This window comes from Tetrao urogallus, assembly GCF_951394365.1.
Source record: "Tetrao urogallus genome assembly, chromosome: 1".
NCBI lineage: Eukaryota > Metazoa > Chordata > Aves > Galliformes > Phasianidae > Tetrao > Tetrao urogallus.
In genome coordinates this window covers 145,792,355-146,080,712 of record NC_136813.1, presented here as the reverse complement: position 1 = coordinate 146,080,712, position 288,358 = coordinate 145,792,355, and the positions used below count along the sequence as shown (strand labels likewise).

General features: G+C 43.7%; 1 protein-coding gene across 1 annotated transcript; it reads right to left on the bottom strand.

The window, feature by feature from the left end:
* Window positions 1-54,996: 54,996 nt before the first annotated feature.
* Window positions 54,997-219,819, bottom strand: GRIN2B (glutamate ionotropic receptor NMDA type subunit 2B; the record flags this gene model as incomplete). Its single annotated transcript, XM_079548420.1, has 12 exons — window positions 54,997-56,904; window positions 58,749-58,987; window positions 60,935-61,122; window positions 63,223-63,383; window positions 78,741-78,970; window positions 81,988-82,113; window positions 83,665-83,818; window positions 84,491-84,662; window positions 84,957-85,165; window positions 128,866-128,980; window positions 170,415-171,013; window positions 219,409-219,819. The coding sequence occupies 12 exons, from the start codon at window positions 219,817-219,819 to the stop codon at window positions 54,997-54,999; spliced, it is 4,512 nt and encodes a 1,503-aa protein (XP_079404546.1).
* Window positions 219,820-288,358: the final 68,539 nt, after the last annotated feature.

Genomic DNA, 288,358 nt, shown 5'->3' with positions numbered 1-288,358 from the left:
ACTCACATGCAGTAGATCAACACTCACTATCTAGATAAGGAGGATTGCTCCAATGGTCCCTTCAAAAGACAGCCAACAGCACTTTGCTGGCTTTGGAATGACAAAGGAGTGAAGAGGATTTCTGAGTGATTTCATGCTCTGTCCATGCCTTGTGACTGTAGGCTGCACTGGAACCATGGCTTGCATCCTGATTCTGCTCACCTGGACAGTAGGATAAATCAGAACTAAAAAAGTACAAAAGCACTGTTACTGAAAGCAGTAATTGTTCTTTGGCCCTAAATAGCATGCTTTTTTGCTCTTTTTTATTGAATCAATACAAAACCAGAAACTACAGCCCATGGAGAATAATATGGGGCAGCCCTCCACATTGTCTAGGACAAAATGAAAGCTTCCAGGAAGGGATGAGACAGAATTTTGTCTAATTCTCTGAGCTATTGGTACAAGCTCCATTTTAGCCCTTATTTACTGAAGTTTATAGACCCATAACTGTCATTTTCTTTCCTATTTCACTCACACCCCTCATTAAGCAATTTGATCTTTACAGTCTGAAGCTCCTGGGCCACCTCATTTACTGCAGCACTCTTCAAGCTGGGATGTGATGTACCAGATGACTGTGTATGACCCAGAGCAGTCTGAGTTTCAGAGTGTTTTGCAGGTGCAGGCATTCCCATGCATGAAAAATCCAGTGGCATCTAATCTATAGATGTAGAAATACGATGCAACTAGGATGCTGTATGACAGCAGCCCCATTGAGAAGGTAAGGGCTTTCAGAACCTTGTAAGCAAAAATATGGCAATAGCTTTTTCCCCCCCCACTGCAATATCTGCAGAGCTAACATTGCTCAGCTCTGAGTCAGGAAAGAGGCAGCAGATTCATTCACCTTGGGTGTCTTCAGGAAGCTGGGGCAATGGGCCAGACAGAGGGCCAAATAGATTGTCATTTCTCTCCCTCTGTTCCCCTGCCTCCTAAAATCCCCTGTATTCCCACCTGGCTCCGCTTTCATTTGGCCATCTTAATTATTAGCTCTGCCTGCTCTCCTCTGCAATCATTTTGGCTAGTCTAATAAATAAAGATGATAAATATGGGGAAGGTGAATGCCAGGGCTGCAAATCAGAAAGCAGCTGAGGATGGCAGCCAGGGCAGCTCAGTCTCTCCTCCCCTCTTCTCTCCTTTTCTCCTTCCCAACTTGCAGCCCTGCCTGTTCTGCATTACAGACTCCTCTGGACTTGTTACACAGGCAGGGTGTGAGGGGAGTGCAGCTGCGCACTCGAAGCCCAAAACCACTCCGAGATATGAGATATGTGCTTACCAGAAAGGGAAGTGTCAGAGCTATACATACGAGGTGGAGCTGGAGAAATGCGGGCATGCAATACATACATCCCTGTTATTTGAATCGCCGTCTGCACTCCTCAGTATATTGCATGCTCCAGAGAGCATTTACTGAGCAAAAGATAGTAGCATACAAGAAGGAAGGAGCTTGCCTTAAAGTGACAGCATGCATCCCCCTCAGAATGTGTACTGCAGTGTGCACCATTCAAGAGAAATGGTTGCATCTTTCTCTTTGGGAAGATGTCTCATTTAGCATTGCTCCTTCTGCTGAAGGGAGAGCTGGAGAAGATGAGTCTGCAGATGGAAAGAGTGCTGTGCTCAGAAGCAGACTTGTTTGAATCAGAAGAGGCCTTTAAAGGCCCTCTCCCGACTCCTCTACAATGAACAGGAACACCTACAGCTCCATTAGGTGCTCAGAGTCCCTTCAGCCTGAGCTTGATTGTCCCTGAGGAAGCAGTATTCATGACCTGGGCAACCTGTTCCAGTGCTTCACTATAAGAAACTCTTTCCTTATATCGAACCTAAATCTTCCCTCTTTCAGTTTGAAACCATTTCCCCTTGTCCTGTCACAACAAAGTCTCTGTCACCTTCTTTCTTAGAACTCCCAATTAGATACTGAAGTTCTTGGGCTCGTTTCCTTGTTCAGCTCTTTTGATACTACATCCTCCAACCATGCTCTGCTGGTGTAAAATGGCCACTCTGCCTTGAACTGGACGATGCTGCAGTCATTTGCACCTTTGTCCTTCACAATTAGGGCCGTAACTGGCTCATATGGAAAGCTCCAAGTGATCTTAAATAACAGGATTGCAAAGCTGAGAAACATTTCCATCCGAACACCTGCAATACAAATCATGCATCATCCTTTGTTTAACCTTGCAGTAATCTATAGCTTTACCAAGGTGGTGTTTGCAGAGTTGACTTGAAAGAAACCAATTAGCATCACTTTTGAATTAAGTGGTGAAGCCTTCAGTTTTCTATCACTTTGCTTCACAGCTCTAAGTAACAGCAAGCAGGGAGGATTTGCAACATGCTGGCTTTGAATGGCACAGAAAGCCAAGTGCTTGATCATTCAAGTTTACAGAAACAAAGCCCAGAGGAGCATGCGTTTCTGCATTGGTTTTTGCAATAATGGAACTGCCTGTACAAACCAAGCGTTTTTCACAAGCAAACTGGTATTTACACAGCTTCATTTGAATGCGAAACTGCCACCATCATATACACCAAGCAAGTATGCACCTCCTCACAAGCAGACATGCTGCCCCAGTGATAATGGACAGCACCCCCTGATTTCCCAACCGCCAAGTCCTTGGATTTCAGTGTCAGGCACTACTCAAAGAGGAGCTACTACTACTCAGCATCTCATCAGACTCAATTTGTCTTCACACACTGGCTACTTCAAATTTCCCCCACTGGTTTCCAAGCAAAGTGTTATCTTTTCCTCCTTTTGTACATGCCTTTGCTGGGTTTCCAGACATTATTAAGCATCTGTCACAGTCCACCCCAGAGGTAGCTGTGTTTTAGCTGTGGCTGAATGATCGCTGTGTACGTAGTCTGCAGAGCACTCAGTGATTCTTCAAGATGACAGGCACTGGGGATGTCAGTCATTTTCATTAACATAAATAAGATATGTTTCACTTTAGTCACTCTAAAATCATTGAGTCATTTATTGATGTCTCAGTAATTTATGAGCTCTCTGTCTTGGCTGGAAATCTACCCGTGTGACTGTTTGCAGTAAGAAATGGGCACAGCACAGAGACAGATCTCTCTTCAACTGAACTTAAGCTGTTTCTACCATGGGTCAAAGTATTAAACAGATGAGGGTGATGAAGCACGTGAGTCTCTCCCCTGCATTAAACAGAGTTAGTGGCAAAATGTTTTTTGATGCAATGTCTGATGAGAAATGGGTCAGCTATTCCTTGCTGGTGGGCACCCAGAAATTTGAACTAATTCCCATTTTTCATAGAATCACTAAATCATTAAGGTTGGAAAGACCACTAAGATCTTCAAGTCCAACCACCAGCCCATCCCCACTATGCCCTCTAACCATGTCCTCAGTGCCACATCCACATGGTTCTGGAACACCTCCGGGGATGGTGATTCTACCACCTCCCTGGACAGCACCACTCTTTCAGAGAAAATTTTTTTCCTGATATCCAATCTGAACCTCCCCTGGAGCAATTTGAGGTCCATCCCTCTCATTCTATCACTGTTACATTGGAGCAAAGTCCAATTCCCCCCTCGCCACAATTTCCTTTCAGGTTATTGTAGAGAGCAATAAGGTCTCCCCAAGCCTCCTCTTCTCCAGATTGAACAATCCCAGTTCCTTCAGCTTCTCCCCATAAGATTTATGCTCCAAACCCTTCACAGCTTCATTGCCGTTTTCTGAACACATTCCTGGGCTTTCTGACAACACCAGACCAGAAGGCAAAAGCCCCATTAGGACAGAGATTGAGCTCCCTGACCCCACTGCTAGGAACAGCCAGCAGGTAGGTGCAGGTGGGGAAGTTGCTCGTATTTGGCAAGGTGAGAAATGGGAAGCGTCAGTCTCCCGGGTTTTCTGCCAAGCACTCTCATCAGACTAATTTCAGATAAATTGTCATGCAAAAGAGAACTGAGCGGGTTCAGACGTACTCTGGTGAAGCATCCAGATTTTCTCCTGATGAGACAAACCAAAAGGGGAAGTTCACAGTGCAGAGGGAAGAGGAGCCCTAAAACATTCATACCCCCTGCATCTCACAGACCTCTGGGGTCTGCCTTGAGGCTGGGGAGTGCTGAGAAGTACACACAAACGTCCCAGCTCTGGCCATGAATTTTGCAGGGCAGAAGAAAAGATGAGGAGCCCATGGTTACTCATAGGGTGTACCCAGAGCCCACACTGACATTTTTTTCCCCATAATTTCACTTCTCTGACACCTCAGTGCTAGGAGAGAAGCCACTTCAAAAGAGAGGATTTACGAGGAACATCAAGGAGGGAAAAAAACAACAACCAACTCAAACCCAAGCAAGCTTGTTTCTTTTTGTCTCCTTCTCAACTTACTCCTTCCTTTTTCATCCTGTTCATTTAGTGTTCTCTCTTCCTTCCTGCCTCTCCCAATACCCCTAGCATCTCAATGGACTTTCAGGGGCACTTCAGCATCACTGCTTTACCTCCAGGTTCCTCTGTGCCCTCTCAAACAGCCCAGGAGATCTCAGAGCCCCCCTCTCACCCAAGGACACTCCCCCACTGGAGTTGAAAGAGGGGCTGTCCCTGTCCTCACTATAGTCACATCACCCCTGGGGTTAAGCAAAAGCATCACCAGGAGTTGCTACTCACAGCAGCCAGCACAGGGCAGTTTTTTGTCCTCTTCAGCTCCAGAATTGAGACAGTTTGAACAAATTAAGTGCAGGAAGCATGTTCAGGTTCTGCTGCGTCTTACAACTGGGATCCATTGGAAGCCCTTACTTTCCACACACAAGTCACACCCCAAAGCAAAAAGATTATATTCTTCCTTGCTCCCACCTGAATGTCACCTCTTAGGATGAAGAACCAAGTCTTGAGGGTGGAATGCATCAATTCTGCTTTGTCTAGATTTGTCAGCTTGTCACCCAGGAATGTTAATGATCTTCATGCACGGCCTGCAGCCTTCAGAAGTAAAATGGCTCATTTAGAACATTAAGACTTCCATCAATTTACATTTAGTGCTTCCAGGCAGTAAAGTTCTCTTGGTCCTACCAGTTGATTGTATTTTCCAAAGGGATTTTATCTACCTATCTGCTGTGTCTCAGTGGGATGGTGATGACACACCCACATGGCTCACACACAGATAGACAGGTGGTCAGACTGGTAAACACCAGCCAACGATCATTTTGACTGGCTGCAGGAACGGTCTGATTTCAGAAAATGGCACAGCTTTCAATGTAGTTGAAGGCACTCAACACTGGAGCCCTGTTAGAACAAACACTCCTTTGCAAGTTACCCAGCCTGCTAACCCCAGAAGAAATACTGTCAAATCTGGTGGTACTGGAGTGATACACAGCGAGTTTTTCATGGTATAAATTTCCTCTGGCCAGTGGGAAGTCATAGTTGTGCAGCTGCAGGTGATGACAGCTGAGATGCTTTATCTCCCATCCATAACAAGCTATTAACATCCACATTATTATTTACTGTGAACCAGCTACTAACAGTAGTGGAAGATATTGTGATATCTCTGCTGCATGTTAGTATCTGCTTTCAGTCAAATTTGAGTGAGAGTTATGCATGACATATAAGACTTCTGGAGGAAATTTCTCTGGCATCCAACAGGCAGAAATGCAAGTACAGCACAAACATGCAACCTAGCACATGAATACACATCACTACATTTTTAAAGGCACGTATAAGGTTGTCATATATGGCACACTTCTCTGAATTAGGACTTTATTTCTTTCTGAATTTTTCACCCCTTGCAAGATTTACTGAAACTTTTTCCTCACTGAGCACAATACTGAACCAGAGATGATATTTGAAAGCCAAGACAGTTGTCTAAATCCAAAAGGCAATAAATCCGTATGAAGTCAAAAGGGCAGAATGATCCCAGGATAGCTGGAAAAGGGTTATTTCTAGGCTGATCTCCAGGTGGAAACCAACCACCACTGAGCTGCTAGTGTAGTTGCCTGGCACTTCAGACCTTTTATTTTTTGAATTTGCTCTTAATGTAGTATTTCTGTCCCTTTGAACAGGATTCACTGAACTTCCACAGGGTGCTTGACTCCCTGAGTCAAGCTAAGACTTGAGCTGAGACTTGGCTTTCAGGGTAAGAAAGGTCCAAATCTGATCTCTCATCTCCAAGCTTTCAGAGGAGGTAGGAGCCCCTCACTCCCCTGTCTGGTCCACACCCAGCACCAGGGTAGCTTGTCATGACCATTGATAGGGATGAAGGCCCTGGCCTCAGGTCTGCAGCTTCTTCCGTCCCTGTGAAACACATACCGATGTATTGGGGGGGGGGGGGGAGAGGAGAGAGAGCCCCACTGTCCACACCAGCAGTGACTCAAGATACTATTTCTGACATCTATTTCACAAGCTATTCTTCTTCTATGCTGCTCCTGTGAGCCCAGGAAGACAACTAAGGGCTAGACTCCAGGATGCTAGATTAGGCAACTCAGAGTGATCACAGAATCATAGAACCATTAAGGCTGAAAAAGACTCGTGAGGTCATCAAGTGCAATCACCAAAATTCACCACTAAATCACATCCCTAAGTGCTACATCTCCCCTTTCCTTAAACACCCCCAGGGCCAGTGACTCCAACACCTCCCCGGGCAGCCTGTGCCAGTGCAGCACCATTCTTACAGAATAGAATTTTTTCCTAATATCCAACCCGAACAACCTCTGGAGCAATTTGAGGTCCATCCTTTTCATCCTGTCACTTATATGGGAGCAGTGACCGAATCCCACCTCACCACAACGCCCCTTCTGGTCCTTGTAGAGAGCAGTAAGGTCTTCCCTGAACTCCTCCAGACTCAACAATCTGTTCTGTGAGCCACTCCCTATAAGACTTGTCCTCCAGATCCTTTACAGCTCTGTTGTTTCCCTTCTCTGCACACACTCCAGTGCCTCAATGTTTTTCTTGTAAGTGAGGGGCCCAAAACTGAGCATAGTAGTCAAGTTGCAGCTTCACAGTATAGAATACAGAGGGATGGTCACCCCCCCACTCCTACTGACTGCACTATTTTTGATACAAGCTAGCAATACACAACTGTATAATAAAACATTTACACATAAAATAGAAAGACCCCCTCTCCTCTTTATTCTTACAGCAAAAACCTTGCAAGCCTCTAGGTAATTATTTAAAACAAATAATAGCCCAAATCTTCAGGGACTTCACAGCCCCATGCAGCACTGATGCCTGCCTTGGTCTGGCCTTTCAAGCTGTCTCCCTGTAGCTGCCACCCATGCTGTGCCCAGCACGTGTCCTGGCATGGATCACCTGTGTTTGTTCCTCCTGCCACCACCTGGGGCTGGGCTGCACAGTGGTGACTCATCTGCCCTGGAACATGGACCATGTGGTGGGAACCACCTCTGAGTCATAGACCTGCCCCAGTGCTGCTAATGGCTCAGCAGAAGGTGCACAGCCTTTTATTTTTCTCAGCAGTCTTCCCAGTTGAGCCACCAAGTCCTCTGCAAATGGTGCAAACCTCCTGGCAGTCACACAGAGCTTGGTGTTAAGTTGAAGTTTGTGGGACCATAGTCGCACTTGGTTCAAGATAGGTGTTCAAAGGCACATTGGATGGGACCATGGGCAACCTGATCTAGTGGTTGTCAGCCCTGCCAACAGCAGGGGAGCTGGAACTAAATGACCTTTCAGGTACATTCCAACCCAAGCCATTCTATGATTTTAGATATATGATGAGCCCCAACGAGCAGCAAGGGTACAATGGAGCGGAGGATTCATCCTATGAGATCTTGAGTATGCAAAGCACTATGGAAACATGAGACACCTTCAGTCCTATACCCTGATTTCTCTATCCCTCTTTCAATTCTTGCAAAGGGGAACATTCACTCCCCACTGACTTTCCCCACCCCAGATGCCACCTTGCAGAGACTAGCCTGTACATGGTCTTTACATTCCTCCCCTGCCCCCAAGCCAGACCACAGCATCACCCATTCCCATCCAGCCACCATCACTAGGTGCCATCAGCTTGCAGGGGCCACCACAAGTAGGATGCTCCCATGGAGCCAAAGCAGTCTGATGGCACCTGCAGGGTGGACGACACTCACTTTCCTGTTCCTCTGGTCAAGGAGGAGCTTCGCTTGGGAACGGCCAGGGCTGGAGCAACTGGCTAAGAGCACAGGGAGAAGGAGCAGGAAGCACAGTGGTGGAGCAAAAGCGGGGTGACAGGTAGTGGCTTCGCATGGCAGGGATGATACACCAAGCTGGTGAGCAAAGACAAGAGAAAGGAAAAGCTGAAAGGAGACAGGTGCATGAAGAGATGGGGGCAGTGGAATGGGTTGGTGAAGGGTTGCAGGAGAGAGAGTTCTGGCTATTCAGCTGGGCACCACATCTTGCACTGCAAGTGGTTCATCTCTGCCTACAGTAGTTTGCTTACTGCTTTGAAAAGTATTAATGCTTGGAAAAGGAATAAAGTGTATACTTTATATATGTATTTTATTTTTTATTTTTTTTGTTAATAATGGTGATCTATTTATAGGCTGCAAATTATACACTGCAAACATTGCTCAGAGACAAGACATTATTTTGTTGCCAACAGGGAAAAGGGAAGGAAGGGGAAAAAGAGACAGAGAGAAGTAGAGATAGGAGAGGAAAAAGATAGATATACTTCCTGATGCAACTTGCTCATCAGCAGCACAGGGCATGCTGCATGCCGGAGGAAAAACTCAGAGAGCAAGCATGTTGGGTCAGCTGGAACCAGACCCCTCCCCTTTCTGACATGAACAAAACATATGGAGTCATTTCTGAATGAGTTGGGGCTTATCCTAGGGCCCTATGAGCACCATAAAATATGTTGCAGAAAAGCTGATGGCCTGTGGCATATGGCATGTTCCTGCCTGCTGCAGACCTGCGAATGGTCACCTGTCAAGTTCTCTTGGTTCCCAGGAAGTCACTAGAGCATGCCAGAATAAGGTTTTACTATCCCCCATCTCTTTCCAGTCCCCCCACCCCAAGCAACCTTCTCTCTTCTTTTGTAACCAGATTGCCACAGAGCTGGCATTTGAAATCAAATTCATCACCCAAATTTAGAAACCCAGTCACAGTGCTTCCCTTTTCAGTCAATAGAAAAAGGGAGAGAAGGCAAATCACCTTCCTGATGTCCCTAAAATATTTAATTGAATATTATAGTTAAGACCTAACATTAGATGAGACAAGTCCAGGCCTTATGAGAAAACCAATGAATTGCTTCCATCAAGTTCTCTGTGTCCAGAATGAAACAAGTCAGGAGTAATCCTAGGTCATGACAAAGGCTTATTTCCAATGCAAGCACTGATAAACCTTCCCAAGAAGCCTGGGGCTTCAGAAAGGATCAGAGAAAAATCTAGCACAGCTTCCCTTCTTTCTGAGTCTTCCTGACCTCTTTCTTTGGATATCTGAGCTTCATCACCTAGTTGTTCTTTTCTTTCCACAATAATCCACTTTTTTTTTTCCTCATGTAGATTTTACAGTGTTTAGTATCCTACTCCTTTCGTTTATATGAATTGGGAAAAGAATAAGAGGTTTTGGCCAAACCTGCCTATATAATTAAAAACTTTTCCTCACCCCTGAGATTATTTATATATAAATCTATATATTATATATGTATATAGATGGATAGATATAGATAATCTCAGAGGTGAGGAAAAGTTTTTATATATAAAAATATATATAAATAAACGTGGAAATTGAACTCCATTTATTCCACAGCCACAAGTGAAAAGCACTGGCATTACAAATATGGCCTTGCATGCCAGCCCATCACAAAACACTTGTAACACTCTCTGAGAGACGCCACAATCCAGGTATGGACCAGAATGAGGTACTACTCTTTTCATAGCCTCAAATACAAGGAGTTCATGTGCAGGGACAGGCAACACTGAGATCCAAATTCAGTGCAAATTCAGTTTTTTCTCTGTTCTCGTTTGGCTCAGATTTGGAGCACCCACAGTCAACCATGTTCTGCAGACAGGGCTTCCCTGCATTTCAGTGAGGACAAGAAGAGATGCCAATATGCAGAATTAGAAGAAGATGAGACAGGTTCATTTGACAGTCTGTTGAAACATGGGCAACTGAGTAACTGGAGGCTGAGTGACTGGCAGGTACTATTTGTCATTGTTTCAAGCCATGGGTTATTCTAGAGGAAGAGACAATTTAAGGCAGCAATCCTCAGGGTGAAGCTTCAGCAAGATCATGCATTTGGATCTGAGCCTGCAAGGCAAAAATACAAAGGGATTATTGGAGCTGCTTGCTAGGAAGGATGGCATGCACATGCAAGATGGTGCCATGTTCAATATCATGCAAGGAAATCTCCTGCGAGCTCCGGCAAACAACAGAAGAGCATTAGTGCACTTGACACTGAGTGCCTGCCTTCTAGAGCTGCAGTTACAGGCCAGCCTAGGACACTGCCACAGAGACATCATTTTCACGGTGCATGCCCATCTGGTGACCTGTGTGCAAAGGGTCTCTGTAGTTTCACCTGGAAGGGTACAGAAACGCTGTCACAGATTATATATATATATATATAATATATACCCTTTATATATATAATATATAAAGGGTAACTCCTACACAGTTATGTACAGATATCTGAGCAGACACTCCAAATGTTACATCATACAAAGTCCTGTAAGAGTGTTATATAGAGGCCCTGGAGGTATTATCTGATGAAGATCCTCTAGCACAGATACTGTGTTGCCAAACTGCCTTTGCATCCCAGCGGTGGCTGTTTCCACCTACAGGAGAGGACATCCATGCAGGCAGTGATGTGTGGGAAGAGAACTGGTAAAGCAAGTGCTGCTGCCAAATAAATAGTAACTTGGATCTCCAGGGGTTTCTGTTTGGCCGGGAGGACAAGTCAACCAGTGGAACAGATTAGCCTAGCTATTTATGCAAACTCCTGGGAACAGCCCTACCTAAGCACAGCAAACCCTTCCCCCACAGGCTCTAATCTTACCAGAGCTCAAATACAAGCAACATGAAAGACCCCACATTATTGCCTCCTCTTCAAGTCGGTGCTAAAGCTAAACCTGTCTTCATCGGGTTAGAGAGCCATGTTGCCTCCTCAAACCTCAGTATCTCTAATCCTGCCTCACACCCACTCCTGAAGCTCAGAACTAATTCCCGGACCAGTGCTCCCAGCAAGCAGACTGGCAGCCCGTACCCTTGGCAGGGACTTGCAGCCAACCTGTATTTCCACTGGTGCAGCAAATCAGAACTGAATAGTCTCCTAACCTGAGCCTTATAGGGCACAGCGGTCTCCAGATCTACTGTCTGTATTGTTCACACTCACACTACACAGCCCAACTGTATCTGCTGCTCCAAGGGCAGCCCCTGCCAGGAAGACCCAGCAGGGCTGAAGTTCTGCAGAATCACAGCTGCTCCTTTGTCCTGATTTCCCCCAGCTTCTCTATGATTTCATTCAGCTGAAGTCACTACAGCTTTTCCAAGTCTATGTAGGCAGTGCAGATCCCTTGACAGTTAGTTTTTTTTTTTTTTTAAATGAGTACTGTTTGGGGGTGGAGGAAATGCAAAAGCCTGAACCTATAGGATAAAATTTCCACTAAGCCTCAGGGAAGAAGCTGCCTGATTGATGGGTAGCATTACTATAGAGGGAAAGAACAAACAGGGTGAAGATGCTGCCAGATGGGAAACTGAATCCTTCTTGGCTCAGTGCACATAGATGTAGCTGGTGGTATACATATCAGTGGCAGATTCTGCAAACAAGCTTTAATTCTAAGCATTGCTAATATCAAATTCTGCCACTGTCTATTAGCAGCAACAAATATTGCACTCTAATGACTGGAGAGCTTGGAAAAACCTTTCCTTGTCCCACTCAGCAGATTTTACCTCTAACCTTCGCAGTTGCCAGCAAAGAAACTGAAAGGACACCATCTTTGCCCACACTCCTTCCACCCCTCCATCAGCTGGAACCTCCATGCAAAGACCCACGAGGGGTGGCGCTTTGCAGAAAGCAAGATGGTTTCTACGTGGGTGAGATCGTTGTGAGGGTTCTGGAGAAGGAGAAAAATCTCCTGTGTTACTAAGCAGGGATCTGAAGGCTGTTGCTGGGGGAGAAGCAGAAGAATTCCATAAAAGGAAAAATTATTCTGCCTACAACCAAACTACCTCACCTCTGATCTTGCCAGATCTTACAGCAGCAGGGCTGGTCAGCACAAGAGGGACAGTCCCAAGTGGAGCACAGATGGAGCTTCTCATCCCACATGGATCCTGTGTGCTTTTTAAGGTTTTATTTTCTGACAAGGAAGAAAGCGCTCTATGATCCAGGGGGTGCTATGGGCACATCATATGAAGCATCTAATCCGGCTTTCTCATCTAATCCCAACAGGAGGAGTTCAGTAATGCCTGAATACAATCCCTCTTTCCACTTCTTTCTTTCCATCTGAACTGTTCCAGCTGCTTGCAAGCCTCAGCATTGTTTGAACATCTGAGCGTAAAATGTATTTCTATTAGAATTGATGGAAGGAACAGAGTGATCCATTGCAAAGTCATCCATTGAGAATCATAGAATCATTAAGGTTGGAAAAGACCTCTAACGCATCAGGTCTAATCATAGAATCACTCAGGTTAGAAAATATCTTAAAGATCATCGAGTCCAATCACAACCTAACTATACTACCCTAACTCTAACAATCCTCTACTAAATCATGTCCCTGAGCACCACATCCAAACAGTTTTGAAACACATCCAGGGATGGTGACTTAATCAGTTCCCTGGGGAGCATGTTCCAGTGCTTAACTACCCTTTCTGTAAAGAAGTGTTTCCTGATATCCAACCTAAACTTACCCTGCCACAACTGAAGGTCATTAATCTTCTCACTGGCCATCATCCCCCTACCACCAGGGCTGGCCACCTAACCATATCCCTAAGTACCACATCTACACATTTCTTGAACCAATGATGGGGACTCCACCACCACCCTGTTACAGTGCCTGACCACTCAAGGTGACCTCTTGCCTGATGAACAGGAGACTCCCAGGATATGAACACAGGAACGGTCATGGCCCTTCCTGAGCTTAGAATTTCCACCCATTGGAGTTGACGTGTTTCACTGTGGACTCCTAGGAAGAGACACCAGTTAAACTCATCCCTCTTTCCTGCAGCACCTGGGGATTACTTAAGGCAGATTGTCTCCCTATTTTGCCTCTGTACTGACAGCAGTGTTGCAAGTGCTGTGACACCACAGCAGCACACTGGGACGTGGATGGCAGCAGGGTTAAGTGTACCCTTGGCTCAAGCAAGTCAGTGTTGATTTCTCTCCATATGCCTGTTGTTTAAATTAACTGTATGACAAGCAGAAGGAAAAGAATATATCAGGAGAAGGAAATAACCAGCTCTTGTCCTGCTGCTCTTTGGCCAATAAAGTGATAAGACAGAAAAGAGAGAGCAGGCTTTTCCTCTGCAGCATTAAGAAGCTGAGAATTGCAGAGCAAATGAAAAGTATATTTGAAGATAGCACAAATCCTCGATAAAGCCTCTCTGAAACTTGCAGAAAAATTTCAAAGTGTATCAGGAAAGCTGTGATTCTCTAAAGGATAAATCCATTACACAGGGTGAACAGAGGAGGAGAGATAGACACAGATGGTCAGTCTGGGCTCTCCAGAGCAGGGCAGGAGCGTAGCATGAGCTTTAACCACTTTGCAGCACTTCAGATCTCTGTCAGGAATGGAGATGAAGCACCTCTCGTTCAGTCTCTCATTTCAGAGAGCCAGCATGCTGGCACTGAAGGCAGAGACTGCTGGAGCAACCACAAGTGTTGCCTAGTCCCCATCCCATCTTGCTCTCTTCCTCAGGCAAGGAAAAGGCTGTGATCAGGGTGGTTGCAAATGTGGTGTTAAGGTCTTTGGAAGGAGCTGTAGATACAGTTACTAACCCAAAATCTTGGTATTCTCCAGCGCCTCCTAGAGGAGAGCAAGCAGAAGCAGGCTCTGCCTCATTTTCTAGATCTGCACTAGCCTTAGCTACCCCAGTGTGAAATCATTTGGCCTAAATTCTGTCTGCTCACAAAATGGCCAGGGTTGGAAGGGATCTCTCTGTCTGGTAGTTGAGGAAAACATTCTTTAAATGCTGAAGAGAGGAGCCCATCCTCCCCATGCTGCACATCCAGCATGAATTGCTCAGGAAGGCTCCTCAGAGGATACAAGCTATTTATCCCTTTCTTAGAGGGATAGAATTAATAAACTTGGAAAAGACCTCTAAGATCACCTAGCCCAACCATCAGCCCATCCCCACCATGCCCACTGACCACGTCCCTCAGTGCCACATCCACACGGTTCTGGAACACCTCCAGGGACGGTGACTGCACCACCTCCCTGGGCAGCCTGTGCCACTGCAGCACCACTCTTTCAGAGAATTTTTTTTTTTTTTTTTTTTTTTTACTAATACTCAACCTGAACCTCCCTTAATGCATCTTGAAGACATCCCCTCTCTTCCCTATTGCTGTTGTTATCTGACAAAAGAGGCTGACCTCTACCACACTACAAACTCTTTTTAGGTGGTTTTGCACAGTTCCAGTTTAAGGAGAGAAATCTCTTGCTTAGGTGTTATAACTTGTTCTTCCAGTAACTGTGACAATATCTGCTCTTCTTCTAATAAGCTCAGCCCTCTGGACATTTAATGGCAGAATCCCAGAAAGCTAGATTAGCAGACTGGGAAAGCATAGGCACTTCAGGGAACAGTAAGTTTCAGGTCTCATCTGGGGAGGCAGGCAGCTTCCAAGTAAACTCTTGGCCTTGGGTAGCGACTGAAACATTACCAACATTTCCAGGAAGGAAGGAAGAATAAAGTTATCATAAGAAGAGAAAGAAAGCCTTTGATGCTTAGTTTATTGAGACATAATACGATATATGAAAGATTTAGCCAGCATTATTGAGAACTGGAGACTGCCAAGTCCTTCAGAAGAGAGATATAGAGTTATTCAGGACACTTCCAAAGAACTTATAAGAGACAGCATCACTGGAGACTTCTTGTAGGAGTATTGGGCTACTCCTTCAAGCTTGATCCTACAGTGACTTTGTAGGAAAAAAAAAAAAAAAAAAAAAAAAAAAAACCACACCAAAAACACAAAACCAGTAACAGAACTAGGAAAGCACCTTCACATTACTGCCTTCCCATTATTTATCCTCTTACTGCTGTTCTATACATTGAAACAGCCCATTAAAGCAATTAAACACCTCACAATACCTTCCATATTTATATTTATGATTTATTTATGATATTATTTAGCCTCATTTTAAAGGAAAGGCAAATCACAAAGACTGTAAGATGCCAGATTTCAGCTGCTGCCATAAAACCCCAAAGGCAAACGCACCTTGAATTGCCAGGAACTTCCAGTAGAGCAGGCATAAAATCCCAATAATCTGCACCCCAGAGGCTGGCCAAGTCTTCAGAAAAAGCTCCCCACTGGGGCTAGAGGGAACTTAACACAATAGAAAGCACAGCAGTAACAGCAGAGTAGCAAAGCCTTAGGCTACAGCAAATGAGGATTTGCTCAAACAAAACAGCTATGGGCACAGAAATAAACAAAAGAAGCTACTTACCACCAAAAGACCTCAGATATGCAGACATCTCCAGAGAGATACCTTTGTCTCCACTGCCAACCCTTAAATGAGGTCTGGGAAAGGATGGATCCTAGCTTTGACCCTTCCAGTCATTAAGGTACATTGCATGCACCTGAGCTTCCCTGTGTTGGCCCTGCCTTCTCACCAGGTTCTCGGTTGCTGGTTCAAGCTGGGACATAGCATTTCCGCTAATATATACAAACATTAGGCCTGGAAACTTTGACCACAAATTTTTTTCCTTAGCAGACAAAGATAATATTGTTGATTGAAGGTGAGAGCAATAGAGATGGCAGGGGTTTCATTTCCGATACCAAGGAGTTAGACATCTAGGGAGATTGTCCTATAATTTTTGATGTCCAAGTACTGATGAAAACATAACATAGGAAATGCAGCTAGACTCATTTGCAGTTATGGGAGAGACAGTTTCCTTTATATTGCGATTCTTATGATCTATTTGAGATAGATACTTAAGGAAAAGCCAAATCATGCTCTTCCTCTCTCATGGCTATAAGAGGAGCCTGGCACTATGGTGAGCATCTATCCTCAGAGAGAAAAATCCACCACCTTTGAGGAGGAAGAGCGAAAAAAACAGGCAGTTGCCATTTCCTCCATGAGAAAACTGAGCTCATTTATCCAATCACTTAGACAGCCTTGGTGTCAAGCAGGATCTACTGCTCTTGTCTGTTCAGCCTCATCTTTCTCATTTCTCTGTTCCTTCAGGTCCACTGAATCTGGTCCATGAAGGCTGAAGCAGGGCCTGCTGCTGGAGGAAAACCACCACCACCTGAAGAAAGGGCAATTAAAGTGATCACTTGTTTTTTCTCTTTCTTTGGCAGATAGATGCAGACAAGGATAGCTGTGCCACTGTACGGTGTCCCAGAGATGCTTCACAGAAAAAATGAGAAGATGATCTTAAGAAAAGTATTGCCTTTTCTGGGAAACTCAGAGAGACAGCTCAGTTTTAAAGGCACAACATACAAGTGAACAGTGACAGCTCAGGAGCCCAGTCCCCCTTCCATGTATCAATGATCGCTGCTGGTTTCCAGCTGGAGATATTTGTGTCTTGGTGTTGGAGAATGACATCCTTTACTGAAGACAAACAGGTATGGAACAGTTTACTCCTCCCAGTGCTTCAGTACCGTATGAGGGAAGAAGCTGGCTGGCTCCATGTCTGGCATGTCCTCAGTGACTGCCAACAAGAATGCAATTAGTTCCAGTTGCAGAAAGCAAGCTGTTAGTTTTGTGTGTGTGAGAACAGATGTGCTGACCACATAAAAACAAGCTTACAAAGCTGGAAAATAATAATTTTGCTCTTGCATAAATTTCTTCTCCATCCCTTGTGCAGATACAGTAGTCTGGGCAGTGTCCACGAGTGGGAGAATTCAGGTAGCACCTGGAGAGAACCCTGAAGAAGGAAAATTTTACTTCTAGGATAGAATGTGGGGAGTGTTGTGGAACTGCTTTCCAGGAACAGACATACAAGCCACAGTTTTTTGAATAAAGGTGCACCCATGGGGATTCTCTGCAAATGGTGTGCTGGCCAAGCTCTGGCCAAATGCCAGCCAGTTATTGTATCTCAGGTCCCCTTCCAGTTCACATCCTCACTTGTGCAGGTATAATCTACCCCTAACATATGTGTTAAGGGTAGATGATAAGTACCCATTTCTTGATAAAACATTCAGAAAAAAAAAAGTAATAATTCTATATGCACGAGCTGTTGAAATTCTAATCACAACAGCCATCCAGAGGCAGACTGAGGTTATTCATTTAGGATATGCATAGAGAAGTTTCAGTTCTTGTTTTGCAAAGATCTAGAAGCTTACTTTCCAAAAGTCCCCTGAGATTTCATGAAATCACTGGAGTCCAAGCTTAGCAAGCTTAGTAAAATCCTACGCAAAGCTGGAAAGCTTACTTCAATGGTTTTCAGCAGTCTCTGGTGTTACCACTAACTGTAAGGTACTGGTTACAGACTTCAGCTTCTACCTGGAATAAATTACAAAACCAAACATCCTGCAAATAAATACAGACCAAATGAGGTTGTTCGCCATCTACCCTGCCCACAGCACATGGTTTCTCTGTCCCATTACCTTTCAGCTGTTCTCTTCTGTAAGTACAAGCTGCCTTTGGAGGCACCTCTACCTGCAGCACCTGGACTAAGAGTACAAGCACAAGCAATTAAAACTGGCCTCATAAACCAGCTCCATCCTACAATGGGACTGTGGAAGGTGTCACATCTGGCACTAAACACCAGATTCACTGCTTCATAAAGTCCCAGGAACTGGTGGTTGGAGCAGAGGAATTAGTGAGTCTAGTTTGGCAGAAGACTGCGCCAGACTGCCTGAAGGATGCTAAGTACATTCATCTTGTCCACAGATGAATGAAATGTTATCAGTGGAACCAGAGAGGATAATTTGACCTTTCTGGCTCTCTCTCTCTCTTGCTCTCTGCAGCTCAAGGAAAGAAAAATAAATTCTTCACAAGTTTCAATTCTTCACAAGAGGGTTGCCTGGGAGTCATAGGGGCCCACAAAGCAGGAGCAAAGCTGCAAAACTATTCTGTAGCAAAGGTAGCCCCAACTCCAAGGCTCCTGAACTCCAGCACTTGCCTGTTTTGCAGTTTCAGCCTTTTGCCATGGCTTGTCTCATGAATAGGCAATGAGCAGTGCATGCACACCTCTGCTCAATGAAAGCATCACCAGTGTAGAACAAAGCTACCCTCACTTCTGCCCTAAACTTAATAGAGGACAAGTCCTAATGTGCTGCCATTTGCCTCTCTCCTCTGCAAAAATGGCCACCTAAGTTTTTGCAGAAGGTCACTGAGTGCTGGGGATAACTCTTCCCCACCACTGGCTTTTTCCTGCTTGCTGCTATTATCCCTCACAACAAAATACACAGAATTACAGAATCACAGAATCACCTGGGTTGGAAGGGACCTCAAGGATCATGTAGTCCAACCCCCCTGCCTAGCAGGGCCACCAAACATACACATTTAGATCAGGTTGCCCAGGATCCCATCCAACCTGGCCTTGAACACGTCCAAGGACGGGGCATCCACAACCTCCCTGGGCAGCCCGTTCCAGGGCCTAACCACTCTCCTTGTAAAGAACTTCCCCATAACATCCAACCTAAATCTTCCCTCCTTCAACTTGGATCCATTTCCCCTAGTCCTGCTATTGTCAGCCCTTTTGAAGAGTTTACTCCCCTCCTGGGTGTAGGTTCCCTTCAGGTATTGATAGGCTGCAATGAGGTCACCCCGCAGCCTTCTCTTCTCCAGGCTGAACAAGCCCAACTCCCTCAGCTTGTCCTCACAGGGGAGGTGCTCCAGCCCCCTGATCATCTTAGTCGCCCTCTTCTGGACCCTTTCCAAAATCTCTATGTCTTTCTTGTACTGAGGGCTCCACACCTGGACACAGTACTCCAGATGGGGCCTCACAAGGGCCGAGTAGAGAGGGACAATCACCTCCCTGTCCCTGCTGACCACCCCTCTCCTGATGGAGAGTCCCTGTTCAGGATCACAAGGAAAGAGGCATTTTTGGAATTTCCAAATTCTTTGCTGTAGACCTGCTTAAAGGCAGTGCAGCATGTCACCTTATTCCTCTGCATTACCATGGGGTCTCTGGATGTTACCTGGCTTAGCATCCCTATTTCTGTCTGCCATGCACCTTTCCCTGCAGCTGCTGCCTTCACAATTCAGAGATGGTTTTCTTCTGCCCTGCTGTGGGAATGCAGCAGCCCATTGCTGAGCCTGGTTTCTGACTTTTAACCCAGCTCTACCACTGGCTTATCCTGCAAGCTCAGCCATAACTACCAATTCTTCTGTCTCTACAATGAAAACTGACAAATTTTTTGGAAAGTGTTGTGCAGGCCTTTTTCCCAGCATACATGGTAACTCCTCTCTAGTTAGCCCTATGGCAATATATATCAATGTGCCTGGCACAAGAAAAACACAAGGCTTCTTTTCATCCCAACCGCCTGTGTTTTTGAATTTTAAATGATTGTCCCATTTGAATTCTCAGCATGTTCTGCTGGTAGAAGTTTTACTCTAAAAGTTATGAAATTGTGGTTTGTTTTGTTTTTGGCAAAGAAAGAAGAAGATAATTGCAAACCTTCTGTGAAGTCCAAGAGTGGGAAAATGTGTTCAGCAGGAGCAGTACAAGCACCACATGAGTGTGTCTCAGGAGCACTGGGAGAAAAGAAAGCAAAACTCAACACATCATCTCTTCTATCAAGATCCAATGCACCATCCCTCTAGTACTGGCACTTAATGTACAAATTCAGTTTCCCTCCAAGAAGCAGCCTAATTGATGCACAGGATTGTGAGCATATTAGCAGAAGAGGGTCTTTGTGTGTGTAGACATCAATGGGGGCAGGAGGAGATGGGCTGGGCTTAATGCCTCTCTGGAGGTCAACAAAGGGGAGCAGAGCTGCAGAGGGGCCACAGACAGAGGTACCTGCAAGGCACCATGCAACGGCCCAAACAGGGCTTGAGTGTTCTGGTGCTCACGCCAGCACACAGCTGACACACTTGATGGGAGCTGCCATTAAAACAAGCCAGTTGTTAATAAGTGAAACCTTTTAGCCCTAATTGGTGGAGAACCACAAGTCTGGAAAACTCCCGGAGCTCTTCAATTATAGATCGTGCCCCAGAACTGCTGGGAAGAGCTGAGATGTTTCACAAGTCACCACAGAGCTGTTGCTGCCCATTCCACTGCACAGCCATGGTTTCGCTCCTGCATGTCAGAGCTGGGCATGGCTGGGGTAGGCCTGTGACAAACCCCATGGACAGGAACACCTGCAGCTGGAGACTGGACTTGAATGAAAAAAGCTGTCTTTGCAGTAGTTTGCTGCTCTTCTGCACCCCGTCCCCTGCTGGACATTTTCTCATCAAGGAAAGCTGACCTCATACCCATCAGCTCAGTGGGACCAGCTGACTCACACAGGTTTTGCAGCCAAACAACCCCAAGTTGTTTCCAGCAGCAGTCCCCTTGCTGGCTTGCTACACCTCCCATAACTTCCTTAGTCTTCTCCCACCTGAGTGCTGAACAAGGTGCTTTGTTTCCACACCCACGCAGGGCCACCTCACTGTGGTCAGAGCCTTATTCCTAAGATGCTAGCATTACCACGCCTTCAGTCTGGCTTGCCTTTCCCCTTGATGTCTCTCTCATATGCAAGATGAACTACCTTCCCCTGCGTCACCCTGAACGCAAAACATGCAGATGGAGACCACTGAAAGAGGTATGAATGATCCCTGCTTGTGCTGTACAATGTGAGGCAAGCAGCCAGCACACAGCTAGTTATAGGGACTCCGCTAAGTGATAGCAACATCCACTGAAGGCAGCAATGGGCTCTGAAACCCCTCTGGCTCTACTGCTTGAAGCCCATGTGGCTCCACCACATGAAACATTCAAGATGTTTCATTTTGAAAATGCCTAAGGGATAGCTACATTCTGGCAGCCAAAAAAAAAAAAAAAAAAAAGAAAATAAATTTCCCAGCCTGGCTCCAGCTTCTGGAGTCCAGAGCAAGGAGCTCAGGTAAGATAAGAGCTGCCTCCCTGCTATTTTCCTGTCTCACCAAATATTTAGTATGACCAAGCCCCATCTGTGGATTGCGAGCTGTGGATCTCAGTCAGCACACTTTGTCAAACAAGAGCTTCGTGATTCAGCATTTTCTAAAGGAAGTACACTGTTAGAAAAACTCCTTACCAAGCCCCCAGATCCTGCCCATCCTAGGAGACATTACAACACATACAACATTTCCCATGGGTTTTAGACCCATGGCCTGGACTCTCTCTCTAAAAGGAAGTATGTCATGGTTTTGTTGACATAACCGTTGACAAAGTATCTTTTCTGTCTTCTGGTACAGCTGTGCACCTTCATTTTCAGATCACTCAGTTTTAACTCGCAAAGATAAATGAAGGAGTAGACAGAGCTTTTAGGTGATGTAACAGGGCCTAGGCTGCTTCTCTACAGCCAAGTTACTCTGTTGCCAGTGTCTTGCTAGGACATAGTTAACTGGCTGCTCCTGAAAGCACATCAATGCTAGTAAGCAGAGTAGGGAAGAGAATGTTCTATATTTATGTTTAGTGCCTATAGATGGGAACCAAATCCTTCTTCCAGAGCAATCTCTATGTAGATGAGCTGCTGACTGGCCCAACCAGCAAGACCCCTCCAGGAGAAGGCATGCTGGCAGGGAAGCTGCACCAGAGAAGGCTGGGCTCTGCAGGTCACAAGCACACTATGTGTGGAGGACTACGTGTGGATGCTGAGTACTACTGGTCATCCCCACCCCTGCTCCTCATACTGTGGTGAGCAGCTAACCTTTCAGACATGTTCAGATACAGGCGTGCATGAGGGCTTTCTATCTTTTGCTGGTCCTTTTCCTCCTGCCTTGGGCTCTCTTCCCTGACTTCCAAGCTTTCCTTTCTGCTTTGTTCAGCAGTCTGCACAGTCTGCTCAGGATGTCTCTTACGCAATGGCCAGTGGCATTGCTAGTGGCTTCAACAATCAATCACTAACAGGATCTACGACAGACTGCAAAAAGACCACTTGCACATGTTCATGCCAGGGCCTTTCTGGTGTTTTCCATGTGCAAGCCATGTGCTACAACATGCTTTTACTGGCGCAATAATGAACATAACATATGAAATCCACACACAATGTCACCCGAGGTTTACTTTTTGGATCCTGCAGCACTGTGCTGTTCTAGCCCCTATATCTAACCCCCTATATCTATGGGCCATTGGAACACAAGGCTGCACAGCACAGTGGTGTATCTCCTCCCAACAACAGGCTGCCTCCAGCATAGTGTCCCTCAAGCTGGGCTCCACATCTACTGTTCCTAAGGAGGAATCAGTCTTTGTAACTAAGCAGCACTGAAGAATGATAGGGAAACCAGGACAAAGCATAGAACCCATTTGGCACAAATATATATGTATATTTAAAATGAAGAAGCTGGTCTGACTGCTTTGAAGCAGATTTGCCAGAAAACTGTGTTCTGGGGTTTGTTGCCTTTGGGCTATCACCTGCTCTAGCCTCTAGATTTGTTGGTGAGAGAGGGAAGCAAAGCCATCAGAGCTTGGCTGTAAGAGCATGGTTTTTAGGGACTATGAGGATGTCCACATCGAAATAGCTTTTTGTCTCTATCGTTGACAGAGACAGAAAGTCCAGGTGCTGCCGCATCTGTGGGCTGGAGGCATCACAGAGGGGAGATTAAGGGAGCCTCCAACACTGTGGTGTTTGGGTAAGAGCTCCAGATTCCCATCTGTCTATTGCATCCAGGTTGCTGTTCAGCCCCTCTATAGATGACTCTTTGTGCCTGGGGTGTTTATTTCCCACTCCACCAGCATTCCCCTTACTGTCCAGCAATCATAAATTTCAACACAGCACAGCAGCGATGTCCCAGACTTGTCCAAATTGCTGCAGCATGCAAAGCTACAGACAGCAAAGCTGTCCTTGATGTTTTGCAGCTTCATAATCTGCCAGCAGGGTACCACTGCATCATGTTGCAGCTCTAGCAGCTTTTTGAGCAGGTGAGTGATTAGGTCCTGCCTTCTTTTGAGATCTTCAGCCATCCACAGGGGTGGCAAACTTTATGATAAACCAGCCACAGAGATGATGAGCTGTCCTGAGGAGCTTCAGAGAGCAGAGAGATGCACAGTTTAAGAAGGATGCAGATCCACATGGATGCTGGAGACCACAAATGTGGGAAAGGTCATACAATATGTGAGCCCAATAAAGAGTTGTGCTTTTAGATGGTTCACTCTGAGTAGGTGGACTGTTGTGTGGAAGGTGATTTGACAGCAATGAGAGGCATGTTAGCTGGGTGCAAAGGCAGCAAACCCACTAAGTCAGAGCCTGCAGGGTTGTAGGCAGAGGCATGAAGCAGAAAGGCAAAAAAGAAAAAAAATCCTGTATTCACATGGGGAACTCCAGATACTTGTAAGATAAAGGAAGGAAGAAGGTGCAAAGACTGCATGAGCAAGGATTGGGCTGGCTGTTAACACAAGTAGTCATTCACAGGGCTCTAGAAGTCACACATCAGAGCTTTACCATCACCTGCTGATCTAGGAGAAAAGTGGTGATTGATTCTCTGTGTCAAGCATTTGGGAAAGGCAGGTCTGCCGCTGTCATACTCATTTTCCCCATGGAAAACTGGATACAGAGGTTTGTAATATTCCTCTGCCTTCAACATTTTCAATTCTATTTCTAGTGACTGGACTGTGCTCTGGGTACTCAGCAGGGATTTCAGTGATGTGAGACACTGGGCCATGAGTAACTCACCAGAGGAAGCAATTGGTGTTCAGCAAGGGACACATAAGGCTGCTGAAAATACCGATCCCTATTCTCGCAAATGGGATTTACACATTTGTATTCCCATTTCATATCACATATATTGTGACACAGAGGAGCTCGTGTTATTGCCTTGCCATGTGGAGAACAGGTTTTCTCTCTTCCTGGAAGGGAGGAGAAGAGATGGGGGAACTGGTATAAACCACTGGAAAGTTAGGGATCAGCAGTCTGTGTGCCACTGTGCAGAGGTCACCACATCTTACAGCCCAGTGCAGTTTTCCAGATTATGAAAGTGGTTCTGAAGTCAAGCATTTGAACCCTGCACTGTTGGACATGATAGAAAATCACCACGTTTCTCATGTGGACAAGAATGCTGTTTGGAGAAGATGCCCTGTTTCAACCAGAAGCTAGCTGGCAGCCTATAACACTGATCATACTATTAGAGAACACAGCAGGGAAATAAACCAGCTTATATGAATATGCTGAAGTCATTTAAGTGGATTAAAAGTGGATTATTTGTGATAGAATTAATGCTCCAAAATAGCAGTTATTTCAAGAAGGGGACTTGACCACTTGACCTTGGAATGGCTATGACTGCTTAGATGGAGGTGAGAGCTGTGCCTCAATGGGCAGGACCGGATGATTGCCAGGCTTGTTTTCTGATGTTACCTCTCTCAGCTGAGATGTGTTTGTAGCAGCGATCACAGCAGCATTTGTGAGAAATAAATGTGTATAACGCTCTAGCTGAAAAGTGCTAGCAGTTACTTACTGCCCAGAACGAAGCACAAGCAAACACTGCAGGAACAACTATGCACCTAGTTAAAAAAAGCTGTGGTATAAAGGCCAAATATTAGGGCAGACAAACAGCAATGAGTAACTTGAAGTAAGGCAGAGACAATCTGAGCACAATGAAAGACATCTAGGTACAAGGGCTCTGTGCCGTGCGCACCAGAAAAGCGTTAGAGAGGAAATATTGTTCCCAGCAGAAATAAATGTAAAATAAATTAATGAAATGTCTCTGAAGGGCAAAGCCCTACTGATGATTTAAATAACTGTTTTGAAACCAGCCTTCACCACATACTGGTTTGTGATTGACAGAAGGAAACAATCAAAAAGGCAAAGGAAACATGACAGAGATTGAGCCAAGCACAGCTACACACAGCAAGGACTCATTTTGATAAAAACCATATTCTGAAACAGCCACCAAGAGGTCTTACATGGCAAAACTAAACCTGACATTTTTGCATTACAGGACCAATTACACCAGTAGAGCTTGGAGTAAAAGACCTCACCTGGGCCTAGTTTACTGGATGATGTGCCAGTGAAGACATTAGTACTTGACCTGAGATGCTACCCAGAGGAACAGAGCTCCCTTTGGCACTCAGCAGATGGATCAATGCTTGTTTTCTCAAAACTACATTTTTCCTCTTTTTTTTTTCCTATCAACAGAAGTTCATGAATTTTCCTTTACTGCATGCCAAGAGAGGAGTATTTAGTAGAGCATAAAGAAATGACTGAATAAGATTAGTTAAATAGAACCTCTGTGGAAGGCAGCTGATAAAAATACAGGAAAGTTTTTACCAATGGGAAAAGAATTTGTTAAAAATTCAGGACTTAAAATAATGGATAGAGAGATGCTTAAAGTCTTTCTGCTTTGTTACAATTGAGCTGATGGAACTGCATTCCACATACAAGCAAAGGTTGGGAGAGCGGAGACTGTTCAGCCTGGAGAAGAGAAGGCCCAGAGGGAATATCGTTAATGTGTATAAATACCTGACTGTCCTTTTCAGTAGCAGAGCAAGAGGTAACAGGCACAAACTGGAGCACAGTTTGTTTTCCTCTGAACACCACCAGGCAGCACCTCTGTGCTGCACGGGTGTTGAAACACTGGCACAGACTGTCCAGAGAGGCTATGCAGTCTTCTCATTGGAAATATTCATAGCCATCTGCCCTGGGCAGCCTGCTCTCAGTGTTCCTGCTTGAACAGAGGTCAGACAAGATGACTTCCAGAGGTCCCTGCCAACCTCAACTGTTTTATGATTGTGTAAACTTAACTGGCAAGCAGAAAATCTTTGAAGGTGAAAAATACGCTGTCAAAAACCACTTTCTGAAGATTAACAATCCATGGTACAAGACCACAGAGGAGCTGTTGGAAAGTCTGACAAACTATGGTGTCTAGAAAAAGTCTAAAGACAAAACTGAGAAAGCATCCAAGAAGATCCTAGAGATTACTGGTCATCCTTGTTCTGGGTACTGTTCAGAATGAGTGAAACTGGTTACTGTGAAGTAATCTGTTGCTCTGGATCCAAGATTAATTGATAGTGAAGTTAACCAAAAAACTATGTGTCAAAAAAATTCACAAAAAACAAAACAACAACAACAACAAAACCAAACCAAAAAACTATGTGCTGGGACTCTAAAAAGAGGGTCAAACTGTTACTCGCTAAGGAAATGAGAAAGATTTATATGTGCCATACCCACTAAAGGAGACCATGTGGCAAAAGTGACTGTGACACGCTTGTACAAAGACAAACAACACTAATATTTGAAAAAGAAGGCTGAGCATGAGCCTTCTTGAGTTAAAATACAGCTTGCCACTGGACAAATCACAGCTTGATCAAAAGTCCAAGGGCAGCAATTAATAGAATTAACAGAAAGTAGAAAGGCAGACTGATAAAACACTTCTGTCCACCCACATCTGGGTTATAGAGGCCTGTGATGCCTCTAAGAGAAACAGAAGATTGCATCTCCTTTTTCAAGACACGCACAGCATTGCTAATCCAGCTCTGTGTTTGCAAAAGGTACTCATCTCTCAGGGAAGTGAACATGATTTACCAGCTACTGGAACCAGCACAGTGGCCAGAAAAGATGTTTTTGTTGAACCAGGAATAATTTGATCATCAGAATAACTTTCTTTTCCCTCTGTGTGACTTTTATTTGCTAGATTGATGTTATCTCTGGTCGTGGTTTTGTTACAGGTTCAATATGCTTGCTTTTAGTAAAATAATAGGATTAACAAAAAGAGATCAGAATATATGGTATCAAGAAGTCACTCATATCCCCACAGTACAGTGCCTTTATTCTCTGGTGACATATTGGACATTATGGACACATTTTCAGGTATATATGTACTTTTACGGGTTTAAAGCAATAATGTCGAAGCCTTGTTGTGTGTCTCAAGGCCTCTCTGCACCCTCTCTACAGGATTACATAGAGATATGATCTCTCCCTCTATCAGTTCTGCCTCCTGTACATCCATAAATTCCGTACCTTTAAAACTGAGGCACTGAGCAAATCACTTATATATGGCAGATAAAGCCAGCCACCATGCTCAGTCTGTTTGTATCGGGCTGTTTGCAGCCCTCCTTGAGCTGACATGCAAACCTGCTGTCACATCATTGCAGCTGCAAGGACAGAAGACCATGGAAATGGCTCATCTTTCCTCTGTGCCTGTCAGAAGAAAGGCAGTGCAGTGGGCTGTACTGCCAGGTGATAACTCCCTGTGGAATATTTGATTCATGTTGAATGCCTCAGCACTTAACAAAGCAAAGCAGATGAACACCAGGTGTAAGAACAGCACAAGAGATCCAGTACCAAATATTTAACTCCATTCAAAGAGGAAAGTCAGTCCTGGTGCTCCCCAGCTTATCACACATAAATCCTGCCAGCAGGACAGATCCTGTGCTACTCTCACGGGCAGGCAATTCCCATGCAGAGCTGTCTCTAGTCACCAACTCACTCCATGAGTTTGCTTTTGATTTGGGATTAATTTTCAAGAGCGCCCATGTGGTTTTGCATGGCTGTTTGTTCCTGAAAGTATTTAGCCTACCCTTTAGAGTTCTGCTTTTCTTCCACTGGAAAAAGAAACCTCTCTGGGGACTGAGTCCCTGCCTGAGCACTTACAGATGTGATAGAGGTGACAAAAACACGTTGCTTTTTTTTTCCCCAGGAGGCTTACTTACATTGTGTTTGTACTATGGCATATACCTTTGGAGACAACCTTACTGTAGACTAAAAACCTGCTTTATTCTGCACAAGAACAAATGATGGATAGGCCATGCAACTTGCCCTTGCTATGGCCTTTGCTATGATCTTAGATGCATCAATAGCGGACAAAGCAGTTTCTCTCCCTTACTTGATCCTTACACTATCCATAATTGTGTAATCCTCTAATGTCTTTGTGTCCCTGCCAGAGATTAATTTATGTTTTTAATCATGTTCAGCTAAATTTCAACCAAGTTCAAAATACCTGTTGGGTCACAGCACTCCTATATAAATGTCTAATCTTTAAATTTACTAGTCCATGTGCTGGTCTGTGACAGTGGTTTTGCTCTAGACAGGTGGGAATTGATGAATTTGTTCCTCTCTGAGGGGTGTTTTGAGCAATGAGAACTCCAGCCAGCTGGAGCAATGGGGGGAAGAGCTGTAAGTCTCTCTAAGGGCATTGCCCAGGAGCCTTGCTGTGAATAAATACCCTGCCTGAATTTCCACAAAAGCTATTGCATTATATATATTTGATGTATGTAGCAAGAGCAAATCCCAGGGTCTGATTAATGGCAGGGTAAGAAATGTAAGCCCTTTTAATCCATAAAAAGGGAAAACATATTGCCTTTAAGACTTCCTCTCCTGTACCAGGCTAACTTAGAGTGTCTGCTGGCCTGTTCTTAATCATTCATCATCTACCTGTTTATTGCCTTCAGTTCAGTCTCCAGCATCCCCACTTTCCTTGTGTATCAGATCATTGTTCCCCCTGACAGCTCTCCAACGCCACTTGCTTTGGATCATTTGAATTGCCCTTCATTGGACCTCTGTGATTTCTGTGCTCCTCATTAATTACACCACTCCTGTTTTCCCTCCTCATGTTTATCCTTCTGTTTGTATCGGCACACCTCTGCTTGTTTTACAAGCACCTGGCAACACATGATGACAGGGTGTTGAAACAGCTTAGCTGCTAAGGCCTGGATAGCCGTCAAAATGCCACGTTAGTTACACAGGTGCTGCTGACTGAGGAATTGGCTCAGACACCCAGTCACCTACAGAAGCACACGTTCAGATTATCACATTACTGAGCCAAGGGAGTGGGGAGACCCACCTGGTCAAAAGCAGTAGTACCTCCCATCTGTGTGGGTGAGAGCAGAGCAGCAGAAACACTGGGGAGGTAGAGAGAACAGCTACTGACTCCTTCCTCCACACTGATTAAGTTACAGGGCTTGAAAGAGATGCTTAAACCTGTTTCGTTTTTGTTTTTGTTTCTGTTTTTCCCAGTACCTCCAATAACATCACTGTGGGGCTGTGATCTCATAGAAAGGCTTGAGTTTGGAGGGACCTCAAAGATCATCTATTACCCACTCCCTGCCATGGGCAGGGCTGCCAACCGTTAAATCAGGCACCGGATCAGGCTGCCCAGGGCCCCATCCAACCTGGCTGTTCACACTAAGAAAGCTGGGCATGGATGCTATTTCTGCACACTGTGGTTGTACTGAACAGCCCTCCCACCCTGTCCTGCCAGTGCTGGGACCATTGGAAATATCCTCCCCTGGATGAGCTGCAAAGCCTAAGCAATAGTTGTGCTTGCAAAAGGTCACTGGCATCTCTGCAGGCTCAGACTCAAATCCCATGTGACAGACATACATGTAGAGACCATTTCGCTCACTGCTGAAACAAACTGACCTCTGGCAGTCAGCAGTACTCAGGTACTCAGGATATCACAACCTGGTATCAGAAGTGGATAAAAGTTGTACAGAAGAATGAGTCTAATTGCTCTGGGAGAGCAACCTGTCAGCTCAATCAATCACTGCTTTCCAGGCACGTGTCATCACACAGTCAAACAATGCTTCCTTTCACTGAAAAATGTTTAGAGTATCACTCACAAAGCATAGAATTTGTGAACTGAGTTGGAAGGGACCCTTAAAAGTCACCTACTCCAACCCCTCAGCAATGAACAGGTACACCTACAGCTCAATCAGGTGCTCAGAGCCCCTCCAGCCTGACCTTGAATGTCTCTCCAGTGCTGGGGCATCCACCAACTCTCTGGGAAACCTGTGCCAGTGCTTCACCACCAAGTGTAAAAAATTGTAAAAAAACTTTTTCTTTATATCCAGCCTCAATTTCCCCACTTTTAGTTTGAAACCCTAGCCCTAGTTTAGTTTGAAACTCCGTTTGTCCTATCCCATCAGAGCCTGATGAAGAGTCTGTCCCCTTCTTTCTTATATCCCCCCTTTAGATACTGAAAGGCTGCACTCAGGTCTCCCTGGAGCCTTCTTTCCTGCATGCTGAGCAGCCCCAGCCCTCTCAGCTTGTTCTTGCAGGGTTCCATCCCTTGGCTCCTTAAAGCAGGTGTGCAAATGTGAACTGTTTCAGCACTGGCTTGATAGACTATACAGAACATTGTTGCACTGAGCTGGGCAGGGCACCTTTTCCATGCTGGTGCTGCTTTGTCTGTAATTACCAAATAGGGTATAGCAGGCAGATCCCCTGGGCAGGGTTTAACTGAGAACATCTGCACAGCAGCCCTTCAACCAGACCCTAAAACAAGGCGTATGCAGCAAATTTGGGTACTTTGAGGACGTACATTTTCTTCTACATTGTTAACCGGAGAATATGCCTATAAAGAATAGGTATTGTCTCACTGATTAATCATTCTGTGATTGCATCTCTGGAGCTCAGACATATCCAAATGCATGCACAGCACTGCATATGTGACTGATTACTGACTGAAGAACAGCATTCTGATAGTTGGTGCAAGGAGCACTATGCTGCAGTAAACTATCTATGGGAGGTTTGGAGAGTTCAGAGCATTTTCAATGAATGGATGAGCATTCTTTCTTATGCTTTCTTAGAAGAGTATTATTGCATATAGCCCTATATGATGCATTGAATAATCACAATTAAAAAAAAAAAATGCATTATAGCTTTTTTTGCTGCAACAATGCAAAAGATAAAGAGATGAATATAAATACGCATGCACACATGTATGTAAGGAAGCCACAAGATATTTAAGAGATCAGAAGGAAAAAAAATAATAGTTGGCAGTTTGAAGTCATGGCTGGAAAGAAATTAAGAAATCCAGTAGTCCATTCAAAATTACAGGTAGAACTTTTAGATAAGAAGAAATCAATTATACAAGCTGGAACTGGGCCAGGACGCTGTTCTTTCTGAAACTACACAGCATTACCATGTTTGAATATGCTTGTATTTAACCGAAGCAGACGACACAATGCTGAGCACAACTTTTCTCTGAGAGCGGGAGCGAGCCAGCACAGTCCACTCTGGGTCACTCTGGTCCAATTGTCATGGGTCAACATGTACCTGATTGCAATTTTTCTATGGCTCTGCTGATCAATAAATCAGTCAAGATCCAGTCTCTGGCAAAATCATCTTCAGGCACCACTATCCTTTGTACTCTTGCATACATTTGTGTTGGTGTAGCACCAGCTGAGAAGATGGCTCATGAGTATTTAGATATGGAAAACATTCTTGTACAGCTGCCACTGCTTAACAATGCACAGGGACCTGCAATCACTCCATTTGCACAGTACTTTATTTACATCTCATGAGACAGAAAAAAGGGGAAAGGGAGAGGAAACACAACATCTGTCTGTCATACAGCTGTCTGTCAAACCTCATTCTGCTCTTTCTGTCCTGGCTCGGAGCATCAAGTACATCTTACACCAACTGATCTTCCTGCAGAACCCTAAAATTCCCTCTCCCATTAAAGCTTTATCCTAATCAAAGCACCACGGCAATGCTTTTTGCTGTAGGGTCCTCTAATAAGCCTTCCTAATTTGAGAATAATGAATGCTGAAGGGTTCACATCCCGCAGGCCAGTCAAGGAAAAGGGCAGCCCAGGATAGTGGAGGCTGGGGAGGACACTAATACATCTTAATTGCTTGCTAAACTCTCGCTTGTCCTCCTGGGATGGAAGGGGGTCCTCTTGCTTTGTGAATTTTACTGATGATAATGGAGTAGTTTCCTTGCCCATACCTTGCACAGGGTAACATGGCACCTGGCACAAGACCTTGGTTTGAATTACCGAATTTCTGAATACCACGGGGTGAAGGCTGAAAAGATCAGAGTGGATGGCATTTATGGCGCTTAGCTGAAACAAGGCAAGGAGTAAGGAGGCTTTCCCCACTTCTGTGGGTTACAACTATTTGTCAGTGTTTTCTGAGGGACATCCCCAAAAGATGCTGCGCCCAGAAAAGGAGTACTGGTTACTAAGAATTTATGTTCCAAAAAGAAATCCCAGCCCCTCTATGCTCAGGGCCTGACACTCAGTACTACCGAACTGTAAAAGAGACATATCTCCCCTATCATCTCTTCCACTTTAACTTAGATACCAGAAGTGGGCTTCGGTTGACATACCTTTAGCTGTCTTCTGCTGAAGGTGTCCATGAGTTCGGAATCCCAGCAAAGACCTGTCTTAGCATTTATTGGGAGATAAATGATGTCTGGACTGAAAGAGACATCTATACAAGATTTAAAAACTTCTCTAGAGTTCATTGACTGGATGCTAGTTAAGTTCAGTGAAAACCTAAGCACATAACTGAGATTTCAGCCCTAAGGCTTAGGTGAGACTTTCTACAGACATGCATACGTATACATGTATTCAATCATTTTGGCAATTATCAAGAGAAAGGCTCACCTAGGGGCAGCTGAAACCAGACATTGGCTTTAGGCTTGTATTCTAGAAATTTAAAAATGCCTTCTGCTCTGCTCCAAGCATAGAAAGAAATGTGGAAACAACCTATGCCAGACACCCAATGGTAGGGAGATATATACCCATCTCTGTGGCATGGGTACCGGGGACTGGCTGTAGCAGTGAACAGCTGTTTTCCATCACTGTCATACTATGCTATGTTTAAAAGCTTTTCTGTAAAACTTGGCTCTTCAAAGAGCCAAAGGTAACAGTGTGGGCTGATAACATCAGAACAAACCTAAACTTAAGACACCTGAATATCATAAGGCTAGTGATAAGGTGATCATTTTCCTCCATATATTTCCTTTTTTTTTTTTTTTTTTTTTTTTTTTTTTGTCCATAGCTATTCCTGAGCTCCCAGCTTCTGGCTGAGGTGAAAGTCAAAAAAAAGAAGGAAATCTAATCAATCTCTTTCTAGTTTCAGTCTGTTACATCTGGGAGATTCAGAGAGAACCTGAATTTCCTCATCGCTATCTCATTCGCTGATAACATCACTAGACTTCTTAAAAATTATTTGCTTCAGCTGCCAGTTGAACTGTTTGAGAAGTTCTGCCTGGATTTTATTTCAGCGATATTTTGCACAAATAAAACCTAATGAGGAAGTATTTTTCTACAGTTTGATTCTTTTTTCAATTCCTTCTGATGATTGTCTTTGCTTTTCTCTTATGCACTCCATTCAGTTTCCCGTTGGATTGCTTTTACTCCATTAGCAGTTTCAAACGCAGCTTAGCCAAAATGTGATAAGTTTGCAGATTGGCAGGCATTTTTTGTTTCAAAAAAGAACTTGACAATTATTAATTTAAGTAATAAAATGAGAAGGAAAAAAACCCGCAAAAACTATGAAAAGTATTGAAAATTGGTCTATTTTGGAAAAATAGAAGAATGAATGTGCTTGGAATTTCAAGCTGTTTACAGTTCCCTACAGCTCCAGCTAGGACTTAGCTCTAGATTGCATGTGAAATATAGTGAAATACCCCCCGTCTGGCTGAGGAACCAGGGTATGACCTAAAGCTTTAATGAGCTATACTGTATTACAGTGATGTGTTGGAGGTTACCCAGTTTTGCTGGAAGTGTCCTGCATTAATGCAGCTCTGTCCCCAACTTGGAAGAAGACATTTTTGTTTTCTTAACAAAAATATCAGGTTCTGTCTGAACTGGCCCCAAACGATCACATTTCATTTTTGCAGTATCGATGCCACCGTCAGAACAAAACAAATTTGATTCCCTATTTAAATAGGGATGTTCTGAACTCAGAAATACAAGGATGAGCACCTCTGCCTTAGTAGCTAACACATATGGGTTGAGATTGAAAATAAATAGATATATAGGTAGGTAGATAGATAGAGAACAGGTTTTTTATTTGTTTGTTTTGCCATATGGTGTGCTGATATAGATACAAACCTCTTTGCCTTTATACCTACTAGCCATAGATTTTCCTTCCCTCTTCCTATGTTCTTCCCCTTGTCAACTATTTGCGTTTATTAATGTTTAACTTCTATCAGCTGTTAGAAAACTCCCCAGATGGACACTGCTTTCTTATTCTGAGTCTTGCTTGCCATGTCTGAGTGTTTCTGCTGCCCTTTTAATTGCACCCCACAGGTTGTCTAGCATCCTCTGTCTGGTTCACTGGTCTATTTTGTTTATTTTTAGTTCCCTTAAAAATAAAGGCTGACTACCCTCTCACCATTAAAGGTGACCCACTGCTCTGTGTCTCCAAAACTTGCTACTTCTTAGTACTTCTTTATAAACCCTCTTTGGCCTTTTCTAACAGTTGGACCAGGGCAACCTCTGCAAAGGTGCAGTCTTACCTTTTCCCCCAGTTTCCATGAGTTTTATGGACCATGACTCTTGTGGCTGGTGCCAGGTGAACTGACATCATGGAGAATTTCCTACCATCTTTGCCACTCTTTCCTCCTCTGTAACTCCAGCCTGGGCTTTGTTTTTTGAAGAAAATGTACTAATGCCTTGTCACTTACTGGTCTGATAGGAAGAGCTCAAGACAGCTCCAAAATCTGACAGGTTTTTTTAGCAGTTTTATCAACAGCTTCATGCTAGCCTTCAGTATGCATCCCCCATCCACTTTCTTGGAGGTATAAAGTGAGCTACAACCCATGGATAGAGTCTCCCATGCATGCCCCTTCCTCAGTGTGTGTTTGTTCTTCTTGACTGCGAAGACAGTGGATGTTATTCCTTCATCCACTCTCACCAGATGCTAGGCTCAATCTACAGCTACTAGTGAATGCCAGGCAAAGGCATCTCTCAGGGGATAGTGTATCCTAATTTCAACTCATCCTTATTTCAGACTTTTTAAACATCACAGCTACAGTACAAGACTCCCAGACATTCTCCAGGATAAGTGTAAAATGAACCAAGACAAACAAAAAAAAAGTTCTCAATATGGGTTCAGATTTTTTTAACCCTGATATTCTGTGGTAGGTTTCTTTATTTTTGAATATAAAGTGACAGAAATAATTTGTTGTTAGAAAAGAGAAAGTATCTTTGAGTATTTACAGGTTTTGTACATCACAAAGGTTTTCATGTTTTCTTGATGATTTTTCTTCTTCTTTTTTTTCTTCATTTTTTTCCCTCTATATCCTTTAAACAATGCTGAACTGAAAATCTCAACAGTTCACAAAAATCCTCTTCCCCAGAAAACAAACCCCAATGAGAAACAAGGTAAATCAAAGGGGGGGGGGGGGGGGGGAATCAATTCCTTTCATAGTTTTCCAGGAAATCCATTTCCTTAAATATATATATTTATATATTTATATATATTATTTTTTTTTCAAATTCAAACACCAAAATTCAAGAGAGAAAGGAAAACAGAACAAAACAAGTGTCTTCTCTGCCCCCCTCCAGAATCTGTTGATCCCTGCTTGTCCAAAATCAGAAAGAGTTATTTACAGAAAGAAGAACTGGAGGGGGGTGAGGGTGTAGGGAAGAGAAGGATGAGGTGGTGACTGGTGGAGGAAGGATAATAGGATTAGGGCCTCGGAGAGATGAGGCAAGCCTGAGTTCAACCATGCTTTCCCTTAGGAAGACGCTACACTGGGAAAGTATCCACAGTGTCCCCTTGCTATCATGTTCAATGCAAGGGCGCTGCCTTTCTCAATCTCCATCTCGGCCCCACACCAGGTGCATGGTGGTCACTGCTGTTCTTTTCTCTGAACCCTCCACTGCCCCCACCTTGCCAACAGGCAGTCTTGTGCTTCCAACCAGAGATATTCTGGGGAATTGAGTCGTTCCAGGAGGCCAAGACCAAAGTAACAAGGCCATGATGGGCAGCGATGTTCCTCACACCTTTCCCTCCCACTCGCTACTGTCACTGCTCACTCATGTCATCCCAAGCCTCACGTCACCTAAGCTGCTTGCTCACAGCAGCATGACCCCAGGGCCACAGCATTACATGAAATTCATCCTGTTGCCAGTTATCCTTGGCATCCTCCTCTTCTGTTTCAGGCCTGTAAGGTATCAGCAAGTAACAGGTGCTAAGGAAAGACTTCTCCACAGAAAAGCCATCTCTGATCCCTGTCCTTTCCCCCCTCTGCACCGTATAATGATTCCAACTGCAAACTGATGGAAAACTTTTGCCAGACAAGTCAAATATGACATTGCACAGAATGAAGTTTATGTTGCAGATGTGAGCCTGCAATTTACACATGACTTGAGTGTATTATGATGTATTAATCAAGAAACACTATGTAAATGTGTGTAAATGCAAACCACAATCTTAAATCAGTTTTGCATAATACAAGTAAACAAATTAATCTCCCAATGCAGTTGTAAATGTTAATAAAAACTTGACATTAGCCATTAAGCTTAGATAATGTTACTGTATGAGAAAGCGGTGATGTATGTCACATGTGCTCTTCAAATGCAAATGAGTAAAATATACAAGTTCAAGCCACACATGTTCTTAAGAACTCAAATTGCTGCTTGCTGCAAGTCATGTAAGCAGTACTTCTCCCATCAGCAATTTCTTTTTAAAACACTGCCTCCTCCCTGAAGAGAGTAAACCACCCGAAATTAAATGTAAGGAACACTTGAATATTTGAAGAGTGGCAGTGAGTCTGTAAGCAAGAGTATGCATAATTTAAAGAGCACTGGCAAGACAGACCTAAAATGTTGGTGTCATTATGAGGCTGGAACTTGCACTGTGCTGAACTATAGCCTTAGGAAAACTGTTTCTATCAGCCTACCCTTTTGAAGAGGGAAGGATGTTAGGTCAGACTCTGTCCAGTTGCATGTTTGTCTGCACTTCAAAGTATGCTGAAGACTTTGGAAGCAAAGCCAGACAAGAAGTTGGTTGGGAAGCTGAGTCACTTTTGAAACAGGTGAGGCTGTCTTGGATGATCTCTATTGAGAGAGGCCGAGTTGGATGAATACTGTGCATGGTGCAAAGAGGTTCTTGATGAAGCCTCTCCAGTACAACAGCCTGAGATGTTACTGCACACTGGTGGAACTGAATAAGGAAATAGGGAAATAATTTTCTAAGCAACATTTTGACAGCCTCCCTGTAAAAGCTGAAAGCTTGTAGCAGCCTGACAAAAGTAAAAAGTGATGCTCAGGACTATCTGTGAAGAGTACACTAAGATCTTGATATGTGAGCTTCCAAGGATGGGAATTTAGTTGTGTTTTGATTCGTAGTAGAGCCTCCATGATCAGCTCAAAGAAGTCACTGTAAGGTGGCAGAAAAGGCTGAGTCCCATGCACTGCACATGTATTAGAGAGTCTGTACTGCCCAGCACCTCCCTGTATCAGGATCATGCATGCCTTTAAAGATTCTACCTGCAAGAGTAGAGCTATTTAAAAGGGAAAAAGGAAAAAAAAAGGGGGGGGGGGGGGAGGGGAAGAGAGAAAAAAATAACCCACCATAGCCAGTAAAGGTTCTCTTTGGGCAAGACTGGGAGACTGAGATGAGGTAGAGCATCCTCAAAGCTCTACTCAATGGAGGAAGTGAAGAGAAGCTAGAAAACTGCACAGCAAGATAATGTTCTTCAGAAAACTCACGTGTAGCAGAATCTGATTGCTCAGGGCATGGCTTTGCAAATTGCTACTTGCTGTCATCCTTTCATGACCTCCAGAAGGGTAAGAAGAAGATGGCAGGTACTTAAGTGATAACAGGCAAGTCTGGGATCTGTGCTAAACCTGCAGTGGCCTTTTGCTCTATATGGATCACACACTCACCTCCTCACTGTTCTAGGTAGGAAAATCTCTGCCTGGCTAGGAAATCCTTGTTCCCACATGTGGGCAGCTCAAATCTCAAAGCAAGACAAAACAAAACAAAAACACAAACAAACCAAATAACAACAAAAACAGAGAAGCAAATGAAACCAACCCAACAGGCTGAGCCCTTGAATGTCCCTTCAGGTTGAAGTCCCCGGATCTCAAATCATGTCTGCCAGCACAGGTTTCTCGCACTGCTTCTAACCGCATCTGAAGAGATTTGTGCACTATTTTCTCCAGACAGCTATCATGACAGCTATCATGTCTTCTCTGCCCCCCTCCAGAATCTGTTGATCCCTGCTTGTCCAAAATCAGAAAGAGTTATTTACAGAAAGAAGAATTGGAGGGGGGTCATGCATCTGAAAAATCTGAAGAGATTTGTGCACTATTTTCTCTAGACAGTTATCATGAATTTAATATGTGAAAATGCTAGGTGTCTTTTCCCCCTGCTCCTTGGCTTTACCATAGTTCATACAACAGATCACATCAAGTCACCTAGCACACTTGATCACTGGGTACCTCAATTATTTCCCCTATAATATGTACACGTTTCATTTAATCACAGAAAATTATATGCAAATACATGCAAGATTTCAGGACATTTGCATAATATACATACACTATGGCATCTGTCAATTTACTTGCAAATGTTAATATCAATGTATTTTAATTTAGCATCAAAACTGTAAACTCTTTGAAGTAAGGACTATGGCAGAGCAAAGCATCAAAGGGACAAATCTTATCTGAAAACAAAATGGTTTTGATCAACTTTATGTCAGGGTTTCTCCGTGCTGGTTTACCATCTTGCTTCACCTGGTACTTGCCAGATTAATGACGGATGCTGACCCTATCCAACTCTTCAGCAGCACTGCTGTTACAGATGGAGTCATTCTAAGCGACACAAAATTACCTCCAATGCCACCAGTCATTGCTTGTATGCAATGCGCATCCTCAGACGTACCTTTCTGAAAAAATCCCAGACCATGTCCTACCCCGTTCCTACTGCCAAGCAAGGCACACATACCTTCTGGGAGCAGCTTCATATATTGAGCTCCAGTCAGGGCTTTCCAGACCTCCTCCAAGAGCTGCTAACTGTTAAATACTCCTTCTTCATAAATTGATTTTCAAAAACAATTAACACTCTTAGATTTTGTAGCAGAAATTTCAAACAGCATCTGAGCAGCTAAATACTACTGGCTTTCAATGAGATGGAGTTTGTTTTAATAGATACCTTGAGTGCTTATAAAAATCCTTCCCTACTTGCTGAAAATTGCACAAGCATTAACTGTTTTTTTCTCCGTACTCAGTGCTGCTTAACCCAGGCACCCCCAGCTATCCAGGAGGTATATCAAGGATGTCATGCAAGCTACCCAGGCACAAAGTTTTGGGGTTTCTGGACTCGTAGCTCATCCCTCAAAATGACCATAGTGCAGAAAGTGGCCCTGCCCTTTGTAGCAGAAAATAGATTGTGAAATGCTGTAGAAGCACAGTCAGTGCCTCTGTATAGGCACAAGCCAAATATCTGCCTTATTCTAACACTGCAAATCAATACACAAAGTCTAAAGAACAGAAGCTTACCTTTCCTCTTTTTCAGGAAATTTTCTTTTGGGGGCATTGGATATAGACAAGAAGTTAACTTGCCTCCTCTCTTCTGCTTAGGCTTATATTTACATACAAATCTTGAATGAGTAGCAAGCACGTTAGCATTCTAGTACATATCCCTTCTGCTAATAGCATAACAGCAACTCGCAGCCAAAGGACAATCACTTACCCAGAGCTTAATCTTGCAGCTGGCAGGCCTCAGTCTCTCACCTTGGTGAGGATAACTAATCAGAGAACCACAGAGACAGGTCCAGAATGTCAGGCTTCTCCAATTTTAATCTAATACCTCAGATAGGAAAGTGGCCATGAAGCCCTAACTCTCTGCATATAAAGAAGGGGAGGGTCAGCAAGGACAGCAAACCAGGCTACCACTGCAGCACACAGAGAGCTCTGATGTGAAGGAAGGAGAACATGTGAACAGTTAGTGCATAAGAAATATGAAGCTGCAAAACTAGCAGAAGTAGCTGGTTCATTACAACTGGTTCTCCTTGGTCCCAGATGGTATACATCTACTTATGTCTTAACACAGCAAAATTCAGCTGACAGAGCTAAAAAAGAAATATCTGCACAAAAAAAAAGCACCACCAGAGTCTATGGAAGTGCATTTACCACTTGGAAAAGTTCCTACGTGTGGAAGGACAAAGACAAGCCCTGAACTTGTTTGTTCCTGTATGTGAAATACGCCAGCAAATATCCCACAGGTATGGGATTTACATCCTTTTTTTTTTAATTACGTTTCTTGGCCCCTTGTTCAGATGCAGAAAAACCACATAGGAAAGCTCTTTTCCACTGGCAGAATCTTGGTTTCCCAATGGACCATGCAAATAATCTGTAAGGGCAAACAGTGCAGCACTCACATTAAGAAAGACAAATAGATATTTCAAGGAGAGCATTTGTTGCTGGAGTGCTCAAAAAATTCCAGACTCCTGACCTTGATATACATGTGTGTTCTGGAAGGATATCTGCCCCCCCCGGCCTTGTTAAATGTCTACTTGGAAGACCTAGCAAATGTGAGCAGTGAGGTGCAAAGACAGGGTGGGCAATCTGAGTTTCCAGAGCATTTCCCAAGTTTTTTCTTTATGTCTGTTCCCTCACTTCCAGGGCATTGCTTTCAAAATGTATTCCACCTAGATACATATTTCCAGGCTATGGTGCACAGGATGCACTTACCATACTGAAGCTGAGGCTTGTCAGGTGCTCTTGTCCCTAGCCTTACACCCTCCATGGGGAATCCTGATGCCCAGGGAAGAGAGAGAGATGGACCACTTTTCAAATAGAGACAAGAAAGTATGGGAGTCCCTCTCACCCCATGTCACATTCTCTTGGTGGTGAGCATACTGCACGTAGCATAGCATGACATAGTCACTATCATGTCATCCTCTTCCTACCTTTCCCTATCTGACTCTGCTAAGGGAATAGTAAGCATATGAATAGGAGGCAGCTGGTGGAGCAGCAGTTGCAGGGTGATTGTCTAGGCTAAAGCCTGCAGTCTGCCTGTGATTTGTCTTGCTGTATTTGAGGAAACAACACAAACACCTAGCCGATAACACAAACACCTTGCTAGTTCACATTGGGTAAAGATGTGAAATACCATATTCATTGAAAGGCGGGTAGCTGGAATATCCAAGTCAGTAGAGAAAACTGAGGTGAACAATACCCCCTAAACTGTGTATAATGACTTCTCAACTCTGCTGGTTCATAGGACAAAGAACAGTGTTAGCTTCCTCCCATAAGGAAGCAACAAACACACCCTTTCTTTTACGTGCAGGACCAGAAGGTCACAGAGGAATACTGTTCCTTACAGCAAGACAAATTGCTGGCAAGATTTGATGGCAGCTGGATGGGACTACGGGACAGGACAAAGGGTAAATAGCTAGATACTCACCGGAAGAACTACCTAGATTTATAGTTACATATGTAATGGCAAAAGCTTCACAAAGCATAGGAAAGTTAGTTTCTTCTCCGTAGTAGTAAAAGAGCAAAAGCAGAAAGTGCCTGGATGGGGACTCGCAATAAGCAGAAAAAGGCTAACTCAGACCTAGATAGGAAGCTGCTTCAAAACTTGAATGTCTTTTTATTAAGCTAACAGCACTCCCTCCACCAAGAGGGAATGTCTCCATGCATCTTCTTTCAAGGGGAGCAGACGATCTCTGAGGCTCAAGAATTTGAGAATCCACCAGCAGATCTGGTATTCACCACCACCACTGCCTCCAAGTCCTCCCTGCCCACTCCACCCAAGCGTCTTGGCTTGAGCAGAAGACAGGGTTTTGACCCATGGTTCTTTTCCTCTATACTGTCAAAGGAATAGTTTAGTCTGATTTTCAGTCTTTATTGACTTGAACTCTTTTTAATTGGTGCAGAATCCATAGTTTAAGCTATGTGTTTGCTATCTGCCTTCTCTCCCTCATCCCACAGAAGACTTCCAAACAGAAAGGACACAGGTAACAGACAAGGCTCCCTGGCAGCTGATGGGAAAGTATTTTAATGATTGAGTGAAAGATGAGAGCATGAGGGAGGGAAGATGAAAAGATGGACAGAGAAGCCCACCAGCTTCCATGGGAGGGTCCAGAAACCAGTATCTCCTGTCTTCTGACAATTCCTTGGCAATGATGTGGGATAGCTGCTACCCATCTAATACTCCAGTACCTAACATTAGAGCTTCTCAGAAGACAAAGACACTAGCAAATCACTTCCTTCAGGGGAGCAGACAATCTCCATCATTTCTAAAAAGGGCTGGAGTGCTGAGAGAACGAACTGTTTTATTTGGAATTGGGAAATTCCTCAACTCCTTCACACCTGCCTCCTCAATACCACAACCTCAGCTTCTCAAAAAAAGACAAATCAAGTAGAAAAATATTCATGAACACTGTTAACACTCAAAAGCAATTTGTAGCTATTTTAATTTGACTTTTTTTTTTTTTTTTTTTTTTGAGCCTTTTGGATTCATTCAGTTCTTATTTTCAAGACTCTCTCCACAGCGGTCAGAGATAAAAAATACTTTTCATATAAAATGTGACTTGTGATTTTTCTTCCTTTTTTTTCCTTTTAACATGATCACAAAACTCCAGTATCCAAGACTGAAGAAAAACATCACATACTGTTAATCTTGCCATAAAAGCCACAGCAGCAGCATCCCTCTCTCATACACCACTGCTTCTCTCTCCCTTTTTTCCCTCAAAAACTAAACAAAAACACCCTCTGCACAGCTTTTGTTCTTGATAATTTTATTTTGGTGGTTTTCATGCTACATAAAAATTAGTTTTTATATCAAAAAATTATTCACAATATTTCCAAAATAGTTCAAGTTTGTTTTTTTTTTTTTCCTTTTTGTATTTTTTAAATATTTTTAATGTATTTTCATTTCTTTTTTTTTTTTTTTTTAACTGCAGCTAGGGTTACAAAACATCCCATTTCCTCTCGCCACCACCAATTTGCTGTCAGTTCCCTTTTACATTTGTGTATGTTAAAAAAAAAAAAAAAAGGAGAAAGAAAGAAAGAAAGAAACAAAACCTTATTTTTTATCATTTACTTGAAAAACAAAAAGTCATTTGGCACTCATGTCTCTGTGGCTCTGGTTTGCACCGGTGGAGTGGCTGGAGGTGGGCATGTGTGCGCGCGCATGTGCGTGTGCAAAAGAGATGAGGAGGAGGCAAAATTTAGGCAAAGATGGTCTCAGAAGTGAATAGGGAAATATCCGCTGTGTGCAACAGCCTGACGGGTGGCCAGGTTCATCACAAGATACCAACAGCTCAAGAGGAGGTAGCAGTGTTGGGCAGTAGAAGACTTACACTAGAGGTGAGTGTTCCTTTTCCTTTTGGTTGATAGACTGAGCTAATCAAATGTGCTCTCAAAAGTAAATGTACATTAGTTAGAAATCAAATACAGCCAGAGTTAATCTCTGTCAACTTTGAAGATACTACCTGCCCCAACGCCAGTAGATACAGCAGTCCTCCGCTGCTGCTCGCAGCCACTTCCAAGTGCCAAAGGTGAAGGTGCTGGGCTTTCTCTTAGTGGCAAGGAAATGATATCTGGCCAGATATCCATGCCATACCTTGAACCCATACTTCATGGCTTGTGAGACTCTGCTGGGCCCTAAAAGGCATCGTCCAAGCCAAGAGTCAGCCCTATCCACTGGAGGCAACGCTGGATGGCTCTGGCCCAGGCACAGCCATCTGCCTGTCTCCATGGCCTCAGTCCTGCATGGGGAGGCCTCTGTGAGGAGGAGGCAAAACAGGGAGCTGAGAGGATGGCTCAGGCCAATCCGAATTTGTTGGTGTCCTTTCTGCCTGTTTGTCTTCTTTCTCCCACTTCCCTCCCATGAACTGTGAGTGTGAGGTTTCTCCTCAGCCCACTCTCCAGTCTGCCTCAAGACATGTGCAAGCCAGAGTGTGATCACCCTCTTTAGGCCAGTCCCCTCAGCAGCCACCAGGCCCCTGTTCTGACTGTCACCACAGAAATCCCCCAAAAAGGGCCTCTCTCCCTCTCACAGTGGCAATTCCAAATGGAGTCGGGAGGGAGGGACCTAGGGCTCAGACTCCCTCCTTGCCTTCTCCCCACCCCAAAGCTCACTGAAGTAACACTTATTTCTAAGGGAAAAATAGAGAAAATAAAAAAGGAAGGAAAAGAGGAAGAGTACCAAGAAAACCCACAACTCCAAGCCAAAACCCACCTGTGCATCGGTATTAGTTTGCCTTCTGTGACTTCACGGGGAAGTCAGTGAAAAGCTACTACTTCCTGAAAGGCTGTTGCCTTCTCTATAGACCAGCCCATGTCTCCAAATACAGATGGAGCCTTGGTCACTGGCAAAGAGATGCTTCAGATAGCCCTGCCATTCAGGAAAACATGTACAAAGGAAAGACCCCAAACACAGCTGAATCATACAAAAAACAACTGCACAGAACTGAGGTCTCGGAAAGTTGTATTGCTGAAAACACCTCCCTGCTCCCACTAAAAGGAATGCAAAAACAAACAAACAAACAAACAAATCAACAGATAATCAAGGAATGTATTATTTCTGCATTGGAAATTTTGAAAAATGCAAAGCTAAAAAGAGCAGTTTGCTGCATTTCTGACCACACGTGAGAGAGAGCCTGCTCCAAAGATAAGAAAAGCATCTAGACAGGCAAAGAGGCCTCCAAAGCTAGCAGCTTTCTTTGATAACATCCACACTAACTGCTGTCTAGTGGGGAAGTCGTTTCCTACAAGCACCTCTTGAAGGCTCCAGCTTGCTAGGAGCTTTTAGGTGTATAGCATGTTGGAAATAGTTACAATACATAAATACACATGTACATATACACACACACACACACATATATCTTCTCTCCCATAAAACACAAGCCTGGCAGAGCACAGGATACAATGTGATGGAGAGGAAAGAGCAGCTGAACATGGAATAAAGCAAAGCAGGTGAATGGATGCAATCTAGTTGAAGGAGTCACTGGTGGCCACAGACCATTATGTTACATTTTTTATATATAAATAAAAGGAAACCATCAAGAGGCCTGGTGACACCAAAACTAACGGTCTGGTGAAGCAGACTTTAGATGAGGCACTAGTCCCCAGGTGTTGCTCCTTCCTCGTTGGATTAATCATGACATCTCTTCATCAGGTCCTGATTGTCTTTTCTGGCTGCTGACAGAAGACAGCAGTGTCTTGTCAGCACTTTGTCCAGTTAAAGTGCTGTTCTGGTTGGTACTGTAGGGCCCTCCCAGCAAGTTTTTCTCTCTGGTACTACCAATGTAGAGATCTCTCTGGGAAATGAATGGGATGGAAGATGGCTGCAGAAGATTCACTCTCTCATCCTTCCTATATACTGCCTCCTCTGAATAAACTGAATTACCCCAGAACTTGGGATTTGCAAGATCCCTACACAGCTACAAGAAGCAACTGTGAAATTCTTCCAGGTAATGGGTGTGGGAGACCAATCTAACACAACTCGGATTCTGCCTACATCTGATCCAAAAGCAAGCAAGAAAAGGCTAGTTGCTTGCTTGCAAGTGGAATTACATTGTTTGCATTGCCCTGGAAAGCAGCAAAAAGAAAGGCAAGACAGCCCCTTGTTTTAGTCACAGGGTAGGATTGGCTAGATGTCTTTTGACTTTACCAGTCAATGCAGGTTTGTCTTCCTGCTCCAGCTACCAGTTAAGGCCTAAGGAGGTAATGAGTGTGGCACAATGGTTTGAAAATGTGGCACAGTGGATTCAGCACATAAGTGAGTGAAAGCATGAAATAAGTTTCTGACACTGTATTCAAACCATCTCCAGGATGAGCCTGTGTCCCAGCCTTGTCACAGATTCAGACTGGCCCCCTAGAGTCCTAACAGAGCAGCCATGCCAGGGCTTACCAGATAAGGTAGAGCAACAACAGGGCTGCCAAGGTACATATGGGTACCCATCACCTGGTTTTAGCAGCATACGGCTTCAAACACTTTTCATTCAGCTCAAATACGCATACACACCTAAGCACATATACAAGCTGTGGCACCACACATACAAACGTGAACAAGCTGCATAAATACACATACCACTATGAACCCACCCCTGCCCCCCAACAAATAGACACATACAAGAAAAACAGACAAGTAGCAACAGGCATGCAACATACACATGGTGATCCCAAGCAGAGGGAACCCCTCAAAGCTATATTCAAGCGAGTTCCTGGGAGATGAGTCCTGTCAAAATGCATTGCAGGAAGAGGCCCACACAAGCAAAAAATACACAAAGAGCATTCTAGACATCTGAACTGCCTGGTAGCTTCCCAAAAGCTCCTCAATTTTCACAGGAGTTTAGCTGCCTGTGTTGATGGATCTGGTTCCAAGGCCTGTAAGGAAAGCAGCAGGACAAAGCACAAAGCTATCATCTTATTCCCTTAGTTAATGTTTGTTCAGAGGCAGGTATAATCTTTCTCCAGATGACATGGGACTTGCCAGCCACTGCTTAAGGGTCTAGGCAGAAGTCCTATGGGACAGATACATTCTCTCCGGATGCCCTGCAGATGCTGCGGTATGTCATGCTTATGGCACACTGAATAAGCAGAAAGGAGCCTGGTGACACTGACAAAACTAACTCAATGTTTTGGCCAGAAGCTAATTCATGAAATGTACTCCCAAGTAGATGGCTGCCATATAGATGCACATCTTTGGGGTAGCACCAGATGGGCCATTGTTTTCTGACTTCACTTGTGTTTAGAGTTCTGCAAAGAGTCACGCAAATGAGTCTCAAATATACACCTCCTCCCAAACTGATGAGTATTTGCAATCATTTATCCACAGGTATAGGGGCCACTGTAGATCACAGTGGGAAAGTCATGTCAAGGTCACAGCCCAGGGTACATGAGAGGTACATGTACCATGCTCATTCCTCTCGGCAAAGCACTATTTCCATTTAGCTGCAGAGGTTTTTCCCACGCAAAAGTCAGAAATTTAGAGTGACTATGAGTTAGTAGAAGCACCCAGGAGGAGACTGCTGCTCTTGACAACCTCTGATTATACCTTTACCACTGTCCATATGCATGTACAGTACAGCTCAAACCCTCAGAAACATGGTAATACACACACATACACAGAGACTAACTGACCCTTTCTCAGACTGTGACCAGCAAGCAGACTCAGATGTCTTCAGAGATGAGAAGCCAGTGCCATGGATGGTAATCTCAGCCTTCACAGGATGGTGGGCCAATGGAGGTTCAATAAGGACCAATGCAAGTTTTCCATAAGGGAAAGAAGGAGGTGTCTTGGCATCTGCCTTAGAGCCATTACCAGTTTCACGCTGTCTCTGACTGCATATTTACCATGTCATACTGCTACTCTGCTCCCTTACAGGTATGGTGCTGGAATACAAATCCTGGTTATCTAGTGTCAAGCACAAGCTTATATTGACTTATCAGGCTCAAAGCGACAAAATACTACTAGGTACTCACTCCCAGGTTTCCAACAGCAGAATATCCTGTAGGTGTTTGGAATCCAGTGGCCTCTAGACAATAAAGGAAAGGATCCTAGTGCTTCTAAAAGATAGCATACTTTCCAACAGCCTTGCTTGACTGACATAGAGTAAAAGGATAACACTCCACTGAGCCTGATGTGAGCCAAAGTGAACTGAATAAAAACTATATCTGCCCCTGCTCTAAATTCACCAGTCTGCTACCAAGGAAGAAAGGACCGTTCTTTCTCATGGCTTTCTCAGAAAAGACAATTCTGCTGCTTCCTTGCACTGATTAATTTGCCAGACTGATCATTTTTTATTCCTTGAGTGGATAAGAGTAGAACTCCACCACAGTTAAAGAAACAGAAGTCAAAAATAGCTACCAAATATCATAATCTAATGATCTAGTGAGGGCTAGAATTTTCCAGGAGAGAAGTAGGGTCCTGCCCTTCACTCTTCTGCACTGCATTGCACAGTCCAATGAAGACAAGAAAGCAACAAGACAGTAACAAGAAGAGCAGAGTAGGCAAACAGCCAGCATAAGTCATTCTTAGGGAAGAGGTGTGGAGATGAAATTGGAGAATCAGGATGTGTAAGATGGGAAATAAGTAGATAAGAGGCCAGGGAGATGAGGCAGTAAACTGGAGTGATCAGAACACCTGAAAATGAGGTTCTGCTTGGAGGAAGGATATCTAAAGCAGAGGAAGTAAAGTAGGTAAGAATGGCACAGGCGGTCCAAGATGGTACTATCTCATCTCCTCTCCCATTGGTAGAGAGAAGGCCATAAAAAGAGGGAGATGGAAGAGTTGGTCAGGAGAAAATGAAGGCCCAGAGAGAGATCCCTGTAGTAACAAATGTGGTCTGCTGACATCTACAAGAGAGGACAATAGGGACCAGGGAAGAGAAAGTAATCAAAAAGCAAAGCACATAGAGAAGGAAACAGCCCTGTGCCTCACACAAACAATCCCTAGCAATCAACACTGCTTTTATTACAGGAAATTATTAACACCCTCTGCTACCCACCACCCCTCACCAATCCCAAACCTCCCCTGCCTGGGGACCCTTTCTTGGCACATACATATAACATCCAGATAAACTTTCCAACCAGCAAAAGCAACCACTGAAACAACTTCAAACACCACAGACCAATAAAACCACAACTTAGAAGTTAACTTTCCCAGCCCTCCCCCCTCCCTCCCCCCCCCATGCCATTATTTAATAAGGAAATACTGTACAGATATAAAAACCACCCTTTCCCAACCTGAATATAATTGCTTGAGTTAATTTCTGTACATATATACATATATATTTACACAGTAATGCTGCAGTCAAGAAAGCAGATGATGTAAAAGTCACAAAGTGAATACATAAATTAAATAACTACCAGCAGAACCTTAGGAAAGATCGCGTTGTTTCTACTTGGCAAAAATGCACTGTGGGACAGAGTAATTAAGCGTACTGCAATGTACCGTGTGTGTGTGTGTGTATGTATGTGCGTACAAGCGCGCAAGCCTCACAGCTTCCTGCTGTGCCAGGCTTGTTCACATGTGTTTCACTTCCCCAGTACATTTCATATGTGTGCACATGCCCAGACGAACCCCTGCCCCACAGTATAGAATTTGTTTGACCCGTTGGAGTGCATACCAGTGCTTGCTGTTAGCCTTGAATGGCAGGAGGCCAGCAGAGTAAAAGATATGTAGCTACTAACACACTGCAGAGGCCTTCCTTTACCTCAGCACCAGGAAACTATACCCTTGGCATCGGCAGACCTGAGTCCTGCTCTCTGATACACAGTTTTACTGCCTTTTTCATACACAGGCAGATTCACGCTGTGTCCTTTTTGTTGTCAGCAGTGACAGAAGGGTGCCAGAATTCACTCAAATGGTATGGCTAGGAGAGGAATTTAGGAACGCAGAAGAGATGAAGAAAGAACTCAAAGCCAATCATGAAGTGTTTTTTGTTGTTGTAGTTGTTACCATTCTAATGGCAGACACCCAGGTCTGTCTGCAGTCAGCACCAGGGAGGTCCAGAGAGCTCTTCATCCAGATGAGGATGAAGCAATAGCATTCATATTGCCAGTGAGACAGTCAGCGCCCCAGTTTGCCTTTGAAGGGGGAGGAGAGAGGGAGATACAGGTATATAGGTGGGTGAATGCAGCGAGGGTCTATGGCTTGGAAATCTATTTGGCTGCAAATTGAAAATAAGCCCTTGTGGGGACAACAATCAAGTCCCACTAGTTACTATCTCAATGTGCCCTGCAGCATCCAGCAGCATGGTAGGTGTGTTCCAGGTGGACACGCCAGGTGTGTTCAGCAGCAGGGAAGCACTTATGGGAAAGAGTGGGTGCAGACGGGGATTGTGGCTGGGAGTCTGTCCCCATACGTTGCCAGCAATCCAGCTCCTTTCTCGCACATGGCTCCCAGAGGCTTCTGCCAGGCATGCGCCACAGAGAAGCAGCAGAACTGGACCCTACCCTCTGCTAGCTTGAATTGAGCAGAAAGGATGAAGTGAAAATCCTTAGAAAAGCAGCACAAAGAGTCAGCGCAAAGTCCCTTCATCAACACTCTTTATCTCCTCCCCTTTTTCTTTTCGTTTTGGCAACCAAAAATATGTGGGGAAGTGCAACCTCCCACCCTTCTCCACAGGAAGAGCTCATCAGAGGTTGCTTGACTGGAGTGGAGGATGTGTGAAAGGCCTAAGTCTGATCATTGGCTGTGTTCCCAGGTTTGCTTCCATCTGTTGATAAGAAATGGAGGTGGGAGGATATGCCACATTTGATAGAAAGCTCTAAAGCAAAGACTTGCCTATAAAGATCCCTGAGGTATCTCTGATCACTCCAACCTTTCACCATCATCATCTATAGTCTACGTCTCCCCCTCTCTCTTTTGCTGACAATGTTGCTGTGAGAAACAACTCTGATTTGAAGGTACTAAAGGGCTTTACTCAAGATGGATGCTAGCGTCTTCTTGGAGTGAGTAGCTCAGCATCAGTACACATTACTGAAGAAGTCAGAAGCAAAGAGGGCCATCTTGGCATTTCTTAATTCCTCCATCAAATCTTTCAGGACCACACAAAGGAACGTTCCTCCCCCATGCACTGGAAATTGAAATAGAAATTCCCTATGGGCAAAGTTCATGCTTGCATATTGCTGAGCATTTTGAACATACTGGGGTTCTCACCTGGAGAGTTCTGATGACGTATGCTGGATATCAGAGAGAACAGGATGTTTTTTTTTACCAAGCAGGTGGGGCTGGTGTGCTTCATTACCTCCACTGATAACAAGTCCTGACTGCAGCTCTTCTTTCCTATTTATGAGGTGACAAGGCGAGTTCTGATTGTGCCCTCCCTGGAAGGCATGATGGGAGACAGGACTGCTACACCAGCATGAGTTTTGTTGCGCTACAGTAAAAAGCTGGTGTGAGTTCTCCAAGAAGGTTTACGATGAGGAGATCCATGGCTGCAAATTCTACCTGTCAGATGTACTCCACTGTGCATGGCACATTCCTGATATTTTCTTTGAATATTTCCTCCATCTCCCTCATACACATTTTCCTTCAGCTCAGTACCTACATTCTGGAACCACTTCAGAAGAACATGGTTCATGAAATACCTCTTAGAGAGCCATGCCTGGAACTAGACTGAGGAGGCAAATGTCAGAAACATTGCCAAAAGCGTCTAATCTTTCCCAGGAGGCTGGCTGCAAATATACAGTAGAGGTCACACACCTGTAGAGGATGCAGTGATTTCTGATCATTATTCATGTGTGCCATGTGAAATGTTCAGAAGGGGAAATGATCTCAGCCACTGCCCCCCAAAAATTCCAGTGTTTCTACAGGAGAGAGAGGGAAATGGCAAGGGAGGAGATGTGGAATTTTGTCAGGCTCTGGTATGAAATCCCATTCTTTTCAAGACAGGTAATAAACAGCACATGGGTGGTATTCTAGTATAGACAACACCTGCTGCTAATATTACCTGATTGATTCGCTTGAATGCTTAGAATGAAAATACACCAAATCTAAAATTCTAAATATATAATCAGAGTTTAATAACATCATTGGTTTATTTTCTGGATTATGAATTACACCCTCCCCCCTCCCTGCCCCTCCCCTTCACCTCTGTTCCAAAATTTGTTGACCTGTCAGAACTAAAATAAACAAAGCAACCAGAAAAGATCACTTATAGAGAAAGGAATAACCTGATGGACACACGGCCTAATTTATTGTGGGAGAAGGCAAAACACCAGACTCCTGTAGTTAGACCAGTGGTTCAGTCCAGAATTTCCAGTTCTTCTTTTCTGGTTGCCCTAGAGCATTCATTTGAGTGGTTTGTGGCACAGTTAGTATTTGCAGAGCACTCCCAGTGTTAACAGTGCTACACAGTATCAACACTAGATAATGATTTTGGCAAACTATCTTTTGCCGATCAGTGGAACAAGGGACAGACCAGTTTGGAGAAAATACGAACCAACTTTCACCCTGGAACACAAAAATCAGAACCTTTAAGAAGAGATTTGAAAAAAGTTCCATTAACTTCTTTTTGGTTTGTTTTCGGCTTAATTTCCCTGCAGAGCCACCCTCCAGGTTTCTTTGTTCCAGGTGGGGAGGGACGTAAAGTACTGAAATAACCACCAATGAGATTAGCTGCCCTTGCCAGCTGTCAAGCTCCCCCCCCAAGCCCTTAGGAAATAACCAGAAATTCTCACGAGCTTTCCCAGGTCCAAGATTTCTAAACCAACGTAGCATTGGAGAAGTCTCTTAATGTCAAGTGATGGTCCAACCTGAGCGGCCAACTTGATGGTTCACCCCACCACTACCAAGACAGCGTAGTGCCTTGAGGCTCAAACTCCACAGAGAGATGCTGGTACAGAGAGTTTATATGCAAAAAGGAATCGGGGGTGTTCCCATCAAAACATGAAACCCTGCTGGCAAGGCTTGAAGTGACGTTCCGGCGTCTTCCATTCATGAAGGTAAGGTGACAGGGCGATACGGGGGGCCTAGGGGTACACAACACACGTGTTTTTTTTCCTCTCTCTCTCTCTCTCTCTCTCTCTCTTCCTCATTCACACGGCCTCGACCCGCGTAAACCGCTTCCAAAAACGCAGCCTGAAAAGTCGTAGAAAACAAACAGAACAGAAACAAACTCCCCTCCCTCCCACCCCACGACCTGAATATTCACGAGAAGAGAAACACCAATTTATACAAAAACGCAATAAAAAAGAAATATTTACAAATGAAAGGAACGCCTTCTTGGTGGCTGCTGTCAGAGGCATCTGACAAGCTGCCATGTATTCTGGATTGCAGATCGCTCTGTTAATTTGTTTGGTTTCTTTCTTTTTTTTTTTTTCTTTTTTTTTCTTTTCTTTTTTTTCTTTTTGTTCTTGTAATGAGAGAAGAGGGAAAGAATAAGAAATTCCCTTACCCCAAAGACTAAGGGGTGGCATTACAAAGACTCTCCCCCTCTTCCCTCCTCAATTTCCTCAGTGAAATCTAAGAAAATGTTCCCTTCACTTTGGGAACTTTGCCCACCCTCTCTTCACACTCTTTGACTTTACAGGCAAATCCCACCCTCCCCTCACCCCAGCTCTAAAAAATAAATAAAATAAATAGGCAAATAAATAAAAGGCCTTCTGTTGGCTTAAAAAGAGAAAGATAAAATCAACCAGGGTGCGGTGAGGAATGCGAGCGAGGTGGCTTTCAGCTCCAAGATGCTCATAAAGGGACTGCCATCTCCATTCAGTCAGTCCCCAGGAGTGTCCCCATGCCCTCAGCACAGGGTTCTCTCAACCCTCTCCTTGGCGAGCCATGGTAATTGTGACACTGGGACAGACTCAGAAGAAACAGAAGAGACTCTGCCACATCTCTCAAGGTGAGAGAGGTTGGCCCATGCCCCACCTCAGGAAAAAGAAGACATATGAAGAGGGAGTTCAACTTCTCACTCCTACCATTGCTCCCTTTCCATTAAGTTTAACTTGCATCTAAAATGATACAGTGGAAAGAAAAAACACTCCTATCGATACTATGTGCACCAGGAAAGCTGTCACTACAACTGCAGGGATGGGAAACCCTAGGCTATTCCAGCTTTGCACTTGTGCTAGTATCTCTGTCACACACTGAGGCACACGTACATGTACACACACATCTCAGCCTTGCACGTCTTGTCTTCAGCCCTCAGCACACGTTCCTGTGCTCTCTGGCATTTATTCAAGCACACCCATTGCCAGGAAGACAAGCTATGTACTTCCCTTGTACATTCAATAGTAAATATACATATGTATTTCCCATGGGTGCAAACACCCTCTTTCCATTTCCACATGTCCAAGGAGGCATCAAGACAGTCCACCAACACCACTGTCACCACATGCACCTTTTCATGTTTTTTTTTGTTTGTTTGTTTTCTTCCTCTCCAGCACCATGCCACCGTTGGCAGAGGACACCCCGTTCCTTTTCTTCCATCCTGCTGGCCAAGGGTGGGGAGGGCAGAAGGATGAAAATATTTCTTGTCCTGCTCTCCCTGCTAAAAAACATGCCAAAACAGGCTTGGTGTCCTCTGAAGAGACTGTGACAAAACTCCCCACCTTTCCCTACTCTTTAGCTCTTTTCCACTGTGTGTTATCCAGACACCTTATAGGATTGTGAGTTTATTTTGCTTTCTCCACAGACATTTCAAGTATAAATTCATTGTATATACTCGCGTATAGGCTAACCCATACTAAATACTGCTCCCACCCTTAAAGTAAACCACAATTAGTGATCAATTCATTGCTAAAAAACCAACTCTGCTTCCCTTTTCCAAAATTCCTTTCATTTCAGTGCAAAACAGCATCCTGTCAGAGCTCCCAGAAGCCCCCCTGACTCAAGGGTTGCTCTCCGAGACCCAAAACCCATTTCCTTTCCAACTCTCCCACTGGTCTGTCACAGATTCAAGGGCTGTAATAGCCACAGTGAAACCACTCACCAGACCTGCGAACAAGCCTTCTCTCCCTCCCCCCACACCTCCCAGCAAACAATTCAAAATGTCAGCGTAAAATTCTCAGCGTATACGCAAATATATATATATATATATTTCAGCCCTAAACCCCCATAATCTTCACAAAATAATGTAACAAGAACCTCAGTATACCTAACATATAAGTGCATCATCAAATTAGTCATGTTATTCCTCCTTCACTTTCTCCACATCTTCAAACATCACTCTTTTCTAGGCAGTTTTAGGAAGAGTTGCCTGAACAAGCATATTTTCCTGCATGTCCATTACACTTCTTCTGCTGTCTCCTCCCGCCACATGTGTGCATGCACATGCCTTTCTCTGCTGGGAGTCAGCAAGAGTGAAATGCTAGAATCACTATTGCTCCCCCTCAACTCACCCCTTCCCTGCCTTCTTCTCCCCCTCGTGAAATCACGAATGAGGATATCCAACTCCAACGTCACTGTAAAGTGCAATGGCCAGGAATGAAGGAGAATGGGAGGAGAGAGAACATGGAAAAAGAGATAAAAGGGGAGGAGTGGGAAAGAGGAGGAGGAAGAGGGGAAACCAAAGAGGTGGCACTTGTCACCAATGCTGTACTACTCGGAACTCCAGTATCCCACAAACTAAGGATGACCAGGGAGAGTAGCTGATGGGATTGATCCCACCCCACCCTCCCATGCTCCACATCCACCCCCAGTCCCTCCCCATGCTCCTTCCCTCTCACTCAAACGTCAGACTCAATACTGGAGAGTTTCTCATAAACATGCCCGTTGCTGGAGCCATTGAAAGCCCTGGGGTTTTTGTTGTTAGGCACACAGGGGTTGGACTGGTTCCCTATACAGATGTCCTTCTGGAAACGGGCTGGCACAGCCCCATGAAGGGCTGAGACCACCGGCTTGTTGGTGGTGACGATGGCTCGGAAGTCTGGCCTGGCTTTGGGCCCTCCTGCCACCACAGGCTGCCTGAAGAAATAAGATTTGCTGCCGTGGAGCAAGCATTGGTCATCCCCAAAAGTGGGGATGAAAGGGTTTTGGGTGACCCTGTCAGGGTAGAGCGACTTGCTGAGCATGTATCCCCCGCTGCTGCCAGGGTTGTTGTGGTGGTGGTAGCTGGTGGCGGGCACTGAGGACTTGTTGTTGGCAAAGGTGGTCTCGCTGGCTGGCATCTCAAACATGTGGGCGTAGGGGCTCCCCTCCAAAAAGCGACCCTTGTCCTTGAGGCTGACGCTGCGAGGGGCCAGGGCCGAGTCATCCTTTTGCAGGTCCACAAAGGTGTCATAGGAGTGTTGCCGGCGGAGCTTGTTACGGTTCTTCTTCTGCACCTTGGAGGCAGAATTGGAAGGGCTCTGAGGATATTTGGAGGAGGAGGTGGCACTGGTGGCCACGGGCACAGGGGCAGGTGGCTGGTCCAGCTCTTGGAGAGAGTTGTCCTCACTGATGTCATACAGGTTGCCTGCTTTCTTGCAGGCCTCACACCGGATGCAGGCCTGGCGAGTGGAATTCTGCCCCACCACTGATGGAGTGTAGTTGTGCACCTTAGAAGGGCAGCTGCGGCAGAAATTAGCCCCAGACCGGTCCTCCCAGTCTAGGTTGGTCAGATTCTTCTCCCAGGGCGCCGGGACCCCGCTCACAACACCATGCTTGTGCTCATTGCTTCCGCCAAACTCACCCGAACCGTGCTTATGGTGGGCTCTGTTTGTGCAGGATCCACTTCCTCCTCCTCCCGTGTCCCGCTTAAACTCATCTCCACGCTCTTTGTAGATATCCGTCAGGTCCACATGCTCCCAGTGTGGTGAGTTTTCCTTGGCCCGAAACTGGTCCAGGTAGAAGTCCCGTAGCCCTTCCTTGTCCCTGAAGTAGCGTTTGTGGTCAGGCGAGCGGGGTGGGCGCCGGCGGTAAGCCAACTCTATCTCATCGAACTCCCGCCTGGACTTGGCAGAGGCTGGACGCTTCTTCAGGCTGTCCTTGTACTGCTGCTTCCGCCGCTTAGCTGCGTTGCCTTCAATGTTGCCGTAGGTGACCGTGTGAGTGGAAATGTCAGAGACGTCTGAGCGGATCAGGTCATCGTGGGCTCCACTGCCCCCATAGCGGTCGCTCTTGAAGGAGAACTTGCCATAGAGGTCACCCAGCTGGCTGTGCTTGGCAGGGGGCAACCCCAGATCCAAGGGCTTCTTCCCAATGGACCGTGACTGGGCGTTGAAAGGTGGGTTGTCACAGTCGTAGAGCCCATCGATGGAGCTGGTGCTTCCGATGCTGTGGGGACGGTGGTGGTGGTGGTAGTGGTCCTGATATACATTGCTGTCCTTCAACTGTAGGTTGCCAAAGGTCCTCTCCACCTCACTAATGTAGTCACTAAATAGATTCTCCTCACATGGGGGGTTGTTGTAGGACTTGCAGTCTGAGTGGGTGAAGCTGCGGCGGTGTTCAGAAATATCATAAACTGATGATTCGCGGCGGATGAAGTCCAGGGCACTCTGTGGTGAGCCATTGACCCCTGATAGGTTGGCCATGTTCTTGGCTGTCCGAAGCAGGCGAAGGATGTTGGAATGGGTGTTGTTCATAGTCGCTGTGGGGGAGTTCATTGCTGACTGGCGTTCCTCAATGGCCACACCATGAATGCAGCTGTAGATACCCTGAAATAAGAGAAAGCATGAAGTTGAGTGGTCTTGCAATGAATACACAAAAGGAAATGTAGGCTGGAAAGCACCCTATGCAGCAATACCACATTCCTATAAGGCAGAAAAGACTGTCAGACTTCCATGTGATACACAAGCAAATGAGATGAAGCCAGACCTGTCCCACCAACCCTAATTCTTCTGCCACTCTTTCTTACCCTCACATTTTTTCTTTCCCCTCTATTTATCCTCCTTTTTTTCATATCATATCTGAGGAATGCAGAAATAACTGGTAGCATCCATAAGAGTTACTCAAATTTACTAGGTATAACATAGAATTGCAAATGGGGAAAATAATATCCTTGGAAGCGAAAACATCAAGACAAAGGATTCTGCATGGATGAGAGAAAGGTCTGTTTTACCCCTTGAAATTCATCTGGACATCAGTGAATCAACATGACAGGAAGTATCGTAAAAAGAGAACAGCTTCATTTGTCATAAACTTAGCTACATTAATCACCAGTACAGATTAGAAAGGAAACAGAGAGTGTAGGACTGATGAACAGGTATTTAGTCCTTTTGCATTTCATTGAGTATGGTACAATAGAATATTTAATTGCATCCTATTGAATTTAGCAGTGATAACAGGCTCCAAATTGACATCCCTGAAAGTGAAAGTCCTCTATTCAACCTCAAATCAGACAGCAGAAGTGCCTGATTCCTCCACATTCTCCACTAGCTCATTTCATCCATGGTAAGACTGTTTGCGAGGATTACCCAAAGGAGCAGAAGGAAAGAGGTTCATTTATTCCCATTTATTCCTACCAAATGGAGCATGCTGATTAATGTCAATAGCGAAATGGACACCACCACATCATGTTACCATGTTTTCTCAGCAGCCAGCAGTTGATTAACTTTTTTCAGACTTTCCACCAACCTGGGCCAGGTCTAACAGATAACTCCAGACTGAAAAGATTTGCATTCAGTTAACAATCACCAAATACAGTCCCTTACCTCATCTCCAGACTAAAGCAGGTTAAAAACTAATGACAAAGAAGAGAGATTGTGTCCCAACACTCAAAGGCTTTGTCATTTTTTCTCAACAGTATGTTATACTGCAATTATATAGTCCTTGTACAATCAAAGTTAACTCTGTTACAAGAGATACTGAGGTCAAAAATGTTGAGATTTGACCTCACTTCAGAAGAGATCAAGAGATCAGACCAGTAACAGAAAGAAGAAAGAGAAGTTCCAAATGGGACACTGCTATCTACAATAATAGCAGGAAGATGACTCAGACATTACTAGAATCTTCTTGAAATGTAAATACTATCCCCTAAGGCAGATTTGCATAGAGAAATTGCTAAGTTCATGTGGTCATCCTCTCTAGAAGGATTTCTGCATGGCTTAGTGCAGGGCTTGTGGTTAGGGATTTCTGAACGTCCACGATAGAACAAATCCAGTAAACACATGGACAGATGTAACACAGAAGACAGTGAGAAACTCCTGAATTTCTAGCCGTGTTAAACAACATTACTTATTGTCCCCAGACCTGCCTGCTTACAACTCACTGAGAAGAAGGAGCCTATTACAGATCGCTTCTTTCCATACTGCATTTTCAGTTCCATATGAAATTACCATTTCCATGACCACAATGAGGCAGAGACCAGAGATGACAGAAGAACAGTAAATGCTCTTGCTACATTAACACAGGAAAGACAGCAGGCTTCACACTGCAGATCATCTCTCTGTAATATCTGTGTGTTTGACAGTCTGGGTAGATTTCCCCATCGACAGTACCTACAACCACCTGAATAAATTCTGACTGACCTTTTTTCTCTCCGCTAGCTAACAACACTTACCCTACTGATGGAGAAAACCACGCCAGGCTTGCCAGAGCAGACACCCATGAAGCAGTGGCGGAACTGCCAGTAGAAGAGATGTTCACAGATGAAGGTGATGAGACTGAGGGCCATAGCTGCTCCCAGCATGTAGAAGACACCTGCCATGTTATCTATATCCAACTGGCTGCTCATAACCTCATTCTTCTCATTGTGACAAATGCCAGTGAGCCACAGTGCTTCCAGCTCCTCCATCTCCCCTTTAAAGACAGAGAAGAAAAAAAACATGTTAGCCAGCCCTGCAATCATAGTATCATAGAAGGGCTTGGGTTGGAAGGGATCTTTAAGACCATCCTGTTCCAACCCCCCTGCTATAGGCAGGGACACCCCCCCAACTAGATGAGGTTGCTCAAAGCCCTATCCAGTCTGGCCTTGAATGCCTCCAGGGAGGGGGTATCCATAACCTCGCTGGGCAACCTGCTCCTGTGTCTCACCACCCTCACAGTAAAGAATTTGTTCCTAATATCTGCCTATGGATCTCATGCTGAGGTAGTCTGAAAACAAGAAGCATATCAGACTGTTCTTGTAATAGGGACAGATGCAATTAGTCACAGGGAAGGCAATAGGATTTTTGCACAGACAGATGTTAGGCACAAAAATCTGTACTGTACAACACAACCATCTACAGCTATTTGCTATAATTTCCTGAACAACAAGCTGTCCACCACATAACTGAAGACCTCAGCTCACAAACTTGCACTTTCATAGTAAGTCAACAAAGGGAAAATTAGTGACTGATACTGTTAAACAGAAATGAGTCATTTTTAAATGAAAACAATGCCAGCATAAAATTCAAAATGCTGATTTTTTTTTACATCAAAATGTCTGATTTTTTTATTTGTTTCCATCATATCTACAGCTCATTAAAGTGAGGTGCAATGTTCCCTAAAATATTTTTGCATTTTTACCTGCTTTTCTTCCTTTCAATTTTGTCCAAATGTGACAATTCCAAGCCCTCTGACCAATGAAAAATATTACTAATTTGTATTGGCTAGAAACAAATGTTCAGTAGTCTAATTTCATACCCCACTTCCTCTCATTATGGTATTTTCAGGAGAAGAAAGCCACACACATACATATGCACATACTGAGACATCCAGAAACAAACTAATTTTACAGGTTGGCAATTCTTTTCACGCTGCTAGGGAAGTTACTATTTCATATTTTCAGCATTCAATCTGGTGGCAGGGAAAAAAAATCTGTATGCTTATATGGCATCACAGCACATTCTTAAAAGCATTACAGAGATCTTATATTTTGTTCTGAAACAACACTTATTAGGCTATTCAGGAGACAAAGCACCCTAACTGTCAGGTGGCCAATATTCTGATGAAGCATATCAGAGCTTTGTTCTTTTCATATTTACTACGTCATATGTTATTTTCAGATTTCAAAAAAAAAAAACCGCTTATAAATAAAATTGCCTGAGAATTTTACTTTTTTTTTTTTTTTTTTTTTAAAGAACTCAGGAAAGTGTAATATATAGCATAGAAAGAGAAAACTGGGAAAATGTTTTCTAAAAAGAATTTCTTGCCCCATGAGTATCTTTTTTGATAACAACTCTTTCTCTGTTACCGACAAGATAAATGAGGTAACTATAATGTTCTGATTAAAAACTTCCGAGTCTCAAATTCTTCCTTGCTTGTTTGCTTGTTTGGTTGGTTTATGAGATTTAGGGGAATATGAATTAATTTTTTTCATCCAGATACAATCAGCTTTTTTTTTTTCTCTACACTCTGCATAGGTTGATCCTATCTAGAATTAAGTATGAGGCAACAATGGAAAGCCCAGCACTGTTTGTGGGTTTGGTCATGGCAAAACTCCTAAGGTAGCGAAAAGTTCACAAAACAAAACTTGATTTCACACAACATTCTTTTCATAAGATACTGCTCATACACACATCTGAGCTGATTGTATGAAACCACTAATGCCTTTGAAATTGCTTTTGATGATATCCTGCATCAACAGTATAGAACAGGTGACATTCTGCACATTTCTGGCACAACATCTCGAACAAACCCTTTTGATAATTTCCTGTTCTCAGTGTGGATCTGAAACACCAGCTAGGGAGATGGAACATTATTCTGTACATGCAAAACTTATTATTTCTTAGGAAAATTCCACCTCTTCTTTTTCTTGACACTTACCATCTCCAAAAAGCTGTAGTATAGCAAGATCAACCTGGCGCTTCCAACCTGAGTCCTTCTGTATGGCAATTCCATAGCCAGTGGAGGCGAATACTTTCCCACTCCCAATTGTCACCAGTTTGCAGCCTTCATCTCTGCCAGCCATGTAATTCAGCACTGCTGCATCATAAATGAAAGCATCCAACTTCCTGCACAGGTGCAAGAAACAAGAAGTGTATAGCACAGAGAAGATACAATCTGTATGAGTGCAAAGGTGTTCTCTGATAATTAAGGCAGAAATTAACCTCTTCCAGATAGAGTTCAATAGGTTGCATCTTCACTTCCTTCAGAGTTAACTAAAATCTGATCCTAGAATCTGTTTACAGGTGAAACTAGATTATAAATGAGATCTGTCTATTTCTCTCTGACTCTTTCATAGTTGTCGTTTTTGTACTGAAAGGAAATCTGGAAGAAAAACATAGTGCAAGATAAAGATGAATGAAGAAAAAGTCCAGGAGATCTATAGTCCTAAGAATAGCTTATGTTACTGCACTACCTTTCATCTGAAAAGAACCTAAAATACTTCATAAAATATATCAATATTAGACAGCGTAGCAAGGCTTGCAGTAAAGAAAAGATTTTCACTAATTCAAAGTGCTGGAGTAAAATATATATTAATTTCAAATTAAATGTAGCCAGGCCACTGTAACTCCTTAGTTATTGTGAAAAGTGCTACCAGATCTTTACCAATGTCAAGTGGCCATGATAACAGCTTTATGGCTTACTGTGCTAAGTAGCTCTTCGGTAAAGACTACTTAGCTGAAAACCACAAAAAAGGGTCTGTTTCAACACAGTGAAATGCCCATTATAGGCTGGAATGGGCAGACAGCACAACAGACTGATGAGAACCTTCTTACCTCAACAAATTGATTTTGGGCTTAGGTGTAGTCTCAGGGGGCTGCATCTTCTATACAACCAGAGACAGCCAATGAGTAAATCCTCCCACTAGATCTGAAATGAAGCTCTTTCCAATAAAAGACTGAAGACCTTCTACCTTACAAATTCTCACACCCACACTACCTTTTCAGTACGCCTCCTGAACATATACTGCCAGTATAGTGATTATCTCAGTTTAAGTGCATATCCATGGGGACGGCCATCCAAGGGTTGATACAAAGCCAGGATGACATACACCACAAGCAATGAGCTCTGTTTCATCTATATATTTCCAGAAGAAAGCATATTTATTTCCTGGATGATGACTACTGGCAAATGTACCTCCCCAGGATGGCATCCAACAACGGTCCAATAATTTACAATGGGCTATGTGCCTCCGAACCTGGCAAACAGGTTTAGGAATAGTCAGTCAATCTAGTAATTAAATTGGCTGAACATCTTTGCTCGTGGTTTGGAATGAAGTTTCTCATGACAGTGTGACGTTGTAAGTGAGAAGGTGTTGTTTCATTTCACTAGGGCTGGGTTCTGACAACCACAGTGGGCATTTCTGGGAGGAGACCTTTAATTATAAGGGACAAAGGCTTACAAAGACTAATAGAGGTTTTAAGTTAGCTCCTCTACAAATTCATTGCTATTAAAATAGAGTGAGATGTTCAAAGATACTTTCTGCTAATGATTTTTCCCACATTTCCCAAATTACCCAAGAAGACGCTCCTATTTAATACACTTTCTTAATATTCAAACAGCAGCTTTGTCAGCTCTTGACACTAAAATATTCCAGAGAGAAGGACTACTTGCAAACTATTTGCTTCAAGCACACCTTCCATTACACTGTATTAGCTAGTGATACACTGGAGTGGGATTAGTCTGACAAGGATTCCTTCAGCTTCCTGATTAACATAATCTTTTATACACAGAAAGAAAGAAAATAAAGGAATTTCCAGATGACAATGCAAATGTTCTCAAAAAATCTTTGCCCATAGAGGACAGTGAGCTTTTATTGTGCATACGTAAGGATGCATAAGCATGAAACAGCTTGCTGAAGCAAGGTGTGTGGGACTAATACACATAATGCTAACATACATAAAGGTACAGGCGATCCTGTTGGTTTTTGGGTTTTTTTCTTTCCCCCAAATAGTTTTATAAGTATTGCAAAACCAGAAACACTTATACAGAAGTGAATAATAAGAAAAAAGGCTAAGAGACTCACAGAAATATTCTCCTGTGTTGTATGTGGTCTAGGTATACTTTTAATCATGCAATGATAATGGATGCTCATTTTCCAAACCCCAGAAAGATTTCCCAATCACTCAAAGAAGTCAGCTAGTAAGTTTGGAAGAAGAAATCCTCACCCAGTCTTCAATGAGAATAGGGCATCATCCACTCCCCTCTGATTGAACTTCACCATGTAGCTGTGCATTTCAGGATAGTTGTTGCGAATGTTCCTTTCTGTGCTGCCATTGGGAACTGTCCCAAAGCGGAAAGGGGGTGAGAAATCATTGGGTTTCTGGAACTGCAGAAACAGAAAAAAAACATTTCTCACAATCATCCATCAAGAAACAGTCATCTGCATGGGAGAACACACTCTCTTTAGAGACCCTGTGCCCATTGCAACACAGAATGTAATTCTGATTTTATTTTACTATCAGATGGAACACATTATTGAAAAGATACCGTATTTCACTGTTTTCAAAGACAAACATTTCCTGTTATTGTCCAAGAAGTAAAATGAGCAATCTGGTCTTTTGTCCACTGTGGATAAAGTACATACATGATCAAAAACTAAAAGGAGTTTAGATATAAGTAAAAACAAAAAGGAAAAAAAAAAGGGTAACAACATCTTTGCAACACGGTCAAATAAAGCTTTTCAATAAAATCAATGTGAATTTTACCCACATAGTGTGATTTAGTTTCTAAGAAGTATCTATTTCCATTTTATTGACGCCTTTGCATTTCCTGATTCTGACTAAAGTAAAAAAGCAATTAATGAGGAGAGATGCCACTCCAAACAGCTCCCACCCACTTCACCAAATAAAGGATCAGCTTTCAAACTTTTGGGCAAACGTCCCAAATGAAATTCTATTAGTGGTTACAAGTCACTAGTAACATTTGATGCCCAGAACAGAGCTGGCAGAATGCTCAAAACCTTTTGCTGCTCCCAAGAAATACATTCATTATAACATTCTCCTGCAGCTGCAAGGCTGTGAGATTTTATATGCCACTTGCTTAACTCAAGTCATAATCAATGCTCTCTGGAGTTTTATGAGCAGTAAAATTTAGACTGTCAATTATCAAGACTGCTTAAAACCCCTAAAACCAGTAGATGGAAAGCGGCACAGAATTGTAAGCCAAGAACTGAATAGGCAGTAAAAGAAAAGATGCAAAGATCAGCTGGATGGAAGGCTCCCTCACCTCTTAATACATCAAACAGTGCTAGTCTGGGGCTCTCAAATGTGACCGTATATTTGGATAATCTTAAGAAGCATGCTAAGAACATGATATCAAGCCAAACCCATTTAACAGTAACAGTTCTCCTGCCACATCTATCATGCACTGCTGTCTTCTGTGGTGGAAATGTGGCTACCGTCTATAGCTATACCTTCAAAAGCATGCTGTCAGGTCTAGCTATTAAGTTCTGCTCAAAGCTAGTCTGAAACCTGCTGAGGAGCAGCTGAGGACCCCGCTGGGGAGTCCAAAGCTACTAAAGCAGAGTACTCATTCGGAGCATTTCAGGAACAAGGTCAACAAGGACTTGTACCTGTGGGTAGGCTGACAGCACATTTCACATCACCAAAAGGAATTTATTGCATCTATTTCTCTAAATCAACTCATCAGCTATGCAGGGAATCACACCTCATATTCAGGTGGAGAGAATGGACTGGTTCATATGTACATATATGCGTGTGAGATAGAGTACATGCCCTGCTGCTTCAAGCTGGTAGGAAATATCAGATATGTTTTTTGAAACACAGATTGGCATATCACCAAAAAAAAGAGAGGTTTCATATCGCACAAAATAGGCAGTAAGGTGCCTCTTAGAAACTTGTCACACTCTCAAGGGATGAAGACAAATTCAAAGCTATCAAAACCTGTACTGAAAGCAAATTTTGATGGGAGAAAAATCACTGCAGCATTAAAAAAAAATTTCTTTCTCACCAAGCTGGTTATAGCAGCAGTTTAGGAGACCCATCACAAGCCATTCCAGGCTAAAGGAATACAGTTTCTCTCCTGACATGCTGAAACCGGAGCTTCCAAAGTGGGCAGCTTGTTTCTTTAGAGGCTGCAGAACCCAAACTTTTGGGCAGAATAGGAAGCCCCCATCCACAAAGAGCCCTCCAACACAGGAAAGCCAGCAGGGCAAGCAGCAGGCAGGCCTGATAAATACTCAACTTCAGCAAGCCCTTTGGAAAGGCATCAGCTAGGAGAGCTTCTCTCGGGGCTCACAAAATACTAAGGGAAGGAGAGGCTACATCCAACAATCATTTTATGCCTCCTCCCTCCATCCCTAGTGATGAAATCTCTAGATTTGTCTGCTTCCAACACTGGCCATGAACTGGAGCAAAAAAGGACTATAGAGTCAGGCAGACCTGTGACAAGGAAAATAACCCCTCCCTGAACAACCCTTCATTTTCCCCAACTTCCAGGTCCCCCCATTAGCACCAGCCAGCCAGGGGTAAAATGTTCTGTATTTAATTTTTAACATTCTGGGCAAACAATAAATGAATGAAAACATTCCTTTGAGGAAAAGGACTGTTTCTAGCAACTGGAAAAGCATGCTTCCAGAGAAAAAAAAGCAGGTTGATGGCTTCTGCAAATCCATGCACTATAGTGCACTGCATGTTAGCTTATCATTCCTCACTCCCTGTTAATTCCTCAGTCAGAACAGATCTGCAAATGCAAATTCTTCTTCACACACCCATATGTGCATATACTTTAACCACAGAGTGGTGGACAACAAGACAGGGAACAGTTGGAGAGGATCCACATGGGACTCGCAACGGAGATCTTTAGCTTGCATGTCTAAGAGGAGCACACATACTCATCTCCAGCCTCCTGGGTTTGTGTTTGCAGAGTTTAAAAAAATTGATGCCTAAATGACTCCACAGTCCATGAAGCCAGAGATAAGCAGCTGTTTCTCCACATTTAAGGACTAATACTGGTACTGGCATACAACTGTCTATCAGGAAATAGTAGCTGAAAATTCCTTGTACTTACTGCTTGGCAGCACATGGGCACAGCTCAGACTAGAGATGGAAGAACTCTCCAGAGCCAGAAATGGCTGTGTCTTTCTGAGCTTTCTTATGCCCCACACAACTCATAGCAAAGGAGCAAGAAAAGCTGTAAACATGCCCATGAATGGGAAAATATAGGGATTGACGGGGAAGGTGTTCTCTCATTGCAATGAAGTGGAGGAATTTCTGTGGAAGAACTATAGAAGACGCATAATGAATAAGGTTAATTGGCACTGCTGTCAAAGAGTTTAGTAATGAAAGACATTCATACGGCTTTTCCAAAGGGCTGGGAGAGTGGGTCCAGCCCAAAGATGTCAGCCTCAGGAAGCAAGGACGCTTTGGCAGACTGGCCTAGGAGGAGTCTGAGAGATGTGAGACAGAAGCAGAGGCACAATGCAGGTGCTATTACATGGAGACAGTCAATGCAGAAGTAATCTGAAGGCTTCAGTAAATATTGATAAAGGAATTAACTGGAGATATTGACAGAAATGGTCTGAATTTAGATTAATGAGAGAGCTCTCACATCATTTCATGTAATCATTACCCCTGCCAGAGCCATAAGTCACAACTGCTTTGCCCTAGGCATCTGCAAACAGGAGCCACGTGAGGCTCTGGCCAAAAAAATAAATAAATAAATAAAAACAAAACAGACAGAGGAAGGGAAGACAAGCAACTGCACTGATTGCTAAGCAAACATAGCTGCAGAGAGTCACAGGGAGGGGTAAGCAGGGTCTGCACACCTAGAAGCCCTACCTCACCTCTACCTGTTTCTACCTCCCTCGAGGGCACCTTGCTTGCAAGGAAACCTGAGGAGCTTGGCTGCAGCCCTGTACCCAAGGAATGCTGGCTGGAGGTGCACCCCAGCTGCAGCCTCCCATTTGCTCACCATGGGATCTCAGTTGTGAGATGCTCCCCTTATACACAAGGTGACGTGACAGTCTCTCAACCGTGAAAGAAGATCCCTGAGACAGCTGGCTTCACATCAAATTTAGCAGGGAGGTGGAAGCTGCAGATGGGTCCTTTCCCTGTCTGACCTGGGGGTGGGAAGCAGACACCAAGCATGCCTGAAGGGCAAGCCAGAAGGCAGCTTTGGGAGTGTCCTTGGAGGCTGCCCACCTCTTCAACCCCTCAGTCAATAAATTGAAATCAAGCAGGATTAAGCCCAAATCGGACGACAGCTTTGAAGAAGTTACCTCTCAGAGTCAGAAAGCAGAGATCTTACTGCTCTGGAGAGCAATAAACACACAGGCTGGGGGCTATTAGCACATCCTGAGTGGATAGCCCCTTTCCTGCTCCCCCCGCATCTCTCCACGAGAGCTGTCAGCAGCAGCAGTGAGAGTGGGTTTAAGTGACTTGTCTGGCAGAGCTGTTTCATTAGCAATTTGGAGCCGTGCCGTGCAGAAAGCAGCATTGTTCTCAGATGTTCGAATATCAATCTGCATAATGAAACAGGTGATAGGAGCTCTTCCCATTCAGGCAGCCGGGATTGGAGAGCATTCAGGAATGAGGGGAAGGGGTTATGTCTAATTGACCACAATTAATTTGATGAGAATTTTTTTTAAAGATTTTGTCTATCACCAAATGGCTCCTACAGAAAAGCACATCTGCACTTATTTATCTGCCTAATGTAGGCTCTGTTTACGCTGTAGAGTGTTTGCCAGTAGCATTGAATGCAGATTCCCAAACTCAGCAGGTCTTACAGCAAAAAGGCTTTTTTATCACTTGATCTACTTTTATACTTTTTAACAAAAATAATTTCATGCTGCATAATATATGAGCGTCTAAAATGTTGTATAAGTGAGTTTATGTGTAGTATCTTAGATATACACAGCTTCTTTGTGAGAATTCCTTTCATTTTCTAAGGCCCAAACCTCAGTTTTCTACTGCTTGAAGCTCCAACTCTCTAGAATAAGGTCCCCAGGTTCAGTTCTCTGTTGCCTGCTAGCCTAAAAGACCTTGGACCCACATTACACGCTGCCTAACCATTTGAAATGCCCTACAGAATTTCAACCTGCAAGCAGGTCCCCCATACCCCTGTACCAGGACCAACCACCTGAGGGGATTCTGGATACTCTAGTGCAGCTATATTGGCTCTAGACATCTACATCTGCACAAGTGAATCCAGCCACTAAACCATCTGGTCCCCAGGACAGTTCTGCCCACGAAAAGCATACGTAGACAGAAGCTGTGGGTAGCATATGGTCTGAAGTGCCCACTACTCTCTTGAATTTGTCCATTGGGGCATCAGTCAAAACTTTTTGCACAGGCACCTCTAAGCAGCAATCTACTTGCTATTTTGGCATCCTTACAACCAGCAGATATCTGTTGCAACACAAGCCAAATATCTCTTTAAAATATGGCATTTATTAGTGAACTGTAACGTAAGATTTAGTGACATAAGGCTAGAAAAGCATAGTCCATGCCTGAGTGAATAATTTTAGCACAATTTTTCTGCATTGCCCAAACATCCTTGACTGTCCCCTCTGGTTCAGCTGCACATCACTTCAATCAGCTTGCAACTTTCTTCACTGCCTGAGAGTCCAGTCGGAATGTTTGCACAGGAGTTTCAGTCAGAACTTGTTAAGGCTAGGCCAGTGATTTTCACTCATTTAAATCCTGACAGACCACTTGTGGACAGCAGCATGTCTTGCCTCACCTGCCATGTTTCTTTTGTTTCAGCCAAGAAACAAACCTTTATAGCTAATCAGTGACTCTCAAAGAGAGGAGTCTTGTCCTTTTCATGTCCCCCAAATACATCAGTGCTGTCCTCCAAACCATGCCATGAACAAAGCCTCAAAATAACAGAGCTGTATCTGGCCTTGAGAAGATGTCTTTTTTTCTCTGGTAAGGCTCTCTTAAATATCACCATTCCTGACAGCTCTTCATCCAGCCTTCAGAGGACGATGGCCACCACTGGACACTTGCCATTCCCTGAGCTATCTACCCCAGGGCTTTGCTCCTGGGAAGCTCTTCCAATTGTCTGAACTGAAGCCCTTCTGCTGCAAGACTAGTAGTATTTTCTGTTATCTTCACCATAGACAGAGAAATCAGAACAGTCTTTTCCTCTTTGAAGGGGACTTTTATGCTTTTGAAGACTCTTGAGCTGTTTCTTCCCCATGTTGAGGATAAAGAAGCCCAGTTCTCCCAATTTCTCAATCTTTCTTTGTTAACTATGTTATCTACACTTCCAGATGTTCTTAGTGCTGTCTTTTGATTGCATCTGGTAGATCTTTTCTTGACTTGCCTTTGGTTGGTGGACATGCTCCCAGCCTCCGCTGCACCAAAAACAATTTGATCAGGACCCCAAGATGTTGAGAGGACATTACATTCTAAAAGCTCACAGCAACAAAAAGCCAAGGAAATAAAGGCGTTGCTAGTAAGAGGCAATGCTCATTATCACCCTCCTCAGTGCTCCTCTATATTATAACTTTTCCCCTCTGTTCTTTACTCTTATCATTTGCAGTTTGCAAGGTTTTCAAAGCTGTAACTGTGTCCCAATTCACACATAGGCAGTGATCAGTTTGTTTCTAGAATGTCAATCAGAATTCCCAGCACCACCTGCAGGGCTTCTGTATTCTTTCTTTGACCAGCTTGACGACACACATAGGCACTTCCACATAATTGTGCTCAGTCACCTGTCCTGGTAGAGAAGGTGATTTATAGATTCACAGTGTGGCATGTGGTCTATTGGTATGTTGGTACAGGGTACTTTTACACTGCTACAACAGCTTCCCAGCTAGGATTGTGCCAGCACAACTGCAGAGGCATACTTCAAACCTAAGTCATAGCAATGGTACAATAATCTGTGAGGACAGCAGACTAAAGAGACTGTGCTGCTCTTTCTTCTATTACTCATGAATCTCTTGGACAGATGCTTCTCTAGCTTCACTCCTAAAGCATCCTTCTTCCCTCTGCAGTCACCTAGCTTTGACATTACTGACATTGCTTTTACTACCAACGTATAACTTACAGCCTCTCTCAACTGACCACAACTTTTCAGACCTTCCTTTTCTCCTAGCTCCAATTTCTCCTCTTCTTCTGCATCCCCTCATAACATGACCCTCCACTGTCTCAGCAGTAGCTGAGACTCCTCACAGCTCAGAATCCTATAACCTCATCAGCAATCCTCAACTGTCAGGCCCCATGGAAGAAATCAACCCTAGGACTGCAGTGGCAAAACACCACTTTCTTGTCTCCACAAGTCAAACAGCACATCTTGATTTATAAACAATTGGAAAAATTAAAAAAAAAAAAAAAGAAGAAGAATGAACAGTATAAAATCCAGTTCAACTCAGTAACTCAGTTTTGGAAGGGCACAAAAAATCCTTGAGTGCCCTCAGACCTTGATTTTGTGGTTTATCTTATTGTTAAATATCCTGTGATGTTTTAAATTCTCTGGTCTTGTTTTGCATAGCACTTTCACCCATGAATTCCTCTAGATAAGTCTGAGAAAGGAGTTATCAGTTATTGCAGCTGACGGCAGCAAAGTTGGAAAAGAATTAAATTAAAGCCAGTTTTAAAGGAAGAGGTAGGGTGGGTCAGAACCACTGAAAAAAAAAAAGAAAAGAAAAGAAAAAAATGTCTACAAATGTCTGGTGGTGAAACTGTGGGCCAGGGAAGGAAACAGAGCAACCTAGGGACAATGCAGAGGTGTGAGGGGTGGGGGTAGGTGAAAGCAAAAGAAAGGAGTACAGATATAGCAACTTTAAAAATAGTTGTCCTTGTAAAATAACTGAGATGAAAGCAAGGACCCAATTGGTGGAAGAAGCCGCCATCACATGCAGTTATTGCCAGAGCAATGCACACAGTAGGACTGTGCAGACTCTTTGCAAGCTGGATTGCTCTGTGCAGACCTGCCCTGTGGTTCAGCACAGAGCAAAGATTGCAAACCTCAGACAGTGCAGCCTTATCCCTAACAGATGGTATTTCAGGGGTCCTACTTCCTCCACAGCCAGACCTACATGTGCACGTCCTACTGCTGACCCAGGCCTTACAGGCACAGCAGGCCAAGGGGCCATTCTAGGATCAGACCACCTTCTACCACAAAAAACAGCCATCACTAGGGACTGTTCTATGCAGCTGCCCAGCGTGTGACCATTATGCGGAACCTGTGCAGCATGAAAGATAACACTAAGGCTTTAAAAATTCCTTGGTACACATTTGGAAGGCTATAGGTTTCACATCTGTTACACTGTTAGGTGTCTATAAAGTCTGACCAGAGAGCACCATCCATAGTGGAACCACTACCACACATCTCCTTGCATAGCCATAACACTAATAGGTGTGGTATTATGTGAACACAGTCTTATCTGTTGCAATTAAGTCGGCTATGTGATATTAGCTACAGCACAATTTTGCTTGCATGTATGTAGAGACTGGAGATAGATAGCCTTTTATCCCAAATCAAATCATGTTATGTTGTTGGAAGTCAGCTTCCTTGGAAGTCAAACACAACAGGTCAAAATGCATATTCTGAATAATTCCAGGCAAGCACAAAACAGAAATGAGTGAGGCAGAAGGTGCTGGTTAGTATGCTCATGTTAATACCACTGAAGTGTAGATGTTCACTGAGAGGAGAAAATTGACTGATAAAAAAGGCTTTAAGAGAAATGGCAGCTACATACGTAGAAGAGTTCGAAATCTGCTTTGTTTGCATATGAGACAGCTGGTTAACAGTTTATGAAGCTTTCTGAGAAATTCAGAGGCTGTAGTTTGGTGAGAGAGGAATCCCATTTTTCATCTCCCTTCAGGCAAGTCAGAGCTCCTATCTGGCAAGTACAAATAGTAGCCAATCGGTTTTAGCAACTTGTACAGGTAACAACCCCTGGTCAGGACAATGGAACCCTGCCCACATGTGGCAAACTTCTTGAAGACTTCACTGGGGCCAAATAATTAGAAAACAAAACAAAACAAAACAAAAAAAACAATCACATTAGTGTAGTTTCTTAAGAACCTTTATAGTCAAGGAGGTAAAGCAAAAAGCATGGCACTCGAGGCAGGGCAATAGAAGCATCCTAGCCCCAACCCAGAGGTGGGAGATAATGCTTCCCTTTAGCTTGCTACAGAAAGCTGTTTCCTACTAATGAGTGGACAACAGCAGAGAAACGAAAGCCACATCATGTCCTTGTGTGTCTTGGGCTCCTGGAGCTGGAGAACCTGAAATAAGCCTGCTGGGCTACTGAGACCAGGGGAGATTTGACCTTGAATAGCCAAAGGCTGTGGGGGAACCAAGGCTCCTTTCCACCAGGTAAATGCAAGATACAGAGTGCCAAATATTTTCCAAGTATGTACATATAATTTCAAACATTTCAGTCGCTAGGCGAAAGCAATGAAACTTGTGGGAATGCAGAGGGAGGTAGGCGGCTGTTGTGTATTTTTAATCCTGTAGATCTCATCTTCCCATTCTTACCCTACCAGCATTTCATCCCTGATCATTCAAATGAAGGAAGCCAGCTCTCCCCACTCAGGCTGCCAAATCGTGGCGGCAGGGCCACTGTGTTTTATTTGACTGCAGAGGGCCAAGTACATTTATGGCACTATATAAATAATAAATAAAAATATTCATCGCTTCTCTCTCTGCTGACTTACACCGAAGCGAGAAGCAGGACAATCCTTTGCTTCCCTCCTCCCTCCCCCTGTTACGCAATTCTCTGAAGACGACATTTTCCAGGCTGCCAAGCAATTAGCACAGAAGCAACCAAGTTTGCCCAGTGCCTCCAAAGGGCCAGCTGTGGGAGCTGGTGAGGAGGAAGATGAAAAAGAAAAGCTGTCGGTGGCTGAGACCATGGAAATGCAAGGAGAAATGCAAAAGCTGGAAGCTAAGGACAGTGCAGGAGCTCTGTAGCTGACCACCCTCTCCCCTGCAGAAACTCCCACTTGAAATGAGGGCAAAGCCAACAGTGTTGTGTTGCATTCCTCCCTTCCCAGCAAGGATGGATTTGGCCTATGGACTTCCTTTGTGTATCCACTTCTCTTGCATTGTACCTCACTCAAGTTCCCAACTAAATGTTATTTTAAGTGCCACTAATCCTTAAGAGTCCCATTACAAGTTTTACTGCTGCTAAATCCCTCCAGATCGACAGAAAACTGAGAATCCTGAGAGGCTGAGCCAAGGCTAAGGCATAGCACAGCCTTCTCGCTGCTCAGCACTATACAGTGCTGAGCTTGAGCAAGAGGGAGAATGACAAAGAAAGTAGGACTGAAGAGGGGGGAGAGAAAAAACACACTTGAAAACCCACTGACTTTAAACATTTATAGCCATAAAACTACTGAATCACTTTTCAGTACATGGGCATGGAGGTTTGTTGAAAGGATCTCACAGAGCGTAAAGATCATGCCAAGCTGAACAAGGCAGGATGATTAAATCTGTAATAAATGGACCCATCTATGATTGTAAAAAAAATCTGAGTTCAAATTTATGTACACAATAAATGTCATTGATTATAAAGATGCATTATGACACAATAAGTTGTTCCTGTTTATTAATATGAAGATATTCAAATAATATGTAATTATACAGAAATATACCGCATTATATACTATTTCTATATAAATATCATTCTTTAGGAACTGATGACTGTGAACAAATACAGAGAAGTAATCAGATTCCAAGGCATAAAACTTCAGACTTTCAGAGGTCTGAATTTTCCGCACTTCACTGTGAACCAGTGTTTGTTACATCACGCACTAGTCAGTACTGTTAATGTTATATATAAAGGTCATCTCGAAACAAAGAACTGAATGCAGTTCAGCTCATTTACAGGAAGATGTCCCCACCAGAGAAGCGCTGCGGAAAGAGAATCAACTCTATGGGGGCATGATTTCTTTAATTTTTGTCTATATAAGGTGTGCTCCAGGCCAGGACCCTACCCACATTGAAGATCATTTCTGATTTATCACAAAATAACAAGGTTGGAAGTGGCATGGCCTTGCTTGCATCTAGCTAGTTTGTAATCTCCATATAGGTCTCCACATAACAAAAATAATACTGCTGTTGAGAGGGTTAAATATTTTGTCCTTTTGGACATTGCCACATAAAACTTCCTTTGTGTCATGCAAGAAATCCGTGAAACCACAAATATTCACTGACAGTAACTGCTTAATCCTGAGGAAAGTTTGTGCTGCCTCCAAGCCAACTAATTAGACACCCACTCCTCTAGCACACCTTTCAGGGTGCTACACTGAGCCCCACTTATGGTCTCCTTGGAAAATTTCAGACAAAGGTACCTGCTCTGAATTTATCCTAGCCTTCTCCAGAGCAAGTATTTGTTGTAAAAAAGCTCAGAAAGACACTTAACTTCAATCATGTGAATAATAGCCCATTGACTTTAATGTCCCCACTCATGAGCGCAAAGTTAAGCACATGCTTAAGTGTTCTGCATATTGGGATCCTTGTATAATTTACATTTAATGTGCTGCACAGCAGAATGTAGAAAATAATTCATTTTTCAGTTTCATGGCCAAGCACCTATTACTGCAGACATAAAGCAGATTCATCTTTGCAGGGTACTAGTTTTGTTTTTTGTTTTGTTTTTTGTTTTGTTTTTTTTTAGTGAGATTTTTGCTTTGTGTCCACCTGAAATGTTTCATTCACTTCAGGATAACGTGTTGCCTTATCTTTCAATTAACTCTTTCCTTCATTACAGAAAAAAAAATAAAAAATAAAAAAAAATAAAAAAATTCCTTTTCTTAAATGTAGGTCTATTTTATGATTAAAGCCTGTAGAAAATAAATCAAAAATACACATCAGAGTTACCAATCAAAATACTTCGTTTCAAGTACACTAAAATGATCTACTTTGGCAAATACCAGATTTTGGCCAGTTTCAACTCTAAAACTTCATTTTTTTCTGGAAATAATGGATATTCATTGGGAAAAAAAAAAAACAAACAACAACAACAACAAAAAAAAAACACAACAAAAAAATAGCTGACCTAGGCTTCATAGAAATAAGTTCTTTGTCTCAACGTTTCATTAATATCTTAAGAAGCAAATAAGTTAAATACATGTGAAATTGCAGCAATCTATATTAATTTGCAGGCATACAGAAATCCATTTCTCTCCTTTTTATGTCAATTACAAAATTACCATTCTGATACTTTATTAGCCTCTTTGGCATTTCCAACTAATTTATAGGCACGGGTACTGTTTTTTTTTTTTTATTATTATTAACCTACTGCATTCTAAATTATTTTATTTAAATGCCCTGCTGGCTGTCCACATTTGCTTTTATTCTATTATTACTGTATATGAATGGAAATTATGTATAGCTATTAGATTATTTCACACATTAGCTCATTTATATAATCTTTCCTGTATTTATTGCCTTCGTTAGACTGAAATACCGCAGGCACTTGTTTCTCTAACGAGTCTGAAGCTCTCCCATTATAGGAAATTGGGTTATATCTCCTGATTGCAGTCAGATGAAACCAGGCGCGTGCGCTGGCTGCAGCAACCTGTGACAGGCCATCTTGCTGGCCAGCCATTTGCAGGAGGGTCGTGGTGGTCCCCAGTGGCAGCCAGGCTCATAACCAGCTTCACTGCTGCACGGGGAGGGTGATGAGGGCAGGCCTCAGATCAGCTCTTGGCCAGGTCTTGCAGGATCAGAGCTGCTCTCCAGGAGGAGCAAGTTTCTCCTCCCTGACTCTGCCCATGTCTACAACAGCTGTAGGAGCCAGTTTGACATGTGATTTAAGCAGCCATGAGGATTAACGTGCTAACTGTGGATTCCTGGCTCAGCTCTGGCACCAATTTTAAGCCAGCTGACAACAAACAGGCAGCACTGTGCATGGTGAGCATCACCCAAACACACCCTCAGGGCCAGGAGACAGAGCAGCAAAGGCCACGAAGCTCAGCACAGTCACCCACCGTACTACCTACCACCCTATCATAGAGGTCCCTGCTCGAGCAGGTCTGCTCAAGCATCCCTGCAGCACAGCAAGGACATGACATTAGTCCCTGTCCTGCAAGTCACTTGTACAGAAATGCTGGGAAACAGCCAAGACACCTTCCAAGTCCTCAGACAGCTGGAATGATTCAGCCCGCACTTGTAGGGACGTAGCAGGTCAACAGCCATAGGTCCCTCTCAGCTCTTCCTAAGCAAGGACCACACTGTCTACTGTCTACTGATCTAGAGATCTCTGGGTGGGTGTTGCAGGCAGGAGCCAGCTTGACTTTGATGAGCATTCCCCCACCAGGCATAGTAATGGATTATGGGAGTGCATCTGGCATTTTGGCTGCTCTGGAGTTCTGTTTTCCTCAGGTACTGTCATGCAAGCAGATTCTGTTTCTAGATAAGGAGGAATGATATCCTTTAAGTATCTAGATCTTCATTCATCAGCTTGGATTCCATTCTGTGTGACTCCTTGTGCTGGACACAGCTGCCCATATCGGCTACAGAAGGCCAGGAGCTGATCTGCTTCAGTTCTGCTGTGGATGATATCAGCAGTCACAATGGAGATAAGAGCCTAAAAACTTAAGCCATCCCTCTTGGCCAACCAGCACAGGTCAGCAACTGCCTCCTTTGTAAATCTGAACTGACTAATTTAAGCTGGCAGGAGAAGGGAGGAAGAGCACAGCACAACTCCATCTCCAGGGTATGTGTACTGAGGGGGTTGCAAGCACTGTGCAGACTTCAGAAGAAGGAGAAAAGAAGAAATTCAGAAGAGAGAATTCCTCCCAAACCAGGTCATCCTGAAGCAGGGCTTGGGTATCTGGGTGGCTGGTCTCAAATTCTGCAGAGCTTCTGCATACACAGAGTGGAAGTCCATGAGTCCAGCAGATCAATCTCTTACTCACCCTTTTGGATGGAGTTTTTCCCACTTGTCTATTCTCAAGACACAGCAGTTGGCCTTCATTTTTAACAGCCAATTTTCATCTGGTTCCAGATGCTCTGGTATATCATAATTTTGCCCATATGCTGCACTTGCACTAGCAGCTGTGTTTGAGGCGTATCACAGCCACTTCAGTATGTACTATGGCCTTTCTCTTCCCCAAGAAAAACAGCGCATGCTTTAGGATATCAAAAGCAAACACAGGTAAGTAAGCAAAGAAAAGCAGAAGAAAATGACCTTAATCCAATACACATGAGCAGCCCTACAGTGATATCGACCAAAATAAGGCTAGAAACCTACATCCAAAGGCTCTATGAAGCTCCAGGAACTACCACTTCAATTGATATTTCACACACATATCTCTGCAGGTATGGAGAGTGTTTTGAAAAACATGAGAAAGAAAGCATAGCTATCTCTATGAGCCTAAGCATAGCTCTCTCCATGAGCACAGTCTGAAACAATAGATCAGAGGTATGAACTACCCCATTTAGTTCAGACAGTTGAAAACTTAATGGTGACAAACTAATGTTAACTCTGGTAGGGCTGGCTGGTTTTGAACAGTGCCTTTCAACCTGAGAGAATCCACAGCTTCTCAGGAGCCTGTGCAACAACCTCCACCTAACAGAAGAGCATCCTCCTCACCCCCTCCTCAACACAGAATACTGCAAATGTGAGACACTGTGGAACAAATTGAGGTTGGAATGAAAACAAATAACAGGAGCACCTCTGCATGGGTTGTATTATTCTGTCATATTTCTTTCCAGGGAGAAAACAGAAACATCTAGAAAGGAAAAAAAGGCCAATGAAAAAACCTCTTAGAAACAAATCCACCACAGAATTCCTAGCCTGATGCACATGACACTGTATACACAGGGGGACCGACCACAATTTATTTCTAGACTGTCAAGGGGCACTAAAGAGACAGTAACTATAACCAGACCAGTAGTAGCAAATCAACACACACATTCCTCTTTTTGCTGTTATCTCCAATAGCAGCGTATGTGACCTGTTGCTACATGGCTGCCTGACAATGACATGACCCCTAAAGAAGACCCAGTGACTGAGTAACAAATACAGTACGGGCAGTCGAGACTCACAGAATTCAATTATTTGTGAGTAACCTCGCAACAAAACAAAAATAAAGCAGTGCACACAGCTTCAGACCCTCATGAGCCAGACAGCGCTAACCTGCATGCATGAGCAATCTCCTCAAAATCCTCAGTGCGCAAAGCCTAGCAAAAGCAAATGCTCTGTGAGTACAAAACGCACCGCATGTAAACAAGGCAGTGAAACACAGTGAAACAGGGAATGATTTTTTGTGCTAAGCCTCCAAAGGCCTTGAAAAAATGACAGTCTAACTTAAAATGCAAGCAATAGTAAATCATCAAAGCCAAGCTGATTTACCCCCATAGGCAGAAGTTGTCCCCAGAATAAACTAACAGATCATATTTGCTAGCAGAGTAGTCACAGTTCCCACACAGACAAATTACTTCATCCTGAAAAAATGGGTTGCAGCCATTATACATATCACCTTCAAAGCAGCATTAATTCATTTCTTGCTGCCAATCAAGGTGTAGTTTGGAATCATGCAAGCAAGCACAGATCAGTTTTGTTTCCATAATTCACTCCTGAAATGCTTAAAATGTGTAAAATTTGAACTGAATACCAGTGAAGAACAGTTGTGCTATTTAAACCAGGTACTACAGTAATGTCGCAACTGAAAAAGTCTTAGTATTTTAGCAGTAAGAGAAGAAAGAGCAATACAACCTCTTCTGTGAAGAAGGCTGCTCTGGAGGGATCCATTACCTTTTTGTCGCTCAAGCCGGACACCTGGTCAACATATTCCTCTTGGATCATGAAGGCAGCCAGATTGGCAGTGTAGCTGGCCAGGAAGATGACAGCAAAGAAGGCCCACACTGACACCATGATCTTGCTAGTGGTACCTTTGGGATTCTGCACTGGCACAGAGTTGTTGAACACCAGCCCCCACAGCAACCAGATAGCTTTGCCAATGGTGAAAGAGGGACCTCCTGGCTCTAGAGTGATTGAGAAACAAGATTCCACAGTGAGCACCTCAGAGCAAGCAGTCTGCATTTCTCTTTACATACATGACTTCAGAGTTAAGGTTAGTATCTATTCCTGTGAGATGAATGTCCATAGCTATGCTCCCCTGTATTCATGACACTATATCTAAGCAAAGCATGACCCTGAAAAGTGATTTTCTAAAATGTCCTCAGCCTTCTGTATTCATTCTGTCCCAAAGATTTCCAGTGTATATAAGGGTTTTTATTATTTTTATTCCAGTTTATATAAGGGCTTTTTTGTACCTGATTAGAAAATGTAGAACACTCCATTTCAGTTCAAGTGTAGTCACCAGAAATAGTTTTCTCAGAAGAACTCTACCCTCATTTCTAGTTGTTTAACAGTGGTTTTGTTCCTAAACTCCTACCATACATCTGTGCAAAATACGGCCTTCACTGCACTTGTATAGGTGCAAGAAAGAGCATCATCTGAAATAACAAGAGTCTACAAATGCATCTGCAAGAGTGTTTTCTTACTGAGTCTGCTGATGTTACATGAGCCAGAGAAGGACCCAGTCCGTCTCCATGTACTGCATCTAAGCTACATAACATATACTTTGGTCTCTCTCAGGAAGATCAGCAGCCTCAAGAACAAATCCAATGTTTACAAAGCTGATATTTTCCCCTTATTCACTTTTCAGAGTAAAAGTTCACACATAGCCCAAAAGCCACGCATGCTCATGAAACACTATGCTTGAAACCTTGTGAAATCCTGTCTGGCTCTCAGCAGTCCCACATCCCTGGCATATGTAGGTTCCATTAGTGGGAACCAAAACATATGCTCAAATTGAGCACAAGAGGAACTGTCGTTGAGACTGCAGCTGGAATTACTCAAAAGATCGTACTTCAGGCACTGAGAAGATTCTCCTGGGAGAAGATTCTCTGGCACAATTCAAGTACTGCCTGTCACTTTTCTGATGGTGCTACCCTGGCTCTGCAACCATTTGGTTTAGCATCCCATGCTTCATGTCCTCCCTTGGGAAGGTGGGAGCCGGGTGCTGCCGCCTATGATTAAGGTTGGCTCCAGCAGAGAAACAGAAGGGAAGAAAGTCAATTGATGACTTCTCTTCAAAGCACTGAACAGGGAAAAGTATGGATCATCTGAAGGCACAAACTGTGCGTGCCCTTAATGCAGCTGAAAAATGCAAGGGGCTCATTGTGTAATCTGGGAATTGCACATTAAATTCTAAGTAGAATCATCATCTGGCAAAACTGGAGCCTTTAGATGCAAGGAGACAAACTTGGTGTAAGAAATTGGTTTGACACTCCTTGCATCTTACATGTTGGAGTGGTAACTTTTAATTCCTCTTTACTAAATGAGTGAGATGCCTGAATCATGTGTCTCTGTAAGATACGGTACTTCAAGGTACAGGTATGGACTTGCCCTAAGACACAGGTGCAAGCCGTGTAAAACATCAGTGGGAACTGTAATCTATAAGGAAATCTCAAGAAGTTCTTTGCTATTATCTTCTTCTGTTCACCAGTCACCCCATTTGCTTTGAGCCACAAATCAAGACAGCAATGGGAGTCTCTAATCCATACCAGGAATGACATTTCAAACTTGGAGTGACCCAAGAACAACAAATCAGTGTAGTTGGAGGCTAGATCAGGACATGCTCACCTAGCTTGGAGAAAGGTATCCTTATAGAGAAAATCCAGATCTAGGAGCAGATTAATACTACTGTAGACTATTTGAATGCAGCCAAAATAACATTAGCAACAGTATTTATTACCAAAGAGGCATTTCAGCCTCCACAGGCTGCTTTCTACATCTCTGTGTTATGTATGTCAGGGATAATATCTTCCTGATGGTGCAGTACCATTCATGATTACTCAGAAATGTTGATACTCCAGCTACAGTTCACCTAACTTAATAACTGTACAACTGCATACCTATATTAAAAACTGCTTCCAGTTCCACATCTGTATTAATACCTCCCAGGAGACTCACAGGTTTATCAGTATTTACTTGAATCCAAAGATCTGTGCTGCCATGAAGGTACCCCATGGTTCCATCACAAGAAAAAAAAGTTCTTCACTTCCCCATATATGTGGTTCTGCCTGCATTTCTATAAACACTTTTTTTTTTCCAACCTGATCTATGGAAGGTATCCTCGCCCATGGCAGTGTATTGGAACTGGATTATTTTAATGTCCCTTACATTCACTCCAAGTAATAAACTGGGAGCAAACGAATGCATTTACTAAAAACTCCCAATCCTACCACTCTCCACTGACCAATAAGTTCCGGAAAGGTTTAAAGTGCCGATTTGTTAGGGCATGAAATAAAGAGGTGACAACAGGCTCAACTTGCTAATTGTCCTTATACCAATAAACGAAAAAATTCTGCCTCTCAAGTTGTTTTGTCCATCCTCTCTTTAACTGTCTCCTAAAGATCAGAACCAGAGAGTTAAGTCACTCATTCCTATCTTTCCTACTGCCTTTACAATATAATTGCTTGCCCAGTCCCAGAAAAAATGAGCTTCTCATTTTCACAGCTGGCTTTGGCAAGCCAGAGAGCCAATCTGGAGAGGATGATGCCCAGCTGACAGATGTGGGCTCTGGAGTACGGCACTACATTGGGAGGCCAGCAGTGCTGCTTGCTCTCCTAAGAGATGTAGCACTGAAGGGCAGATTGAAAATGGAGAGCCCTCTGATTGCCTCAGAGAGAGCAGCTCTGTAGGCACTGCCAGCACCAGCTACCAGGATCCCTATCCCCTTCATAAGAAATGATTGGAGCTAGCGTTTGCTTTAGAGATGAAAGCATCACAGCTCAGTCTCCTGAGCCAAGCAAATTATCCATTATCCACATCTGTTTGCTACAGAGATGTTTTCCGCCTCCCTCCCTGCCCTCTCTAAGCACCTTTTAGAGTGGACTAGATCTGTATCACATTTAAGCGAAGGAAATGCCAGTAATGAAGGACCCAGGATTGAAAGCAAGAGAGGACTGTGGCAAGGAGTGGCTTCCCTTACCTCTGCCATCAGCAAGGCACCGATTATAGCCCACAGGGCTGAAGTACTCGAAGACAAAGACGGCCACTGCAGAGATGATAAGCAGCATCACAAACATCATCACCCATACGTCAGCACTGAATGGCTCTGGAGAGGAAAAGAAACCCATGCTGAAAGGCTTGATACACAGCAGCCACCTTACCCTTCCTTTCTTTGCCTTCTGGAGCACCCCAATGAGAGTGTGTGGCAAAATGGGCTTGGGAGAAACAGAAGTCATGGTAAAGCCTTCAACCCTAATCTGAACAACATCCTGAATTGGTAGAAGCATTGTTTCTTTTTCTGTAATGACTACATTCATTCTTACAGCCACATCTGTGACACACAGCTCCATTTGGAACCACACGCAGCCACTGTGACACGCATTGATAAAATAAAATGCATTGATAAAAGACTGTTCCCAGGAAGTCCTCCAGCACCATCTGGAGAGAGTGGGGAAAATGAAACAGAACTGGCAGAGTTTCAGATGAGCATCTAACTTTCAAGATGCTACTGAGCCAAAGAGCATCTCCAAATTTCTGAGGTTCAGCCCTACTGATAATAGTTTCTCAGCTATTCTATTCTTGCAGCAATTGAAACACTGGCTCATTCTAGAATTGTTAAGTGTTTCCATTCTGCAATTGTTTGATCTTTGCCAGTTTTCTCCACCTCCAAGCCTGAAGAGATAAAGATGGGACTGTACCAGATTAAGGAAACCTAGAACTCTGGCCCACATTACAGTCAATTTTCCAATCTCAATTTAATTGCAATTTAAAAATGTTGTGTTTATTTTCTTGGTTTTTTTTACACACCCCAGGTAATACTGGTGGAAAGTTGGAAGCCAATTTTCCTTGGCTAATGGCAAAAACTGATGAAGAGTGAGTAGTAATGAAACAACTTCTTGAAGAAGTTTGGGGAAAAAAAATTATCCATATAAAATTACTTCTGTTTATAAGTGTTCTCAGGTTCCTGGCAGAGAGGAGATAGTAATTATGTAACTCATGTAGCATGTTCGCTGCATCATAAAGCATTTTGTAAAGCCAAATAGTAGATACTAGGAAGACACTGGGACATGCAGTAATATTTCTGCATTCTCCAACTACCCTCCTGCACTGAAGAACAATAGAAACCGTTTTATTGGGATGCAGTGTCAGCAAAGAACTGATGGCTCGACCTTTCAAGTTCTGTTAGATATCTAACTTCCTCCAGTGTCTCTGACAAGTGAGGACTGAGTTAAAATCTTTACAAATAATGTCCCTGAAAGTACAGCCATTTATTGCTAATTGTCATCACTAAGAAGTATATGCTGGCTTACCAGCTATAATGTTTGAATCATTTTTTTTTTTCTGGCCTACACTCCTTGAACATGCCATTAGCTGAGTCACTGGGATACCACATGCTGTAGGGTAGATGGCAACCCCGAGACGCCCATTCTTTGCTAGAATTACTGAGAAATGCCTTGGAACTTCTAGGCAGTGCCTATTTGCATTTGCCTGGATTTTGCTTGCTTGGGATTAAGAACTAAAACATCACAGTTTATTTTTACATACCAGTCCCACAGGTATTCCTAAAAAGGAACTTTCAGGCTCAGAATCACAAGTAACCTTCACCTAATTTTTGATGAACACTGGACTAAATTTTAATTTTAGATTAAAATGATACCTAAGAAGGCAGAAGGTGAGACAGTTCCATTGCTACGTGACACCATGACGCTGATTCCCGTCTCAATGAAGGGCACAGAGAAATCCACTACTTCTGATCTTTCCTCGTTAATTGTGAGGGATCCCACAGCCATATAGGCCCGCTTGGTGACGACCTAGAGAAAAGAAAAGAAAATTTCACACACACAGACCCAGGGCCAGCCCTACTCAAGCATCATGAGCGTGTCCCTTCTCACCATTCTGCCTTTCCATGCAGTTCTTTCACTCCTCTAATCCCATTCCCTATATTGTTTCTATCATTTCTCCTTTCTAATCTTTCATCAGGACACCTTCTTCTTTCAGGGAATCTATAGACATTTATCTTCCCCTCAAAGCTGCTATGTGTATAAAAAATAAATCCGCAGAGGTCTTAGGATAAACACATCATCCACTGAGAAGATGTCTTATCTCATTTTTCTGTCCTTGCTTTCTCCTCCTTCTAATACTGCAAAGTCTTATTTCATTCTTTATACATCTTATATATGATCGAAGCTTAATCTAGGCTGCAGCCTCTTTGGTGCATGGATATCACATTCTTTCTTTGACTATAAAGGCCAAATTTGTGACACCACAAGGAATAATAATTAATCTCTGAGCAGGAAAGGTGGTCACGGTCAGAGAGTCAGAGCAGTTTAATTCACACAGTGCCCAGAAAGGAGTCAATCATTTCTACGGAGTCACTTCTGTCCCCTCCCTGAAAGGGAACAGAATAATGACTGGAGGTCAGACCTGACCTATGGCACCCAGCCCAGGAATGAAGACCACCACACCCTCCTTTTGCTGCTGACCTCTCCAATCATTCCATTCCACGTCCCATTGATCTTTTTCCCATGCTTGCCATTAGTCACCAAGTACAGGTCATAGGTGAACTTGACAGACTTCGAGATTTTCTTGAGGATGTCGATGCAGAACCCCTTACAACACTTCTTCATATAATCCGGCTCCTCATCAGTTTTATTCCTGAACCATCACAACAAAAAATGAGTTAAAAAAGACAAGAGAAAATTCCCTTAATTCCTCTCTATGATCAGTATGAGCTTCCCCTCCCACAATTCCCCTCCACAATGTGGAGAATTTAACTTGTGATACCTTTGCAGGAGAGGGGCTAATCATGGATGGGCACAGGCTAGGCTGAGCAAGCTGAGGTGATTTTTCTAAAAAGGATTATTAGGATGTGCCAGTATTGGCCCAGTATCCTACTTCTTGCTGAGAAGAGAGTGGACAATAGGAGGAGACAAACTTAGGGGTACATACTCAGTCACAATGCGTTTTTGGCAAGGGACTGTGTTCCTCATGCAGGTGCCACTTAGAGGGTCCACATTCTCCACAATGACAAACGGTGCCTCTTCCAGAGTCACTATACTCAGATGATCATCCTCACGCTCCTCAGAGTCAGGATAAAGCTCAAAGCGGGGCCACACGTAGTACTTCATCTGCAATTTCTTTTCCTTCCATTTCCCCACCTGTGGAGAAATACAAAACATAAGATAGACTTCTAGCTGCTCCACCACTCTGCATTAAGCACATCCCCAGGGCCAGGCAGGAGAACCACTCTGGAGTGCCCAAGCCTGTATGAGACAGAGATGTTTTAGGGAAGAAGGCTCTGAGGAAATGCATTGAAACCAAGAGAGAGAAGAGATTAAGAAATACATCTGTGAGTGTCTCATCTCTCTGATGGTTTAATCCTCTGGAGAGTGAACGGATGACCAGAGGGGTACCATCAGTACAGCCAAACAGACATGACATCTTTCAGCTTTCTCAGCCAAGCAACAACCAGATATCTTGTTGTCTCCTGAAAAGTTCAGCCTGCTAACCACAATAAAAATGATTATCTTCCTGATAAAAGAGACGAGAAATACCTACAGAACTAAAGTGAAATAAAATGTAATTTTTAAAACCTCACTTGAAAAAGTCAAAACAAATCTTATTTTCTTTTTCAAAATTTTGTTTTCATTTGTTTTCAGTGACATTAATCACATTAATTCACCTTAACCAAAGTTAGCTTTATCCAGAAATAACTCCATCTGGAAATAGGTTGCCCATTCTTAGTCAGGACTAAGTTATTCCAAATGGCAGAGGAGAGGCGACTGACGAGGTGGATGTTCTGCAGTTTTAGGAGTGTCTTCACAGGAGATAAACATACACAGAGAAGCCTGTTTAACAGTACTCTGCCTATTCCCTGCTAAGGGCTCACTAATATACCTACTCTTGTCCTTTCACAATGATGTGTTTACATATCCGAGCTGGAAACAATGAATTATTCTGTTTCTGGCAAAGAAATTCAAGCAGCATCTAAGATCTTTATTCTCAGAATTTTTCCGTAAAGATGTATTGAAATTTTACATCTTATCATTCTCCATTTCTTAAGCAGAGATCACACCTTCCGAAAGCAGAAAAGGAGGGGTGGGGACTCCTTAGTTTTATACCTACTGCCACAAATAAGAGTTGTTTTGAAGCGAATCCATTCCCTTAAGAGAAGATACGTGTAGCATGCCCACTGCCAATGGTAGACTGCTTCTTGCAAAAATTCCAGGAAAAGCAAGCACCTGAACATCAACTACACTTTGAACTATCAAAGTCTTGCCTTTGTTCTTATTTCCCCCCATCACAGTTGACACTAATTAGCACCTTGGCTCGCAGCTCAAGCTGAGTGGGCAAGAAACTAACTGGGCTTGAGAAAGAACTTTCCTGCTCCATCCTCAAAAGAAGCCGTCCAGGCCATTGCGGGGGAGAGGCTGCATGTGTATGTGGGAAGCTTGTGTGACTGCTTTTAGCAGTGTACCTGCTTGGTGGGTAAACAGAAAAGCTTCATTCCACTGCAATCCAACACCACCTCCCACCACCCCCAAATTTCAGTCATTTATTTATTTAAACGACAAGAAGGGAGGGAGAAGCACTTATTAGAGGCTCATTAGGTGTCAGCGGTTATTCTGTGAAACTCAAAGCCCAGCTGGGGTTTGGCATTTTGGAGCAGCCAGAATTCACATAAAACACTTGTCACCTTCAAAACAAACAAACAACCGCTTCATCTGGTCATGAAAGAAAAACCCACTCTGAGGGCTGGTGGAAGGAGAAGAAAGGCAGAAGAAATCACCCAGAGACAGCAACCTCCCCATCTACCCTGCAGTGCAAACACGACACCCCACGGAGAGCAGGACTGTGGTTTCTACCAGAAGCAGGTGAAGTGGCCAGGCAGTAGGTTGCTGAGTGGGCACGGAGATGTTGTTTTAATTTTTAAATATGCTTTAATCAATAAGTGGAAGTCGGCAGAGTGGGAGCCCAGGGAAGTGGTGGCCCCTTTTACCCACAAATGAGAGATTATTTTGAACATAGCAGACAGTCTCTACTCACACCACTATGTAAGTCTGCATGTGGAAAGTGCATTTCTAAGGGGACAGAGTGCATATATCCATATGCTCACCCACAGTCTGCTCAGCCTTGGACTTCCCTCTCATCGATTGAGCAGGTCAATTTATCATCAGCTGAGCCATGATTTCTGCAGCACAACTTTGGCCTTCAAGTAACTGATCTCAAATCCCTAAAACCAGTTCAGCAAAGCCACCACACAAGTAGAATAACTATACACACAGGGCTCAGGGGGGAGCAGCGATTAAGATGCTGCACAGAACAGCACAGACTTCAGCTCAATAACATTAACTTATCATAGAAATAAGCACTTGATGAAAGAGACATCCTGCAGTATCTCAGCAGCACTTAGATATCACAGTAATAGGCATGATATAAACCCCTAAGTGATAAATTAGATCAGATAGGCAAACCCAACTCGTAATTACCCAGAAGTTCTCTGGTACAGAAAGAGGACTTCATAAGGCTGCATGCTAGGCACATTTCACAGCACTGTACTACATGGGCCAATGTTATGAAATTAGAATGACAGCAACAGTCATGGCCTCCTGTGCACCGGAGTACCTAATCTGCAAATACAGCTGTACGTGCTCCTTCATTATTATACTAGTGAAGTCCTCGTAAATTGTCTGAAAAGGAGGAAAAACAGAATGTAAGGAAATGGTCTGGCCTGTTTAACTATGGACTGTCTCAAGTATCTATGCAAATACTGTACCTCATTGCTAACCCGTACAATCAAGCATAACGTATAATTATTTTTACACCTGGAGACATGTACTGCGTATGAACAAGTGACACAGAGAAAATCAGAAAAGATTTGTGAAGTGAGGGAGGGCAAACTTCTTCACATGCTCACGCATGTAAGGACCAAATGTGTACACCTGTAGTTAAAGACAGGCTTTAAGCCACGTGTGGACAATGATAGTAAAGATACTAAGAAGCATCTCATGCACAGGACAGAGACAATGCAAGAGAAAGAAAAATAAAATGTGCATTTTATGCTAGATAATCTGCCATGAGAGAGAAGGAGCAATTCACTCTGGGGACAGAGGTTAGCCTCAAAAGAATTAAATGTCACAGATTTGTCCAGATAATGATGCCTGCTCTTAAAGAATATAACCTGCCAAGCTGTGCAGAGCAGAATAAGGCACTTCTGAACTCTCAGGATATTTGGTATTAACAGCCTGTAAACTGTTATTACTTAGGTTTTGCTCAGTGCTTGCCTCAGCAAAAAGAGGAAAAATAAACCATCCCAGGCATCCTACATATTTGTCAACCTGCAGTTTCTAGACTCACTGGGTGTTCTCTGATCAGAGTCCAGTCATCCAAACTCCCACCAGGATTACTGCAGGGTCACAGAATCAGCAAAAATAAGGATGCCAGAGACCATTAACAGCCCCTTATAAATATTGTCCAAAACATAAGTATATGCCAGGGGAGGGCTCCTAGAGCCAAATTTTCACCTTAATTTCCCATTCTCTGTCCATACCACACCAGATCTTATCAAGAAAGGGAGGTCACTTGGACTGGGGATTAATCAGGAGGTATTGAGGGAGGGGAGAAGCCAACTCTCATCTTAAAATACAGAATCCTACTTCAGATTAACAAGCTGTTGGGAGAGGAAGTCCAACACATTTACAAAACAAGAAAGTGAGAGCGACTGTAGAACAAAAAGTCAATCACGATGCTATCGGTTTGCCTACGTGTATAAGCTATAACAGGCAGACAAAAGGTACAATTGCCTATAATAAGTCAGAGCCTTCCAAAAGCCTTCCAGCAGGCTGGCAAATTGCCTTAACCGCGGTATGATGCAGCCAGAACAAAAGCGTTCTGCAGTATGTTAATGCGTATCTTTAATGAAAGGTGCTGTAGCATATTAGCTCCCCAAAACTAATTCTTAACAGAGCTTTGCTCCCCTCCCAAGAGAAGCTAAGGCTTGTAACAGTCATTTGTGACAGATGTTTGCCCAACCTGTCCCTTCACTGGCAGAGAGACTGTGGTCTCTTTGGGCAGTCTAACTATCCTTGCCATTAAAAAAGTGTGGGTTTTTTTTTGCCCCAATGTCTGACCTAAATCTTCTTGCTGCAGTTTATACCAGGACAGTATATTTCCTTATTCTTCTGCATTTGCCCTTTTCAGTGTTATCAGGTCAGTAAGATATTTATAACACAACAGCTGGGTAGTCTCATTCAGTAGATACCTTAAGTGCTGCATTAGCTAAAGCAACTGCCTGTTCAAGTGACCAGCACTCAAACTAACCATTTACAAAGCCCTCCTTCAGATTTATAGTGCAGACAAATAAGAGTTTCTCCCATAAACCTCCAGGACTGTTTGTTGCAGCCACAAGAGAAGCCAACCTCTCAGTTCCTCTTAGTATGTCTGTGAAGGACCACAAAAGCATTTGGAGAAACTTCCAACTTTCAGTGTCAACTGACCGAGAAACAAAACCGCATCAAAATGTGGCCCTTCAAGGACTAAACTGGAGTGAAAGATTCAGGGTATAAAGAAATGAGGGCTTCAGACACAATTCTTGTGCAAGATACTCAGACATACTGCATTTGATTTGGGTTTAGGTTTCCGATTTTGAAGAGATGCCAGGAGAACTATGCCTGGGTAAAGTCTTTTATAGTTTTTGTTTCATCCAGGCTCCTATTTGCACAATGCCTTGCACTACTCTATTAAAATCTTCTCTAGCTTCCTGACACTCATTGTATCGAAGAGACGCAAGAAAAGGAACGAAAGGTATTTGGTTCCTTTTAAAGAACAAAAGATCATTCCAAACTCATTTAGGACTCAAACGCTTTCTGCTTTTCCCAAAACATTTTTTCTCCTTTATATTACATTTTCTTTTCCAGGAGCTGAGGGGCTTTTTCATTCCAGTGGGGAACATAAAGGCAACAGCACAGGGCAGGAACTGGAAGGCACCAATTCCCTATTTTGCCAAGGACCTCTGGGACCTGATCTGCAAAGACACCCTTGTGTCTCTGCTTCACATTGTGTAAAACGGAGATAATTGTATGTTCTCGCTTCTGGGGTGCATGGAGTGAATAAACACAGAAATAGTCATGAGGTTCAGAAATACTATGGAAATTGGGAGATATACACATGTAGCTAGATGTGGGAATTCTTACAGTAAGTACGGAAAGCTTTCTGCTTCTTATTCTTTTGTCAATTAAATGGAAAGATCTTATGTAACTTTTACATATGATTTTAATACACAAAAAAGGGAAAATCAAATATAGAAAATATATAGGTAGAATATCTGGCAGAAAACAGTAATATTATTGGCAACATAGCTGATGCAAAAGCATACCTTACCCCTCTAGAAAGGTGGGAGAGTCTAGGGAGAAGTAAGAGCTTTGTTGGTACAATTCATGTAGATTCTAAATGAGGACATACAGAAACCAGAACAAGTAGGCAGGATTGAAAAGGGCTACTGTAGGAATAATAGAAATACCATAGAAATAATAGTTTTAACTGGGACACTGCCAAAGGTATGTCCTGCTCGGAGTACATAATAGTAAATGCAAACCTGAGGGGTTGGAACATTTGTGCTGCAGTAGCCTGAAATGAAATAAATCATGCATAAATAAAATAAAATCACTTGGGATTAAAACAGTTTTCAGAAGCCCAATTTAAGGTATTTTACAGGGGTTGTAATAGCTTTATGGTTTAACCCAGCAGGTGACTGAGCACCACACAGTTGTTTGCTCACTTTCTGCTTCCCAGTGGGATGGGAGAGAGAATCACAGAAAACAAAGTAGAACTCATGGGTTGAGATAAAACTATGTATTAAGTCAGATAAAAGAATAATAATTATGACTATATATATGTGTGTGTGTGTGTGTGTATATATATATAAATGTATAAATGTATATAACAAATGTATATAACAAGTGATGCACCCCCCACCACCAATGCCCAGCTAGCCCCCCACGCAGCAGAAGAGAGACAGATGCCTTCGCACCCCCTCCAAAACTTGTTCCTCATGATGTCATAGGACATGGAATATGCCTTTGGCCAGTTCAAGTCAGCTTTCCTAATTCTGTTCCCACCCAGCTCCTTGAGCCCTTCACTGCAAATATCCTGGGCTCCATACCATACTGCTGAGCAGCAACTATAAACATCTGTGTTACCAACATTGTTTGTGTCCTAGGACCAAAACATAGCATTATATTAGGCACACTAAAGAAAACAATTCCATCCCCACTGAAACTATGACATACAGAAACGTGCTGGAGATTCACAGGCTTAGCTTTCATGGACAGAGATGTTCTTACCATTATTAAAGAGGAATTATATCAGAAACTAAGTCATTTTAAAAGGCTTGAGTGTCACTAGATAAGGTAGGAAACAAATGCAAATTTTAACAGTAGCACCTGGATGCCTCATTTTTCTAGATTTGATTGGTGACACTTTTCTTCACCTCAGAATTACTCAACAGACAATAGGTCATGCTGTTTTACACTTGGTTTGGGCAAGCAGCAAAGAACCTTACAGAAAAGCAAGTTATCAAAAATAACCTTGGCTTGATGCTTGATTAAGGGAACAGAGAGCCTACCTTAATGGAGGAGATTAAAAGGCTTGTTTAACCTAGATAAATGAAAGCCAGAAGAGGATATGATTGCTCTGTATAAAGAAAGGGGAGACAGATAGTCAAGGAGGAAGGAAAGTTGTTTTGTTTTATGTAGAAAAACAGTGTTGGCTCAAGAGCAACTGGTTATGAGAAAATTTGCCTTGAAAACAAGATGGCTTTTAACCACCAGAGGAGAGAAGTTCTAGAACAGCCAGCCAGAATAAGCAGTGAAGATAACAAAAATGGGGTTTGTGTAGGTCTATATGATGTTGCTGTCTAGAGCAGCAGAGAAGGAACCAGATGAGCCTTTCCAGTCCACTGGCCTTAGGAAGCAAAAACAGGAGCAGTAATTCCTCTGTGAAAAGCCTTTTGTCTTTGCCTTTACAGTCTGCAGATGTCAAAACTTAATCATTGTATCTCTGTCCTCCAGCTATCCCACGTGAACACAAAGGCTCTTATTATTAATGTCTCCACCTCTTCGAACTCATACTTTCCTCATTCAGCAGCAAAATTTTCTCCAGGGCTCTGAGAATAGAACATCCCTCTTAGCCTTCACCCAGACTGGTTAAGCTGTGACTCTCACTCTCACACTGCTGAGTTCACAGCTATTGCCAATTGCTGTGAAGCTACAGGTCTCCATCCTCACATAGGCAGGTAGAGATGCCACAGAGAGCAAAAAAATCTCCTGTTTACAGACACTTAGGGTGATTAATTAGCCACATCAACCAATGCAGACAAGAAGTGGCTGTGAATTCTCCACAAGTGAAATTAATTAACATAAAAACAGCCCTTTTTTGTGAACCTCAAGTTCACCTTCCACAGCCAGCTACTTTTTTCACTGCACCTTCAGAAGCAGGAATTGTTTCTAACAGCCCTTCAGTTAAGCATCTAGATTACAAGAGATGGTGGATTTTTCTTTATCTTTGTAGAGCACCTAACATATAACAGAGAGAGGCTTAGTGCATAATGCAGACAGGGTGAAGTATCAGCCCTGGCTCTACAACTCATTTCTGCAATTCTGGGAATAAAAGCACTTCGCAGAAGCACAGTTCCCCAGCTCACTAAGGTCTGGCATTTACACAGCTTTTGCTATTTCTGCTGAAACATTTCTTTCTAGGTGCATTTATATGCTTTTTGCAATTGCTAAGGTCCCGTCCTCTGCCACGATTAGTATGAGAAGGTTAATGAGATATACTTTGAGTGCTTCTGTCTTCTGCAAAGTCAATGAACTATGGAGCTCCACTGGTGTCACAAAAAGGTCAGGACAGCATGAATGCCAAGATGTTTGCCTTGGTAAATCATTCCTCCAAACCAGAGGGTATCATGAGAGCACTGCAGGCATAAAAACAGCCTGAAATTATAGCTTCCTCTAGGTGATGGTGTTGTTTCTGGTGGTAGCATTAACTCGGCAGTGAAGAAAGTGGTTCATCCAGACAAGGCTGATGCACACAGGAGCTGTATGGCTTCCAGAGATACGTATGAACTCAAGGTCCTCAATACTCCATGATGTATGGGTGACTAAGATTTACAGAAGTGCATGCTATAATCAGCACAGGCATAACAGAGAGACACAAGGGAAGAGGTTAGAGGGAGCTGTTTGTGGTTGTGTGGCCTATGATCTGAGTAGGCTGAAGGATGTAACTCAGCAAAGCAATAGCTTCTAGAGGGCAGAACCAGGAGTTAGGATTTTGCAAGAATTAGAGAAAAAAATGTATACAAAAAGCACTACAGAGTGAATGTATCATCCAACACAACTCACCTCCAGTTAACGAGTAGTAACACCCCTGGTTTAGGCTCTTCAGTAAAGTTTGCACCCTTTGGAGCCATCATGCCCTTCTGAAACGATTCTGGGTGAGGACAGGGGAGTTTAATACAACGTCCTAAAAACCAGCAACACCAGGCTATTCTGATTCTGATCTGGAGAAAGCCAGGGAGCTTATATTACTCCTATCCTTGCTCATCTAAGATGAAAGAACAGTTCACCTTGAGCATATGTGCCGCTCTCCTCTGCAGAATCGTGAGCTGGGGAAAAATGTAGCTGGCATATTGGTAGGACTGCATGTTTTGTGTGACAGGGGGTTCAGGAGTGACAAAGATTTACAAATAAGTGTATTTTTATGTGCATGTATAGGCATCTAAATGCCTTCTGAAAGCATTTTCAGGTCTACAGCAGGGCATCTGCATTGTGCAGGTGTGCGTCTGCATCCAGTACGTGTCCATGCATGTAATGCCTTACCTAATGATTTTTCCCCTTGGCTTTTCCTGTTGAGTGCTGGGCTTGAGTTTGCATTTTGCTGAGCTTTCATTTCTTTCACTCAGGCTTTTTTCTTCCCTTAAAACATGTTACACAGAGGGAGGGATGGACTTGCCAATTCATGTTACAGTCTGGGAGACTATTTAGAGCTCTGGCTGATAAGTGGGTCCTGTACAAGTGATGTGTGAACCCCTAATGTCTGCTCCTCTATCCAGCAACACTTACTTCATACACAGCACAAACATCTTATCCCAGCATCTCTTTGGAACTGAGGCTGAGAGTATGCTTAAAAACACAGGTCCAGAGGAAAGCCAAAGACATCTCTCTGTGCTGAGGAAGGCTCTGTGTCAAAGCAGGCCCCCACTGGGGTAGGAAAAGTGGCAGCACAAAGAAGGAGGTAGTGAGCTGCCTAAACCCTGCTGTTCTCTAAGCTGTGAAAGCAAGATAGAAGGCACTGCTTTGAAAAACATCTATGAAAATATCAGAGAGATCCCTGAACTTGCGTTGGGGGGGTGCCATGGCAGGCACAGCATCCTGCACACATGAGCCACAGACCCTGCCCTCAATGCAACAGCCGCACATGCATTATGCATGCAGGTAGGCATTGCTGCATGAACACCTTCAGCAGAGAGATGCAACACATTCAACTCTTCTCTCACTGGGGACAAGAGGGGAACACACCTCCAGAGGAATTACTGCCTGCATTGGAAGCAAGATTTCAGTGAAGGTCTGCATGCCCCTGCTCCTTCCCAAGTTGGATATAAGGAAAAATTTCTTCTCAGGAAGAACAGTGCTGCAGTGGCACAGGCTGCCCAGGGAGGTGGTGCAGTCACCCTCCCTGGAGGTGTTCCAGAACTGTGTGGATGTGGCACTGAGGGACATGGTTAGTGGGCATGGTGGGGATGGGCATACGGATGGACTAGATGATCTTAATGATCTTTTCCAACCTTAATGATTCTGTAATTCTATGATTCCCTGTCCCATCACCACTCAGCACCTAACACCTGCATGCCAGCGGTCCTGCACCCTATCACCATGCACAGTCCCTGCTGCAATGACACCAGGAGATGAAGACTCCAGAAAGACAGCTCACAAGCTGCAGAACCCACTGATTCAGACAAGCACTGGGCTTTGTTTGAAAACCATGGTGCTCTGCCCAAACAGTAGACGAGACCTGGCAGCTCTACCTGCACCCTACAGACAAAACCTGACCCTTGGATAGGATCCACCAGTGGGACAGCTGGTTCACCACACACATATGCATTGCTGCCATGCTGCCTGGAGCCAGGAAACATTGTGAGCAGCAGGGAGCTGCTCTGCCGAAAGATTTCACTCCTTTCTCATCCATACACAAGTGCAGACAAATACACACACAGGTACCCCCAGCAGCAATGATCCTAAGCTGATCTGGGCTTGGAATCCAGCGCTGCCAAGGGCCCAGCTGAGGCCATCTGGGCTGCGCAAAAGGAGTATGATCAGACTTGAGTACGGTTAGAGAGAAAGGTAACCTTGAAATCCGCGTCTTGGGAAGGAGAGAAGAAGCTATCTGATTTGTCAGTCCTAGCTAGCAAAGCAGGGTTAAGCCACGGACTGCTCCTGCGAGCATAGCCGAAGGGAGATAAAATTCTGCCATTCTCTGAGCACAGATGGACACACAAAAATAGGCACACCTATTTTTCAAAGAGTCGTATGTCATTTTGTCCCCAAACATGTCAACAACAAAGCAGGTATCATGCAATTCCCTTTCTACAGCCTGAAAGTAGAGGAACAGGCACACAGCAGCAGTCTTGGAGATACAAGACGAAGCTGAGGCTCTCAGCAGGTTGCAAAAGGTCTTCTGAGGCACATATAAGTCCACGTATGAAATGACTTCTCAAAGTCTAGAATTAGCTAGATGACTTCATATACATATTGAAATGCGTGTGTACTATATAGTTACCTCTATTACACGGAGAGTTAGTAGAAGGCCTGTAATTAGTTTCTCTGACACTTCCATTACAAGAATCTTCAGGCTGGTTCTCTGAGAAAAGCCAACATCTCCAGGTTTTGCAACAGGCACTTGAAAGTCAAGGGGGAGGCTACCCTGATTGGCTAAGGACGTGATTCTTACTTTGGCCCATCAAATTTCATTCAGTCTTAATTGCATTATAAACTGTTAAATAATCATCATTTCTTTTCCATCACTTTCTTGCAGAAATCCTAGGAGACAGCCCAAATGGAATCTGAGCACAAATGTTTCAAGAGCTAAGCCATCAACCCAGTAAACCAGTGGGGATGCCCCTACCAGTAGGACAGTCATAACAAAGAATGTTCTAGCTTTAGCGGGGCAAAGGAGAGAAAGCCATATTAGGAGACAAGCCACCTATGTTCTCCTCTACCTTTTAAATGCACCTCACTGTGAAACCATCACTTGCACTTTGCCATTTAGGAGGCAGAAGAAAGGCAAACCACTGTGGAACACATGCAGGTTAGTTACCGGGTTAAAGAGTCAGACTCAGTATTGAAGGCTCGGTGTATATGAGAATGAACAATACGTTTCTACAGAAAAGATTTTGAGGTTTCCCCGTGGGAAAAAAATTAAAAAAATTAAGAAATGAAAAGAAGAAAAAAAAAAAACCATAAAGCAAACTGCACGGAAGGGAACTTACTTATATTGAATTATTAGGAAATAGGAGGTTTATGATTTCCTCTTCAACCTTTCTTTCTTCCCACTTGTGTGTGGACATTTTGATTCAAGTTATAATTAATAAGTGCATACAACTTTCTCCATGGGGTCCCTGCCTCAATCCCTGAATTGGAAAGACACTTGAAGCAAAAGAATTAAAGCAGCCCAGGAAACAAGACTGGCAGCTCCTAGCTTGACTACACAAACTAAAAATGAAATCACTGTTCATTTATTTTGCTGTATGTAATTGCTTATAAAACTCTATGAATGTGCTCGAGCCCTTACAAAACCAATAAACGGGCCAATAAAGTATCAGTAAAGAAGGAGAAAAAGCTGCCCATGAGGTACTGAATCACCAGGCACTGGCAGAGGCGAGTGAAATAAAGAAACAGCAATGGACAGCAAACCAATGAAACAATGCAGAGATTATTCAGACCCACTTTATTATGGGAGCAGCATCCCTGACCTTGCCAAGGGGTTTGAAGGGACAAATAAAGTAGAGGCCAAACTGTAAGGGAGCACAGAAGGACGTGGAAGAGGGTGAAGCTGGCAAGTGTCTTGTGGCCATAGTGCCCAGAAGAGGAAAGGAAGGCACCAAGGCTGCAGAATATGCTGGAAGGTTTCTCGCTTTGCAGCAATAGTTTTGTAACTGGCTAAGGGAGTGGGAGACCCGATCTGCATGGAAGGTATAGATGGAACCAAGCTGGCCTGGTCTGCGTTACCCTGGAGCAGAAGCATCAGGGAAGAGGTACATGACACAGGGACACCAGGAGGGCTGGACACAAGCCAGTTACGGTCCAGATGCTGTCTAGCCATGCTAGCCCAGCAGAGATAAGCTGCAAGCTGAGGCAGCTCGCCAGGCTCAAGCAGCTGCCTTGCACCCCACCATGCTGCTAAGTCCCTGTGGCATTACTCTGCACAGTGTGGACTTACCATTACTAGCCCACGCCAGCACAGACAGCTCCATGCTGGATTTCACAGCGCAGACTTGCCCTGAGCAGCTGCAGCAGCTGCACAGAGTGCAGATGCTTTCTCCCCAGGCACCCTGGGGGGAAGGGACCCAAGTGCTGGCTGTGATCCTGTCCTGTGCTTGCTGTGTGACTTTAAGCATGCCATCTAAGCTTTCTGGCGCTGTTTTTCCCTCTATGAAAGGCTCTGAATAATCCACCCTGCACTGCAAAGGGGTTGCATGTGAACAGGGATATAAGAGTTGGGAGCAGCAGCATAAGTCAGTACAAGCAGATGCCTCAATTCCCCCACCTCAGAGGAAATCATGCAGCTTAGGGCTGCCCTACAGCACCTCACACCCCTCATACGAAGAAGGTCTTTGTCATGGAAGGGTGCTGCCTGCTGCAGAGCAGCTGTGTGCATCGTCACTCAGCAGTAGAAATGGCGCTGGCTGATAAGAGAGCAGCCATGCAGCAGGTCAGCATGCGGACCAACAGCTGTAAAAGAAACAGCGGGATTTTATACAGTACTTGCTGAGAACTAGTTTGGAATCAGGAGATTAACTAAAGCTCATGAGCACATTCTTGGGTCACCTCCAGCTGCTCTGGGAGTTGAGTGAAACAAGTGAGCAGGCAGCTGTCTTTCCTGGCTCTCTAGAGACACCTTTCCTGGAAGAAGGAGCACAGTGATGCTTGAGCTGGCACAGCAACACTCAGCCCAGCCCCTTCCAGCCTCTGGGAAGCAGTCCTACATCATTCCCACGCTCAGTGTAACACTCAGCCAGTGCACACTCCAGGCCACAGCTCTCCCTGGAGAGGGCTCCATACTACCTTAGTGCCCAACCAGGGACCCCATGCAGTTGGTCAGTGCAACACAGGGTGGATGTGGGTGCAACCTCCTTGGAGGGTAGGATTGATTCTCCTGTCTGCTCTCCTCTGAGTTCCTCCAATTCTGTTCCCAGTTGCAGCTGAGAGCTGTGGCTCACGGTGTGGTGCTGACTTGAAAACAGAAGCAGCATCCAGGACCTGTGCAGGAAGAACAGCCTTGGAGAAGGACAGGGTGAGCATCTGTCCCTGGTGATGAGCACTGTGATGGAGTGGTCCATCAGGTGCAGAACAGCCTCATGGTGACATACAAGCACAAATGTGCCCCAGCGCCAACTTCAGCCCTGGCTGTTGGTCTGCTGTGCCAAGAACATCCAGTAAGCCAGGTCTTACTCCTCTTGACAGACAAGATTGTGCTTATGACTGAACAGCCATCACTTCTCATCTTCTGATTATTTCACCAGGCAACCTTAACGTTCCATTAATATCGGCCTTTGTGAAGCTAAATATATACACTAAGCACATATACAAATACATATAAATACGTCTCCATCTAGCAGAGAATCCAATTAACTGAATATGTTACGCCTTAGCAATTAATGAATTCAACAAGCTGAGCTGTCTCTTGCATACAATTAAAGCTCACAGTATCAGCCACAACAATAAAAGACCTCAGATTCTCCTATGTGCTGTCTACAAGGAAATTATTAGCACCTAAATCAAGAGGCAAATTCAGGTGTGTTTGCACTAGTCACGTACAGCCTGCCCTTCAATTAATTGTAGCCTAAGAGAAATTCAAGTCCAGCTGACCCTGCATGCAGCTCTTTAGATATTCCTGTGCCTTTATCTTTCTGGATGGGAGGTCTGTAAAATGCCAGTGTTCTATGGGTTAAAAGAAATCAAATTCCATAACTGACCAGAGCTGGCACTCTTAACTACTTCACTGATGCAAGTACTCCTTCTCCTTGCGTTCAGCTGCTATTTTTTGTTTCAGTTTGTGTAAGTGCATACGTGTGTCTGTGCATACGTACATGTGTCGGCATTCTTTTGTATGGTAGTCTTTCTCCAGGACAAGTTTTTGTTTTTTTTTTTTCATGCAGCTTCTGCCTCTCAGCAACAGACAGTACCGAACCCTTTAGGGACTGCTCATTCCCTCCATCTCTCACAATACTCCTTCTTTGCATTCATAAGGCATTCCCTGCGGGGAGAGTTCTACATAAATAAATATTTAAGTAGCCACTAAACCACAGAAGACGCAGAAAAGCACGCAGGAGACTTGGCTGCAGAACTCAGGGCACAAGGGGAAATGAAGAGAGGCATGGCTGGGAGGGTTGGGAGGAGTGTTGCTGATGTGAACTGGAAACACAAGCATCCCCTTCTCTCCCCTGACCCTGTGCTAGCTCTTACCCTGTGACCTGAGCTAACTGATTTCAGATAAGTCTGAGTTGGTGCTGCCACACAAATCTAAAAACTATGAACATACCCTATGGGGAATCTAACAGAGGAAAGAGCCTTGAAGGGAGACGCCAAAGACATGGCTAAAAAACTGAGCTTCTAATGTTGAGTCTTTTTTGCTTCATCAGCTCTGTTGTTCCCCCAGTTGCTGTCACACTCCAGGTGGAGGCTGTGAATACCCAGGAGCAGCTCAGAGCCTCTTCTGTGGTATGGCTGGATGTGGTGCAGACAGAGGCTGCACACAAGTACCAGCTGTACCCTTTGGACTGGGTACCAGGAGGGACAGCGGGCTGCCCACTCTCATCCCTGCTACAAACCTCAGCAGAGGCTATTAGAGTATTAATGACTCCTTCAAGTGTAGCAGCTTGTGGATCCTATACACCTGTAAAATTATGTGTGCCTACACCCACAGCACTGCAGATTTCACAAGTCACTCTGAGACAATAAAGAAAAAAGTTTGCATCCTTTCTAAATGATTTGAGAAATGCTGTTTTGAAAGTGGGTATTATAGGGAACAGGGTGTAAAGTTGGCCACTTATATCACCCATGTAAGATGGTAGTTTGAAAGGTAATAATCACATGAAATGTGCCATACCCCAGGAAGCCACACACTACTTGTATGCTCCCCAGCATAACCAGAAGAGCTAAAAATCCCTCAGAAAATCCAGTCAAGAGTCAGTTTCATGCAGAGCTGTGGGAACATAGTGTGGCATTCACGCAGAGCCTGTAGCAAGCACCACCAGGCTTGACGCACAACTTGAATGGTCAGAGGCCATTTTCTGTGTGCTGGCATGCAGCTCTCATGATGCTTCAGAGAGATTTGGAGATCTTTTCTTCAAGAGGCTGTCCCAGATTTTTCACTTCCCCAGAGAGTTGAAAAGGTCAAGGAAGGTCAAGGCCCCCTTGGAGGCTCACAAGTTTTATTTTCTGCTCTGGATACAAAGATACTGGCTGCTATTTGAGTTTTGGTAGGAGGCAAGCCACCACTGAGAGCTTGGGATTCAAAGTAAATGCAACCAGCCAATAGGACAAGAGGTGATGGCTTTAAATTGCACCAAGGATGTTCAGGTTGGATATAAGGAAGAATTTCTTCTCCAAAAGAGTGGTGCTGCAGTGGCACAGGCTGCCTGGGGAGGTGGTGGAGTCACCGTCCCTGGAGGTGTTCCAGAACTGTGTGGATGTGGCACTGAGGACATGGTCAGTGGGCACGGTAGGGATGGGCTGATGGTTGTATCAAGTCATCTGAGTGATCTTTACAACTAGAATGATCGTATGGCAGCCACTGCTTCACTCTGCTTCAGTAATTTCTGTCCCAGCAGAATGTTTGTATTATCATTTTACCGTGATTCAAGTTAGAGCCTTTTGGGGAATGGAGACACTTTGGGGAAAAAGCTCTCTATTGGTGAGAAAATAACATACCCACTCTGTTTATAGGCATCAAAAGAACAGCCACGGCACATATGCCAATAAGTACACTCTACAGGAATGGCAGAAAAGATGGTTTCTTACCTGAACTCTGCATAGTCAGAAAAGTACCTCATCCCCTAGGCAGCCTTCTTGCACCCCTTGTCTCAGAAATTTGAACAGTGGGCAGTGTCCATCACAGCAGGAGATGAAGGTGCTTTCTCAGTGTGGCACATATAGCAAAACACACAAGACCAGCTCATTCCTCCCAACCATTCCCACTTCTCTGTAAGCAGAGTGGAAAATGAAGACACCCTTCCCACAAACAGCTGTTGAGATGTCAAAGCATAACTGCATTTGCACGGTTGGGATCCCTTGGGAGTTTCACCCCACACAGCTATCACAGCTGATGATTCCCCAGAGTGGCTGCTGAATTGCCAGGCTCCTTGAAGATTGCTTTCTATGGCACCCAGCCCCTTCCACCTCTCGCCTTCTCCCTGTCTGTGATTACCCCTGCCTGTCAGCACTGCAGTAAACATGTGTGTGTTTCCGGGTCTCTCATTTCTCACTTTACAGAATTCTCTCACTTAAAAACACTTTCCCATCACAGCTTACGCTAAAATATAGAACAAACAGGGAATTCTGAAAGGCTCACCTGCTCCATTCACTGTGTATGAAAGTACCTGCACCTAACTAGGAACTCCTTTCTATTTCTTGCAACAGCTTATTGCACTTCTGCCATGGTAACTTCTTAAAGTTCTTTTATAGGTGCCTATGCTCATAAGTGAAGAAAAATCAGGTCTCATAATCAGGGTTGGACAAAGTATCTCCAAAAACAGAAGTCTGAGGAAATACAGAAAGCAGATCAGTGGGACTGAATAAAGGAGAGCTCTGTGCTCCAAATCCTCAGTGTAGGAAAGAGGCCACCGTGCAGGAGGTGAATGTAACCAAGTTCCTGACGTCAGTGATGCAGGTCTGAGGCACAGTATTAGGATCCAGGTCTGCTGACCTTCCCAGACTGCCCTCTCCCTTACTCCAACATCTTTTTTCCTCTGGTCTTGACAAATACCCATGAGACCCCCAGCAAATCCATTCAAAAGGCTGTTTCAGAGATCATTTGCCTAGATGCCATCTTTCCCCTTTCCCTTTCCTCTGTGCTTAGCTACATCAAGTGCCTTTTTTCAAGATGCTTGATGTCTCTCATCTCTCTGTCAGAATGAAGATGTGAATCATTTCACCTACTATAGATTTTTAGAGACTCATGTATCTTTCTTCAGTGTTGAACCCCTTCATGAGAGAGGTCCCATGAATACCAGTGAAGTTATGGTGTTGCTTTTCCTCATATTCTGTCCTTACTTTGCACAAATGGCTGCAGGTAATTGACAATAGTCAAGTTGCTGACAACACCACAAAATTTACAAATACTTGCTGATTCCCTCTCGTATTTCCCTAGCAGATCAGTGCAAAAACATTCACTGCTATCAGTGAATAAAATACACCAGATCTTTACAGAGTCTTTCTGAAATATTCACAGCAAAAAAGTCTTGGATATTTACTACTGTTCTTAATCGGCCTATGTCCTTCTGCTTTGACCCCCTCATCTGTCTGTGTGCCCATGTTTTCTCTGCTGATACTTACACAAGTAAGTATTTAGTGGTTACAGCAATCATCTTGGTCTCTCTGTGCTGCTTCCAGCACAATGAAACACTGGTTAACGGCAGGGATTTTCAGAGACTGCAGTAATACAAATAATCAACCATAAGCTTGTTCTTCTGCACTGTTCATGAATCAATCTAACCAGAGCTGCTTTTGCAAGAAGGTGAATGACAGACATATTGCAAACTGCATGCTATTTATTACAGGCTTTCTCTCTCTAATTACTCCTCCATTTTTACCTCTTTCCTAACTGCCAGTTAGAATGGCTCTGCATTGACAAACAGCTGCCACATCTCATCCCAAGGAGCTACGGCTGCATCTCTACAGAGGGCAAAGTGATCTCTACAAACAGTGCTAATCCACAGAGCAACAGGGGAAAGTGAAAGGTTTGCAGTGTTACAGATCTTCCTCTGCTTGAAAACCACGAGATTACAGACATATGAAAAGTCTGTCCTGGAGTTACATACAATATATAAAAATTATAGACATATATATATCATTTTTATATTTTTAATTGTAAATGAAAAAATGGCAGAAACTCAAAAAATGAATTCCTGTTTTATTCCATTCATATTTCATATTTCAAAAGCCTCCCTACTGTCCCTCCTTCCCCCTGCCACCAGATAAAATGCACACTTTAAAACACTAGCTGCTGCTCATTTCATGCATTTGCCAGACTCTGATTAAACTCTCAGATAATAACCTTGCAAGGTAGAGCCAAACTTGCAGCAGTACAGGGCGTTCTTATCATTGGCTCCCAAAAATAGTTCCTTGCCAATAAGAGTCAATTGGTCCTGGCTTTGCCAACCTGCACTTCTACTGTCCCCCCATCCCAGAGGCTGATGACACAACTTGTCCCCTACAGAAGAGTTGTAAGTCTCTAAATGTAGCCAATAATTGTGTATTGGTTGCTGAGAATACTTCAGGTTTGTAACATTAATGTAAAATAGTCTTCTACAAATCTTCCCTGTCTTCGCTCCCTGGTGTAAGGGACAAAATGAGAGTCCTGGACTGCAACATCTGTGAGACAGCATTTGCAAGTTTCAGTCTACACCCGTCTTCTGCAGTCTCATAAGACCTAGTGGTGATCATCATGGAATGGCAATTCTAGCACTGTCCCAACACCTGCTGCGGCTGCTGGCTGCCAAGGGGAAACAGGGTGGGGAATGTGCAGGGTGTTTGAGATTGGAGACAAAAAGGATGGAGAAAGAAGAGGCAAGAGAAGAGAAGAGGAGGTCTCAGGACAGAAGCAAACAGAAAAATGAAGTGCAACACCATCAGTAAGCCAAACCATGCCCAAGAAAGGGTCATTCTGGGGACAGAAATCACTCCATATTCCTTAGTACTGCTCATTTTGATGTCTACATTCCAAAAATTTACTGTTGACGTCAAGCAGTGAAACTACTCTGAAGTCAATGGAATTGCAGACACTTATGCCAGAGGTGAATTTGGCTCCCAATGGACTTTTCTATGCAATCATTTAGATAATGACCCTTCAAAGCTTATGTTGCTGCTATAGCATGACAGTGGGAGAAAAAGGGCCAAAAAGGCTACAACAGAATAGCCATCTGTCATACCCAAATCTAGAGCTCAGCTAACTCAGGATGACACAAAATAAGGGCAAGAAATACTAGAATTTAACAGGCCCTCCTGGAGGAAATCTTACTCCCATCTAAGATTATGAAACTGCACAGAGTGTTAATATACGAGTGTTCATGCAAACTGCATCCCAGAATATTTTGCAAAGTTAAATACAAGACAGCAAATGGCATGCAGCATAAAGAATAGCTGGTGCACTGAGCAATCAAGAGGCAGTGCAAATGGCCATATAATTTCGCCTTTTAAAAGCAACTGCATAAAAGCTCATTCATCCATAAAAATGCTGCGTTTCTGTTTTCTGCCTTCTTAGGAGCTTTCCTGCATGCCCTCTTTATCGCCAGCTACAGACTTCACATCTTCTGAAAAGAGTAAGAACAAACACCTGCCCCTCTACGCCAAAATATTGCCTCCACACTTCAGGGCTGTTTTATATAGCTCCTAAGTTTTATCAGACAAGGCTAGTCAAAGAGTTCACAGGGTCACAGACTCATAGCATTTTTGAAGTACTGCACATGACAAAAGGCTATGAATATACTCAATAAAAATATGGATGTTGAGACATTATGTAGTGAATATATTTTGAATTTGAAAATTAGGAGTGAATTGGATATGATTTTGGGCATGGAGGCATCTATTTGTTTCCCACTTTCTTTGAGAAGGCAGATACTAACTCTGCCACTCTGGCATCCACCTGAAATCTAGACATCATGTTACAAACCATGAGATTCAGCCTTCAAAATCTTTTCAACCATGATGTCTACAAGAATTGCTAGCCCAGATTATAACACCTAGTCAGATAGCAAGTTGCAAGCATTATTCTTTATGCTATAGTACAGTTATTTGACTTCCTTATTGCTCTCAAGATCTCTCACTTTCTCCATATCCATTTTTAGTTTAACTTCTAGTAGTGCACAACATCTTGCGAGAATCATCTCTTGCTTTTAGCGACAAGTGAAAGATGAGGGAGTTGGGATCTGTAAGTCCAAGGGAATTACAGTAGCTCAGATGGAAGAGGATCGAAGGCACATACAAGAAGTCCTGGAGAGTGGAAGACAGACAACTGAAATCACTGTGAATACATAGTTTTGACAGGCACATAAACAGCGAACAGATATATGCATACATAAAATGCAGATTAAAGAAAAAGACAAGGTCAATGATAAGTCCAAGTAAGGCATTCAAGAGTGAACCCTGGCTTGAAATAGAAGAGTTAATATAAAGCCTTTATCCCTCTGCCACAGTTACAGATGCTGTGCAGAAGACGGCCTCCCTCACCAGCCTTTCGCCCTCATCTTGAAGACCTCAATTGTTGTGTAGCACATATAATGAATTTCTCAAATGACTCTTGGGTTCAAGCGGCCCACTGGTTTCAGTGCACCCATGTATTCTGAGTGAGAGTTCCTCATGAGCCTGCTCATTTGCTCCTTTGCTTTAGCGCAAGAGCCTCTGTGCCATCATGCTGACCACAGTTCAAAAGAATGGTTCAAACAGACAGAAACCATCTGGACTTCTATCCACACAAACCCCTCCATTGGGGACCAGGTAAGAGTCCTGATACAGTCACTAGTATTATCACACAGTGCTGTTAAAGCCATTGCTGCAAACAGGGAAGCTCTGAAATTGAGAATTTGTTGCATGTTGTCCAGTCTCATTCCCTTTCTCCCCACTCCCCCTCAACTCAGGACTACACAATTCCAATTCATTAAATTATTGCTTTTTTGTCTTATTTTCTACATCCATTATTGTTTGCACTGCTTCCCCTTGTTCCAGCTTTTCCAGACTTGTTCCAATTTGTCAAATCTTTCACAAAGAGCTATCCACAAAATTGCACCCAGCTTTCCAGCCTTACCATTGCTGAGCAGAGCTCAGTGATTACATCATGTGCCTCTCAGGCTGAACTCCTATTTATACATCCAAGTACAGCATTTGCTTCTTTCTCAACAACAAACAACCATGTTCAGCTCGTGATCCTCTTTTATGCCCCCCAATCCTTTTCTGCAGAACTGTGATCTAGTTGATCTTTCTCTGCACTGTATTTATGTCGCTGATTATTGCTGCCAAAGTACAATAGTTTGCACTTGTCTCTATTGAATTACATCTCACTTTTCCAGTGCGTATCTCCAATTTGCCAAGATTATTACAAATTCTAATCCTGTTCTCCAACAAATTCACAGTTCCCCTCAGCTTGCTGTCATCTTCAAATTTGATATGCAAATTCTTCATCCATCACCAAGGCTGTTAAAGAAAACATTGAACTGAACTGAGCATGGGACAGACCCTCACAGAACCCAGCCAGTGCTCCCTTGCATTTTGACATTCTTATTCATCCTGCATGCATTTGTTATTAGCTCTCCTTGAGACCTCGTTCTCCTAGATTGCTCACAAAATGTGATGAGAGAGATGGTAAAAACCTTACTGGAGTCAAAGCAGATGAAACCTTCAGTTTCACCTCTGTCCACAATGCCTGTTACCCTGTTACAGAAAGATATTAGATTGATCTGACATGAAGTGTTCTCAGCAAATCCTAGTGGACTTTTACATGTCCCCTTGTTATTGTTCAGGTGCTGACAAGGAGTTTGGTTGATAATTCATATTTTTTCTGAAGATGAGAGTTAAGCAACAATGATTCCAGAAATCTGCAATTCCCAAACTCCTTCCACCTCTACTTATCCCTCCCCCCACTCACTGCTCCAGCTCTTTTTTAAAGACAAGCATTCAGGTTTCTCCAATATCTGGTAGATACTAGCTGGTAACAGCTTTACAGGTGCAGATCCATTGCAGTGTGCATTTACAGAGCACTCTTTCTGTAAATTTCCTTTGGAAAAAAAAAAAAAAAAGGGCAGGTTATGTCTGTAATGCGCTGCTGCAAAAGAAGTAAGGATGTGGTTACCCTGTCTTGGGAAACATGCACCCTTGCCCTTGAGCAAGTCTCCCTCATTGCGATGACAGCAGAATAGAGACTGATATTAACATGCACCAGACCTCCTGTCCTACAGTACTGGCCTGCTGCTCATCCTGCTATTTCAGTCCTTGACAGCAATAAGCAGTTTGGCCAGTGCATCTTAGACCCCATCTATGACACTTCAACTATTTTAGTCCTTCCTCACCCTCCACGTTTCTTGTCGACATGCCTGTGTCCTGCTCAACCACACCTCGAGCTGCTCAGTTTTGCTCACCCCATCCCACCCTTGTGCAGGGACCAAAGTTAAGCTGATGGCTTACAGCTTCCCTTATGTGACACTTCTCAATCACTCTTCTACATCATCCTTCACCAGCTCCTCTAAGACATTTCAGTCCTGACTTCCTGCTCCCTCCTGCATCCACAACTATGTCAGTGCATCCTCCATGCTGACCAAAAACAGCTAATCTCAAGCAAGCAAAAAATCATGCAATGACTCAGGATGATAATCTGAGGCATGGAAAACCAGGAGGTGGTCTGAGGCCTGCTGTGCTTGTTTCACTTAGGAATGAGGACAGACTGGGCAGCAGTGGTCAAGAAGAAACCCACTGGAGGGAAGGAGTCTGAACTGTGCGCTGTGATGCCAGATAGAAGTTAACTGCCATGTGCTGGGATCAGGCACAAGATCTAAGCTGCAAGAAGTCAAGTAGCTGAGAGCATTGAAGGAAGGAAGTCCCTCTGTATCAACTGAGAGAACAATTAACTGGTATCCTGGGGAAATGGTGTTGTTCCAGGAATGAGCTCCAATGGACAAAATAGCATTTTCATGTACTAAATACCACGTGCACTCTTTAGTGCAGATAAGGACGCAGGTGCTCATCAATTATTGAGCTTGCTGGAAAAGGCATTTAGAAGAGAGCACAAGAGGCTGGTCTTCTGCTCTACCTCAGTCCCAGCTGGGCTGCTCTTACAAACCCAGTCAGTGAGAAGCGAAGAAAAAAAAGAAAAGAAGGAAGTAGATTTGCAAAGAGAAAAAGAAAGGATCCAAGTAAAGAGCTTCTTCTGCCAAAAGATGTGGGGCATCTGGTAGTAACATTCCTGTACTACCACCCCCTTACTTCTTAGTCTGAGATGAGAGCAGCATCTCCTCTCTTTCATAGGGTGCAGCCCGCACTCTCAGAGGCCAGCTCCTACGCTGCAGAGAAGATCATAAATTGAAGTCAGGTGAAGGCCAGGGCACACTGTTGTCCCAGCAGCATTGTTCCTATATTCCTACTGCTCTGCTGTCCCTGACCTCTATGCAATTTGCAGTGTTAAGAGCTGCCATGTCTATCCAATTCAATGGGCTATGAAATATCCTCAGCTCTTATATCAACTCAGGGAAAAAAAGACAGCTCTTACCCTAAACTAGCCACCAACATTCAAACATATCTTTACATGGATCTGCAACAGAAGACTGTGGCCTGAGTAGAACAAGCTCATGCATCCGTTGCCCCTCAAACTGCTATGTATGTTGGACACAGATTACACTTAGTGTTTTGCTTTGGAGACCAAATACAACTCCAGAAAGTCAGATGTCCAGGTGTAGCTCTCTCTGGAGATCCACAGCTGATGAGCATTTGAAATGAGAAAGTGAGAACAAATCTCAAAGAACAGCTGCAATCTCAAGGAACATTCACTCACAATCGCTCAGAACTTTTCTACTTGTGAACAAGATTTCCCCAGCTGCAAGCAGCCGTATATCCATTGAACAAGCACAAGGTTAAAAATGAACCCCATTTATCCTCTCACTACAAAGTGTATTTTAATTAAAAAATGAGCTAGTTATATGAACAAAGGTCAACTACCGAAAACGATGTTGTAATGAGGTGGGGATCAGCCTCTTCTCACAGGTAACAGTGATGAGAGGGAATAGCTTTAAGTTGCCATTCAGGGGCATTCAGAGGAAGTTCGGGTTGGAAATTATGGAAAATTTATTCTCAGAAATAGAGGTGCTGCAGTGGCACAGGCTGCCCAGGGAGGTGGTGCAGTCACCATCCCTGCAGGTGTTCCAGAACCGTGTGGATGTGGCACTGAGGACATGGTCAGTGGGCACGGTAGGGATGGGCTGATGATAAGACTAGGTGATCTTTGAAGTCTTTTTCAACCTTAATGATTCTGTGATTCTGTCTTGAGAAATACTTTTACATGCCGGAGCTTCAGGTTGTGGAACTTGGTGTCATAGTACAACAGTGAGGGACACAGAGTAATGCAGATGAGGAAAGGACAGCATCAAGAACAATGCCAAAAGTTACAATGTTAGTGATTAGAAAGAAACAAAGATGGAGAAATTTGGGGTTATGGAAGCAGTAAAAATTCTTGTGATATAGGCTACAAATCAAGTCTGAAAGAAATGAAGTTGCAATCAGCACTGCATGAGAGAGAGAATTCAGTAGTACTCCACACAAACTGCCAGGACCAGTATCTCAAATTCAAATACAGAGATAAAAGCATGACCAAGACACTTCCACAGCCACTGAGTTAAGCACAACTACCTATATGCATATCTACAGCTTTCTGTAGTTGCCAAACACCACTCAACCTATCCCATTCACAGAGTATCATGTGCAAAGTTTTGCCTGAACTGCAGTCAAGGCACTGAAGCACACACCTACTGTAAACATCAAGGCAACACGTCTAGATCCCCAGCCAGTACCAACTGTCTTTTCATACCTATGTTGAAGCTTACTTCTGGGTTTACATTTGGTATACTGGGTGCAGCTGTAGGAAAGAGCCAGAGGTTAGAGCTGGATGTTGGGAAGTGTCAAGTAGGACACAACACTGGTGCACCAGAACTTCACAGCTGGCATTTCATCTGCCTGATATCTTTGGCCATTGAACAGAAGTCCCAAATAACAGCCAGAACAAGATGATATAGGATGGAAAAAGGCATCACCCCCAAAACTAAAAATATGGGCTATTTTTCCTCAAGCTGTACTACTGTTGGGGAGGTTAGACCATGATGCAGTTCATATAATGATGTATAAACTATGCCATGAGTAAATCAATTGATTGTCCTCGCCTAAGGGAAGCTCTGAGGGATGAATCTTTCAACACAAAATTCTGCCAGAAAAGTGCTTGTCTCTAACACAAAATTTTCTTTATTTTCCTGAGCCCATGGGGACTATACACTCAAAATACAAGGCCTAATCCTCTGAGTCCAAATTACTGGACATTTAAATAACTCCACCAGCATTTTTAACTGTTCTGAAATCTGTGGAAGAGCCTGGAACAACAGACCAGAGATCACATTCACTTTGCCCTCCAGAGAGCAAAAACAAAGACAGACCAAACAAAGACAAAGTCTTGTTACTGAGCAAATGGGACATCCTGAACCACTCTGAAGTCTCCCACATCATTTCCTTACAACATTAAAGCACAATGAAGTCATAACCATCTGTGGAGATGCTACATTCATAGCCATGGACAGAAAAGCCTGTAACACAGAGCAGAGCTTTCTTAGCAGCTGAAGAAAATAATGTTATTTCCCCATGGGTCATGTTCACCATGAAGCTAAATGACAGAGGCCTTGCGCTGAAGGACAACTTCTAGATTTGATGTGCTCTGTCAAATAATACTTCTCTCTGTCACCTTTCTCTTTAATTTCAGCTGCCATTTCTTCATGTTCTACTTTCTCAGCAGCCTGGAAAGTTGATTTCTGGCCCAGTGTTAAGAAGAGATAAGGACATTTTCACTTGTCCTTCCATAGCTCCTCGTAGAATCATACAATCACAAGGTTGGGAAGGACCTACAAGATCACCTAGTCCAACCATCCTCCCATTACCACTGCTACCACAAGCTACTAAACCATATCTCGTAGCTCTCTCATGGAGAGTCCATACACAGATAAGAGAGGAAGGAGAAATGAGTTGGTTTATAGCACATGCCATCCATCACAGAAACCAGAGGTATTACCAGAAAGAACAAGAGTGATCGAGCATCACCTTTGAAGAGGAAGCTGGCCTTTATAATGTAGCACTAAATATTACTACTGGCTTGTCCAAGGCCACAGGCCAGAAAACCACTGACACTCAGAACAGCATTAGGACAGAGAATTACAAAACGCCAAGACCTTCCTTTCTCTTCAGACAAATTAATGTGTTGAAAAAGGGAGTAAGCAGAAAATTTTCATTCTTGACTTGATTTATTTCAGAAATAGGTCCTTTTTCAAACTTTATTGTCAAAGACTGAGGATGGAAATCAAAGTAAATAAAATTCTGTCTCCCTCAAGTGGATTTAGAAAAGGGTTTATCAAAGACAGTTTTAGTGAACTGCATCAAAAGAGTTTAGGGATTTTATCTGGATATGGCATACTACAAGAGACAAGGGACATCCTTATAAGTTTTCTACCAAATTCTTCTTCCATAGCCGTGGTTATACAACTTCAAGTATCTCCAAATAACTGTTATAAAATGGGAAGAAAAGTGTTGTCTCCACTGCATGAACCACTCTTTTCAGTGATAAGTGGTAATAAAGGAGGCCGGTATAGATCAATCCATCCACAAGCCAGAAGTTCCAACCTGATGTGAGTTTTGCTGCTATTGCACCAGCAGAACCAAGCAAACACCACTATAGACTGCTATAGCACCAGGGCTTGAGGATATCCATGGGCTGCTGTGTTGCTCCTCATTTATCAATCAAGTCACATTCTCAGGGACTTCTGATGTGACTTGTGTACAGCTGATCAGTCATCTTGCTAGGGAAATTAGAGGCATTATCCTAACCCAGAAAGATACATTGTCTGATCAGCCCCTCACTTTTGTCCTCTTGATTAACAAAGGAGCCAACATATACCTCATCTTTGTTCTATCACTTTATATTGCATACTTTCACAGAATCACACAATGGCCCGGTTTGGAAGAAACCTCAAGAATCATGAATCTCCAATCCCCTCACCACAGGCAGGGCCATACTTTCATTTCCTACCTCCCTGCATCTCTTCCGCTCAGAATCTGCTTCACCTTTTCACTGTCTCTCAGTCCTTAGCAGCATCTCTTGTGTTCACTGTGTGTAAGAGAGAAGCTGTGAGAAACATTTCTCCAGAAGAGAAAACAGTAAAAGGACAAATAGTTTATTAATCAACAAGGAGGTTCCAGGCATCACAGGCATAAGATTTGCTAAACTTCCTCAGATCATTGTTTTTATTTATTTCTTATTCAGTACTGTGTATTATTTCAATCTCTCCATGTGCAATAGCAATAAAATTATAAAACATCCATGAAAACACTTCCAATTAACACAAGGTCAGAAAATGACACTAGGGATCTCCACAGCCCATAAAGAAGAAATACATCCAACACCTCCCCTACACTACCGTTCTCCTCAGGAACAGCCTGAGAGAGCAGGCAATGCAACTTGTCTTAAAGGTCAACAATAGTCATATGCATTTTACCAAGGGCGTAGAAGAAAGTATCAGTATCTAGTACACTGCACAAAGACCATACTACTGGTAAGAAACAAATCTACAGATTTTTAGCTCAATTAATCCAGCTAATTTCAATGCAGGCTGAAGCACAGTGCTAGAAAATACTCAGGATATAAATCCAGAGAGGGATCCAGAGAGCAAATTCAGCACCTTCAGATGCACGAGGAGATACAAAAGAAAGAAGACCCATCTCTGAAAAAAGAGATGAACTCTAGGGTCAGTGCATGGGCATTATTCAATGAAATGGATTAACCTTACTATGAGTTCAGCACAGGTTCTTTTACAGCACTGTGTGCCATGCACTAGCAAGAGAGCTAATGACCTCTCTAGGAAGGGCACAAAGCACAACAAGTAAAATCAAAACATTTTTTTAATAGCTCTGGTGCTATTGTTTGTCTGCACGTCCAACAGCAAATAGATGGAAGACCCTGGTATCTGCAGGTCAGCCATTCAGGCTTCTTTCATAGGCAAATTGGAATACTGCCTAATGCTTCTGAGACTCCATGCCCTCTTCCAGCCAAGACTCAAGACTATCAAAAATATGCACTAGCACTCATATGGAAGCCTCATCCCCCCAGACCAAGAGTCCTTGTGTAGATAAGTAATTACCTCAAACTACCCTGTAGCTGAAGGGAGCAAAACAGATATGCCTATAGAAAGTATGTGTGTGATTATCACAACCTTAACGGCTTCACCATCCTCAAACTTGGCCTGAAACAGGTGAAGAAAATCTGAGGTCTTCTACACAGACATCTCAGAAATCATCTTCCCATTCAAGGAAGCCTCTGCCAGGCAGGCAAAAAGAGAGCTCACCTACTTTAAAAGATAGCTCCTTCCACTGTCTCTTGGAGTTGCTCGCAGAGGGCTGGTGACCTGGCTCCTCTTTCTACAAACATGATGTCAGAAAATCCTTGGAGCTAGTTACAGTTACTACCAAGGTCCATGTTATGCTGCAGGTAGGTAGCTGACTGTGCACATGACAACGTACATATGCGCAACTCATTGCTCTACAAACTCTTTTAGAAATGAATGACCTGTAACAGCACAAATCTAAGCAAAAATAACCATTTTTTAGTCTCTTCCCCAAAGTATGGCTTTTTAAACAATGACATAATCAATCTCTTTTCAACACTGAAGTCCTGAGAGTCATTTATTTTAACCTTTCCCTTTCTCATCCCTTCTCCCTTTCTTTGTCTGTCCTAATGTTCTGGCTTTGCTGAGTTTTACACCAGTACCCTAGCAGAGCTATTTGGAAGGAAAACCTGAAATGGCTCCCTTGGCCTGCACATTTCAGATGAAGAACATGACAAGGACTATGGTGCCAGCTCACTAGGGGACAAAGGTGCTGCTGTGCCCTGCAAAGAGCAGTTGAGTGGGGAACTGCAGTACTAGTATAACACAGACCAGTCCAGTTTGCAGCAACAGAGCAACTTCTAGAGAAGGAAAGGGAAGAGGAAGAGAGGGAAAGGCATTAAAGAAAAGATACAGGCTTTGCATGACGATCTCTAAGAGGATCACGTCTAGATGGCCTGTGAGAGGTCCTTCAAACACAAAGCAGCTTGGTTTTGCTTTAAGGTCTAGAAACCATCTTGCAAAGCTGTGAGGCTGCATAAATATTTTCCATTAAGTTTTTATACCCCATTCCAACCATTTCTAGGCTTTTCCTGCCGCTCAGTTGTGCCCATGCTCACCATACCCTTCATCAGCCCTCAACAGGGAAAGAGATTGCAGCTTCAGGACCTTGACCTTGCACTGCTATTCTTCGCTAGCTGTTTCTTCAGAAATCAAGGTTCAGTTATTCCTGTCAGAGTCTGCATGGTTTTGCATTTATCATTTCAGAATTTTCTGGAGCAGAGATGGTAATTTCCTCTGAAGGAGGTACACTGGCTAAGAGAATGTTCTTTTTTTAACACCAGAATCATCTGGTTCATATTCTGGCTTCCTGATACACACAGAAATATCCATTTGAATATAAATGAGAGGAGGTCCCTGACACTATTTCTTTTGCTGAAAATTTCAAAACAGTATTCAAAAATTTAAGATAAAAAAAAATAAATCAATTTGTACAGGTTGTGGCAACAAAAGATTCTGGAGTGTCTGTTTTCAAATTTGTGAGTTTTCTCACAAAAAGTTGGAATGTCTTAAGAAAAATAAGTACCTCATATGAAAAAATATTTCAACTAAAACACATCTTTTTCCCCCCTCAAAAAAAAAAAAAAAAAAAAAATTCAGAGGATTTTCTGCAAGTAAACTCAGTGTGAGCCATATTTGGACAGAGTCACTCAGGTATGTCCCTCTCCCTCCCCCAAGGACTACCCTTAAGTATTGTAACACATCAGCATCAACAGATCTTAGGATTATATCACTGAGACAAGCCCCAATGAGCATGATAGATAAATGAATCTTAACCAGCGCGTCTTCCAGATAACAGTCACACTTTCATAATATTAATATTTTCATTATATCCCATTTGGTGCATTTCTCTAAATTAAATGTTAGTAGGAGCTTGCCTGCAGGGGACAATTTACCAGTAGAATCTATACCAATTGACAAGTCCTCAGCTTGAAGTCTCTTGCTGACCTTCCATAATCCATTTAGGAAGCCTCCTCTGCCTTTCACTTCACCTTTGTACAGCTGTAATCGTTTTAGGCCTGCAACTAAGGTGGGACACAGCATCCATCACAGGGGCAGACAGAAAGTTTGCAGCATCCCAGGAGTATGAAGGACTTCTTCACCTTCTACCCCCACCCATCCACAGCGACCCTGGCTGCACTTCTGGCCAAAAAAAACCCAGTAATATCCTATAGCGTCCTCCTCTTGCTGTTGGACTCTACAGAAAGTTCCAACGGTTCCCCATGCAGTTTACACTGTAGCACCCCTAAGGACAGTGACTGCTTCCTGGGGAGAGGCCATTGCTGCAGCTGCTCTGCAATGCCAGCAAGAGCCTTGGCTGCAGACACATAGCCTCCACAGGAACTATGGACCATGGTGCCAGCAGTAACTGTACTTCTAAGGCAGAGAGGAGGCTATGTTGGGATACAGGTATGTTCTCATTTCAACTAGCTGAGGCTGGTCTCTGCAGGTTCCCCCTTTATCAAAGGAAGCAAAGGTGCTTTCGAGCAAGGGTGTGAGCCAGCCACTCTGAATTGTCTTCCAGAAAAATCAGTCTCAATGCTGATCTGACTTTATATGCATCGTTTCCCTTTCTCCTCCAGTCCCAAGCTCTGAGCCTGCTCAGTAGTACTGGCACCCCAGCTGCTACAGGGGCTTTCTGCTAAACTCTCTCTGTCCTCCAAATTTGTGCTTAGAGGTCCCATCTTCTTCAGCTTCTCTCATCACCTTCCACATTCCCCTTCTCTTCCCACAGCCAACGCACAATAAAGGCAAAGGTCCTCACTCAGTAAGACTTGCTTTCTGAAGCAGGACTGCATAACATCTATTTCTTTGCTTACATTTACTTTCATTTCAAATCTTAACTGAAATTGTGGGGGGCTTTTTCTCTCCCTTACCTACCCCCCTCACTGCCCTCTATGTGAAGCATTTATCTCTTTGAAGCATTACCAGATACACTATATAGGAAAGATAAGGCAGAAGAAATTAAATTGTATTGTTAGGTATCTATAATTACCCCAAGTCATTTTTTCCATAGTACAGCAATTTCAAATCTCTCGCAGCACTTTCTTTGGAAACCAGATGTTGACCAAGTCAGCTGTGTGCTAAGAATGCATTTTCATGAGTTGCGTTTCTGAAAGTTTGCAAAGGGGTGGTGGTGGTGGATGGGGATGCTCCTGGAAAATTCCACCCGCACAAGCAGAGCATTGGTAGTGCAGAGCCCTACCACTCTTATCGGGGAACTGGAGTGCTTCTCAGTCCTCTCTGTGTTTCAGCACAAACCGGGCTGCCTCCCTTGAACAGAAGGGGAGGGAAATTTCTTTGGTGCCCCCACCACTCAGAGGAGGGCAGAAGGGCTGGCTGATGGATGAGCATGTCTGGGAACTGGAGGATTTCCCCGGGAGGGCTGCAGAACTAAACACAGAAAGGCTTGCAGCACTGAGGATAACAAATGTGGTAGATGCCCCTCCAGTCAGTTCCTCTCTATTTCCCATTTCACATTCAATAGCTGCAGCTACAAGACTCCCACCATGCTCCTCAGACAACTGGTTGTCTAAAAGAACCCCCTGATCTTCAGCATAAAAGCACTTCTGCTTTAACTCCTGCCTCCTCGTTACTCTTTAATTACACCCACTTGGATTGTCCTAAAGAAGTCCTTCCTTTTTGTATTGATTAAACCCTTCAAACGTTTGCAGGAAATTATCATACTCCCAATCTGGCAACAATAAAGCCTGAGGAAGATCTGTCCTCTGCAACCAGGTTAGGATTCAGTAAGACACAGGCTATCAAGAAAAAGCAGGTTCTAACTACAGTTCAAGTAATATCCCACAGAAGACCCTGGGAATACTTTAGAGTGTTTATCTGAGATAAGGGACTTCTTAATGGACAGAGTCCTCAGTGCAGATTTCACCAGATTGTACCTTTTTAACCTTTACTTGTAAGACAGTGTCTCCATTAGTCCCAGGCTGAAGCAAGGTGTCTGAGCAATGAGCAGGAAAATGCATACACATGCAAGGCTTATTCTCAGACCAAAGCACAGAGGAGAACTATTCAAATACACCATTGGTTTGTTCCCTGGTCATTGCAAAAGCCAGGACCGCAAATAACAAGCCACTGTAGGAAAAGGGATGAGGAATGGAGCTGGAGAAACCTACAGATGCGGGTTGATCTATGCACAGGAGGAACTCAAGGGAAGCTGCTGTCCACAGAAAGCCTATCTCAAAGGCTGAGAAGCTACAGGAATGCAATGCTGCCATAATCCCAGCAGTCTACAAAGCAAACGCAATTAAATGCAGTGATACAAAGAATTCTGGCCTTGGTGAAAATGAGCACACATCTAAGAAGGAAGGCAAATATCTCCCACTTCTAAAATAGAACAAAAGTAAAACACTGGCCTCTAAGGAGTGACCTGAACTATCCCAAAATCTGAAAACACCCAGATGATGCTCCGAGCAAGCAGTTAAGTTCGGTGTTCAAGAGCTGATCTCAGACAGTAGACTGCAGAGAAAAGGTCTTTTTCTGTTATTCCCAGTGTCCCAGCCTGGACAGTGAGACTGTCATATGAGGCTGCTTAGACTTCAAGCTGATGGTGAACTTCAAGCGCATCTCTGTTGCCCACGCTGCACCCAATGTAAGTTGATTTACCAGCAATCACTATTTCTTTTGGAAAAAGAACAAAAAACGAAGTACCACAGTATTACATAATATCAAGGTGGATTTAGTGGTGTATGAAGGGATGTACAACATCTATTAGCAGAGCTGCTGCAGTGTGCACCTTGTGTTAGGCAGTGGGGAGCAAGCTTCCCCCAGCCTGCGAGTGCCAGCCCTGCGTGCTCCAACACCAACCCAAATGGTGTCCTGATCAGGCTGTGCAAAAGCATGAGCTTTTTAAAGTGAGGTCTGAAAATACTGAAAAAAATATCGAAGGTTTTTCTTCGGCATAAAGCCAGGTTTGCTTGCTTTTTTGAATTTTCCATTAATCTTCCAAACTCTTCCATTCTGCATGCACACAAAAGTTGTGTTGTTATCAGATGTTATTAATAAAAGTGATGGAAATTTGGACCTAAACAAATGATTGCAAAAACTTCAACTGCTCACTGGGAAAGAAATAACATCTTTCAGAAGAAATAAAACTCTGAAATAAAAGTTCCAACAGTTCCACCTCCGTCCTCAGAGATAGCAGAACCATCAGTTTCAGCTTTGGTTCTGAATCAGACTAGAGGTATCTGAGCTCCATTTTCCCACTGCCTGGGAGCCTGTCCTCACCATCTGACTAACAAGGCACCAGGATCTAGGGGAGATGCTGCCATTCTCTCCTCCATGTCACCTGTCTGCACAGTATCTAAAAGGCTTTTAAGAGTTTACGCAAAAATATCTGTTTCCATTTACAGCAGAAAAACTTCCAAAAGAAATCTTTCGGATCTGACCAAAATTAATGAATGTTCTCATTGATAACCGCTTTTTCACAGAATCATCTGTTCCTCTTTCTGTATTTCTGAGGCTTAAGTGTTATCATCTGAATATTTTAGAGCTGTAGACTTATGGAATGGCTTAGGCTGGAGGGGACCTCAAAGCCCACTCAATTGCAACCCCTGCCAAGGGCAGGGCTGCCACCCACCAGCTCAGCTGCCTAGAGCCCCATCCAACCCAGCCTTGAGCTTCCAGGGATGGGACACCCCCAGCAATCTGCCACTGCCTCACCATCCTCTTAGTAAATAATTTTGTCCTAATATCCAACTGAAATCTCCCCTCTTTTAGTTTAAAGGCATCCACCCTTGTCCTATTACTATCAGTCCAGGAAAGTTGTTCTGCTTCCTGCATGTAAACTCCTTTCAGGTACTGGAAGGCCACAATGAGGTCTCCTCAGAGCCTTATTTTCTCCAAGCTAAAGAAGCCTAACTCCCTCAACCTTTCTTTCTAAGACAGGTCCTCCAGCCCTCTGAGCATCTTTGTGACCTCCTCTGGACCTGCTTGAACAGCTTTGCATCCTTCCTATACCAGAGGAAAGAAATGACAAAGGCTTTATCTTTCCTGGTCTCAATTCATATCACTTTTCCTGAAGACTGGGGACACAATGGCCAGAGTCCACTTAAAAACTCCTCACCTCCTTCTGCTTGAAACTGCTCTTTCTTGTACAAGACCATTCCACAGTGCTGCTCTGCATCATTAAACAGCCTAACCTCGTTCCACCAAGGAGCGGCTGAATGTTACTCATAGTGAAATGCTGCCTGTATGTTAATTTTGTAAAGTGCTCAGGATCCTTCTAGAAGGAAGGAACAATAGAATTATAAGTCATTATCAGTATAGGAACTGAGGAAATAAACCTAAGGGATATAAGTGCCAGAAACTGTCACACAAAATGCAGACCAAGTCGAAGGCTTAAACAGGAGCAAGAAAAAGGCTGTCAAACAACCTTCCGGGCTTGACATGGTGGGAGACATTGCAGAATGCTCAGCAGAAAGAAATTAAATAGGCATGGCAAACTCCTGACTCAGCACATGACAGCACAGCCCCCAGCACATCTCTGAAATAAACCCAGGTCTGTAACGCCAACCCCTCTTCCGAGGAAGAAAGGCCAAGGGACAGTGACTGAAACTCACACGCTGCAACAAAGCAAGGAACAAGTGAGCACTGGCGTCTAACGTTACCGAAGGCAGACTGAAAAAATACAGACTCAGGGAAAACACAGTTCAGGCAGAGGGAAAACAAACGATGCTTAGCATATTGTGCGCTCAAATCAATGGCACTAAGTGCATGTCAGAGTTCATGTGCAGCAAGAGAAACTCAAGCACGCAGCAGCTGCAGCGATAACAAGCTTTAACAGTAGATATCTTTGCGGAGCAGCAGAGAAGTTAACACGTAAAAGTGCAAAGAAAACCACAGAGGAAAAGACTGTCTTGATTTTGGAAAAAATCTACGGAATTGTAGGGGTGGAAGGGACTTCCGGAGGTCAGCTCTAAGCCAACCCAGTAAGCAAATTCAGGGATAAAATCCAAGCAAGGGGCATGTGAGAACCAAGCACTGGCCAGAAACAACACCAGAGGACCAAAACCAAGCCAAAGACACTACAAACAGCTACTCCTTACTGAACAAAAGTCTGAGTTTTAATTCAGTTGCATTGGTCAGGAAAAGCAAACTGCCAAACCCCAAAGCAAAAAATGGGGGGAGAGGAAGAGAAAGAAAAATAAAATTAAAAGAAAGAGAAAGAAAAATGCAAAGCCTTATGAATATACAAATGAGGGCACAGCATCACCTCCTTCCTCTCAAGCCCAATGGAAAGAAAACAGAGCCTCCAGTTAATAATATTCAAGAAATATAAAAATAGAAATAAGCAAAGGAATCACAGGCCAAGCAAAGACATCAACATGAGACAAAGTCTCAAGCAAATGCAACTGAACAGATGCAAACACTCCCTCGGGCAGTAGGGGCATTGCCACCCCCTGTGAGGCTCTTTCAGCAGCGCTTTCTCTGGGCACCATTTGGTTGGTTGCTTCCTCTCTACCCTCACATATCCATGAAATTCAAATCTTAAAGCCAACAAAATTCTCGTGTTTTTCTCCCAACTGTTCTTTTTCTTTGCATATTTGCAAAGAGTTTGGTCCTAAAGAGAGCGGAAGGGAGAGGATTCTTAAAATGTCAGCAAATATCACTTAGTTTTTTCGCAGTGAAATATTTGCTTAAAAATGGCAATATGCAACATGAAAGCTTTAGAAATTTTCATATTTAGATGACATTTTTTTCTATCAGAAATGGTCTATGTTGCAAAATGATTTTACTACCTTTAAATTAACTGAGAAAATATTTTTCAGGTCTAAAAATATTTTGTGTTAACTCAAAAAGAAATCTGATTTTATTTTCCTCCACCAAAAAACTCAATGCAGAAATTAAGCTTCTTCCTTTCATTGGTAACCAAATCACACCTTCCTTTCCAGCTTTTTGAGGATGTCATTGATTGATCTGGAATGACGGGATGGATCCTTGATAAAGCGTTGTGAGAAGAATATTTAATTACTGTAGCCATACTTTAATGCTCATCTTCCTACAGGATTTCAGCTATCACCTGAATTAAGATATGGATATTTACTGTCAGCATCTTGGGAGTACATATTTCCGCAATCAGTGAAATGATCACAATGAATGGACATGGGTACAGAGCAGCATGGTACATGCCACAAAACCCTCCAAGCCAGTGGTAAACGGGAGTAGTTTTGACCATAAGCAATATGGGTCTGGCACCAGCACACCAGCTCACCAACTCTACTGAGATGTTAAGAATTGAAACTTTCCAGCAGCATTGGGTATTTTTGAGTTATTGCGCTTTCTCAGCATTATTGTGTTTGAAGTACAAAAAAAAGTACTTTTATTGCTTTTTCACATCTGCCCCTCACATTGTCAATGAGGCCCAGTAAGCCTGCACAAAGCCAGTTACAATTCTCTGCTGCCTTCAAAGAGTTAGGCAGTTGGTATGTAAAGCTTGCTGCCTACCAAGCTGACTAATGTTGTCTAATTGTTCCCTTGTACTCCCCCGTTGGTCCATCTGTACCCATCTGTTGCCTTTTGTTTTCTAATTAAAGTGTAACTAACCACTTTGGGGTAGGAGCCACCTTTTTGGTTATCTATCATACATCTCTCTGCAGAGCAGTCTCAGGTTCATCACTGGATGCTGGGGATAGCAGTGACAACACACAAGGAGTATCACCACATGGCACGGGAGAGTGGACTGGAAGAAAGCCCCAGACCAGAATTCCCATCCAGAATGCAAATGAAACAAGAGCAGTCTTCTCCTGTGGACCACGTGATCTTAATGGACTTTTCCAACCTTAATGATTCTATGATTCTGTGGCTGGACAGCATTACCACATCAGTACAACAGGCACAGACTTCAGTCTGAGAAGTCCAAGAAGTCAGGCCGGCAACCCCAGTGCAGATCAGATAGCTACTATCACCCAAATCAGTTACACCAGAATGGAAGTGGAGGCACTCCAATACTGACCACACATAATAAACATCTCCAGATTTTCCAATATCTGATTTGCATTAGAGGACAAGGTCTCTCCAAGAAGCTGTCATTGTTTCAATGTAAGAATTCTCTCTGGTAGCCAAGATGTAGGGCCTGGTGGAGGAGAGCCAGAATATTTTTCTGCAGGCTCATGAATCATACAAATATACTCCAAAATTCAAGCAAACAAAGTCAGCAACTGCTTCAACAAGAGGCAAAGAGAGAAAACAGCTTATAGTGTTGCAATATACAGTGGTTAGGAGGATGCATCCAGTATATGTCCTCTTTGGTCAAAGAGGTGGACTAGCTTGTTACAGCAGGATGTGGTAATCTAATCTAACGCTTTGATACAATCAGTCAGCAAAGATACCATGTGATAAGAATGTCCACAAGATTTAAATTTGAGGCGTTTTCAGAAACATTATTCCATTTATCACCTGATAAGGAAAGCTTTGTGTTGCACTTGCAGCTGCCCTTTTCCTTAGGCATCAGTGTAAGATTAGCATGGCCAAAATTAGCCATAAATCCATACAGCTACACCCTGGGCAACTGTGAGAAGCTAGGCCAACTCCTGGCAGTGGGTGCAGCATAGGTGCACAAATAAAGCCATCTGGTTGTCTGATTGAATCAGGGTCATCAGTAGAGATATCAGTGTGACCTAGATCAGGCATCTGAGGGGCACAAGCTTGGGAGTAGGGTATCCTTAAAATATGTATTCTTTGATGCAAGCCTGCTGTCTAATGAGAAGCAAGTGATTCAGCAAATTATGATCTCTTAGAGAAATGTTCAGAAAGAGCACTCTACAAATACATGTACAAACTCCCATTCTAATTTCAGCTATTTGTGCTTAAATCCAGAGAGGTGCATCTGCCCTAAGAGAAGCTACATCCGTCTAAAAGCTGGTTCTATGGGAACAGAATCAGTCACTAAATCTGAGTAGGTTTAAAAAACTCCTGTGCTATTTCTCTTTGGGGACAATGAGTCATAAATCCCCATGTACACAGGGAAATTAGCAAAACAAGACGGATTGGCAAAAACAATTTAATCTTGTCTCCCCATAAAAGGAGTTGGTGGGATAAAAAACATTTCCTCTGTGAAGTCCCTGGACATGCTGACAAGATGCCAAAGCTCTGCACACAGAGCAGAACCTGACCTGAAGAAATAACTTCTTCTAGTGAGACAAGCATACCTGTGCAAGCATATGTAAGTGATCAGAAAGGCTTGCTCAGGTGGGCACCAGACAGCACAAGAAGGAAATTGTCTCAAATGATCTAGTTATCTTTCCAAAGGCAGAGAGGGGAAGGTCGTGAGAGAAGATGCTCGGAATTGCAAGGCTGCAAGTTTCACCTCACAATTTTGCATTCTTGTCTCTCTCCTAAAGAGCCTTCTTCAGCAAAGGAAATAAATAAATAAATCTAAATCCTTCCTTCTGCTGAACAATGTAACGTGCACATGATTTACACTGGTTCTTCAAGAAATAGCCAGTGCCACACAGGTCCTTACTGAAAACCAAAAATACTGATCACATATTCAGTCCTCTTCTCCCCTTCCCTGTTATTTCTGCAATGGGAACACTGAATTGCAGAAGGAAATGACGACTGTAAATACTTGTTTTAATGCACAGAAAGACTTCAGACCAGCTCCATATGTCTTCTTCCTTAACAGAGAGGATAAATCTCCCTTTGAGCTTGTGGTCCACACAGAGATGCTTGCAAACAACAAGAATCAGGGTCGTTAGTGTCTTCCGCTCCTGTAGAAGCAGGTGCTAGTTAGTTTCCCATTACTCTGAAGTCTGCCTCACTATCAAAAGGTACAGCCTCTTTGGCATTTCTGTGGTGTTCACCAGCCCTTAAAAGCTGCAGACTCTGGGAGGTGACATGTACATCCATAAGGGCTGTTGTTTGCAGCCATCAACAATTGGCTTCTTGCACCAACTGCCAACATGAAATGTACATGGTAGAAGGTTGCAGAAACTATGTCCTCACTAGTTCAGGATTGAAGATTTTGCTGATCAGCCTACCCGTGACCCATTTTTTCTTTCCTGTATAATGAAGGCTCTTGTGAGACAATCTGCAGGTTCATCTTGCTCACCCAATACAAAAATGTAGGCTGGCAGAGAATCATGACATCACTTATTGTATCCTTCTGCTCTGATACAGGACAGGAGAGAGACAGACCCTGCACTGCTGGATATTTTTTCGTGTCCTCCAGCAAACGAGCCTCACTAGCAAATGAGCCTTGCCATGTCTCACCATACTAACAATTAGATGGCTCCCTACATCCCTAACTGAAATCTTTCTGCTTGAAAATTTAGCAAGATTTCTTCTTCATCCTATTCACTGTGGACATAAAAAGCAACAGGCCATGATGTCCTTTTTCAACAACGTTTCAGATGTCCAAAGTTCTTTTCTCCTTCCTCTTTTTTTAGATAAAACAAACCTTATTTTTCCGTTTTATTTCATCAGTCCTTCTTCTCTGCAGCTCCATCCTACACTCCAAGGGAAACTTTCCTGAGCACAGATGTGCATAACACCTCTGTGGTAAGCAGGGAACAAGGTTGCATGAGTTCACTAATTCAGAAACCCACCTTCTTTCTGTGATAGGACAAGGGGAAAAGGTTTTAAACTAAAGGAGGGGAGATTTAGATTAGATATCAGGGAAATATTCCTCAGAGAGGGTGATGGGGTGCTGGCACAGGCTGCTCAGAGAGCTTGTGGATGCCCTGTCCCCAGAGGGGTTGAAGGCCAGGTTGGATGGGGCCCTGGGCAGCCTCAGCTGGTGCTCGATCTAGCAGCTGGCAATCCTGCCAGTGCAGGGAAGTTGATGATCTTTGAGGTCCTTTCCAACGCAAGTCATTCTATGATTCTATGATTCTGTGGACCATGACCCAGGCTGAGCACATCTCTGAAAAGCCCATGCAGCAGCAAGTGGTGGGATCACTTTCTATCCTATTGTGATGCCATTCAGACTTCTGACAGAATGTCACACAGAAAATGACTCAATTCCTGGGGAGCACCAACATCTGCAATGGAGTAGGGGAACAAGGTAGAAGCACCCTGTGGTCTTCTAATCATGGCTACACCCATGGCTAAAAGAAGCAAAACAGATGCTAATAATTGATTTTTAGGAGGTCAAAAACCAGGTACTGATAATTACAGGAGCAGCAGGCAAACATTTAATCTGCAGAGGAGGTGGGTGTTTGTAGAGTCAGAAGATCAGGCAGAATGAAGCTTATGGCATGAGCTTCCTGTCTAAAATGGCTTAATGTGGCACCCCAGCCAAACACATCACCTGGGGCTTTGCAAGCCCAGCCAGGAGCAGGAGTTATGAGAGCATCTGAGGTAAGACATGCCCTAGGACACTTGTGAATCAGAGGGTGCTGCTAGGCAGCACAAGAGGTTGCAAGCCAGATGGCAAGGTGCTCTGAATCCACAGAGAGAAAAGGTGGAAAAGTTTTAGCCAGGGGGGAGGCTGAGGACAATTGAGTGATACAGGTGATGCAATACTCACAGCTCTCCTTTGTTAAAAGCCATGCTCGGGAGGGAACCACAGACATAGTGAGGTCTGGCATCCCCAGTGTCACTAGAGGAAAGGAAGGCAGCACACAAGAGGGGCTGGGAGCTGATGGGACGATTGCTGTGCCCTGCCTCAGCAGAGAAGGTGGATGTTAGCAGGAGCTGGAAAGCAGTGCTTGCCAGCTCTCACAAACTGTTCACAGACCCACAAGTCCTCACCATATGTGAGATTATAGAGGAGCAGAGGGAGAGGACAATCAGTAAAATAAAGCCCAAGTGAAAATTTTTCCAATACAAGACACAGACACAGTAATGAGGATAGTACCTAGCCCCTGGCAGGCCTTACAACACCTCTGACCTCAGCCTATTGCTACACTGAGGCAGAACCCTTCTGGAGCACCTCCACCTGCATGTCTGCTCCTCTACAGTCAATACAACAGAGGCACACAGGCACTCAAAAACACACCTAGTTTATGTTGGCTAGTGAAGCAAGAGCTCTACTAAACAGCTAATTAAGAGCTAGTGAGGGAAGGCATGTAGCCTTCTGCCTCTGAGGAACAGTCATGCTGAGAAGTGAATGAAGCGCAGAACGTTTGTTATGAAGAGAGGAATTGTTACTCATACCCACAGTAGCAGAAAGGCTCAGGATACTGCCCCTTTCCAGCAAGTGGCAACTATCTGTGTTTTTTTCGTGACTGTCAGCCCTGCAAGGCTTCCATTTGTCTGAAGGACACAGGAGGAGGTTTGTCATTATTGGGGTCTGGAGACAGCTGTAGCTCTTCTGGAAAATGAAATCCTGTTCTGAAATAGCTGGTGCATTTTTCAATGTTTTTCTTTCCATAACGGGCTGAAAAATCAAAATCTCAGCAAATTTCACAAATGTGGAATAGGTTCAGGGACTGCCTGCATCTTTGCTGCCAAGAAAATGGAAGGCTTCATGCGTGTTTTAAGATCTATCTTTCTGTACCACTAAATCCAGAGGAGACTAATAAAAACGATTGTAAGACTAGAAAACATGACCTAACAGGAGAGACTGAAAAAACTCTTGTTTAATCTGCAGCAGAGACTGGGAGACAGCATGATAGAAGCCTTCAAACATAGGTAGAGAAGATAAAAAAGAGGAAGAGAATAAACAATTCTCTGTGTCCACAAGGGAGATGCCAAGTAGTAATGGGCTTAAACTGCAGTCAGGGAAATCTAGGTTAGACATTAGAAAAACTTTCCAGAGTAAGGAGAAAGAAGGCATGGAAGAGATTGCCTCAGGATTTCATGGAGTTTCTAGCATTGAAGGACTCTCAGAACAGGTGAAACAAACATCTGTCAGAAATCATTTCAGTCTAGTTGATCCTTCCCTTGGGCAGAGGGGGAACTAAATGACCTCTTGATGCTCCTTCCAGGCACAACATCTGATAATGGATAAAAGTGTGCAGTGCTGTAATTAAAGACTGAGCAATCGTGAGTGCACACAAGTGGACTGAATCAGTGTTTGCTATGCAGCTACTTTCACCTCTCATCTCCTACTGCCTGTGTGTTTGACTGGGAAACTCTCTTATTCTTCACAGTTTCTTCTGTGTATTATCCAGATGTTGCTAGGATGAAACATCTTGCTAATTTCACAGAAATTAGTGAGAGTTTGGATGATTTTACATTGCAAAGCAGTTCACTTACAAATATATTTGGATTGTGTGCTAATAATATATGAATAATTTATAGTTTATATTGTGGCATTGCCTGGGAGCTGCTGTTAAGGGACAGCATTCCACTCAGTGTGCCTCTGCAAACATGGAACAAAATTATGATCTTTGCCACAGAGAGCCGTTTCACTCTTATGTTTTAACGTTTGCATTTCAGCTGAATGGAGAAAATTAATAACAGGACATTGTGATTCCAGCTATGAAATGTGTTTTTTGTGATCAGAGCATACTGGAGATGATTTCAATGTCTTCCAGGAAGAAAACATTTAAACAGCTCAGAGTGTGATTATAACAATCTGATCTTCACACTGAGATCCCCCTTCAAGGTGAAACATTTGTGCTCAGGAAGTACAGAGAACTAAACTGTTTCTGACTTTTGCCAAGCAGCCATGGAGAGAAGGCTTTTTCTGGCTAGCAGAACAAGGGAGCATTTTTCTAGGCCATACACATGATCACAACGATCCAGCCTGCGATCTGCTTCATGTCTGTTGAGTGCTCTACTGAATTCTCCTTGCTTTTACAACAACTTCTCATCCCCATCATTTTTCTGTGTCTTACAACTACCTCCAGCTAACCCCTCTGAGCAGCTGATTCAAACCATTCGGGAACACTTCTTCCCAGCCTGGACCACCGACATTTATGTGGGAGGTGAAACAAACTAAAGCTTTGCACTAACACAAAAATCCACACCATTTCTAAAATGGTGCTTTGGGTCACATACAAATTATTCAGAAATACACAAGTTTAGATATTTGAGCAACTTCATATGATCTCATGTACACATCCTACCTCATATACAAGCAAGTGACAGTGGCCAGATATATCAAGTACAGTTAACAGTGGCATATTACTAAGTGAGACTGTGGTTCAATCAACAGCTAGTTATCATAGAGAACTCCACAGCCTCCAAGCCATGCAGATAAGTATTTTCCATCTGTGCCACTGAAACTCATGGCACAAAGGAGATCTCTTCTCTGAAAGACAGGAAAATTTATGTCCAGAGGTGAAAGAAAGGAAGTTGATGAATTTTTTATGCATGCTAATGGAAGAATGTAATGGCATCCTGCATGGAGATGACAGCAGCTTGGGTACTGGAGATACCAGTGGCCCAGGATGAAAGAATGAGATTGCCAACTCTTCATAAGTAAGAAAAGGTAGGGGGATAACTTGCTCAGAGCCTTCTTCCATCCTCCTCCTGCCTGACAAAGCTAGAGAATTACCAAACATGTCCTACCCTCTCCCACTTCCTCTCCTTGGTCAGAAGGATGATCACCAGCTTGGGATGCATCTGGTATCCGTCCTCACTGAATGACAAATTCCTGCCTTCGAAGGTGACGTTAATCAGGTACCTGTTGGAGAGAGAAAAGAGCAGGATGAACATTAATGCTTGGGAACTGAACCTGAAAGGAGAGCCTGCCTCCCCCTCTGCAATTTGTGCCAGGGTGACAGAAGTACACTACGAACAACTGTTGTTAATCTGGGGACAGCAAAGGAAAATCTGAAAGGAAGTGGGTGGTAGAAACAGTACAAACAGTCCAGGAACTGGGGCAATCAGACACGGTACTGCACTTGTCCACATTTAGAACTTGAGTACAGAAGTGATGTCCCATGTTAGGTCTCACCAAATTCCTGAAAGCAAGTGACAAGTGTACGTGTGCCCACAGTCTTTGATTTCTTCTTTGCACACAGGGCAGAGAAATCCATAGCAATTAGCTGTGTAAACATGGTCCACAGCCTACATTTTGCTCACTCTCCAAGGGGGATTTTGCATTTCATTTGAGGACAGTAGTGGTTCACACATGAAGCAGTGGATACAGCCCCTCCCTGCCCAAATATCCAGGCAGCAACAAAGGAAGCTGCAGGGAACAGAGGAATGAACAGTGCACCTGTGAGATACCCTGTTCCTATTAGAGTTAGCATGCCCTACAGGGCCCAAAGCGATCCTCAGAAGCAGCTTAGGAACAGGGTCAGAGGGTGCTCAGATACCCCAGTGGAAGTCCTTTTCACTAGGACAGAGCCATGCCATGTACCCAGCAAGATCAAACTATAGGGTGACCAATCCTGTGGATCCCTACAGCCAACATTAACGATTCCCTTTGTCTGGAAGGGCTCCGTCGCTGCTGTGTGAGGCACCCCGCTTTGGGCCATCTCATGTCAGCTGTACAAATGGACTATTAAACAGTCCAGGCTTCAGTCTCATTTATCCTCAGGCCTCTTCACTCAGCCGGCAGTGGGGAAGACCTTTAAGTGGACCGAGATTACAACTACACTCATTTCCAGGCATTTCTGCATTGCGAGAGCATGTCGAAGTGGTGTTGCTGTAAAAGGGAATCAGATCTGTTGTTTTCTTAACTGTCAGACCATCCAGAATGACACTGGGGGGAAGGCAAATACACATTTCACAGTTCAGTGGCTTACAAGACATCTCCATGGCACTCTGACAGTTTCCCCTGTTCATATATTTCACTTTAGTTCACAGTCCTGTTTCATAAAGTAGGTTTTGCCTTTGTACACCTGCTCTAGCACCAGTAGCATCACATCATGGGAGAGGCAGAGGTGACTGAGCTGCCTGCAGGGCAGCCCCAGGACACTGCCTGCCTCTGCTTCACCCATTCTCCTGTAAATTACACAAGTAACATTTCCATTACAGTCACAAGAGGCTCTTCTGCTCTATTACACCCATGACGCTAGCAAATATTTCCTAATACTCAGCTTCAGTTTGTCCCTTTGAACTTAATTTGAACCAATTTCAAGGGAAAAACAATCAAATCAAAAATACAAAACAAATTCCTGTTCTTTCAAGAGGTTCACACTTTCCCACAGAGAACTCCATACTAATTTAACAAAAGTATAGGTAGTAGGCAAAATCTTTCAAATGGAAAAGCAGGTCACAATTTTAGCTTCTTCCATTTCCCAGAAATTTTTTTCTTAAGTTTAATCGTCAACAAAACTCATCCACTAATTTCCCAATTCAAATGTAATTGGCAATTAATTCTAAAGGAAATTTCATGCTTGCTCTATGTTGTGACCTCCAGAAGACATACACAGTGTGGAAAACACAGCCCTACAGAAGCCCAGTGGGAAACATTGCAACAGGCCTATTTTCAAGAGCAGACTACTTGCTGTTTTCTGACAGTCAGACTCATCCAGAACCCAAAAACCGAGGGAACTCCAAATCATCAGTTGCTTGAAAAATCTCAGCCACATAACTGTGTCTTAGTGTAAAACATCCCATGGTCTTCTTGCTTTCCATCCCCAGCTGTTTGCATTGCTCTGGTAGAGAGGAACGCACAGCACAGACCACCACGGGCATTTATGGCCTACCTGACCTATGAAACGCTCTGACAGTGATAAAGACCTTTCAGTCTGTGACCAGACTCTGAGCACCCTGATCTAGCTGTAGGTGTCCCTGTTCACTGCAGGAAGTTGGATCAGATGGCCTTTAAAGATCCCTTCTAACTCAGAAGACCGTGATTCTGAGATTACAGCTATATCCCTTTCATGACCTCTATGTGCTGGATCTCAGAGAAATTACAAAGCAAGGCTCCAAGAAGATGAGTACCCCAGTAGCCTGATGGGAGTTGCAGCTTTACGTGTCAGTATTTAGAAAACAGTGTCAGTGTCTAATTAAACAAATAGTGATATTAGGTGGTTCTCGGTCCTCTTTCCCCTCCCACCCAAGAATGATGCCATTGTGTGAATCTCCCTTGCACAGCCTAACAAGAGGAGTTCACATAAATCAGTAAGAGATACAACACAAGAGGGTGTAATTTCTGTTCGTTTTCTACCAGAAAGATTAGAACTGCTAATAATAATCAAGGAGGAATCATCAGTGACTCCGATCCTTAGAGTTGCCTTGAGATTTACACTTAACGCAGCACTAAAATCCCTCACTTCGCACCTTAATGACTGAAATTAGTCTCCAAAATTGGCACAATAACTCTTCAGAGGGTTCTCTCTGTAACCCTTTAGTAACATGTTTACAAAAGCGTGCAGGAAGTGTGCAAAAAAAAAAAAAGAAAAGAAAAAAAGAAGCAGCTCCCTCTGCAGCTTTTCCCACATTCCAGTGGCTCACAGGTCCCACCACACTGGGGTAGGCCTCTGCCACCAGTATACAAGCATTATCACTGCCCACTCTGGCCAGAGGAAAATCAGTCCCCAGATAAGCAACCAAGGGGCTGAGAGGCTCCCTGCATATGTGCAACAGGGGCAGCATGAGGGCAGCGAGCTGTACGTGGGTGAGGTAACACAAGATGAAGCTGTGCCTGAAAGATGCAGTGAGGGCTTGATACATGATTTCCCTGGTGTATGTGACTCCAATATGGAGAGAGAAAGAGAGCAAGATCATTTTAATTAATTTCATTTGCTAGAATCACCTTTCAGCAAAGATTTTTGCTTACGTGGGTGTTTCTGGAGCTGCTTGTCGTAGGCGTGGGAGAGTCTGTGGCCCAGCACAGATACAGCGGTTGCAACGCCCAAACAAAGCCATGTGGGTGCAAGATGCAGATGACATGGAGAAAACAGTCATTCTTCACCTGTACCACAGGACACGCAGGCAGGAACAAAGGAGAATGGAACGCATTCTTGTGCACAGAGCAAGTCAGGTCCAGGAGACATGGCTCCCTGACCACTGGGTAACATCACTCATCCTAGAGATGAAGCTGCCAGCCCTGCAAGCTAATGGTGAGTGTTTCCAAGGCTGGTTGGCATAGGAAATAGAGCATTAAAACCACATCAGATGGCAAATTTAGGACCAGCAGAGAGATGATGACATTTTAAATAGTTTCAGCTAGTGGTGGGGAAAGCCTGGAGAAGCAAATGCGGCAGGCTGAGGGGCTGTGGGGAGAGGAAGAGAGGGTGTCAGCTGAATTTTAGTCTGCCCTAAAGACAGCTCTGAAAGGGATGTGTTTAAAATCAGCACGAACCGCTCTGACTTCTGCCTCCAGTGTCCTGCTGGGAATCAGTTCCTCCTGCAGCTATAGAACGGGTGGGAAAATCTGGTCAGAGTGCTAGCTCCATCCTCAGCTCTCCCTGCATCACACGTGCACAAACACACACAGGCACTCCCCTGTGCCCTGTCAATGCTTGTTATACTCCAATGCGACAAGCGGTCTGATTATCCCAACACCAACTGCCTCCCCCAGTAAGACAGGCTGTACAAATAAAGCAGCCTCTTTGCCATCCACATCAGGGGGTCATCTCTGCAGCCCAGCACAAAAACAAGGTAGGAAAGGAGAAATGGGGTGCAGGCGGAGTGTAGGGAGGAAAGGCGATGGGATATCTCTGCCTGGAAGGATTTGCAAGGTAAAAGGTATTTGGTGCAGGGTTAGGGGAGGGGACGCAGTCTATCATCAGCCTCCTGGAAACTCAGCATAATACAAAATACTGAGGCCAGTTCAGCAGTGTAATGGCAGCGAGGGGAAGCAGTGCCTTTACTCCCCAACTTTGCACAGTAAAGTAGCCTCTGTGTTCCCTGACGGATGGGATTACATAGCCACTGGCCAGAGCTGCAGGCTGCAGACACAGTTGCTCTCCCAGCTCTGCTTCACACAAGAATGCTGCATTGCTGCATCCCAGCACGGCTGCCTGCAGTTCCAGCCACGTTACACGTGCAGTTTAGTGCACACAGCTCTGGTGCAACTCCCTGCTGCAGCTCCCTTCCCTCCCGCATGCCAGCTGCTGGACCAGGATGGGCAGACGGAAGAGTGAGTGGACTCAAAGGACAGGGGAAGGAGCGCTTAGGACCACTGTCGCTATCTAAAAGTGGGAGTTTTGACCTTCAGGAGGCAAGTGATTGACAAAAAGAGGTAGAACCAGCACTAACTGCTGTTAATAGTTTCTTTCATTTGAGAGACTGAAATAGTGTACGCTTTTTTTTAATGAGAAAACTGCAGTTGATCCCTTCAACTTCTGATGTAAACCTCCATTCTCCGAACCCATGGGAAGTTTAAAATAATACAGATATTATTTCTCTATACTGTTGCCGACATTTCCGTGCCTGCCTCTGCCTCAGAGGATAGCCAGTACATGCACACATCCATCCAGACCCAACTGTGAGGACATGAGGTCCCTCCAGATAAGACAGGCTGCAGGGGACATCAAATACAATTTCTCATTCCCCAAAAGATCATAAAATCACAGAATGGTTTGGGTTGGATAGCACTTCAAAGCCCACCTAGTTCTACTCTGCTACCCTGGGCAAGGCTGCCATCCACCAGCTCAGGCTGCCCAGGGCCCCATCCAACCTGGCCTTGAGCTTCCAGGGATGGGGCACCCACAGCTCTCTGGGCAAAAGATGAGAATAGGCTCTGTGTGGGCCTTGGATCAAACTTCCCCACTGCTGGTACCGACCCTGAGTGAGCCCTTGAAGGGCTCCATCCCCTGCGCTGCTCCTGCCACTGTGGTGCTGATGGCTCATGAAGCTGAGAAAATCTAGCACATCTGGCTGCGTCCCTGAAACATCTGGCCAATGTCAGGTATGATTTACAGTGAAAAGATTCCACGCAAAGGGCACGAGAGCAGCTGATCTAACATGATAAGGGGCATGGACTCGGTTCTTTCCGCAATTATGAAAAACAAAATCAAATCAAAATAGACAAAAAAATAGAAGCAGACACAGAAAAACTAAAACTTAAAGAAACAGCATCCCGTTTTTCATTTACTTCCTTTTCCCTTACTGTCAGTGTTATCACTGACTCTGAGGAGATGCATGGAAGAATGAAAATAAGTGTAGAAATGAGAGCAAACAAATTCCAAATTGTGTAATTGTCCCACACCAGAAAATCTGTTTAGGCTGCAGCCATATTGTACCACTGGGAACCAGTCTGACCACAGGCTGAGAGAAATACTCAAAGCTCAAGATTGTTTTCATTAAGCAAAGAGGTTAGGAGAGCATCTAGATTAGGAAATATTGCTCAGGCTACAAGATAACAAAGATATAAGAGATTAATTCGGTTTCTCCCTGATGCCCCACACCTTTTTAAAAGACAAGAGGACACATGCTGGTCTGGAATAAATACCAACTGACATTGATGGAGTGATGCTGTCTGATCTGCTGAGGTTCTGGCCTCTCACCTCTAAGAATGTTGAATCTTCTTAATGTTTGGTCCTGACCTGTGAAAAATCTATTTCTGGTGGAAGATAAATTTATTCTGATCTGTCTTTGCTGTTTCTCCATCATATTCTGCAAAGTTGTTCTGAAGACAATATACACGTGAGGCGAGCCTTCCCAGCAATTCCTTCACAGTGACAGTTCCCATATACAGCAGAAGGATGAACCTTTTTCCAACCCTCCCTTTCTTAATAATAAAATAAACGGCACTTACACTTTCCTTCCCATTTCCTTGATTTCCTATCATGAATTTATCACCTTAGAAAGATTCTGAGCTGACAGTTACTCGGAACTGATTATGTATCTATCCTTAGAGTGTACAGGGAACCAGAACAGTGGCAGGGACATTTTCCTACATGCACTTCTTGATTCTAATGAGTCGGGGCCATTCCTGAAGACAGGTTCACTTTCCACAGTCTGTGCAGTCCCCAGCCCTTCTTCCAAAAATGCTAAGAGGAAATACAAGCACTGCATCACAAGATTTTGCAGCACACACAGCTATCCATCAGGATTACCCCTGAATGGGGAACAGAAATGATAATGATACTTAGGTGAGAGGCAGTATGTCCCATGTCTCTTGTAAGCTTCAGAGTTTCCAAAATAACATTTTTTGCCAAGTACCAAATATCACCTAGGACTTGATCTTCCATTTAATTTTTACCCCCTGCAGTCATTGCCTTTGACAGAAAGGGAGAAAGAGATGGTGTCCTCCAGGTCCAGGGGCATTATCACACTCCTTTGCAGGGGTGCTGCTGACAGTACTAAGGTTATCCTGTAAGTGGTAGGTCACTTAAAGGAAATGGAGGTCACTTATAGGAAATGGATTAGAATGATCCATTTATGGACAAATACTCATTTCCTTCCTGTTTGCTATGTCAGTCCCAACACTATCTTGAAAATCACACTACAGCCAAATTTCTCTCATACACATCCTAACTAACCTATTTTGACAAACATGGGAGCCAGAAAAAAAGATCTATCAAAATTACCTTCTTAATGGGAGAGGGATGAGAATTTAGCAACAATGTTTTCTCGTGAAGAGATCAACATTTTTTCAGAAAGTCAGAACCATAAGATCTGAAAAATGTAATGACATAGAACAGAAAATGAAGCTTCTGGCATGGTTGTACTCTCATACCTTCTGCCCTTTCTTTTGTGGACAAGAGTCCCAGTGAAAATACATATAATGTGCAACTCTGTAGAAGTCCTGCAAGGACTGGCATTACCTCAGCAAGAAGAAGGGATATCACTGGAGATTCAGCCTGTTCAGGTTTAAAGGAGAAATAGGAACAAGTTCTCATGCTCCTAGTCACAAGAGAGAGCAAATAGGATTTCCGTGTCAAATGATTTCATTTTAAACCCAAAATATTTGATTTACAACTTTTTTTCAAAAACTATCAATTTTGCTGGCAAAATGACACAGTCCCGAATAGCTTGAGAATATACCTCTACACCTCTGGCCTCACTGGAAATAAAACTGAAACAAGGAAAAGTGTATTAAGAATATATCCTGGTTAAAGCTGAAAATATCCATAAATCTCATAGGAAATCAACTATTCTCAGAAAGTGTTTTTAACCAAAAAGCTTTGATAAAAATATATATGCTTCCGAATTGACTCACCAAACCTTTAAGTAATATAAAATAGATAATAGAAAATATCTGTAAGGTCAGAATTGTTACAGTGACTGGGAAAATAAAAACTAAACATTCTGACCAATGTTGTATAAAGCCAGAAAGCTTTGCCAAATTAATAAATTCCTGCAAATTGCTGATGGCATTCATTATTTTCAATTTTCACATTTTCCTACTTTTTCTTTTTCATCAAGAATGGATAACATACCACTTTGAAGAAAATACTCAAAGGTATTTCTCCTGTCAGAAAGGACTAAAAATCTGCTGCGGTTGATTTACACAGTGCAGTAAAAGCATAGAAAATTACATTTGTCAGAACAGCTGACAGTAGGTCATGATTATGTCTTGGTATCCACCTAACAGGTCGCTGATGGAAGCCATACCACTAGGAGCAGGCAAACACTGAAAGGTTAAGCGCTTTCCTTCAGATCTGTTTATCTGTCTTAGTGCATAGTCATGCAAACACTGGTAGGGCAAGCCATCATGGAACAAAAGTCAAACAAGGCTCAACGATTTTTTACCCAGAATGATGTTTTTGAGCTTCCTCTATCTGCACAACCTTAAAAAAATACGCCAGTTCAACTACTGGTCCCGTGCACTGAATTTGAAACCTCAGACAACAACCTTACTTTTCTGAATAGTCTTTGATCCACATGATCATAGACAATAGCTTAAAACAAACGACCAAACGGACACGAATCTCAACAGACTCTTTTGTTGTCTGAAGGAGCCTCATGTCATGAGAGTTAACCAGAGGAATATCTCTGTATTTATCCAGAGCTCATTCCAGTTTGTATCCCAGAAATCAAGACCAGCAAACACGTGAGCACATCAACTTTCCTCTAGAGCTCTCAGGATTTCTTTGCTTGCAGAAAAACCCTCAAATCTGTCAGAAAAGTCCCCTCACTTCTGCCAGAAGCCAACAAGGCTAAAATAACTGGAGAGACTGAAATAAATCCATTTATTATACCCTTTGAAACAGCAGGCTAACTTAACTTTTTCAACCCACTAAGAAACCACAAGTGATTTTTGGGGTTATTCAATTTTTATCAAGTGTTGAAAGCATCCACACTATTTGCAGTATATATGAGAAATACCAGAATAGTTTGTTTGGAAATGGCCTACAAAAACCATTGTATCTGACTGCCTGACCTCTTCAGGGCTAGCCAAAAGTCAAAGCATGATGCTGAGGGCATTGTCCAAACGGCTCTTGAGCACTGTCAGGCATGGGGCATCAAACGCCTCTCTAGGAAGGGAGTGTTTCTCTTTCAGTGTTTCTCCATGCTCACAGTGAAGAAATTTTCCCTGAGAAGAGTTGATCTGTGGCATTTGCACGAGCAGAGTTACTGCCTGTAAGGCCACTCGGTCTAAAAAGTGCAACTGGATTTTCCATGTCTGTAGCTGTTCAGACAAGATGGCACCCTATCGGTTTCTCCCTTTGTCATCACATCTCCAAACGGGAACTGAATAAAACAAACAAACAAACAATCACCCCTGTCAGCGATTGTGTGTGTGTGGGGGGGGACAAATTCTGCTGTTCCCCCCTTGCCAGAGGAGCTGTTCTCCGCTCAGCTCCCTTCTCTCTCTCTTTTTCTCTCCCTCTGTGGGTTGATGTTTCCATGGAAACATGTTCTTTAGTGCCACTGAAATTACATTGCATTTAAAGTATTAACCCTTCCTTAGGCTGAAGAAGGTCTCAGAACAATTAGGATCTTTTTTTTTTTTTTTTTTTAATTCCCTCTCCTTTAAACTTCCTTGTCATTTTTTTTTTCCCTTGCAGCAATAGAAAAGCCTTCTTCTTCCTCAGGAGACCTCCCAGCTAGAATTTGTCTGACAAGGGGCACAAGATATATCAGCAGTGGGATAGTGTCTAATTTAAGATATTTTTTTTTACCCACTTATTTTTACACAAAGCCATTAACGCATTTCTCTCCACACAATGTGCAAACAGGGAAAACACTGCAATAGAAAAGAAATTGAAGAGTGAGAGAGAAGGAGAAGCAAGCAAGCCACAAGCTGGCACATGGGAAGAATGCAGCTTCGGTTAATACCAGAGTTGGAGCACAGAGTTGGAAACCCCTCATAGCTCCATAGCTGAGCAGCAGCTTCTTCACTGCAGTGTCACAATCGCAGATTTCACCACTCCTCCTTGAGCCTCCTCTTCCTCTTCACAATCATATCTGTAATTAGCCACTCTTATCTTTGCTTGCATTTAGCACTTGAAACACCACTGTAATAGTTGGTGCAATCAGCATCCTCATCACCACCAGTACTCTTCCCTCTGCCACTGCTTTTCCACCCAAATTGCCATCTCTAATATTCTTCCCGTTGGTACTCTAATGCCAGCCACTGGCATTCTCAACACAGCCACTGCCAGGGCACTGCTCCCTTCACTGCAGCCACCTTGACCATTGAGCCACAGGCACTTTCTGGTCCCAAATGTGGGCCAGCAAGGCACTGAAAGTCATCCCATCCAGGTGCTCCCTAGATCCCAGGTCACAACGCAAAATTACACTGCAAATTCTCAGCCTTGAGCTTAGCCCCACCACAGTGACAGTCATCACCTATCTGACCCACTGTCACTATCTGACTCCACTGATATCATCCCTTTTTTAAACACTGGGAAATAAAGCTGCCCAGAGAGGTTGTGGAGTCTTCTTCTTTGGGGATATTTAAAACCCACCCAGATGCCTTCCTGTGTAACCTACTGTAGGGAGTCTACTTTACCAGGGGGTTGGACTACATGATCTCCAGAAGTCCCCTGAAGCCCCTATAATTCTATAATACCAAGAATCTCTTTCTAGTGTTTGGTCTGATACCTACACTCATGCATGCCTCCTTTCTGCTCCAAAGTTCCATTACTTGACAGTATTCAGCCCCCTTTTATTGTCTGTACCTGGGCAGCTATAGGGTCCATATTCCCGTGCACCATCTATTTTGGGTTGCCCAATGAATACTGTGAACACTTCAAGTATATCTCACCATTCTCTACTCTTACCCCAAAAGTCAAACCGTGAAGCCTCCTGCTTTGAGCTGAGTGCATATGTAGTGCCGTAAGGATCAGTGTGGGAGGAAGATGCTATTCTGAAGTGTATGATAAATATGGATAACAAACTCAACCTAAGTCTTTTCTGCTTGTCCGTAGTGGGTTCCCAATATGGGAGATAGAAATATCATGGGTACATTTTGAACATGGCTGGGAACACTGCCAAAGTCCTACTCAGAGTTCACACATTTACATCATTTATATCACATCCGACTTGCGCTTTGTATTATTAACTTTGTAGAGTGTTTTGTGATGTAGTTTATAGTCCAGACTCTGTTAAATAAATGTACATGCCCTCACTCCCTTCCTTTTGCTAAGAGGGTAATGTCTGAGGCTAGACACACTCTTGCTAAGAACCAGAGGGTGACTATGTCTACTGTTGGGTCAGTGCATTTCCAAGTTCTAAAGTAGTGTTTTGGAAAACCTTCTGGGATTCATCCCTGAGACCTGAAATGCACGAAAAGAAAGGAAATATTTGCCTCTAGGTCACCGGTCCTACTCCTAGCCCAGGTTGGTAGGGACTGAAGACTTTTTTCTCTGCTGCTGGATGTTCAGAAACCTTCATGAAATGTACAGATGGGTTCCACTTGAGAGGTGTTCCACATGGCACCATGACTACTCAGGATTTTTCCACATCAGTGTGAGAAAACACCCCATGTAGTGCAATTGATAAAATTACATTAATTTAGAGCAGAGTGAAGGCATATTGACAGGAGAAGAGGTAAAGCACGACTGATACATCAAGCTTTTAGCTTTATGCAGGACAGACCACAGTCCACAGCAGCTGAAAATCCATTACCTTCCCCGAATTCGTACAAAAGGAGTTACAATGACCCAGCACTATGACTTTATGATTTCATAAATCAATAATTTTTCCAACAGTCTAAAAAGACTCAGGGTTATACCTCCTCACTTACTTCGCGTGTCCTATTTAGACTCTGACTACCATGACATCTGAGGCCAGGTGAGCAGCTGAGTGACTCAGATGCCTGACAAACACCAACAATGGGGAAAGGTAAGTATAACGCGTAGGCTAGGTGTCTGCAGTAGGTTGTCTGAATGCAGTTGTCTGTACATAAAAAAAAAATATAAACAAGAAAGAGAGTCAACTTCAGCCCCAGCTGCTGCATCCCCTGTGAGGTAAATGTGTCATTTTACTCCAGAGCTGCATTTGATTCCGAATGATTCCTCTTTTTGCGGGTAAAGGTCAGTTTAAAGAAGCCCCCGGTATAATGCTAACATCACCTCCAATCAAAGATTCTGAGGAGGTCTGAAACAAGTACAATATAGGCCAAATTTGGCCTATATTATCCCAATTCTTTCCCTTCTCTCTCCTGAAGAGACAAATTAGGAAATTTCCTAAGAATATTTCTTCACTCGGGAGAATTCCTGGACTCTGTACACCTAGAAATACTGTGAACAAGCTTTTCCAACATGTATCTGGAGTTCCCAAGCCACAGTGCCCACTGCAGGAAGCCTGAACACAGCACAGATGGATGGAAACAGCAAGTGTGTTGGGAATGAGACCAGAATATTTCCATGCAGGGTGCAACAGAGGGTCAATTTCCACATCTAACACCAACTCCCTTCAATTCAACCAACTAGCAACAAAGCTATCAGAGCACCCAAGTACCAGCAATATACAGGTGAGTTTATTCAGATTTGTGCTTCAATGAATTCACCTGTGACTGGTGCTCAACTTAGTAAATTAAAAAGTAACCCACAAAACCTCACACCCAAGTTCTGGATGTAGCCTGATAGTTTGGGAATTGGCATGAGTGCCAGGTGGGCTGACGTGAGCTCTGGTCCTGGTCTCATTCAGTACTTTGAGCTGCATCATTTCCGAAGCTCTTGCCATGCACATATTGTGGCATCATATGAGTTGTCTGCACCCTCTTCTCTTGGCAGTGCTCACTATGATCCTTTCACAAAAAGCAACCTCCAGAAGAGGCATCTTTCTGAAATCTTTCCCCCTTCCTTTCATTCCAGCATGACTTGGGTGTTTAAAAACCACTTATCCAGGCTCCAGATTCCAGAAGATACAGTGCTTTGAAAGAAAATGGTCACAATGTAAGCACTTCCCAAAGCCATACCTCTACTGCGCACCTATCAGCTGGAGGTGCCTTCTGCAGCTTCCCTCCTTCCAGGACCTCACCGAGACAGAGGCAGAGACCTCCCCCTGCCCAGGGACAAGATTCCAAAGATGCAGATGAAGCCTCCTCCACCCACATACAAAATTGAAAAGCAAACTTTTAGCACCAAAAAAAGAAACTGGGGGGAGGGGAGAGGGGGAACGGGAGGAAGGGAAGGAGGGGAGGGCAGCTGAAATTCTTTGCGGATTATAACTTTTCCATGGCAACAGGCTTCAGAAGCAGGAGGGCTGGGGAGGGGGGTGAGGAGGGAGAGAGGCAGAGCGCTGAGGAGGGTGTTCGATGCACTGGTACATTGCCATGGAAACCTGCTTGCGTTGCCAATTGCCAAAGTCAGGCAAGATCCCAGAAATGGGCTTGGAAGGGGGCCCAGGAGGGGCTGGGCAGGGCAGTCATCACGTGCATGCCCCATCCTTTCCCCGGTCCCTGCCAGCCCTGCTGCTGATGCCCTCGTCTCTGCCAGACAGAGCCAAATTTGGCCCAGTCAAAGAGTGGGAGGAAGCATGGATCAGCAAATGAAGCAACCAGGGCAGGCGGGAAGGAGCAAGGTAGAGAGGGGTGATTTTTCTGATAGCCACTGGTTTGTTTTCCACCTTTCCAGATCAATTGGGACCACACAAATGTCATTGTTTTCACACCCCAGATGGCTGTAGAAAGAGGATGTCACTCCTAATCACTGAAATGGAGATGGAAATGTTACTTCACTATAAACTTAGCTACGGAGGAAAGCAGAAAGGCTGTGTCTGACTAAAAGTCACCAGGTCTCTGTTTGAGCAGGGACATATCTCTTTTGACTGTGTCTATCTCACCAGTACAGTAAATGTCCCCATCCATCTCTAATACATGACAGATGTCAGCACACTGTGGTCAGATGAAGAATAAGAGGAGATTCTGCTAATGGAAATTAAGCACATTATAAAATCACTGAATGGCTTGGGTTGGAGTGGACTTTGAAGATCACCCAATTCCATCCCCCTGCAATGGGCAGGGCTACCACCCACCAGCTCAGGCTGTCCAGGGCCCCATCTAACCTGTCCTTGAGCTTCCAGAGATGGGGCACCCACAGCTCTCTGGGAAGCCTGTGCCAGTGCCTCATCACCCTAACATAAGTTAACACTGCCATCCAGTCCTCTTCTGTAGCACTCAGAGGGCAAGGAGCCTGGTGAAATCAACGATCAGCATTCACACCCCTTCACACACTGTATTTCAACAGAAGCCTTCTGCTGCCATAAGAAACTGTTAAAGACAGATTTTGGAGGAAGAACTTAAAAAGGACCAACAACTTCTATGAACCCTTGCTAGTATTTATAGTTGTACCCCTAGAATCGAAAGGGATGGATGAGTCGTTTCAGGCTGCAGACGGCTGCAGACAGCAGGAAGGAATTGACTCCTACTCCAACCACACAACTGGCTAAGCAAATTGTGGAGGAAGATTCCCTTCTCCTGAAGCATCTGCTATAACCCATCTGATTGCACAATGAATCAGTAGTATGAGGACAGACTGCTGTAAAGGTGGGGAGAGAAGGACGAAAAGATTGCATATCAGAGAGCTATAAAATAAGGAGTTACCAGTTTCCACTTTGTCAGAGGAAAGGACGAAGACCAGATGGAGACTTTCATACTTCTAAGCAATATGTTTGGATTACTACTGATAGTATAACTCAGTGAAGTACTTCAACTTTTAATATAATAGTAACTTGGTATTTCCACATCCTTCAGAGCAGAGGATCTGAACATTCTCAGCACCATTTATCTCTTCGTATCACCTACATCGATGAAATAAGGCATCCTGCAGTGACAATCCTACATGACTATTTAGCAGAAGCAAAATCTATGCCCTTAAGCTTCATGCAAAGAGCCCAATCACTGGATCACCAAGTGATTCATCTGCACTGCTTCATTTATTATTGAGACTGGAGCCCAGGCCACCAGACCAATTCTCATCCATTCTCACTGCTGGTCATGTTACCTAGGATAAAGAGCAAGGATGATGGTGGTGGTGTTCCTCCCAGCTTTCCTATTAAAGGAAAATCAGATGACCAGCTCTTTTCAACTCCATAATTTCTTAGGTGTCTAGAACTAACCTACTGCAATCATTGATGCCTTCAAGAACTCATCATAAAGGTGAAAGATGCCAACATTTTACCAAATTCCTACTTAGACTGTTGATGGGACCTGAAACTAATCAGCGTTTTGAAGGAAAAGAGAGGAAATAATAAAAATGATCCATTATGAACTTTCACAATAAGCTGTTCAATGTGAAAAAGTTAGCAAGTGGTTAGCTGCTTTCAGGTTTTAACATGAGCAATGCTCAGAGAGTAATCAGTACATCAAGTTTAATTTGGTGCTGATTTTCAGGTCTTTACTGAGAAGATCTTGTCAAGATGCTCAACTGGGACCACCTTCAAACAACTGAGATCATGAGGGATGTTTTTCCTCAGGCTGGGCTCATTTAAAATCTTGAAATAAGGTGATAAATGTTATTCTGCAAGACAGTATGAGGGCTGTTGGAAAGCAAAGCAATAGGCCTAGATAAGCTGAAGTTTAGGGTCATCGCTATCAGTGAGTTAGGATAATTCAGAGCCTGGATAAGGTACTATCCCTTGTGGGCAGGAGAAAGCTGTGAGAACTCCTTCTCTGCCCTAATTCTGACCCAGTAACTGAGGTGACACTGACTCCAATCAGTCACAAGTTCCCCTCTCCAGCCATGCTGAATTTCTGATTTCAGCAAAGGGGAGTACTCAAAGGACACTGCTCTCCTGCAGGGACAGTTCACACCCCAGAGTCTGCTGCTGCAAGTACAATTAACCATGCACCAATAAAAGGAACCAATCACAATTATTTTCTCCCAGACTTCATCGTCACTTTACTTTTCAGGAGCTTGTGGCCCAAAATCTGGTGCCAGTGATCTACTAGTAAGCTCAGGTAGCAGCCCACTCTCAGCTGTTCATCATATACTGGTCAGTCAGTACTAAACAGGCGCCTCCTCATGGAAGCTGGATTCCTATCTTGTGCCCAGCACTGAACTTATCTCTGTATCTCCCTTGTTTGTGTCACCCTTCTCAGAAATGGTTAGACTATAAAATATGTACCTGTATCACTTACAGGAGCTTTGCTGGCCCATCTCTGAAATTGTTCTCTGTCTCTTGAAGGCATGTGCAAGAGACATTTTTCTCCCCCCCCTCTTCATCCTCCACTGATGAATTGGGTCTGTCAGCTTGTCAGCTCTCATTGGGCACTATTTGACATAAGTCCACATCGGGGCAGTGAAAATCTGTTTGCAGTCAGCTCTCCCAGTAGCTCCTGCAGAACAGGGGAGGCTGACCCTCTCCAAAAAATGCTGCCTCTGCTGGCTACAAAAAGGCCACAGATGGCGGTGATATTAAAAAAGAGCCTGAGCCATGTGTAGCAATGCTACACTTTGTTTAAGGTCTGTTGGTGCAGGGCAGGGGAAAGGCAGAGATCTGGGAAAGGAACTTTGTGGCTCCTGGAACCCATTCACAAACACTGCCACCCAGAATGGTAGCCAGTGACTACAGAAGAGGAAGTTTACACAGTGAAGGCTGTGAGGGGATGCAGCTCGGTTCTATGGCCCTGAAATAATGTTCTGAGCATCCCTGAACTCTCCAGTTGCAAATGTCATCTGTCAATAACAGGCTCTCTCCTTCTGGAGCAGTTCTGACAGGGGTAGCTGAGAAGGCTAGCTAGGCCTGCAGTGCCTCCAAAGGGTAAGTTGCTATGTTACATCAAGGAGCCAGTCACTCAAAACAGGGTTTCTTGACTCTGCTTTCTTCATGTCTAAAAAAATTACACAGCTTGAAACCCCTGAAAATCCTTCTCAGAGTCTTTGTAGAAAGCCAGAATCAAGGCTGTAATGGTTACCACAGTGTCTTGGAAGGAAAATCATTAGAAATTAGGAACACCTAAGTTGCTGCCATTACCCTCACCATTCACTTCAGTTTTTTTCTCACATGGGAAAAGCATGCAAGAATACCTTAGTTTCTAGGAGGGAGATCATGTGCTATGATGGACAATTCAGAGACTAAGGAGACTGAGTGCATCCCACAGAGATTCTCAAAGGGAACCAGTTTGGTGGGGAAAGTGGGAATGATGATGAAAAATTCCCTTGCAGGTCAAATTTCAGCCTCACACTTCCAACTGCAGTCCCTCATTTAGCAAACACGCTGAAAATGTGGAGACTTTAACCCTACTTGGCATTGCAGCTCTTGATTGAGAAAACACTTCTACAGATGAGCTCTTCAAATTGTAATTTTTTGCTCTCCTGCAAAGTAAGCTTTGTTTAGGCAGTGAAAAGAGAAATGACTGGATTTCTGTGCCTAGAAGAGAAGACTCCAGAAACCATCCATTTCCAACATACCACATTCTATGAGACAAGCAAATAAAAACACAGCTCAAAGATTTTTACTACACTACATTACAGCAAACAAAAATTTTACAGTAAGAGAGAAACTCAGATTGGAAAAGACAGTTGCTGGTGACCTTCTAAGCCCCCAACCCAAAGGAGGGCTTGCCTTTAGTGATCTTTTCACACTCACTTTCCAATGAATTAACTGAAGTATGACCATTAACTTACTTTTCACCTACTGTTTCATGTTTCAGTCGTCTATTCTCACACCTGCACAACACATACATGCAGTTTTTAGCCCTGCCTTCAAACAATTGTGAAGAGAAACAATGAGACTTTCCATTCTCTCTAACAAACAGAATGGCCAAAAAAAAATCCAACAAACTAACAAAAAAAAAACAAAAAACAAAAAACCCAAGCAATAACAATAACAAAGAACAACTGCAAATCACCCTGCAGCCAAGTACTATGGCTAACAAGTAGGAAGGATGTTGGACCAGGAAAAGAGTGAAGGGAAAAAACGTTATCGCCATAGAGGAGTGGAGAGATAGAGAATTATGGCATGCAGAACTTCTGGTTCTGTGTTAGCAGTAATAAGAAGCACTGGAAATCTTTCAAGCAAAGTTTAGTTTTCCAGAGTTTTTAGCTTAGAACTTTTGAGCCAACAACTACAAACAGTTGAGCTAACTAGACATGTTCTGGATATTGAAGGGAACCTCCTTGCTTTCCTCTTTCCCATGGAGATTCATTGGGTGCCAGTTGCCCATTTAGGATGCTGACCACAGCATTGGCTCTCTCACTATTTCACTCAGAATTGCTCCGGCAGAAAGGACTCAGGTGTACATCATAAGTCTGAGAAAATGCTGGTGTTGACATTGGAGAAGAAGCTGCGGTTCCTCGCACCAAGTACAGTGGAAAACCAAGAGGGATGAGAGACCCAGAGTGAGCAGTTAACATATTCAGCTGGGCTGAATCACATAAAGACAAGCCTGTCCTCCCCCTCAAAGCCCTGCCCTGTGCATCAGTTTCATCATTATCCATGGCAATAGTGACAGAGGATTCCCATCCTGGAACAGAGTTAAAAGCATCTGTGACTCCCTCCCATCATAGCTCAAATGAATTTCTTCCTGCCTCTGTAGGACTGATGCATGAAGTCCCATTGAGCCTTGTGCAATAGCTGGGGCTAGTCCTATTTAGAGAACTGCCTAATCTATGTTGGTATCTTTTGAAGCTTTTTGCCATATTTGCTTAAGGCAGCAATTTCCATACTTAAACTAGACACCCTATTTTACATCTTCTCCTTTTAGCCTTTTCCCTTTCACGTATTTTACGTTTGCTGTATCTTAACCCCAGGGCATACTATTTGCTTTTGGACTATGGAAGAAGGCATGGAAGAATCAGGGAAGGAAGTCTCAAGAAATTAATACTGAGATGGATGAAATATTAGCAAACTCTGTCAAAGATAAAAATGGATGACTGAGAAATTCATAGAAAAGAAACAAAATGCTTTGAGAGCACCACAAAAGGCATCGTGCTAGAGGGGAGGAAGTACATGAGAAAAAGGATGCACCTCTTAGTGCATGCACTGTTCAGTGCTCCTTGATGGGGAGACATCTTCTCACTGCACCTATGGCAGTCCTGGGCTACACCTGGTATAAATACATCCTTCTCTAACCCCCTTAATAGGAGGGCCATTTAACTATGGGTTTATCTGGTCTCTCTTGACCTTGCTATCCATGGATACATCCACCATCTCCTGGGACAGGAAAATCCTACCTCCAAGCCACTGATAATTATGTGGAATAACAGGAGCTGAGCTGTGAGCTGCCATGTATAACAGAGGTACCCCAGCTCTGACTGGGTTTTTAGGAGTGTGCAGCACGCCCAGAGAACCACCCTGCTGCTTTGGAAGTGCTTCAGACAGCAGTAAGCCCTGTAGTGAAGGGCTCGGCACTGACTAAAACAGAGCACTTCTTATTAAGGAGGCTGATGTCAGAGGGGTGGGGAGATGATATGCAGAGGGAGGACATGTGATATTCATTCAGTAAAAGAAAAGCAACAGCTGAAAAACGCACAAGGTTCACATGAAGTTCTTTTACTACCCTACCGCTTCTGGATGTTGGGAAGCCCAATTGTCTGGTGTGTTTTCTTCATACACACCACACAAACATACACAACACACTCCATCAGACTCTGCCTCCCAGAGTTGGAGAGGAGCAGATGTCCAAAACACAGACTAAAGAGAGGAGCCCTGCAGAGAGGCATGCTTATCTCAGAGCAGTACTGGTCCAAGCCCAGAAATTAGTGCCTCCTCCAGTCCCCAAGCAAGCATATAGTCACTTTACGATGAAGAAGAGCCACAGTCCCTGTGGGAAGTGCACACAGATTGGGAACACCCATTCCCTTCCCCATACCTACCTTCTTTCCACATCCCTACCCTTAATCTTCCGTCATTCACACTCTCTGTCAATGGTAGAGCCTCTCCTACTCCAACAGCTCCTGAGCTGGAAGAGACTCAAGGCAGCAGAGCCTTTAGTTTCCATGTTCCAGTACAGCAATACCATCCAAGCCAAGGGCAAAAACAGGAACCTTCTTCAGACTGGGACAGTTGCTAACCCACAGCTTCCACCTTGTGCAGCTCCAGGTGTGCTCGCAGCCAGAGTTTTGATCTCAGCATTCATGCCTAGAGCTATTCCTACTGCTTTCTATCTCATTTCTACCCTGTCTTTCCAGCTACTTCTCATTGTGAATAGGTCCTGTTTTGCCTTCCTGTTTGCACAGCATTACACAGTCTAGAATCTAGGATCACTGCTAACCATATTTGAAAGGGAGAATCAATAGGGGTAACAAGACAGTCCATTTTAGCTTCAAGGGACAGCCAGGGAAAGCTAACGAAGACAAAGAAGCAAGGGAGGCAAAGTGAGGCTGATGTACAGACAAGGAAGGTGGCTCAAAATTTTTATGTCACCCAGGTGTAAATGGATTTGTTGTCCTGCAGCAATTTACAATAGCTGAAAACTGGTCAACAAAGACACAGAGGGAATTAGGATGCTGTAGTGTCCCAGAGAGCAGAAAACATGGGTTCAATGCTGAGCTACTGCACACTGGGAGCCCTGCTAGAGTTCTCACACATTTGAAATACTGGTCAGCATTTTCTCTGCACCGTGACCAGAAGGACAGAAGACAGAAGTTCCACTGGCCACTTTCCTCCCCGCACCTGACTCAGCCACGTGCAAAACAAACTAATAATTCACTCATGCATATTCACCACACTCTCACTGCTGCCCACATGCTCACCCACCTGCTGCCAGAATAGGCACCCCCCATTGCCAGAGTCCGTCAGGCATGTTTCTTCTCCCACTCATGCTGTCCCACTCAGCTCCATCCACACCCCTGTCTCTGTCTGCCTTTAACAATTATCTACATCTCTGGGAAGGAGCTCTGCTGATTTGCATCCTAGCGCTTTTTCTAACTGCACATTCGTTTCATCAGAGAAAAATGCTATGAGCTGAAATGAAATTCTGCCCTGTGCATACATGTACTTATTTCCAGTAACTGGCCATGCTGGCTGTACAAGCGATGGAAGGAGGCAGGAGGGTATTAACAAGCCCTTTGACATGATACCTCTTAGAAATTGTTACTGCTCTTCACATCACTCTCTTTCTCTTGAGTAAAATACAACCAATGAACTCACTCCAGACACTAATTCTGCCTATTTTTCTGTGCCCACATAGCCATGTATGGACACATTGGGAATTTTGGCTCAACTGCTGATCCATCATTTCTAAAAACAAATTCTCAAATGCCAAGCTCAAGTTTTGCAAAGTGTGAGAGAGAAAATGGCTTCAGACTCTCTTCAGACCTCAAGAGACAGTGCTGCTCTTGTGCAGACATAGCAAGTAACTATGAAATCATCATCACAGAATGTTTTGGGCTTGGAGGGACCAAAAAGATCATCTGTTTCCAAGCCCCTTACACAGTCAAGAGTTGCCAGCCACTAAATCAAGTGCCAGACCAGGTCGCCCAGGGCCTCGTCCAACCTGGCTTCGAACCCCTCCAGGTCAAATAAACTTTCCCCTAAATTTGAAGTTGCCATATACACTGATACAATTTTACTAAAGCTCTTCTGCTGGAGCAATTTTATATCACAGAAAATAGATTTCTCCCCCTTGGAGGAGCACCTGGAGCCTGAGCCCACAGTATCCAGGGAGAATACCTGCACAGCGAGGTTATAGTGCCAACTACATTTTGGCTAAGATAGGTATAATCGTACTGATATAAAAACACATGTGCTGCCCCACAGCAGCTGTTCCTTGGGATGAAGTATCAAGCAACATTTCTTCCCTAAGTCCTGCAATCATCTTGAGTACATAAATAATATCGGTCCATGCAACCAAACCAGTATTTTCTCCCCCATGCTGTTCCTGCCTTCTCCCTTGGTATGCTGCCCAGACTACTCAGGAATGTGAGCAAAAAAAACAAAAAAACAAAACAAAACAAAACAAAAAAACTGCTCTGACTTATTTCCTTGGATACTGGCTCATGGATATCATGCTGGGAAACCAGAATGATATCCTTTCTCTTAAGCCACTTCACTGAGTTCCCCTCTCCATTGCTAAAGCCTCAGAGACAAATGGTATCTCAGCTACGTATGTGTTTTCCTCTGCTGCCCAGTTCTTCTGTGGCGCTCAGTCTTTCTCATTTTGTACACTCTGGTGTTACAGATCTATACCAGGATAATCAAGGGCAAAGCTTGAGTCTGTCTCTTCACTAAGGCAAGTTTGCTGTAAAAGTGTATAGGGAATTGTACTTCACAGGGCAAATAGATTCTGCATCCCTAAAGGATCCCACCTGAGACAGAAACCGTGTTTCCAATTCATCTGACTGCTATAGTTGTATGTTCATACCACTCCACTACACACATCTTAATTAATCTGCTGATTGTTCCCATACTCTCTCAGATTAGGATATCCTCTCCTAGAAAACATTAGCTTATTAACCCCAGTTGCTCCTTCTGAAGTAGTCCCAGAACAGAACATTGCCTACCCACTGAATGCCAAGGTATTCATAATGTTCTGGTTTACCAAGAGGCACTGCAAAATCTCTCAGAAGTATTTGAGTGGAGGAGTAACACACAGGCTGTTTCAGAAGCATCATTAAAACCAGACAAACCTTTCAATCCATTTAGCAGAGTGCCTGAAGGTTGCCTTTTCAGAGAGGGGAAACAGCACACTGAAATTGAATACATGCAGTGCCACAGGCACTAGCCCTCTTGTACATCATTTGAGATGCTGATGTTTTTTTTTTTGCTTCCTCTTTTCTTTCCGTCTATGCTCAGTACATTTCAGACTCACGTGAGGAGGCATCATAATAACTCTGGAGATTTTTATTTATCCCTGAGAAAGGTATAAATCGGGCAGCAGGCAGGGAAGTTCCCTCTGTTGTATGAATACCAGCCAGAAAGGATTACTTACCTGCCATGAGCAGGCATTTCATAGTTCAATCCTGCTACGGTCGCTGCCCCTTCTGCTATGGATGATTCCTGAGCACTGCCGGACATGGGAACTAGCTCAAAAGAAAGATAATGTAATCTCTGAACTGGACAGAAACTACCTTGTTCGTCTCACACCTCCCATCACGTTGCTATTAATGGGCAGGACTTTCAGTTCAGTCAGGTGTACTCAGATGAGGTTCAGGGCTATCACCCATTCCCCAGAACCACTGGTTTCTGTTCCTGAAATCCTCTCCTGGAGAAGAGAATGCCTATCACAAGGTCTGCAGACATTATGCTTTCCACTGTTTTTTTTTTTTCCAAGAGAAGGTACATCAAGAGTCAGAAGATGCCTTGCCAACTGAAGCAAATTGTCAAATCTCCCTCAGCATCTTGACTTCAATCTTGTCCCCTCTTATAAACCATCACACTCTAATGCACAGCCATAGCTTTCACCTGGAGTCTGTAACATCACCATACCACTGGGCTTCCAGAGATTTTGTCCAAAAGTGAGAAGAAACAGTAGCACTGGCATTGCCTTATTTTCATGAAGCTTCCGCATGTTAGGGGACAATTAATGAGCTGCATGGGTTAAAGTGCTTAGTTGAAAGCAGGACTGCAAAATACAGCCCCCTAGCCAAACACCCATGGCTGAGGCAAGGAGGGAAGGAGGAGAAAGAGAAAGACAGCCTGTGGAGGGTTGGATTTTTTCCACTCTTTTGCTTGTTTGTTCTAACTGCTTGGCTGGTTGGTTTTGGTTCCACGCTGGGGACTGGCACTGGTTTTCTTTCATTGTGTGACATGCATTTTTAAATGAGTATTAAAGGTGCTGAAAGCCTGGGATAGGCTTTTTTTTTTTTTTTTTTTTTTTTTTTTTAAAGGAACTATGACTTGGACAAAAACTGAAACAAATATGTTGACTGAGCCCCACATTTGAGCGTCTATGCATAAGGACATATTCAGCAAGTAAGCAGACTTTCTTTAACCTCTGAAAAATCCTCCAGGCACAGATACAGTTGAAAACTGCACTGCTGGGGCTGGTGCCATTGTCTCATCATGCTGCCCTCTACATCCTATCCTAAAGCCTTCCTCCCAAATTCCTCTAGCTATGCCAACCTTTATGTTTTGGATACTTTTTGGTGTAGCTTTGGAGTTTTGCCATCGGTACCCAGTGACAGGCTAATACAAACTGAAACACGGGAAGTTCCACCTGAACGTATGAAAGAACTTCTTTACTGAGCAGGTGATGGAGCATTGGTGATGGAGCAGGTGATTGGAGCATTTCCCCTATATTCAGCACTCGTCAGGCCGCACCTCGAGTACTGTGTCCAGTTTTGGGCCCCTCACTGCAAGAAAGATATTGAGGCCCTGGAACGTGTTCAAAGAAGGGCAACGAAGCTGGTGAGGGGTCTGGAACACAGGCCATATGAGGAGAGGCTGAAGGAGCTGGGAATGTTCAGCCTGGAGAAGAGGAGGCTCAGGGGAGACCTTATTGCTCTCTATAACTTCCTGAAGGGAGGTTGTAGTGAGCTGGGGGTCGGCCTCTTCTCTCGTGTCATTAGTGATAGGACCAGGGGGAATGGTTTCAAGCTACGCCAGGGGAAATTCAGGCTGGACATGAGGAAGTATTACTTTTCAGAAAGGGTGGTCAGGCACTGGAATGGACTGCCCAGGGAGGTGGTGGAATCACCGAGCCTGGGGGTGTTCAAGGAAAGACTGGATGTTGCGTTGAGGGACATGGTTTAGTAGGAGCTATTGGGAATAGGTGAACGGTTGGACTGGGTGATCTTTTAGGTCTTTTCCAACCTTAGTGATTCTATGATTCTATGATTCTATGATTGGCACAGGCTGCCCACGTTGTAGGGTCTTCTCCTTGGAGATCTCCAACAGCCACCTGGACGTGGCCCTGGGCACCCTGCTGTGGGCATCCTTAATGAGCAGGGTTTCGAGCAGATGGACCAAGAGGTCCCAGCAAGCTCAGTTATTCTACGTGATTCCGCGTGATTGAAATTTTCCACATGAGATGCTTATCCCAGATTTGATATTTGAAGAAAATGGACTCCCACAAGCGGTCTGTCCAGGAACAGGCAACATGAAAGAAGCTGTTTTACCAGCGTTAAAGAAAAAATGGTGACCTTTTTAAAAAGCTCTACTGAGCTCTGTGCTTTCAAGGGACTTGAATTTTTATGAGAGGGGAAAGAAAAGGTTCCATTTGTGTCACACGCTGACTTTTTTCCATACTTGTGAAAACCTAGACAGGTCATAAACCTTTGGAAATACTGCAATTTACACTTGTTCAGCAGAGACATAACAGAGCTTTTCAAACAAAACCATTCAAAAATCTCCTCACTGGGCTTTCTGAAGGCTGAGGGACTTTCGCCACTCAAGAGCTCCAGGAAGGTTGAGGGAGGTGATCCTGCCCCTCTGTTCTGCACTGTGAGACCTCACCTAGATATTGCGTCCAGACATGGAGTCCTCAGCACACTAGAGACACAGAACCTGCTGGAACATATCCAGAGGAGAGCCACAAAACCGATACAAGAAATGGAACACCTGCCTACTAGGGCAGACTGAGAGAGTTGGGGCTGTTCAGGCTCCACGGAGACCTGATAGCAGCCTTTCAGTATCTAACAGGGGGCTATAAGAAAGAGAGGGACACACTCTTCAGCAGGGTCTGCTGTGATAGGACAAGGGGAAGTAATTTCAAACTAAAAGACAGGAGATTTAGATTGGATATATGGAAAAAAGTTTCTACAGTCACGGTGCTGAGGCACTGGAACAGATTTCTAAGAGACAAATGGTGGATGTCCTGTCCCTAGAGACATTCAAGGTCAGGCTGGAGGGGCTCTGAGCACTCTGAGCTGTGTGCTCACTGCAGGAGAGTTGGACCAGATAGCCCTTAAAGGTTCCCTCCAACTCAAATGATTCTATCATTTTATGATTCTGAGGTGCATCTTTGGATGTGGGAAGCAAGTGAAGGAGGACTGCACCTCTCAGGCTTGTATCTCCCCTTGTCCAGCCTGCTCTCTGCATATAAAGATGGCTGGAAGAGAAGGCTGGTGAATTACAAAGTAGACAAAAAGAGCTGGAAAAGTGGTGAGGATGAACTGACTTGAGGCACTGGGAGAAGAGAGTACAGGACTGAAATCAAAGAATAATAGAATCATTAAGGTTAGAAAAGACCTCTAAGATCATTCAGTCTAGTCGTCCACTTACCATCAATACTGCACACTAACCCATGTCCCTAAGTACTACCTCTTCCCTTTTCTTAAGCACCTCCAGGGACGGTAACTTCACCACCTCGCTGGGCAGCCTGTTCTAATACCTCAACACTCCTTCTGAAAAGAAAGTTTTCCTCATATACAACCTGAACCTCCACTGGAGCAACTTTAGGCGATTCCCTCTTGTGCTATCACGGTTACCTGGGAGAAGAGGCTGACCAAAGGAGAAGAAAACCGGGACATGTAAGACCTAGACTGTTCGCAGAGACTAGATTTGCTGAGGCTGAGGCAAAGGCAGGACAAGGAGTCAGAATGTGAGATAAACAAAAATGAAAGAAAACAAGGCTCACAAAGTCCAGAAGCATTGACTAGATTTTTCTAGATCCAGTGACTGGATCTTAAGTGAGATGCCTGTAAGGCAGATTGTAGACTTGCTAGGTAAAAACTGGACTGGGGCAAGGAGACTGAAGGACAGAAGAGATGAAGCAGGCTGGCAGAGACAAGACAAAGGATGTCACTGGTGGAGAGAAAGGCTGGAAAGTCCTCAATCATTAAACCATGAACTCTGCCAGAGGTAGTCTCCTGCTTCTTGTTCCCACATTTCTTTGCAACTAGCACAGATGTGAAATCTACTGAATATACATCTTAAACATTTCAAGAACAGAAGAAAAAAAGAAAAGGTAAAAGAAGACAACAGAGACTGACATTCCCCCTCTGCTACTGAAGCCAGTTACTGTTGGATTAAATAGTAGCTGTCTGGGTAGAGGCTATGAGCTTCCAGTCTGGCGGCTGATGCATACAAGCATCAAAATGATGCCATAATGTAGAATTTCCGGAAGTTTCTTTCACATTTTTGCAAAATGGTGGAAACTGTAGGCACATACACAATAGAATCAACATGAAAAATATTATTCATTAAACAAAGTCAGACACTTCAAAGTGGGGGAAATGTCAGCATTACAGTTGCTCAAGCAACCTGAGTGGCACCCATTTATTATAACCACTGGGAGTCAGTCCCGAATGATACATTCAACTACATTTTTTCTTGCAGGATCCCTGTCTCATTCAGTGCACCAAACGGGTTGAACTAGGAATCAAATCTACAATTTGGAAAAGTGGGCAAAAGCAAGGCAGGGAACTTCTGGAATAAACAGTAGAATCAGATGGCTAAGCCAATTGAAAGCTGCATCCCTACCACTGCACAAGTGTCGTGCTGATGACAGTAAAATCTCTTAAATCAGATTCTTTGCAAACAGTCACTAAACGCGTGCACTTCATTTTCTAGTTGCCTGAAAAAAAACTGGACAGAATCTCTGGCTCCCTTTTTGTTCTGCTGTTAATCCCAAGCAATAATAGGTACTATACTGAGAGTCCAAATTAGGCAAATCAGTGAGTGTTAAATTTTGACTCTTGTGAAGGAAAACATCATTCAGCCCCATCTCTTTTGAATCTGAACATCTTAAAACCTTTTTTTTCTTCAAATAAATGAAGAGATATTGAAATGATTAAGTATTTTGAATAAGAAATTAAATGTTTCATCTAAAATATAATGAAATAAATCAATCAAATTAAAATGGAGGAATGGTTTGGAGATTGTTTTGTTTTTCTCTTGGATTCGAGATGATTTCTGCAAAACAAACAGGACACAAACAAACAGCCCATATAACCTGCATGCTGTCAAATCTCCATTTCTGTATTTAAAGAAAAAAATCAGTGAAAAACGGTTAAGATTTGGGGGTGAGGATTCAATTTGAGAAAGTGCTGTGTTGAAGTCAAAGAGAAATTTGCTTTGAACTCAGAAAGCATTCTGTAATGATCAGTACTTTGAATAACAAAATTCTAGGTGTCTCAGATGGGCCATAAAAAATTAATAGATATTTCTGACCTTAATCTTGCTGCACCTCATTTCTCTGCCTATACAATGGATTTACATAAAGAAGCTTTTGTCCTCTCATCTCACTGGAACAGGATGAAAATCAACAAAATTCACAATGTACTGAGATAGTACCCTGAAGTGTGCTACGGACAGCACCCTGAGACAAGAAATTCTCTCCACAGCAGCCTGTGAAAGCAGGCACAACACAAAGCTTAAGGCTGCACATTAAAGACAGAGAAAAAACAAAATACTGAATCACTGCTCAGTTGGGAAATGTCACCCATCTGGCATACAGAAGCATGCAGGGGTCCTGTGTTGAAAGATAGCATACAGTCTTGAAATCAGTGCTTTGTAATTCATAGCCACACAAGTGCCAAATTAAGATTGCAACCTTAATTCTGGCATTTTCTTCTGTTTGAAGTGCTTGCCTTTGCAACCTAAATAATATTCGTCTGACACAGTTGTGTGTGCATAATATATGAAAGGCTCTTGGCTCGGGGGCCTTGGACTTCACAGAACATTGCAGCAGTCCCCCTGAGTTTTCCTCCCTGGTTATTTTGCTTCCAGCTCATACCGGTTTTGCAGCACTGTATCAGACCATGTCTTTCCCTATCTCCCTCCTTTACCACACGTCCTTCTCAGACCTGCTTTCTCTCCTTCAGCCTCCCACCTCACCAGCTTAACTCCCTCACACTGACTTTCACTGCTGCATTGTTAATTATTTGCTTGGGCAATCACGATCGTAGGATTTCAAGCAAGATATAAAGCAGCAAATACAACAGCTAGAGATACCCTAATTTCAGAGCAGAGCTGCAATTAGTGTGAGCATTGTCTTTCTGCATCCTTTCCAGCTCTGGCCAATGCAGCAGAGGTCCCTGCCTCCACCATTTGCTCCTTTGTGACCTTTTCCTAGTACCTGTACTGGTGGGAGGCAGAAAGAAAATCCTTGATTTACCACATCTGCCTGCAATTGCAGGTCCCAAGCTCTTTACAGCTACGGACCCCCAGCACAATTAACTGCTACCCAGCAGTTATTATCTTCTCATGCTTTTCCACGTTCCTTTACCAGAGTAGAGGCTTCTTCTCCCAAGTAATAGCAATAGGACAAGGGTGAACAGCCTCAAGTTGTACTACTGCAGGTTCAGGTTGGCTATTAGGAACAATTTCTTCTCAGAAAAAGCGGTTCTGCACAGGCACAGGCTGCCCAGGGAGGTGGTGGAGTCACCATCCCTGGAGGTCTTTCAGAGCCGTGTGGATGTGGCACTATGGGACGTGGTTAGTGGGCATGATGGGGATGGGCTGAGAGGTTGGACTGGATGATCTTAGAGGTCTTTTCCATTCAAAATGTTTCTGTGGTTCTAAGAAGAGGTGAGGAGAAAGCTTTCCAAGCCCCAGGAGGTCCCTGAGGATCCCCATCAAGTGTGCTCAGTTCATAGCAAAAGCATCCTTGCCTCTCATCCCCACCTGCCCTTGTAGACCCTTCACCTTTACTAACAAGCTAATGCCTTACTGTCAGCCAGAGCAATAAAAATATCTCCCTTACACCAGTTTCTCAGCACTCATTAGGAATTGTCCAGCAATGCATTTCTTGGCTGGAATTGGGCAGTTTTATCAAGTTTAAAACCATTAGGGTAGGAGTAGGAGTGATGTTTCAAAAACTCTACACAAAGAGAAAAATAATTTGGAAATTTCCCCTCATTCCACATGACTTTCTCTCACAAAAGAAAAAGAAAAAAAAAAAAAAAGACTACTTCAAAAATAGGAGAAATTTGGGACTAATTCTGAAAGTTTTTTTGTTTGTTTTCTCTTTTCCTATGAAGAATATGTTTCAGAAGATGCCAAGACCAAAACAGTAGAAAAAGATCAGCCTAGCCCAAAACAGACGGGTGGTTAATCTTGGCATCGTGACACCAATCAGTGCAAGATTCCTCCTTCACTTGTTGCCCTGTCCCATCATAAATTACTGCCCTGCTCCCATCTCCTTCTTCCCTCTCTCTTCCTTCCTCTCTTCTGGCTCTCCCTGGTGATCTGTGAGAAGCAAGAAAGATTCCTGGGCTAGAAATTAACATATTAATGAAGAAAGAGCCTTGAAGAAGGGTAAAGAGATGGGGAGAAACATAGATGTGAGGCAGGCAGAACAAAGTAACAAAGGGAAGATATAATGAAGAAGGGACACAGAGCCAAAGCACAGAGAGAGAAAAAAAAATGCCTTTTTCAGGAACTTGTGCTACTTCAAACACTTCCATGGGAAGAAGAGATGAAAGAGAGGAAAGAAAAGAGGTGGTGAAAATGGGATGGTTCTTCTGTTTTAAAATAAGATTTAATATTTCTGTGGAAGAGAATCACCTATTGAAGGAAGGATGAGAGAGATGGAGGATGGAAATGCGGGAAGGACACAGGGGAGTGACAGAAGCACAAAGGGGACACGACTGATAGCAAGAACAGGGCTCATCCCTGGCAGTTTGCAAATCACAAGAATGGATTCATGGATACATCAATGCAATTTTAGAGCTTTGCCCATGAGTTACTGCCTCCCATACAACACTGCTCTCTCCTTCCACAACATATTCCTGCCAAAAAATTACATTGGAAAAGCAAAAAATATCAATTAGCAAAGACGGCTGTTGATCTGGCAGGCTCACAAGAGTCCCACTCCCAACTCCTCTCATTGCTCTCTCAGGCAAACAGTGGGAAACCTTTTAGAATCAGTAGGTTGAGGAGGAAATCACAAAATTGTTAGTTAACCATCAAAGCTCTTGTTCAATCATCTGTTCCTCCACTTGCCTACTCACCATTTACATCTTTGGTTAGATGCACTGCAGATGAATGTGTTCTAAATTTGATGTTGCACCCACAGCCCCACATTTCCATTCTTCTGGGACACAGTGCTTTCTATAATGGTGAGAGGAAAAAGACCAAGAACCAGTTTTCACTCAGCCATCTCCACATAAGACCCTTTCTTTTCCGAGGCTTAAAAAAGCTTCCAGCATAATCCTCTGTCATAAGCATTACTTCTTTCCCTCGACTTCTCTGATAATAACTAAAGGCTGAAGGAATTTGGTGGTGTAGGTATCCCCACTGACCACCTTCGGCCAGAACCAAGGTCGCAACATCCATACAGCCCCTCAGCTATTGGCAGTGCTGCTCTGAGTTGTGAAAATGGAAAGGTAAAATATAAACCACACAAAGAAATAAAGGTTGGAGCCATCCACAGCCCTCCCAGATGAGTAGCCTGCATGTCCTTCACAGTAAACACAATAAAACTACACCCAGTGATGCTTCTTATTCCCCAGGCGATCCTCCTGCTGCACCACCTCTCCACGAGTCTTCTTTGCCTTCCTGCCAGTGGTGATCTACTTCTGCTCTACTAACTGATGGCTGAAACAAAGATTTCAGAGCTGCTGCAGTTGAGCACCAAGGTGTAAGATGCTTTCTCCGTTCCTTGCAAAGATCCACAAGCGAGTGGCAAAAAGGTAGGCAACTGGCAACAGTGAAAACTGCCTGATCCCTCATGGAAGATGATAGATGTCTTTTACTCTAGTCCTTTATTGCTAATCCTACACCAGAAAGACTACATGCCATCCATACTGGCTTACATGGTACTGCCAGTGCCATCCACTGTTGGGAGTGCCATGCTCTTTGAGTCATTGAGTTGCTTCACTGCCAAACTTTCTTGTTAAGCAATTTCATGGAACTATAATAAACTGTCCCAAATCAATTTCACAGCATTGCTAAGCTTATGCCTTCATCAATTCAAACTTGAGCTTTCCATGAAAAATTGCTTGGAGAAATAAACACAAATCAGTAAATTATTTTAAGTAAACTTCTCACTCTAGCCAGTCAAAATGAAGCTTTTCCCCAAAACAGCACCCTTCCACAGCCATGAGAGAAACCAACTTGGCACCGTCTCCAAAGTGCTTGTTTCATCTGACCAGCAGTCTCACACTGGCAAAAGGCATGGCCTCTTCCTCACAGCTACATTCAAACCAAAATAAATCTGCAAGTAGAGCCCCCTCCAGCCATCTCAACTTCATTTCTCAAGAAAAAGGAAACTGAGAAGATCACAGAACATGCAGAATCCTGCTTCACCTCCTGGATTTGGGTAAGTCAAGGACTGGAGAAGCCAGCATCCCCTGCTTCTCCCCAGAACAGCTTCTTGACAGGAACGCATGGGAGGCATACTGAAGAGCAGTTGTTAGATATTCAGATTTATTCAGAGGCTCTAAGCATTTGTACTTTGCACCTCAAAGTGCTCATAGTCCCTAGGTGATATTGAAGAGCATTCCTTCATGATTTAATCTCCCGCTCTTCTGAGCTCTCATCATGCCACACATCACTGCTTAGATGCAGAAGGAAAGCATCAGCATCTTCAAGAAGAGGGTGGAAAGCATTTCTTGCAGCAGTCTGTGTTTGAGGCACCTCATGTCACTCACAGGGCTTAATCTGTAAATGTCACATTATTTTAAAGAGGGAGGGTACTATAAAAAGCATCCTTTTGGTGGTACCATCTTTTATTTATGGTATCTGTCGCCTATGTGGCTGCATCCTTCTAGAGGTTCACTGCAATCAACCTTTTTGCAGCTGATTCTAGTTATCAATGTCTACGCCCAGCAGAAGGCACACAGCAGTCTTGCTGGACTTCCCTCTTTGCCCAGGGCTGAGTTTCCAGGGAAAACAAGCAGATAATCAGTGTGGGATCCAGATACATCTGAAAATGTTATAATCTTGTGAAGAGGATGGTTTCTGAAAGTACAAAGCATCTGCTGGTAAACTCTGCCGGCTGGAAAACCTGCCAATCTCTTCCCTGAAACCACTGGCTGCCTGCTTCACACAGGCACACAAGGAGCACGTGTGCCACTGTTGCTAATCTCCTGCCCTTGTTAAACAGCCCCAATGTCTTGGCTAAATTCCACCTTCAGCAATTTCATTCTGCCAGCTGAAACGCTTCTTGCAGCACCAGCGTGGTGTGGCATTCATCTCTGCTTCCTACTATGTGCTGTTAAACTTTCGCTCTACTTCACCCCGGAGAGTGGCTTCAGTGGCTGAATTTTAGTGGTGAATTAAGCTGACCCTTTCTACTTTGTAAAGTGCTTTGGAATTGCAGATAAAAGATATTACAGCCTGTCATAAATAAATGTAAGATGCTGACACTGCTACTGGAGGTAGCCATCTTGCTGAAAAATGATTTCATTTGTAACACAAATATTACAAGCAACAACACTGGGCAAGACACAGAAAACTCATTTCCATCTCATTTTAATACTGACACAGAGCAGAAGTCAGCATGCAGCCATTTATGTGTTTTTAACCCCTTTCAGGCCTCAGGGATCCTTAAGCTTTCAGCCCTGTGCAGCAGCTCTCTTCCACACCACCACATCCTCAGGGAATGTCTTCTCATCTGATTACCTGCCATCTCACCAGATCCTCCTGAAGACCAACCCAAATCTGTTTTTCAAGCATTTTCCATGGTGCATTCCTGCGGAGAGGAGCTCTAATCACCTTACAATTCTTTGCTCAATCACGACAGGTGTGGAGACCTGTTAAGCGTGATCTAGCAAGCTTAGAAATCTCTCCACAGGAGTGGAAAAGAGTTTTCTTTGTGGGAAGAGGGCTGGCAGCATTCAGCCTGATTGATCATTTCAAGGGCACTACGGTTATAGTTTAATATTCATTTCATATTAAGGTGCTTGCAGGCTTGAGTGGGGACATTTTATTACTTAAATCAGGAGAGAATACGCTGTAAGAATGACAGAGCAAGCAGCGGACTGGACAAGCTGGCAGGTCTCTGCCATTTCTAGCTTCTTCCTTCCTATTTCATTCACATATAAGCATTTTAAATACCACATTTCTAGGTCATCCATCATCCAAATACTTCATGGTATATAGTATAAACATACTAAAATACACAAGAACAACACTACGGTAACATATATCACCTTCAAATGCTTATACTAATTTCAAAATTTATTTTTTTAAACCTTGACATATCAGGTATTCCTTGTCTGACATCACATACAGATTTTTGAAGTGCAGCTAGCTCTGAGTTACTCATCCACACCAACGAAAAACCCCACTGCTGGATAAATATTTGAAAGCAGAACAAATGCATTATCTCACACTTTCACAATTCAAAATTGGGTGAACAGGTTTTTTTTTTTTTTTCGCTCTGATTTTCTAAAACGTTCACCTTTGGACCAAGAATGAAAAAATAAAATTTGCCACATGAAACAGTATGTTTTTAAAGTTATAGTTGTCTGAAAACAGAGTGGTGCAGAGGGCTGTGAGCTACCGAGAGGTCTGGATTCTGTACTGTGAACAGGTGTTTGAAGCCACCATTCTGTTTGGTTTGAGGTAAGAACTCAGCTGTCCCACAGATATGCAGATGCACGTCTCCCCAAAATTTGGATGCAAGCCCTTCAAGCAATGATTCTGAGAGGAATTTCAGAACTGCATCCTGTCAATAGCTCTCTAAGCCTTGATTCAGAAAAGCACTTAACTGCAAGCTTAGCCTGAAACGTGCACAGTGCTTTCTTAGACTGAACACATGCGGCAAAGACCACTTCACCCGCTGCTGAGCTGCAGGTGCCTCTGAATGGGAACACAGCAGCTCTTCACAGCACCACCATACAGCAGTGTAGGGCAGAGAGGGAAGAAGAATATCCCACCTAATGTCAAACTGCAGGGATGGCTTTAAGACTGCAGAACATCACAAATGAATCTCAGCCCAGCAGCACCTGTGTTAATGCCTCATTTCTCTACCAAGAAGGGCAATCTATTTCCCCCCCCCCCCATCTTTTATTTGCGTATTTCTGCCACAGATGAGCACTGATCCAACCCCCAGGTCAGAGCCACTAGGCGGCGTGCCAGGCTGATGCCTTGTCACACCGCATCGGGAACCCAAACTGCATCAAAGGGATGAGAAATCTGCTCCGGAGTTGCACAGGGAGCCATAGCAACGCAGTAGATCCTATTTTTAAAAACTTGAAAGATAGTAAGAACATTAAGTCGGGGGGGGGAGGGAAGATGAAGAAAAAAAAAAAAAAAGGAGTGCTTCTATCAGAAAAAAGAAAAAGCACATTCTTTACAGCATCCAGTAATGAAACCATAAATGGCTCACCATCCACTTTCACAGGTGTGCAGTCCAAAACACCCAGAGCCACAACACAGCAGTCCCTAAAGGAAGGTGGCTGTTTCTCACTTCCCCACCTCTGATCTGCTAACGCGAGTTTTCAAATCCCCTGGTGCACTTTGGACCTGTAGGACCCTGACTGCATGTTGTTAAGAGGCAAGATCCCAAACCACAGCCCATGATGGGCTTGTAGTTTCACACCACTTCTTTCAGCTCTGCCACAGAGGATTTTCATTCGTTTTTTAAGAAGAGTGCAGAGAGGCTGAGTGCACAAGTTACAGCATATTGTGACCAGCAAGTGAAGTTGCCACAGTATTAGCACTAATTGGACTTGGCTGCAGAGCAGGAGATGTCTCAGAGGGCTGGAAGCAGAACATGGACATTTTCCCATCTGGAAACTGATGGTGCATACTGAAATTTATTCCCAGCTGGTGGATTTTGGAGGCCTTTACAAAAGAAGCTGTCCTCTAATCAAAAGATAGCCCCTGCCTAAAGCCCATCACTTCATCTGAATCCTCCCACGCTATTTTAATTGTATAGAGAATTATACATCCAGCTGTCCACACAGAGCGAGCATCACCTCTCTCCCTCACAGAAAGCCTCGCCCTGCAAGACCAAGGTATCCTGTAACATCTGAAGAGGAACAGATTTTTGCTGTCTGGCCCTCCATCGTACACTCCTTTCCAGACACCAGGGGTCTTCACTCTCCTATCAGCACAACGTGCTGACTTGATGCGGCAGCCTTCTAGCAAGACATCCAACAGGGGCTATGAAGCTGTGATTGCATGAGTAACAGAGAATAGAGTGACATCCAACAGGAAATATGGGAAAGGAGACATGCCCCACTGGAGTGAAAGGCACTGCCCAGCCCTGGCCTCCAGCTGCTGCTGGAGCTGTGACAGGAACGTGCAGATTTCAACAGCAGGGACTTCTAATCCACCAACAGTGCTCACTCCATGTCCTGCCAGCCAGCACTAGCCTGACAGCAACCAGATACACTGACCAGCAGGAGCGTAACAAGCTGCTAACAAGATGCTGGCTTAAAGGCTTAGAAAGGTCAAAAGTTGCACATTTTCCCTCATCCTCCAAGTTTTGAAAAGGGCAATTTTCACATCTTTGGGAACACACCATTTATCTCTTCTCTCTCTTCCTCTGAGGAGTGAAGGAGTACCAGCACTGTGCCTCCCAGTCTTGGAGCAGCATGGATTTAGGGGCTAGAGCAGAGCTTCCCGGACAGCTGGCAAACAGTCCCAAAGGCAGTAAGACTTCAGGCTGACCAGTGCTTCTAGCTGCTAGCACAGGGCTCATTCATCTATCCTACAAACAGACAAAGGACAACAACACAAATACTGAGCTGTGGGAAGGTACGCCTCACTTGGACATGAGACAAGCTCCAAAACAGTATCTGCAAATGACATGTGATAAATGTGACAAATGACTTGTGTGTGACATGGCAGGCAACAGCTACTGCAACCAGATCTAAGAAAGGGCAGGACAGTGGGTTAGGAGTGGCCCAGAAAGGAAGTGAAAGTTCTGCCTGGGAAATATCCTCAGCATTAAACTGGGCAAACTAGGTCCAGAGTGATAGCTGGACTGCACCTTTCAGAGACAGAAATAATGACTATGGTCACGGGCCTCCAGGGGACCAATATATTTGTACAATCCTACTGCACATACTTTCGCTACTCAATGACCTCACATTCAAGGTGTCCCAAGTCCCAGCAATTCCTAACTACCCACTAGGGGAATTAGGTCCTCTGAGAACAGAACTTGCCCTGTCCCAGGAAAAAGTTTCCAGCGGTTCCTCAGAGGCTCTTTTGCATTTCATAGAATCACAGAATGGTTTGGGTTGTAAGGGACCTCAGAGATCATCTAATTCCAACCCCTCTGCCACAGGCAGGGTTGCCAGCCACTAGATCAGATTGATGAGGACCCCATCCAGCCTGGCCTTTCTTAACTGGCTGGAATGAAAAGCTCCAGATGAAAGTCTATTTCCTCCAGAGTGGAAGTATCATGTCCAAAAAATGCACCAAACTAGCTTGCCAGCTGTTTTCATATTTGAGGAATCTGAAGCGCAGAATTGAACCTATCTTTGTTCCCCTCTTAATGTATTTCTTTGCAAAGGCAGTATAATTCCACATTTGTATTTTCATTCCAAAGCAAATGCTTCACTGCGCTTTTTATTAAAATGAAATCTGGTGTGTGCAGCCTGGTGTTAAATGAGAGACTATTAAAGCCAATCAGTGGAGAACTCATTAGTAACCCTACAACAACAAACTAGTAGTTATGGCCCAGCATTCACAAGCAGCCATGACAACCAGTAGGAAGAACCCAGGTCTTGTTGAAGACTATAACAGAAGCATAGCTTATGTATAGCCCAATGACTGAATAGCCATACAAAATGGCTGTGCTTCTATTCCTCAAATGACATGTGCCAGAAAACACATTCTTTTACCACGACTCATCCCTGAATACCTCTCTCAAGAATGCTCCCATCTTTTAGTTATTTCTTCCCATTTCTAAAATATAGTAAGAAGCATCCATCCTGAGCTCAAGGAAATCTGTCCCATCTATTAAAATAACAAAATAAGCAGAAGGCTGCCTCTGAATGCATCCACCTCTGCCCACTCACTCCTTAGCAGCCATGCTGAAGAGAGAGTAGATGACTTTTGCAGAATGCCTAGAAGGTTAGTAACTCCACTTGGAAGGGCAAGAAGGAAGAATTCCAAATCTGAGCATCTCTCCAGAGGAAAATCACGTTAGAAACTCCTTCTCAATCTCTGAAATCTTCTCATGTGGCAGAAGAGAGTAGGGAGCACAGTGATTTGCTGAATGCTCTGGAGAAGACCGGTTATCAAGATAACTACAGATTCAGTAGACTGGAACTTTCAAACCAGATAGCTTTCTGGGACAATGCTGGAATAAATAAATAGATACTTATTAAAAAAAAAAACACCAAAGAATTAAAGAGTGTAATTGAACTGGAAAACAGTATTTGGATAGTTGAATTCTATGTGATCACCTAAGCCTATTAACAGCATAAATTGAAATAAATCCCTCACTGGAGGAAAACTTTCAAGAATCCTTCAAATCTTTCAGAAAGAAAAATAACATTTTTTGTAGAACTAACTTTCCTTATGATATCATGCTTCTACTAGCTAGCAAGCTCATTTTCTAGGACAAAATCTGCAAACTCACACTTCTGCAGTTCTAATCCAACACAAAGGAATACCAGTTTCAAGACTGACAAGCAACAGTTGCTATGAGACCATTATTAACATGAGGAGATGCATACCAAACACCTACATTGGTGAGAAATGGCATTTAAGTAACAGCCCATCCTGATTCTCTTTATGCCTCTAGCCATACTTCAAGCAAAGCTTTCTTAGTGCAAGCACTTACAAAACCAAAAAAAAAAAAAAAAAAAAGCCCATGAATTAGCAGATAAAAATATGGAGAAATATCAATGGAGTGGGACCATTTGATTTTAGCTGCATTCAGAACTACTGCAAAAGGATTCAGAAGCAGAAATAGGGAAATGACAAAGTCGCAGTCTTAGCATGTGAAGTTGTTTCAGCGGAACTAAAGTTCACATGTTTTTTAGTTATAAGTGTCACTTTCCAAATAATAAAATTGGTAGATTCTTTTACTGCCTTCCAGCAATGGATTTGAAGCAAACCAGACCACCTTGGATTAACTTCAGGAGTTTCTGAAACCCCAGCTATGTGGTGATGTATTATTTGAGGTCACACACACTTTGCAGTCTCCCCAGACATCAAACCCACATACATACATTTCTCTATTCTGTGTAGGCATGCGGAGGGGGAACTGTAAGCTGCAGATGGCTGAATATAGTATTGCCAGGTCCGGGGCACGTCTAAAATTAGTTTTCCAGAACCTTCAGTCCAGCCCAAAGCATACCAGGAGAGGTTTAAAGCTTAGCACATAGTAAACTCCAGTGAGTTCAACAAGACTTGAAGGTATGAACACAGATCATAACCATTAACCTCTGCAGGTAGTGAGGTGAACTCATATCTTCATCTTTGCTTTCTTCCCACTTCCCTCTCCTCTCCTTCCTCCTGTCCAGATCCCAGGCTGTAAGGCTGAGCTTGAAGCTGATCACATTTCTGTTAGAACTTTGGATGTGCAAAGGCAAATGCTGATTTTGGACACCACTAGTTTTAACATGCCAAAAGGTGTCTGAAAGTAATTGCATTTAAAAAGAAGCCCAAGCACATAACTCACTGGAATTCATGCTGTTCAACCATCTCTCTCAAAAGTACAGACAGGGTACAAGTGTTTGCAGGAGAAAGAACTCCCATACTAGCATATCACAGGTCAGTGTCGTGCAAGGCAAAGTGATTATTTACACTGTGGCTGCAGAAGCAACTTCCACAGAGTATAGTGATTTCTGAGCTAGTTCAGATGCCCAAAGCAATCTAAGCAGAGGCAGAATGGAGCTTGGCCTGGACTAATTGACTCGGCTTTTCAGAGAGACTGATGTCAGCGTCCAAACTAAGTTGGGTATATGCACATGCACCTGCAGTCATTCCCATGAACGTTATAACCACAACAAGGGAAAAGAAACAACATGATTTGGGCCACAAAGGTGAGAAAAAATATAATACTTTCCAAACTGACAAGAGCTGCTTCAGTGTGGGATGCCCAGGCTCCAGGGCATATCTACACTGCACAACAGTGCTGTCATATTTAGAGATTAGAGCATTTCTGAGCTGGTGCCTCCTATCCAGTGCCAAGAAGAGCTTTGCAGAGATCTGATGGGTCATACGTAGCATAGCTATATGGGTATGATTTTGTGCATCAGCTAATTAGCAGAAGGTCTCTACAGAACACAGCATCTCACAGCAGGAGACAACATTTTGTTTTCTAAAGAAATGCTGAAGAGTCACAGCATAGCTCTCCCTTTCAGAATCTCTACTCGCTTAGAAAAGTAAAAAGCAACCTGCCTTTATGTGACTTCTGATAACTCTATACGTATTAAGTATAACTTTTTTCCTGTTTAATCATTCCAGTGATGACTCAACAGAGCAACAGAAAACACCCTTTTCCACTAGGCCTGGCTGGGAAGGAAACGGATAAATGCATTGGGCATTTTTGGTGATTCAAGGGCTTGCAGACAACAAAAAGCCAGTGTAGGGAAGAGGAAAGCATGACAGTGACTGCTAATGTGTCAATGGATCACAGAGACAAAGAAAGAACAGAAAGAATCATGGGCAACCTAATAGATCAAAGAGGAGACTTATTTCAGCCCCCAGCTTCCAGACAATACAAAATTGCATTCTGCTTTTCAGTCCACCTGTCCCTCTATCTTCCTAACAGTTTGTAGTGAGAGGTCACAGCACACAAGACAATCCATCACATTTACAGTATTCTATGATTCATCATGACAAATGAACAAGGATGCTGTGCTCTCTGCAGCCACCTCTCATGACAACTACTACCTGGATTCTCCATCTCACACTGCAAAGGAATCAACCTGCCCAAGGATATTATATGAAAAACATTGGAGAATGACAGCTGAGCAGGTCAGAAGGCACGTGGTTAATTGCAGATACTGCACTTCCCAGATCTTTCCATGTCTATCTGGGTTGCTTAGCTACGCCCTAAAGTTCTAGCTGGGACAATAAAGGGAAATTAGTAATCTGAGTGCTGCTTGAGAACTTGTCCCACCAGAGCCTTCCTCTATGACCTTTAACAGGCATCTTAGCACTGTTTCTTTAGAAAATCTGAAACTGGATCAGAGAAAGATACTTATTCAAATAGTTTTTCCATAGATTTTATTTATATATATATATAGATAGATATATAGATATTATAGATATAATATAGATATTATTTATATATATATATCTGTGTGTGTGTGCACGCATATGTGTAAACACACAAATATTTTTATTTAATATTCTCTGCCATCTAGAAAAACTCCCAGTCCTGATGGAGATGTCTAGGCTCTCTATTCAGTGTGCACAAGAGAGAATGAGATCTGAAATAGTCAGCAGACAGTCACCAATGAGATGCCAATGAGCAGGATGATAACAGAAATCCCTTTTCTTTGAAGTAAACCAGATGCTTAAGACACCTGAAGACTTTAGATGCCTCCAAGATAAAGCAGGAGCTCAACAGACTTGTTGACCTTAATTCTTTTTCCAGATCTAATTCTCCAGACCTCTCCACACTTCCTTCTCTCCTCTGATTCAGGGGTAGTGGACAGCAGAAGGACACTCAGTATTCAGACAACAGGTGCCATGGAAATTTCCCAGTTGGGTTACACAACCATCTACAAAGGAACACCCATTTACGCATTGCTAGTTCCTGGAATGGAACCTGGGCCCTTCTAGATTTAAATACAAAAATCCGCACTACTTACACTAAGAACCCATGTGCCACTTACAGACCCATTCATGTACAGACTCTCCAAGGAGTTCAACATTGTAATAAGAGCAAATCTGTTGTGCATCAAAGGGCACACTCATATTTTTTGCATCATATCTTCATTGTGCCTTTGCTTTGTGCTGGCTTCCTCCTCATACGATATTTTGATAATGATGTTTTTTTCAAAGGAGTGACAGTAGCAATGTTCACAGCAACACATGTACCACCATCAGCACAACTCCCCTTGGCCAGGGTTCCTAGCCAACACTACCCACAGCACTGAAGCAACGGCCTACCAAAACTGTTCTGGCGGTCAGAAGTTCTTGAGACCCCTTTTTTGTAAAGCTAACCCATCCCTTCTCCTTACCTGTTGAGCATGTTGGACTGGTAAATCCTTTTCTCCTGGGTGTTGTAACAGCTGCTTTTGGGCTCAGGGATGAAGCTGTGTTCAGACAGCATATCAGAAGCAGCCGTGGTGATTATGGCTATTCCGTCCCTCACTCTAGCAGGAAGACCGTAGTCCCATTCATCGTATGAGACAGAGATGAGCCCGGTGGGGAACTCAGATGGCACTGTGTCTGTATCCCCTGCCACCAGGCTGGGCACGATCCACGTGTAACCATAGCCTGTCAGACCCACAGAGTTGGCCACCTCAAAAATGTAGGTGGCCTCTTCCTTGGTGCAGTAGAGGAGGATAACAGGGCTTTGGAGCTTCTTGAGCTGGTTCTGGATCTTTGAGTCTCCATCATCCAGGGACATGTCCAACAGAAGGACCTCCTCCAGTTCCCAACCCACAAAGCTGTGCTCAATGGTACTGCGGATCTTGTTCACAAAGTCCTGGTAACCAGGAAAGTAAGTAGTGACAATGGAGAAGATGTACCAGTCATATTCTTCCATGATGTTGAGCATGACTGAAGCTTGCTGTTCTATTGATGGGCCAAACTGGAAGAACATGGATGACTCATCCTAGAATAGGAAGTCAAAGAGAAAGAGAAAACAAGAATAGGTCAAAAGAAATAGACAACATTCCTAGTCAACTCACTGAGTGTGGAAGGGGAGGCATACAGTTAGAATCTTGCACTTCATGTCTTGGCCACATTTTAAGGATTTTTAACAAAGTGAAGCAAGTGGGAAGGAAGTAAAAGCTTTTTTATGACCAGCTGTCCTTAATTTATTTTTAAAGGCACGTTGCTGAAATTACTTAATGTTTCAAATATTAGGCATGATTCAAACAGATAGAGAACAAGTGGAGCACAAACAAGGCCAGAAAAAGAATACATGCAAAATATTCTATGTTTGCACAAGTCAACAGCTTTAATACCAGGATTATCACAACACTATATGTAGGATAAAGAGGGCACAAAGCAGCTTTGGTGGTTTTTTTTGTTTTTGTTTTTTTTAAGTTTGGGACAGTACTCTAGCTTAATATCCAGACTGAAATGCACCTAGATTAGGTACAATCATTGAACACAAACAAATCTGAGAACCTCTACTTCTGTTTCTTCTCAAAACAAGCAGTAGCATGAAGTACTACAACTACAAAGTCTCATTTCAGAACAACTTAGAACATGCTAAAGTTGAAAAAAAAAAATCTAAACCATCTAGGGTCTTGTTTATTGTCGTATTTTATAGAATGCCATATAGAATAACATCTGTCATGTATTTTATGAAGTGTTCATTCATTGCCTTCTGTCATGCCAGGTTCATCTTTGTGAGAATCAGAATGTGCACCACTTTATAACTTCCAAGACTCCAAAGGCATTTTGCACAGATCATCTCTTCGGTGGCATAGTGTAAGCCTTTTTCATCCTGAGTTTTTACAAGATACCACCATTTCAGTATCTGAAAGATTCAGTAAAATCCAAATCCCTGCTTTTGCCCTGTTCTTGATAGAAACAAAAAAACCCATTTCTTAATATGCTCTCTTACAATCTGATCTCTGTTGTTTAAAACCAACTGCAAACTCGCACTGATTTCGACAGGTTAGGATTTGATCATGAACAAAAAAGGTAGAATTACTGTTATCTTTCTGCAGAGATTCACATCACAATAAGGAAACTCTCCAAATCCGATCACCGCTTCTTCTTCCCTACCAGAAAAGCTGAACCGAAAATCCGAAAGGAAGCAGTCAAGAGTTTTAGATTAGAGGAACTCCTTGTGTAAACGCCCAAAAACATTACCTCAAGATATTCCCAATGTAACGCTATAACGTGATGAAAAGCACAGCAACGATAGTAAAGTCCTAGGCTATAGCAAATGAGGATAAGCCCCAAATGCAGCAGCCATGAACACAGAAACAAAGGAAAAAGTATGCTTACCCTTAGAAGACCTCAGGCAAACAGGGATCTCCAGCAAGCTACCCTTGCCTCCGCTACCAACCCTTATGTAAAGTCTGGGAAGGGCTGGATCCTGGCTTCATGCCTTCTGGTCAGGTGCACTGCATGCACCTGAGCTCCTCTGGGTTGGCCCTGCCTTCCCACCAGGTGTTCAATCACTGTTTCAAGCTGTAACTTAGCATTTCCACTACACCAACTCTCTACCAAAGTCACTCTCTGACAGTTTGGCAGGTAAAGCTGGTTTTCCACAATGGTGTCAGTTAATCAGGCATCCATCCATTCGTCCATCCCTTCTTTACTCATGCTTTTTATTACCTATTGCCATTTTATCTATCAGTAAAAATACGCTAAAGCTCAGCAACTCCAGGAAAAAAAATAACTCTGATCTTCTGACCAGCCTTGATTCTTTTTCCTGAACTTCCATTTGGTCATGTCCTATACAGAGTTCTCGCTCTCAGATCCCCAAACCTTTCCTGTGAGTTCTGGTGATTAACCTCTATTCACTTCCACCACCCACTCATGAAAGTTCTCTTATAGCTGTTCTTTACTCACTGGAAAAATAAATGTACACAAAAAGAAAAAAGAAAAAAAAAAAAAAAAAAAAAAAAGAAGGCAAATTGGAGACAGGAGCAGCAACTGAGCTTCACAATCTGTGGAACACAGTTCAAGTTTTCTGATCACTGGAATTCACACCCTTCCCCAACTACAATTGTGCTCAGGAAAAAATTAAGAGATACGTTTTATCTTTGAAGCTTACAGAGACAATCAGAAAAAAACAGATGAAAGATTAAATAACTGCCACAGCACTTGCCTGATATCGAAGACAGCCTGAAGAAGCATCTTCAATACCCTTCATTGCACTGTACCTTTGCAAGCGACCTGTAGCAAACTGATTGCTACACTGTGAGTGATAACTACTTTTTTATGTATTAATTCAACAAAAGCTCTTCTATTTTTATGCACAGGAAATTCTGCATTGACAGCAAAATTCCACAGTTTCTATCAGAGAGTCTAAGAGTTGAAGGACCTGACTACTGAATTACAGAAAGATTTGACACACGGGATCTAGACGTCTGGATGCTTTCCTTGGTGATCAGGAAGGGACATGAGATGGTAAACCCAATAGTTATTTCAAGGCTGCACACGCAGGACATGCACACACAGGAGTTACTAGACATGGTAGCAAGGTGCAGGAGCTACTGCCGTCTCTGAGATTCAAAACCCCGTCAGAAGCTCCAGCTAAAGCACATGCTGACAGTTCATTCCACATGAGTGCACAGCACAGTTGAAGGAAATTCTCTCTCAAAAACTCAGGCAGAAAATTCAGCACTCCTCACTAACCAGAGCATAGCAGAACATCAAATATCAATACACAAAATAGGTAGACTTACTACAACCCTGCTTAACAGCTCACCTTTACATAGAAATAGATACATCGCTCCTCAAATCAAAGAGCATGAACCATCTGGCTGTGCATGTGATTACCATTATTACACAACTGCTCGCATCTTTATTACAGAAGCTGCAAGAAGATGCAACTTCTATTCAAAATGAAAGCATTCAGGAAGTGCAAGCCAGCCCAGATTTTGGCTTGGCAAGATTTTTTTTTGCACTTAATCACACCAATGCTTGGGCTAGCCAATTGTTCTGCATTCCCTAACCAACTCAGCACTCAGAAGAAAAAAAAAAAAAAAAAGAGGGGTGATGAAGGAAGGACATACAACACTGTGGAAGAAAGTGTTCCTTTCACAATAAATCAGGAGAAGTGCTGATAGAGCTCAATGAGAATCTCTGTGAGTGCAGTTTAGGAGGAAAAAAAAAAAAAGCAAACACAGAAAAATGACTTCTCTCCTTATTTTTGACCACACCTAATGGAAAACCAGGGAAAAAGATAAGATACCTAAACTGACAGAGAATCACGGGGCTATCAGAGCAGGAATTTGACTTCACTGTGGTATTGCAGTGAAAGATTTTAGATTAGGAGGCAGACCTACATTTTTTGCCTACTGGTTTGTTAGTGCTTTATTAATTTAAAATCAAAAAGCAATGTTTTTTCTCTCCAGGAATTTAAAGTTTCAGAAAGCACCACAAGCTCCTATTTTAATACTGCAGAAATTTCATAGTTCACCCTCCCCTTTTTCACCTTGGAGCACCCAAAACGTGATTCACCATTGCTATTAAAAGACAGATTTAAGTTTGGGATAGAGATAGCTTGAGTTAGAAGTAGTTCCTTATGTTGTGCATCACCCAGGTGTAACAATCCCCTGAAAAAGGCTTGTTTTCATCCTACAGCCTTTCACCCATAAACTTGGGCTCCTCGTAGCAAGCTGCTTCAAGAGAAAAGTAAGATGCAGAAGAGGTGTCCCTCACCCAGTCTGGGAGAAGAGAGCCTCTATTACAGGATCTCAGTGCCTCCAGAGATCCTACTACTCCCCCACTGTCACCCTGTAAGGTCAGGAAGCCGTAGTTTGCAGAGCAGAGCTGGAGGAGGAGCTGATCAATTGACACAGCACCACTCCCCAGCTTGACAGATGGCTTCCCACAGAAAATCTGCTCAAGTTTGCCGCTGCTGGGACAAGTATTGCCTCCCCCTCCAGCATGTTTAACCCTTTAGGGAAGGAGGCTGGACTGTACTCAGTACAAAGGCACTCATCCAGAGGACTCTTTAGGAGACAGTTCATATGTGGATGGAGGGGGGATTCACAGAAATGGTGCAAGATTCAAGGAGTGACCAAGTATTACTGCCACAGCTTAGAAGTTGAGTGCCTTTTGTACCTCAGCAGCAGGCCCATGCAGGTGCTGCATGGGGAGCTGGGCACAACCTGACTCTGGACCTGGACCTGGACCTGCAACCTGTGACCAGGTCCAGGTTGCAGGCCTCTGGCTAAGATGCAGACCACTCTGAGGAGTCCTCCTGCAGCTGCACCACTTGAAACCAAACTCTGCCCTTTAGCAAGCTGTTTACCTTAGCTATGACAGATCACAGAGAGGTTCACAAATTGCTTTTCTTGCAAGTTCCTTCCTAACTGCTTCTCTGGATTCCCCAGGCATATAAAAGCAATTACTGCTTTGCAGACATCTTTCTGTTGAGAGCAAAACTCCTTCCCAGTATGTAGAAAACTTCAGAACGTCCCTAAAGCAGAGGAAATGGCAGGACCCCTAAGAAGAGCTGCAGTGGGCCACCCATAGCTGCTGACTTAGGAAGTGTGGAGACAGGCATTTTATTTCTCTTTCTAAGTTTCCGCCATGCACGTGGTGCAAATGTAACCTGGTTCTATGTCATGCTGAGTTGATACGATGGCTGAGCCTTGAACAGATTTTTTTGGTAGCGGTGGGCAAGTTGTTTAGCAAGTCTAGTGCAAGAGCCAGACCGCACAAGAGCCAAGTGTGTCAAGCTATGCACAAGGAATCTAAGGAGCACGTGTTTGCTTTTCATATTTGAATCTTTTTTTTTTTTTTTCTTCCCCAAAATGTCCTACGCTGCTATCTTTGCATAGGTGCAAAGGAAATGCAATTTTCACTGCTCTGGGAGCTGCTCCCTTGTGTTAGGCTTTAAGGAACATCAGTATACCCTAATGGCAGGGGATGGAACTAAATGATTTTTAAGATGCCTTCCAACCCAAGCCATTATATGATTTTATGATTCGATACCTAACCCCATTTGCTGATGTACTAATAGGGCTTCTGTATAGCCATCATTTATTAACGGGGGTCAGCCCAGTTCTTCCTTTCCAGTGCCCCAGTTATGATCCTCATGACTCAGGCCATTATCCCTTTCCAAAACTCTATTCTCATTTTCCTGATTTAAAAGAAAAGCTGTTCTTGTGTCTTTAGTACTGTCTTGATTTGCAAAATTTCTCCATGACTTACAGCAAATCACATAGAGCTGCCTCCTGTTTAGACTTCAGCACTGCCTACCATAGATTCTACAGGGGCAAAAATGGGTAAGCAAGAACCAAATAACTTCTGGGAAAACACAGACTTTAATTTCCCTACCGAAGTATTTCTTTTCTTCAAAATTGAGACACCACTGTGTACCTATTTGTCACAGTCCTGGTGGGATACCTGATTCACTGGGAGTTTTATTGTTCATGATGGAAAATGCTGCAACAGTTCAAAGTCTTATAATTAAATTTTCTGTATTTCTGAGTCCATTTGTTATAACAAATCTGACAGGAAATCAGAATCTTTGTTGCTTAAGTGTTCATTTACTTCTGTTTATTCTTACCACAAATGCATCACTGCCTCAGGCTAGCCTGGAGACAGAATCTTCAGCTTATTTGTTTTTTCTTCTCACATTTAATTTTTTTATTTAGTTTTCAACAACTCAATACAATAAAACTCTGTTTTTAATATTGTGTTCTGCCTCATCCTGTGAGTTCTGTCCTTGAGTCCTTGCAGCAGGGTGTGTGAGAACACAATGACACATGGTGGGACTGGGTTCTAGAACAGCATCTCTGTGTCCACCACACACATACACACAAAACCTATGTCCACAAAAACACATACAACAAAACCTATTCAAAGTAAAGTTGCAGCATGTTAGAATGTGTCATTTGTTGATGTCACTCTTCACCCTTTTAGTTGATTTAGTGGGATTTCAAAACTCTCTTATCTTACTGCAGTAGATTCCCTGAGCTGTTACTGATACTGGCTTGTGCAGCAGATGGAGCAAATGACCTCCTGCAATCCTTTCCCAGTGCTCTGATTCTCAGATGAGCAAATCATTTTTGGTGTAAATCTTCAGAGCTGCTCTGGGAACGTGCTGTCAATGGGAAGTTTGAACTTGTTAGATGCATAAATGTGGTTTATATAACCACATTATTTATCAGTTCTCTCACTTGTTCTAGTAACAACTACAGAACTGGCCTTATTATGTGAAAGGACACATCTCAAAGATCGTGTTATAGAGAAGTGATTATAAAAACTGGTGGATGAGAGAGACATTTTTCTGTGTCCTTGCTGATGGAAAGGCAGGCAGGACTCAAAACACAGTCAGCTACTGCACGGTCATTGTGCACCCACGTGGCACACTACATACTAAAAGACATCACAAGGAAGAGGAAGGAAAGTTAAGGTTGTTATAGCTGGAAAAAGCGTGCTTCAGGGACGCAGAACACAAAACAAGAGGAAACCAGGCCTCACTCTTTCCACTGCTGACACAACAATTTGAAACTTGTCATGGCAAAAACAAAGCCCAGATTGACAAGGTATCAGCAGGCCTTAACAGGCTGAATACTGTACAAAACCAGTTACAGCATGACAAGTTAGTAGAGGGTTATAAGAACCTTCTATTACAGGTGAGCATGCTGCTGTCATGCTCTCTGTGAGGAAGGGCTTCCAAGTGGCCAACAGAAAGGTCTGCAGCACTCAGGAGAATGGTTGCTGACTCTCTAGGACTTTGCTGGCAGCAGTCATCCCTTGTGGCTGCTGAGAATTATTGCAGTAAGAAATCTAGAATTGCCAGTGAAGCTCAGTTTTGATACTCTGACAACGAGAAACCAAGATTCACATGTATAGTGACATTAACTGTATACTTAAGTATTAACATACACACAGCTTTCAATCATGATTTGGGCATTAATCTCTTAGTAGTAGTGAAAACTGGTTTGCTGCCAAACTCTAGCCCAGGGACAACTTGCAAGTACTCTAGCTCCAAGTAGCTCCTGAAAGCCATAATAAAAAGGTTTTTGATTAAAGATGACTCAAGGGCTGAAAACAGCTAAGTGTTTTCCAGTTTCCACGTAAGAGTCTGCAGAAATAATTCATTCTAAACGTTTTGCAAAAGAGGAAACAAGAGATACTCTAGATTTTGTACACTGTATCTTGGGAATGTTTCACTTTACTACATGCAGTTAGTAAAAAAAAAAAAAATGAAAGAGTTGAGCAGGTAAGTATCATTGCCCAGTGTATAGAATTCTAAAAAAAACCCAAAGGTTGTTTGTCAAAGTTCGAGGGTCCACCATCTATGAATTTTATACGCAATCGCTGGTCAAAGCAGACCAATATATGATAGTATTCCATACCAGCTTCTCAAAACATCACATATGGATGCCAGCACTTTTCCACAGAGGGGAAATATCAGTTAGCAAGCTGCCAGGATAAACAATTTTCACACCATGCCTTTTGCATTCCCTTTTTCATCTCTGTATGTGTGTACTTCCTTGTTTGATGAGCTTACATATAATGGATCAAACCACTGGTCAGTCTGGGTAGACCCCCCTTAAGCCACATTGCTACCACACTGGGCAGCATAGGCCTAGTTCCCCCTCTCCCAGTTCGGCCAAGACCACTAATTGGCTTAATATCCTGATATGGCCAGCCCATAACAATTAGAGGAAAGTCAGACTGCCCCATTACTCATCCATCCAATTACATCATGGTGTTTGCCTAGGGATTCTTTTCTGGCTGACTTACCCTCCAGACTGAGGACTGAATTTTGACTGCAAGCTGAATGGTATGTCATTGGTATAGCCATATCAATCAACAGCAGCCATAAAACTATCCAGCACTCTTAAAAAAGTCCAGTCACAGTATTTGGCAAGATGTCATTGAATAAATTTTGCAAATGAACTATCTGAGATGAAATACTATTTCTTTTTATCATTTCTAAATTAGTTGCTCTTCCATTTCATCAAATATTCCTTTGGTCTCTTATTATGAGCAAACCTGATCTGAACCTCCAAAGGTTCACAGAGTCTATTTAGATAAGACCTGAAAGTTCAGCAATGAGCCCAATGCCATCAGAGCCCCTCAGGAGATGAAGGTCTCCTCTCACAGCAGCCCAGCTGAGTACTATACCCATAGTGTGTCTGTGAGGGCCTTCGTTCCTTTTATCAATCGTGAAGTACTGATGCTTTCCTTTCTCGCAAATTCTGCATTGCTTATTTAAGCAGTAATGTTTAGCAGGAAAATCTGTTGGTTCCTCTGTGTCCTTACAAGTAGCACCTGCAGCACTGATGAAGCCAAGGTCTACTCAGCCTTTATGGACAGTGAAGTCAGCTGTGCCCATACTCTGAGCTGAATGGATCACAGCCAAAGTAAAGTAGTCAATATAAGGTAATGTTGACCAGGACTTACTCTTTTCTTAGAAATTGTCCTTGTTAACCATTTTAGATCATTTTTAGGGTCCAAAATAGTTTACACACACTTTGGATCAGAGCTGGCTTGCCTCTGTTAGGTCAGAGTGCAGTGTGAGCAAGCAGTTGAAAGTAAAGCTTGTGTAGATGTGCCCTTCAGCTTCCTTAAGCTAAAGAGGAAAAAAATGCTTCAGCCTTTATAAAATGGAGGTAAAATCAAGAGCTGAGATCTGACTAGATTACAGAGACTGCAGATTTTCTGTTGCCCCATAATTAGCTGTCTTTTCTTTAGGAGAGACATAGCCAAGGCTCTAAATGTTTACCAAAAAAAAAAAAGAGAGAGAGAGAAAGAGAGAGAGTCAGAGAGAGAGGAAAAAAAAAAGAGTCCCAGCCCTCACCGCTTTGGTTCCAGTTCAGAACCAGTGTTTCCCTAGCAACCACACACGTAATATAGCCATGGCCATAAGCTCCTTAGAGCTGATGCTGGATGCTGGCAGCCACAGAGGATGGCACTGCATTGCTCCCTGCAGTACTGTACAGGGTATGGCACATCCACTGGTGTCAGAGCTGTCATGGCTGGGGCTGGGCTTTGTTACCTCCATCCTGTCACCTCACTTTCTCTGGTAGCCTGCTGGGACTACAGAGATGCTCAAGGAAGAGGAGTTCTGACAGGGTACCCACATGGACCTCTTGTGCTGGTTGACCAATGGGAGCCTGCAGGGACATCTTAGGGATGCTCACCTTTGTGATTGGTCTTTCATTGTCTTTGAGGTAAGGAAATGGGCAATTTTTGAGGCTCCTTGGAGATAAGATCTTGGGTAAGATAGTACCCCTTTTGTTCTTACTCCACTCTAACCTGCATGACCAGGAAGAGCTCTGTTCCCTCTCAAAAGGGACAAAGGCCAATCAAAACCTTCACTTCCCCCCAACACAGAGTGAAAGGTGTGAGCTGAGGCTTTTGAGATGGAAGGAGTCTGGAAGACTCTGAGGTACTCAAACCCAAATCTACAAAGAAAAGACACTGCCTCTTTCTTGCAGAAATCAAGACATCCCATCATCCCTCTGCACACGCAGGCCTCCTCCTCCAGGTAGTTCTTGACTGCCTCTATGCTCCTTGGCACCATTTTCTACCATGGTGGGAAAGGGACATAAGGAGTATATATGTTCCTTTGATTCCGTTATTATTTTCCTGTATTCATCACTATTCTTACCTAGGAATTCAATCCCACACACACAGCAAGGTTTATTTGGTTAGCCAAGGTCACTGGCTTCCTGCCTTGAGGCTGCCCTCAGAGTCAGGAAGAAGGGGGCTGGACTCCTAGCCCACCTTTTCTCTTACTTAGCCTGGGAGTAATCATTCAGCCATTTAATGCAGCTTTCTGAGACAGTGAAGATCTACTCTACCCTTCACTGCATGCTCCAAATTAGATCCTAACACTTTGGTAAGGAGGTGCCACTTGCTCAGAGAACACCCCCTCCCTGCCCTGAACTCCCCCCAACATGACTCACTCCAGCTCACTCCAACCTGTGTTTTACACCAGTGGCTGGAATGTCAAACCCAGCCATGCATGAGGCAAAAAAGCCTGCTCTATATGGTGTGTTTTAAGAGGGTTTTTATCACCTTCCTCATGCTGCCAAGATAAAATAAAAAGAGCCTGGGCATAACATGAAGAAACAGTATCCTGGTCCACTTTTGTTTAGACATCCTGCTGGCAAGCAGCTGCTTCATTAGCACATCATGTGCATGCCCACAGCAGGCAACAAGAAGCCCTGACAGCTCTAAGGCATCCATGCATTAGCACTGAGTGGACACTTTATGTCTAGTATGGGAGAACTAACTAGTTCTAATCCTGGCCTGTGGTGGCATCCTTTCTGGTTTTATATCTAGATGAAAACTCTCTAATAGAATCTTAGAATCATTAAGGTTGGAATGACCAGTAAGATCATCTAGTCCAACCATCAACCCATCACCACCATACCACTGAACCATGTTGCACAATGCAACATCTATTTTTTCTTGAAAGCCTCTGATGACGGTGACCTTCCTGGGCAGCCTCTAAGCTTAAAAAGAACCAGAGGTGAATTCCTGAGCCATATGGCTTGGACTCTGAATTCAAACCCTGTTTCAAAAAGCAACAGTATCACTAAAGAGTAAGAATCCTTAGTTTAACAAGCAGTATGCATTTCAATACGCAAGCCCCTTTGGTAATGCTTGAAGGCCTGATCCCCATCAGCACAGGTTGTGGCTAGAGATAGTTGCCTCTTGTGCTCCAGGCTGGATGAAAGCATGGCAGTACCTATCTTCTCCCTGTCTAGTTCTCCTTCCTAGTCATCCAGTGAGCAGTATCTGTAACAGAAATCTGCTGTCATGCCTGTCTTGCTCATCTAATTGATTCACAAAGTTTTAAACAATTATTGATTCTCCTCCTACCCACTGTGTAGACTTTGAGACCAATAAAGCGCATGGAGTTATTTACACAGATATTAGAAAGGAAAGAATCTCCCTCCCTAAATGTTCTGCTTGAGCTCCCATCTATTAAGTTTCAGAACTTCACTAGGAGGTTTCCTACAGCTTTTCAGATAAATATATGAAGTCTCCTGCATGCACACACATCCATCCAAACCCTTACAGGATTTTCTGCCAGATTCACATGTGCTGAATTACTGCTTGCTATTATCTTGTTTTGGGATCACAGCTTTTTAATTCCTTTTCTTTGTCCTGATGATTAACAACTATTTGCCATACATCTTGCTGTTATGACAATGAGAAAGAAATTGTCACAAACCAGCTATTTTAGGAAAAGCCATTTCTGAACTCCAGTGAACTGGAATTTCATTATTTGTAAAAGAGTGGATCATAAGAGATCTGCAGAGGTAAAGCTTGCAATCTCCCCACAGTTCCAGGAACACTTCGTATTCACAGTTGCTACAGTGATTGGTGCTGGAAGGGCCATTTTATCCATCTCCATGCTCTAAGCAGATGAACATTGATGCTCTTCATAGTTCAATGAAGAGGATTTAGCGAGGGAATCAGTCCATCTGACTTTGCAATAAGGACACTGCAAGTTTCAGTTCTGCATTTCTCTTTTTCTCTTCTCTTGGGCAACAAACATTAGTGAGCTCGTTTCCAGTCAGCCTAGCTCTGTGCCAGAGCACAAGTAATTGAATACTCTTTTTTTTAATTAAAAAAACTTACCTGCATGTTCATAGAAGGTGCCACCTATATATTCAATATGCCTTTGAAATAACTCAAAAACAGCAGCATAATAAATAAGGTGTTTCTTTTGAGCTTTAAGTTTTTCTATTTATATTAGGTTTTGTACTTTAAACAAAACCGAGGCTGGGGCTTCAACTGCCATATCTTTTTCAAGATCACACATGCACACAAGGCAATGACGTTTCTGTTGAAGTTCAGCACAGCAGAGAAAAGGATTGATGGAGCAGCAGAAGAATTTGCCGCTGCTGACCGTTAATAATAAAAGTATCAAAAGCATCTGTGAGAATGAAAGCCAGGGTGAGGCGTGTAAAGTATAGAAATAATTCTTTGACTGATTCAAAGGCAAAGCCAATGCATCTTGTTTTCCTGTGTCTCCAGTTGTCTGTCCTCTTTCTTAACGACACACTCCAGCACAACAGGGGAGTGGGAAGTAGATGGAAGCATCAGCAGGAGCTACAGTAAGCTAGGGAGAAACGAGCTATTCAGTTTGAACATTGCCCGGCTAGGGCCTGTGATAAAAGATGAACAAATAAGGATATGAGAAGGGAAAGAAAAGGCCACATCCAGCAATGCACCTCCTGCAAGCAAAGAGCCGTTGGCTGTGATGCTTTGTCTTTTCCTTCCACTTTGACTCATTCTGTCTCATTATTTCCCCTTGTCCTGTACAGAGCTGCCTCTAGGTAGTTTCTCCAGGGCATGCAGGTATAGAGAGAGAGGGAAACATGGGCACATGCACGTAGGCAACTCACATGCATGATAGCTCAAGATAGGCAAATTGCCTCATATCCAATGTGCCTGTTCCACTCCAACTCAGGCCAGAAGCGCCTGGAGTGGATTACCATTTGACAGTGATTCCTATGAAATGAGGTGATGGCGCAGTCTAGCCTGAGAATTAGCATCTACATCACCACACATGCGTTCACAGTTAATTAAGCCTCTGGTTAGTACTGTCAGAGAGAAGCCAAGGATTACGCAAGCTGCTTCACTACACAGCCTGGCCACACCCCAGGTGAAGAGAGCTTAATACCTTCAAATTATGGAGAAAAGGAACACAGACATGCATTTAACAGAGATTATTCTATCCAACAAAGTACTGCTCTTCTGGATTCATCTTTTATGGTCATCTAACTTCAGGGTATCCTTTCTGAGCTTCCTGCACGTTATGAAGGAGTGCCTTTTCTCCTTTTCACACAAAATCTTTTAGGGTTTCTTTTAGGTCTTTTCCAACCTTGGTGATTCTATGATTCTATGAAAACCTCTGAATATCTGCTTCCCAAGAAGTACTCAGCTGAAAACCTTTTCCTTCAAGTCTAGTGGCTAGTGCAAGAAACTCAACCTCTTCATTATCTTGACAGATGTAAAATGTGTACATCCTTATACTATGCACCCATCTGCACCAGGCAGGAGCTTACAGCAGCAGCTGTGCACCCGCCGTCTCAGAGGACATCCTTCTTTTCTATGTGCTAAGAATGGAAGAAACAACGAAATATGTATATTCATCATCTTGGCACCACCATTCTTCAGTACATGTAGCTGTGCAGAATGAGTATGTTTGGTGAACAAAGTACCTAGCATGGGGGATATCAATCCAGTGCTCTACAGCTAATTTGGTGTGTCCAGCTGTTTTTGCTTTGTTTTCCAGTAATTGCTATCTGAACATGAGCCGGCAGTGTGCCCAGGTAGCCAAGAAGGCCAGTGGCAGCCTGGCCTAGATCAGAAGTGTGGCCAGCAAAACCAGGGAATTGATTGTTCTCAATGGTGAAACCACAGCCCAGTTATTGTGTTCAGTTTGGGTCCCTCACTACAAGAAATAAATATCGAGTTGATCAATTATGTGCAGAGGAGTGCAGCAAAATTGGTGAAAGGGCTAGAAAGCAAGACACGAGCTGAGGAAACTAGCATTGTTCAATTTGGAGAAGAGGAAGCTTAGGGGAGACCTCATCAGTCTCTACAACTATCTGAAGGAAGGTTGCAGGAAATTCAGCTGCTTTTCTCAGGTAACAAACAATAAGTTGACAGTTTCAAGATGTGGTAGTGGAGGCTTAGATTAGATATCAGGAAGTTTTTTCACAGAAGGAGTGGTCAAGCATTAGAACAGGCTGCCAAGGCAAGTGGTGGAGTTGCCATCTCCAGAGGTATTTAAGATATGTGGCAGTTAAGGACATGGTTTGGTAATGGGCACTGTATGCGCACTAGGTGAATGGTTGAACTTGATGACCGTAAGGACCTTTTCCAACCTAAATGGTTCTATGATTCTACTCTCAGAGCTCCTAATAAATCTCTTTCTTCTCTCACTCATCAGGCTAATCCCACCAACTTCAAAGTCTGATCTTCTCTATAGGTGGAAGTTAGTATGGTCAGCCTCCTCATGCATGCAGCGGTAGGTTATAGATACAACTTCTGTATTTATCAGTGGGAAAACACTGATATTCCTTATCAGCCTTCTTTCCTATGGAATCCATCATTCTAATGCATTCCTAGGATATCCAAGGAAGAAAGAAAATGTAACATTTTTATGCATTTGTATGCTTTAAAAAATACAAACTCCATCCACATATAGATGGCTGAGAGCCCTAAATCTCCTTTATGAGGGGCACGAGTTCCCCTTCAGTTCCTCCTGCTGTGTGAGACTTTGCACAGCCCATTACATATTCTCCTATTTCACTGCTATGCAGCAAGCAAACTCTTGGGTCTCTTAAACTCTTGGGGGGACTTATACTTCACTCCATTAGCACCAGCCAGTCTGTTTCAGCAGAGATAAATCCTACAAGCCCTCCTGGCTTTGGACTCAGTCCTTTTCAGGGCTCCTCTAAACAGAGCAGTTCACTTCCTTACACATGGTCAATTGTGTGAGCTGGACATCAACAGAAAAAGACCTCAGTCCTCCAAGCACACTGACGGCAACATTTCAAGAGCACAAAGCGATGCTGCCCAACAGTTTATCATCTAAAGTAAAGATGAACAACATGTCAGATAGAAACAGCAGGAAGACTTTAAGCAGGCTGCTCACAGTCCCTCTTTCTGGGATGTGGACAAAGGATGCAAACCAGTCCCATTCAAGGCAAGTCTTGGTAAGGAATTTTTCAGGACTGTGAGTGGACTGCCCTTTCCAGCCTACAAGTTGCACCAAACCACCACCTCAGAGTTTAACATTGTTCATTCCTTGTGAACTCTGAAATGAGACTACTGCTTCTTCAAGCACCAAGAGATTTTGCTATAGCTTCCAGTTTCTCCCTGAAGTGTTCCATTCCAGGTATTGAATGGGCTAGGTATTACAACTGGAAAGACTTTCATTTAGCAACTTCTTATTAGTAGATGTACTCAATGCAGAGGATATATGCTTGGCAGGACCTGTTTGCTCCCCCATATCTGCATAAACTGCAGATATCTGCAAAAAAAACCACGTCTTTTATCACACTGTACAATTGTTTCAACTTCCCAACAGCATCCTCACATTTCCAGAGTTCTTAAAGACATACCAGGATTGGGTAATGCCAGAGTTCCATGTCAGAGATGCCAGAGCTAAGCCTAGTCAGCCTAGTAAGCCCTCACAAAACATCAGTACCCTGTAGAAGTATTAGCTTGGATCCATAAAGATGAAGAGTGGTGCTGGTACAGCCCCTTAGCTAAATTTGTGATGGCATGATTGTACCACCCCTCAAGTTAGCCAGATAGTGTTGCCCAAGTGCCTACACCATGCCACATTGCCATACAGCAATGCTCTCCACTTGGGCACCCAATATCTCAGGATGTTTCCCACTGCAGCTGCCACAGCACTTATGCCTGCTGCCAGCTTCTCAACTCCTTGTGCCCCCTCCACCTCAGCAGAGGTTACTCTCCACTCCAGGAGGAGCAGGAAACGTCTCAACTGCAGTCTCTCAGGCCCTGGGACCCTTCTCCTGTGTCCCTCAGCCCAATGGATTCCCTTCCTAGCAGCTCCTTTCCCAGTGGTGACCGAGCCAGGCCTAGGGAAGCAAGAGGCCAAGAGGACAGCAGACGGCATGTTCACGTCCACATTAATGTTCTTCCTGATTACAAATCCAACTTTGTTCCCGTGGCAATGCGCAGAGCTGCAGCAGCACAGTGCCTTCATGGCCATGCTGTGTACCACTAAATCCTCATGCTGACACACCAGCCACCGTCACGTCCTTCCTGCACTGACCCGTGTGGCATCTACAGCTCATTCAGCTCCTGTGCTTCTCAAGGCCAGGAAATCTGAGCCTGGAACCTGAGGGCAAAGCAGGGAGAAGTGCACTGGCCATGGCCAAATGTTTCTCCAAGCCTCCAGCAGTCAGAAAAGGTCCCTGCCATCTTAGAGCTCAATCGTGAGCAGGACTGAAGTGCTTGTGATTTCTTGACCATTTCTACCATATGTCTTAAGGGTTTTCTACAGAGGAATGATTGAGAACATTAATCCAAATTAACTAAAGTTGTGAGTTTAGCATGTATTCATTAAATCACATTAGCCTTGAATGGACACAGTTCTTCCAAATTAAAGCAACCCTTAGAAGAAAATTGAACTAAACTGAATTAAATCCTTTTAATTCTGAAGAACAGAGTGCCTGCACGAGTTTTGATGTAATTAAGGAACAGCAGTCTGGAAAGGATGTCCCAGCCCTGCTCTTCCAGACAACCTGTCCATATTACTCTTTTCAGGAACCTGTCATGCTTTTGCTGAAGAGGAGTTACGCTCCCTGCTTTCCCTGCACTGTTTGGAAGTTGGGGCAGAATCACTCTGTACTGATGACTTTCTGCTGGAGCCTGTTCCTGATCAGTTAATACGTAGTTGCTCTTTCAGTTAAAGAGCTCTCCTACTGCCTAAATGTTTTCCCCCACTTATGTTTTAATGGAAGGCAGTCTTTTATATTCCTCCATCCTGCCTTTTGCCAGATTAGACAAGCCACATAGTCTTAGATTCCTCTTATATTACATTTTTTCCCTTCTCTGATTAACCAAGTACTTTTCTGGCTTCTTTTGCTTTAATTGGGGTAAATGGAATTATACCCAGAATTTTACATAGAGGAAATTACAGTAGAAACTTTCATATTGATACTGATACTTCTCTGCCTTGGCAGGGAATATCCTGCCTGGCCCCTAGAAGCATAATTGCCTTTTATGCTGATGTCTCATATCGAAAGCTCAGTCATCACACCAGTAAATAACACTCTCACTTTTTCTCTTCTTCATTTACTTCCAACTGATTATCACATTGTTTTGGGGATCAATTAATAGGAGCAAAAAAGAGGCTTCCCAAGCCAGCAGACTATGCAAAGTCACCCAGACCAGTTAGAAGAAATAGTTAGTGCTTCACTCTCTGAATAGTTTTCCTCAATCAAATCCTTCAGATCTAGCATGGGTTCCACCATGTGACTCCAAACCAATTACTGCGGATCCTTCTACTTGCATGTCTTTGGATTTCACACTATTGCTTTTCAAACCATTTCTATTATCCTAGTTGTCAAAGCTATCCATTCTTCCCACATGTTCCACATTCCACTTTGCATTGATTATACTACTCATAAGCAGGCATAAATGTCCTCATGAACCTAATTCTTCACACTCCTACAACCATAAGCCAGAGCCAGAAATTTGGAAATGTTTAGCATTCTCAGGTTTAGAAAGCTTCAGATTCAGAATGAGACTATACACTTCATCTCATTTTTGATGTGAGAGGTGAGAGCAGGGGATTCAGGTCAGAAATGGGTAACTTGTCAAAGCAAGACAATCAGGTCCTTCATTCAGACAGGAACTACCCCTTGCAGGACATAACCACACAGTGAGTATCACATGAATACAGCCAGTTAAAAAATAATAATAATAAAAAACCGTCTTCATATAAAACAGATCCAGGCTGGGTACTATATTACTATAGGAAACCACGGCACTGAGCAGCAGAAAGAAGCAAAGAGGTAAATTATTGGGTTCTTACTCAACACACCATTATTGCTATTTACCAAGGACGAAGTTACTTTGGTGTAAAATTAGACTTTTGTCCTAGTAATTTAGGCCCTTCAAAATTTTTCATTCATATTTTTAATGTAAAATTGCTTAGACCCAGCTTGTCTGTGTTTGTTTGCCATCAGTGCTCCTGTATACAAGTTCTACCTGCATATTCATGAATGGAAAAGTGCAAAAACTTGCAGTACATCTTCCATGTTCGTATGCAAGTATTCAAGCCAGAAGTCCTTGTGTGCTCATTCAACAACGGAACAGAAACAATACCAGATAGAGCTCTCTGACCAACCATAATTAAGTAATGCAGCCTGTATCAATCCACAGAGTAAATATTTTCCAAAAAGTTCACTGAGTAAGTTCAAATAAATTTGAGGAAATTATGATCTGCACAGTTGATATTCCATGAGCCTAAAAAAGAAGCTAAATTCACTGAATAAATTATGTGTTGTGAATTAGTCCCCCAGCTCTAGCAATTACTATGGCTGGATTATTAAAATGGATGGATAATTTAGCATCAATAGTACTTTTTTTTAATTTTCTTTTTTATTCTCAGTATTTAGAAAATAATACTCAGGTTTTTTTTATAGCACTGTTCAAAATAAATCAAATGTCAGTTTCCCCCCCCCCCTTTTTTTTTCTTTTTCTTTTTTTTTTTTTTTTTTCCTACAGAAAAGGAAACTAAAGTAGAGAAACAGCAAAACAACCTTCCTGGTGCATACCAGCTCAGCAGACTAGAGGAAACATAGCCCACATCTCTGAACAGACAGATAAATCCTCCATCCGACAAACTGCGGTACAAGAACCAAATAGGACAGCATCCCTTGTGCACATCCCATCCCTCTTTACAAGAAGATGGCCGCATTTGGGATGCAGGAAGAGTAGGGATCCTATTAGCCTAAAGCAACAGGCAACGGTTATTGTTTGAAAGTGTCTCAGCACATTTAATGGGCTGGTGAGCACTAGATTTGCCCTTTTAGAACAGGTCCTTTGGGAAAATCCATTATTAATTGTGATCTCTTCTGTAGTGTCACCAAACTATGATGTTCAGCAAACCACACTCCAGTCTGAGGGGTAATTAAGTTATTTGGAGAGCTAGAAATGAGATTGAGATGAGCCCATTGCCATTTTGAGAATAAAAACCCAAATGCAGGATCTTTGCCCAGCTACCTATTGATAATTGATACCCCATCTGTCCAAAACACCTCCGTCAGTCCTATGTGCTTGCTTCTGCAGGGAAGCAAAGGGTGGATAAGGTCTGAGCTGCATTCTGCCTCCCGGTGGGACTTTCTTGCAGCTGGGGACATAATGGGAGGTGGCTGTGGGCCACTTTCATTTGTGCTGCACCTGGGATGGCTATTAAGAATTCTGTGCTGCAAAAATCATCCATTTGACATCTTGCACCAGCCTTAGAGATATTCTGTTTAAAACAAACAAGGCAATTTCTTGATAATTTCGAGGCAGAGGGCATGAAGAAAAAAATGGTGAGCCTTCCCGGTCGTCATGTATAGCCGTGGGTTAGCGCTTGTCCATTACTCCCTTCCCCAGGTGCTGTGTTGCTGCCACATGCGAGATTAACAAGGAGGTTATATTTAAACTTCCAAGAGGAGCTGCTGTGCGATTATGGGTCTATTTAAAATCCTCCGGGCAGCTGCAGTACATAATAACAAGTCAGCGGGAGGGAGAGGGAGAAGGGAAGGAGGAGAAGGAAAGAAAGGGGGGTCAGGAACGTCACGAATTGTTTCCAAAAAATCGATAGCCAGAAGACAGCAGGAGGTATAGCCAAGTTAAAGATGCCCCCCGCAGAGAGGGAAAGGGAAGGGGGGCATGAGAGAGGTGCCAGCACTGGAGGAGCACTGATGGGGGATCGGAGAGACTGGCATGGAAAGCTGCCAGACCTGAAACCTCACTGCCTCAGGCAAGGACGTCATTCCCTTAAACCCACTCGGCTCGCTCTGGAGGGCTCTGTCACACGCCACTGGGTGCCTGTCCAGGCTTCCTCAGATCACAGGCGTCGGAATGAGTAAATAGCTATTATTAGACTGTCCTCTCCCGCCTGCCCACACACACACCTAACCTTTCAGGTCAGCACAAAACTGCCCCCAGATAACAACCTCCCGGGGCTTTATCCAGTCCTAAGCTTTGCAACGTCTCCTGGGGAACTGTTCCCTGTCTTAACTGATGGCAGAGGAAGGGTCTCCTCAAGAGGCAGCAACAGGGAGCTAGACCTTCCTGCCTCAGCACCAAGCACATTTCTGGGGTGTTCTCCCAGTCTTCTCCATCCCCCCCTGTCACTGGAATAGGGGCAGTGCAGAGGTTCCCTAGTCACTCAGGAGCAAACGCCTTCAGCTCACTGTGACATCAGAGATCAGTGAATCCCACTGGGAGGCCAGGGGCAGCGAGGCAGTGGTGGGCAGGGGGAGGACGCTGCGTTCCAGCGCAGCAGGAAGCTGTGCTGGCAGCACCCAGCTGAGTGGGAAAAAGGGACCTCAGTGCTCTGCTTCACTGAAGGATGAAGGTTAATTCTTTTTTAATTGCTAGAGTGAGAACCTTCCAGCCACAGGTGTATTTCAGCTAAGTCCCATCCCATTGCACAGGCTTCCATCTAACTATTTCCCTTCAGTGCTATCACAGCTACCTGCTCGCCTGCCCTCTCCTAAACTGTCAGATTTCCATGTCCTTCCAAAGACTTGCTGCAATCCAGACAAGATGACTGCATTTCAGTGCTGACTGGAGCCTTTGCAATGCAGCCTATAAAACACTTTGGGAGCTTTCCAGAAGGAAGATGGTTGAGAAACATCAGCAATAGCCGTCCATACACCTTCCCTGACACTGTCCTTTGTGACCCTTTCCCAGTCCTCTCTTCTCCCTCCTCCCTTCCCTATGCAACCATTTCCAGTACTGGAGAGTGGTGCTACCAGGCAGGGAAGGAGTGTCTTTCCAAAATGAGATTTGCCTCAATTTCCATTAGCAACGGAAAAGAGAAGGGAAAAAAAAAAAAGCCCAAATTAAGCTGCTTGATTACTGAAATTAATCTTGTCACTTAGCATCCCTATTCCATGGAACAGGGCCTTTGATTAGCCTCCTTGTTTCAGAATATTACAAGCAGACGTTTATTAAGCAGAAAACAATTTCTCCGCAGGGGGAGAGGGGCAGCTGATTCCCAAGGGAAGGCAGCTCCTGGGGTAAGACACAGCCTCAGCTATGCTCTCATCACTGGCACGCAGGGGGTGCTACTCTGACAATGCAACCAGGAGCCCCCAAGGATTCTCCAAAATCCTCCCCCCAACATATGACTAAGGCCCATCCTGCTGTTACAGCCATAGGCTTGGTATTTATAAGGCTAGCAGCTCTTGCAGCAAGTTATCACTTACTATTACCATCACCCTGACAGTCCTCCAAGGCTGTGAGGTGCTGTGCCTCCCCTGCCTGGCTTGCTTTGAGCACTAAGGGAATGCAGCCAGGCTGGGAGCACTCCCTTGGGCAACAAACAGATAAGGGGACTCACATGTGGGGCTTCCAGCACTTCATTTCCCTCCCTGCTTCCTCCCCAGTACCATGCAGCATCGCAAACCATGGGGTTATGATTTTGCACATCCATGCTGTCATAGGCTGCTGTGAGCATTTCTGTTCCATAGGAGGTACACACGCAAAAACCACTGCCTCTGTGCAGGCATACGCTGTGCTTCTGACCTGTCACAGTATGCCATAATTGCCTGAGTGGCTGAAGGAAGAGTTCATGGAGGGCAGCAGGATGCCGCTGACATGCTTCCAGGATCCTGCCCTTCTCTAGGAGGTGCCAGCCAGGAGTTCCTGGTGCCGCTGATACAGAAATGGAACAAGAGAGGATAGGAGTTTATATCCCATGTCCTTTTCTGACTGAGCACCCCAGTCAAAGGATATGTGGACACAGTAACATGTTCACCACCATCCCAGGCAAATCACAGGCAAATTTCAAGTTTAAGCTAAACTGATGTCCAGATTTCAGTGCTGTCATCCAGCATTGAAAGGTTGTAAAATCAAAGATCAACTCTTTTTGCTGTTTTCCTTCTCCTCCCTATGCAAGGGATGTTTTTGTATTTCAGAGCTCATGCACAGTACTGATATTATAAAATGGCTACATTCCAGTCTGTATGCTACAGCACCACAGTGTCAGTGCTTCACCTCGAGGAGAAATACAGAGTAGAGGAGACCATGAGAGTAAGGCCTTTATATGCTTAAAGTGCAACTGTTCACAGACTGTTGTTCTGGAAACTGTCAAAATTTGGCAGTTTTCAAACCACTTTCATCAAAGTGCCTCCAACTACTTTACAAACACTAACCAAGTTTCACAGTAAGCCAAATCCTCCAAGTGCTTGTTTGCACTCATCAGTGAGGCCAAACTTGTTTGTCCCCTGGGGAAGTAAATACATATCATAATCATTTCTGTTCTACAGACAGGCAAACTGAGGCATTGGGAAACCAAGCGGTTCAGAGATGAGCCAAGAGCAGAAGGGATCTTTTCTTGCTTTGTTTTTTCAGCAGCCCTTTGCATCCCCACTCTCTGTGATGCAGCCACTCAGCTACCAAGCTGCATTTAGTAGCACAGATATAACAGCAGATCAAAGATCCTAGAGCTGACCAAACTTCTTTGAACCTCCAAAACTATTCTGAGGGGCACAGCTGGAGGCTGGGACACAGGTGTGCAACAAGTTTCAATTTTATCTAAGCTGATTTTGGCCTGCTCAAATTTTCCTCCCCCAGGGTGGTGGGCAGAGCGTATGGGCTGATCGAGAAACAGCACTCTGATGAGGCACCTACAGGTTTGCTGAGGTTTTGTTTGCAGGTTTGCTACTTCTTGGGTACTAGGGCTGTGTGAAGCATTGAAATTCCACCCTGAGCAGCAGTGAGCAGCAGAACCTGGTTTCCATAGCACTGCCATGGAAACTGCGCTCTGCGAATCTGTGCCTCCAGGCCCCTCTGCGGCTGAAGCATCTCTTGCTCATCCCCTGCACCCACCTCCACATTACAAGCCCCCAGACCTCACTGCATGCTTCAAATAATTATAGGGTGCAGTGCATAGGAAAAGTGGACCCTATTTGGTTCTATCCTGGAACGCTGTATGTAAAATTGTGCTTGGAAGAAAAATACTAATAGCATACTTGCTTCCCCCCTTTCCATACACAGAAGTAGAAAAACCTGCAGTTAAAATTCCTCGACTCACATTCACACAAGTCAAATCTTGCCTGGTGATATATTAAGGTGGAAACCCAATATTCTCATGCAATGAGTCCTTTTGCCTGCCTTTGTCTTTGTGGAACACTGGCTTCAAAAAAGAAAGAACTTAATTAACTACTGGAATGTGGAAAAGGTTTCCTCTTATCTTTTCTTCTTTTTTTTTTTTTCTTTTTTTTTTTTTCTCCTTTCTGATTTCCATCCCATTGCTCATATTAAAAAAAAAAAAAATAATCTCATGACAAGGGCTTGGTAAAGTGGGTAAAATGGAGAGAGAAAAGTTATATGACAGGTGTGTGCAAGATCTGTGCTATTTCTTCCCTGTATCTGTTGACTGCTTGAGGAAACACATAGCAACATGTACCTGGAACTGGCTTTTCAACACCTCTAACAGGTGCAGCCTAAGAGCATTAACAAGCCACCTCCCCAGGCTGAGAGACCAACATCCCAATAGGTCAGTCCATAACATAACATAACATAACATAACATAACATAACATAACATAACAACATAACTTGGCCATCATGAGGAGTTTGAATTTGTAGTGCTCCAATCCTCTACCCAGGGATTGGAACAGAGACATTATGGTCTAAATTCCAGAGCAAAAGCACTGTAAAACCAAATGAAAGGCAAGACATGGATCAAAAGGCAAAAGCTTCTGCTCATGTTCCTGCACCATAGTTCTTCAGGCAAGAACCATATCCGGGATGAGAGAAAAATCCAGTCTCTTCTCAACCAAAATTCTAATCTCTCAAAGATTACCAAAAAGGATATTACGTTATCAGGACAGGTCACACTCAGAAATTTTGTCCCAAGTGGGATAGAAATCATCCACAACCAATGGCATAGAGCTGTTTTATATACTCTGAAATGGCAGTTCTCTTCTGACATGCATAGAGAAAAGTGAGTTCTTCGTCAGGAGAAGGACCAGTTTTAACTGGCTTTATTTCAGCATCCATCAAAGGCACAGGCCCTCAAATCTTCCTTTCCCAGACAAGTGTCACAATAACAGCAATTAACAAATATCAAGATAATATCAAATTTTGCATATTTATAACCTGTCCACTGCCAACCCAAACAAGCACATTGCATTGCTCTCCGAGGCGACCCATGATGAGCCAGCTTTTGCCCCTTTGAGACCTGCATGTGGAGCAGCGTTGGGCATATCAGTCATGTTGTGGCCAAGGCAATGTCTCTTTCTCCTGTCCTGGCTGTAACTCATCTGAAGCCTTGCTGAGCAAAATGACCAGTTCTTTGCATTTCATTATGAAACATGAAGAAGGTCACCTATCTTCCATCATATGTGTCCACTTGACCTGACAGTCTCCTAAACAGAGTATTTTCCTGTTTCACCAGGCCTACCTAAAGCTTTTCTTCTCCAGCATGTATGTCAATAATACCATTTTCATGAAGTAAGGAAGCTTCTCAGACCCCAAATGTGTTGAGCTTTTCAGTTTGGCTTACTACTTGTCCCTTTGCATAATAAACTTCAAATCCCAAATGGCTTTGACCTCACTTCTGGAATCCTGACATCTGTTTGACAAAAAAGCCTGCAGAGAGCATCCCTTACTCAACTGATACCATGCTGCAATTTAAGAGCTTAATAAAGACCAAATTACATCTCCTCTCCCATCTCTTTCACTCTGTTCTTTATTACTTTAGTAATAACATCTGTTAAATCATGGATGAAAAAAACTTGCAGCTACATGTCAAAATCCATGCAAAATACTTAAAAATCATGCCTGCTAAGGTAGCCTATTGTCAGATGTTGCTATGTCAGGTGTACCAGGTGTGGAAAACCAAATTTGGTATGCATGATCACCTACTTAGCTGGAGTGTCTTCTAATAAGGTCCACTTGAAGTGAGAATGATAGCTTAGGACAAGTACATACTGTATTGTTTAATTTTTGTTCCACCAGTAATATGAAAAGATGAGTGGCTACTTTGTTGCAAGGGGCCAACTTTCTTGTACCATTAACTTTTTCACCACACCTGGCCTAAGTCTTTGCTATGTCTGTTGAAAGCCTTGGCAGCCTCTTCAATATCACTGCTCTTTGGTGCTCAGGATAAAACCTCTTTGACCCCTCCCAAGTTTCTTTTAAATCCCTAAATTACGCACATATAATCTTCAGTCTCTCATCTCATATTAACTGTACATCTTTGCTTAGAAGTGCTGTCAAGATCCACGCTGCTGAACTAAATGAGACACAGATTTTCTCACAAAGATCTTGCTTCTTTTCCTTTGTCCGTGGGATGATATTGGTGATACTGTGATCTACCTATGTTAACAAATCTTCCAAGTATGTCATTTGGTTCTGGCTCTTCACAAAGCTTCTCAGATTCTCCAATAATAGATTTATGAACTTTTAATGCAGCTCAAAATCTCCACTATCTAAATGTTCATACCCTTCGTATTAGAATTCCTCCTCTTGCAGTAGCAGGAACTGATCTATTTTAAAACATTTATTTATTCTTTCAGATTCTATGTGTCCAGCTTTACACACTTTCCTTTACTACCTGATGATTCTCAGACTAATAAACCTTTCTAATTACTCTAATCTTCACTTAACATCAAAAGGGAATCTTCTAGGATCATGAATCATCATCTGACTTGGCTCCTCCTACCTTACCCCATAGCCAGGCAGCTTCCATCATCCTTGGAAAATATCCTCATATGGCATCTTTAAGAGTTCTCATCTTAACCGATTTTAACTCTAGAACAACAGATCATTTCTTTTCAAGTTCACTGGGCTTTCAGCCATGCTTTTAGTTCAGTTACTCCCCTCCAAAATCTAACTCACCCCCATACATCCTGAGTTTCCCTACTTTATCACTTCCTTCCATTAGTTTTTCTTTCAAGGCTAATGTCATTTTTTCTGGCATCAGACTAACGTACTCCCACTTCAAGAAGTATCCCACTTGCTTTGAGACTAAGAACAAAATCATCTGCTATTGCAAAACAATCCTTTCAGATAGAAAGAGCTGCCCAGTTTTAATGATGTTAGCATCTTCTTTAACTATACTGGGAATGCGTTTGCAAAGTAAAGCACAGCACTGCAGTTCCTACACTCTTTTCTCAAATGTCAGCCTTGAGTTGGTTATTGTTTGTTGCAACGTCAGGAGATCACTGTGCCATTTCAAGTGGGTGCTGACTTTGAAGCAGAAAAGTGGTCAGAGCACTATCTGCAGACTTCTCCTTTTGCAGTATGTTGGATTCCTCACCAAACCTGCTGTGTTTCTAGACTTAGCGATTCTTCTGCTTGGGAAATTCAAAGTACTCATCCAAGGTTAACCATGGATACTCCTGTGTTTGTGATCTCTCCCCCATCACCCACAGAGTTTTGTTGCATCCTACCATCATCTTGCTGTTTACCAGGGACTGCCTTAACCTCTTAGACTGACAGAAAGACTAGAAAGTCTTCATCCTTTCATCTTTCACAAGCCTTCTTGAGTTTTTTGTCTTTTTAATGCTGTGGTTCAAAACCATAGATTGAATTTGCACTGGCTGCCAGATCACTCTATTTATACTCTCCCAACTCTCTTCCTGCTATAGCTGAAACCCCCAAGAACAGCCCATGCCCCAGCACAGGAGCTGCCTCCAGTTACCTACTCTTTTCATTTTGCTTGCAGGTTTAGAGTCAGTTACCATGCAAGTCTTCCCTTGCATCACCAGTAATTCTAGAGATACAGCTCTAGCAAGGCTTCTGTCTGTCCTTTCTTCTACTCATCATGTTTTCTTAGCTCCTTTTACTCCTGTTGCCATGTGTTTTCCAGCAGTTGCTCAGAGTCTAGATGCCCACTTTTATTCAGCTTTTACTGACAGGCCACTCTGCAGGAGTAAAGGGAACATCTCTTTAACACAACTGCCTACTGCTGGCTTCTGACAAACCATCTTAAAGTTGTATGCCCCCACAAGCCCTGGAGAACATGTCCTCAGTGCAAGGTCTTTCTCAGGCAGCTCAGAAATGACAAGCCAAAAGCCACTCAAAAGGTAGCAGACATTACAAATCAACATTACTCTTGCGTGGGATTTGCCTATGCTTGTCCTGTTTTAAAATACATTTCTGATAATGCCTAGGCTTTCTTGGAAAGGGCCAGTGAGCACTCCATTTTCCAATGGCTTCTGGTCATGTAAAAAAAGCAGATACTACTATATAATGAGTGGCCGTCCTCATAACAAACTTTGGAAACAGATTCAGTCAATCATGTGGAGCTGCAGAACATCTTCCCTTTAACAGGCACATCTGGCTCAGTTATTTCACCAACCATGTCCCTCACAGAGCTGTATTTCTACATCCCGTATTCCCTAGATACCATACAAAGTAACACAGAATAGGCCTATACTGCCTCACAGGATGATCCAGAAGACACTGTGCTGCTCATAGCCTCGCAACATATCCAATTGCAGATGTCAAAATTCTAACCATCTTGGAAAATTGCCACACAGAGTCCAAGCAAAGCACCCCTCCTACACACTATGCTACTCATCAGGCTTTCATGAGAACACAAATCTATATGGAAAAAGGATGCACTTGTTTTGTAGCTCTAGTTTATAAATACTAGGCTCAGAGAGCAGCATGTTCTAGCCAACTCATAACACATCAATTTTTTAATCTATTCTCCTTAAGAAACATTTGTAGATGTAAATATGCCAACATGCCATCTTGGACCCATACAAACTCCCTCTGAATGCCGCAGTGTAAGACGTTATGCAGGACATCAGCACTAAGCCTCGAGCCTCTCTTCAACATATCACATGCATGTCCCTCAGAATAGAAATCCTTTGCTTCTTTGCCCATCCTTCCACCTCATCTCATCTGCCTTCCTCAGACCTCTGACAGCTTCAGCTCTATGTTCTTATCAGTGCTCCTTGTCAAATACAGATTCAGTACTATGATTCTGCACTTAAAAATCTCCTTTATTCCCCTACAAGACCCATGAGCCACTGCTGCCCCTCTGAAGAGGAGATACAGGTCCTCAGCAAGGAGATAGAGTTGGTTAGAATGAGCCCCAGACAAAAAGAAGCACCACAGTAACCATACAAAATATTTTTCCACCGTTCTCTCCCATCCCTATACTTTATGTAGGTGTCCAGCTCTTTCCCCTTGCCCTATCCTACCCTGTATCTGCATCTCCATATGTCCTCAGGAGGAGGAAGCATCTATGCATTGAGTGGTGAGATAGAGAAGGCTGCAGATCACAAGAACAAGGCAAGAATTTCGCTGATGACAGGTTCTCCTTTGCTGATGAGAGAGGATCCCAAACAGCTTGAGAGGAATTTCACTAGTGAGTTTTGTCTGAAGGGGAATATGTGAGCAATTCTGCTACATTTCTTGAACCAGCAAAAAAACAAAACAACAACAACAACAACAACAAAACATTGCTGTGTTGTTTAAAGTTAGAAGGTTAAAAAAACCCTACAAATTATCATGTATGAGAAGTCAAACTTCAACATAGTTCACAAAAATATAAAAGAAATACTTGAAAAACTACATTTTGGGAGATCACAGGAAGATATTTCTTTTAGCCTGTCACCTACTCAGCTGGGAGGCAAGGGATCAGGCAGTGCCACAGCCTCTGTACAGATCGAGCGACCTGCCCTATTTCCATCACCATTGTGACAGGCCTGATGCGTTCCCAGGGGACTTTTCAATACTGTACAATGAACATTTTCCAGCAGAAAATTGTTCCATCAGAAACCTTTCAATGAAATCTACTGTACATTTGAAACATTTCATATATACCAGAACACTGAGCATATATTCATGTACTATTCACATTCTGTAATCTCCAGTGCCCGTATGAAAGAAAGAACAAAGTAAAACAAGCCCCTTAAAATGTCGATCCCACGTGAAACAGCAAATGAGCAGCACAAGCTTTTGTGAGAGGAACTCTAAACTGGACTCCGATTTTGCTTCTGTCACTTCGTCTCCCTCCAAAGGCTCTGGTTGCCATCTCATTTTTGGTTAGGAGCATTTAGCTGCTTTGGGCTCTGATCCCACTATTGACTGCACAGAGGTTTCTGTCGTGTCTGTGAAGATCCTCGCTGAAGTCCACAAGGATCTGCCACACAACCAGAGACACACACATAATCAATGCACAGAAACCAAGTCTGCCACACCGGAACATTTTCTGCCGCACAGAAACGTGTGCATATTGCACACATGCTGGATTACAACTCAATTTCATATTTTCTTGGAAGCTCACATCCTCCCCACCAGCTCTCTCTCCTGTGGGACTCTGTGGCTGGGAAAATTAAAATTTTGTTTCCTTCAAATGCTAAGTCTCCCTTTTTTTCCTAGAGGCTGCTACAATTCTTTCTCTGTGATCTGAAATTGCAGCAATAATTATATTTCCTATTTTGTTCACTATAGTTGACTGTTTTGGCAGTCATTCTGTAGCAGTAATCCACACATAAAGACTCATCCTGCATTTTTCAATCCAATTTAAAGGGAATTGTTTCTCAAGGAAAGCAAGGGAGAGAAAATGTTCCCTTCTGGCAAGATCTTCAAGCCTTTAGGTATTACATGCAAGAATTCTACCTACTTGTCTTATTCATCATTGCATTTTACAAGCACTGATTTAAATTCCTTGCACTTCTGCAGAGGCCCAAGTTTCTTCATGTTTCTTTCCCTTAGTTTCCCTTTGATTCTCCCAGTCTTTTAAAGAGAGAACTTTGAATTTTTTGGTTCAGTCTACCAGATGATGCTAAGAGCGCCAAGAGCTCTTGTTTTGTTCTTGTTTTGTTCTGAGGCTATTTGTTTGTTCTAGACTAAGGGAAACGATGCGGTAGGAATGAAGGCAGGAATGCAGTAGGAGGAAAAAGAATCATTATTAATTCTTGCCATCAGCTCATTCTCTTGGTTTGATTTAAAAAAGTTGTCCCAAAGTTTTCTTTCTAATTATTTTTGCTGAAATACCCAGAAGCCTTTCATAATGACATTTACATGTATAATGTAGCATTATTAATGTTAAACAAAATCTTTTAAATCCCCTCCATTTTACAAGCTTCATACTCTTTCAGAATAAATTCTGTTCACAGTAACATCTCACACACACGGGCACGCATCACTGTTATTTTTTTATGTGTGGACACTTCTTCCCTTTCCCCATGTGTTTTTAACCTTGATGTTCACTTCAGGCATGAAAGAGTAAGAGCAGCACAACAGTGAAGATGGTGGGGCTAAAAACAGCAAGGGCTGGGGCAAGCAAAGTAAGATGACAAAAAATGCAACCTTTTAATCCTACACATTCCAACTGCTGAAACTACCTCTGCATTCCAGACAGGGCAAGCAGTTGAAATAATATCATTACTAGAAAGACAGGTTTCAAAATATCTCAGTGGCAACAAGAAGAAAAAAGAACTGAAAGTTTAGGGAGCAAAGTTTGTGTTTGGGAAGCTTCCCATCTCTGTAACCCAACAACTCTGAGTTTTCAGCCTTTCCAGCTTGCACTACCAAAGATTGCACATCACCTGAGGAAGCTCCAGTTACGTCTGCTGAAATTACAAGAACTCTCTGGAACTTTGCTCTGTTATTTTTAATTGTTGCTTAAATTGGCTTTTCCTTCTCCCAAGCATCAACAATTCAGCATCAGTTGGGCCTTACAAGACCTCTGCTGCATCCCACCCTGCCACGCAACCGTTGCTTTGCTTGGCAAACCAAGCCATGTCCTGTGCTCTGCTCTCCGCTCAAGCATTGTGGAGCAGCTGGACAGGAGGCTGCCAGAGATGTCAGGGTGCTTCCACAGCAGTGATGCTGCATACTGCTAGTTTCTAACAAAAAATACTTCTTCACCTCATGAGTAGCTAAATGGTGGAACAGCTTGTCTACTGTTATTCGATTTACTGGATGCTAAAAACTTGCACGTAGGTAAATGGTTGGAAGAAAAACCCATCCAGGGCTACTAAATACAAAGATGTACCCTCTAGAGAGTTCTGACCCATAACCCCATGGATGCCTGGAGAATATTCTGAGGAAATATCACTAACTGATCCTCTATTTGTCACTGTTGGATACAGAATACTGGGATAATACTTTGATCTCAACCAGATCACATACCCCTAAAACACAATTCTAAATTAGCATTTACTGAGGTTCTGACAAATTAAAGTATTCTGGAACAATATAGAAGAGTCTCTGGGGCTACAAGTCAGACCTATTTACCAGTTCACCTGCTTCATTTTATTTAAAATTTGCACCATTCAATAGAATCAATACTTCTTTGCTTCCTGGAGAACAAATGCGTGCCTGATCATGTCATCAGTGCAGCGTGACATTACTGCCACCCCACAGCAGCCAAAGGTGCCAAGTTCATGGGATGGAGCCCAAGGATTTCAGCCATGGCACATCACTCTGCTATGCTCTTCACTTCACAGCAACTGACCCCAGCTCCAGCACATCTTTTATGAAAAACTGCAGTGCAAATGTATGGCCAGGCTGGAACAGGCTATGAGGCCAGTCATATTCTCAACCAATATTTACACCTGCATCTGCACTCCAAACATGCACAATTCACTATTTTTATCCTCTCATCATTTCCTACTCTCTGCTATACATGGAAGTCCCAAAATATGCCACAAGGTTAAGGAAAAAAAAAAAGAAAAAAAAGTCCTGAGGTGGTAGCCCATTTAGCCAGGGGGAGAATGAGCAAGAAAACCTCAATGCATCAACTTTTCATCTCTGCCCTGGTGGGTAGAAAATTCCAGTATTGCTCTGCCATGTATCACCTTGGACAGTCATGGCAATGCTCCTCAGGACCAGGAGATCTGCTTCCAGTCCTTGATAATATTCAGCCACCCCAAGCTGCTCAACAGGCATGGCTCCATTTCTGTACATTGCCATTGCAGCCTGTGCTACCTCCTTTCTCTTTCTACTCCCATGGTCAGAGGTGTAGCCCGGGGAATGCAGTTTGGCTGGAGGCATCCATGTGTTGAACTAATCCCAGCTACCACAGAGAGACTTTCAACACCAGTGCAGAGATGAGGTAATGGCACAGGGAGAAGGCAATAAGCACACCGCAGCCACACACACCGACCTCCTCTGCTAACCTCCCTGTCTCCTCCACAATCCTTCCACACTTCCATTAGGAAGCTCAAAGCTCCCCCTCGCAGAGTAGGCACACAAAAAATTGGCACGGGCTACAGAGGAATTAATTCGGACGGGTAAAGTCTGATCCCTTTCCTGGAGCGTGCGGTAGAGGAAGCAGCGCTCAGCACTTCAGACATCAAGGAAGAGGGAGAGAAAGAGATGAGAGAAAATCTCACATAGAAAAGGCAGCAGGAAAATGTCCTAATTTGGAGAGACAGGCCTCATTGCCATGGCAACCCAGAATCGCCCCACAGCAGCCAGATCTGACTTTGTATGTGGCGTTAAACGGTTCAACCGTTAAGAGAAATGAATAAGGAAAAAATAATAATACTATTGTGACAGTGGAATGGAAAGTATTTTGTAATAAAGAATTTTAATACTAGGGCACTCTGGCAAGCAAAGTGAACCTTTTTGAGTCTTAAGCTGTATTTTTATCCCCACCGTTACATGCACACATTTTTTCGTGCCTTTGCTTCAGCTCTGAGGTCACCTCCTCATTGTGCTGCCAAATCCTGCCTCCCAAGCAACAGTAGAAAAATGGCCCTGCTCTCTTCTTTAAAATCTCCTACAAATACCTCCCAGGACAAGGCAGAAACTGGGAACACATGGCAAACCACATGGGGACAGTGCGGGGTGGTAGCACGTGTCATAGAAGGAGTGGCTGCAAGGCATGGGGTGACAGTAGCCACCAGCCTCTGTTCCAGTCACATTATGCACTTACTGCTGGCTGAGAGAGAAATGTGCATTCTGTTGTTGCTAATTAATTCTGTTTTTAAGTTAATTCTTTTTTAATTTAATTAAAAAATCTGATATTGCTCCAAGATCTTTCTGCATGCTTTAGTTTATGAATGAATAAATATCACATCAAATCTCTCCCTATCACTTTTGCCTCTTTCTGCTCTCATCCTTAGGGCACCCCAAGCCTTCCTCTCCACACTGCTGATCCTTGTCAAACACCTGAATTCTGTAGGTCTCCTCATCCTTTCCTCATCCTGGACAGAGTTCTGCCACCTTTCCTCAGCCTCCATGAGAAGATACACTGATTTTGTTGGGGCTGCCCCTCAAAGGCTAATAGCACATCAAGGTGGATGACTACAAAGAAGAGTAAGACAAGGCAAACAGCAGGGAAGGAATGCTGAAATTGACTTTATCCTCTGGAGGTTCCCAAATTGTAACTGAAGGAACAAGTCCCAGGGGATGAGTTCCCAGAGGACTATTCCCTACAGGTTCATAAGTAAATTAATTGTCACAACAAGATCTCAGGCACCTCTTATGTTTCTAATCTATTCACCTCAGCTTGTTTCCATACTCAATTTATTCATCAAATGGAAGCAAAACATTTGGCCAAAAGGATTCCTTGATAGCACAGATGCATGCAGCATGGAGAGGACATAATTCCTTACGGGCTTGGTTCCACTGTGATACAGCTACACCAGCATGCTGTTACCTGTTCTCATACAAAAATACTTCTCCCTGGTCACAGGAGCTCTAATGTACTAATTGAGAAAATCCTTTTCCTAGTATTGCAGTCTAGATGCAGTTAGATAAGTAAACTCAGTCCTCTACCATCAAACAAAAAAAGCCATCAATGTGTGATTCAAGAGATTTGTGTGTTTTATAACAGAACACGGCAGGAGCTGCTGGCTGACTCTTGGCGCTTTAGAAGAGCCAAAATACTTCCTAACAGTTCGCATTGTATATTACTGAGTATTATTACAGGCATTTCTGAAGCCATACAGCATCGCACTAGCAGACCAGTACAGTAACCAGTGAGTGACACAGTTGGACAGAAGTGCAGCACTCAGCACAGCAGGAAACAAAAACCACTCACAACCTCCAGTTGTCCTCCCAGTGGTCAGCATCACAGCATGCTTTTGCCAGTCCATTTTCCCTTTGGCAAGAAACCTGCCAATCATTGCTTCCATTTATAACAATTAAGCAGATGAAACTCAAAACCCACATAACATGCATAAAAACTTCCAAAGAAGCTCCAGCAAGGGCAGGAAGATCAGAGTGAGAGAAGAACTATTAGAACACGAGCCCATGGACTCAGACCAGAACACAACCAGAGACAGAAAAGGTTAATGGCACTATGGCTCACTGGGGAAGAATGGACTGTGGGCATGAGGAGCAGCACAGACTGGTGAGGTCTCCAGCCATTCCCTAAATGAAACAGTTCCACCACCTGCAGGCAAGCATGCTTTGGCATTAAACATTTTGCACAATGGCCTAATTAATAGAGCACAAAGTGACTTATTAAATCTAAATTAAGGAACCAACTGACTAGCAAAAAAAGTACGTATCTCTGGTCAGGTAATGGCTGTATCAAACATTTTGATGTGCCCAAAGCCCAGCAATGTTCACTGGTAGACTGCAAATAAACAAAAATGTAACAGAAGATAATCAGAAATTTTTAAAACAAAAGAGAGAAAGGACACATGGGTTTGGGAAGTCAGATTACCAGACTAGCAGAAATGGAAGGCTGACTGGTTATCCTCTGTCCAGTTCCTCCCTATGTCCTCCTCTGTCAGCAGTTCTGTCTACTGCAGGCTTGCATCGATTCCAAAACTTTCTCAGTCCCATCACGAATTGTTTCAGCTTTGAAATTGCAGCTACAGAAGATGACCCCATAGATCAAAGGAGAATTCAATGCTCAGAAATGCACCCAATGTTTCCTCTGTACCTCCATGCCCTGCATTTCATCTCATTACAGTTTTCACACCCTCCTGTTTTGTCACCCCCTCAAGATCAAAGGATACTTTGACCTTACTTTCACCTTGAGGTTGGCACCTCCTCAGCCCACCAGAGGCACTTGCTGGTTAGAGCATGCCCTGATTTCCTTCAATGCTACTTGAGGAAACCAAATCACCATGGTTTGCTATAGCCTTGCCACAATGATAAGAATAGGGCTGTACAAAAAGCTCAGAGGGTGCACAGAAGGAAAGTGGGGCAGAAAACAGATGCCTACCTGTTACTTCAAAAAGAAAACAAGGTGCATTTCATGTTTTAAGTGCAATTTTTAAGTCTCTGCATTGAAAATATAGTTAAAGGTATATGTGTTCTCCTCTCCCACAGAGGATACTAACGGAATAATCCAATTACTGTTGCTGTCATCAGGCTAATTTCTTTTCTCAAGATGTCTGTTTTTGGATAGAAATATTAAAATCTTCAAGCCTCGTGTCATGTTCTCCTTCAAAAGCTAACCGATAGGAGCATGAGGCACCGAGCAAGTGTCTACTCATGATTATGTCTCATTTGCTTCTGTGATCCAAGCCACCGTGGCATGTTAGCGTGAGTCACAGAGCGCATACATGTGTGCCACGCACAAGTGTGAACCGAACATCCAACCCCAAGAGACAGCACAGCACGCTTATGCAAATCGCAGAACAGGACCGCACTGGGTGAATCACAGTGAGTCACCCTGTGAGCGTGTGGCAGTGAGGGTGAGCATGCCACAAGCATATTTGGGACACACTGTGCATGGGTCATTTGTGCAGAAATCACGGCTCTTCAGACAGTCCAACAGACGTCTTTGCTCACCTTCTGTGTGCATTTTTAGCTTGTTTTTGCAAGGAAATGAAGCTTTTGCAAATATGGTACATGCATTCATGTGTATGTGACTCAGGCTTCCCAGTAACTCTTGAACCTGCTGGCAAACTTCCACCTGATTTGACAATGGGGCAGAGGACTCAGGGAGAATTAAATTCCTACAGCCCTGTACAAAACACAGTCTGCAACTGCACACAGTGCTGAAGTCTTTGCCTGGCCCCACAGCAGTGTGTATGATTCACCCGCTCACAGGCTCACACCATGGTTCACTAGGCAAGCAAATATACTTCATCATGACCAGGCAGCATGCCTATAGTGGGCAATCCCTATATGCACAGCCACTGGGACGCCAGAATACATAGCTTTTCTGCCCAGACACTAGGCATGAAAGACACAAGGTAAAGTGGGCGAAAAGCAACAGAGGACCGGGGACGAATAATGGGATTACAGCAGGGAGGAGGAGTAGCCAACTCCTGAAAAACTGAAGCTTCTACAGGCACACCAACTCATCTGGACTAGACATTTCCTAGTTGAAATAGGGTGGTGGGTAGAAAAATGAGGTCTTTTCAATTCCCCCCAGTCCTCACTACTGGGTGAACTACTGGGTGAGATTAGCTCCTCTTGAAATCTCTTCACACAGCTCAAGTTATCTCCGCTGTGGATTCTCTGATGTCTACAAAGGGCTAGCTCACGTTACAGTCTTAGCACATAATTCAGTTAAAGAATCAATTAACCATGAGATATGAATCAACTGCAAACAGGATTCATTCATTTGGGAGCTGACAAAACTACTGCTTCCACTGCCCTTACACTTACTCTGTCTTCCCAACAAGCTATTCCAATGTCAGGTCATAACATTCATTTTTACGTGAGCCAGATGGAAAAAAAAAAAAAAAGAAAAAAAAAAGTCTGTAACATATTCTAAAAAACAATGAGGGAGAGTGGATGTCACTTTGAAGATACAACCTGAAATGCCCAACTTTCAGAAGGCGGAGATGGAATTTTTCAAATTTGGGTTGCCTTAACCTGCCTTATGTTTGCGCTCAAAAGATTTTAGCCTACATCTTCAATTTCCACTGCTTCCTGGGAGGTGGGCAGAGCCCATCCAGAGACCAGGTGTCCTGTGCCTGGCAGCTTGGCACACAGTGCTGCATGGAAAAGGCTCTCCCCTTCACCAGCCCTAATGCCACCTGTTTCCCAACCTCCCCACTACCCACCCAGCACTACCGCTCTGGGGAACAGACTGAGCCTGGCCAAGAGCCCAGGCTGTGAAAGAGCCCAAATGGAGCCAGGCAACTTCAAGACACGGGAGCCAGGCACTTTTGCAAGATGTTCTCTCCATGCACCATTATCTGAATAATGCACCATTATCCCACAAGAGTCTCTCCTCTCTGAACAACTATCTCCATTGTTAAGAATCCACTGACCCCTCTTTTTTATATACAGTATTTTCGTAAGAAGATAATCTTCCTTACGTATTTTCTGAGTTCTACTAGGTATGATTTTTTTTTACTGCCTTGAATAGATAACTTCAAGGTATTGGTAAACATTGGATCAGAGTGTCCGCTGGAGAAACATACCACATTGTTCTCTCTCAACTGCCATCCGTGCTATGCCAGCAACAGGAGATTCCCTGCTCCCTGAATCTTTGTGAATTGGAAGTGATGGAATCACAACATTTCCTGTGGGGTGAATCTCAGAAGGAGGATGACATCCCCTTCAGATGAAAAAATGATTTATTTCAATAGGTCTGAACTACACATAACCTCCTGCATGGAAGAACATTTCTGGCAATGAAGTGATCTTACCTTGCACTCAGTCCTATACAGGATGTGTGAAACCCATGATTTGGAAGGCTGAAGCAGAAGTTAAGATAAGAAATGCTTCCCAGATCTCTGGCCTCTGATAAATGGAAAGGGATGGTTAATGCAGGCCACTGAACGCTGACATTTCAGCTCAAGCGGATTTGAGTTCGAACATGCGTTGGACACATACATAAAAGGTAGTAAGTTTACTAGAGGATTCCCTGTGAAATTGATACAGAATTATATACATCATTAGGACAAGTGAAAAGAACAAATTTATGATATCTTTCCTGCATTACTAGACTTCACTAGCCCCTTTCGGCCAAGATGTAAGCACGCAGCCAGTGCCCTATCAGCTGGGCACAACAAACCCTCAGGCAAGCACTCACCACACCCCCACAGGCTGCCCCAGCTGAAGTGGCACCAAGGGTCATCCCAGTAAGGGCCATGCGGGCTCAGCAGCCCCAGCCCTTGGCCCAAGGGAAGGACCCACCTCTGTGGAAGGCCACTGCAGAGCGTTCCCCAAGCTCTTCTTCCCTTAACCACTGGTCTGTGACGTGGCGCAGGCACCACCAGTCTGCGTGCTCGGCTGCGGTGAGAGGATCACCAGCCTGTCAAGCTGGTGATGTGAAGAAAGATATTAACTGAGTAATTAAATCATTCCTGTAATTACTCTCATACAGTTATAAATAATGTAGGCCCACACGTTCTCTCTGGAAGCCACAACAGTGAGAGAATAAAGGGTGAGATATGCTAAATGAAAAAGAAAAGAAGAAATAATAACAATAATAAAAACACTTAACATTTATACCGTACTTTGCATTTTCAAAGCACAGTGCAAACAGTAATTAAGAAATGGGGAGAGTGACAGACAAGAGTGGGTGACAGAACTGGAAGGAGAAGGGAGGGGAGGGGAAGGGGCAGGCATGCTCTGGAGGCTCAGCAAAACTGCCAGCCTGGAGAACATGCTGTCTGGCCCTGTGGATGTGTGGCTTTTCAGCCTTCACTCCCACGCTTCCCCAGCAAGCTGGGGAGCAAGGACACAGATCCACTTTGCTGAAAGCTAACAGTAAGGCATGGGAGCTGGAGCCAGGACAAAGTGCTGCGCAGGTCTGAGCCAGGGCATTGGCAGCTGGTGGGGGTATCATGCTGGCTAGCAGGGGCCCAGCTGAGCCAGCCTTGTGTGTGTTTTCAAAGACCTATCAGCCTTTTTCCAAATGGAAACTAATGCCAGTCCTCCCTGTGCCCTGGCAGTCTTCTCTCACTCCCTCTATGGCTCAGCACAGAGAAGCGAAGCAAATGTTTGGTGAATGTAAAGCTAAACATGAGACAGCAGTGTCTCCTTGCAGCCCAGTAGGCCAACCATATCCTGGGTTGCACCTAAAGAGCAGTGGCCAGCAGGGCAAGGGAGGGGATTGCCTCCTCTACTCTGCCCCTGTGAGGCCCCATCTGGAGCATTGCATCCAGTCTTGGGGCCTCCAGTACAGGAAGGAGCTGTTGGAGAAGGTCCAGAGGACTGCCACAAAGATGCTCACATAGATGGAGCACCTCTCCTCTAAAGAAAGGTTGAGAAAGTTGGGTTCATTTAGCTTGGAGAAGAGAAGGGAAACCTTGCGGTCTTCCTCATCGCCGCTAACTCCAGCTTTTAATACTAAACAGCTTCATCCAAGCAGTGCAAGCGTCACCACCTCTTCCTCAAACATTAGCTTCATTAAGTCAGGTTTCTGGTCATAATCTACTCCCTTGCCGCAAGGCTTTACATGTTTCTGGTCTTTTCCTCTGCTACACAGTGTTTCTCCTGTCTGGATCCTGACAGGACCTTGCAGGAAAGCCAGTTCCACCCACTTCCAGCCTCAGCAGGGCCTGCGTAGCCCCCAGTCCAGGCACAGCTTCAAAGGACAGGATCTCTTCAAGAGATACGTAGCAAGCATCTAAAAAGACTGCTTCCTATATACAGTTTCTCATGGTTTATAACAAGGCTGAACTTGGCGCAACCTATGCTGTGGAAATCAACCATATTTTGATTAAAAGTCCTTCCCTGGAAGACAGCTTCTCTAGGCTGGTGTTCAGATACAACTTTTGTAGGAAAACATGCCAACAATTTCAACACGAACAGACTGTGAATCTTCTGCCACTTTTTTTAAGAGAGCTATTTTATTTTCCAAATAAATAGAGAAATAAATCAATCAGCTTGAGGCATACACCTGGCATTGAAAACTTTGCTCAAGCAGTCATAGTCTGGCAAAGTTACAGGCAAACCCCAAGAGGATCTTATATAAAAAAAATGGGGAATGCTGGGCAAGCTTACAATAGACGGTGCTATCAGTCTCACATAGAATAAGCTCTCCTGCATGCTGCAGCTATTCAGCCACTTCTAATGGGGTTACAGCTTCTCCTCCTGGAGTTCAGATTTTCAAATCAAGCATAGTATTTACTTCAGCTGGAAAAACTCATTAACTGCTCACTAGCAATTAGGTAGCCTTTACCTTTTGTAGAGCTCAAAGTACTTTACAAAAACATTATTATTCTTGAAAAGGGCAAATTACTGTAGACAGAAGTTGAGCAACTTTCCTAAAGTCACGTAGAATGCTGGTTTAGCGTACAGCTGTAAATGAGGACTCTGGTGCAGACCTATGTGATTCTTTTAGCCACAGTGCACCCCTTAGATCAGTCCCACACTTTATGTGTGCCTTTTTTTTTTTTTTTTTTCCTGTTTGCCTTTTAACTCTTCTCCTTAATTCTTCTTCTCCCTGTACCCCTGGAACATGTTTATTATCAGGAACCTCACTGATACACAGCTAAACATTACTGCCAAAGTACAGAGAGAAAAAGTGCCACAACAGTCTTCTCTATATGTTGGTTTTTTTTCCAATCACACACTCTCCCCCCTCTCCTCCCCTCCCTTCATTTTCTTTTCTCTTTTTTTGCCCTGTCAGTTTTCCTGTTCTTGTTCTTCTTCTTTCTCCTCCACTCAGTCATATAACACAACCTCTAGTGTTTAGTTCACTCCTGGTTAAAAACAGCTGAAGTATCACTGACTTCATGCTCTGCCCTAAGGAGACTAGAGCACATCCTAATAAAAATGTCTAAACTTTCTTCTCAGTACATAGGCAAATTATATCTTTTCTTAGTTCATTCTGTTGCTCCTTCTGGCAACAAGTTTAAGCATTATCTTCTCTAATTTTAGTCTCTGCGTTCATTGCATATATAAATCACAACCTGACTCACTGTTTAGCCAATCTACAACATGCATGTATAACTATTTCAGTCTTTCTACATGTATCAGACTCCTCCAGACCCTTAACAGACTCACATATTACAATACCATTTTTATACCCTATTTTTTTTCCAGCCTGTGTATATTTAATTCCCTTAACTTCCTTCATAAACCATCCCCTCAAAACTTGGTTAATTAGGCAAATAAGAGGCAATGAGAAGAAAAGATTTTCTCAAAATCTTTGTTTCTCCTTGTCCCGTGGTTATGAGGGAATGATAGGTAGCTCTGAAGCAGCAGCACTGGGCAATTTCACACTCAATGTTTTCAATTTCATTTTGAGACCAGTTTAGAGAAAGGACAAATTTGAGTGTAATTATTTTAGATTTTGTGCGATAAACAACTGCTTGGGGTTGTAATAAAGGACTGTCTGCTCCTAAATGAAGAAACTAATCTCTTTGTCCGGCTGGGGATTGCACAAATTGATTTAATACTTTTTATTTCAAAGAAAAGGTTAGATCTCATCAAGCTACCCGATTTTCTGTAGGTAACTGCACATAGATTTGGACATCTACCCAAACATCACAAATGTCAGGGCAGGAAAGAAAGCAACCAAGAAAAGGACATTTCCATAAAAGCCCCATTACTTGCCAGGGCCAAGCTGGGAGGAAAAACAAAACCTCATCCTCACAAATATTTCAGTAAATCTATTTCAGGTAGACAATGCCAACAGCTCCTCTAAAGGTTAGTAGGAAAGGAGCTAGCTCTGCTTCTCCTTCCCTCAGGTAGGTTGCAGTGGTTGCATTCAGAGCCAGGAAAGGAAAGGTCTTCTGACACTCAAAAGAAAAGATCTCTATAACAACAGCAGAAAGCTAACACTGAGTACTCCTCCAGGAAGAATTACATGACCCAAAATAAAACAGCTTATAAATAGTTACAAAAGGTTGACGTACAGCAATCGGACTTCAGGTTTATTTGACGTATGTTGTCTGGGACAACTTCTGCAAAATTCTACAGACTCCTATAAGCTCCCTCACATTCAGTGTCCCAGGTCTGTCCTAGGACTGCTGCTGCCCAGAAGAGCACCAGAGTCCGCTGGCAGAGCACAAGCCGCAGTGGCTCCAGGTTTTCCTCTCCCCAGCCTTGGTACCACTCAAGCAAAGATGGTGCCTTCAGGCTTCAAGTGTCCAAGGCTCAGGGCAGATATTAAGTGCATCAAGTAGAGCATGTTTTGAAGGAAAGCTATGTTTACATGCACATATAAATAAGTGGGCTTTCTTGATAATAAAAAAATCAAACTCCATTATTTTTTCTCGTGACTCTCAAAAAAACACTACCTCCCAAAGAAGTAAAAGCCTTCAGATGGCATTCCTCCTAAGCAAATTGAAGAGAAAATAGAGGAAAACTTGAAAAATTATAAAGGAAATTAAATTTTAAAAATTAAAAATGCTATTTTATTATGATATTTAATAAAAGAAAATACATTTATTTAAAAGCCTTTTTTTTCACCATTGCAAGAATATTAACGAGAGTACTTCAGAGCTCGTGTTTAGGAAACAAGAGTTAGCACTGATGGATTTAATGGCTCTGGGGAGAAGCTAAAGCTCTTAACAGTTCATTTCCAGGTTTCCTAATATCTGAGGGATTTTTAATGCTGCAATTTATTTGTAAAGTAATAACAGTTGTTCTAGGAAAAGTTTGAGATATTAATCAAACTGAACAGAAGTACACTACCTCTTTTTCTTTGTATGAAAAATTTCATTTTGTATGGATGGATTAAACACACACAAACATAAATTACTGATCCACCTGGCCTGTGATTACATGTGTATATTCAAGCAAAAAGCAACAGTGGCACACAATACCAGCTTTTATTCTATGTATCTTTGACCTACCTTTTTTTGCTCCCTCCCCAGCTTTTACAACAGACGCAGTATGAGGACACATTAAATTTAGTTCATTATTTTTGACTTACCCAAAGCTTTCATTCAGCAGGAAGAGGAAACAAAGTACAGAATGCAAAAGAAGAGTAATAACTACATCCTGAATAAAAATCTTAAAACCTTGAAGTGGAACTGCTGAATTTATTTATAAAATCAATCTCATCCTTTCTAATCATGAGATAAGTCTAAGAAACATTTAAACTATTACTATCATCAAGTGCAGTCTAAGAGAAATGAAAATGTATTGTGAATTTACATAAGCTGCATATCCCTTTGTTTTGGAGGGAAAAGGAACAGAAATCTAACAACACTGAACCATACTTTTTCAACATTTGCAGATCAATATGTGTCTTTTTTCCGTTTAAGACATCTTTTCTTTTTTTTTTTTTTTCCTTTTTCCACAGAAACCATTCAAAGGGAATTCTTCCTCTTTTATTTTACTGAATTTCTCTCACACAAGGACTCAAAATTTTCCATGTCAAGTCTACTGGAAATGAATCAAATTTATGTCCAAAAAAATGAGGTTTGCATTCCCCATACATCTCTATTATTTAACCTTTGGAAACCTCAGAGTGAAAGTGCTTTCCTTTTAATTACAGATATTCTGTTTTTAGCAGCACTGTCCCAGTGTTTTTGACTTTGTCCTGGTTTTCAGCATATATCTAGGTGCTCAACTTATCCAACTAGCTTTGATTTCCCTGAACCGGCAGCACCACTTTACTACATTCACACCTCTCCTGTTCCCCAAGTCTGGACTTGCTCCCTGGCTGCACTATGCATGGCCAGCGCACATCAAACTTCAGCAATGAAGCAGAGATGATGTGTCTTGGAAACCTCAGAAAACAAGAAGAAATGAGACAGGGATTTATGATGTGGGACTGGCAAGGTAGAAGGGGAGGTTCCAGGTTGGATATTAGGAAAAATTTCTTCTCAAAAAGAGTGGTATAGCAGTGGCACAGGCTGCCCAGGGAGGTGGCTGTGTTACCATCCCTGGAAGTGCTCCACAGCTGTGTGGACATGGCTCTGAGGGACATGGTCAGTGGGCAGGGTGGGGATGGACTGACAATTGGACTAGATAGTCTTAGAAGTCTTTTTCCAACCTTTGTGATTCTGTGATTCTAAGACAAAGTGTACTTCGGTGTGAATAGGGAGGAGGGAAGGCGAGAGTGGTGCAGGATGCAAGGTACTGAAGGGAGGAGTAGAAAATTCAGCTCTATGCTGTCAGAGAAAAGGAAACAAATACAGATTTTAGATGTTTCATGCAGCTTTTATGTAGATTTTATTATCAACATAGCTCTATTTAATACATAATTTTTCCCTATCATTTTATTTCCATCAGTATGGCTACTCTATATGAACAAGCTCTAGAGTGTGAACAGCAAGTGCTGCAATGATAAAGGAGAATTTTCACCTGGAAGAACATAATCACCTTCCTCTTCCAGTATTTTTCCTCAGTGCTGCCTATGCATCATTGTGTTATTCTAAAGCTGCACCCAAGGCACTTCCTGCTCTTACCTCTTCTACTTTCATTATCACCAAGTTGACTTTTTCTGTAATTCAAAAAAAAAAAAAAAAAAAAAAAGTCTGTTTTATAAAACAGACTAGTCAGTCAAATATACATTGTTGTTATTATTTCTTCTGCAACTATTTCTTTACCTCCTAGTTCTGGGCAGAAGCGATAGTAGGTAATATTAAAAACATAATGAAAAAAGGCCTTCCCAGGCTTCTAGTCTCAGGTCTGCAAACACAAGATACTGGTTTGCGTGCTTATCTGAACTGAAGCTGCATTTGCAGCCTTGAAGGTTTCCTCCCACCATCAGTCTCCCAACATAGAGCATCCTCATCAACTAGGTATTTCCACACTGTGGTAGGATAGAATTTCTGCTTTCAAAACAACTTGAGAGAAAAGAGAAATTATTTTAAACACTGGAACAATGGCAGATGCTCACTGGTCACAAGTGCTCTGCAGTCCTCAGGACAATGCTTAAGATCAGCAGAACAAAACTAGAAAAAGAAAGGTCATTGAGGCAACATCCGGCAAAGTGAAGAGACCAGAGCTTCAACAGACGAAGCACTTGGAACCATAGATCTTAGCACTTACGAAGGTGAAAATTTCTCTCCTCTCCATTTCATCTATTCCAGATTCAACATACATCAGCAGTGATCCATGCTATTCCCTTTCTCATCAGGGGCCCTGGTCAGACAGTGCTATGATCCTAATCCTTTTTCAAGGTGCCAGTACCAAAACTAGGAGCAGGCATTTGTTTGCAGAGCTGAAACAGTGCAGCTCTTCCAGCCTGCTCCACAACTGCAGGACTTGCCCCTCTGAGACGAGACAACTCAGGGACTGAACCAACAAAATGAATGCTACAGCTCCCACTGCTTGATGTCACAGCTGATGACCTCATCAGAGTCTAAAGGGGCTGAACCAGTGGTGAACAAGACTCTTTCTCAGCAAAGTGGTCTCTCCAGTGCTAGAGTGTGGCACAGCACGTCTGTGCTGTACCAATTTCCTGGAACTAGCCCCAGATCTCAGTGTGCAAACATCATCTGGTCATTTTCTTCTGATGCCAAATTAGGCAGAGATTAAATGCAACACTTTGTAACAGCTAAACAGGTGGGATTAGAGACATGAGCTCCAAGGAGAGAAACAGCAAAAACATATGCAAATAACTATATACTTATTGTTCAGAGGAAAAAGGCTAAACAGGGAAAACCCAACATTCTCCACAAAACCAAATGCAATATTAAAGATCACAAATTCAAAGAAAACAATCAGGAAATCCAGATGCTGAATTTTTCCCACAGCATGCCTCCACCCATTGTTACATCTAGGGCAGGGTTCATGGCATTTAACCTGAGGCATCTGAAGGAAAAGGGGGTACAGCCTTCTTCAGTGATCAATGGGGAGACACAGAACTATTCCACAAGCATTTCACGGCACCCTGAGGTAGGTGGCATGAGCCGTCCTCAGGTAGCATCACTGTCTCCACTGTCACAATGTCTGGACCTCCAACTAGGAGTTAGCAAACATTCAGATGCACACTGACTGAGAGCAACCTATACAGTATCTCAGTCTATGAGTACAGTGGGGAGGGGAACTAAATTCAGGCTCAAAACTGTTTTTTTCCTTTCTTTTTTTTTTTTTTTCCCCACCTGCCTTTTTGTGCCTCAATTCACCAGCTTCACAGTACGTTACAAAGCTCTCTTCGCACATGGACCCAAATTTCCTCCCAGACAGAGTTATCAACCCTCACTGAAGCTGTAACAATTTCTCACATTCCTCCAGGGAAGGTGGTTCAATGGAGTTTTTTGCTTCAACTTCCAGAGAAGGGCTTATCTGTCACACTAAGGTGTCAGTGGTTTGCACTGTTCTTTAGGTTTGCACTGGTGTTATTGATCGTAAATGCACAGGGAATGCAACAAAACTGTAAGTGAAGGTCTGAACCCATGAAATGCTGAGCAAGTTCGATCACAGCTGACTGCTGCAGGCACTGAGGGGATGCTTACAGAAGCAACGTGTGCTTGCAGGAGCAAACCCCAGCCACAAAACTCATTTGCAAACTACATGACTAAGGATAAGAAAAAGCAATGCTTCTGTCAAGGCCCTCTCTGGAAAACAGATTAAGCACTTACCAGTCTGACTTCAGCATTTTTAGTAGAATATCAATTTATTTACTCTCCACCATGTTTTAATTCAATTCATCAAACAAATACGACCCATTAAACATTACACACCTGTGAAACAGAAGCTCTAAAGGTCAGCATTTTCAATTCATGTTTAAAGAAATCTTGGCCTTTCCTGAAACCACAGATCTTTGTATGCTTCTCCTGCCTGCCAGACTACAAAAAGGGAGCGTGATAAAACAAGATCTCCATTCATAATGCTTCCACCTTCATGCTCTTTGTGGGCTGCCTGCTTGCCAAGAGGCTCTTTAGAATTGAGCTGGGAGGTATACAAGGCAGCCGCATGAGGTGCCACCTTCCCAAGGAGAGATGAGAGAGAGGTAAAAAGAAAAATCTTTGCAGATTCAAATCTCTATTTGAATTTTGGTGGAGTAAATCTGATCTAATCCTACCACAAGTGATGGAGCTGTGCTGGATTTACATTACAGGAAGTGGAAATCAAAATTTGGCCTGCCAAGTCCAAAATTGCAAAGATCTTTTTCTAGCACATAGGAGGTTTGACATCAAAAATACTGATGCTTGTTCGAAGAAGGGATAAAATGCCACCACATAAGTGTGAAACACAGCATCCAACTGTTGTTCCAGACGTGGTTTACACAGATATTAACAACCGTGTAATGCAAGAGGCAGGAGAGCCTCATACAACACTGTTGCCCAGCTGCCCACGAAAGTGGTCATGGCAAAGTTCAAGGCACATCTGGACAAAGCTCTCAGATGCAAGGTGTGATTTTTGGGTGATTCTGTGTGGAGCTATGGGTTGAGCTCAATAATCCTTACAGCTCGCTTCCAGCTCGGGACATTCTATGATTCTATGAGCTCTTCCCAAGAAAGAAAAGTCTCACTGTGGGTAGAATGGGGCAGAATGTCTTCCGTAACAAGTGGGGAAAAAACAAAACAAACAAACAAAAAAACTGTAATTATTTTATTAAATGATTAAATGACTACTTTATTTCAAAGACTAATTTGGGAAAATAACACTGTGTATTAAATGTATATCTTTTGGCAACTGAACATTTGGTCAAAGAAAAAATATCATAATTAATTTATTCCCATCTACTCACCTAAAATAACCTGCCCTGGGTTATTTACTTACAAATTAAATTAAACAGAAAATGCCTGGATTTTGCAGTCCACTAAATCTCTTTCTGAGGAAATGTTGCCAGTGGTCAGCTTAAGTCTCCCCCTTTTTCAATTAGACCTGATTCTGCCTAGTTAAATGTCTCAGATTCGTTGAAGAGTGACTGCAAAAGGAAAAGACTGCTTGTGCCCCTGTTTGTTTCTGTATGATGCACAAAGCACGGTCAAGACGTTCTTCTCAATAAAGGTGCTGCCCTCATCTCTTTGTCACACCAGGACCGCAGGGAAAAAGGCAGCCCACTTCTCTTGGATATTCCCATCAGCCCACAGCAGTTTGGGGGCCACTGTCAGCCACATTAGCTGGCCAAATGCACACTCAGGCATGAACTGCTGGGGTACCCTGCTCCTCCCACGAAGGGTATTTCTGTTGGGTCCGACTGCAACCCAAGGATGCTCCCTCCCCTAAGCTCGCAGATAACAGCTGGCCAAAGCTGGTGCTCCCTGCATATTGCAGCGTTCAAACGCAGATGTGGGAAGGCCTGTTTGTGCAGTAACTGCCAAAAAAACTGGCTAGAGACAGGGAAAAATGAAATGTCAGCGACATGATGGAAGCACAGTGGAAACAAGAGGACTTAGCTGGACCAGTTCAGACTGGTTACTTGCTTAAGCTAGCACCTATTTAACTTCAGGAGCTGATTAACACTTCTGAGAGACAATAGCTTTATTAAAGATTCAATTATTTTTCAATTAAGATGTAAGAGCTGTATTAAACGTCCCTGAAAATGCCACAACGTCCTACAGCTCCTTTCAGGGAAAACACAAGCTAGCATTCTCGGCATTTCTAAGGTAAAACACTGGTAAAAATAAAACCTTTAAAAAAAAAAAAAAATCACAACTGTCAAAGTCTTTACACTTCTTAAGGAAGAAGAACAGAGCTCATTCTTTTGCAGCTCTCTTCTATCTGCTCTTTCCCCTCCTTGCTTTTTCTCTGTTGCAGATAATTCCACATAATTAATAGGCTCTCCTCAGCAGTGCTACACAGTTAGCTCTTTTAATCTCTCTTTGAATCTGAGTCTTTCTAATCCCCCAGCCCTTCGGCCCCAGGAGACTCCACCTGAGGATCACAAAACAAGATAGTTCTCTCTGTTTCAACTTACTTCTAATCTGCAAGTCTACAATCAAAGCAAGTTCAAATTTACCTTATCTGCCATGATCATAGAGGAGCCTCCATGGATGCCCAGGATGGGAGTGAGGGTCTGGGCAGAGATGAAGTCCAGGATCTGGGCAATGGCTTCCTGGTCTGTGTCATCAGCAAATACCACCCCTTGAATCTTCCGGTCTGACATGAGGTCACAGATGCGGGTGATGATGCTCTTGGGATCAGTTTCATTCATGGCCACCAGCTCCACCCGGGGCACCACTGAGAGGTGGTGGAAGTCATCTTTCTCGTGGGCATCTTTGATGGCCACTTCGTCTGAGGTCCCCACCAGGATGACCGCAATGCCAATGCTTGGGTGGCTTTTTTGCGCGTGGGTCCCGCTCCCTGTAGTTGCGAGGACTGCCAGCACCAGCCAAAACCTCGGAGAGTAGCACTCCACCCTGGGCCTCATCTTCAGCTCTTACACTCCCTGAGAAATAAAGATACAAAAGGAAACGGGGAAAGTGAGAGAAAGGGAAAGTGATTAACTGACAAGTCAATCATGCACTCTGCATTCAAGGCAGATCCATCGATCTTCCTCAGCCAATAGCTGTCCTCCCACCAGTCTTTCTTGCCCAGCACCCAGTCCTTCTGTTGCATTCACGGCAACATACTAAGTTCTGGTCGCAACCCCAGAGTTTGAAGTCACTTCAGAGTGACAGCAGAAGATGGGATCATGTCATCTATCTTAGGTCCCATGTCATGCTGAGACCCAAGTCAAAACTGATTTTGAAAATTGAGAAGAATTGTCCACTGACAGCTGTTCAGCTGTCTTTGTGAAACTAATTGCTTATGTCAAGCCCATGTCTAAGTGCTTGCCCTCAACACAAAGGAATTATTAATGTTTGTGATCAGTTTGGCCTTCTTCTGGATATACAGGCAGAGAGGCTGAAAGGACCAGACAGGCAGGACTGCCTTTTACTGCATCAGCACAGCACCTCTAGAGTAAAGACAAATGGGCAAGGCCATTGGATGGATGTGAGTGGGTGTTATTCTGCATATGCACTGCATATAGCCCTCCTACCCAAGGGACACACACCACTCATATCTTTAGTAGTCAGTCAGTCTTTCATCTACACAAAGTCCATTTGTTTTTAAAAAGCAAGGAATGCAAAATGTCCAAATGGTCACAGTTAAAAATGAATCAGTGACACATGGAGAGGACATTCCCTCCAAGACCCCTATGACAACATTTTTTTCCAATAAGCAGAAAGACTCAAAGAGCTTATTCTCCACTACCGCAGCCAAGAAAGTTACAGTGGTCTTTTCCTTGAACATATCCACTTCATTTTATAATCATAATAGTAAAAATGGGAAAGCCCGGTGAAGTCATCTCTCCAGCTCCTGCCTGAGCAAGATTGTTCCTACCTCTTTATTCACTCCTGATTTAATAGTACCTCACGTTTTCACAGCACTTTTCATTTCAAAGGAACTTTACACACTAACAAATCAATCCTCACAGCACTTACAAGGAGTCAGTATTACCAAAATCCTACTGATCTGGTGACAAAAACACAGCAGTGACCTCCCTGGCCACCCATCACCCCTTTGGGGAGCAGCACTGCTCAGCCTGCCTATCCAGGGCCACTTTGCCATCCCAAGCAGATTTCAGGCATTTCAAACTAGAGAAGACTTTCCCTTAGACGTTCACACCCAGAAGTCTGTTTTTCAACAGCCATGCTCACTTAGAATAAGTACACCAGTACTACACCATTGACCCTCTAAGCCTTCGGGAATCTAGAAATCGGACTCTTTCATGCCCTTCACAGCCACATGTCTCTCTATCAAATGTACAGAAGGCTGCAGTAGCAGGGACAATACCAACAAGACCTAGGGGAAGTTGGAAGTCCACCCAACAGCCTGCATGATGCCAGTCAGGCCCAGCAAAAGGGTTCATGCAACTCCATTGTGCCTTGCCCAGGAGAACACAGATACTCCGTACCTGCTCTCTCTCTGCTTAGCATGGCAGTGAGACCGTATCCTGCATTGTTATTACTGGATAAATAACTGGAGAATAAAATAGATATTAAATATGCACCAGAGGAACCAAATCCACTTAGGAGACTGAAAGCGACCATGGGTACAAAGCACCAATCGATTCTAAACTCTCTGACAGATCTGCTTTCTGAGAGATGCTCACAAGAACCAAGGGACTTCGAGAGTTTGGCAAAATGAACAGCTAACTTCATTCCAGCAGGACTGTTATCCTCCAATTACGAGTCACTAAATTAGATTCCTTCACAGTGAAATGCAGTCCCCACTCCTGCAATGCTTTATTAACTTTAATGCACTCTACGCTCTGTCTCTCACTTTCTTGCTCACTCACTTTAATGCTATATTTGCTCTCTTTAAAATATGTCTCCTGCGATCTCTGCACAGTCTCACACAATCTATTATGCTTGGTTAGGTAATGGCTAGCTGTGATACACAGGGAGCAGACTCTAGGTTTTTCCCAGCCCCTCTCCCACCAGGAATACTTTACAGGGCCTTACAACACAGAACTCAGAGAGCAGCAATGCAGGAGCTACGCAGGCAAACGTGACAGCTGCCTGCTTTCTCACCCAAGCATAGACCTTTCCCATAGGGAAAAATTCCCGCCAAGAAACCTGTTCCCTTCTCTTCATCTGCTTCAAAGCCAATTAATCTCTAGCAAGTACTTTCAAGAGACAGCAGAAGAAGGCTCAGATCATGAAGAGCATTTAGGTGCCAACCTACTGAATGCCTGGCTTATGGGATGTACCCCTAGACAGATATTCTCTTCAGTACAAGATGATGGGGCTCCCTGCAAAGTGCTAGAAGCTCAGTCTTTATCCAGTGACACAGAAAGTTGCCAGGGCTAGGAAAAGACTAATGTGAAGAGGTCACGGTGCCACCACAGCCAAACGGCATCTGCCTCTACTTCGGATCCTCAGCCATGAGCCCTATTCTGGCTCCGGTAAAACTAAAAGGCTTAAATGGCTTAAGTAACCTGTGCCTATCCAACCACCCATGACAAGTCTCCCTCCTTCTCTTACTCAGACATAACTTCTCTGTTAGCATGTTTCAGAAACATGGACTTTGGTTGCTGGCATGTAGACCACCCACCTGAGGCAGTATCAGGTACCTGTTCCTGGCTGGGTGCCCTGGTAGGATGGGATCCAGGGTTGCGATAAGGCAAATAAATAAACAAACATAAACAAAGCGTACCCAAACCAAGGATAGTGGCACCCTCAGCCAAAGGTTGGCCTCTACCATGCAGACACGCACAGTACACTGCCACAAGGCACAAGCAGGTTCACAGCGCAGAGTTGCACTGTGCAAGTAGAGCCTGTTGGAGATCGGAACAGGCATCCCAGCACCAACCCCTATCCCTCTTTCCTCCTCTAACGTTTCTCACCATGAGCCCTTTTTGAATGAACGACAGTAAAGGGCACGGGTACACCTGCACAAATATTGTAAGACTAAAGTGATCTCAGAACTATTGTGAAAAGTTGTTTCATATACAGCAGCAAGTTTTATATGTTTACTTCTGCAGTGTTCAAATGGAGAAGTTTGAGACACCCAACTGAGGAAACATCAGAGGTAGTGTGGGGACATCCTTGTGAGTGTTTTTGTTTTCTCTTACTTCAGTGAGTATGTGCAAATTCACATGGAGAAACTCATAAGATCATGACAAAGCTGCAGTTCTAAAACAGAGAGTTTCTCTCTAGTTGCTCCAAGTAATTTTAATAATCCTCAAATCTAATTTCATAAGTCAAGAGTGACTTTTAAAATGCATCAAGGTGATTCAATACATAGTATTTTACATCAGTAGGTTTTTTTCCTTATCAATGATGCAGGGTAACAGCATCAGGAAGGCTTTTCTGCCTTTCCAAAACAATTCGGTAAATCTCAAACTCCATTCTAGCCAGTAATGTCTCTCTTTTTTTTCTTTTTTAAAGACATTATTCCACAGTATTATATTCTCCCTTTCTCCCTGATACAGAATGCATGACAGGGATATTAGACAAAGTGCTTTTACAGACATATCTATATTTAGACATAAACATGCCTGTAAAATGATTATAACTCTATAATCTTATTTACCAATAAAACATATCCAGCATTGTAGAGGAACGCAGCATCTACTTAATACTGCAGAACTATATTACACAATCACTGTTAAAACAGGGAGGGAGACCTAACTTCTCCAATTGAAAATGCAAGAGGAATGTAGGTAGTCAGACAGCAATTATTCAGTTGGAATTTGGCCAGGACCAAAAGGTTAGACTGCTTAAAAATATTATGAGAACCTTATTTGACAGTGCATTTTATGTGGATCAAATCTAAGATAAGTATTAATAGAAAATTATTAGCTGCACAGCCAAAAATACAGCTCAGCATTTAGAGATATTTCTGGGAAAGTACACAAATAGGTCACTGTGCATTCAACCAAGCTAACTGTAGATAAAGTGCTATGCCACATAGAGCAAAGTGAGGCAATCTTTAGGTGCGACATAGCATTGAGGCAAAAGATGGGCTCAGCTCTGTTGTGTGCTCATGCCAGTACCTCCATCTGCTGCAGCCAAGCCAACTGGGCAACCATGTGCAGCAGGCCCTTGGGAATGTATCTGCAGGGCCCCAAAACCCCACGCCGAGCAAAGGAAATGGAAGTCCTGTAATGCTTCAGTCTCAGATATAAAGCTGCCTTTCCTAATTAGGATGAAGTTGATAACTGTGACAGGGGGCTGAACATCATCAGAAAAGCATAGAGATATAAGATTTGGACAATTAATGAAAAATGAACCCTCATGTTTACAGCCCTAGTTGAAAATAGGAAGAAATCCACCTCAGCTGTGAAATACTCCAGAAAGCTGGCAGATGTTTTGTGCCTGGTATCCAACACACCACCAGGGAACAGCACAGCGCACCAGCAGTGCTGTAGGGAAGTTATTGCACTAGACAAGCAGAAGTCTGGTGATATTTAAGTCTTTCTCTACTACCTGCCATACATGTAAGCTGCAGGAGCTGGGAAGACCCATGCAAAGAAAGGGGCAGGGTTGATTCAAATCCCACAAACTGTTATTCCCAAAAGCTGGGGGTTAAGTCACTAAATATCATACTGTAGTTTACATTTAAGTTTCACCAACTCCCTAACTTTTTTCAACCCAATTTCAACTTCGTGCAGCATTCTATTCTCATGGTTAACACCATCTCTCCACTCAGGACACACTGTATATTGTCTGCCTCTGAAGAAGCACCCCTCACCTCTTAACACTGCTTTAACCGTTCTCCTTCCATAGCTCCAGCACAGCTGATTTGTACACTAACAGCTCTTGCGCTGCCGTTCTCCACACTACTGCTCACCAGGTAGATGACATAAGTGCTCATAAATCTTCTCCTGGCTCATGGCCCTGTTGTTCTTGGAACTCTGTAAACAGAGACCAAGATGAGGATGGATCTAGGGCACAATGGATGTGTCCTGGAAGCACCTGTACATCTCAGGTACTGATAAACTGTATTAATGACACTGCAGGAAAATATTCATACACTCAGAGCAAGAAGATGGCAGAGTCTACAGACATCAGAGGTTCCATGGCCAGTGATGAAAGTGATGGCTATCTGGCATCTGTGTCAAAAAGGTTCACTGTAGCGACTCTGATTGAGCTCCTCCCAGTGCATTTTAATAATCCTCGATGACAAATAATGTATTTTATAAGCCGTCTTCAAAAATTAGCTATTCTCATTCTGACACACAAACTTTTCTTTAACAATGGCAGAAACATTTCTCCAAGGCCATTTGGACAGGTCTCCTTGCTGCTTTTCACAGCTCTTCCCTTTCCAGGAAGTATTATTTATTTCTGTGCTGCCCCATGGATGCATTTTCATCTAACCTTTATAAATAAATTTTAAGAAGAATCTTCTTTTCTCTCAAATTAACTTTTTTTGTACTCTCATTACCTTACTGTTAGCTTTTCTTCCATGAAAGGAAATAGGTGTGTAAGTTCAGTTCTTTCAGTTCTACTCAATTTATTATCTTTTCACCTGTTTTTCTTTATCGAAATAGGCCAAGACTCCCTGCTAGACTGGGCACTATCAGATTCATCTCATATATTACATACTTATTCCTCCCCATCTCTAAAGTCTAGATTGCTTCCGTCTGCTCAAGAGGTCTGTCCAATGATAAGGTCCAAAAAAGCACTTCTCCTTTTTTTCTATCCCACACAAAGGAGCAGTTCTCTCTCTACACTTAAGGAGGTACAAAGAACACTTTGATCATCAATTAGATCCAAATCATTCCCAACAGATGAAGAACTGTGTCTCATTACTGTTAGCTTACCCAAAGGTAAGTTCCCAGCATCCTTCCCACTTATTTCCACCCACGTATTTTACATATCACGGGGACAGCTGTTACAGCCACAGTCTCCAAGCTTCTGTTGAGTCCACCACCAAGTGATTCATAGAAATTGCACACGAAAGTCCCCTGCTTAACAGTCTCGCCCTTCTCCCAGTCATTTCAGGATCTCTGCAGCATCTGCTTTATCGCACTACCTGCTCTGAAACAACTCAAACAATAGGATTACCACTGCTAGGAGATGCCTCCAAGGCTCACATTCAGAAACATTTCTCTAAACTCAGCTTAAATTTTCCCTTTGCTCAGCTATCCTGTTACTTCAATAATATCTCCTTCATTCAGCCTAAACAATTTCACTCTCTCAACTCACCATTTCCACCCTGAAAACGCTTGTAAGAAGGTTATCTGATCACCCCTGGGGACTTTTCTCTGCAGCAGAATTTCAGCTCTGTTCATCCCTACTCCTAAACTGAGCCCCCTGGGCCCTCAGCAGGATGAGCAAAGGAGGAAGGCAGCATCAGGGCAGGAAGAGCAGGAGTGAGCTGACCTGCTTCCCCAGGTTGGCACACACGTGCAGAGCAGTGGGAGTCAGTGTGACATACAAAAGCCATTAAGCGAGACAGCAGGTCAGTCTGGCATTGTGCAGTGCCAACTTCTAAATGCCAGGGCATGGAGGCTTGGCACAGCCATTGCTCTCTGCGAGCCTGGCTATGGAGCCAGGCCGGAGCCACTGTTCCCAGGGCAATATCTCACCCCTAGCACCCTGTTTGGACAAGTTTAGAGGAACGAGATCCCACCATCTGGAGGGGTCAGCTACCGCAGCTGTCACTCTGCACACACTCCATTTCAAACAAGGTTTTCAAAGCTTTCAAGGTCTTTTCATCATGCATGGTATCCCACTTTTGAACACCCCCTCTCTGTGTCAGGTTCAGAGCAAATCATCGGAAGCATGGGAAACATCTCCATGCACACTGCCTCTCCAGAAGGATTTCAGAGTGGTTAAAAGTAGCTTTGCTTCCTAGAGAGCAGGACTAAGGGAAGCCAGGTTTAAACAGGCAGCAGAATGCTGCACCCAGAACACCACCACTTTTGCCAGATAAATCGAACTGGAACATCTTGGTAATCCAGCTACAATCCCTGCCTTCCTTTAATTCTCGTCTTCCACTTTTCACTTTCTAGCAGAATTCAGCAGCTCATTAATAACCTGATTACATCAAAGACAGATTTCTGAAACCTGGGATTTAAATACCTCCAATCCATTAGCATCCATAAAAAACACCTTTAACTTTGGTTAGATGGTTTGGAAAAGCACATCCTCCACACTCTGATTATTTGCTGTATTAATTTGAAGCTTTCTACTCAACCTTGATCAACTCTCCATTTTATGTACTTAGCAGATTATGACATCGAATTTTTAAAAGTTTGAAAAAAATCATAAAAAGTGAGAAGTATTATTTTTTACTTCCAAGGATGGAAGGACTTTTTCATTTCATATATGCTCATATACTGCACTCAGTACCTATTCAATCCCTGAATCAATTGTTTGAAGAGAAAGCAGAAACCAGGCAGGCGACTGCCAAACGCAATGCCAGCACAGAAATCCCATGGGCGACTGAAGACTGTCTCTTGATGTAGGGCTTTGAGTTCTTTGGATGCCACATGTAAACACAGTAAAAGCCAAATAACAAAGGTTTCTTCCAACACACCATAAGTAGAAAGAATATACGACTCTTTCTTCTTTCTTTAAGCAAATGATGGGATTTCTTCAGACAGTGACAGCCTTTAATTGTAACTGCACTTCGGATATGCCCCCCCAGTTTGTTGCCAATCTCCTCAGATATAATGTACAACACTGAGTAAATCTTCACAGAAACACAGAATGGCCTGGGTTGGAAGGGACCTCAAGGATCATGAATCTCCAACCCCCTGCCACATGCAGGGCCACCAACCTCCCCATTCAATACTAGCCCAGGCTGCCCAGGGCCCCATCCAATGTGGCCTTGAACACCTCCAGGGACAGGGCACCCACAACCTCTCTGGGCAGCCTGTTCCAGCACCTCACCACTCTCACAGTAAAGAACTCCCCAATGACATCCAAACTAAATCTTCCCTCCCTCAACTCAGAACCATTTCCCCTTGTCTTGCTATTATCAACCCTTTCAAAGAGTTGACTCCCCTCCAGTTTGTAGGTTCCCTTTAGGTACTGAAAGGCTGCAATGAGGTCACCCCGCAGCCTTCTTTTCTACAGGCTGAACAAGTCCAGCTCCCTCAGCCTGTCTTCATAGGGAAGGTGCTCCAGGCCCCTGATCATCTTTGTGGCTCTCCTCTGGATCCACTCCAACAGCTCCCTCTCTTTCTTACACTGGGGGCTCCAGACCTGGACACAGTACTCCAGCTGGGGCCTCGCAAGAGCAGAGGAGAGAGAGACAATCACCTCCCTGTCTCTGCTGGCCGCCCCTCTTCTGATGGAGCCCAGTATACTGTCTGCTTTCCAAGCTGCAACAGCACACTGCTGGCTCACGTTAAGTTTTTCATCCATCAGGACTCCCAGGTCCTTCTCTGCAGGGCTGCTCTCAAGGACTGCTCCTTCCAGTCTGTATCTTCAAAACTTCAAAACAAACAAGCCCATTCCCTCAGAAGGATCTTCATGGGTGCATGTTTCAGCCTTGAAGACCATGCAGCAAAAGCAATCTAGGAAACTGTACTGCCTCTGCTGCTTGTAGCACCTCTGTATCAAATCTTAACCAGCCCTAAGCAGAGTGCCAGAGTTCATGAGACCCAATAATGAGGTCTCATAAGGGTGTAACAAACAAATAAACAAAACAAACAAACAAAAAAAAAAAAACAGCAGATGAGAAGGCTCAGTGTCCAAATACCAAGATTTGAGTGGAGCAAAGAAGCTGATAAGTGGTCCGGGTCAATGTTGTAGCACTACAGATATCGATGGGCCACATCCTGCAAACTGGCACTATCCCTCAGGATAGTGGCCTCTTGATGTGGCCACTGATATACAGCATTTTGGGAGGTGAGGTTTGTCATCATGTGACCCCATAAGAAGGCCAACATTGCTTATTAAAAGAGTAGGGGAATTAATCAAAAGGTGAGAGGGACTAAGGGGTGGTTTTAGCACAAGCGAAAAGACAGACCGCAGCAATCTGAGTCAAAAGGAGTTGAGAGCTGTCTCTAGTCAGGATGGTATGACTACCCCCAGACAACCCTGTTCTCAAGTTTTCTTCCTTATAATTGCCTGTCCTGTGGCAAAACAGGCTCAGTGTACAGGTGGAAGCCAGTGATGAGCAGTACCTCATAGGAGTCCGTTTTGGGACTGGTGCTCTTCAACAACTTTGTAAATTAACTGGATAGTGGGATTGAGTGCACCCCCAGCAAGTTTACAGATGAGTGGTGCAACTAATACAACAGAAGGAAAGGATGCCATTCAAAGGGACTTGGACAGATTCGAAAAGCGAACCCACTGGAATCTAATGAGATTCAATAAGATCAAACACATGGTGTTTTACTTGGGTTGCAGCAATCCCAGACACATGCATAAACTGGGAGAAGAACTAATTGAGGGCAGCCCGGTGGAGAAGGACATGGGAGCTCTAGTAGATGACAAGCTAGACATGAGCCAGCAGAGTGAGCTTGCAGCGTGGAAGGCCAACTGCATCTTAGGCTGCACCAAAAGAGGGGTCACCAGCAGGTCAAGGGAGGTGACTGTCCTCCTCTACTCTGCCCTTATGAGGTTCCATCTGGAGTACTGCATTTACAGAGCTGCTGAAATAGGTCCAGAGGAGAGCCACAAAGATGATCAGAGGGCTGGAGCACCCTTATAAAGAAATGCTGAGGGAGATGAGCTTGTTTATCTTGGAAGAGACTCCAGTGAGACCTCATTATGGATTTCCAGTATTTGGAGGGATCTTATAAACAGGAAGGGGACTTTTTTTTTTTTTTTTTTTTTTTTTTTTTTTTTTACAGGGGTAGATACTGATAAGGCAATGGGAAATGATTTTAAATTAAATGAGGGGAGATTTTAATTTAGATGTTAGACATTCTTTACTCAGAGGGCAGTGAGGCACTGGCACAGGCTGCCCAGAGAAGCTATGGGTGCCCCATTGCTGGAGGCATTCAAGCCCAGGTTCAGTGGGGCTCTCGGCAGACTGATCCGGGGGGTGGCAGTTCTATCCATGGCAGAGGGTTGGAACTGGATGATCTCTAATGTCTCTTCCAATCCAAACCATTCTATGATTCTATGAAAATCATGTCTTTTTCCTAGCTATGATCTTCAGCAAAGGATTTTTCTGTTCCTATTATTATCTATCTAGGAAAAGTAACAAGGAAACCCCCTGCGTAGCATCTAAAAAGAGTGTCATTCAAGATGCTTGGAGTTGTGTACTCTCACCCCAGCAATATCATAAAAATCACTCATTCCCTTAGAAAAACTTGATCCTTACAATAAATACTAAAGTCAGGATGTAGGAGGAATTGATGACTGCAAATTAGGAATTCCTTTTGTAGCTTCATTTTTATTTTCTTTTCCTTGTTTCTTTCTTTCCCTCTTTTACTCTCCCCACCTCAAACTCCCCCCTTCCCTAGTATTTCATTCCCTCAATTCAAAGAGCAGTAAGGCACCAGCTATCAAACTGCTGGATACAATATGTTTTCACACTAGGTTACTGCTGTGCACCAGACCATGCACTGCCTGCAATTCCATGACAGGTCAGGGCCGATTTATCTCACCAAGACCTTCAGTCAGTAGCATCCAGAAAGCTTTCCCAGCTGGAGACCCAACCCAGCATCAGATGACCTCTCCCTCTTCTCAGTAGCCCATCATGTCTATAGAGTAAGTTGTAGTGATAGAAACATGCAGGCAAAGCCACATCTGGACAACGTCTAGTCACTGGCTGTTGATGCTACAGGGATAAGGATGGAAGCTCTAAACCAGTACAAGCAAAGATTAGATTTGGCTGAGCTGAATACCATTTACATGCATTTTTTTCCCCATCAGATTTCACCACTTTCTCTTTTCTCCAGCCTGTCAAATTTGTTCATGTCGGCTACTTAAGCCACTTTTCCCAGTAGCTCACCTAGCAGTTCATTCCCCCCATGATACATACAAGGACATATCAGCACGTACCTCCTCCCAGCCCAGCTCCACTACTGGCTTCCTCAAGATGCAGCCCCACTCCCTTGGGCCACATCTTTCTACACAAATGTTACTATAATATAGATTTGCAGCAGATAAAAAAAAAGAATATTTGGTAGAAAGATCAGGAAGGAACAACCACCAAAACTAAATAATGATCACAGTAAAGAATATACTATCAATAAAGAAAAACTAATCCCATGGAATGAGTATAGCTATGGGTTTCTTAAGCTTTACAAACAGTTCATACTTTTGAAACAGCATAAAGGGGCTCAACATAATAGAAAATCCATAATTCCAATACCCCCACATTCTTCAGTCTACAATATATGTCCTAACCTACCATCCTATTCAGCTTTCTGCATTCATCACTTACCTCTACTCCATGTTTTGTCCTCCATGGCTCCCACAGTCATCCTATTCCTCACTTCAAGCGCTGTTACATTTTTTGATCCACCAATGGCACCTGTCAGCTTATTTGCATTCACACTATTAGGTATCTGCTTTTAAATCTCAAAAGCATGGAGAGAATGAACGACAAGTAGTGAAGCCTTGTTCTAATCCTTTACACCATCATCCAAAAAAAACAATAAGCATTTTTTGAAAGTGTAAACACTACTGTTTTCTTCTTCACTCTTTGCCTTATTCTCCCCATCAGAAAGATGGAATGCACCTTCTCTGTTTTACAGAGCTAGAAGGTTTAATTATTTATTGTATTTAAAGTATTTCCATCTCTCAAGTGATAGAAGCTCCAGGTGTTGAAATTATTGCTTTCCACTGCACTTCCCCAAAGGCAGTAATGTCTTTTTGTGAAATCATATCCAACATTACCCACAGGATCCCAAGAGAGTGTATTAAAGCCTGTCTGTCCAAGATCTTCAGGACAATAAATCCTAGATTAGCTAGCAGCAGAGAAAGGAATCACTGTAATACCACAAATAGTCATGGCTTCCAAGCAAAATCCCTGATATTCAAAATCAACTTTGCCATATTAAGTCAAACTCCAAAATACCGCTGAACAGTAGTTTCTGACAAAACAACACATTGTCAGCAAATTCCAGTTTGTTAAGCCTGTTTCTCATGAAAGTATCTCAGCACCTGGTACATTTTCACCAAAGCAGCATCCTAGCCAAGAGGAAGAGCAATGCTGAGCTATGAAGAGTGCGGCAGAGCTACCGTGGGCAGCCAGCCTCTGGGCTGGAGGTCTGGCACTTTGGAGCAGCAGGTGCCATCCTTTTGGCAATTTTAATCCAGATCTCAAAATCCCCTGTTTTATCAAGTTATCTGCCCATGGGTCTGCCATGGATCCAAGGAATCTGGTTCCTGCAGCTCCTGGAGTATGTTAACATATGGCCCAGCTTGGTATTAATTCACTTACAGAATCTCAAAGTACGAGATCTCCTAGCAGTGTATCTCAGAAGTGGAGATCCTCAGACCCCGGGTTTAACAGATCTGGGGAAGGTACCAGAGCAGAGTCACTTGGCTCATATTATACGCCCAGATAGTTCTGTAAACTCTGATTCCCTCCTAGACAGAAAGCCTGTCCTTACACCAGGAAGCCTGGAAACACAGCATCCTGGCTGGGGCTACAGTATCAGAGGCACCAGAAATATGGGATTGACTGAGAAATCTTCAGACGTGATTCTGAGGGCTACAGCTTCAGACTAGGCCATGAATGAAAGTGTCCTATGCTGCAAATTCTACGAAGCCCTGGGAGCTGGGAGAGAAACCCAATAAGTTTGGTGACAACCACATTCAAATCACACTCCTTTCACACACAAAGTGGTCCTTGTAGGAATCCATCTTCCTGAAGACAGAAACCCAAGTCTGGCTGCCATGTCAGAGGCCAGTTTAGAGCTGCTGTTCTCTCCCTGAGAGCCATTTCTGGACTAGGTCAGAGTTACCACTCAGCTAGAAGGGATAGGTTTAATGGATATGGTGGCAAAGCAGACTTCACATTGCCTATTCTGAATCCTGTCTGCTGCACCGAATCCTGTCTGGTGAAGAGCTTTTGTACAAACCTCAGTCCACAAGAGGCTGTACAGCCTTTACCTAAGTCTCACCTTTGTTTGTCTATGACAGTACCAGTATTGACATCCTGAGCAGCCAAAGATTGCAATCTTGCAAATATCACCCAGTTCCTACAGTGGAGTGGGGAAAGCACACAGAATCACAGAATTATAGGGGTTGGAAGGGACCTCCAGAGATCATCGAGTCCAACCCCCCTGGCAAAGCAGGTTCCCTACACCATGTTGCCTGCATGAACTGCCTCCCCAAAGTTTGTCATGAGTACCAGTTGTCCCCTCACACCATCCTGAGTCTTTCTCACAGCAGCTTTGGCACTTCTGCAGGGCACATCCATACCACAGGGCTGAAGGTCATAGCACAGCTCTCGTTGACTGCATCAAGAGCAGCACTGACAAGGCACACGCACACTGGAGCAAGCTGAGATAGAAGTCCTCTCTGCTTGGAAGGGGATTTCTCATGGGTTCCATGCAAGAGGGAAAAAAAAAAAAAAATAATCTGCCCTTGGATGCAATACCTTTCTGACACAGTTCCTGCTTTGGTGTCCCATTAAGAAGACACTGAGAGGACCTCTTTTTAAAACCAGGAGGCGTTTTTCCCCATGAAGCTGCATGGATTTATAAATATAAGGATGCCCAAGTACACTAAAATCCATAGAGCCTTTTGCATGTACCTGTCTCTGTGCACCTCTGTGCCAAAAGGGAATGTAAAGTCCCTGCAATCTGATCTGGAAATGTTCAAAACACATTTTTTCATGGATTTTTAACACCTTTCTGAGGCATCGGATAACATGAAAGGGATCAATCACTCCCCCCATCTTTGTCTTGGGAGAGAGAGACAGAGAGAAAAGCTGGAACAAACAAGCCAATATGCATTATCACCTGGCTGTGCTGCCCTGGAACACTCTCAGATCCCTTTCCTCTGGTTTGTATTTATCTTCTGAGCCTAAAAACCTCCTGGGATCTTATATCCCTTCCTACACTAGCACAATCCTGTTACCACCCCATCCAGAGGCTGGGAATACTTCAACAAGACTAAAAACAATATGCAAATATGACTCCTTTCCTAACTAAAGGGATCACTGGATGTACCTCTAGACCGTGGCTAATCTCCATCTCCTGTCCCTGGAGCTGAGTTGAGCTGGTGGCTAGCTGTGCAGCCCCTCCAGCCAATCCATTTACCCAAGCTGGTCTGACGTGCGGCGAAGGGATTGTCCTCTCCAGATCCACCTATCTTAAAGCTTCCTTCACTGCTTAAAATATTATTTATTTACGAAAAGCAATGGGCTAAAAGTATATATACATATTAAAAAAGTAAATAAATAAATCAGGTGGCCTGCCATTAAGGAAAGAAAAGCACTCCAGCAGTGCACAGGCCCCCCAAGGGAGGTGCCCAGGCCTGAGTTACTGCCAAGATAACATCTGCAGGGAAATAATCCATCAGATGCACAGGAATGGAGTGGAGAGGTCCAGAGCAATGAGGAAAAAAAAGGAAAAAAAGAAAACAAGAAATGAAGCAGGCTGCTTTGCCCATATTTATTGCACTTTGCAGAAGTCACAGGTGTCTTTCACTCTTCCTTTGCTGAAGCAGCTTCCCAAGCACCCCAGTATCTGCTTCAGAGCATCAAGCCTGCCATACCCCATTCCAAACTATAAGGTTTGGTGACTATCACAGCAGAAAAATAAAGAGGAATCTTTCCATAGCCACCCTGCCTGATGGGCCCACTCTCGCCTTCCTTCAACCTAAAGAGTCACCTGCTGCAACAGGAACGTCGGTACAGAGGATCCATCCCACACCAACAGAAATGTGAAGAGGATGATGCTTCGCCGGATGGCTGGAAATTTGTTACAACAGGAAGAGAAACCCTCACAGAAAACTTGTCATTAGCACTCATAGAAATCTCCTGGATTGGCCATACAGGGCCTCTGGAGTAGTCAGCACTGGGTACAAGCAGTGAGGAAGCAGGGGTGTGGAGCAGCAGTCACATAGGCAGTGAGAATCACAAGCCTTCTTTGCCAGGCTGCTGGGTGCACTAGCAACCCCGGGGCTACAGAGACATATTCAGGCAGGGAGAATGTTTTGTAACAAGAATAGGAAAAAAAGATGCACATACCAGCAAAGGAAGTAGGATAATGAGTCAAACCATATGAACAGCGTTATAACACTTCAAGCAACGGGTGAAAGTAGGAGGGCAAGCTCTTCAGGGGGCTCTGCAAGATAAGATATGCAGAACACAAGCCTATGGAGATGACTAGCCCAGGAGACTACTCTTTCCATCCCAGTATCAGCTCAGAACCACTGCTAGCACTGGTGTTCATCCTGGTTTCAAACATCTCCTCTAAAGGGTCACCACATTAAGCACCATGCTTGAAAATTCAGATGACTGCCAGGCAACTGTACTTTTTCCACATGAAATCGTTGGCTGTCCAACATACTGTAGGAATCAGTGGAAGGTCCCTGCATCTTCTGTGTTGCTTTCTGAGTTCCAGCAGACAGCACTGTGCCAGAATGGAAAATACAATCACATATAGAAACTTCAACTAGAGGTATCCTTGTTTTTTTCTTCCTCCACACAACTTGATTGAATTTCTGTTCTTGATAGTCCTGATCTACCGGGGGTATCTTCCAGGTACATCATCACAGCTGACACAGACATCTGCTGAAAGACCACAGCTAGTGAAAAAAGGCAACCCCACGAGGATGGATGACCATCATTGAATGACTGAGCCTCTTCTCCTGATAATGATTTATCCAGAAATGGACTGAAAAAGCTACCCAACAGTAATGGCACCAAACTAGCTGATACATGAAGAACTGCAAGACGGAAAGGGGAATGAAAGAGAGGATTTTCTTTTCCTTGTCCTCAGGGTGCTCGCCTTGTTCAAGGGTGCCCACTGCCCAAAAGAGACCATCAGCCTGTTCTGGTCACGAGAACTCTTCTGGGGAGGTGGGAATGCCACTCCTCTACCACACGCCCATTCCAGCTGCTGTTTTCATGGCCTCATGGATCAAAGAGAGGAAAAGCCAAGGGGGAGGAGAAAGCAGGACAGAGAAAGCAGAGCTAAGAGTAAGGGTGAAAAGTCAGAAGGACAGTGAAAATAGGAGATAAAGACAGGAGACGTAGCAGAGAGGCAGTTGCTTTGTAAGCTGTAGCTAAAAATCTCCCAACGTTACAGCAAATGATGCATGAAAACACACTGTCAGGAATGTGATGCCCAGAACCTATTGCTACTAAATATTTAATCTGATTGGCAGGGAGCCGTTAAAGCTTCAGCGTCAGGATCGCAGGCTTCTACGGAGCAACAGGTAAGGCAAATACATCAACATGTGGTGAGTGATTCACGTTGGCTGCTGTCAGCCGTCCCAACCTGCAGCACCACGCAGGAAAGAAATTGTTGACAGATATTAAAAAGGAGCAGAAAGGGGGTACAGGAATGATACAGTTTATGTACTTTGGTTCTGCTGCAAGCTTAGAGACACATGGAAGGTGGGTGTAATGAGTGTGTTCTTCAGCAATGATGAGATGCTGCTCAGAGATCTCATACAATGCAGTTCACACCTCTCTAGCACTGTAAGTCCCAGAGCAGCATGGTCACGCTGACGCTGCAGCTCTAATGGCCTGCACTTCTCCACATGTAATCCCTGAAGCCAATCTGGAGTAAACTGATGGTTGCCTCCAGCAATCAGCTTCTGCTGTCTGTCGGAAGCAGGTCAGAACGTCCTACATTTGTGCTACCTAATGCCAGCACATGCCAGCAAAGCAGCACTGGTGGAGTGCATGCAGATAGGGAGCCTTCTGGGGCAGGAAGCCTCATTAGCACATAGTGCAGTACATCAAGGGGACAGCTGGCTGCTAGCAGGGGCATGTATGTGTGTGCTTTTGCACACCCACAGCAGCTCCTTGTCACACAGCCTCCACAGTGGCTGCATTGGCAGCAGCTCTGCTATTCTACACAGACTCATTTCTAGAATGAAATTTTCACTTTTTAAATATAGTGTAACATTTTAAGCTTTACAGTACAAAGTAAAGCTTACAAAGTTGATTATACTGGTCTGGTATAACCAGACCACATCCCCCACCATCACCCAGCACACCAGCAACACAGGTGTAGTACTTTGTAAAGATCCTACAAGGGCAAACACTGCATTGGCATTGATAAGTCATGAACTGTGCAAACCCAGCAGCTTCCTTCCAAAACGTAATAGATATACCTATAGATAGTTGAAAACATGAAAAGCCTTTACAAAAATGCAGGGAAAAACAATATACCGTACACTTGTTTGACAGAGGACAATGAAATGCAACTGTATCCAGAATCCCATATCATGCAGGACCATCTGCAGATCTAACACTGGCTGCTGAGTCTGAGGAACTCGTGATTTTGGAAGTAACAGCACTGATGCTAATTTCCCCAGGCTTAAAGCTTGCAGGACCGGGGACTCATCACAGAGTAGTGTTCAGCAGCACAAATCCCTCATCATAGTTCCCTGTCTGTATTTCTCATTGCTACTCTGTCTCTGTCACAGCTGTTCAAGGAGCTGATTTCATCAGAATATGCTTTGTGAAGCGCCTTTTTGTTCTTTCTTTATTTCTTTTACTAAGTGCAAAATCAGTGAAGAATGCCAAGGGTAGAGTTCTGAAAGTCAAGACCAAGCAAAAAGTACTTATTTATGGCATCATCAGCTCCAAAGTCCCATGGATCTCTCCAACACAAAAGGAAGAACACTGCAGAACACAGTTGTGTTGTGCACACCCATCTCCCCAACCCACAGATGAACACGCACTGGGTGACTTGGGCATTGACAAACCCTGATGCAATAGCTTTAGGCACAGCCACCCCCAACTTGCACTGCTCACCAAAGGCTGCTGCCTGCAGCTGAAGGGGCGTGAGGACAGGCATCTGCATTGCAGCCACACCACTCGATGGTCTGACATGCTGTCTACAGCCAGCAGCAACAGTGGGTTTGCACAAAACTGCCAGGCCATTGAACAGCTTCAGGAAGCAACTGCTGGGACAGGAAAAAGAAATGCATTTAATGACCAAAGCTGTCTATTAACTGAGTAAGAGCCATGAATAATCCAGGGAAAAGTCAAACATGGGATCACTCTGACCTGTCTTCTATTCACACCACAAGCTTAGTCTTCTCTATAAGACAGCACGACCTCACCTGCTTGCAGCATTTCAGCTTTTGCCTGAAGGAGTTCTTCGGAGTTTACAACAAAAATCTGTTTCCTTGATCCTGAGACTCTGGACTCTTTGAACTCTTTAAAATTGCCCAGGAACTAGTGGTGTCATTGGGACACAGTTGCTGTCACGCATGGAGCTAAGCTGAAACATTTATTTTATAAACAGCCCTCCAATCAGGTATCACAAAAAAAAGTTTGTGATGTTCTTTACATCAGGCTTACAGAGCTCTTTACCCAGAAAAACTGAAGCCACCAGCTAAGAGGACGTGCAGATGCACAGCTCTTCTTCTCACCTTCACCTCTTTATTCACCACAGAGATGCCATACTGCTCTTAAAAGCAGTTCATGAAATTAAAGTTTGTAGGTGTGTGATATCCTCCTGATGTCTGAAAGCGGACCATCTCTGAGAAAACGTGCAGGATGTCTTGGATACAACTTGATAAGAAACCATGAGAATAGCTCTTGCTTCTTGATATTTTCCTGGGCTTGTCAAAATGAGAAGATATAATACTGCACAAGGACTGAAAATAAAAAACAATCAAGCTAATTCATACCTCAAAAAAGATCTACAACAAAAGGGAAAAAAAAAAGAAAAAAAAAAACACCCCAGCAAATCCATGCTCTGCCAGAACTAGCTCCTTATTTTTAAATATGTTTGGTTGGGTTTTTTTTTAATAAGTGTGTATTTCTTTCCATTACATAAGGAAGCATTGAAAAAGATATATCACCAAAAAAAGAAAATACAATTAAGCACAAGCATTAGCCAACAAGTCCTAAATAACCCGCAAAGCAAAAGCACCACATCACCAGCTTGCTTACAAGCCCAAAAGCCTTTTAAATACCCTGAAACCACAGAAATTAGATGAGCTCTCTGTGTCAGAGCAGCTGTTTTACCCCTCCACCTCCACTCCCCCCTTGCTAAAATGAGATTGACTTCCCGATGCCACTGTCATCCCCTTGTAAGCGGGTGTCTAATGTCACCCTGGTATCTACACACTCATGCAATTCCCGCACACCCCTGTAGCCTCCTTCCACCCAACACTCTGCCTTCTCCATCATACAGATGTGAATTTTCGCAGCTTCAGCTGAGGGCCCCACTTACTTCCAGAACTGTCCTTGGTAGCTAAAGAGAATAATTGGCCCCTGTCCTCTTTTTATAACAGTCCTTTTCAGATTGCCGACAGCCAGGTTTCCACCCACAGCTGTCACTCCCGTATCCAGAATGCGCCAGGCTCTCTCTGCCTTTCTTACAGGTATCTAGTAGCATTCACCCCTACCCCTTTGACTGCACCCCTCCAGCCCCTAAAAGCTCCCTGAGCTTTTATTAAAGCAACCACTCCCCGATGTGGATGCAACACTGCGCGATCACAGTCAAAAGGACGTGCAGTCAGTTTTTCCCCATATCCTGAAAATCAGATGGGAGGACTGCTGTGGGATCACCGCATCCCTTCCTTCCTCTCCTGACGGATTTAGGATGTGTCTCCGAGCAAAGGGTCCCACAGCTGCTGTCGGCTGCTGTTGTTCAGGGAGTGCCGTGGCTCCGGCGCTGCCGTTCAGCGCTCCCGGCGATCGCTGTTTCATTACAGCTCCTACTCATCCTCCTCACAGTGCAACCCGGGCATCAAACCAGCAGTGCTCCGCAATTCTTTGCGTTCTTCCTCCCTTCAGTGTTTACATTCTTAAGCACACACTTTAAGGCAGTCATCACATCTTCCTTTTAATTGTCATTTGGCCAAGCTAAATGTAATTAGTTACTTTAATCTCCCCTCTCAGATCAATCCCTCCAGCATCTTAATCATTTTTGTTGCTCCACTGAATTTGTTCTAATTTGCTGCCATCTTTGGGGCACTGAGTTCTCCAGAAATGAACTCGATAGCCGAGGTGCACTCAGACTAGGCATGTGAAGAAAATACAACTAGAAACATGCAGAAAATATTTCCGTGCTCCAAGATTTAACAGTTCTGTTTGTGCAATCCAGGAACCACATCCACTGCTTTTCTGCCGCATTGTATTGTGAGCCCACATCTCATCTGCTCACTGGTGTAACCCTGTCGTCATCTCTGGCATTACTGCTTTCCAGGGGTGTACCTTTCGTCTCTGCTTTCTTTACGAGCACAGTCTGATTTTAACTCCTACTATTCAATTTATTATCCACTCTGCTAATCCCCAAATCCTATTCTGAGGTATGGCTGCTTAGCCATAAAATCTCAAATCTCTTTGATTTCCAATGAAAATGCTCTCACAAAGAAAAGTCAGAGTTTGTCATCAGAATTAAGTCAAGACACATCCCTAAATTCACAAGACATTATGGGTTTCTCACACACTACTAATCAGCCCCTTGATGAAAACTGCCAGGTGGTTTTCAGATGCTGTATCTGGGCTTTGGGAGCCTATCAGCCTCGTGTTGCCATGTTAGGGCTTTTCATCAGGCCCCATTGCTCACAGAAAAAGTGGTGACTCCTGGAGAGCCATGCAAAACCCTGAGTGTAGCCGGGAGCACTGGGCAGCCCATGGGTTAAGCACCCTAATGTGCCACTGCCAGGGAGAAACACTGCCTTTCTCAGTATACACCCTCAAAGCAGCACAGCATCTTCATTTCCTAAAAGGTGCTCTTGAGGCTCCCCTTTCTCCTTCATCCCAAAGGCTGGGTTTGAAGGTATCTCCAAAGACATCACATTTGCACACATCACCCCAGATGCTGCCCAAGCACAGGGCAGTGACAGAATCACAGAATCAAAGGGGTTGGAAGGGACCTCTGGAAATCACACAGTCCATTCAACCTGCTAAAGTAAGTTCCCTTCAGTAAGTTACACTGGAAAACATCCAGGTAAAGTTTGAATACCTCCAGAGAAGGAAACTCCACACCTCTCTGGGCAGCCTGTTCCAGTACAGGAGCCAGGTACAAAGGAAAATTTCCAGGATTCAGAAGAGAAAAGCCTTCCCCCTTCTCCAAACTTCGTCCCTCTAAAATCTCTAGAACTCTTTCCTCCCCCCTCTCCAGACACCACAGTATCCAGCAATAAAAAAAAAACTAGTTCAAGGGCACTGAGGTAGAAACAGGCAACTTAGCTCACCACCCCCAGCTATTCCTCTTGCCTGCACTGGCACCAGGGCAGTTCTGACCTCAAGCAGGCAGTAATGCCACCAAACTCAGTTTGCCCATCCTGAAGGAGTGGGGAAAAGATGATGGAGGAGCAAGGAGAAGGTGGAGTAATTCAGGGTCAGGAGTGGATGGAGAGCTCACCCCAGGCAGCACTGATGCATCGCCTCTGCAGCTGTTCAGCGCTGTGGAGGAGATAGCTCTCAGCACAACCCTCCTTTCTCTGTCTACAAGGCAGCTGCAGCTCAGCTGTTTCTAAAGGAGGTGGGGTGGGGAGGGAAGGAGGAAGAGTAGTCCTTGCTGCTGCCCCTCTGCTCTGGGCCTGAGATTCAGGGAGACCTCTATCTACTTCAAGGCTGTAGCACCAGTCTCTCCTCCCCACAAAACTAGGGAAAATAAAGCACTGACAACTCTCCCTCCTGCCTTCTCCCATGAGCACGTCCTGGTAGTGCAGGGAAATTTATAACCCAGCTCTCTCAGTCCCTCATGGTCCAGGTTTTCCCAGGATCAGAGTGCAATTTACTGCTAGTGAAAGCCCAAGGAGGTGCATAAATCTGCCACCACCTCTTTTCATGACCCACATCAACCCACTTCCTCCCGAGCTGCAGCAGAAGAAGGTCTTTTGCTTAATTTCTGTCTTATCTGCCAAGAGAAAGGAGTGAGGAAAGAGATTCAGCACAACTCCAATCACTCGAAAAGCTGCAGAGCGTGTGAATTGGTTGGATTTATGACAGCATTTAGCACCGCCACAAAGATCTTAGCTACAAATAACAGAATCCATTTCAGAAGAGGGAAAATGAAGTGGACAGGACAAAGGTACAAAGCTACAAAAAGCACCAATTCCGCAGATGTTCAGAAAGTGCAAGATGGCACAAATGCATGCACACATCTCTCTCAGCTCTACAGATTGCACTTCTGTGAGGATAGAGGGTCCTCTTTGCAGGAGGTTAGCTCAGAAGAACTAGGGATACTGTTAGTCCAAAAGGGAGACCAGACCTCTGCATACATCTAGAGGAAAGGAACTCCAGCCAGTGCACCTGACTGTGTCTACTGGCACAGATCAAGGATGGCCACGTTTTGCCAAATGCTGATCAGCATATAATAGACCAGCTCAGTCAGGATGGAGAAGGTCAGCTTGGCTTCAGCCAATTGGTAGCTGACTATGGCCAAGAAAAATCTTAGCACAGCTCTTACCATCCTGCTCTAGCAAACAATGAAAAAACTCTCAGTTACAACTTCTCTAAGCCCTCTGGTTTTGCACCAAAGAACTCCATACGCTCAGTGCACTGCAAGTAGTGCTTGAGTCTGCACAGCTATTCCCCAGTATGTTTTTCTGCTTACTGACATGAATGCACGTATAATGCCTCATTTCCAGCTAGGTTAAGAGGCACAGCTTAAACTGCTGCTTCTAAATGAAATTTGCCCTCTCTGCACAGCTATGCTGCCCTTTCATTGAGTGTACTATCTCTAGACGTTTATATCCAAGTTAAACACATCTTCAGCTGGTGTAATAAATGTGTCATTTCAGTAATGCCATGGTTCAAGTCTTTTGTATATGAACTTCTCTATACCCCAGGCATCATCTAAAGAATGTGTAAATTATCCAGTAGAAGCATTGGACCAAACGCTTTCTGCCATTTTCTTTAAATTCGTTGAATATTCATACATCCTATAAGAAGGAAATGAGTTTTAAATGAAATTCACGTCTTTAACTCTTTCTTTTCTCTCCCCTTCTGGATGTCTCGTGGTAAAATCAAGTTGAATTCCTTTTCCAGCAAGCTTTCTCTTTCAACTTTTAAGACAGCCTATTTTTCTTTCAAATTCATTCAGATTATAAGAAAATAGGATTAAGTTGCTTTAAAAGTCTCAATTTCTATTCTAATGGAAAAAACAGAGATGCCAAATGCAGCCATTTTATGCAGTTCTTACCAGAGAGTCATTGATTTTTCTCCTCCAGACATAGTCCATGAGGATTTGGGGAAGGAAACATGACACAACTTAATCTTATCCCCACACTGAATTTCAACCAGATTCTATGCTTACTGCTGTTTCATGCTGCAGAAAAAGCAATACATTAGGGTGTCCTGAAAACACCTGAAAATTTATATAGCAAAAGAAATGTTGATGAATCTGTTGGTATTGCTAAATTTCGTGTCATTTAATGCTTAAAAAAAAAAATATCATCAAATCAAAGACAAAAAGTAGCAGCTGCTGTATGTAGCTAACATGAAGAATTTAAACAGCATTCATGGCAGGCATCAAAATAACAATGTAGACAGTACCTCCATAGCTAAGATGCTCTTCAGATGAAAAAAAGCAGAACAAGCTTATAAGCAATAATATTTTGAAATGAAGCTGATTAAAAATAAAGTCAAGGAATTACGTCTAGTACCACAGAGACATCCAAAATTGGTCCAGCCCTCAGCAGAGCCAATGCTAGGATTCTGTCCAACTTCAAAGGGACACCAGGTCCCATTTCTGATCTGCAGCTAAACTCTTATGTAGGTACACATCATAATTTGTTCTGACACAGTTGACAAACTACGCTATTAGGGAAGACAATTAATTAAGAGAAGATGCACGGATATCTGTATTACCCTGTGCACTTAAAAAGTCCCAGTTAGACCGCTGGGGCAAACTTTAGCTCTAATTTTCTGTTTTGTTCCATTTTTATGCTTCATCGTGCAAGCAGTATTTCTCATTAAACTTGGTAGAAATGGGCACCGCCTTTAGATTTATGCAAACATACATGCACAAAGATGCATGATTAAATGCTGTTCTTACGCCAATTCTCTCCTGGGAAGCATTGGCTATAGATGAAGTGTCCTGACCAACCCTCCTTAACCTGCAGCATCCTGAGGGACAGTTCTCTGTCGGGTGCCAAGGACCAGCCCTATGATACCTCATCATGTTAAGGAAGCTCTTCTGCCAACTGGCTACTTTATGGCTTGAAATCCAGGACTGAGGAGTCCAGAGATAATGTATGGGCTGTATGGACTGATTCAGCTACATGGACATCATTGTTTCTTGCAAATTCAAATCACATTTGGGAACCATTTACACCAGAACAAGACTGGGGAACCTCCAGACCTTTGAGTTCAAAAAGAGATGGACTATCAAGTAGCCAGTTTTCCTATGGTGAAAAAATAAACATCAGATGACCCAGGATCCTCCTAGCTCCTGACTGTCCTTGCATCACTCAGTTAGGAACAATACAGTTCCTGCCTCTTCCAGTCCCTGTCTAGAACATCCTTAGCATGTACACACACACAACAAACTATTGACTTAAAGGACTTCAGGAAGCTCATCTATATAGGTTGCCTTTGTCATCAAGAGAGATTAGCTTCTCCAAATGGAAACCTGGAGCACGCCCACTGGGCTTCTGCTCTCCAAAGGGACTCCCTCTTTCTCCTCTGACTCAGTGGAGATCGTCAGGAAGCAAGTCCCCCACAGCTAGTGTTAGCTTTTGCAAATGCTCTCCCTCTCCACATAAAAGTCAAACATCTCACCAAGCTTATAAAAGCCAGTGTATAGTGAACGACAAGAGGGGATACACCAAGGGATACAAACTGCTGGAATGAAAACCCCAAGTGATTTTAAAGATCTGGAGACAACTTTAAAGAGTTGCCTGCACATCACAGAAAATTCTTCAGTAACTCCAGTTTTCTGTCCCAGAGTCTCTGTAGTTCTCATCCCTCATTCTTTGTTTAAGAGCAATTGCTTGAGGGTCAGGTCCCTTAGGAATTCACCTCCTCCTATCACATTTTCTCCCACTTTGAGTTTGCACCCGAGCTGGATGTAAAAAGAAACATCTTACTGTCACTGGGAAATACAAATGTATCCAAAGCAGAACAAGAAGAAACCTTCACTGCTAGTTTGGAGGAATAATTAGCTCGTGGGTCTCCCGTATCTCAGAGGACTCCACAGCCTCTGGGCTATGGAAAGTGCTTCTCCATTTCTTTCATGCTGAAGTCATTTTCCTTTATATAAAGTAATTACTTTATGCCAGGCCAAAGAAACAGAATACTTCCACAGCCCAGTCGTTAGAGCACTCCCTCTCCAGCACAATGAATAGGCATTTATATAAAGTAGAACAGCTCCAAGTGGAAAAGCTCCAACTGAGAAAGCATTACTGCAGAGGACCCAGGAGCCCAGGCCCTCATGCTGACTAGAACAAGTCCCCACTCCAAGGTATGCAGAACAGGAATGCGTCACCCAAAACCTAGTTACTTTACTGCTTACTGATCAAGATAATTTCAGCACGGAACTAGCAAGATCTATGAAAACTATATTTATTTTGGTGGGGCAATCAATCCGCTTCCTGGTACGTCTGCTCCATTACAAATCTCTCCTGCCAAAAATCTTAATCACCACTTCTGACATCATAAGCTGAAATCAGGGCTCTTTCTGACAAGCAGTGATCAAGGAAAAGCCAGAACACAATTTCAACTTAATGTCCTAACGGAAAAGTGTGAGAGGAATTAGGTGAGGTATGCTGCTAACCAACAGTGGTCTCCTATTGTGTCCCTCCTATTTTCTGACAGTTATTCCTCTCTCTCTCTCTCTCTCTCTGTATATATATAGAGAGAGAGAGAGAGAGAGAGAGAAAAAAAAAACATCAATGCATTGCACAGAGTTGCTCAAGTCAGATACCTGCTGCGGGCACACAGCTCCTGCTTCAGAGAGCACTGAGGCACAGGCATTTGGATCCTGCTAAATTCTCCGGTCTCTGTGGTTCAAAGAGTCTTTTAGCCCCATTACTTTCCACTGAAATCATTCAAATTGAAAGGGGATGAAGCGTGAGTCTTAACGGTTCTCTCTGAGTCCCTGGTTTGAAAGTTCACAAAACTTCCAAACCAGAGATTCAGAGAGAGCCTTCTGTGAGAGTCACTGTCTTTCAAAGCAGCTATCCCACAGCTATCTATTTTTCTAAGCTACTTAGCTTTCATCTCCTGTTTAGCACACGGGCCCCCTATCACATAATGAAACGATCATACTGTCTTTTCTAAGATCCCATTTATGCTTTTGCATTTACCACTTCGCTACTTCCAGATGGCGATTTAAAAGCTTTCTCCTAGCATACTTGAATATGTGGTACCTCAGATCACATCCAAGCTAGTTTTATACTTCAACTTTCAAGGTTTCAGAACACTATCTTTGCAATTTTAATCATATATGTGGGTCATTCCGAAATTAACACCTCCTATTTATTTCCATGGAAACTACACCAGTTACAAAGAGCACAGTAACACTATTTGATAGAGCAAATTCTCAGCTACAAAATAGTATTTTTCAACACAAGCATCACCATTAGCTATGGCTTTTCACCGGCGACTCACGAGAGCTTGCATGCCACACTCATAAAAATCAGCACCAGTGGAGGCGATCCACTGTCAACACTGCTGATATGCACCACCTACCACCACACTGTGCAACACCCACTATTTGGCCTCTATATACATTTGGCAAGTGTCAACGAATGCCAATGGGTGCCATTTTTTCTACATGGAATGACTCAACAACAAATATTTGCTTCATGCATGCTTCCATATCAGATGCCATTTTGTCAGAATGCCCCTCTGCTGCCATCTGTCATACTGCAATAAAACGTAATGGGATATTTCAGGAAGGTTAAACCTCTACTGCCATCTCACCACCACCTGCCTCTGACACTGTGGACCAACATCATAAAATAGGAGGCATTAGTTTTAGAGCATGTCCTCATCTAATATTCACTTCTTCAGTAATAAATTTGAAGAAAATTTCGAGGTGCACCAAAAACGTGAAGCGCTGGAGAGGAGAGACAAAGAGAACAGATTATGTCATCCTGTCGCTTTCATTAGCCTCTCCCTTGGGGACTGTCAGACTCTGATGTTTCAGCCTGACTCTGCTGAAATACGTCTGACATGAGGGAATCTCCCCAGAGATGCTCAGGCCACTGACTACAGCAAGCAGTGACACCAGAGAAATACAGAGAAGAGAAAGGGGTGCAGGGATGTGCAGATCCTTCTTATGTGCTTTCCAAGCAAGTGTATGTTTAAGTGCAAGTAGCTGCAAGCTAGTGCATTTTTGTACATTTCCTCTGCCACAATGCACTTCAAATGCATTTATCATCAGAGTTCAGTAATGAAAATTCGCCAGCAAACCAGTCACGTATACTTAATTAATATCCTACATTACCTGGCACAAAGACATCCAAAGCAGCAACCTTTTCTCCATCCTCCTCCTGGAACAGCTGTCAGCCCACCCACTCCCCTCCATATATCAATAGAGTTGCCTTTCTCACCACTCTGACTTCAAAAGCATCCAACCTCAGACACCGAAGATCCAGGATTACCCTCAGAATCAGAGCCAGCTTTAAGCTCCTAGAAGATCTTCCACCATACACTTCCAGGACCTTCCCAGCAGGAGATGATTGCGCAGCAGAGGTCCCACACAACAGAGGGAAATCACAATCCTTTATCGTGGGAGACCACAACAGCAGATTTTGAGATTTACCTCTTTCTTACCCATACCTGCTGTGTCCTGCTCATGGCCAACAGCTGGAGGCAATACACAGTCACAGCTGCCTCCAGATATCATTAGGCTATTATCTCTATCACCTGAAAACAATTTGCTGTTCATTAGGCAATCAGCTGTGATGTAGGACATGGCAGTTGTGCTAGTAAATTATCAGCAGGTTCATGACACAAAACCTTATCTGTCTCATTTGGCTCCTAGAAACCATCTCATCTTCTGGTCTGTTTAGAAATACTGAATTTCTAATTTTCATATTTATTTCCATTTGCAAAATCCTCTAAATTCTTCAGAGATCATGCTTGGCAAGAAATTATAAATACATCCACAAGAAAGAGTTGTGTGTCCTAGCTCCTCAACAGTGCATGGCAACCCTACCAAAGAGATTAGAAAAAGAGGTGAAAAATAAAATGTTTAATTCCAGTATAATAAAAAAGACAGTTCAACATGCCATTTCCTCCATCTGAGTTTGAGCTAGGAGTAGTAAGGAGTAGTAAGGTGAGCTAAGAGAAAGTAAGGAGAGCCTTCCCTGAACCTCTTAATAAAACCTCCCATTCAAACTCTAGCTCTACACAGGTAGTTTCTCCAACTCAGACCATAGAGAGACACAGCAATGGAGAACAGCTTGAATGAAGTGATGATTCTCAGAAACCACTATGCTAACAGATCCCCAAATTCTCAAATTATCCTCAACAAGCTGTAAAAGTGATAAGGATAAGGCATCTTTAAACTATTGCTCATTTTGCGAGATGAAGCATATAATGAAATGATAAGGTATGTATTTTCACGTTCTTCAGCATGCTGTAACATACAACACCTCCCCTTGCAGTATCTGGTTTGGGCATATGACATATTCAGATGCTATGCTACTGTAAAATCTTGAAGGCAATGGCTACAGATGGGTGAAGTTTCCTACTGTAAGGGACACAATCTCAGTCTAGAAGAGCCTATATTATTTCAGGATTCAATGATTGTACCTGCAAGTGCTAAAACATCACTTACGCAGAACATGATTGTAAGTCCTTCCTGCAAAGACTTCTATCCTGGAGCTCTAGCTCTTCCCCAGGTCAGGACATGCTGTCACAAGATACCAGAGATTTGGAAAACTGGACCTCTTTGGGGAGTTTCTTTTACACACCTCGAGTGGAGCTCAAGCCATGGCACCATTCAACACCATTATATGGACTCCTACATGTACCAAGTGAGATTTAAAGCAACGGGGCCAGATCCAATCATGTGGGGAGCATTTCCACAAATTGGACTGTTGGTCCCTGTCTCCTGCACTCTAAACAGATTGACCTCATTAACTTTCTACTAAAATTGCTTGGTTAGGCACACAAATATTATGATCTATGGTTCACCTGAGGCAGGCTTTATTAGATACAAACCTGATATTTCAGTACTTACATCCAGCTTTAAATAGCTTCAGTCAGAGCCTTCCTGCCACATTTATCAGCATCTTCTGCTTTCACCTAAACCATCCTTGCAGTAAACATTTAATTTTATGTTTAATCTCTACTCTCTCTGCTTCATCTTAAATTCTTCTCAATCTATCCTCAGTGACTAATGAGAATAATTGGCCCCTGTCCTCTTTCTGTAATGGTCTTTTATGTGTTTGCAGACAGTAACGCACCCACCCACAGCTGTATTTTCTTCAGACCTGAGACTCTTCCAACCTTTCTTTACCTCTCTTCTTTTCTCTGATCTGTGATTGTTGCCTTTGTTCACTCCCCCAAGCCCTCTCCAGTCCTTCCCTCTCTCAGAAGCACAGCCCCCATACAGAACACAGTTATCTAAGTGAGGCTTAACTACATCTCGTAAGTAGATATTAGACATTATTTCACTATTTTGTATTAATGATTGCATACAAAGCTCATGCATGGGCTGGAGTGAAGGTTCAGAAGGAGGCAGTAACTGGAATGATTCATTTTTTGGTTAGTGGTTCAAATGAAGGCTAGGAGTACATTAAGCACAAACTGTTTCCCTGTCACAACTAGCCAGCCTCTATCACTTTTGGCTGTGTGTAGCTGACTGCTACTTTCAGAGGTGTCTCTTGTGTTCACCACTTGGAGAATCAATTGGATGCAAGGTCCTGCATGCCTAACATGCCAGGGATCAGCAGGAGCAACAGAACACTAGCTCATGGCTTATTCAGGTCAGATAAACTGATGGGGCCCCATGCCTGTTTTGGTGGCAATCAGCAAGAACTTGCCACCAAACAGACCATGAAGATCATATTCTCATTCTTCCCCTTAAAGTGATTCTTCCCTGTCGGTGTTTAAGCACAATCACACACACACTGATATTAGTGATACTATATGTACTCTAGGAATAGAGGAGCATCCTCAGTATTCGCAGCTGCAAACCCAGCACTTTACCTAAGCCACATTCAGCAACTCTTTGCAGTTTTGAACCTTTCTTGAGCATGAGGATAGAGAATAAGGAGCAAACACTGCAGAGGTCTCAACATCATATCGCTCACCTTAAGCCAGTAACTACACTCTCATTCATAATTCCTCTTTTTCTTTTTCTTTTTTTTTTGACAGAATTTTAATCAATCCATGTATATTTTTTGCTCCAAAACACACTGTCTTTGATTGTGTTTAAAGGAGAGAGATCCATCCAGCATGCCTTACCGCACAATCTCCAAATATCCTCTGTGCTAGGATGCATTGGCTGGCCGTGAGTTTCAGAGCACACCCCCTTCCCCTCTTTCCTGTCTTATAGCCCTGAGTAAAGAGAAAGCAGTATTTTTATTCCTCACACATTAAGCTACATTCGGTGTATAAATTAGTGAAACCATGCCCAGTGCTCTCTCTCCTGCTTCCACGAAAAACAAATGCTAAACAAAGAGCAGGATAGCCTCAAGAGACCCAATTAGCCATGGTTTGGATTGACTTGATGACAGCACTGCCTAGTGCCACACCTTGGTTCCAGAACCCACAGGGATTTTTCTCTGCAGGTGACCTAAGGCACATGGATGCACACTTGGTCGACTTTTACAGACACACACTCGCTTGCCAATACACAGCTCCAGCAGGAAGCCAGCGGGTTGCACCTCATGGCAGCCATGAGCTCGTTAACCATAAGGAGGGGATTGGTTTACATTGTTTCATGTTGTTTTTTTCCCCCCCAAAAAAATATAGTTGGGGCATTTAGCCCTTCTGGGTCCTGACTCCCAGTTAGCACCATGCCACTGATTTTTCCAGAGTGCCAACCCATACCTTCCCAGAACCTACTCTCCTGTCTTCTGATGAGCAGAGGAGCAAGGCAGATGCACCAGAAGTGCATCTTGGAGCCCCCTTGGTGGCTGGAGAAATTATATTTTACATTCCCACAATGACGCACTCAGCTGAAGCAGAAACACAAGAGGAAGGAAGAAAGTAATGACAGCAGGAGGACCATGATTAGCTTTAAGTTGTTCTCTTTCCACATACATCAGCACTGCTATCTCCAAACTGCTTCATCTTAGCCAGGGCAGTAGCTGGGTTGTCTGACTGCGTGAAGCCACTAATTGAGAGAGTTATTCTCACAATGAAATCTTGAAGATGGGTGGGTAGGGGACAGGTCACAGTTATAGCAGATAATACTATCCTTATTTCACCCATCCACTGCCTGCTTTTCTATCCCAAGTCTCATAGGCAGATCACAGGAGAGTCAGGCAATCCTGGAGCCCAGGTGCCAGACACAGAGAATACTACCAGCATCCCACTGTATATCATCCAGTACATGGAGCCATCTCTTCTATTACCTGATCCATTCTTTGTGATAAATTGAGTTCAATACATGAAGGCACTTTTTGGTGTAAGCCTAAATGATCCTTATGAGTCTCTTCCAACTTGGGATATTTTATTCTATATTCTCCAGCTATAACATAACTTCCGTGCTGCCCACCACATCATGCTGATAAAGGGAGTAAAGGCAGAGTGGGGCTCTGACATCCCCGAAGTCCATGTAGGTTGAATCTCTAGAGAACAGCCCTCAGACTGGACCATCTTACAGGAGCTTTTATGCATCTTAAGGAGTAAAAGACAGCAGCAAGGAATGCAGCCCATTGCAAAGGCAAACAGCACTGCCTATACAGCCCTCTCATCCTCTGCCAGCATGGGGGTTATGAGAGAACAGTACTGGGAATCAAATCCAGACCTCCCACATGCTATTGCACAGACAACAAGTGCTAAAGCACCAAATCCTGGTGCCAGCCCAGGTAGTGAGAGTCCAGCATGGGAGTCCAAGCATACCTCCATGTGCTAATGTAGAACGGCTCCAGCACTGGAACTGGCATCCACCTGCCCTCTTCCAAACTAAGCCTGAGGAATAGACCCACCTCAACTCCAGCAGCAGATGAAATATGAAACCGAACACTGCAACTTTCTCCCTCTGTAGGCAAGAGGTTGGGCGTTGGATGCTGGTTTGTTGGTTGATAAGAGTTTTATACAGAGGCCACTGATAATCCAAAAAGAGCATGAAACAGATCAAAGAGCTGATGAGGATCAAGAATTAGGATTTTTATCCCTGCTCTGCATTTTCCATCTCCATCACACTCTTGCATGTGCAGACACAATGCAAAAACCAGTGATCAATACAGATATCCCAAAAACACTGCCCAGAGGAGGACAGCAGGGACTGCTCCTGATGCCTTCCTTTGCCCAACTGTAGTTTCACTGACAAAGGGATCACAAGAGGCACCAAGACCCAAGCATGCTGAGATGGCTGGTGTGCACCGCCAGGCAAGAGCCCAGCATCCCCAGAAACAGGAGCAGGAGCTCTGGCCATGATTCCTTTCTTCTCTCTGTTGAAATTCCTCCACCCACCAAGGCTGATCTGAGTGAAAGCTGAAGCGGGTCTCCTCACCCACGCTGTGTCCATTCCACTCTCTGCCAATCCCCTGACACCTATGCCAGGTACTGGGAGACATGCTTTTGCACACTGAGACTAGAGAGAACAAGGAGATGTGGAGGCTGCAAGAACTGCTGCTTTGGGGGGGCGTAGGCAAGCATTTGCAAATTGCTCACACCCACACATACAGAGCACCTCACACCTACGCATGACGGCTGCACTCCCCAGAACTGCATCTGGGGTGCACCAGGTCACCCCACATCCCTAGGGATTGGACAGCAGGGCAGCACTGAGAACCTAAGAGCATGAGGTGCTGTGCACCCAGCCCTCCCTGTGTGCCCAAAGGGGAAATAGACACCTCCATGCAATGCTTGCACTTCCCTGGAGGTGGCTATGCTTGGCAGTGTGAGGCAACAGCAGAGGGTGCCGCCTTTTGCCCATGCTGAAACTTGCAGGGAAAATGAGGAAAAAATCCTAAGCAAAGGCTGCAGCAAGAGAGACTGAGAGGAAAATGGGGGTGAGGATGTGGGCCCACACTTCCTGCCCCCATGAGCAGCAGAGCTGTGAGAGCCCTCTCCAACACTACCGCCCAAATCTGGACCAGGTCACCTCTGGAAAGTACCATGGGGTAATATGGGACCTAAATGGGGCCAGTGCTTTCAGGGAGGGCTGGCATCAGGCAGTAGCAGGCATCCAGCATCCCACAGCCCAGCCACCTGCCTCTCCAACCACCCTGGAGAACAGGGGATACCTAGCATCTGCCCTCCTCTTCCCTGGCCCTGCTCACTGAGGAATGGGGATGCATCCCCTCCACCCTCAGGGCTTGTGCTTTTAGAGGCTGTCATGGGGAAATTAGACCCGAGTGAGGAGGACAGCACTGGGGTCCTGGGAGGATCCAGCAGCAGGCACAAGATGCAGGGCTTGAGAAATTCCTCCTAGAAGCAGGACAAAGGCTCCTATGCACTCTCCTCTCCCCATGCAGGTAAACTTTCTACTCCCACTTGCGGAGGGAGAGGGAGGGAGCTCTCTGGCAGGGAGGATCCAGGCGCAGATAAACCCTGGGAAGCCTTGGATATTTATAGAAGCACAGTCAGAATATGGCAGGGAAGGTGGCTCTCAGCCCCTTCACACAGACCCGGTTTTCATTTTTAACAATAGCCCAGCAAAACCCCTCCCTAAGGAAAAAAAAAAAAAAAAGCCACTGAAAGGACCAAGATGAGTGAGAACGCTCTGGGTGCCATGGAGCTGGGGGCTCCCCAAGCTCATTCACAGCAGCAAGGCTGCAGGGGGCTGCAGGATACAGCCCATTCCCTCCTCCTCCTCCTCCTCCTCCTCCTCCTTCTCCTCCTCCTCCTCCTGCTGCTGCGAGCCTCCCCCACCCACTGAAGGCCTCTGGATCTGGTGCAGGGTGCCAAGCAGAAGGAGGGTTGTGGGGAGCCCACACCGGGGCTAAGGGTGAGCATGGGGGATAGGGGGTTGGGAGGGAGAGTAAGCTTAGCCCCACCACCCCTTCTCTAACCTGTCGTGAGGGCGTGCAGCCCCACGCATGCTGCTAAAAGCTTAAAATAGATCCAACCCGCTCAGCACCTCTCACCCGGTGCTCTCAGCGGGGCGCGGCACAGCGGCCGCATGCTCTGCACCCCCCCAGCGCTCTGCTCCCTTTGTCTTGCCACCATCTTATGGAAAAGCTCACATGGCATGCTATGTTCAGGATGCACCGGTGGCTGGATGCACGATAGCCATTTTGCAAGCCCTGTCGAGCAGGCTGGGGAGGGGGCTGCCCACAGCAGGGGGGAATGCGGTGAATCGATTAAAACACGTGAAGTTGCCCAAATACGTTGCCTCGTAGATTCGGGTGAAGACTCCTGACGTGCTTGGACTTAAAATAGCCCTCCACCTCCACGCGAGCAGCCGCACTCACCCAGCGCTGGGCGGGCTCCTGCCGCGGTGCTGAGGCGGCCCCCAGCCCCGCATTAGGCCACTCACGATGGAGAAGCCAGAGTGGGTCTGGAGTAATGCAGCACCCATCTCATAACAAGCATGTTTTTATCTACCATTGTTCCTAAGGAGCTCTATTTTCACATCGCGGCATGACACGGAGCTGTTGGACCGATGGAAAGAAAGAGCCAATGTACAGATGGATGGATGGAAATAACTGTCATTTCCCCCCTTTACCAAAGCCACGTTCTTTTTCCCATAATCTGCATCTCAACTACACAGCTCCCCTGTCCCCTTCCCCCCCCCCCCAAAAAAAATATCTCAACGGACTTTCCCCCCCATTCACAGCATGTAACTGGGAGCATCCCCATCACCTTCCCTGCATCTCCCATTTGATGAGCCAACGGGGAATCAACATGTCTGGTGAACATTGCCTCCTTTCTGAGCTCTATCTGGTTCTGCAAGCAGCAGCCCCAAACCTTTTGTTCTACCGCGAGTGGTCTTCCCTGCGCACGGCTGTGTGCAGAAAGCAGGCTGCCACCAGGAACACACCATCAGGAAATTCCCTACCTTGGTTTGTAGAAGCAGAACCTCTAGACGGACGGATCAAGGGAGAGAGCATGTTGGGAATGTCCAGGTTCCTCTTCTTGCTTGCATATCCACATAAGAAGAATAAGGGTCAGGGGGCAAAAGTTGTGGAACAAGTTAAAAAAATCCTATTTGGCTGTTAAAAAAAAAAAAAAAAAAAAAAAAAAAAAAAAAAAAAAGGATTCTTGGTGGCAATCTTGTGTCTTGAAGCGGTGCAAATTCAAAAGCTGGAGAGCATCACTTCAGAGGAGATTCAGTGCGAGCTGTGAGGATCGTCAAATGCAGGTTCCAGCGTAAGCATTCCTTTCGCCTTTTGGTGATTATTCTTATGATTATTTTCTCTCTTTTTCTCTTTCCTGGAGCCCTAGTGGAGGAGGTTGTGTTGAAAGCAACTGGAGATCGGTGCCGTTCTTCTGTGAAGCATGATTATCCTCAAAGCGTCCCCTTCCTGAAGGGAAAAATGAGCATCAATTCGCTATTAGAGGGGTCTGAAGGGGATAAAAACCGCTCCCCGACAAAGACATTCATGCATTGAGAAGAAAGGGAAGCAAAACGCATTTCCCAAAGGCGCACACAAGTGGGATCAGAAAAAAAAAAATAATAATAATAAAATTAAAAAAAAAGAAAAAACAGCTGGCACGAGTCTATAAATAATTCAGCTACGGGCTGACTACACCATTCCCGGGATAGGCATGCATACGAGACAGGAAAGCGGGCGCGATGTGAATCGCAGCGAGCGAGCGAGCGAGCGAGCGAACGCACCCCCCGCTCGGCGCGGCCCCCTCCCCACGCACGCACAGCATCGCGCCCACCCCCAGGCCCAGCCCCCGGAGGGCCGTGCCCACCCCTCTGCAGTGCTGCCGGCCCCGCTGCCCGCCTCAATGGGCACACGCGTTGTGACGGGGGGCCGCTTCACCTGCAACGTGGCCGGATCGCGCTACGCCCCTCACCCCCACCCCCCTCCCAATACACACACACACACGCGCGCGCGCGCGCATCACCCCCACGGGAATGCATCCACTGGCTCTTCAGGGGTTGGGTTTTTTGTTGTTGTTTTTTTTTCATTGGGGGGGAGGGGGTGGGCCGCTGGAGGCATACCCCTACCCCACCTCCAGCATACACGGGCAAGTTTATAGCTCTGCAGGCATTTATTTAATGAACTCGCAGGTGTTTTGTGTTGGCTTTCACCCCCAATTTCCCCCAACCCCCCCTTTCCCCTCCCATCATACTTCCAGCTGTCATAAAGCACAGACCCATATACATACCGTCAAATCCTTCTCCAAGCACCAGGCTGCTCTGAGCAGCTACTGCCCCCCTCTCTCCCTGCAAGGCTGAGCTGCCTCAGACATGCCCAACTTCTGCCTGTCCTCCGGTACTGCCAGGGTAGGAGCTATGGGGCGGGGAAGGGGAAGCGTGCAGAGCATCACCCTAAAAATATATTTTAAAAAATCCTCTGCAATATAAAAGCTTCTGCGGACATGCAGAAAGCAGGAAGGCAAACTCATAAAATAGCTTAATAATTAATAAGAATAAAATACACACACAGAAAATGGTGGGGAAGGGGGGATAGAAAAAAAAAAAAAATCACGGCTCGCGCAGGAGAGCAGGAAAGGATGGAGAGGAGGAGGAGAGAAGAGAGAGAGAGAGAGGGATCGAGAGATGAACCCCTCCCCGCCGTCCGGGGGAGTACTCAGCCCCCGACGCCCGGTGGGGGCGAAGGGAGAGCCCGGGTGTGGGGCAGAGGTGCGGGATGCGGAGCCGGGGCTGAGCCTCGGAGCTCTGGCGGTGCGGCCCCGGGGGCAGCGCTCCGCGTGGTTGAAAGAGAACGAGGAGAAGAATGCTAAAAATAAATAAATAAAATATTAACAAAAACCATAAAATAGTAATAATAAGAAGAAAGGAACAGGCGCCCTGCCAGCAGGCAAGCAGAGGAATTGGATCTGAACGAGAAGAAAGGAGAGTCGAGATAACGCTAATATCCAAATTGGATACTCCACAATTAAGCCCAGTGCTTTAATTGCTATTCTCGGAGCCCCCTGGAAGCTAAGCAACGCGAAATCAGTTTGAACAGAAAGCAAAGTGCGTATGCGCACATCTCCTTTCTGCACTGCCCTGCCCACCCGTGGGTGGCTCTGCCCACGCTCCCCTGGGTGCCCCCAGCCCTCCCCCCCTGCAGCAGGCTCCATGGTCAAGGCTCTCTATCTGTCCCTATGACAGCCAGACTCAGCTCTGAGCACCCAGGCAGAGCAGAGTGCACCTAGTTGCCCTGCACAGCTCTGCAGTGAAACCCTGGGAAGTTTTCCCCAAAGCAGGGCAAGCTAGAATGGATAATAAAGCAGAGCCCTTCCAGCAACACCCTTTAGGGCATAAAGGCATCCAAGTATCACAAAGACCCATCCTGCCACTGGCTGTGTATAAGGTTTGGACTGGCTCAGCCAGATCTTGGTCATCTAGAGACAAAAGCAGTGGGAAAAGTCCTCCCTACGCAGCCCTGACAGACACACTTCAAGAAAGCAAAGCACAGGTTCAACACCACATGCTCTGCCTCAGTGCTGATCCAGGCTGCATTGTCTTTCCTTTGCAGCTCCCTCAGTAAAACCATCATTCCCAGAAAACACATAGAATGGCTTAGGACGGAAGCAACCTTAAAGCCCATCTAGTTCCTGTCCCCTTGCAATGGGCAGGGTTGCCATCCACCAGATCAAACTGCGCAGGGCCCCATCCAACCTGGTCTTGAACCTCCAGGGATGGGGCACCCACAGCTTTTACCTACCTATGCAGGCTCTGTGTCAGGAGTGGTGAGAAGGTTCCTCTGAAGAGATGAGCAAGGAAAGCTGGATCCTAGATGCTGAAAAGCTGCATTCCAATGAGCAGCCAAGCACTCTAACTCAATTCCAGTCCTTAGTCACAGTTATATCTGCAAGGCAACATGAGAATAAGTCAAAAAAACACACTAACATGATAAAGGTTCCTGAGGGAGAAAGGCCACCACAGCATTTTCCAACTCCAGTGTCTTCAAATTCCATCCATGTGGTTCACATAGTCTTTGTTGTTTTGCAGAGACATTATGCATGGCAATATAGACATGGAGCATGTCAAAAGAAGAGCAGTGAAGCTGTGAGGGGTCTGGAGCACAAGTCTTATGGGGAGTGGATGAGGTACCCTCTTCTTCCAGATAACAGCTATAGGAAAAGAGGTGATGGCCTTAAGTTGTGCTGGGGAGGTTCAGGTTGGATATTAGGAAAAATTTCTTCTCAAGAAGAACCGTGCTGCAGTGGCACAGGGAGGTGGTGCAGTCACTGTCCCTGGAGGTGTTCCAGAACCATGTAGATGTGGCACTGAGTGACATGGTTAGTGGGCATGGTGGGGGTGGGCTGACAGTTGGACTAGACAGTCTCAGAAGTTTTTTCCACCTTTAACGATGCACACAGCAACATACTATCTGGAGCATGCATGAGTTGCTGTGTCCATGTGCAAAGGATGCACAGTGGAGTTTTCCATGTAGCCACAGCGACCACATGCAATAGCAACATGTGCTTGAGTTCCTTGCTAAAAACATACACCAAGATCTTAATTTTAACAGTCAGGATCTTCTAGAGCATGCTGGTAAGGTCTGTTCTGTTCAAAAGATTTTACTAACATATTTAGGCATGCTTAAAAAAAGTGACTGTGATCTTTTTCATTCTAATTACAGTAAAAAATGGAAGACATTAGCCAAAGCCTGAAGTAATCTGAAATTATCTCAACAGTTGGAGGAAAGAAATGTAGAGTGATGCCTGCATAAAGAAGTTGCTAATAGCTGAAGACATTAGTCATTTGACTTTCCCATTTCTTTCACTGATAATAGTAATGATACAAGAATAGCAGAGGGGATTTGGCCGAAGTATGGCTTTCCTTTCCTCTGTGGCGAGAAGGGATAAGCCGGGACTGCGTGTGTCCTTCTGCATTCTTCTAGATGAAACAAGAGAAGGAGCTTGACAGAAATGAGAGGAAACAGTTTTCATGCATCTCATTGCTTAGAAACACAAAATGGAGGTTAAGAAGAATCTTAGGAACAATTTCTGAAAAGGGACCTGTCAATCACAAGAGAACAGCTGCAATTATTTTCAGCAAGTCAGCAATATTTAAGATTATCTTTCCGTGTAACATTAAGAAGAGGGAATTAATCAACTGTAAGTTTTCTTTCTACAACAACACAACTCCATAATTGCATGCTGTGCCTGTGTCATTGTTCCCTTTTAAGGGTAAGGAAAATTGCCTTTCTGCTTAAAGAATGTATACATTACACATCAGGTCCAAGTTCCCTATAATAGCTTATAAGAGCTCTAAGCATCTGATGTGAAAGGTGGTCATCTCCTCCCTACCCGAAGAAATCAGGCTCACCCATACATTTGGAATTGGTCACACAAAACTGACAGCTGCTTCAGAGCACCTTCTCCTAAAGATTTGACACAGAATCTAAATCCCAAATTACTTTCACATTAAGATGTAATGTTTATTATAAATAATGGGTGCAGAGGTAGGAGGCACATAAAAATTGCTACAGAATCTCCAGCAGCATAGTACGATGACACGGTTTACTCTCACTAGCTGGGGCTGACTTTATTTTTCCTCCAATCAACTAAGATGAATGAACCACATAAAATGAAACAAATAGCATCCCTGATGGGAAATTGGTTTTTCAAACATCTCTTCAATTCAAAAACACTTAAATGTCATTTGTAAGAGGAATTGAGGAATTTATTTTAAATGTGTCCATGTTTATTATAAATTAAGTGCCATATTATACTTGTCCTGCCAAAGATAAAAGAATGCGATAAAGGATGCAAGTTCTTATATCAAAAGGGGCTGCCTGTGGCAGTGACAGAGCTGGGAAGGATGCAGAGCAGCAGAGGCACTGTGCCCCCATAGGGTAGCATCTGCCACCCCTGATAGCAAACAAAGCACCTACACAATGTTTAACCCTAAGTTAACGTCCTCCCGACCTCATAAAACCAGAGGCCACTTCTAGCGCAGTACCTATTCAAGTAAATGGGGTCTGCAGCAAAGGGAAGGTGGGAAATTCATGGGTCGCCTGCACCAGAACAGATCTAGTGATATCAGTGTCAGGAAAAGACATGTCCATACAGAATGATGCCTTATGATCAATGAATTGGATCAGTTGCTCTGGAGAATTCACACTATAAGAAGGTTTTTCATAAGACTCCTTTGGGTGTTTGCCCCAGAGCATAGTAACCAGGGCTCCAGCTGCTTTTATGCAGTGCTCTGTGCCCTGCTCCACACAGATAGCCAGGCTGTAAAGTGGCAAAATAAATCCCTGCCTATGTCCCAGACCCTCCCACTATCCAAACAGAAGAGACACTGTGGCAAGCCTTAGTGCTCAGGTACTGAGCCTATGACATTTGTGGAAGATCACCATAACAGCGCTACACAGAGCCACAAATAAGGATGCTATGTCATGCTGCATGAACAAGTTCTATCAGATAATTAAAGGGAAAGCAAAGAAACTAGAGTCTGACAGTGTCACAACTGCATGGCTAAAGGGCTGGGCTGAGATTTGTTGCAGAACCTTTTCTCTTTTCTTCTGCACTCAGCTCAGGACCAAGAGATGTTAGAGCACAACTGATCCTGGAACCACTGGACGGGGTTCTGGTCAGTTTCCTGCAAATACACCTGAACACAAGGAGACCACTGGTCTTGTTTGCAGCCTCAGAGGACATTCAGGCTGCCAGCAACCTTGCAGAACAGAATAGTGATCACTGCCGTGTTTGCTTTGAAGTGATACACATGTTCTCTCAGCTGTTGTACTAGGATGCTTAACTGAGCTCCCATCATTTTACATCGCAATAACTGCAGCATCTCCTACTGCCTCTGCCATGTCCAGTCTGTCCCCAGAAATCCTACATAACTAATGGACTGTTTTTTTGTCACACATAATCAAACAAGTGTGAAGTAGATTAAAGAAGAAATAGCTTTCTCTGTGTTTTATAGGCTTTTTTTATTCTTGAGTACGGAATGCCAGGCTCACTGAAATTGGTTTTCCTAGATGGTCATTTATATGTGAAATACGTACACATTAAACAAAGAAACGGTAGAGTTCTTTCTTTCAAATGGAAATGTGTTATTTTTAAACTCCAAAGTATGCACAAGATTTCAGACTGACACTGTCATCCTTTTTTTAAATGATATGTGGGTCCTCTACCTATAGTTCATACAGACTGAAGAACCTATCTGTCAACAGCCACCATGTCTAATAACTATTAATTATCAGAAGCTGCAACATACATTGCCAAAGCACTGTGCAAACATTAGCCATATATATGCCACCCCTTTTGGTGTGCCATTCCAGAAGCACAGAGGAAGCAGAAGCACAGAGGAAGCACAGAGGAAAAGCTGAAGCACTGCCTCACATAGGCTTGAGAAAGAAGCCTTTTTCCTCTGTCTCTGGGGTGTGAAGATCATTCCAGTGGCTGGAGATTTTGTTCTACCTCGTTAGTCTTAACAAGGCATGGTTTCTTAATACACTTCAATGAATGGAAAACCATAGCCCTCCAGGAAATCACCTCTATCCTGTTCCAACCCTACCAATACAAACAGATACCTGCTCAGTGAAAACCTTATTGGTTCTCTCCAGTTTGAAGTGATGACACCTTTTCTTCTCTTCACTGGACGAGCTGCAAAATGGATTAGGTTGATTGCCTTCATGGTTCCAGGAAACTGGAAAACTGCTTTCAGTAAGAGATAAGGTGTAGCTTTTGCCAGCTTATCGTGATGAAAAGCTGAAAAAGGCTCTCTTCAAGGAAATGCCTCCATTCACCTATTTGCCTCACAGGCTGTTCAGCAGCTAGGAAAATCACCTGTATGTCTCAAAGCCGTCTCCAGTGTTCTAGCATAGGATCCATCAGAGCACTCAAAACTAAATTAAAATCCCAAGGAGGAGTAGGGGATTTAATTCTAGGATTAAGCTTTGAAGTTGCTCCTAGGAAATAAATTATTATTGGATGAGAACCAACACACCAATTATCTAGTTTACTGCTCATGCTACTGCGAGCTGCTGCACATACCCTGAGGGATTGGATACCACAGCTCTACCTAGCCAGTCTTTAACACAATATTCACATAAAGGCAAAAGCTCAGTCAGTTTGCATTCCCAGATACTTAGCTTCCCAGCTCTCATTATTAACGGGGAAACTGCCCACTATAGAAATACAAAGCAGCAAGATACAGCCGCTTAAACTACCCACTTTTCACCTTTTATCTTGCTTTTTGTGGATAATAGAATAGTTAATAACATGCCACTTCTTTGCTCTGTATGTTATAGTAGGGTCAAAGTACTACAATTTCGGTGCTACCATAAATAAGCACTTTATTTTTCTTACAGAGAAGGCCTACACACTAGTTAAGCACCAGGCAAGCTGTATTCCATTCAAACAGCACCTAGGTGAAGTAGTGAGACATATCCAGCTTTTCACTTGCTGTTCCACAGATTTCTTCAAGCTACCCAGAATTCCTCACCTTCACTTATGCAGCCTATGCACATGGCAAATCCATAATGCTTGTTTAATGGTACATTGCTACAGCACAAACAACCTTCCAAGGAAAGAACAAGTAAAGTGAAAAAGCACCAAGACAGATAAAAGTGTCTGGAGCAAAGAGGAATATAGACATGAGAGCTGATATTCCACTCAGACTAAATGCTAACAGTTATCAGTGCTATTATAAACTCACTCAGAACACTAAGTTATCATGGGTAAAAAATAAATCCTTCTCTCTGAAAAAATATGCATGTGTCACCCTTGAGGCAAAAGCTGGCAGCAGCACTATACACAAGTATTTGATTTTCTTACAAGGATTGTGTTTATTTCTTTTTTAACACCTTATGACCCTAAAAATATTGCCAAAGCATATCTTATTTTTTTCCCCTTAAAACATAAGGTTCATAAGTTCTGTCCAGGGTTTCCTTTCACTCTTTAAGGGAAAGGAAGGGACGTATGCAAAGCAGAAACTGTATCTACCTCCCACATTCTCCTCTGTCTGCAAGACATGCCAGACCTTCTGATATCATTTAATACACATATATGTAGTGATGACCCAGCTCCAAGAATTCAGCTAGGAGCAGCCAAACTATGAGAACTGCACATTTCCTACTTCTGCAATGAAGTTCTCATTTTAGACAAAACTCACCAAAACATGGTATATGGCAAAAGAAGGCAATTACAGTGCCTTCTAGTGGGATAGATAACCCTTTAAAAGGCAAAGGGAAAAAAAAAAATTGCCCACCTCTTGCAATAACAGCTCACAAGTACAATCTCTGTCTAAAAAGATGCTACTCCCTCAGCTGCTGACCCCTAAATGAGGGTGAGGAGAGGTGAATCCAGGCTCCACTCCTTCTGGTCACTCAGTTACTTTGCTTGTAGCTGAGCTCCCTGCATTAACCATGCCTTCTCACCTGGTGCTCAATCACGGTTCAGTCTGTGAGTTGGCAATTTCACTGCACATGGCCAGGAGTTCAGGAGATGAATAGGTATAGAGGCCACAGCTGTTTTACAGTAGCTTTTAGAGTCAGATTTGACTTCCTTCTCATTGTACTCAAAGACAGCACAATTGCTTTTGCTATTGGCAAGTGAGTGGATTCACCTTAATGGTAACGTGTCAAAGCAGAGGCACTACATGGTCTCACCAGCCAGGCTCCCTGCTATTGCAGCCATCCTGACAATCACTTTTATTCACAACCTCCCAACAGACTCAGCTTTTCCCCAGAAAAGTTCAGAGTCAATATCAGCACTAAGTCTCTCTGTCCTTCTCATTCTTCCTTCAGGTGAAGCAGATGGTATTGCAAATAACTTGCTAAATAGGAGTGGAGGAGACATGCTAGTGAAGGAAAGTATTTCAACTGACAAGTATTCTTAACCAGTACCTGCATGACTTTAGAAAAGCAGATCTTTTTTCTAACATAAAAATAAGGGTGTGAAAGCATTCTTTGAAATAACAGTGATTTCACCAGTGTCAAAAAGTCAGGGATGTTCCCATGGGGTCCAGTTTAGGTGCTCACTCCAGCATTTATTTTAAGTTTGTACTGACCATCTAATTTAAGACAAACATTTTCTATAGGTACATTTTAAAGTGAAAAATTATGTCAGATACAATGCAGCTGTGGTCCTGAGATAGTTCCTTACCCAGGGCAAATAAAAATGTTTAATGAGATAGAAAGTAGCACTGAAAACCTCTGTATCCATGGTCAGCAGTGCATCAGCACGATCAGGGTCACCTGCTCGTGTGCCCAAATATTTTGTACTTTTGTGAAATGAAACAGTGGAAAAGCATGTTCTAACCCAAAATATACATAGTGCAAGGAGAGAGCATCTACTCCCAGCAAATGAGGTCATTGTGCTGTCCCACCATCACCACACCTTCCTGAAAGAAAGATACCTACTCTTGGCAAATTACTTTATGCAGATGAGATGGAAACAGTTCAGGCAAAAGAAATCTAAGTGAACCAGCTGACTCCCAGCTGACTCGATAGTTCAGCCCTCCAGCAGTAAGAAGCATTAAGATTTCTGTCAGATTGCTCTATAGTCTAAAGAAAACTGCCACCCTCTTCTCTCCTTTACTCAGATATCCCCTTACTTAGACATCTAGGAAGAGGCAATAAGCAAAATACCTCTGGTATATCTCAGATGCCTCTTTTAATCTACCATCAAATTGAAATGGAGAACATTAACCTCGTCTGCTTTGGAACCCAGCAGCCCGTTTTTGCTCTCATGTTAGGTCTGACTCAGACTCAAGCCTCAGCATCTTGGCTACATACACTACACACAGACTGTCATGTTCTGACTACTCTTTTTGCCATATAGCAGCTGTTAATCTGAGCCCAAAACCAGGCTTTATTTACGTATAAGCCCTCTTTCACCTCCAATATGATTATTGGAGGTGAATATGATTTCCAATATGATTTCACAAAGCAAGGCCTGGCTTCACCTGAGCTGCCTCTATCCTCCAGCAGCCTGCGAGTTTGCCCTCTCTCCCATGTATTACTGCCAAGATCCAAGTGCTTGTGTTCATATAGCCTAGTAGCAGGGAAATGGGAAGTATGAACACACATGCACGGGTTATGCCTTTTGCTCATCCATTAATGAGAACTGAAATGAGAGAAGTACACACTGTTCTATCTCTCTTCCCTCATCATCTTTAGAAAACAGCCACCCAAAACTTCGGCCACATTCTGGCAACTTTCCCAGTCTGAGGACAGAGGCTGAGCGTTAGAGCAAGGCAACATTTATTTGGAAGGACAGCTCAAAGTGGTTCACAGTGAAAATTTTGTTGTCCTCTGGCTCTCATAGACAAGTTTGCCCCAGAAAGGGAAAAACTGTGACTATATCCCATGTTCTTTTTGTGCCACTCCCCTGTATGCTTTTGTGTTGTTTGCTTTTTCAACAAGGCCATTTGTCCTTTGTTGTAACCTTTAGAAACAAGTACACAAAGCTCCTGTGGAGTTGTGGCTTGTTCCCCTGGCAAAAGAGCAGCTGGGCCTCTCTGCTCAAGCCCTTGTCAGTTTGGTGCCAATAATGTGGGCTCGCCATGCTATCCAGTTTTTTCATGCTTACAAAGAGTGAGCCTGCAGGCTGTTGTGTCCTTGCTGGTCATGTCCTTATTTCAGGTCAAGGATGGCCCTGAATTTTCATATTACCTGACAGAATTGTACTTTTCTTTTTTTCTCCTCCTGAACTCAGCTGTGTCTCTCACATAACTCAATTTCTGTAGGAGATCTCCAACTTCTTGCCTTTGCCAGCTAACAGTATTTTCAGATTAGAGAAACTCTCTACTACCCCAGTAAAGACAATTCCTCTGTTTCACGAGGAACAGTCCACTATCTAAAGAAGGAAAAATACAGGAAAAGATGCTAAAAATAACATCAATTTCCTCACATATTTTTATCTTCAGCACCATTAGAGGAGATATGTATTTATGTTATACTATTCCTTGGTGACATCTCAGGGAATGTAGAGAGGGAGAGAGATGCTGAGAGAGGGTAATAACAACAGTTTGAGGAAGCAGAATTTGACAAAGTCACATGTTAATAGTTATGTCCCAAATGTCAGTTATGTCATTATAATATATCTCCATGGCAGAAAAGAGTGACAAGAAGGTCCATGTTCTACAGGAGTCAGTCAGTGCTAATGGCTCTGCTGGGCTTAGCAAAGGCAGATCTAACCCCAATAAACCACTGTTCATGGAATGACTCCCAGCTGGACTCACTGTGCTGTGTTTACCATAACAGGCTACAAGTATATCAGCAAACCTCAGGATGCTGTTACCAGAAACTGACAGAATATACAAGTTATAATAATTCATCATGAGACAAAAAATAGCATAAAGTCTATCACAGCCAGGTATGGTCAGAAAGAAATGTAAGAACTAAGGGAAGTTGCATTATTTAGTATATAGGTTGGTGGTGCAGTGCTACAAAAGTTCCTATCCACAAGTTAAACAAAAGCCTGATCTAGTTATGATCTTCATCAATAGAAGAAAAGCCAGCAATTCACACATACAGGATCCAAAAAGCATGCAAGAAGAGAAGAGAATCAGGATTATTTAAGTGGAACAGGCACAGGTATCCAGTGTTGATGGATCAGTTTGAACTGATGGTGATTAGGTTATTCCCACTGTCTCCATCAACCTTTATTCCCCAAAAATGAGATCGGGCGTTTTTCCCTCAAAGCCTACTCAGGAAAGAATGAGGAAATATAACTGCCAGAAAAAAAGATTGGTTTCAACTACCATCATTTCAAGCATCTCCAAAGAACTGCACAAGTGACTGTGGGAATCTCAGTCTGCAATAGCGGCATTAAACCCAAGTGTGTTCTTCTTGTTATCATTACTTGGAAGCAGACGGGTATTGCGTAGGTCTCTGCTACACATGATACCACTTTGCAATTCTGAAAGTAACTTTTGAGAGTCATCAGTACTCTTGAACATGACATTGACACGGAGCAGAGGGGCTCACACAAAATATACACTGACTGTACAGGCAGTTTCTTTACTTAGTGGGAAGAGGCTGGCAAGAATGCTGATACTGGTTAACTTCCTGGGCTATGGAACAACTGTACCAGGCAGGTGACTGTTTCTTTCTCCCTTCAAACCATCACGAAGATCTGCATTACTCTTTTGTGCAGCTACCAGGAGCTGTAGCTCAGCTGAATGGAGTTGAAATAACTAATCATACAATCCCAGGTAATAATGGTAGGCTTCATGTTCTAAGATTGCAAGCATCTAGCATACGTATAGATGATAAGTGTCCCCTGGAGTTACTGCTCAAAAGACCAATTTCAGAGTTTACATCAAAAGGACAAGCTCTTTAAAATATGTTCTTTCTTTTGAAATCAAACAGATGTCAAAACTCCTTGGCTCCTCTGTGTGCTGCAATGAAAGGAGTGCAATCTCTGCCCTACTGAACATGGAAGGATGAATAGAAACAATTGGCTTCATTGACTGTAACTGATCACAGTTAAGACACTTGCACTTGAAACATTTTTGTTTTCAAAAATCTCTAAATGGCCATGAGGGTTGGAAACGAACTGGAAACTTCATCCAGAAGTTCTTGGCCCTATGCAGGTGTCCTGATGCAGCAACAGAGGAAAGGCAGCCATTCCTAACTATCAGCCCCAGAAATCAATGGGTCAGAGGATAAGGTGGGCTGGGAGGAGCCTCAGGAGGCTGTAGTCCAATCTCTTGCTTGAAACAAGATCATTTGTGAAATCAGATCAAGTTCCTTAGGGCTTTAACCAACTGAGTCTTGAAAATATCCAAAGGTGGAAACTGCAGAACCTCTCTGGAGAATGTGTCTGGTGCATTAGCTGTCCTCAGCCAAGTCTCAATGAAAGTATGAGAGTAAGCTCTGAACAGTGTTTGAGCCTTTCTGAGAAAGCCCATCTCAACAGAGAAGACTACTATGCCCCTATGCTTACCAGTGTGCCTTCACAAGGTCATGGGGAGGATATGTCTTCACATTGTGCCCTGATGTTCCCACACCTTCATGCCCCATATACCTCTTCAAAACACAAGTCTGTATCATCAACTGCTTTGCCCACATAAAGATGCTTGCCAGCTCTCCTCCTCCACAAAAACCTTGAGGAATTACACACATAGCCACAACCACACACAGCATCTCCTCTATCACTCAGCTCTGAGCAAAGCACAACCAGAATGGGTCACTGTGCTTATTACATACGCTAGATCACCCTTCCCCTCCCGGTGGTGGTGTCCTCCAATGTTCCCCTTTCTCCGATACTGGCAGCTGAACTGCAACAACATAGTTGCCAAGCAACATGAATCCTCCAAGCAGCCAACCATGACAGATCACAGCAACTCATCACAGATCATCTTGAAAGCCACTGCACCTGCCACCATTTTGTCTCTCAGCAGCTCTTCCACCCACACATAGCTAGTATCTACATATATCCACTTTCTCCTCTACCCTTGTCCAAAAGCATCAATACAAGCACTCATGAGGTTGCTGAGTAGCCCATATGCACACAATCAATCAACACATGCTCACAGACAGAGCACACATGCACAGAGGCCAAGAAAGTTCAAGCAGGAATGGCGTTCTCATGAGTGCCAAGCACCTCTCTGATTTGCACAGATTTCCAATCTTCTCTACCCCATTGCCTCCTTGCCCAGCCTCAGTGGGGACATCACACACTGCAGATGGTCAAGACACCACTCCACATCATTCACACAAAGCTGTCACATCTCCCCATAGCATGCTGACCAGCCTGATCTGTATAAACACACACCCAGAACACAGAGCATCTTGGGTTAGCAGTCATATCTGCAAAGAATGCCTTACAGGTCACATGCATATCCACCCCTACCTCCTACACCCCATTCACTCCACAGCCTCTCCACATCCCAGCAACTGCAGGATCTCTGCTGCATCTCCATAGCCAAGGCTGAGACTGAAGGAAGAGGCTTAGTACTGAACTCAGCCTATATCTGTCTTCATGCCCCTCTCATAATTATGCTGCATAGCAAGGTCAGCTCCTCCACAGCAATCCAAAGCAAATGACTGAAGCTCCCACTACTCACTTTATGTTTTCCTTCCCAAACAGAGCTTTTGCAGTAGAATAACTTCTTCAGCCTCACTCCAACCTTTTGTTTCCATTTGCTTCTAGAAACACACACACACTCCTTGCAGATCCTGAACAAATGCATTGCATGATCATGCTGTAGAGGAGAGTGGTTCAGACACAGCTTTTCTTGGGCACCTTTGGAACAAGCTTACTAGGATATATAAAACGTGACTGCAGGAGATAAAGAGATAGAGATCCTCAATTGACTATTTGCTGCAGCCACTCCAGCACAGCTCTTTCTCTCCTCTGCCTCTTCCTGAGGCAGCCACAACATCACCTGTGAGTCCCAAACACCAACTCCCTCATCTTGCTGTCCATTAGCTTTCTGTGGTATGACAGACATCTAAGGACAACCCAGATAGCTAGATCACTTTTGAAGCACTCCATTTTTACCAGGTATATCACTATTAGTGGTTGGGATCACGACGACAGTTTGCTCTAAGATGACTATATAAGCACAGAAGGTTCTTGAGCCTTTTAGGAAGATTGTCAGGAGGGCCATGGCAGTCTTCTCTTGAAGTTGTGTTTTACTCTGTGTCATGTCACACATAGCCCAAGTCTGAGGCTCTCAGGAGAAGACAAAAACCTCCCAAGCATTGAGAGGCAGAGCAATGAGGAAGTTGGGATGTCAAGAGGCCCCTTGTTTGCTCACATACACGAGTAACAAAAGCAAGGATGTTTCATCCTAATTAGAAAGTAATTTCTTTCCATTGAATGTGGCTTCATGTCCTGATTCATGAATACGGGGAAGGGACCCCTGGTCTTAAAACTGAGTGACAGAACTGATAGGGTGTGTCCACAACACAATACATTTCATATTACAAATATCCAAATGGTAACATATAATACTAACGTGTCTGTACCCTGCCTTTAATCAGCACAAGTATGGTACTCTCCTGACAAATTCTGGATTTGGTCTGTTCAGACCCTGCCTATATACAGCCACCTTCAGTGGTGGTGTGGCTGTATAGATTTAAATGGAGGGAGTTGAAAAGGTTCAAATAAATAAAGAATTTTTGTAATGTGAAGTAGCTGCACAGATTTAATTAAATTGATATTTGGGCCAACTTTCATTAACTTAGTGCAAGTTTGTATACAGACAAGGCTTTCTTTTTGTCACTAAAATCTTTCACTAATCCATGTTTTGATTGGCATTCACTACTTGATAACAAACACAAATTGTAGTCCAATCTTCTAGTGTCTCTCCCTTCACCTGGCCTCAAGTGGAAGAACTGGGTTCCTGATCTCAAAAGTCACATTTAATGAGTTGTCACCTTAAACTACAAAGAGCCCAGTAAGACAGCTGCTTCTTCCATAAAATTAACTTCTTAAAACTATCTATACAATCATTCCTTGAGGAAGAACTTACGCAAGGCTCAAATCTCACTCTTACAGAGAAGCTACAATTTCTGGGGAAACAACAGTTAAACAGATCATGCTGTTCCATCAACTCATCTATGGGGACTGTATAGGGATGATGGTATTATCCTATTTTTCCTTCCCAGCTAGTTAATAGGAAATCCCCTTTCAAAGGCAATTTCCATTTTAAATCACTCACATTAAGAGAGACATGTTTAATACCAATAAATCCGCTTTCTTAGAAGAGACAGAAAAGCCAGGCTCATCAGCTGACTAAATCCTCTTCCCCCACCCCCATTACTGCCTTGCAATCTGTAGATCTTGTAGAAAGGTGATCTAAGACAGCTGTAGCTTGCTAGCTACACTTCTGAGCACTAAGCTGCTCCTTATTGGTATTCACTCTGTGCCAGATCAAGGTTACAGGTACACAAGGAGCCAAGACTTTTCACACTGTAAGAGAGCAGAGCCTCAGCCACTGATGCCAGATCTCCACGTATCTCCCATGGGAGCCTTGCACTATTTCACAGTACAAGTCTGTTCAGAGCAAATGCTGTTCAAGGGCTTTGTGTGTGCAATGATGTTTCCCTCCTCAAAGCTTCTTGCAGCACATCTAGAACTGGCCACCGACTCCCAGAGGGATCTCTGTGCCCAAAACAGCTGCCCTGAGAGCTGCTGCTCTGACACAAGGGCTTCTGCCAATTCAGGACCAGTTCTCTTAAATATTTTCATCAACGGCTTGAAAACAAGACTTGAAGATACATTAAGTAAGCTTGCAGGAAACACTAAACTGGAAGAAGTTCTTGCCAAACTAGAGAACTGGACTGTCACCAACCACATGAATTTTAACAAGAGCAAGTGCCAGATTATGAAGCTGGGATGGAGCAAGCCTGGACATACGCACAGACTATAGGATGAGAGGCTGGAGAGCAGCCCTACTGAAAAGAGTTCTGGGAAGTCTCAGTTAAGAGCAACTTGCATACATGCCAGCAGTGTGTCCAGGCAGGCAGGAAGGCCAACTGTACCCTGCAGTGCATCAGGCACAGCATTGCTAGTGGGCTACAAAGATGGTGAAGCAAAACATAAGAGGAGAAGCTGAGCTCCCCTGGTTCGCTCAGCACAGAGCAGAGGAGCTGAGGGGAGGCCTGATGGCTGCAGCTCTTCACAGGGAGCGGAGGGGCAGCGCTGAGCTCTGCTCTGTGTGACAGCGACAGGGCCCGAGGGAACGGCATGGAGCTGCGTCAGGGGAGGGCAGCTGGGGGTGAGGGACAGGGTCTGCACCAGAGAGTGGTGGGCATGCAACAGGCTGCCCAGGGCTGTGGGCACAGCCCCGAGCTGCCAGATCTCAAGAAGCATTTGGAGAATGCTCTCAGACACAGGGCTTGAATTTTGGGTAGTCCTCTGTGGAGCCAGGAGATGGATTTGATAATTCTCATGCATCCTTTCTAACACAGGATACTCAGTGATTCTGCATGAGGACCCCAACTTCCTTATCATCATCACTACCCATTGCCAGAGGGATTTTTAGCCTCACGATTCTTTCAGCTTTACCTCCTTCAGCCAAGAAGCAGGAGGGAGCCATTCCAATAATCTCATGTGCCTAAAGGAGAGAAGAAGCCAACAACATAGGGAGTACTAAGCCAGTCCTCCCTCAGAAGCCAAGGTCAGGACTGCATCAGTGTTGGGGCAGTGGCACTTGTTTGTCTTACAGGAAGAAAAATAGCTGACTAAGATAGGAGGATGGGTAGATTTGAAACCTGAATACACTTCCTCCTGCTGTAAGGAGGATTGGGAGCAAAAACTACAGACAAAAGGTAAGGCTTAGGGAAGAGAGAGGGAAGAAAAAAAAGAAAAGAAAAAAGGAAAAAACAGAAAAAAAAAAAAAAAAACAAGGTACAGCAGAAAACCCTGGTCTTTTTGCCCTCAGTGATGCCAAGAACAGACCTAAAGTTACCCATGTGATATTGCTACGCCTCATCATGAATTTCCAGTTGCCAGACCTTCTGCTGGCAAGTATAGTGCTGTGTCGCTGCAATGGTCTCCCCTGGGAAAGAGCAGAGAACTCAATTCATTGAACAGAGGGCATGGCACAGAGATAGAAATCCTGAAAAGAATTTTGAAATCTTATCTGAAATGCACGTCGTTGAACATAACAGTATAATTCTTTTTATGTTTTTCCTACTGGAAGTCTGGACACCTCATAGCAAAACAACTTTTTTGGATATATCTCTGTTTCTCCACCATGTATGCAGGCTCCAGCTCCGCAAACATCCACATAAGTGAGTATATAGTTATGCATGCCAAAAATAGGGTGCTATCTGTTGAAGGCTATGCATGTACCTGTATAAGGGCCTGTTTGGAGTGTCAGAATGAGCCTAGTGACCAAAGAGGTCCCTTCAGCGGTGTCCCAGCCTTACAGCAGAACCAATCCAAGCAGACTCTTCCCTTCAAGAAGCACTATTTGGACAAGGACAGTTGACAGACAAATGTTTCCAAAACAGCTTCCTTTTTAAGGAGAACAAAGGGAGAAAACACAGAAGTAAGTAGATACCTTTTTTGTGTCTTATAATTAAAGACTTTGGCCTCATTTTGCTCCATGTACAGGTATCTATGGTTCACTGAGTGTTACTCAGCAGCACAGATGGATCCTCTGCTATAGAAAACCATCCTGCCTTCACTGGAGCAGGAAGCCTTCCTCCTCCTCTCCTTTCACAGCACTCTTTCCAGTCTAGATAACATGGATAATTATATTTGTTTCTATGCTCTGTTTAACCGAAGTGATATTTCTTAAACAATTCCATAAACCTAGACAAAAACACTTCATTTTCAGTCTTGCACATTTTCCATTTGATGTTAAGATCTGTTCCTTGTTTTGAGACTGAGTAATCCCAAGGTAAATGGGGAGAAAGAAAGAGGGGAAGGTATAGGAGGAGAAAGTTTGGGGACCTGTTGCACTGCAGCTTATTACACTAGGTCATAGCAGTTAGGTTGTGTTACAACACAATACCCATATAAGTAGATCAGTGTAAAGCACGCAAAATTTGTATACAATTAATATAACCAATTTTTCTCAGTACTGCTGCTACATAAACACACACACAAAGGGGAAAGGAGCACAAACCTCACGTTTGGTTGACAAAACATTCTGCTTGACCAAAGTATTTGTGCTAGGAAAAAGACTTAGTGAACGAAGTAAATTCTGCCATGCCGCAAAGTGCAGTTAGGTGTGTGATAGAACGGTCCCATCCCTCTGTATCTGCACTGAACTGTTAAGCAGAGGCTCACTGAGAAGAAAATATACTGCAATAAACTGGCACAGATTTGAATTTATGGAACTGCCATAGAGATAAAATTCATTTAAGAAGTGTGGTTTCCATTTTCTTCTGATAAAAGCTATTGAAACATTAAAAATATCTACTGTTTTCATATAGCATACTATACATATAAGTAAGAGAAGGAACAGACTTCATTTTATTATAATGTAAAATGTGAAGATATCACCAGATCTCATACCAGACCTCATGGGAGAACCAATTTGAAGTTTCTTTTCATAGCAGGGAACAGCTTCTGAGCTCATCAACACTACTAGCAGCACTCAATGTCTGGTCCATTACAGAAGCTGTAGTCAATGTGTGGGAGCCCCATGGACCCTGATAGAAGAAATACACCTGGGAAAGAAGAGAGCATTCTGTGCAGCACATCTAAGTGGAGAGCTTTGCACTGTAGAGACAGTGAATCGCCTTTCTCCTCTTCAATAGATCTGCTTTTCAGTCATATTCCCAGCACCCAACTCCAGCCACTATGCAGTACAAGACAATATATTCCAGCCACTTTAACCCCACTTTAGCTAAACTAAGGCAAGAAGAGACCATTTCCAAGCCTGGTGCAAATCCCTTCCCTTCTACCCCAGCTACTTCAACTGCATGTAATAAGCTCCTGTACTATGCAATGAGCAGTCATTACAAAGCCAGACAGTTACATTTATAAATTGGTTTCTCCTCTCATGATCCTAAAGAGAGCTCAAGCAATTCTACACCAAACTAACCTGCCTCCAAATCAAGCCTTTGTTTCTGTACTCTAGGAAGATTTAAGAGTCTGTATTTGAAGTATCCTTAGCATTTGGATAACAGAAACAGGAGTAGAGAGCTACAGTGGAGAGCTATACTCCTCTGCATGCTCTCAGATACCTTCCAAGTCAGGCTGACAGCTCCAGAGCTGGTGGTTAGTTGTCACATCAGCCTTACAGGTTTACATGATAGCCAGACAAATCCAGCATCCTAATGGCCTTCTATTACATACCAATGAGAGAAATTGTCATGCCAGCCTAATTGATGATTGGGTCTACAGTAACAGAGGGAATGAAAATTAATCTGAGCATCACTAGTCACTGCATAGTTTCAACTTCAAAGTAGAACAAGAGAAATCTGAAAAGTGTTTTAAATTCCACTTTTCCTGACTATGAACCCCCACATCTTACACACATCTCCTGAGAAACATTCAACATCTCCGTGTCCTGAGCCCAGTATGTTGTGCACCATTGTACTCACTGTGCGAGGCTTCTCATTCACCTTGTGTTGTCAGAGAAACATGGCCCAAGGTGGAATCTCATGCAAGTTGCTGCAGAAAGTTTTCTAGTGACTAGCATAAGAGAAGAAAAATAAAAAATTAGCAGAAGCATCAAGATTATAATATATGAATGTATATATAGATATCTATAGTAGGAGGCTCATAGTTTTAAGGTTTTTGTTTCCAGAGAGAAGCTACACAGCCTTCTCCTTATGACTACATTCTTATACAGTATAGTTCATTTGGAAAGAACCTACAAAGATTATCAAGTCCAACTGCTTGATCACTTCACAGCTAACCTGATGCATGAACATACTTGCATTCCTTTAGTTTGGGCAGTCTAACAAAAGAAAAGCCCAAGTAAGCATCATTGATGTCTCCAGTTCTGCCCAGAAAAGCTGAGAACAGACCTGTTCACAAAATAGCTCAAGCACAGACACTGACTGAGGCTAAATAAGTGCTCCCATGAAAAGGAGCAGAGTCAGTGCATGAGTTGGGGTCCCAGCTGAGGTTGCTCAGTACAATTACAGGCTGTCCATGCAGCAGGGCTTTGGCAGCAGCTCACTCTGGCAATACTTAGTTTCTCCATCTCCCATGTATGGGCATGAGTCAGCTTCCATTGCGGTTGCTCTCAGTTTTTCACCTAGCAACAAGAGAGACAGACTGGGGGGTTGCAGGAGAGATATTTAAGCACAATACGAGGAGCAAGATGGAAACTAAATTGTCAGGGAGATTACCCCTGTGCGGTGCCAAGAGCTACTTGGGTGTTTAGAGGACAAAGACCAGTTTGCAAGTAGCTGAGCTCCTTCTACGCTTAATCCTCCCTGGGAGACCATGCCTACATCTCGTCGAATGAGGGACACATCCTCATGATGAGGATGTAGGGGCTTGTATGCTTTGGCCTGTGTGCCAGAAGTTTCGTGTCAGCTCGATGGTGACCAAAAGGCATTGTTGTTTGCTGAGTACAAACTCGCCACAAACCTGCCTCTTAATACAGGGCACAAAGGGTAGCCGTGATGCTGCCCCTGTCCTGCACAAAGAGGTACTACAAGCAAGCGCCTCCAAGGCTGATTTTCTACTAGCTGAACTGAAGCTGTGGAAGGATGGGAAGATGGGACACCAAACACTTCCCAGGGGATAACCCCCATCAGGGGCCAGAGCCCTGCACCCTCTCCCGGAACATGCAACACTGCAGCAATCACAGCCGGTGGCAGGCTCAGGACCAGAGGAACCAAGCTCCCCCACCACCTCTTCTCAGGCTTTCAGAGATTCAGGGGTCAGCAGTAGGAAAGGCTGTGCCTCCACAAGCTCTAAAAAAAGGACTTTGTTCCCGCTCAGCATTTTTTTTTCCCATCTGGGCTAAATCCACTCTTAGAAAGAGATAACTATCTCCAGGGAAACAGGCTCTCTGCGCACTCTGCCAGCTCCCCCTCTCCTTTTGCAGTAGGGTCATTCAGCAGCAAGACTGAATTATGCAGGCACCATGCGACTGCCCCAGGCCAGGAGAACAGTGAGCACAGGATGCTCCAAGGTAACATGTGCTGGTCTATGTAATGGAGCCAGGGCCACCATGGGACCTTCTAGAGCTTGCCCAGACTCAGAGTCTCACCTTTCAGGGAGCTCACACAAGAGTGATTAGGGAGATTTACTGTGTTCAGAAGTCTCTCATTACCCAGACTGACTTGTGCAGTCTGCTTTGAATCGTCTTCTTTTCTGCCCAAAATAGCTTAATGTTCTCAACACCAGTCTTCTTTGCAAGCATGCTCGCTCCCCCTCCTTCTTCTGAGGAGAGCCAGACATGCCCTGCTCACAGAGGTGCACCCCAGCTACCCACACTCCTGCCCACCCAGCAGGGGTCAGCTGCAGTACTGCACCTCCATTCCCAAAACTATTCCTCTCCATCCTCATCAGGTCACCACGCCTATGGAATCAGAACATCTCAGGGGTAGCATATCACTACATGACAACAGGCTGTGTCCACTGCACATCTCCAAGGACACCATTTCCAGCTTGTTCTGGCCAATCGTCACCTCCTCTCCCCACCCCTCTGAGGAAGAAATTCATGTTATGTGGAAGAAAGTTCCACCTCTCAGTTCTGGGCTCGACCCTCCAGTTTGAGCCCTAAGGAAATTCCCACAGCAGCTACATTTTGAAGTGATCTGGGTTTGGGAAAAAAAAAAAAAAAAACACCTCCATTTGAGAATTTGAGAGAGCTGCTCTGCCTTAGTGTCTGAGCTGGAAAGGAGACAAATCCACAGGGGTTTTTCTGGGTTACAGTCTCACACCTATGGGTGGCCATGAGACTTCTTTATGCACTCCACCCCAAGTAACCCAGACCTTCCCTGCTTTGGGAACCTACTCCCAAACCTGTTTCTTGCTTCACAGTGCCTCTTCCCTGCTCAGAGGCAGAGACACCCCATGCACCAGCAGCCCAACCAGCAGATCTTGCCAAATGAGTAACAGCACAGAGGTGGACACACACCTCTCGCTGCATTCCTATATCCCAGTCTTTCAGGCATGGCACAGTGCAGAAGCACAGCCCTGACACAATGCCCGCGCAGAGTTTCATTGCAGGATCTGTGCCTTATCGCGCCTCAGCATCTGAAAGCAGACTTTGGCTAAATCCTACACGCTGCTATTTAAAGTAAGCCAATTTGTATTCATTCTGCTTGCTACATTCACCAGTTGTTCAGAATTGTGTTTGAAGCTGAAGGGAAGAGGAAATGTACAACAAGAAAAAATTATACACTGGTAAATTTTGTTCTAATCCCTTCTCCTCCCATTATTGCTTCCCCTTTTTTTTTTTTTTTGAGTTGCTTTTTTGTTTTCTGTTTTATGTATTATTAGCTTTAGCATAATTTTGACTGCGAAAATATGTAGCTGATAGGACAGACTAATTACACTACCTAGAAGAATTAATTACACCGTCTGACTGACAGCAGAGCTTGACTCGTTGCTTCTTGGTAGATGGAGCTACAACACCAGCTGCCCTGAATCTTCCCTTGCAGAAGACAAAAGAGGAAACATCATTTAAAAGCCATTACTTCTCTTTTTGAGCAATTTAACATCATTTAGTGACCCAGCCTGACTGATCAAGTCAGGGACGTGGCTCAACTGCCTTCCTTTGTGATCTTGGAAAGAAATGTTTGTACAGCTACTCTGTCCCTCTGCTCCTGGCAACCAGCTGGTTCAGCAGCTAAAACGGACCAGGTTCCATTTTCAAGGCAAGAAGCACAGTGTGGCTTATGTCCCTATAGGCACTCTCCTCTTCTGCTCCTTCAACCCCTGGGACCAGTCTATGGACAAGCATCACTGTTCAGGTTTTGTCTGTGAGTTGGCACATGGTAAAGCAGTGCCAGGGCCATGCTAACAACATGGTAGTCAGGATGGAACTTTAAATAGTAATGTTTCAACAGAGCTGTTCCTGCCCTTTTTGCCTCCAGCTCTGCTGCAGCTCTTTTCCTCCCACTCCTCTTTTAAACTCACAGAATTTACACAGGAAAACTTGTTGTAATTGTGATTCTAAAGTAAATCTCTTTACTTCATAAACCCATTTTCAACTGAAATTCAGGACCCTTTCTCTTGCTGTAGTTCACCAAGTGCACATTACTTAGACAGAAAAAAATGAACTCCGTGACACTTAGTCTCCAGTTAAGACCAGCTCTCAGTAGTGATCAACACACCACAGTGATCCTCAACCTGGGAAACACTAATCCTTTCCTTGGTGAGCAATGAAGAACTCCAGATATCCACTGATACCTCATGTTTTTCTGACTTCTTGAACAGCATTTAAATTTATGTTTGATTAAGCCTCTAGACTCAATCAAGCCTCTAGTCCTGCTTTGCTGAAGCAAGGATTCATGACTCACTCATAACAAAGATCTGCACAGATGCATTTCATATGGAAGAAACTTCCAAGAATCTTCATCTTCTGGAAGCCGAAGAGGAGCTTATGAAACAGGAACAACAGAACTCAGTGTTCTTTTTATTTCCCCCTCCCCAGGTTATCCTCATATCTCTTATTCTCATAGAAAAGAATTTGCAGCTTGCAAAGTCCTCTTCTCTGCAACCTGCATGCATTCCCAGCTTTCAGGAGACACGAAAGACTTCAGGAGAAGTGACGAGTGTCACTTTTAATGACCACTTTTTGCAGCTGGCCAAGTTCCATATATACATGTGAAAGGTGGTGAGAGAGCAGTCTTGAGCTGAAAGAAGTCACACCAATGAAAAAAGAGGAGCAAGCCAGAGAGGACCTAAGAAAAAGACCCTTTTACTTCATATAGATACATCTTCCTAAGGAGAAGAGTCACTGGGAACAAGAAGGTAAATGCGGGGGGACAAGAGAGATGCATTGAGTGAGCAAAATGAGAGAGGAAAAAAAAGAGCAGATGGGTAGAAAAGAGACAGGGAGATGCCAGCCTGCTGCTTGCAATACTGGAAACAGTGATGGGGTGAAGGACTTGCATCTGTTACAGGATTTTCATGTACACATTTTTCCAGAAGCTGTTCCTGCATTTCCAGTTGAGTCTTTTTGTGACCTTGAAATGTCACTTTATTTCTTTATATCACAGCTCACTTACCTGTCACTTGGATGCAGTGATAGCATTTCCGTCATGAGAGTATGAGTATGCTTAAAAAGCTTCAAGATCACAGGTGGAAGTGCAAATTATCATCACATTTAGATTTCACAGATAAACAAGTAAACCTGCTCAGATGACCATACACATCTGTAACTATACACACATACATAAAAATATACTACAAAGATATGTATCCTATTATATTTATTTAGGCTAGGCTGACATTTCATGGTTGCTTAGTTACTGAAGAACAATAAGGAGAACCTGTTTAGTATATATTGCATGAAAAAGGGATGGGAGAGGGCAGCTGGGTATCATATCAGACACAACCACTTGTCAGGCAGACTAGTTCTTTTGACTGTGAACATGGAGAAAGACAAGAGAGATCAAAGCTAGGAGGAGTTCAGATAGGAAGGCAATGAGTTGAGGTATGCAGTACGAGCAACTCTTGTTTTTCCCATGGCATCTGTGTACATTCAGGTCATCAGGATTCATGAAGTGTTACTTCTGGGACATACGCCATCCTTCTAATTAAACATCTATTAGGAATATCAAAATTAGTTAGAAAATCTGCCTCTCCATGTACAGGACCTGTACTGTCCTGATATCCATCCACCAACAATGACATCCTTGCATTAAAATAAAATACTGTGTTAACTGTAAGGAAGAAAGAGTTTTGCTGGTTACAGTGGGAAAAAAAAATAATACCACAGAAGTCAAAGATAACAAAGAAGAACTTTATACCCCCCACCTCCAATTGTTCTCTCTAAGACTTGCCTACAGTGCATTTCAAAATACGCTTAGCCTGCATTTGCAAACTCACAGAAGAGCCTTAAGGTGCAGAAATGGATCTCACTGGTTTACTTTGTGCTAAAATGGTCATCAACAGTGAACTTTCTTGATAGAAAACAGTTTTTCCATATTGACATCTTGTTTTGCTAACTCTCTTACCAGCTGTAGACCTAATAATGCTATGGAAAATACAGCGATAGCAGCAGGATAGCAAAGCCTAGCTGCAGCAAATAAGGACAAGCCCAATTGCAGCAGCTATAGATACAGAAACAAAGGAAAAAAAGCTACTTATCTTTAGAAGGCCTCAGATATGCAGGGATCTCCAGCAAGCTTTTGTTAGCTCCACTGACAGCCCTTAAATGAAGTCTGGGAAGGGGTGAATCCTGGCTCCACCCCTTCCAATCACTCAGGTGCATTGCATGCAGCTGAGCTCCCTGAGGCTGGCCCTGCCTTCCCTCCCACCAGGTGCTCAATCACTGTTTCAGGACATGATTTAGTATTTCCACTACACTAGCCCAGAAAGCACAAGGAGAAGGTTTGAATTCATCCCAGGACACCATGATAGTGGTTTATGATTCACTGTTCTCTAGGGAGTAGCCTCTGGTGTTTAATGTTCCCTGTAGGCATTTCTAACTGCAGATAAGGAGATAAAAATAAAACTATAGTGTACTTATTTGCTACAATTCATATATTAAAAATAGGATTGTTGAGCTTAGAGATACGCATACAACAGTTAAAGAAAACAAAACTTTTGCTATAGTTGAGCTGCTAGGAGTTCTCTGCTTCATCCAGTTAAAAAGATGCTAAAACACAGCCCTTGTATCAGGGATCAAAATATTAGGAAGAACCCTTATACTATGCATTTCTCAGACACATACTGGATATTTCATCCTTAATCCATAATTCCTTCAAGAGGTTCCACTGCAAGGTAAGCTACCCTCCCCCCCCCCCCCCCCATTATCCCAGAACTCCCTATGACTCATAACATTAATATTTAATCAAGATATGTTAACATTTCTTCCAAATGATTATTGATTGTCCTAACTTTAGAGCTGTTATTGTTGTCCCTTGATCATATACAGGAACAAATTCTGACAAGATAGTGAAAAAAAAACACCACCCTGTACTGATAAGTTAAACACCAGTTTTTTAACTTGACTCTGAATAAGTTGTTTGCATGTTCTTAAGTAAATATTTCTACCACAGCATATGTCTGAGTCTGGTCCCTAAGGACCACAAAGCCCAGTGCTAGGACTGCAACAGGAAACTATAGTGGATTAGGGAAAGACAGTGCAAATATACAGTGATCCTTCTCTCACTGTACTCTCCCAGCAGCCAGCTATCCATGGCTGACAGATTTCATGAGCCAAATTACATCTGCGTCAGTGTTTAATAAATCTTAATGTCCTTTTTTGCCCCCACAAATGTGTCAAGAAGCTCTTAGAACTGGTTATAATTTTGCTCTATGCACCATCCTGTGAATCCAATGGTTTGTATACGCACCATCTCAAGAAAGTGCCTCTTTTTGGTTTTGGATGAATGTTTTAATGGGAATTCCTATTTTTCATATTAATACAGTCACTTCCTACCCCTCTCTGTGAACCTCATAGATCTCTCTCATATCCTTCTGAGGCTTCTCTCTTTCAAACTACCAAATAATGGGGGGGTTCAAATCTTTCTGCCTTATGAACTGAAACATTGACCTGTAAAATCACATAAATGGCACATAAAATAAGTATGCATTACACAAACACATTAATGAAAATATCACACAGTCCGTAATTGGCTCTGGGTAAAGACTGGATAGGACAGCAAACAAGAAACCTTGTGGAGAACAGTATGCTCAGGACAAACAATGCCTGTCTTGCTATTGAAGGATGTTGTCTCATCACAGCAGGGATAGCAAATTTTTCTAATTTCAACTGCTAAACTAATCCCAGAATCAGCTATACTGCCCCAGAGATCAGATGTACACCATTTTCCTGTCAACTCCATTACAAAGCCTTTCCACGTGCGGCTGAACTCACTCAGCAAAAGTGGCTAAGACTGCCTGAAACCTGATCTAAATTATAGATCAAACAAGTTTTAGGTCTAGCTTAACTGGGAAGGTTTTTTGACTATCTTGAATTTTGGAGGTATACTCTCCAAATCTGAAATTTGCTTTTTTTCCCCTGTAGTCCTCTACCCACGTAAGCAGAAAATATTGTTTAATCCCTTCCACAGGATATGAGTCTTCTTACTGCCTCACCAACTAACCTCCTGGGCTGTGTCATAAGCCACACTGGGAGCAAAGCAAATGACATACAGGAACAAAGGAAACTACAAAATAAAGACAAAGACCCAGAAACATCCAACACAAATTGCAACTCAACTTTATTCTGCACCCTTTACCCTCAAAGACTGTGGCACCTACAGCCAGACACTAATGAGAAATATTAAAGTGACCCTTGACACTTGACACTGCCTACCTACTTAGCAAAATTTATTTACTTCATGTTCACCATGCAATCTGAAATCATCGAATAATAATAACTATTCTAAAAAAGTCAACCACATTTTCATATTTAATGTACATACTGCAGCTAAATAAAACCACTTTTGAGGGGTAAATAATTGCAGAGGAAGAGAAAAATTCAAGAGCGTAGGCTATGAAGATGCACTTTCAGCTGAAATGTTTTAAAAAGCGATTAGTTGAGACAGAAAAGCAAGAAAGCTGTTCTTATATGTTTCAACCAACAGTGGAGGAGGGTTTCACACTAACTGTGGTGGATAAGTAGAAGAAAGCAAGGAAATGAAGATGAAGGAAAGGGAGGGAAGCAGATTATGGTCTAGTAGATAGACAAGAAATGCAACCTGAATCAGAAATTTTGCCTCATCCTGGATCTAGGTGCAAATCCCTTAACCTCTTCTGTTTGACAGCTTTTCCTTTCGTACAGAAAGTGGTGAAGGCTGGAATTTACAGATGGGGCATTCTGAGGATTAGAATTGTGAATAAATTTAAGAACGTAAGTCCAGAAAAGTCATTAAAAGATTTTATTGTTGTTTTTTGTTGTTGTTGTTTTTGTTTTTTCTTCTGGGAATGCCACTGTATTTGAACTGCCTGTTCCCAGCTCCCTCACACGTGACATTCACCAAATCAGCAGCATACACAAAAGCAGATGGTGACTTTGGATCATCCCTCCTGTGACCATAGCCACTCACAGATGCAAAAAATCCATCTCTTCCCCACAAGTGTTGGTGATTTTTCCTCCAAGCTCTTCCACATATGCAGTGAATTTATTCTCTTTTCTGGTCCATATTTCCTCATGTTGTCCTAGCCCATAGGATATGGCCCATAGGATAGAATTCCCCACTTCTCCTCATTACTTCTTGGCACCCCTGCTGAGATTCTTTTCTGCTCTCCTACACCTAATGCAACTTACCACATGAGCTACAGTGAAATAATGCAGAATGTAACAGGATTTTTTAAAAAATGCAACCACAGAAGCATTCAAGCTTTCCTATTTCTTTCTTATCTAGAGGAAGAAGTTTAGAGTCCCACCTTTTCTCTTTTTCAAGCCTGGTATTACAATGCAAAATATGAGTGGAGCAAAATCAACCCATTTTCCCCAAAGGTGACAAGGGAGTAGCACTGTGCAGAACATCTGCTCCCTCCACTCTCTATGGACAGGAGGTCAGCTGCCCTTTCTCCTAGGTTAAAAACACAGATTTCCATTCTTTTTTAGAACCTACAAAAAACAGTAGCCATCTGTTCAGTGAAACCAAGGGCATGGTTGGGTCATGACCTGGCCAGAGATGTAAGGGAGCACAGACCCAGACCAAAGAGAAATAGCATGAGGAGATGAGGAGACTTTTTCCACACAGACCTACCAGGTGAGAAGGCAAGGCAATGCCAAGAGGCTGTGAAATAAGGAGAGCATGCAAAAATCAGGTCATGAATCACACAGGAATTGCTTCACTGGAGAAGAGCTGATCTAAGCTGGAGAAAGATATTGCAATGGATAAAAAGAGTAGGTACCAGAGAATGTTTATGTTTTGGGGATGGGTCCATGCCTGATAGTTACCCTTACCTCCTTCCACTGACAGGCTCTTCAGAGAACCACTGAGCTTGCCAAAGTTTAGAGAGCGTCTATCTGGACAGTGCTGTCAGTCATACCATCTGATTTTTGGGTGGTGCTGCGTGGAGCTAAGAGTTGGACTCGATGATCCTTATGGGTCCCCTCCAACAAAGGATATTCTGTGATTCTACAGTGTAAAAATAAGATCTTTTCTGGAGGTAGAATTGAGACTACTGGCTGTACAGGATGCACCCATCCCTTACCTGTATTGATACCACCTCAGCTTTCACCCTACAGAAACAGCCTGGCCAGCAGCGGGACAAGCAGCATGAGGAGATGAAGCAGGAGCTGTGTGGTGTATCTGCAGAGAGCACTTGCCACTGGAGACAGCTCTGCATGAGCACCTCTCTGAAAGACTACAGCTGAAAGATTCTATCTGCCCAACAGCCACAAATCCCTTCCAACGCTATGGAGTTTGTCATGATTTCTCCCTTTTTAAGGGCCCTGATGTCCCATCTTGTGCAAAATGAAGTTTCAGCTGCTTTAAGCAGTAGTGAGGCAGAAGGCTCAGTTCTCAGCGTGGGAGCTGCCATTTCTCTCCCATCCGCAGATAGCAGTGATTTCTTACACCAACGGTAGCCACTACACACTGCCGTTTCCACTGGGAATGAAGCGTGTCTCCCCAGGCAGTAAGATATTTGCCAGGCTCCCCACAGAAAGCAGACTGGGTCAGGAAAAGGTTCCATTCAGGAAAAGAGACTGGAAAGCAAAGAGGGGTAGTTTCTAGAACGAATTAGGTGAGCGCTGTGTCAGATCTTAGGTGGGGGGCCATTATCAGACCAACGTTATGTACAGGGGACCAGAAATGTAGAAAGGCAGAAAAGAGAGGAGGAGATCGAAGGGAAAAAGGAGGATACTGTTCGTCAGAAAAAAATAGCAGATGAGATGGGAGAATGCAAGCTGGATAAATGCTATTCTATTCCCCCTCCTTACTGAGCAAAAGCACTTTGAAAATAAGTCATTATTATTATGAACATAAAGAAATAATCCCAGTTCTGCTCTATCATCTGTCCGCTTGGTTGAGAAATGTCAGATGCTCGGGTAGGGGAGGAGGAAAGGTTGACATCAGACAACATCCATTTGTAAAATTGTATCTGCCGGCTTCCCAGCAGCTGTGATCTCCTGTTAATATCAGAAGTGAATGTGAGGCTAGGCAGAGGGGAGCTGGGGGTAGAGGAATGATGATTTTCAGTTCTCACAAGTAATACTTGGCACTAAAGCCAGAGCTTGATAACAAATTGACTTAGTCACCAACTTGCACAGGCTCCCTCTCTAGTAATGGACTCCTCTCTCATTAGCAAATACATTTGTCAGTAAAAATAAACATACTTGCATCCTCTCCCCCCTTGTGCTGCTGACATAGCTGTGATTGACAGATCTCACAAGTACATCAATGAAAGGAGAGGACAGTTGCTGTTAGCAGCCGGCTTGAACACAGGACAGAGCTAATAATAATATCTTATATTTACATAGTGTCTTCGTGTTATGATTCACAGCACTGCAGAGAACAGAGAGCAGTCTAGTAAGCTCTGAATGGTTTTCAGTAAGTAAATTTGAGAAAGGGCTCTCATTCTAAAATTCTCAGCTGCTCAAAGGACTCATATTAAAATATGAGTTTATTCATTTTTTGTTAGTGCTGACAGTGAACAATACCCAGAGTTATCAGCCTAGAAAAAGGAATGGCAGAAAGCAGCCAGGTTTTCTTTTGTTTGCAAAAGTGAGAAGTCCCAAAGATCTCCTTTGGTTCTGAAGCACAACTGCAGATACCTGTGCCTCATCCCAGTGACGAAGGATTCTGGCAAACCTCAGGAAAAACCACAAAGACATTATGCCTGAGTTATCTGAGAGGGAGGGAGGAAGAGATGGGAGAAAGTGTATTTGCTACCTTAAAACAAATAATTAATCAGATCCTTTTGCACTGAAGTGTGGAGCAGTTGAGATTAACACTTCAGTGAGGAACTGTCATTACATTAGATTGGAATGAAGGGAAAATCTCAGTCATTTCAGAAATGCATCTAGGTATTATCCGTGTACACACACAGTAACACCAGAATGTCATGCACTGAACATGCCCAACAGTCTGCAATGGCAGCTACAGTTTTGTGCAGTAGCGAAGCCTCTCCTTCACATCAAAAATCATACACTACAAAAATCTCAGCAAAAAGCCATTATGCACACGCTCCACAGTCTATGTCTGAAGACACTATTTTGAGCAATAGCCGTATGTAAGTCTCCCAGCACATAGTGTTCTGCATGCATTATCCCACTTCACGTTACTCACTGCACATATCCTCCTGCCTGAACTGTCAGCTGCAATCTCACCAAAAAGGGCAACGGAGTTGAACCCATTCCCCTAGTGCTTAATAACATCCAGTCCATCCGCTTTTCTGGGATTCAGTTTCTCTTCAAGGTGGGAGGGTTTCTGTCAAGGCCCCACATTTCCCACAGCAGAATTTCACATGGAATACATTTTATGCCAAGGTATTTCTTCTTATGCTGTAGGATCTCGCATTGTTCAGGGAAGAGTATTCTACTCTTAGAGCTGTAAGGAAACCTTAAAATAATAAACAGATCCAATCTGATGCATTGTTGTCCTCCTGAATGTATGGACAGCATGGAAGCATCCTATATTCTATCCTATAGAATGTTCTATCCTCTTCCAGTTTTCATCTCAGCCAGCTCTGCGATGCTTCAGCACTTGTTAGAAAGGCGTAAAAACTTCCTTGTTGCATACTGGCATATAATCCTAATTAAAATAGAAACGTTAGCTATACTAGGTTCATCTTAATGGACAAAACACCTAAATGAACCTGGCATTTCCCAGCCCCCGTATGGACAGTGGCTGAACCGTGTATTAGCATCACCTCCCTCATTGCTATCCCTGTCACCTTGTTCAGCAATGAACTGCAACCAGTGCAAAAGCTCATTCTATGTTGAAAACAGAAGTGCTGTGCAACACAGATTCAATATAACCTCAATGTCGTTAATGAAAAGGATACAATATTTTATATTAGGATTCCTCTAGAAACTACACGTGCTGTGGAAGGTAGAGAATTTTCCATCAGAACTGAGACATAGCTAATGGAAAAACGCGTGAGTTTTGTTTATAGCAGTATGTGGCAAGGCCATCTCAGAGCTAGTTCCTGCAGTGAATCCAGCTAGTTCTTCCCGTCACTTCTCTCTTCTGCTTACCTGACACATCCATCTAGTGGCATCTTCTTCATCAGTGCTTCCAAACAGGAGGATTCATGGTAGATGTCAGTCTATGGACTGCAAAAAATGGGCATTAAAGGTAAATCATTACACTGGTGGTAGTGAGTAGCATTAGGAGTTAGATTCTGCTAAAATTTCATTCCCTTGGAAGCTGGGAATAGCATTTACTCATGGACCAGTGTCCTAGGAGAAGTGGAGAGAAAGTGAAAAGATTTCCTTAGGAAACAGGGAAAAGAGGAAGGCGACGCTAGCTGATCCTCACTTTTATTTCAAATAATCGAGAACGCATCTATTCTTCCTGCATGCTCTGTGGCTGAGATGGAAAGCCATCATTTTTCCTTCCCATTCTAACTGTGCTACCATGTTTTGTACAAAAGCCCATCTGTTGTTGATGTTCAGCATGCTCGACAGTTCTCTGTTCCCCTCCACCACAAGCTGTTGCTATAGGGTTCAGTTCTTCTTATTCTAAATCTCATTTGCTTTCTGCAGCCAACAAGCTGCAGCTCTGAATGTCTCCTAAAGAGAACAGAAGACATGCAGCTTC